Source organism: Myripristis murdjan, chromosome 20 (genome assembly GCF_902150065.1).
Source record: "Myripristis murdjan chromosome 20, fMyrMur1.1, whole genome shotgun sequence".
In the NCBI taxonomy this organism is placed as follows: Eukaryota; Metazoa; Chordata; class Actinopteri; order Holocentriformes; family Holocentridae; genus Myripristis; species Myripristis murdjan.
In genome coordinates, this window is record NC_043999.1 from 10,835,838 (window position 1) to 11,093,994 (window position 258,157).

Consider the following 258,157-nt stretch of genomic DNA (forward strand, 5'->3'; position numbering starts at 1 on the left):
GCAATCTTCTGCAATAAAATAATAAACATCCTAAAAATACAGTTGAAACCCAGTTTTGTAAATATTAGAAAAAAAAAAAAAAAGTTTAACAAAGATATCCGAGTGGTCCTGCTGCAATCTTCACATCGTCGCTGCTGTTTATTGTTGATTATATTTTCACCTGAAACACTGATATCATCCGATTGTTTTTCCTTCAGGAAATTCCTGCCACTGGATCCTAATGGTTGCTAAGGGGCCAAAGTCCCAGAAAACCACAACTTGAACTCAAAGCTTTGAGTTCAGGTTACAAAGAGGGGGCTGATTTTTAAACCTCAAAAGAAGAAGTGTGAAAGTGAAAGAAATCAGTTTTATTGTCATATTATTGTGTCTCTTTTGCACTGCCCTTCTTGCATCACGCCACGTTTTTGTATTACACACAGCAGTGTTTTGAATTATTGTCATGGGAATTGAGCTGACGTCAGGTTTCTTCCGCTCATTCAGGTGGCGCTGGGCTGGAAGGTCTGAGCGGAGCAGGTCCTCACATTCCTAATCAGCTCTTTTGCTCTCTCCTCCGGCCAGGTCATCCTTCCCTCTGCTTGTGTCCTTATCCATTTCCTTCCAACAGTTTAAGATCTGATTTCCAGCACTGACTCATAATGTTTCCCTGTACAGATTCATTTCCAAAGGATGCTGTTGGAAATATCTTTGATGCACCTGACACGAGTTTTGGGGCGACTTTAGGACACATTAATCAGCTTTTTGGCCTCCGTCCTATAAACGTCCAGTCCAAGTGTGAGTGTGAGCCCGGCCTCCAGGCCCTGACACAGAAAATATAAGGCAGGGAAGTAAACATTTTCGTAAACGGGTAAACATTTGGCAGCCAAAGTCAAATGAGTTTGTAGATTTGTCGATATTTGGCATATTTTTAGAGCCTTTGTGAGATGTTTTAAAATGAAACAGGAAGTTGGGAAGTTTATGCCCCTGGCGCCCACTCTATTTCCCTCTCTCAGCCAAGAAAGACATGTGGACGCAGATAAAACAGTGTGTCAACAGATTTGCTTCTGCCAAGGGGTGGGCAGTAGCTGCAACATTGTTTGACATAACAGATGTTGGAAATCATTTGAAACCATCACATTACACCATTTTCAAAAGAAAATAATTTGGGGTTTTAAATATTTTAACCCTTAACAACCTATATATTAATTCTGCACAAGAACCACCCAGACTGTATCTTAATAAAGACATGGATATATTATATTTTCAATTAGTTATTTATTAATACACAATAATTACATTGGAATGCACCACACATTATTTAAGAAGACAAGCTGTCAAAAACAAAATGACAAAATTCACAACACTTTCAGCATCACTAATCACTTCTGTACCTGTGCAAGTGATACACTGAAAATAATTTAAATAAATACACCATGCTCAATGTACACAGTTATTTTTTATGACAGTGAGCGTCCCTCTCTGTGGTTGTTCTGCTGATGGTAGCTGCTGGGGTCCACCGACTCAGGCCGGCAGGGGGAGGGACCCAGGTACTGTTCGAACTCGCTGCGGTCCAGATCGTACAGCATGTCCATCTGAATCTGCTCCAGGTAAAACTCGAGGGAGGGCCCAGCAGAGCACGGCTGCTCCCCGTACACCCTGAACTCCCCCTGCTCCCAATGGGACCCCGGGCTGCCGGAGCTGGACAAACCATACTGAATCTGCCCGTGCTGACTGCCCAAATAAATCTGGGGCTCTGCGGGGTGCGCCGGCGGGCTCGAGTACATCAGAGGCTTGTTTGAGAAAGCATCTGTTGTGTCTGGGAAAGCAGGAACGTTGGAGTAGGTGCCATGCAGAGGGGTGAAGTTAGCCGGGGAGTCTGGGAACGTAGGTGTGTGTGGGTAGGCCTGCTGCTGGTTCTGGAGGAGGTAGCTGAGGTTGTATGGCACGGGGAAGCCCTTGATGCAGAGTGAGGAGAGAGGGGCCGGGGCCTCTGCAGGCTGCACCTTGGCGCTCTTCTTCAGCTGCTTCCTCCTGCGGGGCTTGTACTTGTAGTTGGGATAGTCGATGGTGTGCTGCACCCTCAGGCGCTCGGCCTCTTGCATGTACGGCCGCTTCTCTGCCAGAGACATGGCCTTCCAGGTCTTACCTGCAGGAACAATCGACATTAATAATCTGTATATTCATTGGTTAACCAAAAATAGACTTTTATTGCAACATAAAGCAGGTGAAAACTTCAGAGAGCATGAAGTTGAAGACATGGCTACAGGCCTACATGTAGCTGACAGGCCAATTGAGATGGAAGTTTTTCAGGTCACCAACAGCCAATAAAATAATTGATTGGATATTTCAATGGCTAGAGTGAATCCTGCTCTTAAACTGGAACATTTGATTGAAAATGAAGTATTTCTCATTTTGCTGGAGAACCTTTAAAATTGATTGTTAATCACTGTTTTCATCTTCATGTTGGTGAAGTTTTGACTCTTTGACATGTTTACCTTGACATATTTTAATGAAGGTCTTGAGGGGAAAAAAAAGCTTACCAAGAATTTTGCTGAGGTCGGTGTTCTCCAGGTCCGGGTTGAGCTGCGCCAGACGCCTGCGCTCCTCCTTGGTCCAGATGATGAAGGCGTTCAGGGGCCTTCTCACCCTCTGCTGCGTGGAGGTAGATTTGGCCTCAGGGCTGGAGCAACTGGAGTCGGAGTTCACCGACAGCGGACTGGAGGGCGCTGAGCTCGGGGAGCGCACCTCGGACATCTGCTCCCCGTCGGCGGCAAGCACGTCTTCGCATTCAAACATCGCGTTGTTTGCTCCGAGTTGGAAAGTGGCAGGGACGCGCTGGAAATGCATGGCTAGTGATGATGCGCTTGATGTCATCTTCCTGGTGATGGAGGCTGACGGCTTGCCTATATGTACCCACTCCACCAATAGGAGGCCAGGAGGAGTGGATTTAAGGTGTGAATTCCAGGTGTTTTCTCGGGTCAGTGATAGGCCTATCTGCTGCCCCGATCAACGGTCTCACGAAACTCCAATCTGAGGAAAACCGAAATAAAGTGGACCTGTAACAACACTCAAAACTATTGCATTTCTGCTGCATTCAAAGCCATAAAAATCATTTCCAGATTTGGTTGGTAGGGATGAAGTGGAGGGTAAAGCCACATAAAGCCAAAATCCACCTTTTATTTTACATTTGTGGAACAGTTTGGCTCACAGAAGACGACATAAATATGATACAAAATGCAGATTAGGCCTATATGCATATATCAGTATCAAACTCACAAGTGAAATAAAGATAGAATATTTTTAATTAAAACGACACTAATGCGTTTTTGAAAAAGTTAGATTTTTATTTATAACCTGTTTGCTTTATGATGATCACAGACTGTGAATTATAGTTTATGCCCTATGCTAATTATTTTTTTTTAAACAATTCTGATTTTCGGGCTAATAAACTTTTAGGTGCGTTTCTTTGACAGTTTCTGACAGAGGCTAATAATCTAATTGGAAAAGAAACCGTTTTCCATCTTGATTCACTTATTAAGTCCATACAGGCCACTTTGTAATTAGATTTTACTATTTGAGATAAATGGAATTTAATCAATAGGTCCTGAGAGGAAGGGTATTGATAGGTGGACATCAAAGTTTTCAGGAGGCAGGGCTGGTTACTAATTACATTCCGTGGCTCTCAGCTCTTATCGGCCATCCACTGTCTCTATCAAAGTGCATTTTACAAGACTGAAACAAACATGATCAAGGCGTGTTTATTACATGATTACCGCACACAAATATTTGCCCAACAAAAAGATAGGCCTGTATCTCTAATTTCGACAAGGGGGACGTGATGAGCTCACCTTTATACTTCTGGGACAAAAATAATAAAATAAACCCCATTTTCCTTGTAGCCTATTCATTTACCTTTACCTTTAAATCATCATTTAATTATTAGATGGCAAGTAACTATGAGAAATGTGAATAGACTGACTTCCCAAACTAAGAGACAGCAGAAAGAGAAAATCAAAGGGGCAAAGTGTATTGACAGCAGCCCTTTGGTGTGGCATCAGTGCAGCAGAGACTCACAGAAACTCCAGCAGGGATCAGGGCAGCTGCTCTGGCATTTTGTGGTGACTTCCTCATGAAAACAATCATTCATACGTCTGGAGCAAAAACTTTTCAGTTTTGCTAAAAAATCTCTCTCTCTCTCTCTCTCTCTCTCTCTCTCTCTCTCTCTCTCTCTCTCTCTCTCTCTCTTTTTTTTTTTTTTTTTTTCAATAATAAAAACCGAAAGAGAACACCTATATTGGAAATGGACACCCCTTGTTATACTAATCCTGTGATAACATACACATATCACAGAAAACTATGGAATATTTTAGGAATATTATAGGAAATTAAATAAAACATACTATGCATTACAATACGTTTACATAAAAATGAGCACCTCAGACACATTATAAGTCCCTATTAGAATTATAATTACCGTATTATTATAGTCTTAATGTTATATCGATATAGGGATAAAAACGCCATACCATACAATAAAATGGCCATAAACTGATTATTAATTATCAGATATAGCTATCTACCATTATAAGCTGCTATAATTAAGTGTTTTGCGGCAGAAACTCCACAGGCGTGTGCCCACTTTAATATAACAGGATGCCATTACAGGTGCTTGCCTCGTTCATAGGTTTCAGTCAATGAATCCGGCCTTTCTTGGGCACTGATGGCTAACATTAGACAAACAATAGATGCCATTATGCTGATTGGAGCAAAGTTGAATCTGCAATACACGACCTGGCCTAATACCTGCACCTGCACGGCTTTGTCACGGCAGACGAGTCACTTATGCAGCTTCTTTAGATTGTAAATATATGTGTATTAGCCCATAGGACAGAGGATGTTAATATACAAGTTCAGCCCAGGCAGCTTGATCCATTGTGCAGCGTTGTTTTGCATGCAGCAGGGATTATCCAAATATCACAGCATTACTTCAAAGTCCCCATATGAGCATTTTATATTGATATTATTACTGATGCGCCATGGGATATAAAAGATAGAAATTAAGATCATTATAACAGCCTGTCTTACACACCCCATAATAATTTGGATAAAGTGATGATTTTTCGTTGCATTTTAGTCTTTTTCAGGCCAAGTAAAGGCCTAATGGAACCTGACACCTTAATCAAACAGACGGGTCAATATGGGACAGGGGGTAATTCAATAACAGGGTGATTAAGGTATTTTCTTTAAACTGGGCCACTCATCTCCCTCTAAATCTGCACTCACGTCTGAAAAGTGTGGGCCTTATGGCGGAATTTGAAATAGAATTATCATTCAATGCCTTTTATATTAGTTTGTGTGTGTGTGTGTGTGTGTGTGTGTGTGTGTGTGTGTGTGTGTGTGTGCGCGCGCGCGCGCGCGCGCGCGACCGTGCGTGCGTGTATGCATGATGCGCGCGCGTGCGTTTCACAGGTTGTTAGAATTAGAGGCTGAATCCACATCCGCGGTGTCAAACAGAACGCACGCTCAAATGCGCGGTGAAAAAGCGCTAATGGATTTAATCAATTAGCTTGAACGACTCAGCGTGAATACAATAATGTTAGTTTCGGCTGATCGGGCGAGTTGAGTCGGCTCAAAATTAGACAGTGCATGGGTGTAATGGGCTAGCCGGTTCTCAAGGTTTAATATTGTAATTTTGGCCTCAGGATATTGTTTTAAATTGTGCCCAGAACGTTTATAAAAATGTTTCTTTTTCATGACGCGTGTCCTTTATTCCCAGCCCAGATGAACTGCTAATCTCTCAGTAGATGACAGTAGGGTATCACTCCATTGTCCCATGGCCAAACAAGGAGAGTACAGCAATTGAATGGGCACTATGCTTTCTGAATAGGGATTGTTCTCAGTGGCTTTCTGATCACAATGTTCCATTGTATTGGACTGAACTAATATATGGGACGCTCCACTCCTTCTTCACTTTGTATGAGGGATGGCCAAGCTGGCACAGGTAGAGCTCTGCACTTAGGACCTACAACACCTAGGAGAAGGAGCATATCTTCATCAAGGGGCAACTTCCCTGGATTTACAAGATCCCGGACCCCGGGCAAATATGGATAATGTCTGTGTTTCTACAAAAACACATTTGGACCCACTATCTCACTACCATCATGGTCTGGCTCAGTGTATGAGGGGCTTGCTGGTCTGGATGGTTTGTTGTTGTGATGGATCAACCTGCATGGGATATATTTCAGAAGCAGATGTTGCGTGGTCAGAACTATGGTGAGCTCATTTTCAAGCTGACGTGAACTTGACTTCAGTGAAAATGTCACAAATGGAGAAATTTCCCACACAACTGGTGGTGTTATGATGCACACTGCAGTTAAGGCTGTGCCATATTACAGACTAGAGGTTGTTTTATTTGAGTTTTCAGTACTGGGTTTGCTGATCCAGTGATTTTCTCATTGCACACATTTAGTCACATAGCAAAAAGAGTTAGAAGAAAAAGGAACTCAAGGGCATGAAGCAAGTGGCCCGAGTCGTGACCTCTGATAATGAAGCACTATATTCCAATCTTAAATCTGGCTTCGGTGCCTTCCCATTTACTTTCCCTACAGTGGCTCATCCATAAAGAGCTGCATTGTTTCATATCCGAGGGTGTGAAGGGGAATATAATACTGTTGTCTCAGGTGACTATGTTTTCACAGCAAGCACTGTATTGCATTGTATTGTATTGTATGGGCACAGCAGGCCAGCATCAAGATATACTCTGTCAAGACTCAGACACCATTCTATTCAGTGGTCTGCCCCCCCACCCCACCTCAACCTCAACCCTTCCCCCTGTCCGCCAACATCCAGCCACCTCTAATCATGTGTTTGAGCACATTCAACAGGAGACTGTGGCCCAGGTCCCGAGTGCTAGCCTCCACACTCCCGTGTAAACAGTGCCCTGCCCGGACTTACGTGAGGCTAGCTGAGAGGATTACATGCCCCCTGGTTCAGACAGGCTTAATGTAGCCTCATTAGCAGAACACAATGATGCCTCCACCTCTCAGCATAGATAACACACCAGGCTCAGCCAGACTTCAAACAACTTACAGCACACCTCCTCAAACTTAAGGCCCAGGAGGCACACTGTGCAGTACACACTCATGGCTCCCCCAAAAAGCTAATGTACTATGATTTTAATGCCATTTGTATGCTACATTTTGTTTTCATAATATCTTACACCACTCTAAAATCAATTTTGGGGCATTATCTAAATAATAAATGAGTAATAATGCACATTTGCACTGCACAGAGTTTCGATTCAGGCCAAGATACACACATCATAATTGTCAATCTAGCTATTTCAGTCACTTACTCATAAAACACACTCACCTCATTGTTTTAATTCATGTGTCATGCAGGACGGCTCGGCCTGGAGACATGCAAACGAGGCAAAGCTGCACTCGTGCTGAAAAAACAGTTCTATTCTTTGTAAATTAGGAACTGTATTCTACATTTGCCTCTGATAAGGCTCTTATCTGCAGAATTAAATAAGTCTCCCGAGTCTTTTATTGTCCAGACAGTTGAGGTTTGGTTGCTGGTGGCTCATTGCCACAGCGGGCCATTCATTACATCCTATACAGTCTTGGTCCCAGATTGTCTCGGTGTTCCTCTGACAGTCGTGAATCTGTCTGTCTGTCTGACCCTGACCTCCAGACCCCACCAAAGACAGGAGAGAGAGACCTGCACTTAATTGTAATTAGCCCTAATTATTAACTGGAACTAGACTGAGACCCGTGAGACGCCATGATATCTGTGTCTGTCTGAAACGGCTCACTCAGTGACAGCAGATTAACCACAACAATCTGGCCTGGTCAACTCCAACAACACAAACTTTGAAAGTTTAATTAGATAGTGTGAACTGGTTAGACTCAGACATTAGATTATTTGGAGCACAAGCCGTGCTAAAATGCTTGCCTGATAAACACTAACAAATCTTTTCAGCCTAAGTGAAAACCACTTTCTGAAATGTGATTTATAGAAAAAAAAAAAAAAAAAAAAAAAAAAAAAACAACTTTATGCCAGTTGTATATTACTTACTTTCTTCACAGTTTGCTTTATTCTTCTGGGCTACAACAGACTCACTGGGTTGATGTACCAGTCATGAGCAATGAGATGTTCCCCTCTCACAACTTTGAGTTTCTTCTCGCTCTTACACTGGTCCGAGACCTGATACAAATTCAAAAGGATCTGCTGCTTTGAAGATAAGCACTGTACTTCTGCCATAAACAATGATTGTGCTGTTTCTTTCCTGTGGTGTGATTTATTTAAAGGATTATGCTGTAAGGATTTGGGCAGGTTTTCCTGGCAGGGCTGGCTGTATATGGATCCAATACTTGCGTAGTTTTGTATTGGGTACTTGAGATTCAGGAAAATACTACAGGAACCGCACCTTCTTACCAGACAAAAAGCCATCATGGACACCGTCTGTAACCTTTGCATAACGCTACGATTAAATCTTTATCATATTTACAAATACTGCGAGATTTTTCACAACAATCATTTTGACATGCAAATAAATACAAAAATGTTTGACCATTAATTGAAACTGATTCCTTTGAATTTTCTGCATGGCTTTTAATTTTTTAATCACTGTATAATTGAGACCTGCCTACCAGGTACTGACATGGCAGTGAGGACTTTGTACAGAAACACAATGCTATAGTAGTCTTGCACACACTCACACAAACATATGCTTCCTTTGATAAAGTGTTTTTATACCACCAGGCATTCTATCGCAGCGTCCCTTAAGACAATATCTGCGTAAAATACCAAGTTATTTATAGCGAGTGTGCCATTTTGACTTCAAAAAATAAACACAAGCGTAATGGAGAGCTCAAATATGAGGGAACAATTATCAAAGTCCCGCCAAACGCAGTGGGACTTATTCTGGTGCAGTCTGCGAGTTGCTGGGTCAGGGTTGACTGGAAGAGAGCCTTCACTAACTCAAAAAACCTCTTCAGATGTGGCTCCCATTTTAAAACTATGTACTGTTAACTAAGGTATATTTTCATTTAGTGCGAGTGAGAATTTTGGGACGGCGACAGACACACTAACACGAAGTACCTCACAACAGGGATCATGTAAACCATTTGTAATGAAGAGCATCAGTGATATCCATGGTATTTTCAAATCCATGTTAGTTATGTTTATGCAGTAAAACCGGGAAAAGTTGTGTTTGCCTCTGATTGTATTCCAGCAAGGGGGAGGGGGATCGTTTGAACGTCCAGGCCAGGATACAGCTGCCTATGACTAATTTCGAACTCCCCTTCTAGGCCGAGGCAACCCATTTCGCATGTAACACACATCACCAGGCATCTGTTTCCTGTTTTCATTCTTTGAGTTATCTTATTTTCCTTATTTCCCCCTCACCTGTTACAGTTCACGTTCCTTCCATCATGTTGCACAGTCTGTTCAGGCTTTACCACGGTCATCAGAGGATAGCCACTCAAAACTCATGAGGCATTCATGAATAATGAGTCATAAAACACGCCATAAGCATGATATGAATATGCTATACGTATACCTTAAATGAGAAATGTGATCAAACAAACAAAACCAAAAAACAATCAAACACGGAAAATTCTTTGGGTGACATGGCTGCACCAGTCTATTTGCACATGAAGTCTTCAAGATGTAGTTTAACGGCCTTAAATCTCTGACAAAGCACGGTGACAGAACTATTTTACCACATATTCTTTATTACAAAACTGAAGAATGGGAAAGAAAAAGACCAGCAGAAATACTGTCAAAACCGTGCAAGACAGTTTAACATTTGAAAGCACTCAGTATGCAGAACTCAGAGTTTTCCACAAGATAATGTACATGGGCGTTTAGTTTATTTTCACACTAACATTTAAGAGCTGTAGTATTTAAGCAGTTTCTCATCAGTGGGTTTCAGAATCTTCTTTTCTGGCATGTTGACAATCCAGCCAGGAGAGAGGCCAAAGAAGATCTGTCGAACATCCTTCCTCATCGAGAGCATGTGATAGAGTTCATCCTTTGAAATGTCTGGCAAAACATATCCATACTTCTGTGCCAGGGCTAGACGGGCTTGCCGTACTTTCTCTGGGTCGGCCAGGTAACCCCGATTTTCTGCACCTGTGTAATAGGGGACCATGTCTTCCCCTGGAAACAGTCGCTTTGGGATGGGCTGCCCACGTAAAAAGAACGGGACGGGCTTGATGAGAATTGCTGCAAAAATGAGAACAAGTTTAATTAAAAACATTTATAGGTCTGTTTTGCAGCTGCTCGAGATGACAGCACAGTAACAAGGTGTAATGTAAAACCATGGAGTGATGAGACTCATTCATTACCGAGGCTTATGGGATCATAGAAACTTGTCGTGATGATCCCTCCGTTTCTCTCAATAGCAGCGATGGCGCCTTCAGATGCTCTCTGAACCTCAATGTTGATTTTTGCTGCGAAAATATCAGCACCCTGATACAGAACAAACAAATAAAGAGAAGGGAAGGCAAACAGGAGTCAAATTAAATCTTCATCTGTCAGTCAGAACGCTAACAACATTGTTATGTGCTGCCCCCTACTGGCCACTATAAATGCAAGACTGCTTTCTAAGGCTGATTTCCAATGATGCATTCTCCAGGCCTGGTTTAAAATTAAACAATTAAAACAAACATTTAAAAAGGCCAAAACTGTAATCAGGTATGTTTCTCAAGACTTAACATGTAAAATTAAAACTGTTCATTCTGAAATCAAAACATCCTTTCCCCAAAAAAGCAAAATGTTTATTGCCAGCATCACAGCTTTTCGTTGCAGTAAATTAAAAACTATTTATCTTATGTCTTTAAAGCACTGATGAAGAAAATCCTCTGGTTCCACAATAGTAATTACGCTGATTCAATAGCACAACACTTAAGCCTAATTTATTTCAGCAACATTAAATGGTATTTGTCTGAGAGTGTCTGAGTACAGGATGTTATTTTCCCAGCCCACCATATGTGGAAATCAGCTCCTCTAATGTCCTCAACATCAAACGTGCAGCAAGAGGAAACTACCAGTCCCCTTGGACTTTGTAGTAAAAAATTTTGCTACCAGAAAAACAAATTGGCTTCATTCTGAATGCAACACAAGGTGAAAATAAGGCAACTGGGATTAAATTATCACCTGCAAATGTGTTCTTCAATCTAAATTCCCATTTGTATGGTGAATGTACATATAATTTCCTACAGCAGAGGTTTCAGATCAGCCCAGTGTCTGACTGAGTTAATTTTTTTCACTGACCGTGGAACAGTGCAGTATGTTTTGATATTTATTTCCAAAACGCTGACCTTTTTAGGCAAATTTTGAATATGACACTAAGTCCATCTTATTAATAAGCACAATTATTTTTTCAAGTCCTTTCTGTTGATTAAAAAAAACAAAACAAAACAAAAAAAAAAACACTTTCTAACTCAGGCATGATCCCCTGCTTGGTAATAAAAGTGCTCCGGCAGGGTTCAATCAGCTGTTACCTCGTCAACAAGCTGAACTCCAAAGTCTCTCTTCTGCGGCTGAATCGTCACTCCCCTGGCATTGACGAGCTGCGTCAAGTCAATCGGCTGCGTCGGATCAACTCGTCCCAGATCAATTAGGTACTGAAGCCGTTTCAGAGACAGGGGCTGGTACTGGGGACGGCGACTGACGGAGAGCAGAAAAACAAACAAACAAACAAACAAAACCCCAACACATTTATCACTGGACCAAATCATCTGGACCAGGGTGCAGGGAGGTGGCCACTTGGACACATGCACCACTTAAAAATGCAACAACTTTAACAATCTGTGCAAAATAATACAACTCTCCAGTTAACAGTGATCCAGAATTGGGGATCTGTTTAGTTTATCTCTGATTCAAAACTTTTATCTGATTATGGTGTCAAACTGAAGTTTCCCTGTTCAACTGAACTGAACAGGAAGAAATAATAAAAAGGACACTTAAAAATAAGGAAGAACTTATGTTGAGAAGGTTGAAATATATGTTTTGACCACTTGATGGGGCTGTATCTAAACTAGCACACTTGTCAAGGGTTTACAATCAGGGCTGGGATGATATGCCTGTCTACCAATTCGATCTTTGATGTATTGCAATTCTTATGTTATGCAATTTGACATTGAGATTTATTTCGATTTTTGTTTTCTGAATTATCCTCTAGTTTGTGGTTGTAGAGTTTCATGAAGCTGTGATTATCCTGAAGGTCACAATAGGTCATTTTATACAGTGATGTCCAGTTTCAAAACATGGTCTTGTTGCAATAAAATGGCTCCTACTGAGGCTGACATCATCACATATGAATCAAATGTGGCTCATTGAATCCACAAGAGTCTCAGCTTTCCAATCAAACCCAACTGATGCAACTCCAAGACTGTTTAGGCCCCAGTCTGCACAAATACACCATTTTACAACAGGCCAAAAGAACACATTTGGACTACATGGCTTGTGGCCCAAACTGCATGGGATTAGTATAAGGTGGGCATGTCTGCAAATGAAACCCATGGATTCAGAAATCTTGAGGTCAACGGTCAAGGAACCCCTTTCAAAATAGCCATAGTTTAGGTTATTTCTGCTGTTTAAACTGTTCATATTGCTATTTTTTATATATTCCTCGTTTATAGTGTATATATTGCTTGCTGCTATTTATCATCTGTTTATACTGTGAATTTGGACATTGCCCACATCTATGCACATTGTATACATCGATGCACACTGGTTTTATTGGGTTGTTTTTTTTTTTTGCACATTGTTTTTTGCACATTGGGTACTTAGATCTTTAGATCTCGGGTGTCATCTTTTATTCTTTATTTTTGATTTACTTATTCTTTATTTTTGATTTACTTAATCTTGTACTCTGTGGATACTGCTGAAAACTGTGAATTTCCTTCGGGATAAATAAAGTATCTATCTATCTATCTATACTAGTTTCTCCCTCTCCAAAATCTAGCCTAGCAGTAATAAAATCGCTTAAAAAAAAAAAAATTCGTAAGAAAAAAAAAAAAAAAAATCACAATATTACAAGTCAATCGATTTTTCCCACCTCCACTTACAATACTCTGTTGACAGCTCAAAGCCACGATGATGCTGTATATGTTTTCCGTCAATACTACGAAACGCTTCCAACTTTAGGTACAAACTGGAGATAAACCTCCTTTTCGATGACAATGACGAGTTACAGGGAGGATCTGGGATAAATCTGTTATGCGGTGACTTGCACTGAGAATGCACATTTAATGATGGTTTCAAGGACCGAAAACAAACAACTTCTACCTGTGTCCTTCATTGTAGCCGTATTTTGGGATGGCAAGGTAGAAGGGAGTCTGTCCACCCTCAAATCCCAGACGGGGTCGGTTGCCTCTCTGTCGCTCTCCTGTATGTCCCCGACCACTTTTGTTGCCACCATGCTGACCTCTGCCTCGTCGTTTCCCCTTGGAATAAAACAATTAAATATTAAATTAAAACAGAGACAGGCTGAATAGGCTGTTGAGAGACGTCTTGACATCCACTGTAGGTTAGCATTAGCCTCCACTGTGCAGCATTGGATAACAAGCAGGATGCGGCTAACGCTGTGCTAATGCAACTGAACAAGGTGGAGAAATAAACAATAATAACAAAAAATCACCTCTTTTCTCGCTCCCGGTTCAGGCCGCAAGTTCGCTAAAGTTATACGAGGCAGACTCTGCAAAATATCCAGCGCCTTCCCTCCTGTCTTTTTGGTAATTGTCATGTTTCTGCTGCTCACATGTCAAAAGCTAGCCGAGCCAAGGACACGTAGGTCACGTGACGGAGGCGAGCGGAAACGCCTTTTGCTTCGGCCGTTGGGATTTTCAAAATAGTAGCACATTTATGTTGTGATGTTCATTCATTCATTCATTCATTCATTCATTCATTCATTCATTCATTCATTCAAATTTATTAAAATTCTATAAAAAATACATAGAATACATGTGTTTGATGTAACGGGGTTATTTCACGAGAAAAACAGGACGATCAGGGAAAAAACAGGCTTTAGTCCAATGAATTAAAAGTGGCTATATTAAACCATCATGTATGATACTTGCCTTCTTCGGGATTGTAAAATGACCCAAATTTAATTTAATTTAATTTAATTTAATTTAATTTTCAGTGAAAAACATCCCTATCGTTTTTTGGAGAGATATTTCTTTATATATGTATATATATATATATATATATATATATATATATATATATATATGTATATATATATATATATATATATGTATATATTCACAAGGCTAGAGGGACGCGCTGAAACTATTTCGAGTCGAGATAAAAAAAAAAAAAAAGAATATTTATTGTAATTCTCGATGTAGGCTAACCTCTACACATTTCTTAATTTCAAGTGATGCAGGCTGTTTACTGTATTGTACCATCATCTGCAAAGTCTCTCTGTTATTTGAGTAATTTGTATTGGAATATGATAAATGTCCATTAAAAAAAAAAAAAAAAAAAACTTTTTTCAGCAGTGTCTCGCCTTTTTTCTCTCCATGTAGATAACACAGTGCCTGAAAAGGAGCAGGTGCTTAAAATTTTATGAAGTAAAAAAACAACCCCCCCCCCCCCCCCCCCCCCCCCCCCCCCAAAAAAAAAAAAAAAAAGAGTAGTAAAAATAAAACTACTTATAGGCCTAAAAATACAGTAAAATAAAACGAAATAGAATAAAATAAGGCAGGTTAGGGTCTTTACATCAAATCATATTCTTCAAATATATCATCAAACATCATATTACGGGACAAGTGAAAAAAATGCACGGTCGAAAACGAGTTATTTGCGCTGCGTGTATTTAACGGCTGAATGACGGTCGGGAACACGATGTGGTGTCAAAGGTCAGGATCGAGGTAAGAGGTCACAAATGTAAAGAAACTATTGGATTAAATTATCAAATCAATAATTACGTCGCTACACGTGTCAGTTCAGTGTTATTAGTAATCTACAGTCCATTTGTTGTGTACTGTCAGTGTGGGAGATTTGATTATCGGCGAACCAACGTCGTTGACACTGAAATGGACCAATGGCTGCTTCGCATTTGTGAACGACGCAACCAGCGAGCCAATCACGTAGCGCAGAGGGCGGGACTACAGAGCGTGACGGTTCCGGCGAGTGCGGTTGTTTCTTGTGATCCGGTGTGGGTAAACGGTGCCATATTATTCTCGGCAAAATTCAACTCCCACAACAACAACAACAACAAAAAGACACCGCTATCTCCGAGCTGTAAACAAGACGGTGGGGGTTTCCTGTCTCGCTTCTCGTTCGGCTTTTGTCCGTGTGCTCTCCTCGCATGGCAGCTGTGTGACAAACAGAGACAGACCAAGGACGATTGACAGCTGCCGACAGGAGGAACGGTAGTAACACAATTCTCGGTACATGTCCGCTGCCTGAGCGCTGTATGTGCGGCAATAACATGTCAGCGCCTTTACCTGCCATAGTGCCTGCTGCCCGGAAAGCCACAGCAGCGGTGAGTCCACATCAACCAGCAGCCAAGTGGCCCTAAAGCTGCCAACTTAGGCCTGCAGCACCCACCGTCTCTCTACCTGAAGGCATACTGACACACGCCACCCTGCGCCCCGCTCACTAGTCATGTGTTTTGTGTGTTTGTGCAGGTGATATTTCTCCATGGCTTGGGCGACACAGGGTAGGTGAAGCCTTCCTTTTCCACAGTGCATTCAAAAACACATGATTATTACTATTTTGTGCATTAAACTGGCCTCATTTTGTCCGATAATAGGCATGGCTGGGCAGAGGCGTTTGCAGGCATCAGGATGCCACATGTCAAGTACATCTGTCCACATGCGTAAGTATGCACCAGCTCCTTATATATGAACTACATTTTTTTTTCCCCACACAATCATTGCACAAACTGATGCTGTTTCTCTTTCCTGTGTCTTACAGTCCAACCATGCCTGTCTCCTTGAACATGAGAATGTCTATGCCTTCTTGGTGAGCGTTATAGCACATTATCTTTTTGCAAGTATGCATACTGTGTAGTGGATACACTTTTGACCTCACTGGTACTTTATGATTCCTAGGTTTGATATCTACGGGTTGAGCCCGGACTCGAACGAAGATGAGACCGGCATTAAAAGAGCTTCAGAAAACAGTATGTCATTAGGATTTGTTCATATTCATTATGGATGTGAAGCTTTTTAAATTTTTTTAAAAGAAACAATTATATAAAGAGCGCGTTTGAGTCATATTTGCCTGCCGTCTCCACAGTTAAAGCCTTGATAGACCAAGAAGTGAAGAATGGAATACCTTCTCACAGAATAATGCTCGGTGGATTTTCACAGGTACATTCTGCAGTGTAGATGAGTTGTTACATAACACCATTTTCTGTGATTTAAGATGCTTAAATGCCAGCTCTCAGTAGTTTAAGATATTTAAATCAACAAGTGACATATGAGGGCTGGTTTTCTTTGTGCACTAGGGATGTGAGATCATCTCTTTGCTTTGCTGTTTTGATTGGGATTCTCTCTCGCTTGTCTCTGATAATAATAGGTGTAGGATCTATGAGACACAAGGAATTTTGGTAAGCGCTGGCTTGTTTTTCCAGGGCGGAGCGTTGTCCCTCTACACTGCTCTGACGTCTCAGCAGAAGTTGGCCGGAGTGGTCGCCCTGAGCTGCTGGCTTCCTCTCCGAAACTCCTTCCCTCAGGTTAGGAGAAAGAAAGCCCCATTTTTGCCTGGCCTGTTAATTATCCTCAGCGGTTCCAGCTCAGCCTTCTCCTAAATCATTGACGTTAACAGGGCCATTTAAACCACAACATGTCCATCAGATTCCTCTAACCAGCTTGTGCAGCATCATCTTCACACTCTGTATCCAGACGATTGCACTCTAGGTCCAAATGTTGAATATTTATGTCATTATCCTAGACAATGATTTGTTGCTGAAGACACCAACAGTCACTTTACAGTAGCAAGTTGAGTCTGCTGCTGTCATGGAGTGTGTGTGCACAACCGGAGTACTGTCAGTGAGGAAAATGTGGGCGATAATGAGGTAAATGTTGGACGTCTGGTCTCACAGTGCAATCACTCGGCTACAAAACTGTGCTGCACAAGCTATTTTTAAAGAATTTGACAGACATTCTGTGCTTCCGCTGAGCTATAAAAAGATGACCCTGTTAACTTCAGTCGTTTTGGAGAAGGCTGCGATGGGACTACAGATGCTAATTTGCCGTGTGTTTGGTGGTCCTGCTAAATTAAATGGAAGCTCGACTGACAGGGATGGGTGGGGGATGGCGGTGGGCGGGTAGACAATGACTTCATTTTTATTGTTGCACAAACTATTCCTTTAATTGTATTAAGGTTTTGGCCAATCCATTTACCATGTGGCCATAATCTATTGTAATCTGCTACGAGTAGTAATCCTAATCTTTTCTATTCTCAGGCCGCGGCCAACAGTGCTAACAAGGACATGCATGTCCTACAATGCCACGGTGATGCTGATCCCCTGGTCCCCTTCATTTTTGGCAGTCAAACGGTAGAGAGGATGAAAAGCCTCATCAATCCAGCAAACATCACCTTCAAGACCTATCGGGGACTACCTCACAGCGCCTGCCCAGAGGTCAGTGAGGGGAAAAGTCGCTCAGAAGCTCCAGCGGCTTCTGATTGTGCAGTAAAACTCACACACTACGTTCACACTGGGGGTGTAACAGTCCATCAGTTTGGATCGATGCATTGATCTAATAACCAGATGTTGAATATCGTCATCTGAGACAACTTTATTTTGAAATTCCTGTGGCAGGGTTATGTCACCTTTTCTGTCCAAGCACAACGCCCCCCCTAAATGTTCAAATAGTGCTTGTAATGGCAGTTGCGGCCCTCAGCAAAGAAAAAGACAATAATACACTGCTCACGGAAATAAATCAGCAGTGTGGAAATATTTCGAATTTCACAGTGGAGACAAATCACATGCCAAACAATGCCGGAACAAGATAAAATATTCAAGAAACATGACAAACCAGGCCAACCACCTAAAACAGAAACAGGCGTTATAGTGTAACTAATTGTGTTAAATGCGCATATAGCATTGTGTCCTGTAGATGGTAGACCCCTGAATTGAATCAGTCAGAACTGTATCGTGGCTGACTTTGTGTTACTGGAAAATATTGTATCATTGTCCAAAGAATCGATGTAATATCATGTCATGGTGAAACTTTTGGCCTTACTGTGGACACTTGTTGTGTGACCCATATCAGAGTGGACACGTCTCTGCCATGCACACGTTTACAACAAGCATGCATGCATGAACAACAAAAACATCCATTTGCATGACAATCCATCATCACAGTGAATGAAACAGCAGTGCAAGCATTCGTTTCCTGAATAGTTTCCTGTGGTAACAGCGGTGTGGTGACACTTTGCCAGCTGTTGAGGCTGATGGCAAGAAGGCCAAAAAAAACAAACAAAAAAAAAAAGGGCTTGAATTGAAGCATCTTGTCATGTATCTGTTAAATTTGCAGCCTCCCCGTTGTTGTTGCTGTTATTTCTCATATTTTGTTTTGGCCCTCCACTGCAGGTCAAGTGTCGGTCAGTTCAAGTTCAAGCTCGAGTTTATGTAGAGCCTCAAATCATTGTTTACAGGATAATGCCTCTTGACTTTGACCGTCACAGCGAGCAAGAAAAAAAAAAATGTTTTTATATCATACAGATAATAGAGAGGATTATCAAGAAAAGGGAAGAAGTCTTGAGATGACCCTCAGAGAGAGGGGGCCCCTTCCAGACCAGTCAGGTGTGGTCAGTGGATGCCGACCACACATGAAATCTGAGCTGTCACATCACCAGGCATCAGATTTGAAAAGATCAGATTCTTGTGCTCACACCGCCCAGAAAACATCTGATCACATGCCAGCCAAAAAAAAATATATATTCGGGCCAATTCAGCTTGTCGTGCGAACATAGATCTCCGCTGGTCTGACATTCTGTACCAGATGTTTCACCATTAGCATCTCTGCTTTACATCCTGCAGGAAATGGTGGACGTCAAGCGGTTCATAGAAAAGCAGCTTCCACCCATCCGAGATGAATGAACGTGCGAGTGGCTGCACACCCACACAGCACCATCAGTCCAACGAGCTTGACTCCAGTGACGCTCCATGGACCCGAGGAACCACTGACTGACTTGACTCAATAAACCACGCTGCTACTCATAGAGGCGGACAGGACGGGGGCTAGACTTTAGCCCAGAGGAGGCATGACTGAAGTGATGCAGTATCCTGGACAGGAGCCACACACAATCCTGTGTTACAATAGAGTAACATTAGTTGCCACTGTTGATTGTATAGCTATTTGCTATTGAAAAAAAGCCATTTCCTGCACGAAATTTGCGTATTGGAATAACTAGGGCTATACTTTATGGTTTAATACATAATGTCTCACAATAAATGGCTTGTTGTTAATAATGTCTTTTTTCCAAATGTGGCCTATCTCTAGGATATTTCAGCAGCGATACAGGATAAAACTTGATATTTGCAAACAAAGCACAGACGCATACGTCACACTACATTAACTGTATAATAAATGCAAATCCGACTGCTTGATATGCAATTCACTTTATGTGTAGTACCGTAAGAGATAATAATTTTGTGAATTTCCAAGAAGCACAACTGCAAAAGGAATACAACATACAACTGTGCTTTATTTAATTTGTGAGAATTCAAATAGCTATTTCACACAAATTCATTTGAAATACACAAATATATCAGTGGTCATGGTCATGTATTATTTAGTGGATTTTTCCCTGTTTTTTTGTCAGTTGAATATAACGACTAATATCACAGTATTTAAACACACAGGCAAGATCTATTTTCAGGTAACAGCTCATCAGTTGTAAAAAGGAACTCACCGTTGAGAAGAGCTGAAAGCACCAACATAAGTTGTTGTTGCACCGTTCAGATCAAACCCAAGGTGCTAGTGTAAAAGATCTTATTCCAAGGCACTTTCCTTCCTCTTAAGTTATCATTGAATGAAACACTAGTTTCTACAAGAACTCGATATGCATTAAGGCTGACAACATACCTAAACACAAATGCAGTGTTCACAGATACATGCTTTCTCTCATAAAACAAGGTAGAAAAGTGCAATGTCAAGCGCTAGGGAATATATAAAAATATAGATATGTTTTTTGAGCAAGTAACTGATGCTGGGTCTAGCATTTGTTCTTGTTTGCTCCAAGGGTTTTGGTAAGATAATAATAATGGGTAAATAAACAGTAATTACATCTTGAGAAAGACTGTTTTTTGATGCACTGTTCATTTTCCTGTTGTCCTGTCAATAGCTGGACTCAACAACAGGAGCACGAAATTTCTTCAGGCGGGACGCATGCGCCATTTTAAAAGCTAAGTGTGGTGGCAGTGGGGAGTCTATGGCTCCGGGGGAGGCTCCTCCAGACTCTTCACCAGATCTGTGTACGCCGTTGAGTTCATGAAGCGGGGGTATGAGTCTCTCTGCATCAGCGTGTAGATCTGCTGCTGAGCATCGTCAAACGTGTGTGAGGTCGGCTCCAGCATGTTGCGGTTTATCACATCTCGAACGCGCGAGTCCAAACTCACCTGAGGGAGGTGAGCAGAGAAAAAAAAAAAATGAGTGAAGCTCCATCATAAATGCATAATAAAGACACATCCACCTGAGAATAAGCGAGGTTCTTTGCCTCTCGATGGCTCACCTCTTTTGGAGAAAGGATAGAGATGAAGTCCTCGTAAATTTGGCGAACTTTCTCCTCCACCACCGTCTTGTTGGTCTCCTTCTTGAGCTCCTCACAGGCCAGCCAGAACATCATGTTCTCCTCACTGAACTCCGTCCGCAGGAACTGCCTGAAGCAGCCTCGCCCGGCCGCACTTTTCATCAGCTTCTCAAATGACGTGGACCAGGAGCGTGCGTCTTCCAGGGTTGGTTTGGGGCTTAAAGAGAAAACTATGGACTTTAGTAGACGCATTAGTATTGGGGTAACTGATTCTTCCCAGTCATACCACATCTTATCAAAGACTGGCTCTTATTGGACTGTTTCTTGCACCTACCTCTCCTCGCAATTAGTGGCTCCCTCTGTCCTCCTTTCAAAAGTTGTCCTCTGAATTGTCTCATCTTCACCCCTGACAGTCAAGCTGGGAGAAAATGAAAACAGTTTCAGCATCCTTTCAAAGCAAAATTACTTTGCAATGACAATTTATCAGGCCATTAAAACTAGCTTTAAACTAAGGTCATGCTTTGATGAGTAAGCTATCCTGACAAAAATAATTTCTACAGCTGGCTCGAATATGATATCAGGCTATGCATCATAATATCTTACTAATAGATATCACCTTTTGCTCTCTTGGTTTTTCACTCAAATTTCACATCAACTATCGTAGAAGCAACCTAAACAATTCAAACGCCCAATATTCCTTATAATAACAAGCAGGTGACAATAGTTGCAAGTTTTGTTGTTTGTGCCGCATTTCAAATAACAGAACACGTAGGCTGATCTACTGGGAGTCGATGCGTAAACAGTAAAGTATGTCAACCGCCCGGGTCATCCTATGGGGACTGGCTGCATGCAATTGAAATGTTCTCAACACCTGATGTAGCAGCTGGCTGTGGGGCTAATTGGTGCGGGTGAAAGTCCGCTGTGCACCATCCCATGTGGGAATGAGGCTGTTATAGCTGTGCAACAATTAAATGGAATTGAGATATACATGGATACGACTTATTACTTGTCCCCAGCGGAGTGAGTTAACAGGGCCAAAACCTGCGCACAACAGGTTGCCTGTCCTGAGAGATCAGCTCCCCGCGAGGAGGAGAAAGCAAAGGTAAAATTGTTGATGATTGCAAAACAGATTAACATCGCTGAGGGCTTGATCCAGTGAGACGGTGTGTGGGCTGCAGGACCACCGTGGATCTGTTTTTCTGGGACACTGTGGGCTGGAGGAATGGCTGCCTAACTTGGACCCCAAGCTGCAGGACAGTCCTCAAGTGTCCATACTTAAGTGTCTTTTGTGTTCCTCATGAGTATGTGTTAATATTTTATGTTTTTATTTCACACTGCTCTGGCTTTGAAACAATGTTTTGTTGAGATCTACAATGGCTGTGTTACAGTATGTGAGACAAACTGGAAGAAGCGGAATAAAAAAAAATTCTGTGCAGACAAAAAATGTATTTGCCCTCTTATGAGAGATTCTGAACTGAGGACAACGAGCTGATTAGTGCTTTCACGTTAGTGCCCAAAATCCATAATTTAATCTGTTGGATGCTTGATCTGTAAATGAAGTTGTGGAGGTTTGTTAGATTTGTAGAGTCAGTAGATATTCGACATTAATCGAGTAGTGGTGTTTTGGATGTGAGAGCAAATTGGAGGATGGGGTCAGAGTCATCTCCTGTGCGTGGGGCCCCATAATTCCTAGTTAGGCCCCTGAGCGTGGGCACAGCAGCAAGGTTACAGCAGAGGAGTCTTACCAGGAGCAGCTACAGCAGCAGCACCAGCAGAAACAGCAAGCGTTTGAGGCGTTAGTGGGGGTGTTGCCCATCCTGTGGCGTGCTTGGAGGACACTGGCAGCTGCTTCCTGGTGAATCTGCATCTGTCTCTTACGCATCTCCACCCGCTCTGACCCCATGGACTGCAAAAAACAGGACACAAGAGCACAGTGAGCGCTGGGGAGAGGTGGATCCCGGGACACTGGGGAGCTCATCAGTGCAATAATCCGCAGCATCACAGGCATCACAGCTCAAGAAATGCCAGACCAATTGTTGATCAAATTACAAGGAAATGTCTGAAAGGGCATCACTGCAGATTCAGTGTTTCCTCACAGCAGGTGGGCATGCACAGGCTCCATTTGGAGGAAATGAATGAAAGTTGATTGACAAGAAAAATTAACATACATCACGCTTATTGAAATCATGCTGAAATTTGATTATGTGCCAATTCAATATATATATATATTTCTGAGGACACTGTGTCTTGTGGTATGCACGACCAATTCTTAATACTGCGTGGGGTCAACCTCTGTGCAATCTCGATAATCGACAATGTGTGTGTGTGTGTGTGTGTGTGTGTGTGTGTGTGTGTGTGTGTGTGTGTGTGTGTGTGTGTGTGTGGGCATGCGTGCGCGCGCGCGTGTGTAGGCGTCGTGCAGCGGAATACATAAATGAAAATAGCCCGATAATCTAATGGTAAACACCCTGGCGACTTGCTGGATCACAGTGCAGGTAAATAACAATATCAAAATGTGATGAGCTACACCCCCTCCTCTCTCTGTCAGGGATGAGCAGTAATGACACCGATAAGGCGTTACTCGTGGACCGCAGTGATCGCATCCATCAGTCGCATCCTCAGGAGGACAAACACTCTGTGATTGTCGGTATAAGAAACACAGCCCACCTAAAACAGGCAAATATCCTGCAATTTGTATGGATATTATGATAAAAACGACTCGCCCATAAATAAGATAATTTATAATGATGCGAGCATTTTTTCTTCCAAGGCAGAAGCGCACCTACCACATCCACAAACAGCCTATGTATTTATTTGCTCATGGCCAAGCAGATACCGCCATTTACACGTAAATCACATCATACTTCAGTTGCTCAAGAGGCATTCTATGGTGGAAACATTTTCTGGCTGCTGGACTAGACGAATAAACATATTCCAGTCTAACTGGGTATGCTTCCTTCTCCCAAAGATGCGCAAATGAGGGTTTAAGCATCATCCGCGGCCTACACTCATGCAAAAATCAAATACAAATGTGTACTCACTGTGTCACCATGAATGCCAGAATACAGGTGATTTTTGGCTCGATCACATCCGTCTGCTTCGGCTTGACACAAACCAGTTGGTTTCCTCCGCGCGCATGCGTTTTCTCCAAGTGTGAAAAGATTTTTCTGCGCCTATGCATTAATGGCCAGAACATGATGTGCACTCGCCGATCTGTGGAAGTGATGCACTCTGCAGGAGAGGGGCTCTCAGCTGCTCTCACGTGCACATGCATCACATCGTAAAGCCCGTTAGACAAGATTTTGTTCCCATATGCAGAGATCGTGCTGTTCTTGATTTAGTATTCAGTTGTATAACTGTCAGCACTTTGCGTGGGGAGCTGATAGCGCTGCGAGTGGAAGGTGTGATTGTATTAGTCATTCTTAAACACTGCCTGTCTGAGCTCAGCTGATGAAGAAACCTAAATTACTCAAAGTAAATTATTCCTCATTTTGCTATGAGTGGAGCCTTGTCAAAAAGACCCTGGACTATATAAGACTGCAGTCTATATGTCAACATAGGAATTGATCAATTATTCAGTGATTCCTTGATCCCTTTAACATCGACAGATATTTTGGAGATGATGTAAAAACTGGTCCTTCTAAACCTGGATGGTATGAGCAGATAGAGGAACTTGGGACCTGGAGGCTCTGAATTATTCAACAAAACATCTGGAAAACCAGTTCCCGCATCTGCAACTTCACCTGCACAGTGCGCACAACGCCCGGGGCAGCAGCTGCCACCAGAGGGCAGTATTGATCCATTTCAACACGTTTATTCAGGCTGGAAACTCACGGCCTGCTGAGGATACACCGATACCTTCTCTCAGTGTAATCTGCTAGAGGAGACATTTTTATGGAGGACAAAAATAAAGAATTTGTTGTAAACAATATAATCCTATTATGCAAACATTTAATACATACAGTAATCTAGATATCTGAAAACAAAAGCCCCAATAGAGATTGGAACAATGCATTTTAGTTTTTGTTGTTGTTGTTGTTGCTAAAACTATAAATAATGAAAGAGTGGGAAACCTTTCAGTTTTATTCATTACTGAATATCTATCTATCTATCTATCTATCTATCTATCTATCTATCTATCTATCTATATAGATATAGATATAGATATAGATATAGATATATATAGATATAGATATAGATATATATAGATATAGATATAGATATAGATATATACAGTTATTTTAAGATGTATATATCTCTATATAGTATTTTATACCACTCAGGCTGTAAAAGTGGAGTACATTTTGATGTACAAGTGCCAGTACAAGTTAAATATATTTATAAAGTACAAAGATAAAAGGGTACAAACTTTTTTGGTGGATTGAGTTTTGTGCAAAAGTCAATGGTGGCATAAGTGTTACACTTATCCTTCAAACTTCACTGCATTGCCTCTGTTTATGCCTCTGTTTTTTCTCCCCTGCCTATACCGGAGCCTCATACACTGTGCAGAAGGCAGGGAACACCCCGGACAGGCCAGTCTATATTTGCTGACAGAGAGGGCTAAAAAAAAATACAGGACGCCTATAAAGAGGATCAAAAATATTTAGGGTTGGACATGAATGCAGTTTTATATCGCCAGACAGCAGTTTGGCCTGTGCTGACGTTTCACAAATGTCATCTGTGATTTTCTGGCATCGGCTGCTCCCTGACCCGCACAGAACTTCTCATGGGCCGCGCATCCTGGTCACAGGACCAACACACACACACACACACACACACACACACACTGAAAGTCACATATATACATACATATGTTCTTCCATACATGCACGTAAAAGAGGAAAATCAATCAAAGTGAATACATTTTCTTATTCCTGCTCTCCTATTTCATGGTACAGCACTCCCTGTGGATTGAGATTATCCTCAGCAGCTGAAGTTGCAAATATGACAGTAGAAATATGGTATATGGTGATTGGGGAGCAGCAGGGGAGGAATATCCATCCCCTTCCACTTTATATGAGCGACAGAGCTATAAAATGAATTCAGTATACTGGAGTATCTCTCTCTCTCACTCTCTCTCTCTCTCTCTGTCTGTCTTAATAAATCTTGCATCTTATACCCATCATTTTTCAGAGAAACAGCCTCTTAAATGGACTGAGCCCTTGCTCTCCAGTTAGGTAACTGGTTTCAATGAACTATAGCTATGCCTGCTATATGAGCATATGTATAAAATGTCATCTCAGAGTCCAGGCCAGTAAAGATTTAACCATATGCTCATTTTGTTGCCATGGGGCCCGAGCACTTACAAACTGTCAGCAAATGTAGCAATATATGTGTATAATTTTCTAAATCCAATAAAGGATCAATTACAGAGCATGCAGCCTTTTACACAAAGCGCCAGCCTTCCAAAATGCATCCAATAAATCACACACCGTGCTTTCTGCTGATTCAGCATCCAACAGTGTTGAAAATGTGTTTAATTTTCAGTTATATTAACATTAGTTACAATGTTGCCCACTTTCCCAGTCTGCATGGGTCAATATAGAGCAAATCACTACTCACATTTTGGTTATGACAAAAGATCTTTTAATGAGTTGAGGCTAGAAGTCATTGATTCTCACCATTTTTGCTGCAATATAAAGTGGAATTATGCAGCATAAGCCCCTCTTGAGCATTTATCTCTGAGCTACAGTTTGCACTATAATGATTCCTCTTCATTTTTATCTGGCTGATTAAATGGCACTGGTACGTGGCTCAGCCCCTTGGCTTGGCTGGTCACGCTGAACTGTGGCACCTCAGAGGGAGAGGGAGGCAGGGCGGGCCTGGAGGCTGCCGCAGGGCTCTCCAGCTCCACACTAGCCTGGCAGGACGAGCGTATCCCTAAATTTGTCTGGGACTGAATCTGCTCTGGTCAGGCTCAGCTTGATTTACTGAGGATCCTGAGGGCACCAAAAAACCCAACTTATGAAACTGATTCATCTCAAATTGAGCGATTGCCTGAGGAAAATGCTCAAGGAAAGGCTCTAGCCATGCCAAGGTGTGTGAAGAATTCTTAAACAACATGAAAGATAGGCACAGGCACAGGAATTAGCATTTAGATGAGGCGTCTGTTTGTTGCTGCCGTGGCAAGATGCTGCATTTGATGCCAACTGCATTTGTGTAAATCTGGTTACCGTATGGATCTCTGCCTCCATAGGGAATACTCAAAGAATTCTCAGCAATCAAAACTGCATTTATAGGATTTGATTATGGTGAGTGTAATTTCAAATGTGCTCGGGAATGATTCTGAATCAGTTTATGGTATCCATTTATTGATTCACATTTTCCTGTTTAAGGAATATACACACAGGAATCTGTCACTGCCTTGTCATGCCATGTCATGAAACACAAAGAAATTGAGAGGAACAGAAGGGCTGGCACTGCATGCAGCTCAAGTGAGAAGCATGATCACTCAGCAAAGGGTGACACCTTCATTTCTGCAAAATGAATATTCTAATTTTCTCAACTTCAGCAGTGTCATAGCTCATTCTCCTGCTCCGTTCATACTGTACATGTCCAAACTTTTTCTTGCAGCTGTCATTGTGAGGAGTAACACACTGTGACAAGCACTCTGTCTCAGAGAGCATCCTCCAGCAGGCAAGTAAATTCCTGATGCTGAGAATTACCTTCCAGGATTTGAAGGAAAGCATTAAAGTTTTATTTTTTATTCAGAGGAGCAATTAAAGATTTATGCATGATGTCCTCACTCTCCGTAGCGTGTGTTCCCTCTCTGTGCCTGGTGAATAATGTCTCCTAGACTTGCCAGGGCTTTGTCTTTGTAGGTGTGTGTGTGTGTGCATGAATGTGTGCACACCTGCATACCTGTGTGTCTGCCTTGGCTCTATGTGTCTGTATATGTGTGTGGAGAGATTGAATAATCTGTCTTTTTGACTGTCTGTTTTTTTTTTTTTTTTTTTTTTTTTTTTAGAATTACATCCTTGCAAAGTTACATTTCCATTATACTGATTTTTTTTTTTTTTTTTTTTTAGATTTTATTTATTGATTTCAAAGGGTCAAACAATTAGAGAGGACAGGGCATCGTCAAAATATGTGCCCTCTTTTCCAACTTACCCTCCACACTGAAAATATTTGCCACACTTACAAAAAATAAGTGAGTAAGCAAGTAAGTAATTAGTAAGTAAATAAGATATTTACAAGTTTTGTAGGTCAGTAGTTTTTGTAGATCACTCTGTATGCTGTGTATCAGCTGCAATATTCAACGCACAGCTCCAACTTTCCAGCATAATGGATGGGTGGAGGGACAGATGGACGGATAGATGGCTGGACAGAGGCCAGTCGATGCAGTTCCTTCACTGATCTGCAACGTGGGGCACAAAATCAAACAATAACAGCAGCAAAACCACAGCCAGCAGTTCAGTTACTCAGTGATTCTTGATTTTCCCAATCCTCCTTGGAAACTGGAGTCACGTGGCAGACGGCCTCCTGCTTCCTGATGTGGTTTGACCGACAGCTCTGGTATGAGTCCCAGAGGAGGCCAGGTGTCACTATGAAGTGAAGGTGTGAATTCCCCTCTGCCTCCGTGTCTGGAAGCTTCACTGTGCTTCCTGTAGACAGAACCAGAGACACAGTACCTCGGTGTGTTTTCAGCACAGCCAGTCAGATGGACTTGATTGTCTTTTAACAACAGCCTGGGAGCCTGTTAGTTTTAATGTTCTGCCACCTCCATTACTCCGCTCCCTGCCTTAACTCGCCCTCTGCAGACAGCCACTTGGAAAGCAAGGCTAATTAGAGCTCTCCTGGGAATAAAAAGAAGTTACAGAGAAATGCGTTCCTTTCAAATAATTGGGCCGAGACAGTGATGGCTTGCTGATATATTGCTGCACTTAGGCAATAAAAAAAAGCCGCACTCTCCGTCCATTGCCTTCCAGTTTGCCACCGTTTTTAAAGCATTTCTCTTATCTGTTCATCATTGTGAAGATGTTGAAAAAAATCACCGACTGGAAGAGATGACCTGTGTGCAATCTTCAAGATACCAAAGCAAAAACAGAAATTCCTAAACAAGCTCCTGTATTATCAGTGATTAGGACCAAGTAAAAATATACATTTTCTGAATTATCTTCATTTTGATTTAAAATGATTTGGCACCAATTCTAAAATTCCTGAGAGTTGATTTTTTTTTACTGATTTTTTCAGTGGATGGCCTTTTGAGGGCCTTTTTTTTTTTTTTTTTTTTTTTTTTTTTTGGTGGTCACACAAGAAGTAGACCAATCAGCATCCTACAGGTGTGCAGGTGTGGCTTAGGCATAGAAATTAAATGGGTTATCAATGGAGTTACACCCATACCCATTCAGTTTCTCTGGGCTTAGGTGATGACAACATCGAGCAGCAGGAAACAACAGGGCAACTTTGTTGCTTGATTTAGAGATTTAGTGACTTTCTGTGATCTTTAGGAGAATATTTGTGCATTTCAGTGACAGTGTGATGTAATAACACAGAACAGTCTGTTCCACTCTTCATGTCCACAGCATGTTAATGAGGGTCCAGTCTTCTGACAGGGGGCCAGTGTGAGCCTCCTTCCCCATCCCACAGCATCTCTGTGGGTCAGCCTCACTGGGATGGACGGATGGATTCACACTACCAGTGTAAATGAATAGCCAGCACACAGTATAACGTTCATTATAGCCAATCACAAATGATATTTTGTTTACATTTTTAAACTGTATATATTTATCAATCATGCAGATCAGCCTGGTTTGCAAATTAGACAAAGTCACCGAGCGACCTCTAGTGCCTTTTGGGGCAGCCAATAGTGATTTTCCTCACACTGGAGCTGGCATCTCAGCCCAATAATGCTCTGAACAAAGAAGCAAACTCAGAGTCCAGTTGGATTTAAAAACCATGATAGAAAGGAAGAATTGGACTGAAGCAAAGCTAGATATAAGCTGCAAAACTGGCACTGTAAATGAATGATCTTTGACCGAATCGATGATGCAGAATCTTGTGAATCGGACTTGAGCCTAGTCGTGAAATGAGTGCCAGCAGCAGCAGCCCTACAAGTGACAATATGACCAAAGGCATCTTGCACAGTATCTGCCTTTTTTCCTGCGTTTCCTCCTTTGCCCCCTGTGGTGCTGAAAGTAAAGAAGTCCTCTCCTTCCTGTGATCCTGTATTCTGCTGCCTGGGGAGCCGCCTCGCTCCACTGTCATGAGCGCCTGCAGCACAGTGGGTGTGTTTTCCTTTTATTTTCACTGTTTTGTTAATGATGAACGGAGGTTGACCCATAGCAGTGCTTGATGCATTTGCCCACATACACAGCTCCTTGGTGGCCAATCATCTCTCTGTCTCATGACTAAAATGAATGGCTCTAGCTTGTATTAATATATAATTTAACTGCAAATGTATCCCACATTAAATAGGGCACTACTTTCCCTCTGTAAACTGTTTTTTTCAATCTCCAAGCTACCGAATGAAGGCTAAATAAATGTGTTTCTGCAAAAAAAAGAAATAAATAAAATAGCATGAATGTCAAAGGTGGGGTTCCCCAAAGAGGAGTACGCTCTGTTGTGGTTTGAATCAATCAATTTACCACCATTAACGTTCCTCAGGAGGGTTCTCCCTTTTGCCATTCAGCCATAAATTATGTATTGTAAGAAACATGGTTTTACAGAGGCAGCACAGTAGAAAATAACTAATCAAAGTTTTTCATGCGGCAGTGTTTTATTATGTGCCCAAGCAGTTGCTGGATAATTTAAGGGCCTTTTTTCCCACTTTGTTGTTGTGCGCTGTAGATAAAATGATTTCTGCAGATTTGATACCCTTTCCATTTGCAACGCTTTTGTCGAGCTGATTGTGCCTCCACAATGAACCCTCATGATTCAGATTCATATTCATATTCAAAGCTCTTTTTGTTTGTTTGTATTTTTGGTAATTGCACAAGTGAGCGTTTACTTTTTGGGGCACGATTTTACTCTTTTGGATGAAAAACCTTAACAGCATGGGTTTTTTAATATCACGTGAGAGCTTATATTGTTGTATTCATATTAGCACTGCAATTTTCATTTGTCTGTTTGGTTGTTACAAAAAAAAGGAAGGGCTGGCAAGTTTTCCTAAGCCCAGCATGGATGACAGACGACAGGCCGATCACATAAAAGAGGAGTATCTCAGAACAGCTGTTTTTCTCTGAAGACAAAGCGATGATTTGTATGTAATCCATGTGATTCTCATTGGAGAGACATGACAAGATGGTGGCAGAGCCGAGAGTTCATCCTCTGAGTCAAGCCGAATGCGATTCAGCAGGAAAATCAAATACTGTGTTCCTTAAGCTGGGATAAGAGGATTTAAGGCAACCCCTCCGGCACCACTATTCATGCTGCAGAGGGTAAACTATACCGAGCCGTACACAGGGGCGCAATGTCGCATTTACCACATAAGAGTCACATTTTTCCTCACACATGACCTGACAGGGGCTCTTACTGACCTAATGAACAGATTTCTGTAAATTGCTTCTGTGAGATTCCATTAACTGTATGGCAAAGGGCACGGGATAAAAGCTTTTTCTGTGGTTGTGTGTGTGGATGTGCATGTTTTGTTCTTTCAGCAACCCATATGCCGTCACATAAGCCATCACCTGTGCAGGGTTCACAGCCTCTAGTGTTAGACTGATATGATGTTTTTCTGGAATAAAACTGCAAGAAGCTGCAAAAGGATTTCTCCTGATTGTCCTAATGTGGTGTAAAGTCACAGTGCTGCAATCAGAGTGTGTTTATCCACCTAAACTTCACTTCATTTGGGTCCATAGCTCGTAATCTGTGTTTCAGAGTTCATGTTCATGTCATGCAGTTTATCTGTGTTGGCTTGTAGGTCATCATATGGTTCTAAGACTCTCCATTGAAACCAATAATAATGAAATACTATTGGATGGATTAGCTGCAGGTTAAGGTGTGCAGTAAACCAGGTAAATCTGAAACCGACATATTTGTGTAATTTGCTTTCTGTCCAGTTTTAACTTTCATTCACGCTGAAATGTTCAACAAGACACAAAACATCTGGCATCTACCTTGTTGTCCATGCATACACCCCTGACCCATTCCCTCTAAGATGTTTCTCCTGTTACAGACAGTGTAAGCAGACAGTGCTGGTGATTGAAATGAATGCATTGAGTGCCAGGAATATTTCAAAATTATGAATGGAAAAAGGAAAGCTGACATCTTTGTCCGGACAGACAATGAAGCTCAACGGCTTTTGAAGCAACTAACAGGCACTGGTCATTTGGGATGTCGGCTACCAGCTGTGTGCATGTAAGGATTTGCAAAATTCTCCTTTCACCATCAGTGGTACAACGTTAGACTGGAGTGGTAAATTTATCTGGTGCAGAGGGCAAAATGGAAAATATTTTCTGTGGGTGTATACACAATCTCAGTCTGGACTGAGGGCCCCATCAAAGAAAAAAAAAAAAAAAGATTTCAACTTGTACCCCTGTGTCAGCGAGGAGGTGGCCTGAGGCAGGATGAGGCAGGGTTATTGCAGGGTTTGCCATCCGCTAACCGTGACACTGCTGAGTAGCATCATATCCTCCCTTTGCTCACTGCCATCGTATTAGCAGCCAGCAACACCGACCGGTCAACACCGACTTTTTATCGAAAGGCCAGAGCTGGCAAGTGACATATCGGTCAAACCCTAGCTGGATCCATTTCTCGCTAAAATAAGTACGGCAGGCACTGGGGCAAGGCAATTTTTTAAATCTCCTCACCGCTCAGTCAAACTGCCCAGTGGAATAATCTTCTGAATGAGCTGGGAGTGAGAGCTTGGGCAGCCTTGTGTGCGCTCAAGTCATTTAAGGGGAATCAGTAACAAGCAGTGTTGACTGAGAGGAGTATTAAGCGTTAAATCCGGAGAAGAGTCGAGTAAATCCCAATAAAAAGGTCAAGCAAAGTTTTTCTGTGTGTGAAAGAAGTTGAAGAAAAGTGTTTATTCTAGTGCAGCCTGCCTTTGCCTTTTAACATTGCAAGTGAAATCTGATGTTTTTTTTGTTTTGTTTTTTTTTTTAACAGCGTAATGTACAGGTACACAGTCTTGGTCTTGGGTTTCACAATTGATTTTCATTGATTAAGAGGATTCAGCTCCAGCCGAAAAACATGTCTGTGTTTTTATTCGCAATAAATGAAAATGAAGAGAAAAGCTGCCAAGATGTTCAGCTCAGACTCAACTTTGGTTCGTGCACTCCTACATCTTCTGAATCAGTTTGGAGCTCATTTTTTAGCACGGCCTGGGACAGTTTCCTTCAAAGCAGCCAGATGAATGTGAAATATATGTTTGTACGTCAGCATTTAATCTGTGTAAAGATCAAGAAAGATTGCAGTGTTTTTTGGTCATTTTTGAAGGGTTTGTTTACTCCCTGTGCACAGTGCAAGAATTTTACAACTTCTTTTGCTTTCTGCAACACATAAAACTATAGCCAATCATTTTAATGTCAGCTGAAGGATCAAAATGAAGGTAAAGTCTATCCTGAATATTGTGGTGTTTTCTCTTGGTATGCTCACATGTTCATTAAACATTCATGGCGTGGTATCTACTAAGTACAGTAAAGCACATTAAAGCCTCAGTGCACCAACCAGAGCAGCAGCCTGTCAGTCTCTAATAAAAAACAATGAAGACAATACAATTATGCGAGGCACATCTTCTTCTTCTGCATAAATGCCAAGTGCAGCTGTGTGTGTCACTGGTAACCACAACAACAAAAAGCAGTGTTACACCACTACTGTTGCTGTTCAATGAAGTCTGACAACCTGCAAGCAATCTAATTAGCATTTAGGAAATAAAAACGGAAAGTCAGACCATTCTGAAGCAGAGGATGAGGCAACATTACATCATCCTGAAGAGAGACCTAAATGCCTGTTGCAAGGTTACAAAGAAATAATAAGATATCTCACAAGTGTTATTGTTTAAAAAAAAAAAAAAATGACAAAAATCACTGTCACCTGGGTTTGCTCCCTGTCCCTTTTCTTTATGTGTCCATATGTGTGAATGTGAGTGTGTGTTAGGCCTGTGATAGACTAACAACCTGCTTAGGGTCTTTTCCTGCCTGCTGTCCGGTGCATCCTGGGATGAACTCTCTCCCGCCTGCGACCCTGATTAGGAATAAGTCGGCATGGACGATGGACGCAGGGCTAAATGGACGAGTTCCCGCGGTGCATACTCGCTCCGACCAACAAGAGTCATCAAACTGGACGATCCGACAATGTTCTCACTGCCGCTCAGCAAAAAGACATCCTGTGGTTGTTTCTCTGTGGCTTTTTCCTCATAATGTTATCTCTTAGAGTGATATTTATCTATTTATGACTTTCAAAGAAAAAGATCATGAGTAGCAGCCAAGTGTGCTTCTCTGAAACTCAGCACCAAGCATGTGTAATATGCTCTATTATCACATGGTTTTGCTTGAAAATGCTGCTTGAAAATGCTGCTTTTGGTTGCTGCTTTGGCACACTGCAAATCATCTACATCTTAACAAGTGATTTTAGACATAAATTGGTTTTCCAAATCAGGTTTTTCTTAAAAAGCGGTAAGGGAAAGAGAGGAGGAAAGTCTGCCTGTGTTGCAAGATAATCCCACCTGTTTCGAATGCTAACCAGCTTGTTTACTGCATTTTCTTATATCAAGTATCATTTTCTGGATCCTAGTGCACTGATCTGCTTTGTCCTGCCTTGTTTCAACATATTTGCACTTGTTCCCAGTAGAACAATTGCTAAACAAGTAAAACTGCATGGAGAACAAATGGGATTATACCCCATCGTATTGGCCATAAAACAACAATTTCACTTTAAAATGCATAAAAACAGAACTTGTAGTGTGAGTCTTTGATTTTTGTAGTATTTACTAAAAGTCAGAGCAGTGTGAATGTAGTGACTCTTTGAACTGAATGCAGCCTTGATATGTGGTTTTCTGTCTTGTGTGGAGAAAACGTCACAACAGCAGCACTCAAAACTGGCAATTTAATGTGGGATGGCTCCACAAAATCACATATCTGGTGCAGTAATACATAACCTGAGGCAATGCTGCATATCTTTGCAAGCCCCCAAACAGCTTTTAGTTGGATAAAATCACACCTGTCTGCTACATCATACTGTACGTACGCAGAATTGAGGAGTGAGGCTGAGAAAAGCTCTTCCACTCATTTTATGTATGCTCTTATTTGCACATATCTCGATTGTTTGTTACAATTCACTCTTTGACAGGAAGCCCTAGACCATTATGTAAACATATGATTTTCCATATCGTGGTTTATATTACAAAATAATGGATTATACTATTGCTTGGAACACATAAATCAACTCTCGCTGGCATCGAGCTTGCTGAGGCAGATGCAGCCCTGTGCAAAAACACTCCAGCTTTAATGCAATCCAGGCAAAATGGCATGGTAATTGAAGTCACACACACTGGGCATCTGAAATTTAATTCATTACTCCCACATGACCATAGCTATACACCCAAATTAAAAGCAAATTATATATGTTAGGGAAATATTTGGCCAAGAGGTAGGGTGCTAAGCCAGTTGTCCATATATTATTTATTCAACTTGAAATGGACAGATTGTAGATATCCTTATTCCCCCTCCTCTGGGTGCAAGTGATGCGCCGCGCCACCGTTATGGTGAGTAATCCCCTCAACACAGTGAGAGAGAGGAGAGATGTGAAAGTCACATCTCTCCTCCAAATAAACCTCACACACCTGGGAGAGTCTAAGAAGCTGTCAAAACAAATCCGTTCAGGGACACAATGCAGCCAACTGTCAGATTTGTTCTACTGTACACCTGCTAGGATGAACTGAATACACTCCATCTAAAAATATTACATCAGCCATGGCACTGGCGTGGGGGATTTCACTGCTAAACCATTCAGATTCGTACATCCACTCCGCTTTTACAGCTCTTGGTTTAGTGAGGTATGAAAAACAGCAGAATTATCTCCCTAATGAGCTTCTCACGAGCTGTAAGGAGCCATGCAGCTGTTATACATCATTCCTAGAGAGACAATTATCAAATCTTAATAGCCCTGATAGTGACGCTTTTTCCCAACAAAAAGTTGTGTGCGAGCGTCTCTGTGTGTGTATGTAGCAGTGTATGCATGTGTGGGCGTAGGTGTGTGTTTTTTACAATTTTGTGATTAATGATGCGAACAGGGCTGGGGACCTCAAGAGGATTTCGAGAGCCATCTGGAATAAGTGGCGCCTCCAAAAGTTTATTTATTTATTTATTTATTTGCTTATTCATTGTAGTCTTTCTCTCTTCAGTTATACATGTATGTCACTGTTTCTTATTCAGCTGTTAATGGGATCAGCCGTAAAATGCACGAAGAGGTCAACCGCAGCATATTAAAGGGATATTCATCATTCGGGCGACAGAAATGCCAATTAAGATGGGCTTTTCACGAGCCAGGATATCCCAAGAGAACGGAGCAAAAAGAGCGGAGAAGAAGGCAGATAATATTAAATTAAATCATTTGCAAGGCACGGCCCGTCAAGACTACCACCTCACTCAAAGGGAATATTATGCATTAGACTCAGCATTAAAATTACAATAAAAAGCATGAAAAAGGAAATAAATCCAAAGAAAGTCAAGAGTAACACAAAGATGAAAAGAAAACAACAGAAAAAAGAAAAGAGGTTTACTTGAGTGAAATTGAATTAAAAGAATCTTGAGCTTTGCCGCTGATTATTGTTTATGTAAACTGAGATTGTGTTTACCTTACCTTTTTCCCCATTTCCCATTCTATGGCAAAATTCAAATCTCCTCTTAACATGTGAGCTGAGTCATTTACACAGCAAGAGCAAGATTCATTTCTACACAAGATCCATGTTTACCTTATTAAGTTTATCAGCCTTTTTTTATCAGGATGGGAAGATTATTGCATGGTTCTTATGGCACCCGGTGATAGATATGAAAAGGTAATAGTGGTTTGGATGTCAAAACTTTAATCAGGGTGACTTCAGTGTTTCTAATTTCTCCATGATATTAAGCACTCTATGCAATATGAAATTGTTTAATGAGGTGTCTGATATTGCTATATCAGGCATCTCTGTGACTGAGATGGGTTTTGTCGCAGATTATTTCTAGTCAATGAGCCAAATCAAACCCATCTTCTGCTTTAGTCCTTACCCAGCTGCATACTCTGTTCAGCCTTTGCTTTTCATTATCATTATTCCAAAAATGTGAGCAGAGGTGTTAACATCAAAATAGAAAAATAGCTGCTCATCATATTGAGGTTACAGTTTTTCCTGGACCACCTGAGTGTGGCTGGCAAAGAATATTAAATATCTGTACCCCTTAAAGTCTCCATTAACTTAACTCTTACACTGACTGAAAAAGGCAGATGCCATTTCTTTATGGCTGCAGCATTACATCAAATAGAAAATATCCAAATGTCTTGTGCATCATTTTATACATATTTCTGTTATTTGGCAACACATATTTGGTGACTCTGGTAACTTGAGAAGCTTTGTGATCTGTGCTAGAATTTAAAATAAAGTGATGTGGGTTTGAATACACACACACACGCGCACACACACACACACACACACACACACACACACACACACACACACATACACACACACACACACACACACACACACACACACACACACACAATCCAGGTATTGACCATGAACAATACTTGTACTATGTAACTGGACACACAAGAGTTAAGATGTGATTTCATCTAATTTACTGTTTTGTGTGTCTGTTTTTTGAGATGTGAAGAAATTCAGTTCTACATGACAGCGTTTACAGTGACCATATTACAATTTACTATCTTGGGGTATCGTTGTTTATTTGGTAGTAGATCAGGTTTGTTACCAATTTGGAGGGCACTGAAGACTGAGGCAACCAAACAAACACTGCTCAACAGTGGTACTGCTGTCCAAACTGAAATGCTCCTACAAAGGTCTCATCCCAAGAGCCAGTAGAGGACAGAATGGCTGTTTCAAATGTAAAACTGCCTCCTTGGGAGCATCTGGAACTGGACAGCGTGCAACAAGTGCTGCTGGGCTCTACTGTCCTGTAGAAAGGCGACCAAACTGCAGAAAGGCTGCTTAATGGGCTGTCACTAAAAGTGATACGACCGACAGATGGTCAGCAATGTCACCTCTGCCCCGTGCTCAGTCTGGTGGAATTTTGAACTGGTGCTCATAAACGTGAACATGCATGCTAAGCACCTGAAACAGCAGAGTAGAAATCGCTCAGCTTCAGTGATTCAGACCAGCTATACTAGGCTTACCTGGTCTGGTTAAACTAATGAGGGAGTGGTTGGAAATATCCCAGATGTTGATATCATTGTTTTTACTGTATGTTAGCCTCATTTTCCGTTCATATATTTTACAATTCTGATGGCATTTATGTTTTATCCTCAGCTAAAACATTGCATTTCATGGATTTCCTTGCTTTTTGAAATTCTTTCATATCTTATTGGATACATTAAAAAATGCATGTCAGTCAAGAGAAAAACAAAGCTGTCTTCCATGTTGATAGCTGGAGGTATAATTTTTTAAACAACAATGACAATATGTGTCCCATGATTCCTATGTTAGCAGGTATTATTATTATTATGTTATGATGATTCCTCAATGACACATATTGATAAACAGGTGTGATGTGCAACTGTGAATGTGCATATTTGCATGAAGCCTCAATTATTCCTTCAGAAGTTTAGACATCACACAGACGGGACAGATCAAAGTGGTCAGAGTGCAGATTAGGGAGTTTGGACACAGGCCTGTGAGCAGCTCCAAGAGTCACGTACATCAGCTCCACAGTGGCATGCAGGAGGTGAGCAGGTTAAATTACAGGAGCTTTAGGAGAGGCATAAGTTTGTAAACAGTCAACTTCACACGTATTTGGCCTCGCCGTCTTTCCAGGCAAACACAGAGCTAATGGAGGGGAGAAAGCTACGGAGAAGGTGTGGAAAGGTGCATTGTGAGGGGGAGTGCTGTCTAAAAATATTGACTACCTCTTCTTCAGTCTGAATACATGGTCACCCTATGAATTCAGTCTGATTTCTGATATAATATTTAACTCATTCAGCCAGTGTGTTAACTGTTAGCTTGTCAGCTGGCATCTGAATTCAGTCCATGGACATTTTTTCGCACATGGCACCGAATCTGGATGTGACTTCAAGTGCAGATGAAGGGGAACATTTTAGTAGCAGCTGCTGCCGTAGCTGTAGCCGTGGCATTACCTGACATTTCAACAGAAGTTATTAAAAACAGATTCGGGGATCTGGGAACATTGTACTATAGCGGGTGGGACACAGTCAAAATCCAAGACTCTTCCATTGTTTTGACCACCAAGGAGAGTGTTTCTGCTGGTTGTATGTGCTAATTTGCAGGTCAGAGGTCAACAAATGCGAATGCTGATCATTGCAAATGTGTGCTGTCAGAGTAAATTTTTTTCCATCCTTAGATGTAATTGATATTCTCCTCATTCACTTGGGTTTGCAACTGATGTGTAAAGGATGTGTACAGGATGTGTGTGTGTGTGTGTGTGTGTGTGTGTATATGTATATATATATATATATATATATATATATGTGTGTGTGTGTGTGTGTGTGTGTGTGTGTATATATATATATATATGTGTGTGTGTGTGTGTGTGTGTGTGTGTGTGTGTGTGTATATATGAATAAATAAAATAATAAAAAAAAATCAATCTTTATCTCTCACTACCCAAAATTAAATTCCTAAGTTTTTGGTCAATAGTTTAAACCATTTAGAATGAGCTGAGGGAACATGGGGCTGAGGGAACATGGGAACATGGGGCTGAGGGAACATGGGGCTGAGGGAACATGGGGCTGAGGGAACATGAGGCTGAGGGAACATGGGGCTGAGGGAACATGAGGCTGAGGGAACAAGGCTGAAGGAACACAGGGCTGAGGGAACATAGGGCTGAGGGAACATGGGGCTGAGAGAACATGAGGCTGAGGGAACATAGGGGTGAGGGAACATGAGGCTGAGGGAACAAGGCTGAAGGAACACAGGGCTGAGGGAACACAGGTCTGAGGGAACACAGGGCTGAGGGAACATAGGGCTGAGGGAACATGGGGCTGAGGGAACATGGGGCTGAGGGAACATGAGGCTGAGGGAACATGGGGCTGAGGGAACATGAGGCTGAGGGAACAAGGCTGAAGGAACACAGGGCTGAGGGAACACAGGTCTGAGGGAACACAGGGCTGAGGGAACATAGGGCTGAGGGAACATGGGGCTGAGAGAACATGAGGCTGAGGGAACATAGGGGTGAGGGAACACAGGGCTGAGGAAACATGAGACTGAAGGAATATGGGGCTGAGGGAACATGGGGCTGAGGGAACACAGGGCTGAGGCAACATAGGGCTGAGGGAACATGGGGCTGAGGGAACACAGGGCTGAGGGAACACAGGGTTGAGGCAACATAGGGCTGAGGGAACATGGGGCTGAGGGAACATAAGGCTGAAGGAACACAGGGCTGAGGGAACACAGGGCTGAGGCAACATAGGGCTGAGGGAACATGGGGCTAAGGGAACACGGGGTTGAGGCAACATAGGGCTGAGGGAACATGGGGCTGAGGGAACACAGGGCTGAGGGAACATGAGGCTGAGGGCAGAGTGGGGAAAAAATCGCTAAAAACGCACCATGATTGCTGTTTTAAAATCTTGCTGATGTATTAACTATCTAATATCTCAGCGTTGGTACATTATTTCATTCATTTTGGGAACTGAATCCTTGGCAAATTGGATTTAAAAATCCCATTTATTTTTGCAGCCGCTGAAAGAAAAACTGACAGAAAGAAACTAAAAGCCACAAAATTATGATAACACTTCAGAGGATAATAGAGCACTACATCAGCCAACATGGAGTGAAGTGAAATTACAGAGCTACATAGAGAGACAGAACCTCACACATAAATATAGTTTATGTATGTATGTGTAAGTATAGTGTTGTGACACTGCTGGACAGAATTGTGTTGTACCACATGGTGAAGCTGTGTACCACATACAAGTCAAAGAAGCCTGTTTACAATGAATAATGTGTCATTTCCTCTTTTCAGGAGAGTTCTTTTCAGAGGGCGAACATGTTTTTCATTATGACTTTGCAGTGGATGCATCTCCTCCGCCTTCGTGGCATACTGATAGGCTCGTGTGATTGTATCAGGGCTTTTGAGTGATGCCTCACATTCAGTTGCCAGAGATTCCATCAGAATACATCAACGCCGCTCTGTAATAATAACTTGTGTCAAGTGATATTAGGCAGTCAGAGTCTGTGATATTGCAGAAAAGTGAATGTAACAAGAATTAGAAGAAGAAGAAGAAGAAGAAGAAGAAGAAGAAGAAGAAGAAGAAGAAGAAGAAGAAGAGTTTATATAGCACCTTTCATGTCATGAAATGCAGCTCAAAGTGCTTTACAAGAGACAAGAATATAGCTGAAGACTGCTGCATGCTGCACAGGTGATATTGGCTTTTTCAACAAATTTTTAAGATTTGAATTAGGAAAGAAACTCTTGTGTTCTTGGTACAGGTTGAGAGTACAAATGTGGACATTTGTGTTTTTTTTTTTTGTTTGTTTTGTTTTGTTTTGTTTTTTCATATTTGAGTTTGTATACATTGTACAGTAAATGCAGTGCAGGCCTCCTCCATAAATCCCAGCCCTCTTCTCTCAGAGAGCCCCCATCTGCCACCATTACATGTTAACTTAGCAGTGAGCTGGTTCAGACTTTATAAAAAATATGCCTCCAGTCGATAAAAACTGATCATCTGCATTTTATTTCAAAATTTTCAATCCTCTTTACTCTTTCTAAGTAGCCTCACAAATCCAGATCAGCCCACCTCACTGCTGTCACCACTGCATGGTGTTTCTCATTCACTCATTGTTCCAGATATGATAATGATTCAAGTCTATTTAATTTGTGTTTATTAGGAAATAAGGTACTTTTCTTTGTAGCTGGTTTTACCCCCCCAAAAATGGTACTACACAAGGAATTAGTCTTCTTTAGAATGACAGTTTAAATCATGAATTAAAAATGACAAGAGGCATGTGAATGGATTGCACCCCAGGGACTCACCTATGTACACAATGAGAAGGATGCAGCTATAACAGAGGTCGGCATGCATGGTGGTGTGTGTTTGTGTCATGATGTGGACACATCATGATGAAGGTGCACCTTGACTGATGGTGTTATGTGAGCAACTGAGTGATCATCTCCAAAGGAGCCTCTTCAAAAGTCAATTAAAAAGAGAAAGATTCTAATTAACCTTTGTCAAAGTACTCAAGATGCCTTTGACATGGAGGATAAGGTCATCTAAGATGTCATTTTCAATCACTTTGAAATGAGCTGACATGACTAATGGACAGTGACTGACTGTTAGGCTATGGAAACCAAGGCAGGAGAGGATGGGGACATTTTGATTAAACTGGGACATCGAGGACGAGGATGGTGCCTTGAGACACAGAGAGACCAAAGAACACAGGGATGTTGCTCATCAGATGTTTACTGACCTGATCTAAATCTCCTCCACTGTTTGTGGCCTGATATAATTGCTGTTGTTCTGCCAAAAGGGATTTTCGAACAGGTAGACGGTTCTTGCCTTTATCCTTATAGATCAGAGAGAGGCAGCCAATCATCCAGTGAAGTGCCGCTCCTTGATCCAGGGCACACACATGGTCTTAAGGGATACCAAGCTCTAGTTGGAGAGAGAGGGGGAATTGTATGAAACTGAGCCTTGTAAAATGCTTGCCAGAAGGGAGAGGAATTTAAATTGAACCTTTCTTGTATGCTCAACAAGCTCGTGGAAAGGAATAAAAAATAAAGCACACTATGACACAAGGGGTGAATGATTGTAAATCTGAAAGTCAACAATGGAAGTCCGCTTGTTTCTGTCTACAACTGGTCAGCGTCTTGGCAGAAACTGCTAAAAAATGAAAACTTCAGGAGAAATTTGTTTCTGGTACTTGCCTGGTGAACGTGTTTGTCATTCAGTCAAGCGGTAAGCCAGTGAGCCAGGCTTTGAATTATTCAGATTTTTGTATGTTTGAATAACTAACAGCTCCCGTTTGTACTGGCCATTCTTCAAAGACAAAGAGTGCATCTGACAGAACAACCTGACTTAAAGAATTGAGGGGAAACTTCTCTGAGCACAGACTGTCAAAGCAACCGCAGAATAGATGTTGGCACGTTGTACTTTGATTAGAGTTTCTGAAGATACTCACACCAGAGAATACCTCCATAAAATATCTCTCTATATATATTCAAGGTTCAAGGTGACTTTATTAGTACCCATAGGTAGATTTGTTTTGCAGTAGCAGGAGAGGGCATCTCACAAACATTTAAAACACAGGACAGATACAGAGGACAAGTTAAAAACAACACAAAACAGAGACATGGGCGAGTACTCACTAGGCTCACTGATCAAGATTAAAAGCAGAGTAAGATATAATAAAAGATCACTAAATTTGCCAATATAAAAACCTGTTAAAAGCATGATACACGGAACAATAAATAAATAAATAAATAAAAATCAGGTTGCCTTTCCAATAAATAGAAATAAATAACAAGATAGACCTCAGAAATAAAGTGCACTAGGACTTATTTAAAAGAGAAACAACAGCAGGAACAAAGCTGTTCCTGTAGCGTGTGGTGTTAGACCTCAAGACTATAAATCTTCATCCAGATGGCAGCAGCTGGAACTCACTGGCTAAGGGATGGGAGTCATCATAAGAGATATACAATATACAAAGTACCAAGATGATGTATACGCTATTACTTTGACCGAATAGTGTAGACATTAGTTTGGAGTCACTGGACAAAATAATTGATAAAAAGGGAGACAAAATGAGATAAACAAGAATTGAATTTGTCATACTCACTATTACTTCTGAAAGCTGGCCATGACAAATATTTGCTATTAGTTTAGTGCCCAAAGTCTTTAATTTCAACTAGCAGTGTGTCCAGTAAATGCACTTCCTGGATGTGACTCTCAGACTATAAAATAAATAGCACAAGCTATCAGCATCTTGCCAAATGCACACATCTCATATCAGAATGAGGAATACTTTTTTATTATTATTTCTCAAAGTACAGTGCAGGAGGAATTTGACTTGACGAATTGGTGCTGACACGTCATAAAACATTTACAAAACAGTACAAAATTGACACTACTGTAGCTGAGGGATAAAATAATACAGGACCTCACATGAACAAATAATAGTACATAAAATAAACTGGAAGTGTATGTTACAGGTTTGCAAAATATGTGCAAAAACACATGACTACTAGCAGAACAGTGGTAACAGCGTCACTAAAGCTGCTAAAAGTTAACAGCTTTAATCTTGATCTGTTGATAAGTGAGTGACAAAATAGTGGTATAATAATGATAATAATAAGAAGAATATCAGTGTTTTCAAAGTGATTAATTGAAAAGGGCATAAAAACAGAAATGCAGCTTATATGTGATTGATGATGTTATTTACAAGAGTGATGTTGGAGCCGTCAAAGTAGAGTAAAGATCCTGTGATCAAAGCAACCTTTGGGAGTCAATATGTATTCCAACTGAGCTGTTTTTCTTTCTGCATGCATACCTACACGTGACAGGCCATCAGAAAAATACATTTATAAGTTTATACAGATTCCAGCAGCATCAAACTGGTAATGAATTATAGATTTCCTCCTCTTGGCTTGCATCAATCAAATCAACAGATAACTCGATAGTTTACACCACATGTTTACACCAAATTTCTGCATCAAGATTTCCCCCTGGCAAGCAATCATCTCCTATAGCGAGCAATCATCTGCTATTATTGAAAAACACTGTCTTGTGCGTTCATGAGCGGCAATAGGATTGTTATGGTGCTATAAGAAGAAGCCAGAAGTCCAACAGTAAAATCAACGGTAGATGACAAATAGAAGTGATGTTGGTCATCTGAAAACTTGGAAGCACTGTGTGTACAGTTATTATAGTCATAAATCTGTAATAAACACTGTGTTTATATCGAGGCACGTTTTTATGATTTATTTAGCATGTATAAGGGTTAGAATATTATGAGGGAAGCCTATGATAGCCATTCCCAGGCTCAATTATGTGTAATAAGGTGCTGCGGCAATTTTTTGATACCATTTGCTACACAGATTTGGTGTGAAATATAACCATTTTTGATCACTTGAGAATTAATAAAAATGGCCAAAAATTCCCTCCTAAATACCACATTGAGACACCAAGAGCTTGAGGAACACCACATTAAAATTCAGGCTTTGATTTGTTGTCAAAAACATTTTGACATTTGGAGATTTCTGTAAGAAGTGCATTTTTTGGTGATTGGATGGCAAGCACTTCTGTCTGGAAATTACTCAGAAACTCCTCTTTATTATCAATTATCCTTGAAAACCAAATATGCTCTGAATTGTGACTGTAAAGTTTCATGAAGCTGTGTTTATCCTAAGGTCACAGAAGGTCATTTTATACAGTGACGGTAAGTTTCAAACATAGGTCTCACGGCAGCGAAATGGCCACTATCGGGGCTAACATCATTGCACATGAATAAAGTTGAGCTCATGGAATCCACAAGAGTCTCAGCTTTCCAGTCAAACTCAATTTATGCATCTCCAAGACTGTTTAGGCCCCAGTCTGCACAAATACATCATGTTAGAATAGGTGAAAATAACACATTTGTACTGTATGCACAAAACTGCATGTTTTTTCCCCAAACTCCATGACATTAGCACAAGGTGTACATGTCTGTGAAGGGGAGACCTGTGAGTACCTACTGAACCCATTTTCATTCAGATATCTTGAGGTCAGAGGTCAAGGGACTCCTTTGAAAACAGCCATGCTAGCTTTCCCCCCCACGTAACTTTGCAGCAATATTTGGCCCACAAGCACCTGCTTGCACCACATGCTTGACATCAGTCAATTCCTTTGGATAGAGCCGCGTTGAGGGGTTAAATCTTGTTAAATTTTGGAGCCAGTTCCAGATCCTTTTTCTATATTTGACAACTAATGTGATATGTGACCATAGTGTGTGTTATGTGATAGAGGGAAAAGTTTGCCATCAGGGCTTTTTGCCAGAAAGCCTCTCTATTTCCTCTCTATCTCTGCCAGAAGGATTAGATAAAGGGTTAGGGGTAGAAAGCCTCTCTGGCAGAAAGCCTCTCTATTTCCTCTCTATCTCTGCCAGAGGGGTTAAGGTTAGGAGTAGGGGTAGGGGTAGGGTCAGGTTTAGGTTAGAAAGCCTATCTGGCAGAAAGCCCTGAATGCAGATTTCTCCCATGTGCACATCGTGCTGTTTTCTCCTGAGGTGCCAAGTGTATGCCTGAGTAATAAGTGTTTTTTAAGTGGTCTGCATAAAATGATAATGGTTCCTTAATTTCCACAGGATGTAGTCGGGGTCACGTAAGGTCAGCGTGATCTTTACGGGCTGGATGAGCTATACAGCACCTATTAGCAAGCTGCCTGTCAAGTGGCTATTAGTATGATTGTCACATGCAGCAGTCACCTCCATTAGCCTTTGGACCAGCCTGGGGTGCCTGTGGCCCCAGAAGGTTTTAACTGATGTGAAGCTGTTTAATGGTGAATAATTGCAGTGACAAATAAGCCAAAGACATACAAAGTCTTAATAGTTTTAGCGATTGTATTAAGAGGTGAAATGTCAGGGTGCAAATGAGAAGCATGAGAGCTGTTGGTTGCAAGAAGACCCAATCCCACCAGTTTCAACTTGATTTGGCTCCAACTATTAACAAATGAATTTATAGATCCAATTATTCAGGGATGCAAGAGGGAAATAAGCGTAGCTAATGATTTTGGTCAAACATGGTCCTACATTTTGTATGTTTGTCTTGTCTTGACTGCGTCTTGGAGTGGATCACATGCACAGTTGTTATTTCCTGACAGCAGGTGATCTGCATGAGTCTGAAACTGTTTACAGCACCAAATCTATCTGGATGCTGACCAGCCACATCAGACAGGCAGCAACATCAGCACTCCGCATGACTGTGCAAAATATGAATATCTGCATAATGGTGCGATTACTCAAGATCATGTCCATTTTGAGTAACTGGGCAACAAATCAGTGACCTGTTATTTTCAAAATCATTGACACAGTGATGGACATCATAAACATGTTACGGTGTTGTGATTGCATGTTAAAATGTATGACAAACCTCAGCACTCAGTGGTTAAGGGGTGTTTGAAGATTCATTTGACCTGAGTGTATAACCAAAAGGAATATTTTATGGCCACAGCATTCCCTCTTAAAATTACAGTAGAATTGCCCGTGCAGTTTTTCTCCTGCCTCTGTGTTTGCTGCCTGATAAAACGCTGATAACCTTGGGTGTCCACATTATCATGAATTGTTTTCCAGTATGGGTTTGAGGAGCCCTGGAATGACACATCAGCATTGTTTCTTCACACACCCCTCAAAACACTGAACATTGTGTTCAGTTCTTAAAATGAGACAGAATTAATTTGAACGGACAACACTGAAGTGAATTCAAAACGCCTTACGTGACTATTATCTCTTTAAAGTTTTAATCAGCTGCATTTCAGGCAGTGGTAATTTTATTTAATCATCTCCTCGTAGAGAGAGACTAAACTCGATTTAAAAAGCCAAAAAGACCGCAGTGACTTAGTCCGGTGATTAACAGGCTCCGTCCTCCTTGTTTCATTCATTTAATGTGAGCCGTTTTGTTATCGGATGATGGATCTATGCGGTGTTTGATTTTGACTGGGATTATTAGTGAGAGTAATGCCTCCTGTCTGGAAGCCACCTCTGGCCTCCAGCTGATTACATCTGTTTGCTCAGTAGGACGTGCTCTTTGGGTTTGTTCCTCGTGGTTTGGACTGAGGACAAAATGTGTCAAAACAGCTGGAAACAGACATGGCGTCAAGTAAGACATTCTTAAAAATAAAAACATAAAATACTTCTCTTTACATAAAATATACGTTACACAAAAAAGTCAGTGTACTAAACAAATTAATGAATATTTTAGACAATATTATAAAGTCACTTCTCTACCTTATTAGATCATTTTTCACATTGTAAATTACACCTGTTTAACACAAAACGCATATTTTTAAATTCTCTTTTTTGTATATGTCAAATTACAATTATTTACAGAAAATTCCATTGTTATGTGGTTTCTTTATGGAACACTGTTATTTACAAAGTTTTTAACAATCCCCCAAGGGTTGACAGAGATGAAAGAGGCAAATGGTGAGTCCAGCTTTGTCCTGATCAAGCTCTTGCTAATTGCTGTGGAGCTAAATGATTGATGAGATAGATCGTATTTTCCTCCGTGGTTTTCATTTATCATTCCCTGTGGGCGGAAAAGCGCACATATCCAGCACCAGGGCTAAAAATCAACCCAAACAGTGCCAAGTCTATACTTGTCGTTGTCAAGAAAATTTGGCCCAAGTTACAATCGTGAAAGTCAGCGCGGTCTGTGAAGCCTGCCTTCAGATTTATACATGAACTGTGCAACTTACGCGTTTTGTCAAAACTATGACTATGACTGAACAAAAATGAGAACCCAAACGCACGACTCAAGAGTTCAACTAAAGAAATTTAATAACAAGAAAAAGTAGCAACACAAAACTCAAGACAAAGTAACAACTGAGATTCACTATAACAAAGTAGCAACCAAAATCACTCTTAACGAGGAATAACTAGAACAAAGGCAAGACAAAAGTATCAAAGAAACAAGAGAACAAAACAATGACAAAACAAAGTAACAAAGGAAATACATAACCTGACATGAGACTTGACTTGGTGTGGCGTGGCGTGACAAGGACAAACACTTGACTAAGCAAGACAAAGCAGGACCAAACAAGACGAAGCAGGACGAACTCGCACAGGACAAAGGGAAACACGGACTATATATACACACAAGGTAATCAGGGCGTGGCAGACAATCAGACTAGAGGGAAACACACAAGGGAAGGGCAAGTGACCTGACACAAGAGGAGAGTGGGATATCAAAATAAAACAGGAAGTCACGAGACAAGACACAACAAAACCTAACAAAACAAAACATAATTTTTAAGACATGACACGTTTTTATCCGCCCTTAATCCTCATGCACATTAGTTTTGGAATCATGCTCAGGCACTTAGACATTATGAGGCACCATGTAAAGACTCAAACATGAATACGGAGACAAAGCCCAGAGTCTGATTTTAGGTAAATTTGGGATGAACTTACTGGGTCTGATTTGTGAAGATGGGATGCATTTTTTCTATTGGAGCCTCACTTTGTGAGGTTGCATGGTAAGACGTGTGTATTTTTACATAGAAATGTTGCATAGTGCATCCGCAAGAACAAAAAACACTGAGAACAATGTAAATGTGAAGTCTATCAGGAATCGATTAGCAGTAGGTGAGTTATTGTTTGTTAGTGTCAGTTGACGTAGAGCATATTTCACCTAAAGACAAGAACAAGGACATGCTTTTGGCAATATGATGAGTAAAACAGCCAGAGATTACACTGGAGATTATATCTCAGGGTGCCTGCAGTGGACAGATATTTTATTTTATTTTATTTACAGGAAACATTTCAGACGGTCCACAGCCACTTAATTTAGAGCTGTTGTTCAGTGAAGCTTTCATCAGGCAGATTGTGCCATGCCCACATTTTCCCATTTGCTGGTTATGACTTAATGTCTCCATAGTGCAGTGAGGGAAAAAAACACTCATATAGCAATAAAATAAATAAATAAATAAAAACACTTTTGATAAGGATGGAGACAGAAGAGAGTGTTCTGCTCCCTCACCCGTGGCTCTTTATGTGACACAAACAAAACACTAAAGACTGAAAAGCACAGCAGCAGTTTAACAGTCCACATTATCGCACAGTCTTAACGGGATTGGATAAAGTTTGTATAGAGTTTAGTCAGACGTATGACCATACATCTGATGCATTCATGGCGCATGCTGCTGCACCAACTCATGCACTGGCAACAGGTGTGCATTGTTATCCACATGGGCTGCCCCGAGCTCTCCCCGCCTCTCACTCAGCCCTCTGCCCTGCCCCACACGACCTTGAGCTTACGCTGAGCATGAACAAACGCCACATTTTGCAGATGTATGTGTGTTTGTTCTGATAATCACACGAAATACACGATAATAGCATGGCTCTGGGTAAAAGCGCCGTTTGAAACAGGCCAATCATTCATTGCTTAGTGGAGCTTCAAGCAAGAGTGCATGCTGATCACCAGAGCATGAAGGTAAATTTTAGTAATCCAAAATTGATATTGCTTTTCATTCTGTGTTCCGTAGATTAATCATTTTTGAAGACAAGAGCTCTTCACCATTAATGAGGTCCAATGAAAAACCACAAACTTTAGCTGTCTGGCCAATTTGAATCACTTTTTATCTGAGCAAAAGTTACGACTGAAGGAAGAGAAAACTTCTACCATTTTGTCTCTTTTATCACCTAAATGGCCTTGGAAGGTTGAGATATTTGGGTGTATCATTAAAATCATCCAGGATCATTAGGAAAATGGTTTCCACATATGGTCACTTAATATCTGTGTGCCAGAGTCGCAGAGATGACTCTGGTGCCAATCTTCACATAAAAAATCAAGTAGGGTGACCAATGGCCAAATCTCCAGAGAAGTCGGTGTAGATCCTTGAAGAAGACATAATCAGAGTCAAGGGTGAAGATGAAGCTGAATTCCTTTCTGAGGTGGAGAGACTTCAGCTGAAAGCACCATTTCACTTGGCCAAAGTGTCCAAAGTGCACAAATAGAGTGTGTGAGAGGGTGGAGACTGGAGAGTGATGAGAGTTTTGTTTTAGCGGGTAAATAACAGCATGTGTTCTGAATGTTATGAATCCTCTCCCCTTGACGAATTGCTTGTTGCAATCAAATCCCAACAACTAAATCCACTGCATATGACAGCAGCAATTAGTAGAGCGCAGATTAGCCTATCAGGTAGCTATTATTTGTGCTGAGGGATGGGTGTTGCAAGTCGTAATTGTGTCATCGGTCATCTATGACACAACCCAGCACCACTCTCATCGTAATTACATGCATACAACCCTGCCACAAACATTTACCATCAGGTTAGTCGACTGTACGTCGTGTAACACCTTCAGCGCTGCGGAGGCTGGTCATAGACACAGGCACTCCAAGCTGTGTCGGCTGGAGTGTGTCCTCAAGAGAGGGAGGTTGCGTCGGTGGTAGGCATTTAGATGTGACTCGACTCTGTCTTGGTGTGTGTTGCAAACAGACCATCTGTATGGGGCAAACGGCTGGCTAAAGATCTTGATTATTTCAGCCTCTCGTCCAAAAGAGCTCCAGTGGGGCTCCAGTCTGTGACATCCTCAAGTGCCCTGAAGCGCCGCCTCATATTCAGCACCCTTTTGTGTTAGACAGTAAAAGTTGATCAGCCAGGAACTTGAAGGTTGAGCACCGCAGCCCACCAGCTATGACTCAACAGTGAGCATGTTTCCACCAATCCTTTGATGTGCATTTTACTGAATCAAAAAAAAAAAAAAAAAAAAAAAAAAAAAAAAAACGCTTGATGAAAATGTCAAATAAAATCCCCAAAATGTGGCTAAAAGTGTATGCACTCTCTTGAGATGGATAAATATTTTATTTTATTAATTTTATCCTTTTTGGGTCCCTGTAAAAAAAAAAACTGAATTTGCTGCCAACAAGCCCTAAATGTAAAAGGCCGTGCAGCTGGACTCAACTTTAGTTTTAACTTAAGAGAAAATTCAAACACATCAACACTGTTATAAGTAATGTAAATATAAATAAATGCAATTAAGAATTGGCGGCTGTGTTTCTGGTGGCGTTTTGTTGTTTTAGGGCGTGATTCTGTTTCTCTGCTGGTGAACTCACCAAACGCCATGCACACAGAGAGCAGGTGCAGCCGCAATGGAAGTGAGCTCTCCCTCCTCTATGCTGGATTTCTCCCTGTGTGTTTGTTTAACATTTCTGCAAATCGGTGAGTCAACAGAGAAGCATGTACTCGATTATTTTTCATATTAAAAGCTGACAGCTAAAGCTTGTGTTTTATATCACTGGATTTTTTTCCCCTATTAAATATCATTTGTAGCTGTGCGCAGAATATCACAATGTGACATTAACTTCTGGTGTATTGGACGTGGAGTATCAACAAAGCAGCACCAGAAATGCATTGGAAATCATCAGTCTAAGGTTTTCAATAGTGCTCATCTGTTTAAGGCTGACATTTTCTCTTAAGAGCAGTTTTATGGCATATGACCTAATGTGGACTGCTGAAGTGATTATGCTGCAAAGACAGAAAGAGAAATGCGTTATTGATTGAAGTTCTGAAAGATTCATGCCACTATGATCCCTCATGCACACACATTTTGTAGCATGAAATGCATATGGCTGTATGTAATTTTTCTGGCAAGGTAAATGAAACACCTTAACTGTATAAATGGAAAGAAAATTGTCACACATGCAGGTGTACTCAATGAATCTGAACATTGTCGATTTTGAACTTGTTTTGTTGATTTCAAACTTCTTTTCTGGCACGGCTCTGACTCTCGCGCCCTACCGAGCTCCGTTCTGAATGCTTTCGATTCTAATGTCACGTCTGTCAAGCCTTTTTAATCCTTCTCTGATTTTTTTTTTTTTTTTTTTCCGATACATTCAGCCTTCCTGGTCATGGTGGTGCACTATCCTATCATTATTGCTGCAGAAGCACTCTTTGGTCAATTACAGCTTCAAGCACCAGAAATGCAGATAAAAGCCAAGCTATTGCAGCCAAAGCCCTTAGTGCTCAGCAGATGCAGCTGATGTCCCGAATCCATGTTTAGATTAATTACTGGAGCAGCTGTGCTTTTATAAATGAGCCTTGTAAATGGCTCCACATTTTCCAGAATAGATCTAAATGAACACCTTGCAGCTTTTAAATCATTAGCCTCCAAAACGGTTGTTGCAGGCTTGTCCTTGAAATTGTGAATGATTGGGAAATTTTGTTTGGCAGAGAGAGAGAGAGAGATGACGGTGTCCTTCTTTTGTCACAGGTATGCTACATTATACCTCAAGGCCGACATCATAAGCAAGCCGAAAATCTAGGTCTTTTTAAATGGAGGCTTAAAACATACACCTGCGTTTTGACATTTGCCTCGGGTGTTTTATGTTTTTAATTTTTTTTATTTCATTTGAACTCTTCTTTGTTTATTTGCAACGTTAACTTTATGTCTTAAGTTAGGGGCTTTGTGTGGCATTGCAGTGTATTTTATTGCATTGTGTTGTGTATGGTTTTATTTTGTGGTTTTACCTGATTTGTATTTGTCTCTTATTGCCTTTTATCCCCAAAGTTTTAGACTCTTTTGTTTCATGGAGCCTCGTGTTGTATATTGTGGTTTTTCTTTTTTGTTTATGTGGTATTACCTTTTAATTTTCCACTACTTCCTTTTGTGCTTGACTGCTTTGGATCAGTCATGTTGAATGTCATTCAAATGTGACCTTACTGGAAAGCACTTTGAGTTGTGTTTTATATTCATGAAAAGTGCTGTATAAATAAAGTTTGATTGTGCAATTTGAAGTTTGATTTGATTGATAACTCTCTCCCACAAATAGGACCCAGGGGTCCCACTCTTATTCAAGTGTAAGATGCTCTGAGGCTTCCGTTGATTTTCCATGACTTATACACAAATGTAACATGACATTTTGTGTCTTTGACCAAAATCTTTAACACATTTCAGATTTGGAGATCTTCTGCCTTGCTGGTCCCTTTGGTGGGTTTGTAATTACGGATGCATGCTGTACAGCTGAGCTTTGTTAAAACCAACAAAGTTTTATTTTAAATCGTAGTGAAGATCTCAAGGTTCCCAAAGATACCAAACACATCCTGATGAGTTACAGGGAAACACCTATAAACAAGACATCTAGGTATTTTCTATTTGATGTATTGATGCAGCCGTAAAGCAATACCTTCTATTATTTTGGGCTTCTTGAGTTTGAATATTTCACTCAATTTAAGTGTATGGGAAAATTTCAAGTTCAAGATCTTCAAATTTATTATATCTAAATGATCTCTAAATATGACAGTTGGTGAATAAGTACTTATTTATCAGGTGAGATACATGTTTTTGTATCCGTGCGCTCACTGATTTTGAAATTTGAAGTTGGAGGGCAGCAGAGGACGCAGGTCACATGACACCATCAATGCTGCGTCTTTTGCTGTTCGTAAAAAAACAGTGCAGTATGTTTGCTTCTCTGTCATACTAACTGTAAAGACAGTATACTATGAAAATGAGTGTACTGTAGGTGCTGTTTTGTATGCGTGTGTAGTTTGTTTCTGGGACACACACACACCCCCTCTGAGTTCTTTGAGTCCTTTGTCCTGTGGCCGTCACACCATCTCCTGTGGTTTATCATGTCATGACTTCAAAATGAGTCGGTGCTTGGACTGACTTTGTTGTCACACCAGATTAATGCAACAGGAAGCCTGACTGCAGCAGTGGAAGGTAGAAGTTAAGGTTTTCAGTTAAGGTTTTCACCTGCTTGATGTCCATAATGACCCAACTCAACGTTTCAATTCAGGAGCAGCAATAGCATTTAAAAATTATTGTCCAAATCTGGTTATGCTCTCATGTGGCACTGCAGTAACTATGATAGCGCTGATGATGAGCCCAGGGAAGCACCCCGAGGAGATGAAGTTCAAAACGAGTAGAACATCATTATGTGACAAGACAGAGTTTCACCCCCAGCCTCTCTGTATTCTCAGTTCAGGAAATAAATAAATGGATGTGTAGGGCCCATGCCTGGGAGATTTCCAGGAGGCCTCGGCTTTATGCTTTTGTTGTAATTTCAAAGACTATTTCACCGGGGAATGGTCGTTCCTTCCTCTCTCCCTCTCCCCTCCTGAGATCAGTCAGCCGTGGAGTTGCTATGTGCTGCCTTTGTGGTCTGGAATAGTGATGTTGCTCTAACGATGTATTCCTAATCAACTTGCTTAACAAGGAGTAGACACTAGTTTGGGAAGGTTGCAGGTGGGATAAATTATAGATGTGCACATGGTGTGATCTGATCCATTATGTATGGTTCTTGAAAACCACAGCAACAGCTGGATTCACCTGTTGCATTTCAAAGGAAGTTTGATGGAGAAAGGACATGGTACTAATGAGAGGATGAGAATTAATATATGTTACACTTTACGGACAAATGTGTAGATTTGGATTCATGAGCACAATTTTAAGATGGAGGCGAGTCATTAGTGATGTCTTAGACTCACAAGATTAAAATCTGCCCAGTGCAAAGTGTACTTTTGAAATGTAATTGACAGGAGGTGTGAGGTTATTCTTTTTCAGCAGCTGTTGAATAAAAGATTAATAAATCAACATGATCTAAAAGCTCACTTCCCAACCTTTCACCTGGTGAGCTCAACCACTGTGACATGTGAATACAAAATCCACATTTTGCATGCCATTTCAGCTACTCCCTTTGAAAATTATCTAAAACAGAAAAAAAAAAAAAGAACTAAACATGCAAAAGTGAATTATCTTGGGACCGCTGCCTTAAAGTAATGGTTCAATAATGCATGTGGACCGTCCTCTGCATCTTGCATCTGAATTTACATTCTGTGTTCACGTCAGGTAAACACTGGATTTCATCATTCTGTCACTGCCTCATCTTAAGCTGTGTGTTGTCATGTTCAGGATACATGCACAGCATGCACACTATACATTGCATGAATGATTTAACAGTAATACTCTTTGGTGTTGTCGTCACTGTTGCAGTCATACTTGCATTGATTCCTTCAAAACCATCACCCCTGAATCCTGGAGGAGACACATATCATCTTAATTGCATCTTCTACGTTCTTTACTTTCTTGCCATGACTCCTTCACAAAATCCCTCAGTGTATAAACCAGTTATCAGAGAGGATGAGGCACGTTACACAATGCAGACCAGGGAAAACAATGGAACTGTTATATTAAACATTCATGGTTGTTCTTTAGTCAGTTGTGCCTTTAATATTTGACCATTTCCAGTCCTGCTCCAACACCAAACATGTGACATCAGAGAGCCAGTGCCTTCAATTCCACAGTCCATCCCTGATGTGGATCAAATGGTACATCTTGCTGGCCCTCACGGATACACAAGCATGAGGTCAGGAGAAAGTCACTGCTCTGCTGCACATTTCACAGTCCCTTCACCTTAATTTGTCTCAGTGTGGCTTCTGACTCTGCTCCTGTACTTAAGCCGCTCAGTCTGATTTATCACTTTCATAAATTGGGCTCAATGAGGATGTTATGGGCATGTAGGACGTCAGAATCGCTCACAAATTGGGTTTTGTACTGACTGCCCTGCAGGGACAGTTCCAGTGGCAGCGGGTTGGCATATGGAGAGTAGGGAAACTGTGCCTCAAGCCACCACTGTAGAAAGCATCTGCCCTGCTGAAGTGTCTTTGAGCAAGACAGTGACATCCTAACAGCTTTATCCTATACCGAACAACTGGGCGATACGGACAAAATCAAATATCACATACACAAGATATTTTTCATAAACAGTCATTAGTAATGTGCATATAATAACGAGGGAGTAAGAGGCAAGTAAAAGAACAGCTAGAACATCTGATAAGTTCACAAAATAGCATCCCTTTACAGTAATGCATCCTTTAAAGCCAAGAAAAGACAGCATTTATGCCATATTATGATATTACTGATATCCAAAATCCCAGACAATAGTTAGTCTCACATCACAGTATCATTATAATATTGATTAATCCCCCAGTCATGCGTAAGACATAGTTTGGTGTAACAAACCCTCCAGGTAGGCTTGCTAAGGAAGTACAGTTTATTTTCACTGTCGACCGGGTTTCATAAGGACACAAAACAAGCAGAACACTGCTTGATTTACGAGGCTGCCTCAAGAGCACTCAACATATTCTTTGACTATTAATAAGCACAAAAACCAGTCTATAATTCATGCGCCCACTATTTTCCTTTCATTTTTTTGTGCAGCATTTCCCTGCTGAGTAGTTACAAACTGTGTTGTGTTTTTAATGAGTTTTGAGCTTCACAATCAAAGCATTAAATGTTGTGGGATGGACTTCCATTTGAATTTGAATTCCATTTGCTCATGGAAGAGCTTCATGACAACTCCTGTTCGTGCAAGGTACTTCATTAAGGAGAACCTGGGGGTTTATTTTAATTTGTAAGATTAGAGAAACTATTTCCCTTGACTTCTCTGTGTGCCGTGACTGACAAAAAACTTTGTGCTGGCATTGAACTTCTCTACCGCTGCCAAGCCAATACATCAGTGCAAAAAATTTCACAAATCGAAATCATCCACCATTATATCAAATTTTACTCAACTCCGAGTCAGGCACCACTGAACCAAATACGGTGCACTCTCTCTTTCCATATGGTAATCAATGAGCTTCTCCTCTCACTCTGTTCTGATGTTAGTGGTTATGAAGCTGAGTATTGATCTACAGCCATTACTGCTGTTGCCAACCCGGGCACTCACTGCGCCCCAGTACAACATTATATTATGATTATTTAGAGCTGCTGACAGGACTTAATAGAGATCCACACCCCCTCCAACGCCCCTCCTCCCCTCGCTGACATTAATGTTTGCCTCCCTAACTCACCGACTGGCAGTTCCCCAGAGGCAGCTGTCAAATGAATGTGAGCAAAATGACGTGATGCATATTCGGCCGGGAGTGCACTGAAATGACACTCTTCACCTCAGAGGAAGTCTGAACCGGACGACAGGTGGTCAGTTTTTTTTTTCGGCACATTTTTACCTCGGGAGAAACAATGAATCGCTTTTGGATTCATGCTTAAAGGAGCAGTTCACCCAAAATGAAATAAAATTAAATAAAAAAAAACATATTTTCCCCACTTACCCTGTGACGTAATCTATCACTTCAGTTTCTCTGTGATTTGGTGAGGTTTCCAGTCGTTTTCTTTTTCCAACCTTCCCTGTCTCATGGCATTTCAGTGTAATGATGGGTATAGTTTTGTGGAGCGCAAACAGAAGAACACCCACATGTCCACCCACATGAATTAGAAGTGGATGAATATAGTTTGCCAGTGCTCTTCAGGAAATAGTTCCCAACAAAAGTCTTTGCCCCCAAGTAGTGTGGATTATGCTGAGTATCCATGTCATTGACTTTGGAAAGAACTGCCACTGATTAGTTTATTATATATGTATTTTTACAGTTTTATCTCAACAAAGTCCACAGAGTCCAAATTTACCCATTCAGTCCTATTGTATTAGGGGCAGGGAAGATCATGTTAGACTGGAAACCTCACCAAATCGCACAGAAACTGTCTGAATGGATAGAATGCACTACAGTAAGTTTTTTTTTGTGTGTGTGTGTGTTTGTTTGTTTGTTTCTATTTTAGGATGAGCTGCTCCTTTAAAAGATCCATGTAGGGAAACTGGGCCATTAGCTGTATTTCTTATCTTTCTTATCCAAAATCTTATAAATATAATTTATAAGTTATATCTCTCCTAATTTCAGCAAGGTGGACTAACCCTAACTCCATCCTGAGCCATCACATTTACAAACTTAACCATAAAAAAAAAACTCCAAAAAAACTCAAAAAAAAAAAAAAAAAAAAAAAAATACAGTATATTTATCTCTACATACCTGTTTACCTCAGCTTTGAGGTCATTTCACAGAGAATTTATATTGAAATTGCAACCGTTTTCTCCTGGAAATTACAAACTCAAGCTAGCTGACCTTAAATAATGAAGACATCATTAACACAACATCTTGGGCTCTGCTAATTAACCCGCTTGAGTTTGCTTCAGAGTCCCCCGACACCCTCACTGCATCGAAAGTGTTCCTAATAAAACCACGCTTTTAATGTGCTAACACAATAAGCCTTTCAACCGGACTGAATGGCTGACTCAGGATCAATTATTCTCTTTGCTTAGTGCACAATTATTACTCTCAGTGCTACTATTACAGAATGTGAAGTACAAAACCAGCGCCACTGCAGCTCAAGGTAATTAACTGACTGGAAAACAGTATCAACATCCTGGAGCCTCACAGCTCACCTCTACAGGGAGCCCTCAGGTCGATCAATCTGATGAGGCGATTTGTTTTTACGATTAACTCAACAATAAACCATCCTAAAAATACACATTTACTCCCAAAGCATTTAGTATACAGCACTAATGATTAAGTATCCAAAATATCAGGCAGTAATTACAGTGCGCCCATACTAATCAACGTTAATCCCATGTTGCATTTGCTCTGTTCATGCTTTGTTTTCTCATGAGCCTTAATTTGCTCAGACACCTGCTGGCTATTTGTGATTATGTCATTTAGGTGTTACATTCATTCAGTCAGATTATAATGCATTCCTGCTGAACCAACACTTGTTATTTTCGTAAGTAAAATAATTAAGCGTGCTAAGGCTTGCTCGCTCCTGTGAGTGTGGATGTGGCTGGTGTCTGTGGTGGCCATGGAGACGCGGATGCAGCCGAAGCCACCAAACCACATCACCGTCTCCATCTGCACCCATCTGCACACGAGGGAGAGCTCTTTAAATACATGTCCAGTGTATGTAGGTAAGAATTGGTGGCATTGTGTGACTGATATGATAAACACTATCACATTTGAAAAATAAAGTTTTGTGTCGTGGTTATGTCTGTGCATATTGTACTACTGGTGAATGTTTTATCTTTACATTCATGCCCTTTTCACAAACTAGAAATCAGAGCCATGTTTTAACTTGTTTGCCAGAATGATAAAGCAAAAATGGTGACATAATATAATACAGAGTGTGGGCACAGTGGAGGATGTATATACATATATATATATATATATATATATATATATATATATATATATGTATGTATATTGGTGACTAATGTTCACGGTCTTTTTTTAGCCATCTGTTCCTCTCTAGCTTGTTGTCATCATCAAAGCCCAGATAGAGAGCAGCGACACACCTGATACCAGCCTGTCTGTCTTATATCAGCTGATGCTGCTAAATTAAGCATTATGTCACACAGTACATGCACACATGAATATACATATATAGCCAGCTGTGGGCCATGAGCCTTAAAGGAAAAATCCACTGTAAAGCATTGATTTATTTATGAGATAAAACTGACTTGTGTTTCTGGGACCATTTTGTTGTTTGGTGGTGGATCTCAATTCTTGCTGCAAATAACTGGCCGGATAATGAGGCGACCCAAAGGTCACGCTGAGATATTTCTAATGTGTCGGTAATGGCATTTTAAAAAGAAGAAGAAGAAAAAGAAGTTCAGTTATATAAACCATCGGGTTTTTGGTGTCAGTCCCTCAGAATCAAAGGCAAGACCTCTTTCTACTTAGTTTTTTTTTCTTCATTTACCATTTCCGTCAGCTGTCTGCAGCCTCAACAGACCAGAATGCAACACAGCCAATAGACATGTTGTGTTTTGATCAAGGCATCGTCCCAACTGAGTAAACTGTCCGTCACATTTATCTTTATAATACACATTCATGCAGACTGGATGAAATCACCAGGAATGAGGAAGATTGAAGCGAAGTGGGCGTGCGTTGAACATCATGGACTGATGACATTGAACATGAAAAATATCTGAGAACCCAGAACGAAACGAGTAGTTTGTATTTTGTTAGACACAGTTTTCTGCTGTTCCTCGGGGGGGAAGTTGTTACCAACAAAATTGGAAAAAGCTGTGGCTGCTGAGCTTTACAAATGAATATCCATCCAGCCCCATTGCATTGTGGTGCTGGTAGACAGGAGAGATGCAGTAGACTGGAAACGTCACCAAATAGCATGAAAACTATCACATATCACATTGAAGGAGTGGTAACTGGGAAAATAGCTTTTTTTTTTCTATTTTGGCTGAAGTGTTCCTTTAACTGCAATGTGCTGGCCTATGTTTATGAAAGACATGTGCATCGATGCATTTGTTTTGCAGAGCAATCAAGCCAAAGTCTGTGGGGAGCTCTGTTTGTGTGTGTTTGTGTGTATGTGCGTGTATGATATGTATGCACATTCATGCCTGCATGTATGTGTATCTGGTGGAAGGAGCGGTTAGTTTCTGTAGCTCTCATAGTAAATATGTGTGTCAGTGAAGCTGCTGAGATTTGCAGCACAGTGTGTATCGATCCATTCGATTGACAGCCCTCACTTCTTATTAAGTCACGGTCATCCATCAAAAAAGACAGTGGCTCCCCCGGTGCCTGAGTGGGGAACGACACAGCAAGAGGCTTCACGCGCCGAGGCCGAGATGCAGAGGGGCTGGGAAACACGATCCATCGCTGCAGCACACAGCGGAGGTATATCTGACGGAATAAATAAGGAGTTTTGTTATGCATGAATGTGAGTGTGTGTTTACGTGTATGTAACACATTTGGAGAGCAAACAAGGCTGTCTGCAGGGAGCCTCAACTGACCAGTGATACTAACAAGAGCTTTTGGCCAAAGGGCAAATCATCCAGTAGAGAGAGCATGTCTGATGGTGTGAGAGTCACTTCACACTGAGAGGCTTTGATTTTATTTTTTTATATCATACATCGTGTTTATTTTAGGGCTGTGTTGTTTGGCCTGATTTGCCAAAGTGTAATACTAAGACTTTTCTTTTAACTAATGTTGAAAGTGATAAAAAAAAAAAGAAGTCAAGTTAAAGTCAAATATAATTTTAGTTACATTGTACAAATTATACCAAGGCAATTCAAAGAAATGCAGGGGAAGCAGAGGACTAGATTCATTTTTTATAGCCATTTAAACTGATCATGTTTAGTGTCTATTTTCCCCCAGTTCTGTGCGGATAGTGACTAACTGTGGAGAGTTGTACATGGATGCATTGAATGCATTCATGTTTTTAACAAACAGTGAACTGAATGTACCCATTTGCTACTAATAAATATGAATGTGAGCGCCATTAGCTCTTGCAAGACCAAGGCTATGGATTTATGGAAACAGTCATGCAGGATGGCTAACGCAAGTTCAGACAACGCAGCTTCGGGCACTGCTGAAGCCTGTCTGCATGAATGTTTGAATGAGTTGTATGAACAAATCGGTGCAGATTCCGACAGAAAAACCTCACTTTTTTTTTTTTTTTTTTTTTTTTTTTTTTTTTTTTTGGAGAATTGTGCCCGCTGGGTCTGAAAAAACAAGTCAGGATGTCAGCCGCCACATTGACATCAAATTTGAAAAGACACATGGAGGTGAAGCATCTGGCCACAGCCACTAATTTCCTCCACCCAAGTCCAAAAGGCAGTAAATTGTTGGACTTGGGCATTGTTTTTTCTTGACTTTTAAATCTCTGTCTGTGATTCTATAGTATACAGTACAGAAATTCATTTAGTTTGGAAATTCGGCAGCAGCAAAAATTGGAGGCTGGAGGTGAATGGAGGTGGTTCTACTGAAAAAGAGCAGATCAGAGCAGCTCTTCAAAAAAAACAAAAACAAAAAAACAAACAAACAAAAAAAAAAAAACAGGAAATGAAGGTGAACTAGTTCATTTTTAGGACTTTAATTTATCTCAAAATTCAAAATGGTGAACTATGAACGTGAACTAGTTCATTTGTTCATTTGTGTGAACTGAACTTTGAGCTAGCTCCTGTGAAGTCTGAGCACTGCTGATGTCTGTAAATAAATTATTTGCACCCAGGAAAACATAACAGAGCTCATAAATCAGGGTGAAATCAGTGACTGACTGTCCTCTGTTGGTACAATCCACACACAGTATCCAGTCACAGGACCAGTAAACTAATTTTGAAAATGGATTAAATGAAATGAAAAGGATCGTATCTCTTGGGTCTCTCGGGAGAAAAATGCAATTTCTGTCTTTTGTGAGGAGAAAAACACAACAACCCCTTAAAATGGCTGATGATCCCCCACTTCTCTCTCTGTCTCTCTCTCTCTCCCTCTCTCTCTCTCTCTCCATCTTTCTGATAAGCAACCCCTTGGGTGTGAAAATGAAAAGCTCGGGGAGGACCCGCACCTCGTTTTTCCTGGCCCCTCTTCAAACCTTCCATCACTCCTTCCTACTCGTCCAACTTTTTTTCAGCACCACTCCCCTCTATTCTCCAACTCCCCCCCCTTCATCTTTGATGTAGTGGGCCTTGTGTGCGGCGCAGGCCATTCCCTTGGACATTGATTGTAAATGCGCAAGTCGCCCGGAGTGCACATTCAGCATTTTGGGAGATGATCAGCTGTTGCTCGGGGCCGTAGATCAGAAAGTGTGCCTGACTCCACTTGACTGACCCACTCTCTTCGAAACCCCAAGGTGAATCCCATAACACTCACAGGAAGGATGTGCTCTGAGCTTTTCACACCACACAGAGTGCCAAATACACTCTTAAGTGGACTTTTTCTACTTTGACACGTCTGTATGTTTCTCAGTAGGTTTCATAAGATACGCTCATTAAATCACAACACTGCACTGATTTCATCACATTAAACTTTAGTAAACATATTGTATATCCTAAAGCTCAGATTATTACAATGAGGACTGTGAGAATCATGTGGACTCAACCGTCAAATTAAAGTCTGCATCAAATTAACTCCCATTGCCTTTACTTCCTGTAAAATGGTGTGTTCATTCAAAATTCAACCAATGAAATCCTCACAAATTTTAGAGCAATTCTGCCCCTCCAACCACCCCACCAAATAAAAGTGTGTTTCACTCCCCAGCTGATATCCAGTAGGTTTTATACTTGTGAAGGAGCTCTACTGCATCATCATCCTGCATCCCACCACAAGATCCTGTTTCAAATTTGAATTTTTGGTTGAAACACCCTCTTTATGACGTTCTCCTAGTTAAGTCGTGAACATCCAGGAACCACAGCGCTGATAATTGGCTGTGTAAAGCAAATGTTTCCCCGGGGACTATTTTCTCTGGTGGAGGGAGTGGTTCACTCCAATTTCAAGTCATCAAAACACAACAGTGCTGCTGCTTTTAGGAAAACTAACATGGGCGGCTTTATTACGGTGATGGAATAGTAGTGTGAAGAAAGTTTGAAGTCTCTGAAAGTTCATTCTCATATCATATTGGAGTGAACAGAAATCAATAAAAGGTAGGAAAAATGGTTCTTTAAATGCTTATTCCACATTTTTGACAGCTCAGTCTAAAAGGTCCTTGACCCTCGACCCAGTTATGATTATTGCAGCTGTAATCTACATTTTTACACAACATTTTGAATCAGGTTTTCAATTTGCAGGATGCAGTAAATCAGTTTGGATGCAGGATGCAGTTTATGCTCCACCTGGTGATTTTTATTGTGACTTCAGAGATGGGAAAGTGTCGCCAGATTTTTCAAAACAGCATAGAAAAGCATCACTGCCGACATGGTGTTGAGTGGAACCCTACAAACCCAGAATGAGGCCCGCTAACTCGCACAATATCCCATCTTTTCAGAGGAGAAAACTTCCACCGTGAAGCAGCTGGGCTCTGCTTTTGATTCAGGTTCCCCGTCTGCGCCTCTGGACCGGCTCCAGATGTTGACCAGTTTCTTACTGCTGTTGAAAACCACAAGGGACAATGACTTCTCACACGGGGTCAAATAGACATTTTCCATCTCCTGATGACTTCTGCTGCTTTTTGTATCCATCAAAAACATCACAGCCAGCTGAACTGTTGTTGAGTTTTCCTGCCTTTAATTATTTCATCAGTGCAGAATACAGTGAATATTAAAAAAAAAAAAAAACAGCACAGAGAAATGATGATTAACTATCATGTTCGGTTTGTGGTGATGTGCACCGGGAGGAGAAGCAGAAGATCAAGAAAGTGGGAAAAGTGGTTGTTTTCTTGAATAGTCCAAAGGCATCAATGCAATCAAAGTTTCTCTCTTTGAGAGAAACAGAGTGAGAACAGAAAGAGCAGTAAAAGAAAGGGAGAGAGTTACTGAAGACTGTAATTATATTCTGATTTTAATCGCACAAAACTGGAAAAGTGTCCCTAAGCATTAAGCCAAGTTATGAACAATTAGTATGCATGGTAATGGCCATGAAATTATACTGCTTGTACATAAAAATGAGGGACTCACTCGCGTGCTGAATGCTGTCTGCATTTGTTGAGAGAAATTAATATGAGAAAAAAAATTCAAGGAAGCCAAAGGGGCACTCTTGAATTTTCTCATTTAACAGACGATTTTACAGCCTCTCTCTGGCAAATGGCTTCTTTACATTTTAATTGGTCTGTCTGAGCAGTCGTCCCAAACAAAAACCAAGGGAATAGCCTCGGACTCTGCATTCAATACCCCACTGATATCATTTCAAGGGCTTGCATTGCATTGCATACATCCTGAATAAGACCTGGGAGTCCGCTCTGGCCTACCCACACCTTCACACAAGCAAATGAAAAGCAAACATTGCATCCATCTTTCCTTTCAGATCTGTGACGGCAGACAGAGCTGCGATGATATTTAGCTGGTCTGCTGCCCCCCACACAGCAAATGATGAGCAAACTCTGGATGTTGTCTGTGCTCCTGTGCTTCGGTAAACTGCGAGATCAGTTCCTCTCAAATTCAAGGTTTGGCCTCGTGGAATGATGAACTCTTCACCAGACCACGGACTTTTGACTGCATAAATTCTTGTTGTTGATGTAAAACTGTAATAATAACAGAAGTTAAGTGTGCACTCGACTTGAAGTCAATAATAATCTGAAATGCATTTGGTTTTATAATGAGATCTGAAGATTTGTGGAGCTGGTCTGGTGATGTCCAAATGTTTCTGGAGTGTTTTGGATTTTTTGAAGCTGTCAGTTGCTTAATTTGCCACAACGTAAAAAAGATTTCACTTCATAATAATGTCGTAATCATCATCATTATTCATAACACTTTTCAAAACAATGTTACAAAGTGCTACACAATTAAGATAGGACAGAGCAATAAAACAGAGAGATAATGAGCTAAAACAAATGAATTAGAAGTGAAATAAATAAGACTGAAGAAGGTGAAATAAATATAAACCATATAATGATAAAACAAATTAACAACAGTCTGTTGTTAATTTATCTCTCATTTGTTTTATCCTGGTCCTGTTGTTGTTAGGACAACGACAAGAATGAAAATGAGTAAAAGAAATTATAAAAGCTCTTACGATGCAGATAAGTTGCACAAAGTGATTTAGAAGATGATGCCGACTCTGCTCGCCTGAGCTCCTGAAGCAAACTGCCCCTTTTTGCAGAAATCTGGTCACCTGCAGTCGCCAGTCTGGACACAGCAGCTGTCAGACCTCAGGCCGTGCCAAGGCTATTAGGGAATCAAAAGTTTGCATAAAACATTAAAAGTAATCAGCAAAAGAGAAATATATTCTGAAACAAACAGGCGACCAGTGAAGAGATGCCAAAATGAGGGACGTGAGATGTCATCTTTGTAATTCCAGGTTTCAACAGCGATGAGTTCCCCAAAATAACAAAAGTTACATCAGATCATGTGAGATGGTGAAGTTTAATAGACAACAAAAGAAAAAAAAATTCTGGACAGTCACGGACCCGGATCTATGCCTGACGAAGGTCCAGGGCTCAAGCGGTACATTCATTTTGTGAATTAAGTTGGGACCAATGTGTGCAACCACTTTCATAACTACAAAGTTTAATACACCAAAAGCTCCACACACAGCCACAGGCCTCCTGACTTTAAACATAATCCTCTTTTTAGTCCAGTTTAATCCGAGTGTGGATATACTTGCAGTGCCCACACAAATATGATTATCTCTATTCACATACACACAGATGTTTTTGGCCTCGGCTCACCAGGGTTTCACTCTGAGAGGGATGGAGTTTAATGATGAACACTTTAGTGAACCTTTATTGATCCCCGGAGGGTAAATCTCTCGCGCTTGCCCTCTCACAGCGAGGTCAGAGGTCAGAGGCTTGAGGGCGCTGCAGCTGTTTTGTTGCTGACACAGAGCCTGAACTCCATTTATCAGGTGGAAAAAGGATCTTTCTTACTGTTTTTATTTCTGGGCAGATGTATACAAATGACTGCAGTTTCTTTCATCTCGACAGAAACTGTTTTTACCAGCTGCTCCAACTGTAAGGCAAGGCATGTCGATTTGTGTGGCACCGTGCACACAAGGCAAACCCCAGTGCTTTAAATAAGACATAAAAACAAGATTTTGAAGACACAATTAAACCGAAGGGGAAAAAAACAATAATATAAATAAAGGGGACACTAGACATGGCTGTAACATGTTGGTGTGCATCTTTGGCTTAACAGAGATTTGGTTTTATATTCACTACATAAACAAGTGCGGTAATGTAATGCTGATCTGCTTCTGAAATGTGAAAAAAAAATTCAGAATTACTTAAACATTACGCTTTCTACAAAATAAAACGTTATAAAAAAAGTTGCACTTTTTGAATGGTGCAACTCAAACCATTTTGTATCGATTCATGCCAAGTCATTCTAGTTATTTGTTTCAGGAGATCGTTGCAGTTGAATCGTCAGAATTTGTAATCGCTGAAATGAATGAATTCTTGTGCTCCTTAGTTTGACCAATCAGGAGTGAGCAGTGGGTTAGGCTGACACAGAGAAACTCACCTCACCTAAACCGTGACTTTGCAGATGATGTGTAAAGTTGACTAGTATATTTTTATTAGACAAATGGGAGCAGTTTGCGTTAAAAGTTTCTGTGATCGAACACGTATAACCTCTGAAAAGATGCATGTTGTACTCCACAACAGCGGTGATCCATTACATTACTTTGTTTTTCTGTCCATCATCCATCAAAATACACAAAGGAGGCTAAAACGCACTCATAAATTATTTATAATTGTAATAATTTGTAATTTTGCCGGCAGTGGATATAAATGGCTGTGGATTAAGATCGTTCGTCACGGCCCTGACAGAGTTGGAAAAAGCAATACACCTTTGAATAAAATGTTGTTCTCACACAAATCTGTTTCACAAGTAAAAAAAAAAAAAAAAAAAAAAAAGGAACAGTTAAATCAAGGTAATTATGCTTCTTTTCTGCACCTTGAAATACTTCAAGTGTAACTAATAGGGTGTTAAAAAACAAAATTCTCACTCCTGCAAAATAATGCAAGTGAAAGGAGACACCCCAAGGAGAAATGACGAGGCAGGAGCCATTTTTCAGCTGAAACCACATGAAGCAAGATCGATGTCGTTCATCGCTTTGAGGTGGAAGTGGATTTTGTTAAAGTCCTTTTTCTGCAGTAATGAAGGTTTGCTCTTCATTCACTTTCTCTTTTTAGCCATATAGTGACAGAAACACATAGATCCATGGGTACCTGAGGCCTTAAGGACTAAATGAGCAAATGAAATCCTTTTATTTATTTCCTCGTGCTCTATAATACTGCATCGGTTGCTTTGTCTACAACTGACATACTGACAACTCACAGGGACATATGATACAAAACTGGAAATCAGACTAAGTGTTGCCATAATGCATCTGATAATAACATCTAAGATAGTGGTATACTTCTATGTTTAGTGCGCTGTTTTGTTCTAGACGGTCTTTGAATCAGCGTAGCTTGAGGATATTTTGTGTCTTTTGTAAGACGAAGAGAGCGGTTGGCTGCTCAGAGGAATAAACAGGATACAACAATCTTTCAATAATGATCAATTCATTCAATACTTTGAATCACTGTCTTAATAAACTTAGTTGTTAAACAGAAAAAAAGTATCTCTCAGCACAAACTTGATTTCCATTCATTCACTTTCAAATATATGTTTTAGAAACTTTGTTGTAGCTATAGCTATCTATGGATACAGTTATAGAAAGAGATACTAAACTCTTTTTATGTACTTGTAGTCCTGAGGAGCAAAAGATTAAAAGGTACTAGAGACCAGAGCCTGTTCGCATATCTGGTTGCTGGCTAAAACAAAATCAAAGTTTGGACTCTAGTGTGCCCAGACTGCTCACCTGGAAACGGCTTTGTAGCTATAGCTAAATATATTAAACATAATTCATGGGCCATCATAATAGTTTGTGGGCCTCCAGCCAGGAGTGCCATTAGTGAGCTGGAGGGGCTCTTCAGATGAGAGGTGGCACTGTTCTCGGTTACGTTTGTCACATTTTGTCAGGGGCCCCAGAATTTACGGCAGCGTCCCTGCTCGTGACCTCCAACAATATATTCCTTTGCACCCACTGAAGCAAAAATTCACCCTGAAACAAACCTCATGTTATTCCTCAGATCTCTGAAAGCTATAAGGCAGTGGGCTTTATTTGATCTCTAAAAACTGAGACTAATCAGGGATGTAAATCAAAAGGAACAAAACCGGGAGCGCCTGCTGTATTTTGTGCATCGTTATCAGTTTTTACCTCCAAAATGACCTTACAAGTGAACTGCTGGTGACTTGGTGGATGCTGATTGGCTGGTTTGCATTCTGCATGTGTAACCATGACATCCTTGGCCAGGGATCATTGTTACATGTCATCTCTCGTTCCTCTCCCTTCGTTCCTGTCTCTCTCTCTCGTCTGTACTGGGTCTAGTTAAGCAGAAATGTCATAAAATATGTAGTGCTGTGTCCAGTGTTAGTGGTGAAGAGCCTGTCACTACACTAGAGATGATTAAACCCCAATTAAATCCCATCAGATCCATCTGTCTCCTGCACTCCCTCCCTCAGCCTCCCCACTGGGTCTCAGCAGAGAAAGAAAATGCCAAGAGGAGTAGACTGCCCAATCTCCTTTCAAAAAAATAAAAAATAAAAAAAAATGGAGAAGTGCTAACAACTGAGAGCCAGAAAATGAGCTCATCATATCCCTGGACAATTACTGCGCTCATGACAGTGTCTGCCACCCATTGATTGTTGATAAAGAGCTTCAAGGTTTTGAGTCAGTGGTAGCTCTTGGGAGAGGGAGTTGAACAAATCTCCACTGAGCTGTCTCTCATCACAGGGGGGAAAAAATCACATGAATTTTACATAAACTGAGCTCAGGCTTTTTTTTTTTCTACAAATACCAGGATTCTGGACTGCCTTTGTGAATTCTGCACAACAGTTGTAGTCCAAGCTGACATCCTATCATGTGATTTTATGAGCAAAGTGGATGCTGTGTGTGTGTTTGCCCTCGGGTTATGGTCACATCTCCCATGTCAGATTTGGGTGTGTGTGTGTGTTGTGTGTGTTGCTGATGGTAATCTTGGTGGCGGTAGGGGAGGTTATCATCCCCTCTCGCGCGCCACCGCTCCATCAATGCGCGTGCACGAGGCTCCGCAAAGCTGCCGCTGCGCCTCCCCGGTCATGCAGTCGCGTCCACAAACTTTGACGAGCTGTGTAAGCTGCACCGAGACAACCAAACCACCGATTTCGCTCTGTCCCTGGCACATCTCCTGCATTTTATACATTCTCCAGAGTGGCTCGGCTGATTTTTAAGGGGTGATCAAAAAGGGTGAGTACCCACCTGCAAGCGGAAAAATTACACCAAGTGTTTTCAATGTGCAAATTCCCTGAAATGCGCACTGCTTTTATTGCATAGCGCTTTGTGCATGATCTACAAGTGGCTGTGGAGCCAAAGTAAAGTTTGCATGAGTCTCCTGTTTTTCCATTGAAATAATGATCAGCTCATTTTATTTAACTGAAAGGCTACTGCTGCTTTACTCACCATATTATTTGCATCATATGGCTAGACATTTTTCAAACTGATGTAACTTATGTAATAATAGAGGCAAAGAATTACGTAAATGCTTAAATTAATGCTGGTAATAAATAAAATATGAATGTTAGTGTTTTCCTTGTATGGTTACACTGGATATCATGGTATACCATTTTTTTTTTTACCACTGCCATCACTGACTATATGAAGAGTTCATGGTGGGAAAACGAAAGTGACTGCTGTATGTAATACTTAATATCACACACTTTATGAATCTAAAATCCAATATTGCCAATTTATGCATTAGTCTGTGTTTTTCGATTAATATTATCTATGCGTTTGCACATGAACTCTTCATATCCAGCTGCCATATGGAGACTCACTGTTGATTTATGCATCTGGAGCCTAATGTTGCAGCGCGTTTTTGAACTCGTGGACAGGTGTCGAAATGGAAAGCGCTCCCTTTGAAATTTTCAAGGAAGACAAGTGCCTCTCCTCGCCTGCCGAAGACTGCTCAGTGAATTCCTCAGCCTGGCTCTCCGGATACTCAGAGAGCCACAATCTGACCCAGGATGAGAGCTGGGAGCAGGAGGGCATGTCTCCCATCATCCCCATCATCACTGCGGTCTACTCCGTGGTGTTTGTGGTCGGCTTGCTGGGCAACTGCCTCGTCATGTATGTTATCATCAGGTAAGTTGCAAGAAAAAATACATAAATAAATAAACACAAAAATTACAGTAATCCCATGATTAAATTTAGTTAGATGCTAAACACAAAAATACTCCCTGTAAGATAATGCCACAGGAATAGGCTTGTCCTTGTTATATGGGGCATTCATTATGTCCTTTTTTTCAATATTAATGGAATTAATGAGATTAAGTAAAGGCAAATGATAAAGTGGGTGCAGGGGCATGATCTGTGGGTGAAAGAAAGGCTGTGCACAAGAAAAGATAATGTTGTCTTCACCTTTTAAGAGAGAAAAAAAAAAAACAGGCCCAGCTGCAAGAGGGTATTTCTTCACTGTAAATGTTATTGCTTGCAGAACAGGACAGGCACTGGCAGCAACCCCTGGGCTTTTAAAGTGACTCCTAGGCCAAGTGGTTTATGCCCAAGTTGCCTTTAGTCTCTGTTATTGTTTTTGGGTGACCTGCACTCTGTAGACACAACCCCTTTCAAAGAAAGAGGGCACGCTGCTCGGAAAATCCACTTAAGAAATCAGCTCGTCTGTGCAGCAATGAATTAATGTGTCTGTAAACAGAAGGAGCTGCCTAATGATGGGGCAAGACCCACATACAGATGGATTTTGCATCAAGCTGTTTACAAGAACTGGTGCAGCTTTACTGTACCAATCATGGCCAAGAAGACTGAATCATTTTGGAAAGATCAAGATTCTTGCTCTCATTTTTTTTTTTTTTTTTTTTTTTTTTTTTATTTAGAACATTTCTAATCATCAGTCATATCCTTACAGGGCTGAGTGAGTGAGTGAAGCATTGCAATTTAAGTTTTTACACTGTGAAAATTGCCCAAAATCCTAATATTTCACTCATCAAATAAACCTCAAGAACTTCAAAATGAAACGTCCCTGTTCTATAAATCACTCCTGGTCTAGATTGAGAGTGGACATCATATTAATTATAGTTTAAACCAGTGGTGGTTTGTCATGCTGATAGCCCTGCTTGTACCTCATTGCACATTATTTATGGTGTGTGCGAACAACAAATCTCCTGCGACATCACGTGAAATGCAGCAGTGCCATCCAGAACGCTCCAGACCATGGACAACGATTACCTCAAATCAGATTGACTGCATCGTCTGTCAGTGGAGGCTAATCTCCTCGCTCCGGTTCCAGTATACCACACATATTCCTGTTTTATGGCTCAGTGGAGGTCAAACTGCAATATTTCCCACAAATCTGCCTAGCAAGGTTTAGGGTTCAACAGAGGGAGGAGGCTCAGTGCTGATTTAGTGCAAATGAATGTAATGATTTACAATGATCCAAAAACTTGCAAATTGAACCTGTCAACTTACATAATGAACACACAGAGCTTAACATCCATTAGCAAACAGGCTTGACATCGGCATCCACCTCATATAGCTTTAAATAGCAGTCGTACATGTTGCTAGGGTTGCATGATTACCCATCTAACTATGGATTTTGTAGTGTTTAATGGATTTTGATTTATTGTTTTGAACTGACTTTGTCAGGGCTTTTTACATAAATAACTAATAAAAAAAATTGCACACAGAATATTGTCCATGTAATAGTCATGTAATGCCTGGACATATATGGCTTTATTTTAGGATTTTACTATGACTTCTGTGTTAAAACTTTTGAATTTAGGTTATGCTGAAATGAATATAGACATTGGTGTTACCATTATGAGCAATTATTGATCAAATTGTTGCCTGAACTGCATCTCAATGTATTGATTCAAGAAAGCTACATGAATAGCTGATGTTTTATTCATAATGAGCCGAGGGCAAAGGTCTTCTCCATGCACTTGACCAGATGTAATGTGCAGCAGTATTGGCAGTCTTGACAGATGTTCACCAAGATGGGTTGACCAAGTTTTATGTGGTTGTCTCATTATTCCTTGCCATTGCGCACTGCTGTAGCTGTGGCATGCTTTGTTCTGACCCACTTTTAACAGGTATACAAAGATGAAGACAGCCACCAACATTTACATATTCAATTTAGCTCTCGCTGACGCCCTCGTCACCACAACAATGCCTTTCCAGAGCACAGACTACCTGCTCAACACGTGGCCCTTCGGCGAGGTGGTGTGCAAGGTCTTCATCTCCATCGACTACTACAACATGTTCACCAGCATCTTCACCCTCACCATGATGAGCGTGGATCGCTACGTGGCCGTGTGCCACCCGGTGAAAGCCCTGGACTTCCGCACGCCAATCAAAGCCAAGATGATCAACGTGTGCATCTGGATACTCTCCTCAGCCGCGGGGATACCTGCTCTTCTGTTGGGCGGAACCCAAACCAACAACGGTGAGGAGCAGCTTCCACCCAAGAGAAACTTCTCAAAGTTGGAGCTAACAAGACATGCCAGAGTGCAGATCTTGCTAGAATACTGATGTACTTACTAGATACTGTCAGTAGCATGAATAAGGAAGAAATGTCAGTCATTTTAATAAGCATGGCTCATTAAGTTCAAGCATGCACCCATCATATTTTAAGGGCAGAAATTTATTCCATCTGGTCCATCTGGCAGCATTGAGGTTTCTATTAGCCGCACAATATTCCTGAATGCAGATGAAGGCAGGAAAAAGAGCAGTGTTTTTAGAGCAAAGGGTTCCCTTATGAGTGCAGATTAGCTGCTCCTTGACAGCTTGTCATATAAAAAGCAGTTCATCATTCAAATCACCTTCTCCCCCTCCCTCCGCCCCTCCTGCAGGCACGACAGAGTGCGCCTTACAGTTCCCTGAACCGTACGTGTACTGGGACACGCTGATGAAGATATGCGTGTTTGTGTTTGCCTTCGTCGTGCCTGTGCTCATCATCACCGTGTGCTACTCCCTGATGGTCCTGAGGCTGAAGAGCGTGCGCCTGCTGTCCGGCTCGCGGGAGAAGGACCGCAACCTGCGCCGGATCACGCGCTTGGTTGTGGTGGTGGTGGCCGTGTTTGTGGTCTGCTGGACGCCCATCCACATCTTCATCCTGGTCAAGGCCCTCGTGAGCGTGCCGGAGACCACCGCCGTCATGGCCGCCTACTTCTTCTGTGTGGCTCTGGGCTACACCAACAGCAGCCTCAACCCCGTCCTCTATGCCTTCCTGGATGAGAACTTCAAACGCTGCTTCAAGGACTTCTGCCTCCCCGCCAAGCTGAAGGGGGAGAGGGTACCAGGGAGCAAGAAGGCACACTGCACCGTGAGGGAGGCCCCTGTTCCCCTGGAGAACACAGACGGGACCAGCAAGCCCACATGACTAACAATGGAACTGTCTTCGATCTCCCACATTGGAAAAGAGGACTCAAACGACCTGGGCCTGACCCAAGTCACATCAGCAATGTAGACTGTAACAGCATTTTGACTCTGTTGTTGAAGATAACACGTCAACGTGGACTTCAGTCTCCGCTACCAGTGATGCAGTTTCACTTCAGAAGGCAAATGAAAGCTTAATATAAAAATGCCATGAATTGCCATCTATTGGTAACCGCCCCATCGCCTTCCCTGCCCTTTAACTTTGCTCACCTCAATTGATTTCTCCCACATCAGTGAATTTCACTGAGTTGGGATAAATAATTATTTGCTTTTTGAAGCGAGTGTTATGTATTCTGTTGGGGCACAAATAGAAACCTATTTTTGTTGAACAGGGGGAAAAATCTCCAAATGTGAAGAAAGTAAATTTTAACAGCCTATATTTTAATGCCCGTCCCTCTATTTATATATTATGTTTAAATAGTTTTAAAGTAATGGTCTAGTTTTTATCTAATGGTGAAAAATAGGGAGCCTGGTCTTTGGTGGCAGGTGATGTCATCACCTGTTGTACTCTATGGGTGGTGACATCACCTGCCACCAAACACCAGACACTTTACTTTTCACCACTAGGGGTCAGGCTTTACACAGATTAAGGTTTGGGGTTTAGGGAGCAAAGAAATAATAATAAATTATATGTATTATGACTTTACCTATGAACTTTATTATTGCATGTGCCAGACAGTGTGGTCTAAGATGTCACCAGAAAATAATGCTGAGTTTTCTCAGGGATGTATTGGATTAAAATGGGGGACTAGTGAGACATTAAGATACAATTTTTTTAGGTTTCCTATATTGCATCGATATTTTTTATGCGTCTGATTAATTCACTTAATTGCAGTTTGTTTGTACTCCCCCCGCCCCCACCCCCTTTTTTTTTATTTAGCCCTCTCCTGCCCTCCTCCTCCTTTGCCAAAAGTGCCTTTAACAGTCCAGGATGAAATGAGTTTGTAGCTGTGGAGAATGATTTAGGAACAGAAGACGGATGGGGTCAAAACAGCACTTCATACTGTATATAAAATGTATTTCATAATGTTTATACACCCAAGCGGTAGTTACGTGTCTCACTTATTGCAAAGCGTGTTTCATAGCCCTTGACACCCCTGCGTATGGGGTCACCCCGTCTGTCTGGTGAGTCATCTGCATTGTGAAGCCTTTGTATTGCGGCGATTGACCACAGTGCGAGAGAACCGAGTGGGATTCTTGAGTTTTGAATTGCATGAGAGGTGAAAGGTTTAAAATAAAAATAAAAGAAAATAAAATAAAAAAAACAGAAATGAAAAGAAAAAAGGAAGTCTATCACATGGGATGAGATACGTTAAAGTGAAAATCCTGGACTTGAATGTGTATTTAAAATTTGACAGAGGGCTCTCTATCAACTTCGCCTCTGGAGCAGCATCCAGGCGGACGAGTTGTTCAATTCAGCGTATATAAATCAGTCACATGTGCTGTGTATATAGCTTGGCCTTGATGCACATACTCCCATCGAGGCAGTCGTGCTCTTAAAAGTATTTACATCACTGCAATCTGAAAACTGGGATAGCTGTTTCAAGAACTTGTGCACATGGTTGAGTGTATTCTGACAATGTACAGTATCATGTATAGACTGTACCTTATTTATATAGCTCACAAACAGAAAAACAACAACAACAACAAAAAAAACCCTTTGCACAGACATTACTGAAATGTACTTTTATCTGTAGCATGTCGATGATCACTGCTATGATATGTGCACCAATCAGTAACGTGTTTGATCTCCGGTCACCTGCAGAGTTAACGCTTCTGGTCTGTGCTGCTGTAAACTAATATGCTTTGGAATGTGCTTTCATATGAGCTGTGGTAAACGAATGTCAAATAAAGACATTATTATTTTAATTGTGCCATCTACCTCATTAGACAAGTACCAGAGCTGATATTTTAGCAACTGAGAAATAAAAATCCACCTCATAAACACACCATCTTCTATATTTTTCATGTCATTTTTTTGTTTTTTCCAGTTGGGAGGATTGCTCTTGAGCTACAACATGTACATAGAAAAAACTCAGAAGGTATTTATGGGTTTTGGATTTGGACTGAGAGTTCCTACATATGAGAAAAAACCAAAAAAAACCCCAGGGAAATTACCTTTAAGAAACTTGTGTGTAACCTCATCATCTTGTTTTAATCTGTGTGCTCCTATAATTAGTCAAAACAAGCTTCCTGTGCAGTGCTCAATATTAAAGCAGCTTCAGCAAATTCACATTGATTTTTTTATTTTTTTTATTTTTTTTCTCTTGCATTCATGAGGTTTTCCTAATATCTCTGGGTGGATGCTCTCCTTGAATACAGGGTCGGGCCATAAATGTCATCCTACCTTTGCCGTGCTCCATTAACTCTGCTTGTTTCTGTTTGCCTCGCGATGGCTCACTCAGAGCAGAAGAACAGGAGAAACGCTGCATGTCAATAATCTGCAGAGGGAGAATATGTTGTGACAGGAGCTGAGGAGTCTGTCACATGCAGCTCACCTGCACTGTAAATTAACTGTGGGCCAACAGCGCCCTCAAGTGGAAGTCCTGGACATTATCATGTAGGCCTGCTCTGTGTGTGTGTGTGTGTGTGTGTGTGTGTGTGTGTGTGTGTGTGTGTGTGTGTGTGTGTGTGTGTGTGTGTGGGTGTGGGTGTGTGTGTGGGTGTGTGTGTGTGGGTGGGCGGGTGGGTGGCACATTTTAAAAAATTAAGTACTAAAATGACTAATACTGTTATGCACTTTACTTTGCATGTGTAATGACTTGACTCGGGTTTTCTTTGAAGGTAAGTTGAGAAAAAAAAACATGAAAAAACAAATCTAAAAAAAAAAAAAACATATTAAAATAAACATACTTAATTAAGAAAAAGAAGCTTCATATATGAAAACCCCTCCATTCATAACAAACATTTTTTTTAACCTTTATTGATAACACATTAAAATAAACAAATTTTGCTGACATATGCTCAACATAGTGTACAAAGGAACAGAAGTATGAATTAAAATAACATTTAAAATTTTTAATTCAAAAACTATTGGGAAAAATTGATTCAATTCATGTAAAAATCAATACAGAATAAAAATGCATCATATAGGTTAGTCCTCTTTAAAGAGTTCACAGTGCAGGTTGGCAGGTTTTTTTTTTTTTTTTTTTAGTTTTTACACCATTTTTATTTTTATATAGTCTTTCAATCGACATTAAAAAAACAATGAAACTGGGGTAAGCTTCTGAATTTATGAATATGAAATTTACCATATAGACTAAATAGGTTTACCATAAGATCAGTGTTAGATTTATCATGTTCAAAATAAATAATGACATTTTTACATGTTTTTTTTTTTTGTTTTTTTTTTTGTACATCATGGCTAGTTATCTGAGTCCAAAAAGAAATAGACCAAAAACAATGCTTTACCAATTCAGGTTCTCCTCTGCAACTTTTAATTGTGTTTTCAACATCTGAAGATTTGTAGAAATACACATTTGTTAGTTATTTATTGTGTAAGAAAAAAATGAATGAAAAGGCTGGTTGAGACAAATCACATGACTCCATGACGTCATCGCAGAGTTTCTTCCGGGTGTCTTTCGCTGGACTGGGCTGTGACAGCTAGCGAAGTTACTGACATCTATCTTTGTTTTCGTGTTATTAAAGTATTCCTTGGCGACATGAATCGTATATTTGGTCGGGGAAAGCCTAAAGGCCCACCGCCAAACCTCACGGACTGCATAGGAAGTGTAAGTACACCTTTAGTTTAGTTTTTTAGCGCTGTCGGTAACAAAATAAACAAAGAGTCCCGTGTTGAGCTGAGCTAGCTGGCAAAGCTAACAGTTAGCTAAGCTTCAGGAGGATAAACTAAGCTGCTGTTCGCTGTGTTTAATCAGCGTACAGTCACAAGAAGTATTATCTTAGTTATTAAGTGAGTTTTAAACATGTTTGACTTCCCAAACGAGCATGTTAAAGGTGTTAAAGTTGTACATAAAGTGTCAGTACATAAGTAAAGTGAGGTCGTCTTGAAACAAACCGTCAGTGTGTGTCCAGGTTGTGAGTCAGCATCACATTTAAACACTTAGAGAAAGGTAATTTAAGAAGGGATTTAAGGGGTTTGGTCGGCACGGAGCAGATAAGGGGCCTTCCCCCAGTCTCAGTGACATGGCCGTCAGTAACCAGTCGTACTGGTTGTCTAGCTGGAGCTATTATTAGCCTTTTGGAGGAGGTATGTGGGCTGACCCGGCAGGGAACAGCGGATGGTACACCTCCATCCACTTTATGCTAATTAGGCTGTTGTGCACATGTGTTAAATGGAATAACACATGAACAGCAGCTTGAGTTTTTTCCTTTCTTTGTATTCACCACTGAACCCACTGAGGAAACATTATCCTGTTGTTATACTGGAGATGAACAAGATGTCATCTCACTCTCTCTCTCTCTGTCCTCCTTTCTCTCTACCAAAAGGTTGATTCTCGAGCCGAGTCCATTGACAAGAAGATTGCCAGGCTAGATGTCGAACTTGCGAAGTACAAAGATCAGATGAAGAAGATGAGAGATGGCCCCTCAAAGGTGACATTTCTCATCCAGGATTACCAATATGAGTACATGTCAGCTGATATATGCTGCAGTGGTCTCTCATGCTGATGTGTCATTATATATTGTGTCCAGTTAAATCCATGTTAACTTGTAATGATGTAGTAAATATTGTTGTCCATCTACTAGAATATGGTCAAGCAGAAGGCGATGAGAGTTCTGAAGCAGAAGAGGATGTAAGTCACATTTGCATGCAAGAAATCACTGTTATCTAACAAAATACATATTATGAGTTTCATATCTTCTCCTCAAGCCATTATCCTCTCCATTAACCATTATGAAAGCCTAACAACTATCGTCTCGTCCAGGTATGAGGGGCAGAGAGACAACCTCATGCAGCAGTCTTTCAACATGGAGCAGGCCAACTACACAATCCAGACCCTCAAAGACACTAAAACCACAGTAAGTCACATTATGTGTCATCATAATTCTATCCAGAATATTAAATGGGCAAGGAAATGTGGTGTGTTACTAATGTTTCCTGTCTTTTTTTTTTTTTTTTTAGGTTGATGCCATGAAAATTGGTGCTAAAGAGATGAAGAAAGCCTACAAGAATGTTAAAATTGACCAGATTGAGGTATTTGCCTGCATATTTACTTCAAAGCAATGATTTTTTTTTTTAATGGATGGGGAACCATAATAGCAAAATGTCATTTTGCCCAGAGCTACGGATTTTTTCCTTATTAATCTCAAGAGATGTGTGTGTCACTCTTGGTGGATAATAGTGAACATAATGCTTTTAAAACCTCTAAGGCATTGCTTGATTAAAAAGCTAAAAGAAACGGCTCACATTTCTTTTTCTGCCGGGGAGATCTTTCACTTTTGTGGGTGGGTCACTGAGGTAAAGGAATATTTTAACTCATTTCATATTCTTCAATATGCAGGATCTTCAAGACCAGCTGGAGGACATGATGGAGGACGCCAATGAGGTGCAGGAGGCGCTGAGCAGAAGCTACGGCACACCTGACATCGACGAGGACGACTTGGAAGCAGGTGAGTGAAGCATTTCTACGCCACAAGTTTTGGATGATTATCTCGACACTGCAGCAGTTCTGGTTCTCACTCTGTTGTTATGGCTGATAAGGAGGATTTATCTCCTCTCGTCTTTGCTGTGCACAGAGCTGGATGCCCTGGGTGATGAGCTCCTGATGGATGAGGACAACTCGTACCTGGATGAGGCCTCGTCTGCTCCAAACATCCCAGAGGGTCTGCCCGGCGACAAGTCAACCAACAGGGTAACTATCAGTTTCAGGATTTTACAGGTTACATCATGAATTAATCAGCTTCAGCCGAGGGTGTGTCCCTTGTGGCGGCTGCATCCTGACCTCTCATTAGTTCACTCTGCCTTGATGAAGCACAGGTTCATGTTTCCTCTTTGTGTTTACAGGACGGCGTTCTGGTGGATGAATTTGGCCTTCCACAGATTCCTGCTACATAAAGAGGCTTCAGAGGCAACACTCTTTCCACTTTCATATGTATCATAACCTTTTTATATTTATCTAAATGACACTCCCAGCCTTAAGTGGCAACGCTGAAAACAGTTCTTACCAAAGGAGCTTCTGTTCATCGAATGATGGAAAATACCAAATCAGGACAACCTCAGTATGAAGCTATGATTGTTATTCTCTCTTCAATGAACAAACACTTTATTTCTCTGAGATTATTCTTGGAAATTGGATTCTATTAGCTTTATAGCTGCTGCAGTGTTGTGTTGCCAAAAAATAAATTGTATATTTTCCAAATGCGCCTTTATTTTGTGTGATAAATTGTAAGAAGGATTTCAGAAGCTATTACATTTATATAAAGCCACTTTATTATATACTGAAGCGTGTGCATGTAATTAATAATTTTAATGCAGCCTTAAAACAATGACAGTCCTTAACAAAAAATATTTCTTCGATTTCTTCAAGACAGATTTGTGGAAAAACTCCACCAAAAAAAAAAAAAAAAGTCCTGATGTCATGGCCTCTAAATACTCATCACATTTTCTGTTTGCCATCACCAGCTCAGCCTGTAAGTGTGAGGGAAGATTTTTTTGTGCAGATATTCCACTATGCTGGTCTTGCTTTGTAGTTTTTCAAACTCATAGTAAGGGATCTGTAAAAAAAAAAAAAAAGAGAGAGAGAGATGAAAATCCATGTGGAATTATTTCAGAAATATGGGAGTCCAGACATACAAATATGCACAACAGTCAAGGCTATAAAGACCAGCCAGGTGCAAAATTAAAATAACGCAGGCTACTCAAAATACTGAAAGACTTTACGTTAAAACCAGCATCCCATTGTCTCAGAGTTGGTATACTCAAAAAAAAAAAAAAAAATTGGGTTGGCTCCCATCTGCTAAAACCCAGATAATATCTCATTTCGACCATGAGAATCACCGCTGGGATTGCTTAGATATAATCGAGGATAGTCAAGTATGCATACACCTCAGGCATTGTAATGCATTTAGTAATTTTACATAGAATCACCAGACCAAAAAGCTGGCTGCACAAAGTCAGAAAGTTCACTAGAATTATAAAATGCTGCGTCCATCGCTCACAAGAGCCAAACTAGATTTGTGCACACTGCTCAGGTGACAGAGCTCAACATCTGCACCCTGCCAGCTCCAGTTATGTGACTGCTGAACTACTGCATCTCATTTTTCATTCAACAGTAGAAAACACAAAGCAATAATTCTACAGTTTCCCAAAATGATGAACTGCGGCCCTTTTAGACATCTTATAGCCTCAACGATCATATCCAGTCGTAAATAATATTTTCACAAAACTATTTGACTGTTTAAATGACCACTCTTAAATTATGTGTAGGCCTGCAGTAAAGTGTACAGACAGCTGTAATAAATAGCCAGCATTCTGTGCATTAGTTTATCGTTTGTCACTGCTATATCTAAATTCCCTTTTCCCTTCCCTAAATTGTCAGACACATAATGTGGAGACTGTGCAGTGGTGAAAACATTCTCATACCAATGTGCATACATCTGCTTTGTACATACGTGTTTATATATACGACCCCTAATCTTTTTTTAATTTTGGGTTTTGTGGTCTGCAGGAGTTCAATTTTCATGGTTTTATTAGGAATATTCTGTATTTTCATGTATACGTGGATATTCATGAATGGGAGATACATAAATATAAATTATCATAAAGAACACATTAATGCTTTAGTGTGTGTGTATTTCCACATGTTAAAAAGGTGTGTGGAAATGCAGCCTTTAGTGACAACAATGGGGAAGACATAATGGGGAAAAGGCGGTTCTCTACGTGCATAAAACAAATGAGCGCACCAGAAGCACAGCGCAGGTGAAAGTTAGGCTCTAACCTGAATCACGTCATATCCCAGAAGCCTCAGATGTCGCTGCTTGATGGCCTCTTTCCCGAGCAGCTGCCTTGTGTTTGTACTGAACCTTTTATGTCCATCAATACAAAGAGCTATCCTGTAAACACACAATACACAGTAAGAAAAAAAATCCGCTTCCCCATCCAGCTCCCAAAGGTGAACCTGTGTAGTATTTTATCTAACACATTTTTGTAATACCTTATTACCGGTAATTGCACTGATCAGGAGTAGTGCTCTGAATTTTGTCGTACAATGACAATAAAAGCTTTCTAATAAACTAGTTGATAATGGCATTCCGAAGTGAATTCCTAAATGTTCAGCATCAAATCAAGCCCCGAACCCTCAAGTTGTCGCTTGTGTGTCTCAGACCCTTTAAATAATTTTATAAGCACGTATTAGTGACCAAATCTTGCATTTACCTCTTGTAGACCTCGTCATTATGACTGGCAGGCAACACGTATCCTTCTTCATCCAGTTTTATTTCCACATCTGTAAGATTAAAAAAAAATACATATAGGTACATGAAAAGCCTAAGACATAGTTGGGAAAACTTGAATCAGCTGTTTGCATGTTACCTAGTGTGTAGCAGTAGGGGGTCAGGACGTTGGATGCAAAGTATGAGCGAGCCCCGAGCAGATCCTCCAGTCCACTTTTCACACAGTTGTAGAGGTGTCGGTCCACCGGCGTCTCCAGAGAGCGGCCAGACATGAGGAAAGACTTGACGTGGTACTTCGGAAGCAGCCTGGGACCCTGACGAGACAACAGATGGTGTTTCAAAAGGTGGCAAAAAAAAATACAAACCTATTCACACCGCGCATTACAACTTGATTTCTGTCTCAAATTTCGAATCAAAAGGAAAAATCCACCCATAAACAAATCAACGTCATTATAAAACAGATGCTGTAGAGCTGTAGCTTGTAGCCCTGAGCCCATTTTGTCCTTTGACAGTGGATTTTCTTACCGTCATGGCTACATGACATCACACTGAGATATCTTCAGCACAGGGATGATGCGATATATCAGCAGATATTCGGTATTAGCTCTTTATAAATGTTAAAAAGCAGCATTGGTGGGTCATTAGTTATTTTTCGGTTCATCTTTAGCTGACTGTCGAATTGGCATTTTTGTGACCCTTTTTTTAAATAGAACTTTTATATTCTGTTTAAAAGACAATTATTGGCCTGTCAAAAAGGCTTAACCTGTTTTGCACCTCCATTTGTACAGTGATTCTTTAAAATATGCATATCAGTATCCATGTTGATATCAGTCTTTTGGGTGAGAGGATATCAGATATCAATATCGGCCTCAAAAAACACAATCTCGCAGCTAGAATGAAGTTTGACAATAGAAAAGATCTCAGCTTTCCAAAGCATCAATGGTAAATGTTCAGGGTTTGGTATCACCCCCTCAGAATCAAAACCAAAGGGCTCAAGTAAAAAAAAAAAAAAAAAAAATTCATCCCCTGTGACTCCTGGAAAATGCTGAACATCACACTCAGATCTTGTGTTAAGTGTGAGAGAGAGTTTACGAGCATCTATAGGGTGAATTTATTTGGGATGAGAGAGCCATTAACACAGAAAAACACATGTATTTTAATTTGACAGTGTTTTAAATATTTTACCTGATAGAAAGGACACTCCAGCCTCATTGTCATGTAGAGCTGGGTCAGCTGTGCCAAAATGATCCGGTCCATTGCTTTGTTCTTCTCTACAAAACAAAGACAGAGAGAGGGACACACAGGTCAATACATGCAAATCTTCCAATGCAACATACATTCATTCACAAATTAATACTCTAAGTTGATGATGGCAAGTCTCACCTTCAAGCTGCTGGAGGAAGAAACTGCTAAAAACTTTGGAAACATAGTTAACAGGGAATCTCTCCACCAGGATGCAGGAGTGAAGCAGGTTGAGCAACGTCCGAGGCTGGAAGTGTGAGAAGCGGGTATGCAAGATGGCTTCGACCTTCCTGAAAACCTCACCAGCGTTGGGTGGCAGGTAGCCCAGCTTCCCAAACGCCATGATCTGCCTGGCCACCTGGCTGGTGGTGTAGTCGTCCGCTCGGTACACAAAGCTCTCAGCCACAGCATCAAACACGGGCACGGACAGGATGTTCCTCCGGCCAAAGTACTGGATCACCTTGGTGACAGCCTCTGGGTCGGAGGTGAAGGTCATCGTGGGCACGTACCGCTCCAAAGCCCCCACAAAGTAATGATCACTGTGACCGAAGAACATCAGCCCGCCAAGCACAGCAGTGAGCTCCTCGTCAGTGAAGTGAGGCACGTGTCTTACAGCCTGCTTACAAAGACTGATGACAAGGGGCATGGCCTGGGTCTGGTTCAGGGACATCAGAGCATTGAGCACCTCGCTGACCGCAGCAGGATCCATACGGGAGGTGACTGACACAGTGTGGGTGTGCATGGCATTCAGCAGGTTCTGGTATTTCCCATCTTTGCCCAACCCCGCCTGCAGAAGTCTATAAACAGCAACAAGGTCTGCCAGGCTCCATCGGGCAGGCTGCTGTTTTTGGATTTGCTGCATCACCTGCTCCAGCATCCCACAGTTCGGGCCCTCTATCGCCAGCATTGCCTGGCCCAGGTTACACAGCTGTGCCACACTCATCTCCCCCCTATCCAGCCTCTTCTGGCTCTCAGACACCATCCGCACCATCAAGGTGCTCCAGGGGTCCAAATAGAGGCGGGTGCAGGCCAACAGAGCTGATGCCAGCCCAGCATCCGTCAGGCGCACAGAGTCGTGCTCAAGCTGGAAGCACAGGGCCCTGATGGTGGCGTTTTCCAGCACTGACGGATCCTTCAGAGTGTGATCATCCTGCTCCAGGTCGGCCACACGGTGCAGTGCCGCTGCAGCCATGGTGTCAGACATGATCTCCACCGTGCGCAGCAGCTTGAGAACCTGCCGTGAAGAGGAACAGCTCCCCAGACGCTCCTGGAAAGCCCTCTCCTCTGTCTCCGTGGGCCGATGCAGCTGGGTCAGACAAAACCTGGGCGCCGAATCTTTGTGGAGACTGACAGAGCCGGTGGCGAAGAAGGACGGGTCCCTGACAATGGTGGACAGACTCATTTTCCCACAGTCGAGCTGGAGCTTCCGGCAGCCGTGTCTGCGGATGCAGCGGCTGGCTGTAGTGCACAGGCATGCCACACAAACTGGCTCTGCTGCGCTCTTGGCACTGAGGAGCCTGGAGATACAGCTCAATCCAACAGGACGGTGTATTGATGTCTGCCCAAGCAGCTGGAAACTCTGCAGCAGCTTTAAAGCCATGGCTCCCGTCCAGTCCAGCACTCCTTACACCCAGCTGATTCACAAAGAGACAAAAAATTAAAGTTAGAAATAATTTTACAAACAGAAAAACACATTACAAAGCAGGTCACTCCTAAAAATGCTGAAGTAGCTCTGAAGGCACACTGTCTTGTAAAAGGCTATCTGTATACTGAGCAATAAGTCCTTATATTAACTATCCCACCTGTCAGTATATTATGAAACCTCTGAATGTCCCAGTCTGGCATTTGCTAGTTGCATACAAAGGCTGTTCACTTTTAATTCACATTTTAAGAGCAATCCACAACCTTTTAAATGCAATACGCAGCGGTTTCAAGTGCAGTATCCACTCTTTTATAGTATTTACTTTAGTTTCACATTTATTGGACGTGTGCTACTTGTGACAATAGCCACTTTCTGTTGTATTCACGCTGATGACATCAAAACGCTTGAAACTCAACAGAGTCACAGTAATAATTTCAGATGCTGCTGTGTTTTTGTCACTTTGCCCTTGCCCAGCGGAAATTGAGAGGCTAGCTAGGATAGCTCATTGGTAGCTGGCTAACAGGTTTACAACACCACTACTACCCGAATCATGTGTTTATCCCGTGGCTAACCTTACACACACCTTAACGTGGTACATAGTGACCAGCTAAGAATCATAATTAACTTTAAATAACTCTAATAAAGCGGGTAAAGGTCATACCTGGACCTCCTGAAGACGGATCTATCTCATGTTGTAACGAAGGAGATGCTGTCCTGGATGGTTTTGCAACGAGGATCATGCTGCGTTCAGGGCTCCTCGGAAAGCAAACCCTTCTTCTTCAGTTTCCGGCGTAATAGACGCAGCTAAGGCGCGTTGCTGCCCTCCACAGGCCAGATGTTAGAAATCCCGATGTTACAGTAAAATGTGATGGAGAATGATCAACACTTGTTAGTCTTAACCCAGTTACCAATGTAAATAAATAAATGAATAAATAAAATATCTGCTGTTCCTGGTGTATTATGCTTTGTTCTTGTGTACAACACGGGGAGATCTGAGTCTGAATGCTGCCTGTGAACTATTCTCCCAGTGTAACTGTATAAGTGTACATAATTATAATAGAAACACGCCTAATCCTGACACTTACGTTCAACTTGCATTTCATTCTACCTCACCCAAGAGTTTCAAAGGCTTAGGGCCTGTCTGAACCTATGGGAACTGATTAAATGTGATTATAACTCTTCTCTCGCTGGCCCAATGAGCTGACTGATGCGTATTCCTTCTAAAGCCAATAGTTGTTTTTTTTGTTTGTTTGTTTTTTTGTTGTTGTTTTTTTCAACCTCACCTGCACATCTTCCCTCTCGTCTGTTCTTACTGTGTTTCTATTGCTTTGCTTTATATGTGAAAAAGCACCCGTGTTAGGTCTAACAGAGAACCTTTAAGTTATTATCTAATACCTAGAGAGATGCACACCCTCATTCACAAAACATACCTCTAAAATCCACAATAAAGTCAAACATGGATTTCACTTTACCCTTTCGCTATCTACACTGGTCCAATAATCTTAAAAATATCCTATTTACTACTTTAAAGCGCCTGCTTAACACAGATTGTCAGTATTTGCGGCAGCACATGAAGGCGTGACACGTGTGGTTAAACATTAGAGGGCAGCACAACCCGCAGAATAGCTGCATTAATTATTAAACTCTGTAATTTATGGCTTAAGTAGTTCAGCAGCAGTGAGGGTTATTTTTGGTCAGCCTACATGTCACTGTGTACCTACTTGGAATAGTTATCATTTACCATATAACACTACTAAAATTTGTAAGAAATGAAACTTCTACATTGTTCCTCGGTAAAATCCATGCATGAAAAGTGTTTTAAGTTTTTCCAATACTGAGTGTGCAGTTAGATGTGTTGTTATGACAAGTGACTTCCCAAACATAACGAACAGCAGCTGGTCTAAAGATGTCTTGGTCCACTAACAACCACCATAAACACCAGCCCTGGCAGATTCTTAAAATTATTTGCAAAGTTGAGACATGCACTCTCCGGCAAATCCTAATGTTTCCACTTGTCAGCAGTGGAAACTTGTCTCAGATCCTGTTGGGAGTATCTGGTATAGTTGGCTTGGTGGCTGCAGCAGTCACGGGATAACATTTACTTATTCATGCTCATCCAACAGTTCAGTAATCTCTCCTGGCTTTAAGATAAGGGCTGTCATCATGTAAAACCACTCTGTTCATGACAGAGATGCCTCACTCAGGGAAGATAAGCCTGTATGTTGGGCGTTTACCTTTTCCCCAAGGGCTTGAATTACCTGCAATCCTGTTTCCAAAATACACCATGTTTTCTCCACTTAACAAAATACACCAACTATTACACCTATTAACCTGCCTTTTCCCTTTCCCTGGTCTTTAACAAAAATGTCTCATGCAACAGCCAGTCAGCGCATGTTGAGTGAGTTTGGTAACAAGGGGGGGAGTGCGTGTCAAGACTTGACAATCACCTGAAGGGGGGAAAACCATGAGCCCTCAGTTTTGCCACACAGCATGAAAGAAAAAGACAGCGTAATCCAAGAGTCATTTATAGTTCAGTGGTCATTTATGCAGGACAAAGAGTTCAGAGTAAAACAACTTGATAGAGGGCTTTATTTATAAAGTTTATATTATAAAAAGGTAAAAATTCAGCTAAACCGGATCACATGAATTGCAAAGACTTTTGTCCCTTATGGTTGTACTTCCAAAGTGCTGCCACTTTTCATATCTTTACACAACAGAACACACAACGATCCCTCAGGATTTTTTTTTCTCCATTTCAGATATGTAAATTGGGCAACAAATATGCTCAATGGTTAATGTTTTGCCTCATTTTAAAATTGGGGTTTTCATAAGGTTGAGACATGCAGCACAGTGACCTAGCTGAAGGGAGAGGCTGAGAAGAAAACCATGATGCTGGTATGGCTTTTTAATCGTCCTTGTCCTTGGCACCGTGCTTTAGAATGCGTGTGAACTCCACATAGTTGAAGTTGTTCTTCTTGTCAATGGGTGCCTCCCTGAATAGCTCATCCACCTCCTCGTCTGTAAACCGGTCACCCATTGTTGTGAGCAGCTCTCTGAGGTAATCTTCCTGGATGAAACCTGAGGGAGAGACAGAGTCAAATCAGACAAAGATTCCAGCAGAGCCACACAGGAGATTTTCTTTTGACTGCTGCTTTAAAATTACTGCAATAATGGCATTCAATCGCCATGAAGCCAGACCATTTCTAAGTGTTAAATTCCCATGATTCAGTCAATTTCCTGTTAAAATTTCCAGACATCGAGTTATTATTAAGATATCCACTTGGGAACCTATTCTTATTCTAACAGGAAGAATGACATCACATTTTTCTTTGTTAGGAGAACTTTTATCTCTCTGTAAAATCTGCAGGCAGAGCTCAAAAGCATCAACAACTGGAGATGCTATAGATCCTACCTGTGCCCTCTTCATCGAAGCAGGCAAACGCGTTCCGGATCACATCCTCAGGGTCTGTGCCATTGAGTTTCTCTCCAAACATGGTGAGGAACATGGTGAAGTTGATGGGCCCCGGGGCTTCATTCATCATGGCTTCCAGGTACTCATCATTTGGGTTTTTCCCTGCACAAGAAAGCATCACAATCCAGTTTTAACTTCAGTGCCTTTAGAGTTTAGTCTGACTGCAACTTTTAATTCCACTACATAAAAGTAGTAATCACTACACCGGCAGCAACTACAACACATGATAAATGCAAATGTTTGCTTATATCATCCATTACAATATTTTGTATTTGCTCGTTATACAAAACCAACATAACAAGGAACATATTCTAGAGATTTCTGCCTTGCACTGCAAAGTATATCTGTAACAGAGACGAGATGCTGTCTAAAATACATCACTCACAACCAACCAGTTGTGATACTGGAAATATATGGGCATACAATGCATGGGTAAGAAGAGACAAAACAGACATCCAGCTAATGAAGTGAAGACTGTTTGAGGTCCTGTTTATTAAAGCTCCTACTCACCCAGTGAGGCAAGCATGTCGTGAAGGTCCTCCTTGTCGACGAAGCCATCACGGTTCTGATCAATCATGTTGAAGGCCTCTTTGAACTCCTGAATCTGAGACTGATCAAACATGGCGAAGACATTGGAAGTGGCGCGCTGAGGGCGCTTCTTTGTGGTCTTTCCCTTAGCCCTTTTGCTTGACATTTTGATGGTTTTTTTTTTACCTGTGGAATTCAAAGGCACACAGGCAAAGACTTCAGATGACATTTCCTGAAATGTCAGACATCCCATTTTTTAAAAGAATCTTTATTCTTGTGCCTTAGGAAAATCAAGGGGTTATGTGAAAATGACCCTGTGCAAATGCATGCAATAAAAAGCTGTCCTTCATTCTTAATGTTTGATTTATAAACATCTTTGCAGTTCCTTAATAAACAGGTTGATTTTATTAAGTCTGGTGAGTTTAATTCATTGTCAACCAAACAATTCCAGGCGGTATATGATATCCATTTAAACTTACTGGCTTTAGGAGACAATTGTGGTCAATGCTGATATAGATTCATTACTAAGCAGCATTGCCTTATGACAAACCATAAGGTAGGAATTCATTTTGACAATATACGGCTCATCTTATCAGACAGCCAGAGAGAGACAACAGACAGAACCCATGACAGAGAGGAAAACAATTTGATGAGAGGCAAAGTGGATCATACAGCTGCCCAAAATAATATTTGGTATTCCTCCCCACCCCCCATCTCACTGGCAGGATAATCTAATTCTGAGGCAATGATTCCCCAATGTGGTGTCCCTCCCTGCGCTATAAATGGAAATGTTCTCCAGCTCTCGAGGTTGTTCAAGCTTCCTACCTTCATTGAGGTCAAGAGAAACTAGTGATGTGAGGACAGTTGCCCTTAACAGGCAATGTCTTGTTTTAACCTGATGCCGGCCCCAGCTCCCTCTGACACACTGCTGCCTGAGGCCAGCTCTGAGTTAGGAAAATCACCCTCAGAAACACAGATACTTTACTGATCCCCAAGGGCAAACTGGGTCAGCTGCAGTTGCTCAAATTCTCAAGAGCATTATATTATAAGAAATAGAAAAATACGCAACTTGAAAATGTATTACAAAAAGAGTATGTGCATTAATCCAGAAATACAGAATAATACAGAAATAAGAAATTGAGCAGATGTAAAAAAGTAAGTGTACATCCACCATATATATACACAAGGATACTGCCCTGTATATATGGCGTATACGTTTTTTCAGCTTTAGTCAGCTGCCAGGCACTTACATATGGGGCTGCATGATATGGACAAAATTTCACACCTTGATATTTGTGCTCAATACAACAATACCGATGCAATATGTTATATGACATTATTATGGTTTCACACTTATTTAAAATTTTAAGTGCACCAACAGTGAAAATTACGCATTATTTAATAAAAAAAAAAAAAAAAAAAAAAAAAAAAAAAAAAAAAAAAAACGTAATACAAACTGGATGCAGAAAAGTGTTTTATTGTCTTAGACTAACCCTAACCGTGATATCATCCACATCGTTGCCTTTGGAGAACATAATATCGCCTATGTTCACATCTAGATAACGATATGATAGCGATATATCGTTCAGTCCTGGTAACATATGTTTCAAACTGCGCATCCTCTGGCAGATACAGCTTTTTCGTTTAGTTACGTAAACTCCGTATTTATTATTCCAGCGAGCTCACCTGAACGTACAGAGGCTACGTAGCTGCTAAATTCGCGTCTACGTACTTAAGGCCTGTCCGGAGCTAGATTCGCCTGCTTAAATTTAGTGCGTACAACCACTTTTCTAATAATGGAGACGCCGTTCATGATCCTAACTTGTACGAGAGACATTTTCATTCATTTGTCGACCCACTAGCTGACCCTAGGTGTCCGATTTGACAGCTTAATAAACGGACAGGTTTGGGAAAACGGCGTTAGCCAGCTTCCGACATTACAGCTAGCAGGAAGGCTAACCGTCAGATCTGCTCATTGTAACCAACGCGTTCAAAATGGCACGCAAGCACAATAAACGCCGACATACGCTTGATTTTGTCGGTAAATGTGAATTTTCGCGGAAGAGTAGCATGAATGCCGTTGTAGCAAAACAGAGGATAAGAGTGGAAAACCTTAATATGATCCTACCTGACAACAAACAGACTGGTCAGCTAGCCCGGGCTGCTCCTTTTTCTCAACCACCGCCCCGACTTCCTGATAATAATGTTGGTGCGGTACAGGAAATCCAGGATGAACCAACTGCGCGAAAATAGGGGGGAGCTTCGAGTTAACAACATGTATTACTTATTATAAAAACAATTTCTTGTGTATTTTAGACTTATACATAGAATTAAATACCATATTACTGTTTTATATTTACAAAAAAATGCATAGTATTTCGTTGTTCCTTGTGGAAATTATTTGCAATGTGGTCGCACCTACCTCTCAGAATAAATGTAGGTTCCGCCAAACACTCCCTTTTCTGCTTTGACATTCCTGGGTATGTCCTTTTTAGGGCAGAATGAACGTATCCTCCTTCTCATTGTGTAATAACACACAAGATAAAACTTGGATGACTCCCGTGGGGATGTTGTCGTTATTATTATTACCAATCGATACCAATAAAACAATTCAGGAGATGCCATTGACTCTCTTGTACATATCTATATTTTTTCATCTCATCATAAAGCAGGTTAATAAGGCAATGTGCACTTATTTACTATTATTTTGGCACCGTTTGCTGGGTTTAATGACATTCCGAACAGCATTATATGTTTACAATAATATAAAAATGATGATAGGATGGATAATTATAAATCCTGACAGCGGCCAGTGTGACTCCTGAAACTAGATCAGACAACAGCTGGTAACCCGGTCAGAGAGGCTTACTAGCTCAAAAACAAAAGAGAGCATGTGGAATTGATGACTCATGGGTTAAATACCACATCAATAACCTATATAGAGCTTGTTGGTTTTTCTAGGCATCATATAACCTTCAAAGTTTAACAAAATGGTTGGAACAATGCAGAGAAGTCACATGCCTTCAGCCTGTTTTGAATGTATTCAAAATGAGCCGTGCCCAAGTCGACATCTCTGCAGCCCTAAGCAAAAATGATAACTGGTTTTCAAGGATAACTTTTGTCACTCTTGGCAGGGAGTAGTCTACTGTGTAAATAACTTCAGATGTAAGATGTAGGCTGGTCCTTGTTTACTCCACAGAGCAGGCACAAATTGCTCATAGTGTATGTCATTAAGTTATGATGCAACCATGAAGGGATGGCCACAGTCAACAACCAGCAGACCACACTGGGAAAGAAAGTTATTTGTTGTTGACCTCAACAAAGATCAACAGAACTGCATATTCATCATCAGTACTGTACAACAATGAGATGTGAGTTTCCATCCTGTAGCGCCTCTGTCTGTATTTTGGTCCAAGCAAATGTGGTGACCAAAAAAAAAAAAAAAAGTTATTAGGGCACCATGAGTGAGATGTTATTATGTGACTGATCAAGCCTTTTTTACACTTTATACCCCCTCCAGAAGCATCAGTATATCACAAAAAAAATAAAGGTTTTCTAACTGACCAAATATTTTTGTGTTCATTTTAGGGCCCTGCTAAAGAGACAGAAAAAAATGTGACTGGAATTCTAGGTTTATTTTTTATGGGATATTGTGCTGCCACATTTAACCACAAGAGTGTGCTAGTCACATTAGAAATACACAGAATCTTGCTATTTTTCTCTGCTCCATGAAATCTAGACCAAACAATTTTTGAAGTAATGATTTATTAGTGTCTTCATATCAATCAATATTTTTTAGTCCAAGAAATGTTAACTGCAAAATGTTCACATAGCCTCAGTGTAAGAAAGACAAGACAACACCAGCACATAAAAATAGTCCTTATGGATCTCCTGAGACCTTCATCCAGCTGGACATTCCTGAAAAGCTAAATCCAGTGAAACAATTCCTATAAACTCTAACTAAGGTTGGGAATAAGCCAGATTTTGTGATCTTGAATAAAAAAATAAATAAATAAATAACTTAATGAATTCAAAGGAAGCAGAACTGGAAAATAATGAAAGATGAGACACAAGAGACTCATTAGGATGTGGCATAATTTGAAAAATAAGATGAAAGAGAAGTTAAAGAACTTCCTTAAAAATTCGATATACTGAAATTTACTTGTATGTACTACTTATTATTATAGTATTAATGTGTGCTCAGCCTAAATTACAATATCCGAAAAATGGGAGAAAAAAGGGAAATCTAACCAGGTTGAGAAAACAGATAATAAACAGTGATTAAGTTCCTTGAATTCAAAATTGTGAGATTTATTGAAGCTCTATGTAGTGTACCATGTGAAAAATGTACTGAAAAGCTATAGGTAAGTCAACTATATGTGGAGAATATTGCAGCCTTGTGTTCCTATGGCTTTTTAAAGCTTTTTCATACAGTTTTACTCTATATTAATATTTTATATTCAAAGGGCCTCATGATTGTATATTTTACATGTTTCTCAGTGTTATATCAGAAACAGCACAAAGATTCTCCAGTAAATGGTGGTTGTTTGTTCAATATGGCAATAAAAATTGTACGTGCAGTGACAATGGGCCCCTTGGTGATTCACCTCACCAGAGACGATGGGACGCACTGCTGCTAAAATAGAGTTTCATGACATTCGATCCTCTCTCTTAAATACCACGCAGTATGATGGGATGAAGTCATTAGGTAACTGTGTTATCACCTTCCCAGCTAGATGAGAGCTTGAATTTTCAATGGAACTGGAAAGTTTCAAGGAAAAGAGTCTTTGTGTGACTTGTGAGCGACAGTTGTTTAGTGATTTGGGCTTTATACTCAGATTAGAGCAAAGCCCGGGATGTTTCCAGTAAAGACGGTTGAAAAGACTGCATGCTGTTCTGTGAAGGGCGGTCATGATCAGAGAGCCTGTGCTTTACTGTACCTCAGTGTTTTTTAATGGGCACTGACACATGGGCTTCATTATGTGTATACACATAATTTACAGCTAGGTTTGGCTGTTTGCTTCTTAACAAATAGAGAAAACAATCAAAAGCGAATGTTATTGCCATTAATACTAAACTTGGAAATTCTTTTGACTGAATACTTCACATTATTTGAGGGAAAACAAACACAAAATGCAAAGCTTGGCTACAGTACAGTCATCTGCTGTTTGGAATGAATCATAACAACTTTGAATGGCATGTAAAAAAATCAGAAAGTGATATGTAATAATAAGAGGAACAAAACCATTATCATCCTATTGTCATCGATCACACAGTATAAGGAAAAGGATTCTAATGGTACTAGAAGCCAATCTAAAACCCCAAATTATTCAAATGTAAAGTAACAACAACAGTTCAGCAGCCAGATAGTGCCCAACAGTGCATATCACATGTCTTAGTGTAACTATTTTGCTCCTCAGTTAACTGGAGCAGTTGAAAGCAGTGGTGTTGGCAGATGATTCATCACATGGAAACACATATTCCCAGTGAAAATCTTCTCCCATATCGGATGGTCCAATGGAAAGCATCCGCTGTTAGGACTCTGCTTGAATTCTTGTAATAGTTCTGCTCAGTGTATTATGGAGGCTGATCTGTTTTGGTGGAGCAACACCTTCAACGGCTGCCACTGAATTTTAAGTATGTTGCCATAACCATTGTGTCATGACAGGACGGTGGCTGAGGCCCAGAAAGCAAAACAGCCCCAGAAGTGTTTGGCCACCTGATATCTTTATGGAAACTCATCAGGCGTGTGTGTTGCAGTTAAATGACTCTGGCAGCCACGGCATGTGTACCTTCCAAATGGCATGAAGTAACTTGATCCGACTTTATAATTGTATGTTTATCTGACATATTGACATATCCAAATAAAATTATCATTTGACATTAACCGTGTCTTTAACAGAGCCAAGTTTCCACTTTCCTCTGGTTGTTGTTTGTCTGGTTGAAGAGAGGAGACCGGATCAGGCCGGAGAGAAAAGATAACCTCAAGACCCCCCACCCACCACCACCACCACCACCACCATCACATCCCTCACCAACAAGAGAGATAGAGAGACTAAGTGGCATTTGTTGTATGTGAAGTAAGTAACAATAGCATAGCTAAAGTTAGCAACAGTCACAGCTGAGACTGCTGTGGTTAAGAGTCAAGACAAAACCAGTGGGAGGTGTATCAGGCAAAGGGCCAACAGGCCAACAAGACCCTCACATATAGAGCCTCTGCGTCCTGACATGGGACATTTATACAACGGATGTATTATCTGAAATATAATAAAGGACTTTTGAGATGGAATTGACTGTATTTTTGTTAAATGAAATCTGCCTCTTGAGAAATGAGGGAGCCACTGGGCCTCAGGACAAACGGGACAGTGATGTGCTCTTGTATTGTAACACTGGCCGAAAGTATGTGTGATATTCAAAACTGTGCTCGACTCTATTTATAGGCTGGCCTTTGTCAGGTTAAACAAACAAGCCAACAAAAACAGAAATTAATGAGCAAACAACGACGCAAGAAAGAAAGCAGAATAAAAGCACATGGCAAATAAGCACATATATACTTACTTACATATTACACACATACATGAAAAAAATGTCAAATAGGCACTATGAAAAATGGACAAAATTCACAGACAATGAGGCAGTGAAACAACAACCCAGCGGACTGTGGGCTGAGTTTACCTGCACAAAAGGAGGCAGCACTGATCACTGGCAGTGATCTGCACCCAGGGGCCAGATCTGTGGAGAGCTGCGGGAGTTGAGTTGCCTCCACTTTCCTCTCAGCTATATTTATCTGTGCCCTCGCCATAAAAGGACGCGACTGCTGCTTTGACATTCCGGTGAGTGCCAATATTATTTTTGTTGTGTGGACCGCAGCCCTGCCCGCACCTACCTGTAGCTTTGCCGGGATATCGAGCTTTGTTGGTCTAAGTGTGGAGTTGGACCATCTTTCCTTTGAAGCTTGGAGTTTGTGGCTTTCTGGCCGGGGGTAAGTGACTGTTTCAGCTGTTTCAGATGTGAGAGATGTGAGAGAGGGGACCATCATTAATTATTGCATATTTCTGTCTTGATGTGCATGTTTATGAAATGCCTGATTGCCTGAGTCTTATGTGCCATGTCTTGTCAGCTGATGTTGTAGGATTGGATTTGGCCTACTTAGCAAAGTTATGGTGGTATAAAGAAACCTTTCCTATTTTATCAAGGAGTTATTCCACAGGTTTTACCTCAAACATATTAAATAATTAAAATTGGCATAATTACTCCTTAACCTTATTTCTTTTTCAGCAGATTTGTTTTTACCCCTTGAATTTATTTTCTCTAGCTAGACTAATCATCCATGTTCAAGTGAGGGAACATGTTGAATTTAAGCAAAGCATGACCAAATCTGAATGTATGAATCTGTAAATTCACCCAGCTAAGGTCACGACCTCCTGAAAACACCATCTAAAAACTTTTATTCAGTGCAAATCAGGCCGAAGGTACATTGTGTTCACTCAGTGCCACTGCTCTTGAACGCTCTAACTAAGCAGACACACAGATAGAGAGGAAGACTCTTGGAAACTCAGGGCTCGTACCGGGAGCGGCCTGCAGCATGTCGGGATCTATACCGTTCTACCAGAAGCACCACCGCCACTATGACCGTGGCTACCGCAGCAAGGAGATGGCTTCTGCCGTGAGCCAGTACCAGTCCAGCAGCAGCAGCTACACCGCTCGCAACAGCAGCTCCCGCACCAGCAGGGGGTAAGGAGGGGGGAGGAGGAGGATGTCCCGTAGAGCTGCAGCCCATCCCTCCATCAACCCACCCACTTTGTCACAGGAAAGCCCGGCTGCTGCCCCCTTAACCCCATCACCTCCTGTACCCCACCAGGCTCTGATCAGCTTCACCCTTCCTCCATCACCCTGGTTGGATTACTGCATTGGAATCACCCAGTAACCACTCTTTACCCCCTCTTTTCTCTCACTTTGATCAACCCTTTACACACCTCCGGACTATTCCCGTTTACACCGGCCAACCGTTTCTCTATAATTGCTTTGAGATGGTGAACCATGCCTGTGAATCCTGCACGAATCTCCTTGCATGTAGACCGAGTGATGCCCTGTTTACAGTTGTGCACACACTGACGCAAACTCTTCGTTTTAACACAACTCTCCGACTAAACCGTTTTCAGGAAATGCTACCTTATTTCGTTTCTCAGTCCAGTCTGTGCTTCTGTTGTATGTTAGGTAAGAGGTAAAGGAATGTAGTGTTATATAATGGCATGTTTTCTGGCATATGGCTCAGACTGAAATAGTATCTTGTCCACTGCTTTCCACGTCAGAGGGAATGTGAGAGGTGCCACAGTTTGTCAGTCGGCCCCATCTGAAAACCAAACCCCAGTCTCATGGATTGCATATCTTTGAGATTTAACAGCATTTGTTCGATTGATATTATTGCCTATGAACTTATCCTCTTTACTTCTAGTGGCTATGATGAGAGTTGTTGTTGTTTACCAGTGATTGATTATGTTACCCAGGGCTTGTTTGGTTCCTCTGTCTGTATTGTGTGTTTTAGTGATAAATTCCAGGTTCAGTTCAAATGGGAGAAAAGTTGTCTCTTGCAAAATGAGCAAGAAAATAATGGAAAGAGTACATTAAGCTTTCATTAAAACAAGACCAAATAGCTAAATGTAATAAGTAGATCTAATTTGATGATGCGGTCCTGTGTATAATTTGATAGATAATTTCTTCAAATCTGCAGTGATGTGGTTTTCCCACCCTTATGTATTGGTGATGATAGTCTCAGTTAACCAGTGGCATTGTATTGTAAGGGATATGTGAAATATTGTGGTCATTTCTTTATGGAAATCATGTCTCTTGGAAACTGTTTTCTCCTACCATATGTTCTGACGCAGTTCACAGTGATTTGATTTGAAGTCAGGTTCTTTATGGTATAAATGTTCAGGGTACTGTGATGAAGCAGCAGTATATTGCAAAATGGCCAGTTTATGTTGAGCCTGCATTAGAGGGCCTGCCAGCAGATCTTTAAATACATTTGCCTTGACAGTGTGAACAGGTTAGAGGGCTTAGGTTTTACTAACACCATCTGATCTTTGCCTTTACAACTTATGGCTCTGGACTGCTGGGGAGTCATAGAAACTGCATAGAAGTGAGGAAAGGAGGCTTATGATGTGAGGATGATATGACAGTCATGGTAATAAGATATCTATGTGACAACAAGGATTTTACCCTATTTATTCAGATAATTTGTGTCATCCCTTGTATTTGTCGGATGGGATAATCTTCAGTGTATTTCAGTAATGGAATTAAAGCCTCCCATATTATAATCCACCTTAATGATTGGAGTTTTTGCGGCTCTCATCCTGGAATGAGTAGTGTCATTCTCAGAGATCCTGAAGGGTCAGTGAAGAGGGACAGTGACCCACATAGAAATACTGATCTGCTCCACTTTCCCCAGCGTACTGCTTCTCATAGATGTCCCGTCCACAGGCAAGATGAGGACAATTGCCCCTTTAACCCGTCTTGCCCCAGCCCCCTGTCATCTCATACCCTTACCCTCCCTTGGGGTAAGGTTACAGATAGTGTCACCCTATCTCCACAGGGACAGGCTGAGAGGGCCAACATTACTCCCACCCTGAAGTCTGACCTAAAATCAGCAATGGACAGACTGGAGAGTGGCTGTAAAAATATAGAACATTCATATTCACAATAATGTATTAGTCTTTCCCTGCTTAATGCTTAATGAGTGCTGTATGGCTTATTTATTGATTTTTTTTTTTCATAGTTTCACAGCTTTAATGAGAGCAAATTTCGCTTTACCTTCCAGTTACAGTCGTTATCCCCTCCATTATCAGTGAGTCATACTGACCATGGTATTATGTGGACTCTTCAATGTTAGATGATAGGTTTCTTCCACCTTTTTAAGGGATTTCCTAAACAGTATAAGTTCTTTATTTCAGCTGGCCTTTGTCTGTTTTGGAGATGCCATTTCTCTAGACACGTGTAAAAATGCATGTCATCAAAACTAAACCATCTCCTTTCCCACTGAACATTAATTTACACCTCATCCGCTCCAGACCATAGCTTTATTCCTACATCTTTGGTGTGATGTTACAGTATTAGTTACACTGTCTGGCATGGTGCCAGACTGACGGTACTTTATATGTTGTAGACTTAAAGCATCTTCATACTCTGGGCTGGAGGAGAACAGACTGAGCCCTGTACCCAAGAGAGCCAAGCCAACTTACTTGGCTGTGGACAAAGAGAACCAAATCATCGGCTATGTAGTGCCTATCTTCAGGGGCAGGTAATGAACTGTTCACTGTGTAAAACTGGTGCTCCTACAATGTTTTCAAGCTGTTTCAATTTTAATGCTATACCTTCCACCCCCGGCTCTGCTCCCTAACCCCATAGTCAAGAGTTTGCCAGTGGATTTTCGGATACAGAGGAAGCAAGGGTGAAGGAGACCGCTGCATACATGGCCCGCAGAGATTTGTTCACCCATGGGCTGGAGATGGAGAGGTCAGAGCAGATGTCAAGGAAGGTGGCCATGCGCGAGTCAGCCGAGCGCATCACTATGAGCAAAAGGGTCAGTGGGGAATTAGATGCTTTGAGATCATACAGGATGTCATTCTTTGATGATATCATGTATGGCTGTATGCTGTTTTAACACTACAGACATTATTATTCACCCTTGTGACATCCAGTCTCGCTTAGTGTTTTCCCTGACTTCACTAAAGAGACATCGTCATAAAACACATTATTTGCCCTCATGGCATCACTATCTTGTTGCATCACACCTAAGATCTTTGTCCTTTCTTTTATTTATGTATTTATTTATTCTTTATTATTAGGCTATTAAACATAATTATGTTACGTTGCAGAATTGCATAGCTGGGCCAGTCATTTGGCTCTTCAATTGTAATTGGGAACATTAAGTGGCTGACAAGTGGGTACTCTTACTACTCTTTCCAGTGGGAGGTTATTTATGTCCCTGGGCGATTATGTCAAGCAATATCCTGCCCATTCATTGAGAATCATAAAAGCCACAGTGACGCTTTCACTGTATTTAACCTGCCTCCGCTCTGCCAAAGAGTCACTAGGTGATAAATTCCTCAGGAGATCTTGTTTCTTGAGACACAGAGCAGCAGTGTCCCCAGGGTGTTGTCATGTTATGTGTTGAGAGGCCCTGGATGCACAAGATGATGCCTCACGCCCATGTAGCTATTCATAGGACATAAACAACACATGCAATCACAGTGTTTGACACTGGAAAGTGCACCCAGCTCGCATGCATCAAACTACATGAGTGGGATACTTAGGGACTCTTTGCTCAGCCTTTGCTTGTAAAACTTCTTGTCTGTCTCCAGCATGCAGTGTGGATTCTTGATGAAATTACAAGGAATGTTTTGGATGTTGCTGTTAAGGGTTTCAAGTTTTTAGTTCACACATGCACTGAATGTTTTTAATGTTAACTCACTGAGCTGTCTTTAGATCCATGAACACGAGGAATACCACAAGCGTATGAACGAGGACAGCCTGATGCACGCCCCGGAGTTTGTGATTAAGCCTCGCTCCCACACCGTGTGGGAGAAGCAGTGTGTGCGCCTGCACTGCACCGTCACCGGCTGGCCTGAACCGCGGGTCGTCTGGTAGGTCACACATACACACACACACACACACACATACACGCACCAACGACATTGCAGCCTTAGTCTGTTAGTCTATATTTCTTTTTAGGTTTATTCCTTATTTTTCAAAACTTCTCTCTGTGTCCCTTGACGTTTCTGCTTTCCTTGGTCTGTCTCCCTCTGTGTTTTCTGCCTCCCACAACAAGGTACAAAAACAATGTGACAGTTGACCCCCTTGCCCACCCGGGCAAGTATAAGATAGAGAGCAGCTACAATGTGCACTCACTGGAGATCAACAGGTAGGTGTAGCTGCACCTATCCACTGTACTCACACTGCACAGCAACAACAGTAGTAATAGTAGTAGTAGTAGTAGAAGTAGTAGTAGTAGTATCTCCAAATAAATCCTTCTCAAAAGCTACTGTCATCTCATGCCATGGTTTAACCTCTGAATGATGTCACCATCTTAATGGCTTTCATGCCGTAATATAACCTCAGTGTGGGGAACATTTGGATGAAGGGCTGACAATTAACATGTAACTCAGCTCCTGGCACAGCTGATCATAGTTGTACTGATTAGTGTGTGTGTGTATGCGCCACTCTAATGGTGTCGTTAAATCTCAGCGAATGACAGTGAGGAGCCACTGTTTCGCAGCACAAATTAGCAAACAGGTCAATTTGAAGATCATACAAATTCTGGTCAACATGTATTCATGACCATATTAATCTGCACAGCTCAGTGTTAAGTTGTTTTTGGATTTTTATTGTCTTGGACATCTGACATATGTGGATTTGATTCTGTGTTTACTGCCTGTGTTGACACATTTATGTAATTCGTAATATCAGTGGGATAAACTGGAGCCTGCAAAAAAGTCCCTTTTATCCATCTTGTAATTACCACTCCAAGGTTGAATGGATGCTCCCAGTCAGCAGGTCGTATTTATGGTTAATCCCCTGTGACATTAACGCCATGTCTCTTTCCATATACCAACAGTACATGATGTCCATTTGACTACTGTCACATTTGATGAAAGAGGCATTAGACACAAAAGTTTTTTTGGCTCTGCCCATTGAGGATATTACTTCAGCCTCCAGAGAACCACTGTGTGAAAATGTTCCCAATCACAGTGACCTTAAACTTTATTTACATGGCAAAAAAAAAGAAAACTTTTTGTGTCTGTACGCAATATGAAAGCACAAACACCTTCTAATATGCATTATGTGTTGGCCAGGTTTACATTTGTTTGAATGAAGTTTGTCAAATTGCCCTTTTAAACTGCAGGATGTGCATGACTGTGTGTTTTAAGACACCTGGAATGGTTTTTCTGACAAAATAGCACATGAAGGTGACACTGTTTTGCAGTCAGTTTGGAAATCTCAGCTGTTGGACCCTCCCATCAAAGCAGAAAATGAACATTAAAACTCCAGTGTTGATGTGTGTCATGGTAGATGTTGATACCTACAGTGACAGATGTTCTCAGTGCCTTCCTTATTCAGAGGGATACCAGAGGCCTGTGGTGAGACAAGGCACACCCCATTCAGCTTTCCTCAGATAACAAAGAGGATGTCTATAGATAGTCTGGAGCCCAGAATTTGCTGGAGATAGGGAGCCGCTCTCAAGGTTTATTTTCTGAAACACTTCAACAACAAGGAGTCAAAATTCCTTGGGAAAAAGAGGAAATGATTGTTTGAGCAATTTTTAACATGACCACAAAAGCAGAATATATATAGGAACCCTTTCGAACCACATGGAAAAATAAAAACAATGGTAAAATCCTGAGTGACTTCCTCACAATTTAGAGTTAACTCAGAATTGTGACTTTTTTCCTTGAGATTGTGACTGCATAGCTAAAAATATGATTTTCTCTCACACATTTTTGACATCAGAATTCATAATTGTGACTGTTTACACAGTTTTTTTCTTCTTTTAACAATTATGAAGTATTGGCTGTATGCATTCATTTACAAGGGAATTCTAACAGCCAGTAGCCTCAGCCAACGGCGCAGTCCCTTTATTAGCCTGTGCAAAATTAATAATTTCATAAGACACTATTTTCATTGTGGTGTCACCATGAAAGATTTTAACATTACTGGAAAGAAAAAAATGAACAATTTTGCATTATTAAGTTATAATCATGAGAAAATTGCTCACAATTCTGAGTTCAGTGAGAGAAAAAAATTGCAGTTTAGCCATTACTGTTTTTTTCATGCAGTGAGAATAGGCTTCCATAAATATACTAGCTGGGGTCTGACTGCTGGTTCCATTATGCATCACTAACGCCAGTAACTTTGATGTTGAGAGAGACTCACAGCACCTGACGCAAATGACATCATCCGTGGTGTCTATTTATTCCCGGAGTATTCCTGGCCAGGGGTTATGGAACGCTTTACAGTTGGAGCTCACATAGTTGGTATTATTTACATGGCTGAGGGGGCTGAGGGTGAGGTTGAGGTGGGGGGTAGGGCACTGTACACGTGTATCGCCAGGAGAGAGAGTGTGCATCTCCTGGCCACTGATCACCTGACGCTCTCCTCTTTCAGATGTGATTTTGATGACACGGCACAGTACCATGTCTCTGCCATGAACGCCAAGGGAGAGCTGTCTGCGTTTGCCTCCATCGTGGTTAAGAGTAGGTGACAAGTGTTGAAACCATGGAAAGCTGTGAAAGATCAGCGTGAACTGCCTTTTTTCATGCATGTGTCCTAGTAATATGTGAGATCTAATTCACATTGCAAACATGTAAAGGTGATTAAAGTGTGAGATATGCATTCAAGCTATATCTATCTTTAAAACATATAGAAGTAGATAACTGTGGTCAAAGCGGTTCTAAGCAAGGTTTTAATATGTTAAAATACACCTGTTTTAATGGCATAAATCACAATGTGGAGCAGCAACACAGAAGAAAATTATTCCCCTGTAGATTCACCTTAATAGCCCAGGTGACATTCTGGTGTAGTGCTATGTAATGCTTGGAAATTTAAGACGGAAATACAATCTGGCTCCTAGCAGCAAACAAGGGTTTCACCCTTAGGAAGATAAACTCACCTATGTTTGATTTTTTTTTTATGCCCATTTTCTATTCTTTCATATAAGCAATGTCATATTTGCTAGTTCTCAAATGTCACACGTGATTCTGGGTGTTGAAGGTGAAATATTTCAAGCAGCTGCCTCTCACAGGAGCTGCTAACATGTGAAGTCGCCTAGTCCAGCTTTAATGGCTGACAAGTTAATATTTTCTCATTTATTATGATAGATCTTTCCATAATATATAATACAAATACATTTTGTGAAATATATTACAGTGCCTCACCAGCAGTCCAACATTATTATCTTACACAGTATCTCTAAAGCTAATAAATGTAATAATAACAATCATTCCTATTTTTTTAGGATTCAAAGGTGAAATTGATGAGTCCCTCCCTGCACCTAGACGTAAGTGTGACTTTGTCCTTTTAATTTAATGATTTATATTTTATTTCTTTTTTGCTATTTATTTAATTGTCATTGCCAAAATTAATTGTGTATTATTAACATTACCCATGCTGGGCCGTGGATGATGCCTCATCCATGTTTGACTGCAGCGGTGAGCGGGGTGGGACAGTGGGGTGGGGGTGGTGGGAGGGTGGGGGGCTTTGGCTGGGGAGGCAACGGGTGCTACAGCGCTAACAAATCTTTTGTTTCCTCGATGTTGCTTGATGCAGGGGCCATTGATCAAGGTAACAGGGCCACAGGAGTCTGGTTTGGAAAAGTTTTGGGTGAACCCGTTCTATCCACTGACTACGTGTCCATGCATGACCACTCTTATGCGTCTGTTTAGAAATCTGAAATACATTTAGGAATTAACAGTGTTCTCCGTAAAAGACTTTGAGCCATTTCTCAGGAAAAATCTCAAGATTTTTCTGCACGTAGGTTTTGTTTGAGAACCAGTAGTCTGTATGCATAAGCAATGTTCATATAGTGGAAATGTGTTCCTGTAGTTGGAAAAACTGCAAGATTTCATGAACTAATGATGCATATTTTCACCTTGCCATGCACATCTTCTAGTAGAGTGCTGTGCATTAGCTGAGATAAACTATTTATTGAGATTTTTTACTACTTTACACTTTACACTTTTTGTTGATTCTGTTATTGCAGTGCACCAGATGATATTGGGCTTCCAAATCACACATTTACACACACTTTTACATTAATGAGTGCAACTAATTGTACAAGTGTCTTAACTCCACCTAGGTTCTACATGTCTGTTGTGCTTCACTGTTTAGTGCATGACTGCCTAATTTCTCCTTGTTCATTTTTTGAGTTGTTTAAAGTCAAATCTTTTGGTCTGTGTGGTGTACCTGTGTTGCTACCCACTCCTGACTTGCTGAATATTTTTCATCCCCTATGTTATGTTTTTTCTCTGATTTTCCCTGGGTTTGAGGCAACAGAAAACTGTTGGTGAAACTACAAATGACTGCTGAATATGATATCACTTGTCTTACAGGCTAATGCATTTTTTAGTCCCCTTGATATGAAATATAGTCATCCCACTTGTCTGAATTTGCAGCGTTCACCACTGAGTGTGTGCAAACTGTTGCATGATGTTCAAGCATGGCAACTGGAGCTCTGACTTTCTCCTTTCTCATGCTCTGCCTTGTAGATGGCCTGGTGTCTGAGTACGGCATCACCTTCCAGACTCACATTGTCGATACGTTTGGCGTATCATTCGGAAGGGAGGGGGAGACCATGAGTCTGGGATGTACGGTCATCATCTACCCCGCCCTGCACCGCTACCAGCCGGAGGTCCAGTGGTACAGAGATGGTAGGTAGAGGGCTGAGGGCTTTCTGTCTGCTGACTGGAACAGGAGGTTTGCCCGCGAGTCACTGCTAGACGTTGTTGGCTGACTTTTCAAAGCCCGTCCAAGCTTGTCATCTGTGTGATGCATCAGGCCACTGATCCGTCCTTCTCCACTGTATGTTGGAGTGCCACTCGCTGCTGACAGGCGCAACACATTGAAACGCAATCTCATTACACTGATGCTTGTGATGATGTGGATATTTAGCACATGACTCATCTCATTTGCGCTGCATACGTAGATGCTTTTGGTTATTACAATTTCTGCACAGGGATATCTGCAATTTTGAAGAAGTGTAAACCTTTAACTTACTGTGCGTAAATAGTGACTTTTGTAAATATACCTTGTTACCCGGTGTATTGTTTCTGTTTACAGACAGAAGTAGGCAAATGTGATTGGTGCTATTTACTGTGCGCATATGCACGAACCTGTTCCTATCTTTCTTTGCGCCAGATGTTCTGCTGACTGCCTCTAAGTGGACCCAGATGCACTGGAGTGGAGACAAAGCCACCCTGACTCTCACACACCTCAACAAGGAGGACGAGGGGCTCTACACCCTGCGCGTCGCCACTAAGTCCGGATATGAAACCTACTCTGCCTATGTCTTCGTCAGAGGTGGGGCACTTTCCCTAAAAATGAAGTAAATGTGTGTCTGATTTGATGTGCCAGCAAGATGTACAATATCTTGTTTGCAAGGGCACTTTTTATGCTTGTTTTGTTCATGTGCAGATGGTTTCCATTCACAGAGCTTGTCTTTTATGTGGCGTGCAATCAGGTGTTGATCAAGGTCAAAGTCGCAACGGCACTTCCTCTGATGCCAGATTACAATTCCAGATTTAATAGTCAAAGTGTTTGAATGTGAGTGTGTGGTTTTAAATAGGATATTTCCAACAGTCTTGGCTCCCTGGTTTGAATAACATGGAAAAAACTGATCACTGAAGCTTACCTGTTTACCTCTTGATGTTATTGCTGCCTGCATGGATGGCTGACCTTTACAGCTTCAGGTTGTACAGGGGAACCATGTGTTCAGTGCATGTAGAGTGTGAACATGCAAAAAGAAAAATATAGACTTCATTCCCTTGGCGAGGCTCAGGGTCACTCAGTGAAGGAGAGAGTAGGTATAGTCAGGGTCTCCTTGATGGTAGGCTATCTGAGCCCGGCTATTCTCAGAGCTCTGCTCAGCTGTGGAATGAGTTTGGCTGTGAACTCACATAGATACTGCAAATATCTGCTTCAAGGAGAACAATAGCCCGCTCCCTTTCCTTATTAGAATCTGCCCACCTCTCGTTCTTGTCCCCTCGCTGCTCCAGCTCTCTGCTCAGTCTTATCAGTCTTATTGTGTCCTGTTTATCTCTTTCCTTCTCTCCTCACTTCCTCACTTTCAGGTGGAAATAATATTTCATCTAGTCAAAGATATATAATTATTATATTATATATTATATAATGGGTGCTGAAATTTACTATTTAACTATTAAAAGCAAAGAAACCTCCTCAATCTGCTTGATTAAGAAAATTATTTCTTTACTACTGTTCTACTATTATGCTGATGTTTGTAAATAACCTACCAGATTTTACATAGCCACATTCACATAGTAGATTTACATACCTATGCCACGACTCCATGATACAACCACTGAGTGTGCCATAAACTTTACTAAACTTTTACTCATCGACTGTGTTGTTTCTTTAAGAGTCACCTCTCTGATCCTCTTTCACCCCGGGGTGGGCTACTGCTAATTCTGTCCCCCTGCCACTGATTGCTCTGGGCTTGAGGACCACAAACATTCCTGGCTTCAAGCCCTGGAGCAGCACAGTTCAGCATGGGGCAGAGCTCACCTAAAAACAGTTGGCTTGGAGCAAACTTGTCTAGTTACAACCTCAGATGAAAGATAAATAAATATGACTGACTGATTTTCTGCGTGTGAGAAAGAGAATGGCAAAAAGAAGCATACACAGGTGGACAGTGGAGTGTGTAAACTAAGCAGTAAGCATATAGACAACATTGATGGTTTTATTTCTGTTTCTGTCAGATGCGGATGCTGAGATTGAAGGGGCGCCAGGGGCCCCGCTGGATGTGCGCTGTCTGGATGCCAATAAGGATTATGTCATTGTCAACTGGAAGCAGCCAGCAGTCGATGGAGGCAGCTCCATCTTGGGCTACTTTGTGGACAGGTCAGACCTCATGTCCCTGCCTGTTCCTCCTATTTCTAGTACGGCTGCACACAGAGTATCAGTCATACCACACCTCTCTGGATAAGACCCCTCGGGGAGTTGAAGAAATAGGATAATGACAGGCTTAAAGAAATAATCTCTGACATTGTCATAGAAATAAATTTCCATTTTGCTACTCCCAGTCGCTGAGTGATGTACTACAACAGCTATTCAGCCAGCAGCCAGTTACTGAAAGCTGTTACGTTTGCTTGTCAAAACACCTGCCAGTAGATAGGTCTTGCCAAGGAAAAAAACTGGTGCACAGGAAGGGATGCCTGCAGAAATAGATTTGTATTTGGAATTAATTGAAGAACTGGATAGTTGTTATGGCTGAAATGATGAAGAAACCCAATTTTTTTTCAACGGAAAATCCTAGTAAATAGACGTTAGAACTGGTCACAGTGTTAGACCACTGCATGGTCTGTGTGAAGTGCAATGCAAAAACATGTCAGTAAGAGGCTGCTGACACCAAAGATGCTGTCAAATCAAAAACAGCAACAAAAACACATCTGATGGATTTCCACTGTAACATCACAACCTGTGCTAAATCCTCTCCCTCATGCAGTGGCACCTGCTTTAATTATTGTAGTCCACCCAGTGTAGAATCGCTTCAACTTGTGCCTTTCTAACCTTTGCTCAGGTGTGAAGTTGGTACCACCCACTGGATCCAGTGCAATGACACCCCGGTCAAATTTGCCCGTTTCCCGGTGACTGGCTTGGTGGAGGGCCGGTCCTACATCTTCCGTGTGCGGGCCGTCAACAAGTGTGGCATGAGCCACCCATCCAGGGTCTCTGAGCCCGCGGCTGCCATGGACCCAGCTGACCGCGCCCGCATGAGAGGTACTGTCCCTGTTTCTGGCTGATCCACACACAACCCCTTACTATGCTGATATATTACACTGCATGAAATTTGGATCTCTATGTAAGTTTTATTTATTCATTTATCCATTCAGTAATGTTTTCAATTCATTCGTAGTTTAAATTGTACTCTATCCCAGGCTGTCACTGTTGTTGAATAAGTATAGTGGGTTACCTTGTCTTAAAGAGCTGATAACACTAAAATAATTTCAATAATTTCAATTTCAGCAGAAAACCTCATTGCCCATGGTCTAAATTTTGTTTCAGAGGGTTTTCCAACCTGCAAAGAATAAAACTCTGATGGATTAAACACTGTATAGTTGTATTTTGTGGCATGAAAATAGCAACATTGGTCTCACTGTTGGCCTTTAAATACTGACGCCTGTTGCATCCTATTGAAAACTTTCTCTGCTCTGTTTTCAGGGTATTATAATCTGTAGATTTTACAAATGACTCATTCATCACGTTTATATTAGCCTGTCATCATGTCGCTTCAACTCCTTTCCGTCAGGTACTTCTGCTCCCTGGACCGGCCAAATCATTGTCACCGAAGAGGAGCCTGCAGGTAGGAACTGTTGTGAATGTGTATGTCTTTTTTAATCTGTGGTCACATGACTGCTGCTTCTGCATTCAGCAACTTAATCCTTGTTGTGTCTCTTTTGATTGTATCAGAGGGCGTCGTTCCTGGCAGACCTCGTGACCTGCAGGTGACAGAGGCAACTAAGAACTATGTGGTGCTGAGCTGGAAGCCACCTGGCGAGAAGGGCCTTGAGGGTATCATGTACTATGTGGAAAAGGTAAATTAGATCTTGTTAACAACACACAATTACATCTTGAAAGAAAAATCCGCCCTGAAATGCTCTTATAAAACCACTATTTGGCGTTGGACCTTCACTTTGTTGTACTTCTTGGACCTTTTTGTAATTTGGTGCTGCATTTTTCTCATTCCCAATATGATATCATGTCAAAATATGTATCGTGCAGATTCAAAAATAGTTTAATTGCAGAAAAAAACCCTCAATAATCTAAAACATCAACAGTGAAGTCGGGTTATAGCACCAGTTGCTCAGAATCAAGAGGCTATGGCTGCTTCTGTTTCTCTATAGATTTTGTAAACAAAGTTACACAGGCAGAAATGTAGTGGAACCAGAATCCCTTGATTTCTTTCTTTCTTTCTTCCTTTCTTTGCAATTTGCACAAGTGGGCACACCTCAACATTGCTCTGTCTCCTCTCTCACATTTCCTTGACTGGAAAAACAACACCATTGTTGTGTTTCTCCTCATCTACACATGTATAGCCCACAGCACAGGGTGTGGGGTATTGAAAGGCATTCTGGGAAATATAGGAGGTCAATAGTTGAAGGATTAAGTAAATAAGGCGGGTTAAGTCAAAGTAGTTACAACAAGAAAGTAAATTACAGCAGTAATTCTCAGAATATAATCGATCTTCACAAAGTCTAAAGACAGGAACAACTTGTTGATATTAGCCTTACGGTCCACGTGTTAAACTACTTGTGTTATTTAGCTAATCAGAGCTAATATATATGAATGTATCCATGATGGATGACTCTCGGTGTTGCAGTGTGTGTCGGGCACAGACAGCTGGCAGAGGGTGAACACAGAGATCCCAGTCAAGTCTCCTCGTTTCGCCCTATTCGACCTTGCCGAGGGCAAATCCTACAGCTTCCGTGTCCGCTGCTGCAACTCCGCTGGTGTGGGCGAGCCTTCAGACCCAACCGAGGCCACCACTGTTGGCGACAAGCTCGGTCAGAAGACACACACACACACACACACACATATCAACAGCAGCAACTAATGCTCCACTTAGAGGAGAAATACATTCTGGTCCCTAAAACACATTAGACACAGTTTTCTGCCCTCTGGTCCACAGATATCCCATCTGCCCCAGGCCGTGTTGTTCCCACTAGAAACACAGACACATCAGTGGTTGTGTCTTGGGAGGCGTCCCGTGATGCTAAAGAGTTGGTGGGATACTACATTGAGGGCAGCATTGTGGGCAGCAACATCTGGGAGCCCTGCAACAACAAGCCTGTCAAGGGCACCAGGTAAAATAAGCCCTTAAATCCTTCCTGATGGTTACCCGGGCCTCTTTTACAGCCTTTTTAGGTGACAATTGATGGATAGTTTGAAATTTGCCTGAAAATGTTATGTTCTGTTGAAGTGGTACACCCTGCCTGCTGTTTTCAGGTTCATCTGCCACGGTCTGGTGACAGAAGAGACCTACGTGTTCAGGGTGAGGGCAGTGAACGCCGCTGGGCTCAGCCCGTGCTCCCAGGAGTCTGAGCCTGTGGAGGTGAAGGCTGCTATCGGTGAGTGAGAAGTGCCAGTCATCCTTAGTCAAGAATCCCAGAGTGACAGGATACTGAGATTTATACTCCTATCTTTTCCAGTTTCTATACTCAAAAGGAAAAATCCACCCTCAAGCATTTTAACACATCAGCAGCTGTTTGTGATGTGCAATGTGACTATATATCTATTTTTTTAATTTAATAGACAACATGATGCCATGTCAAGATGGTCAGTGCAGCTAAAATGGAAGCTAATAGCAGAAAAAATGGTGGTAAACATCAGGTTTTGGTGCCTCAAAATGAACCGGCAGGGGCCTCAGTAGACCACAATGCAATGCAAACACAAGACAAATTGGATTTCAAGTGAGTCCCAGTTTCAATGTCGAATGAATTTCGAATCACTGTGTGACTCCCAATTAGTCCTGACTGGAAAAAAAATGCTCTCTTGCTCTTCTTATATATTAAATATTATTGTTGCTCTCTTCATCAGTGCGTAAAGCTCACAGTTGATATGAAACAAATCGGGAGATATTGTTTGAAGCATTCTGGGAACCGAAAACTGAGGTAGAAATACACGAGACAGGTCAGCAAAAGTGGCACTTGATCACAAACTAACTCGTGGAATGGACTGAACATGACAAATTAAAAACATTACAACAGTAAGTGGGTGGACTTTTCCTTTGATGTAAGGCTGATTAACGAAAAATTGATCTTTTGCTGGATAGCATCACTTTGAAAGTAAATGCTAGAATATTTTCTCATATGTTATAGGTTTTGTTGTTGTTGTTGTTTTGAAACATGTCTTCAGCTCTTTATATCATCAGCATCTATACGTCCACACGTTTTCCACCATGGTTCCTCTGTGTCACCCTGTCACGTTATTCTGCACTATCCCACCTACCACATCAATCCCCACCTCCCTGCACAACCCGAGGCGGGTCAGGGTCAGGACTTGTAGACTTCCTCTAATTTGGGTCAGTGCGATCCAACTCAGCGGTTGTTACAAATCAGCCCCACCTTGCGTTCCACTGTCACACACACTCCCACCCCATTTCCCCATCACCTGTCCCGGGCACGAGTCGTGTCGGCAACCCCACCTGGTATTAAAGGTACCCCTCCACACACACCTCCCCCACCCCACCAGCACCCTTAACCTGCATCATTTTTCTCTCTGCTTCAGCCTCCCATCTGGAAAACCGTCCATGGCGGTGGTGTTGCTCTGTCGGATGTCTCACAGAATCCAGTTTGAATCAATTAAGTCCGTCTGTAGACATGAATATTGACCTGAAATGTAAACTAATTTGAATCGAACGTGGACGTTAAACAACATAGACCCATAACCCTGAAACTGAGATCATACCGTACAAAACAGAACAACACCACTGTTGTAACATTTACTAGAGATGCATGGTCTCGTCTTACCTCTGCATAATGTCTCTCTGCACTAAAACTAACAGCTCAACATGGAGACATCACTCATTCACTGGCCAGCTTTGTGCCGAGCAGCATGCTCTGGTTTCCCTTATGAAACACTCTTAGTAACAATGTCGATGTATTTCTCTACACAGTTGCAGCAGTTTTGACTATTCCTATGTCTCTCAACACAGTATAGAATCTGTTCAGGTTTAGGACAGTTCTGGTGTATCTTGCACTAACAAAATGTAGCATCATATGTAACATATTGCAGTGATAGAAGCATGTGATTTTACCTTAAGCTTGTGTATCCCAAAAATGAATCAAATCAAAGTTTTACCAGTTATTTTAACTTTGGGAAGGGAAGCCTAGATGTGATGAAATCCATTGACATCATTACTAAAGTTACAGTGGGTTTTTTTCATAAAGGGTTGGTGCAAAGCCTGCAAACACACACTCTTTGGCTGCCTACCTCACACGCCTGTGCTTTCTCATAATCCCAAATAGCACCTGATAGCCTCCTCACACAGATGTCGCTTGTTGGTCATCTTGTCTTCATTTTTCATAGTCAGTCAGATGAAGACATTTTACCGTATTTGATATGTTGATATGAAGAATAATGCTTTGTGCCATTTTCTCTCTGCCTGTCTCTTCCTGTTCCTCTTAGTTTCTGAATGTTGTGCGACTGAGATCAGAGCTGATTTTGTGAATGAATCCTCTGCCTGTTTAAAATAGGCTCTCTTGCTTTTCTCTGCTAACTCCTGTAGGGGGCGGTATTCCTCATGGTGTGTTGCCGGAGATGGGGCCGGGGGGTAACGTGGGCGGACTAACTGAGCACAGGCCACGCTGGACGGGCACGCATGAAACTGTCCAGTCCCCCCCTGACACTAAGCAAAAGCCCAAAGCTCAGACTGACACTGAAGCCGGGGTCGGGGCCAGAGCCGGGGCCGGGGCCAGAGCCAGGGCTGGAGCTACAGCTGAGGCTCCCAGCTCAGGCCTCTCAGAGCAAGTCCCCTTGGAGAGTAAAAACAAAGGGGGCAAGAGAGGCAGTGTGACCTGGGCCCCGAACCTGGCTAAAGACCTGGGCTCAGAGTCTGTGTCAGGCTCAGTTTCTGACTCACTTACTGACAAAATCCCAGACACGCAGTTAGATCACATCCCAGCCACTGCTGAGGTTAAGCATCAGGCTGTAGGGGCAGCCAGCGAGCCTGTGACTGGGCAAGCACGTAAGTTGTCTGTAGATGTTTCTGCTAAGCGGGAGAGAGCGAGGCCCAGGAGAGACTCGGCAGGTGAGCACCGGTCAGATGTTTGCAAAATCTAAAATGGAACTACTCATAAAATGGCATTTACCCCAATTGAAGGGCACATTCTGCTTTGAAAGGACATTTCTACCCTACTTTTATAATTTAGTAAGAGCCAAAATTGCAGATGTAGTAGATAAAGTTCCCCAAAATACAAAAAAATACATTTTTTCCACTCACCCCCTAGTGCCGTCTTGGTGAACGCAGTCTGTTGTGATCTTACCTGTCTCCGTTGACCCCAGTACCTAAACAGCCCCAGGTAAAGGAGGTGAAAGATGAAAGGATTACATTCTTTTGTGGAGTTCAAACCATCAAAACTTCAACATCGTCAAAGTCAACAGCAACAGCTCTTTCCAAAGACAATGATATTCCTCTATTCCATATTCCTCAAGGTCAAAGAGTTTGGTTGCAAACTATTTTCTGCTGAAAAATCAGGGTGAGAAATGCTTAATTGACCCTCAAGTAAGGAGGCAGGTTCCACCGAGATTTGAACTCGGATTGCTGGATTCAGAGTCCAGAGTGCTAACCATTACACCATGGAACCAGTGGTGGCTCCTCTAATTTGTAGTTGCTGGGGGTGAAAAGAAGCTTTCTGGGTGAATAGCACTAAATGAGAAATCATATATTTTTTGTATTTTGGGCAAACTGTTCCTCTACTTTCACTCTCACAGGAAATTGTTATAAATTATACACGAAACTGTAAATGAACTGTTCTACTGGTAGGTGTGTGTTTCAAAGGTAAGTCACTACAAAACACCAGCTAACTAAAGTTTAACTCCACACCATCACACTCTTAAGATATTTTGCTGGCCACCACAATCACAGCGCTGCATCACACACACACAAAGGGGGTGCATTTGCTCCACAACCTCACTGTCAAGACTTTGTGTTAGTCACCCTTTGACTAAGGCTGGCTCTCTAGGACCCACAATCACTTTTGGCGCTCTTAAGCACATTAACATACGTACATAAGTCTGACATGGCAGGGAGCCAGCCAATCAAAGCCTATCCTTGAAAAGTGGGTCATCCAACCAACACAAGAAGCTGGACGCTTGTGACCTGAGACCTTTTTGGTAGCACGCTATGAACTTTTTATGACGCCTCCCTCTCGGATCCTTTGACCAACACCCCTCATCTAAATAGGGGAGGGTATCAAGTACACGTGACTATTTGTGAATGACAGGCCAATTTATTATCAGTATGTAACACTATCCTCCATTTGGAAAGAACTCTCCCTCACAATCACCTCTTTAGACTGTCCCTGAAAGCACTCTGTCGTCCTTTATTAAAACATTTCCACCACTTTGGATCCTATATAATGTATACTCAGTTGCATAAATGCTATGATCATGTATAATCTTAATAATACCTAATGTAAAAGGTTAAAGGTGCAATTGTGCTGTGTCTCGGTAATGTTCTGTTACAGCAAGTATCTGGTAAGGCAACTGTTACTGTGAAACTTATAATTCACAATCCCATTATGGGAATTTTGTGGTTGTGATCACACATGCAAGGAAACTAGCATTGACTTGCTATAAAAGGAAAGTTGTCAGTAATGGAACACTGAAGCTGAATTATTAAAACTATAGCACACATTAAACGGCTTAAATGCAGCATTATCGGATTCTGGAAAAATGTGTCAAGACACTGAGTTCCTATCATTTCCAGAAATTCCTCCAGTGTGGATCACAAGCATCACCTCATAACAATGCTTCACTTTTCTGTTACTTTGTACTTTCCCACTTGGGACAATGTGATGATAATTTGAGTCCTCTGCCACCTCAGCATCCCCTGCACCTCCCTATGGCATCACTGTTTTGGAGTGTGTGCGCGACGCCATGGTGCTGGCATGGAAGCAGCCCACCTTCATTGGCGGCGCAGACATCGTCGGCTACTTTGTGGATTACCGTGAGGTCGTTGATGGAGTTCCAGGGAAGTGGCACGAGGCCAACATCAAGTGTGTCAGCGAGAGGGCCTACAGAGTGAGTCGGGCTTCATACATCATCTCTATCGCACCACTGACCTTTTCAACACTGAGGAAGAGGAGCTTCATCTTCATGTCTCCTTCATGTCCCTCCAGGTTTCTGACCTGAAGGAGAACAGGAAGTACCAGTTCCAGGTGCGAGCTGCCAACATGGCGGGTGTCGGCATCCCATCAATGCCCAGTGAGACCTTCCTGTGTGAGGAGTGGACCATTGCTGTGCCAGGTGGGTAACATCGCTGGCTTTTTAAAAATTTAATCCATTAAGATCATGTTTTCCTAAATTACAATGAATTTGTTTGCATAATTCACAAACTGCGTCCATGGATGTGCAGTTTTCATCATATTGTGTTTCTGACCGTCTGCTTTCTCTGTTGCTGATGGACCACAGGGCCTCCTCATGACCTGCAGGTGACCGAGGTGCGCAGCGACTCTCTGGTGTTGCTGTGGAAACCACCTGTATATCAGGGGCGCGACCCAGTCAATGGATTCTACATCGATATCAAGGAAGCGGACGCGGTGGAGGAGGCATGGAGAGGAGTCAATGACAAGGCGACTGACAAGAAGTACATCAAGGTCGGTGTTTTCCCCCCCCAGCAAGACAGAATAAATGATCCTGCCATTTTGCCATGTGGCAGCATCGGGTGTGTAATCCATAATAAGTTATTCTCTTTCATTTTACAGATTAAGAATCTGAAGGAGGGAGAGTCATATGTTTTCCGTGTGCGAGCTCAGAACAAAGCCGGTGTAGGAAAAGCCTCCGACCCCACAGAGGCAGTGCCAGCTGTGACCAAACCAGGTAGGACGAATGTTGCAATGTTTTTTTAAATAAATGAAAATATTTTTTTTTTTCTTGAAACGTTGGAATGATGTTGGGTCACAAGAATCCCCCTACACTGATCCATGTGGTATATCACAATAATATTGAAAATTCAGAATATATGTGACCATTTGCAATGTTTTCTACATCAACCTCCCCCCAAGCCTACAAGAAGAAGAGGATGATGACTGATAGCTGAAGCAGTAGTTGTTTTTATTGTTATCATTATTATTATTAGGTTATTATAGGAGCAGGCCAGTGGCTTGCACATTCATGTAGTATGAGTTTATTTCCATCTTGAAGACCACATTCGTTTGGTTTCAGGCACCAAGGAGATAGTCGTGGACGTGGATGACGACGGCGTGATTTCCCTTAACTTTGAGTGCCTCAACCTGACCGCGGACTCTAAATTTGTGTGGTCCAAGGATTACGAAGAAATCACAGACTCATCCCGCATGACTATGGAGACCAAGGGAAACAAGTGAGACGACATCATTTAGGAATTCAAAACTCTTGGATCGACACGTGACGGCTCCGCCTTTTTACCATTTGGATGTCACTGTTCTTTCCTTCCAGGTCCAAAACCATTTTCAACTGTCCTGGGGAGGAAGACATTGGGATTTACTCCTGTGCTGTCACCCACACTGATGGTGCTTCTGCCAGCTACACCCTCTCAGCAGAGGGTATGCAGCCTGTTATTGAACATTATTGGCGGCATTGGCTTTCCTTGAGGAGGCGATTATCTGTGCTTATAAAATACTGAACAGCTTGACCTTTTGGCCTCATGATTTCTATGCACTCATATATTTCATTTCCTGTGTTTTACAGAGCTGAAGAGGCTGCTGGTGATCAGTCATGACCACAAATTCCCCCGTGAGTGTCTGTTTTTGACTGTGCCATGGACCGGACTGTGTCTTTGAACTCGCTCTCATTCCTTCACTCTCTCCTCGCTCTAGTTATTCCCCTGAAGACGGAGCTGGCTGTGGAGCTGCAGGAGAAGGGCAGAGTTCGCTTCTGGCTGCAGGCGGACATCTCAGCAAACGGCAAAGTCGACTATGTGTTCAACGATAACAGGATCTCCCAGGGAGAGGTCAGCGAGCAACTAATGATCATGAATCCTAAATACTTTGTGTGCATTTATCTAAGTGATCTGTATTAATGGGTTTATCTCGGTTTGTCAGGATCAGACTGAAAAGTTTGTGTTGTCTTGTGCTTTTTCAGAAGTACAAGATGAACTTTGACAAGAACACAGGTGTGATTGAGATGATCATGGAGTCTCTGGCCCCATCGGATGAAGGCACCTACACCTTCCAGTTGCAGGATGGGAAAGCTACCAACCAGTCCAGCTTGGTGCTAATTGGAGACGGTACGGTAACATTATTTTGTCTTGATATCGCCTTGATGCTCTGATTGAGGTTTCAGACTAAATTGCCCGAGTATCAGTGCATCCCACACTGACGCCATGCTTGTACATAAGGTTAGTAAAATGAACATAAACATGCAAATCATGAGTTATGTTTTGAGGATTAGACTCAGATTCATCTTTTACTAATATCATGTTACTAATAAATGTTATTTTCTTTGTTTTTTTAGTCATATAATAATGTATAATGTATGCATCATAAGGTATGTAAGGTATAATTAATTGCATACTTTCCTTACCATAATATCGTTCTTCACCCAACCTTATTGGGTAACATATACCGAAAATAATTTCATATGTCAAGGTTTCAAAAAACAGTTGTAGATCTGGGGAAATCCTTGGTAAAACAATGAAAAACTTTAATTCTCTGGCATGAATTTTTTTTTAAAGTGAAGATATTGAATATCAGATTGTCTCAGTTTCAACTCACACACAAACACACACACACACACACGTTTGTCTGCATCAGCCTTCAAAAGCCTGTATCAGTTGAACGTCTTGGTTATTAATGGACACTAGGAGGCAGTACAAGCATTGCAATAGAACAATGTATGACAATTTCAAGTTGCCAAAAAAAAAAAAAACAGCTTAATCACAGTGACAGATGACTTTCTCTCCATCAAAGCTGAACATTCACTGATGTATTTTTTAATTTCAGTTTTCAAGGAGCTGCAGAAGGAATCAGAATTCCAGAGGAAAGAATGGTTCAGAAAACAAGGTACGGGACTCTCTGTGGCTTTTTACAGCCTTTTATGTCATGTGTCTGTCATTTATGATACTAAAGTTTTCATGTTGGTTACAGGGCCTCACTTTATCGAGTACCTGAGTTACGAGGTGACCCCAGAATGCTGCGTTATCCTGCAGTGCAAGGTGAGACTGGGTAACCGGGACGTTTCAGGTGGCGCCCCTGTGACGAAATACTTTGAAGACATAAGACAAAAGACATGAATGCATCTCGGGAACATGCTCATGCTCTGCTCGGTCGCTTTTCCTCAGGTCGGCAACATCAAGAAGGATACCTCTGCGGTGTGGTACAAAGATGGACGCGAGATCAAAGCAGATCAGAATCTCAGCTTCACAGAGGGAGTGTTGAAACTGGAGATCGCCCAGGTAGGAGAGTTAGGCCGAGGGATGTGTGTGTGAGCTGTCAATTTGTGTATATACCTGTATATTTTTGTACTGTATAACTGTCACTGTGAATTAATTTGCATATATCAGTGTAAATATCCATATCGTAAAGAAATACACAGGTTCTTCACATATGACATCTCTCCCCTGGCTGTTTGGGCCACAAGGTACATTGTCGGTGTAAGCTGAAGTGGAAACAACATTAAGAGGGATTATAAAATATTTACATTCTCATTTCACCAGGAATTCCTAAAATGGGCTTTCTTTATCACATTGTATGTTTTTAAGTCACTAATCAATTTGGTTTTAAATGAATTCATGCGTCCTAACAGTTCCATACACTTAACATAATTAAATTAATCCACAGCTGATTTTTCAGACACCATAATCACTGTTTTTTACTGTTTCTGTCTTCCTCTTTTCTCTTTTTAATTTGTTCTCTCGAGTTTCATTTCAACCTCCTGTTTTCCATTCTGTACCCCCACAAGTTGCTGTCATCCCACTGTGTTGTCCCTGCGTGTCTGTCGGAGTGGCGTAGTGTGACATGCCGGCCCTCCTGGTGTAGCGTATAAACATGCCACATGTGTCCTGTTTCAGCGCAGCGTCCCTGCAGCCACAGGCTCAGACCTAGCAGACAAAGTCGAGGATGTGATCTGGAGAACACTAAAAGTTGGGATCAGTTATCTGTTGGGCCCGCGGCCATTTCTGGTTTTGCTGTTTTGCCTGAGAATGCTTTTTTTGTTGTTTTGTTTTGTTTGTTTGTTTGTTTGCTTTTTTGCCTTTGTGTCATATATATGTTTGTCCTGCAGCACCCATAGCAGGAGAGAAATGCTTGCCTGATCAGTTGAATACAAATCATATTCCTTTGCAAAATGATGATGATGATGTTTGGTGCAGGTTGTGACTATGTTGTGTTACTCTCTCTTAGATTTCCAAGAAAGATGCCGGGGTGTATGAGGTCGTTCTTAAGGATGATAGAGGAAAAGACACTTCCACGTTGAATTTGACAGATCAAGGTAACCTGGCAGAGCCACACACAAATAGCTCCAGTTACTGAGATGAAAACAGTTTTATTACCGATTTATTTCTGATTCCTGATGTTCCCATTCTTCCTTTTTTTTCAAGGTTTCAAAGACCTGATGAATCAAGTTTTCTGGGTTATCGGTGAGTTTAAAACGTTTGTCCCAGATGATGCTGTGGTTGATTCTTCACAATTTTCTTTCTCATGCGAAATAAATATTTCAATCGACTCTCTATGGTTTATTTTAGCCAACTCTTCTACTCCACTGAAGATCACAAGCACAGATGAGGGCATCCGACTCTACACCTTTGTCAGCTACTATAACGATTTGCTCCAAGTGACCTGGCACTACAAGTGTGTAACCTGTTATGTTAAATGTGTGTGTGGAAATTAACTAGTTATATTTACTTGTATTGTATTGTTGTCCTTAAGTAGACTCCTTTTCATGTAACGTTCCTTTTGAAAGTATTTCATGTCAATTTACATGTGCTTTTACTCATGCTCTCTGTTTTTAGCTTGGTAAGGTTAGTAGCAGTGACTGTAATTACTCACTCTGGGCCTTTTGGGTTAATTTTTAACTAAAGTGGCACTACTTTCAAAATATTTAAGGACTTTATTTACCTTTAATCGTCAGATACACAGTAGCAACAAAACGTGCACGTATGTTCTGTGACAGTTTTCGGTGTTTGCATGTTCGATGAATTTCACAAGTTTTTTTCACATAGGGATTCAGCCATCGCCTTCTCTGACCGCATCAAGAGCGGCGTGGTGGGCGAGCAGCTGTGGCTGCAGATCACAGAGCCCACAGAGAAAGACATGGGCAAGTACGCCATCGAGTTCTACGACGGGAAGGGAGGCCTGAGGAGGACTGTGGAGTTGGCTGGTCAAGGTATCGACGCGTCAAACTCCTCACTTAGCCACATTCACTACATATGTTCAGATGCATAATTATATATCCATGCCTATATAGCTTCATGTATCTGTTTATTCTTGTTGGCTTCCATTCAGTGAAACTAATCAGGTTCCAAGCAGCATGCACTGATTATGGACTTGCATATTAAATTTCTATTTTCATTTTTACACAATACTCTTGTTATACACTGCTTACATACCACTTTGTTTCCCTACTACCTCAACACCTATTACCTACATTTTAACTTAATTTTTTTATGAATAAAGGCAGTCATAATGTTAATTCTTACTGTTGTTTTTGTTTTGCAGCATTTGATGATGCTTTTGCAGAATTCCAGAGACTCAAGTAAGTTTCTCGTTATCTGGTCACTTCTGCACTTTACAGATACAGTAGTTTTCATGTTGTCGGCCCTATGCAGCCATAACTCCTGCAGGGACACGTGCCTATTAAATTATTCCAGAGCAACTCTTATTTTAGCATTGCATTATTTTCTCTGTGCATTCCTACTCATGTTGTGTTTATGGTTTAAGGGAACATACGAGGAAGTTGGAATGCAGATTTGATCTTAAGTTAGAATCTGAGCTCTTGATCTGATTTGTTGATTCCTCTTTTTCCCCTCATCAGAGCTGCTGCGATTGCAGAGAGAAGTAAGTAGGATTTAAAAGCATTTGCTTTTAACAGCTTGGTGTTTGGTGTTTGTCATTTGTTGAATCAACAGGAGGACCCGTCCCTCATATCCTTTCATTTTATGATAGATTAGTGCCTGAAATATCCTCTTCACATCTGCAGCACGTCCAGAATGCAGCAGATAGACTTTTAACCTAAACTAAAAAGAGAAATCATATAGCTCCTCTTCTTGTCACCCAGCAGTGGCTTCCAGTTGATTTGATCACTCTCAAAATTTTACTGGTTTATCTTAAAGCTATGAATGGCTCTCTCAGCTTATACAGTGAAGATTTTATGTCCTTCTGTACAAAAGTATAGTGTTAGCTCTAAAGACAAAAGTGAAACTCATTTTCATAAGCTTGTTTCAACTGTTAATATCATGATTTTGCAATTGCATTGACTTTTTTGTATCTCAGTGTGGTCGCTCTCTTTTTGCTTCTGCTTTTGTCTGTCTATCATATTTGCTTTTTTCTTGCTACCTGCATTCTTATTATTATCATTATTAAAGTTGCTGCTGCTTCTTTCAGACCGTGCTCGAGTGGCAGGAGGCCTGCCTGATGTGGTCACCATACAGGAGGGCAAGGTAAATTGTTTAAGCTGATTCTAGTATTATATGGCTTAGCATGGACCTTAAGCAGTGCTGTAGATATGAGGAGACACAGTGGCCATCTGTCCTGTTTAAGCGCCCTTCAGCAACACACTGCCCACCTGTGTTGCCTGAATATAATTGTGGTCATTGTATATCATTACGGGAGTGTGTTGTGTGTTATCCTCTCCTCAGGCCCTCAACCTCACCTGCAACATTTCGGGCGATCCGGTGCCAGAGGTCACCTGGCTGAAAAACGAGAGGGAGATGACGTCCGACGACCACTACATCCTGAAGTTCGAGTCGGGCAAGTTCGCCAGCTTCACTATCACCACCGTGAACACGTCAGACTCCGGCAAGTACAGCATCCTGGTGAAGAACAAGTACGGCACAGAGAGCGGGGACTTCACCGTAAGTGTCTTCATCCCCCAAGACGAGGGCAGCAAGAAAAAGTAAAAGCGGTCCAAATCATGACGTAAATATGTAAAAAAAAAAAAAAAAAAAAAAAAAAAATAGCAGAAAAAATCTTGAGGATGTGTATGTTTTGGGTAGAATATACACTAACACTAGAGGTGCTGTACAATCTGAACATGAAATGTCACAGAGAGAAATCCAAAGTCTGGTTAAGAGTTCTAACTTTAAAACATAAAAGAAAATCAATGCACACCATTGGTCCAATAATATCGAATTCATTGTCAGCCAAAAGTTATGAAAGAACTGTGGCACGGTGCCCGCCCAAGCATATTACTGTTGTTGTCGTTTTGGTTTTTGTTCATGTGAAGTTCAAATGTGGCATGCAGAGAAGCAAATGTCTGTATTCATTTCAACCAGTTTGCTGCAGAAGAAGAACTGAAGCGTTTATTGCCAAAAGAAAGTAGAAGGTAATACTGTAGGTCATGCTGTGTTGACAGAAAGAGAAACTAAGTCAATGGGAAAAAAAAAAAAAAAAAAGAAGTGTGCACTGGGTATTACTGTAATGTGCAATTTGAATGGATTTTACTGACTGTTTATTGTCTGTTCCATTCTATTCACAGTCACTTTGAATGTTTATGACATCACCTCCACTGTCTTCTTGTCTTTGTAGTGAATGTATCACCCCACTTGTCCCTTTATTTGTTATTATTGATGTTGGTCACCATCATTGTTACTTACCATTGTGATGCATCCCCTCCATTGTCATTCATTAATGATCACAGGTCACCCTCACCATCATTTTTAAGTGTTGATTATGATGGCACGTCCACTTCAATAGACCTCTGATTATGAAATTATTGTTAATACCAGTCAGTAGTGATTGTTGCATCATTTCCTTTGCCCCCCCTGTTTTCTTGATAAGACTAATAAAAAAAGAGCATGTACTCCCCCACCTCCTCCTCTTGAGTTGTTTCACTTTGTGTTGTGGTGAACTCCCTACCCTTCACGAATTTACTCTGTCGTTGCAGTTGACTCTTCCCTTTTCACGATTTCTGTAGACTGGACTGACGAAGATCAAGCATCCGCATGGAGAATCCCCTCTACCGTAATCCGACCCTGATCCAAATATCTGTTTAATTATGATTACTTAAGGTGTGCTTGATTGATGATGCTCTCCAAAAAAAAGAGAGACATTTACCCAAAGATGAACACTATCTAAAAGAGCACGAAGAAAAAAAAAATCGAGCTCACCTTAATGTAATTCAGAGAAACTAATGTTATTTTCCCTTGTCTGGTCACCAGCATCCAACGGTACTATCATACACAGCAACACTGCACTTGAATTATATTTTGTAATTTTTTAAAATAAGTTTTACTCATTCATAGATACCACAGACAGGTATTATCAATAATTATGCATAAGAACTACAGTGTTACCTAAACGTGGAGTATTATTGTGTGTAATGCAGTATCATACGTCCACATGGTGAAGTAAATCATAACATTAGACTTGAGAAGTGGTTTACATTCACCACAACATGTTAGTGGGGAACTGAAAACTGCTGATACATGCTTTTTAAGGTGACACACTCCTGCAGGCAGTAGTTATGCTCATGAACATGTGGGTGAAGTCAAAGTCAAAATCTTCACTGACCCCAGAACATATTTATATGTAGATGACATAGACCAACAACGTGTTCATAAGGGCATCAAGGCAAACAGAGTTAAGTCAGTAGCACTCGACATCACATGCCATCTGTAATGGAAACCAAGATGTGGTTTTTACAGAGTAACAGTGTGTCTGACAAGCCTTACAGTTTCACAGCCAGGGGAAGTACACAGCGCCAGATCAAATACTGCCTATAGTATTAGGAGACACTTTCACCAAATTAATTATTTGAATTTAGGAGTCACTTTACAGAAATTTGAACTGCTTGTATCTCTGCAGAACAATCGTAAAAGTTGCTTTAGAGTCTTGAATATGATATGTATTTACTACACAGGAAAAGTGACTGGACCAAAACAGCTGTGTGTGTATATACAAACACTTACTTAGGATGTCCTCAAGTTGAACCACTCTATTTGGAAATAATGGGTTGGTTGGTGAAGATGGCAATAGGGAAAATTCAGCAGCCATAACACAGTATTTCAACAACTGTGCAAGAGAGGCACTTCCTTGTGGTTTAGATGGACATCGTGGGAAACAGCTCATATTTACTGTGGAGTCATGTAGTAGAGGCACACTTTAAAACATAGATAGATGCTACTTTAGTGTCTGAGATTGATCAGAAAATTGTTTTGAGTCTCAAGTGTTGCCATTTCCACAAACAAGACACGAGTTATATACAGTAAGTTATAATATCACATAACTGGATATAAACTTATTGTGATAGAACAAGACATTACGTGGGCCACGCATTTAGTGTTCTTGATGGAAAAATTACATTAAAGTTTTTATTGCTCATTGTCAAGTGTATCTGGATAGCATAATCAATGGTATTGCTGACATCACTGAACTCCCTGGGTAAGTAGCTGACATTCTTTGGCGGTGTGATGGCTGATTCTGATTTCAGACTGAGATCACTGCAATGATTATGTCTAACTTGAAATTGCCTCTCATCAGGTGGCTGTCGTAGCGAGCTTACCTGACCTGGGAATCACTTCATATCGCACTGATGCAGATGGAAACGTAGTGTTTGGCCCAAACACCCCACAGGAAAAGATGAAAACCACAATCACCGGAAATAAAGTGCAGAAGCGAAAGGGTGAGGAGGATGAAGTTGAGCGAGTGCATGACTGTGTGACATCTCAGACAGTTTTCAGTGTATATGGAGTGTCCTTCCCATGCCTTTTTTAATATCATAGATATGTATTTTTTATTTATTTGGAATTATTACATCTAAGTCTCTATAATTTATTCTATTGTAGACTCAGAAAGTTTGCAAATTCCTCCCATGGAAAAGGTGGAAGACAGTAAGGAGAGTGAACGTAAGGAGATAGTGGAGGAGGAGGGCAAGGAGGAGGTAATAAAAGTCGATGCTGTAGAGGCACCCAGTGTTTCAGAAAATACAGAGGGAGAAAGTGCCACCGACAAAGAGGAGACGCAGCCCGAGCAGTCTCAGACGCCTGAGACACCCGAGCAGCCTCAGAAGCCAGAGACACCTGAGCAGCCTCAGAAGCCTGAGACACCTGAACAGCCTGAGCAGCCAGAGAAGTCTGAGACGCCCGCAGATGAGGAGGAACAGCTCACACCGGATGTTGAGTCAGAGAGCACAGAGTAAACTGGGGCTTGCATCAAAAGAGAAAGGGCCCTGGGAAAAAAAAAAAAAAAAAAAGAAAAAATCAGACATTGCAGGTCTAGCACTAGAGGGTTGTGAGGCTTTGTGCCTGATATGATAGAAGTGTTTTCACTTAACATCACTTAGACACTGCCTTTGCTGTTGTAAAATATTTATCATCACAGTATGCTTCATGTTCACTAATGGCACAGATAATGGATTGTCAATGTTAGCAGGAGATTATATTTAGTTTCACATTATAGTTCACCAAAGAGCCTATGCAAAATCTCTGTGGTTCGCTGTTATTAGATCTGTGTTTTTGTTTGTGTATGTATTTAATCATATGAATAAAATGGCATATTTATTGGTTAAAATGATAAAGCCCAGTAAAATTTAAAAGGATACAGGAGGATGCCTGCTGGTTATAGGGAAGCACAGCAAAATTCTTGGGGTGAAACAGGGCAGAATTAATTCACATCAACGAGTGAAAAAAAGTTGTGAAAAGAGCAGAGAAGAGAGCTGACCACGACTTTTTCAACATACAACGCTGACTGACTTCATTTTACCATCTAATCTTTTCAAATATTTAAAAATACTGTGTGTGTTCAACATCATTAAGAGTTTGTCTTACAGATGGTTTAAAATGGTGTACTCAGAAATAATTTGGGAAGAGTAGGGGCACAAAATTGGCAAAGCGATGAAGGAAAAATGTATCTCAGCCAACTCTTTTGAAGTGAACACAACTACTTCCAGGAAATTGATGTTTTTTGCATACCAAGCCCTGCCCTTGTTTTTTCCTCCACCAATTTGAAATGGCATTGGTAATGTATAGGTTATAGAAGGAACAAACAATATCTGTAGTATACCGGCATCTGAAAGTATATCTAAATACAAAAATAAGCCTTGGAGTGCTTTCTTGGTCTTTCAAAATGTGGATGTTTATTGCTACATGCAAAATACACATGAATATTATGTTTCAATGCAACATATTTTCAGTCATTATGTCAAAAAAAACAAAAACAAAACAGACAGTAAACTTCAATGTGAAACTCGGTCCACTAAATCCTCATGCAATAAAGCAAGCCGTGAGCTTGACTCTGCTCTTGTTTCATGGGTCACTGACTGTTGCTTCTACTCCTGAGCCGGTGGACGGTCAACTCCATTTGTTATTTTGTGCCTTTTTTCTAGGACAGTGAGGTAAAGATTAGGGAGATCGCCCTTCATAGCGAGGGCCCACGTTCAAATCCCTGAGTCAGCACGGATCTGAGCAGTGGGAGTGAGCAAAACACTGAAAATCCCTACCAGCTGCAGGAGTGCTGTTCTGTACTTGACCATGACCTCTGACCTCCTGTGTGGCAAGCACAATGAGAATTTTGTCAGCTCATAAGTTATCCAGGCATAAGTTTGCATTATCTTGCACTGTGTCGAATGAATGGGAAAATAGAAAAAGGACATCTTTCAAAATGCCTAAGCTGAAATTCTTGAGATCACATTTGTAATGGGGCTGATTGCACTACAACAATATGATGCATCATCCCTCCATGCAAGTTCAGACAAACACTGCATCAACAAACCCACTGGTTATTCTAAATGTAGCACCTAGAGGACACACACATATCTTGTTATAGTGTTGTTACTCAGGTGTGAGACTGAGAGTAATGGCCTGCACCTCACCAGCACATGTGCATTTTATTTCCCTTTCTGTTTACCTTCAGCTCGCATGCATACATGTTAAATGCAAAATTAACTAACTAAAGAAAAAAACTCATGAGCCAAAGCTTATTTCCCTTGCAGCATAAAGTTTTTGTCTGGATTTGCTGATTAGCTTCTGCTTAGTCACTCAGGTTGTATGAATGCTCTCTGACTGTGCTTTATGAGAAACACAGTCATGCACATTGCTAATGGAGCTCCATCTCTAAACAAGTTCAAACATGGACTCAGTACCTGCTCTGTTGGGTGAATCTGAATGCTTGAATTTTTCCTCAGCAACACAACATATGCATGACACATTTTCAGTCCGCCTAATTCTTTTCCTATTCCAAACACATGCACATGCATTCATTTTGAAGTATTTCCGCACACTTTGTTCTCTTTTCCTCCATACTGATGCCTGCAGTCAGGCGGTGTCTGTCATCTTTTCAGTTGTTATATCCACCCTTTTGAGAAACCACGGCTTAAAAAACTTACAGTACAGTCTACAGACTATTTTTTTGCAAAGTTTATCAATTTTATATTTTGATATAAATTTGCATAACAGGTCTGAAGGTGACCAAAAATATGGTTTATATCTGTTTGTTTGCACGCTCTTATGAACAGTGCATAACTGAAACTTTACACCACAGGTCCCGCTGTGCTGCGTAAATTTACATATTAATGATTGTCTGGAAAACAAACTAATGCTTTAAGATACGAAAGTCATATTATATTATCATATCCCGCGAAGACAGGTACGTACAAAAATATTTGCGGAGATGGATTCCTGCAGTCATTTACCTAAACTCAGCGTAACTGGTTTTGTTCAACACATCAGCAGCACAAGAAGCTTCTGTTTTGAGAGAGAGTGGATTTTCAGGTTTGATAAGGGCACGAATTGCTGAGATTCCTCATAAATTCCTAATAATTAACCCAAAGCGTCTGCTAATACATTGCAATCACGTGCAGCCTCGGAGCGCTGCAGGGTCACGTGGTGCCGTCGGCTCCCACAGAGCAGCAGCCGAGCTCAGACGGAGCAGAGACGCAGGAGGACTGAGGTGTGACGGCACCCTGCGGAGGACTCTGCACTCCGAGAGGTAAGCCCACAGAGTGCGTACGCTGACGGGAAACCTGTACAAATGTATCGCTAAACTGCGCGTCTGGGTGTGCGCTGTTTGTTATTAGGTGTGGCATTCACTGACCAGCGCCGGTGCAGTGGTTCAAACCTTTTTTTTTTTTTTTTTAAGAGTCGTAGCTGCTGTAACTAGTCCTGTTTCACTGGGCATCATTGATGAGACGCGGTGACAGCGCTTGGTAGCAATAGCACGGACATGTACGCAGTAATACGCCTTGTCATTTACCACCGTTTATGTTGAATTTAAGGTCAACCCCTTCATGTTTTTGCTGAGAGTCAAATTAAACCCTCCCGCCGGCAGCTGTGTTGGGAAGCCCCGTGGGACTGCTGGACCGGCTCCATAGCCGCTCTATAGGCCTTATGGGAAGGGGGGAGACATGTTACTTATGGTAGTTTTGATACAATACATAGAAAAATGTCCACAAGTATCCTGTTACATGTCGATTCATGTGAAATATATGTATATGAGTAGCCAAAATATGTTGTGGATATAGCCCTACCTTCAAATATGTTGGCTAGGAATGTATCTCCAGTGTGCTAAAATATATTTAGAATGGTTGACATGTGAAACTACACTTTTTCAGCATTTTTTGTACATGTATCATATATTCTATAATATATTCTGTATTATATGTTCTCAGGTAAAGCTGTATGTGTAGGCCTGTGGGATAGCTGGGTAGTATCTTGTGGTTTTCAGCACAGCACATCTGCAAGCCAAAGCAGCAGGTTTCATGGCAGTCAAAGCCCTCAGCAGCTGGTTTCATCAGAAAAACTTGAGCAGGTGTAGTGACGGGCTGACATGGAAAACCCTCACAACACTACACAACAGCCACAGGTCCAGAAGACACCGCCTGGCTGATGACGAGGCACGTTGCACCTTTGGGTCTGGTGGCCTGGGGGGACGTGCGGTGAGAGGGAAAGCCAGATTTGTGCTAATCTTGTAAATAAGATTAACACCTCTCAAGGTCCTCTCATCCCAGAGACAGTGTCGTAGCTGCTAACCGCTTGTGCTGTGTTTGTGGTTGTTGGTGCAAAGCAACCTCACCAGTGATTCACCAGTGTTGATCGATTGGAGCTGGCAACACAAAAATACAAAGTTATAGTTTATGTTTTTAGTCGGTCGTATTTGGGGCATTTTCATACTGTATCCTAGGAAACAGATGGAGGTTTATTGGCTCTGTTTGAAGCCGTAGAGCTCTGAAGTATCAAGTGAGCACAGTCTGAACAAGGGAATAAGTGGGTGGATAATGATATGACAAAATAATATCACCTTGCCAAGAAAACTGAGGCTTGTTAAGAAATGGAAATGAAATTATGTTCCCTCTCAGTGAATAGGTTCAAAAGGTCAACATACTGTACGTTTTATTACCGTTTCTAATGGTGTAACTAAGGTCAACTTTCTCTTTATCTCTTCTAACTATCTCCTTTTCTCACAGGGCTTAAATAACTTAAAAATAAATGTTTTGTCCCACAATAATTGCACTAGCTACATTATATTAGTAGATCATTCCAGTATAACTTTTTTTCCAGACTTTAAGGGCACTATTTTAGGTTCAGGAAAAAAAAAAAAAACAACAACTCTGAATGTCCTGTTTAGGCAGAGGGGGCCCTATATGAAGTCCTGTGGTCCTCCTGGTCTTTTTACTAAATTTGGCATGGTCTGTAGCTCATGCAGACAGTGTGTAGTCAGCTATAACATCTCTGACTGGAGAGGTCTGTTGTACAGTGCTGCTATCATCGCTGATGACTGTCATCTGACTAGAAACTTCTGCTTTGTCTATAAAACGAGCGCGGCACTGCAGTTTGACTCTGTAGTGAACTGTGGTACAATGGGATGGAAAAAACACACAGGAACACAGCGTCATACCTTATTATCCAGTTATTACCTAGCATCACCATTTACTGGTAAGTAGAGCTGCAACTAACAATTATTTTCATTACTGATTAATCTTTTGACTATTTTTTCAACTAATGTGTTAGTTGTTTGATCCATAACATGTAAAAAAAAAAAAAAAAATGGTGAAAAATGTTAGTCACAATTTCCCACAGCCCAAGGTGATGTCCTGTAATGTCTTGTTTTAGTTTACTGTCATATAGCACTACCAGAAAATATTCCCATTTGAGAAGCCGGAATCAGAGAATTTGGGAATTTTCCTCTTAAAATGACTCAAAACTCAAACTAGATGGAAACTAATTAATTATTTGACTAATCATTGCAGCTCTACTGGTAACTGTCTCAGCTGACATTTGGTTGGGGTTAGTTATGACTACATGATCACATTATTTTTTTTTTTATCATAGGCCTGTATTTTTAAAGTGTGAAGCGGTGACAGGTTACTGCAGCAGCATTTCGATGCCCCACTATCATTCTCTGTTCACCTGAGGCTGTTTTGAGTTCTCCATGGAGGAGTTTGGATGGAGGTGATGGAGGGCGAGTGCTCAGGGTGGTTATGTAAGCGTTTCATGGCTCAGGCTGGGGGTAACTTTCCCTCAAAGTGTTTGTGCTCAGCTGGAGTTGTTACAAAGGCCATAGGAGCTGTGGTGCATGGCACAGACCAGGAGGAGGCCGGCTGAGGAGGAGAGGGGATTGGGGAAACGGGGCCGCTGTCTCACCTTGGGTCTGGGTGCAGCCTCAGACCCAGTCCCTCTGCTTGGCCTGACCTGGGGTCCTGAGGTGACATGGAGCTCTCTAAGAAGCTTCCTGCACCCAGAGGTGCTGCAGAGCAGGAGGACCAGCGGCTGCAGCTGAAGTCCTCCTGGACTCTGGTGAGTTGGGCTTCAGGACAGACATGACGAATATTTGAATATGCAGAAGACGTTGTGTGGAGTTTGTTTGGTACAGTGTGATTCTGTCAGGAAAACTTCTGTGACCTGTTGGAAACTGGTAGATGTTGTATTGTTGTGTTTTTAAGTGTTCTGTCTACACCTGATCACCAGTAGATATTTTGCAGAATATTTTTTCCCTTTCCTTTAAAGTGTTAGGGTTATCCATGAGAATTTAGTTGCTGCAATAAGCTGCTCTTAGAGACTGAATGGTTTCAAAGTCCAATCTACTGGTATGCAGCTCTAATTCAACCATTGTGCTAACCATTGTAAGGTGCTTATACAGTCTTATCGCTGAGCTGTTGTTCTTGTTGAAATATTCTGATTCACTTTTTTTCTTGATAATGCTGCAACCCAGTGAGAAATGATGGAAACGACACACACATCCCAAACAGTCTGTAAGAGTCTGATTAAGGGCCTCATGCTCAAAATGTCATGACAGTAGAAAATAAAATCCTGTACAGGAGCTATTTGGTGTGCAGATCTACACTATATTACCAAAAGTATTCGCTCACCCATTCAAATGATCAGAATCAGGTGTCCTAATCACTTGGCCTGGCCACAGGTGTATAAAATCAAGCACTCAGGCATGCAGACTGTGAAACAAGACATTTGTGAAAGAATGGGCCGCTCTCAGGAGCTCAGTGAATTCCAGCGTGGAACTGTCATAGGATGCCACCTGTGCAACAAATCCAGTCGTGAAATTTCCTCGCTCCTAAATATTCCACAGTCAACTGTCAGCTCTATTATAACAAAATGGAAGCGTTTGGGAACAACAGCAACTCAGCCACGAAGTGGTAGGCCACGTAAAGTGACGGAGAGGGGTCAGCGGATGCTGAAGCGCATAGTGCAAAGAGGTCGCCGACTTTCTGCACAGTCAATTGCTACAGAGCTACAAACTTCATGTGACCTTCAGATTAGCCCAAGTACAGTACGCAGAGAGCTTCATGGAATGGGTTTCCATGGCCGAGCAGCTGCAGCCAAGCCACACATCACCAAGTGCAATGCAAAGCGTCGGGTGCAATGGTGTAAAGCACGCTGCCACTGGCCTCTAGAGCAGTGGAGACGCGTTCTCTGGAGTGATGAATCACGCTTTTCCATCTGGCAATCTGATGGACGAGTCTGGGTTTGGAGGTTGCCAGGAGAACGGTACATTTCAGACTGCATTGTGCCGACTGTGAAATTTGGTGGAGGAGGAATTATGGTGTGGGGTTGTTTTTCAGGAGCTGGGCTTGGCCCCTTAGTTCCAGTGAAAGGAACTTTGAATGCTTCAGGATACCAAAACATTTTGGACAATTCCATGCTCCCAACCTTGTGGGAACAGTTTGGAGCGGGCCCCTTCCTCTTCCAACATGACTGTGCACCAGTGCACAAAGCAAGGTCCATAAAGACATGGATGACAGAGTCTGGTGTGGATGAACTTGACTGGCCTGCACAGAGTCCTGACCTGAACCCGATAGAACACCTTTGGGATGAATTAGAGCGGAGACTGAGAGCCAGGCCTTCTCGACCAACATCAGTGTGTGACCTCACCAATGCGCTTTTGGAAGAATGGTCAAAAATTCCTATAAACACTCTCCTCAACCTTGTGGACAGTCTTCCCAGAAGAGTTGAAGCTGTAATAGCTGCAAAAGGTGGACTGACATCATATTGAACTCTATGGGTTAGGAATGGGATGGCACTTCAGTTCATAGTATGAGTAAAGGCAGGTGAGCGAATACTTTTGGTAATATAGTGTATCTGTTCAACGTTGTAATGCCGTGACCCAGGCCTCTAATTTGTCTGTTGGAGGAAATGTGTATATGTAGGCCTATCTGTCTCTGTCTGTCTCTCTCTTTCTGTCTTCTTATGGACATTTTCTCATCTTTATCAGTACATTTATCCAGCCTCATGTCAAGTCTTTTCCCATGGTGAGATATCCTTCTGTTTGAAACGTGAGACTTTGAAACACTGTTTGATGTTATACTCAAAGCTGACAGTAATATCAGATATAACGCAATCTTGATGCTCTCTCTTCATGATTAGCAGCAACCTTGTTCCTCTATGAACTAGAGGATGAATGAACTAAATGATGCCAATCGATTGAAAGGACCTGATGCATTAACAGCTGAGAGATCTTAGGGCAGCAGATGAGCCTAGTGTTTAGAGAGGTAGTCCGATACCCAGAATCACAGATTTGACCTCAAAAAATGGGAAATGTGTCCATCACTGACCACGAGCCTTGTGAGCACGTTTTGAAGAGGTCCTTCAGAAGTATATTTAACACCGAATTGCCCACTCACTGTAAGCTGCATCACCTAAATACCAAAAATGGTTCTTTGCATCAGTGAGATTGCACCACGTATATATCGCAGTTGATGTGTCCTGGGTCGAGAGAAATCACTCCACACTCTGAGTGACCTAAAAAGCATCAAGTGCAGCCAAACTCGTGTAAACATACAGCCGCTGGTGATTGTGTTTTCATTGGTTAAGTCAGTGGTACTGTGTCTCTGCATATTGTGGAACCAGCCCAGCTCTCACCCACATGCTGCACAGTAGCGTATGTATGACCGGCTGACACAAGAGCACTGCTAAGCCCTTTGTCTCCAAACTGTGTAGGGCAGCAGATAAAACTAAACATCTGCTGAGGCTGTAGTGCTGTCAGGTTGCTAAGAAGTACCATTAAAATGAAACTGTGCATGTGTGGCTCACTGTGGCATTGGCAGCTCCTTGCAGAGTAAAAGCCCTGAAGGACGTATTTTTTTTTATTCCATCACTAGTCAGCTCTCTTGTACTGACAGAATTTTAAAGTGGTCTGTCTTTTTGACATTGATGAAGGTTTTTTGGGATTGATCCCAGTTGTGCATGTGCTTAAAAATAAGGGGGTTTTAACGATTTTGAAATGAATGATTGGCTTTTCTTTAGAGCAGGCTGTGCGATAACAAGCAAACTATATTTCAACTCATCTATGTGACAGAATGAGGTCTTTTTTCATCTTTTCATCTCTGCATGCAGTTTCACTTGTCTTCATGGCACAAAATGAAGGGTAAACGTATTATTTCTTTGTCTTTCTTAATCTGTGTTGTTTGAAAAATCAGTTACATGGCTAACAATAAATGTGAAATTCACCCCCACTTTTCTTTACACTTAAGTAGGTGAATTGTTACCGCCACTGAATTGCCATAGTCATTTGCTATGCTGTCTGTAGCTTCAGTTTCATTCTGATAAGCCTGAGATTAAGCAACATAAAACATCAAAGTCCTGGATACCCATAAGTCAGCTCAAGTTATTTTTCAAAAAACTCCACTCACAAGACCTTATCTACATGACCTTTTTCTGAACCAGTGCTACTGCAAACAAGTTGCAGTTGATAGGCTTCTGGATTGACGCTCTCTTGCCAAAATCAATTAATTATATCTTGCAAAGATCCTGGAAACTGATTTCTCAAAAACAGTGGCAATACTGACTCATAGCAACGTCAACCTTGAAGTTTTTTAAATGTCATATTTACAGTACGTTTTCCCTTCTTGTGTCTCTGTCCCTGCCTCATCAGGACTTTTATGTGCCTTTTGATTTCATATTTTGAGTTTTTGGTGTCTGACTCTTCACATGTTGACTTTATTGCTGTGACTGGACATTCTGATGTGTACCAGATCTGTAGTGACCCTCGAAAAAGCTAGATATACCACTCTAGTGTGGTGGCCTGATCTTGCCAGAAATTCAGAGTTGACAGAATTATGAATGGCCATCAGTTGATTTGCGGTTCATCATTTTTAGATTTCTGGTCATGGATGTTGAAGTGGTTAGACTCATTCCCGTTCATTTCTACTGTCTTTGTGTGACCCAAATCAAATCAAACTCCGCTGCAGTGTAACCTGTTTACAGCAGATCTTAACAGAGCGAGACACCCAACTTTGAGAAGTTGTGATACTGTAGAAACACCGTTCATAATATGGGCTAATGCTTGCATTCAGAGCTCTGTGGGATTTAAGACAGGATTTAGATGTTTTGTGCTTTGGCGCTAGTCAAGAAAACCTGCATTCACAGTGAAACTAAACTTTAGTTTGCCCAGCCTCAGTTTGAGTTCATAGTTGGTGCAGTATTTCATCAAATGCAGACTTTTGTCTAGCTAGAAAGAAGAGCCTAGATAGTGAAAGCCGTCCTGCAACAGCTGTATCAAGTGTCATCTTTTGGCCACCCCCCTTGATGATATCATGCACTGTCATCTGAATTAAAGGTGAGAGATCAGCACCACTTACACAGAAAGGAAGCCCTGTAAGAAACCAAGTCTCTGTGGGAACGGTGACTAATAAGGACGGAGATAGACAGGACTGGGCTCTTGCCGACACTACGCTGTCTGCTGTGATCTGGTCTGCAGTCGTACTGCAATGGAGGGCCTGATTAAGTCTTGGATCGACCAAGGACTCTTTTCAGGAAAATGGGACAGAGCCACTGTGTTTAGGGACCGGCTTGCATTTCTGTTGCAGACTATTCTGAACAACAGGAGCACATACTGCAGGGACAGTGGCCTAGTAATGACCAACAAAATACAGTATGCAGTTAATTCAAGTAACATCATCTGTGTTAAACTTACGTCATCTGCAGGATGGCGCTCAGTGTTTGCTGAGGGTGTTGCAGTCTGAACTTGACAAACACATGCGTTGTGGGCGTATTAACAGATGTTTACGGTGTGTAATATTGTTATATACCTGACTGATCGGTTTATTTTCTGTTGTAATAGGTGGACACCATGAACTACGTGGGGCAGCTGGCGGGCCAGGTGCTGGTGACAGTAAAGGAGCTTTACAAGGGCATCAACCAGGCCACCCTGTCAGGCTGCATCGATGTGATTGTGGTCCGACAGCCCGATGGGACGTTTCAGTGCTCCCCTTTCCACGTGCGCTTTGGAAAACTGGGGGTGCTGCGCTCTAGGGAAAAAGTGGTAGGTGCAAACACAGGTGTGCAGATGTGATTTTGTGCATGTGCCTTCATTTGTGAGAGTGTTCAAGAACCATACCCGTGATTTGGCACCTTAAGTGTAATATCTACAATTATAATCTGCATTTTTGCTGATCTTCTCACAAAGCAAGCAGTTGTATTTAACAACACCAATATCATTTTTCCTATATTTTATCCAGTCACTTCCATTCATTCCACATGATATTAAATTGCTGTACACAGTTTGATTATATGTTGTGAAATCATTAGTACCCCCTTGCACACCCTGATTTGCAAAATGGTCTTTGCCATATGAAATGTAAATGGGCCAAACATTGAAAATCACTGGTAAGGTCATTCAAGGCTGCATTATTATGTCTAAAATTATTTTACTACATGCTTTGATCACAATTAGCAATCACAGATTTTAAGTGCCAAAAATATAAATTATTTTCAACTGTACATCTTAAGTTTATGTTTAAAGTGAGTGTTCTGTTCAATATTGACGATATTTCAATATTGTGTGATTACAGAGTGATTAAAAGTAATCGTGCAGCCTTAATGAGTGTGGGAAACTGGCTCACTTCATTGCACTGGCAACACATCTATGTCCCCCTATTGTCTCTTCATTTCTAATTGTCCTCACGTCAGCACCTTCCTTGTGAAGCCCCCCGAACATTATCATCTGCTTCTCACAAGACCGGATTGTCCTTCCTCTGTATTTATAGATGTAGTTGGTGGCTAAGGACTGAGGTGGGATGCACGCTCTGAAGCTAAATTTAGCCTGACCTTTCCGACTTGAAAAAAGTTATCCCCTTTCAACAAAGGGTCTTAAATAAGAACCTTATCTTTCTTAAGCTTACATGATGGCTGGACTGCGTCAGAAGCAGAGTCACTGCTTGTCAGACAAGATGATTTAAGCTGCTTTGTAAATAATGTGGGGAAAAGGATGTTTTTAATTTTTGAGGAACTAAGCAAGTTAATACAAAGATTGAAACCATATGTGAATGGTCAGCTTCTTGTTTATGTTTGCTGTAGGTTGTTTTACTTTCATTTCCTAAACCTTTTGAACACATTGTGATGGAAGGAAACTTGTTTTGTTCACACAGCTCAGGACTGTACTTTTTGAGTTCCTTTTTTTATGTTCCTTTTTTTTTCCCTAAATGAACCAATTCAACCCGGTCACCACAGTGCTTAGTTGTTTGTTTACTTCAGGGATTTAAGTTGTGGCCTGCATGAGTAAGCAAAACAGCAGCCCTTGGTACAAGCTGTGCACTGTTTACCTTATGGCTTAACTCTAATACTGCAGGTAAATCTGTGGCCCAGTTTTCATCCGTGAACCATGGTGTGAACATGCATCTGGGTTTCTTCACTGTTTAAAAAAGGAAAAAAGAAGAAAAGAAAAACTTTTAAAACTTTGGTTGACTTGATGATTCAGTAGATGGTACTTTTGTCTAGTAATGTGTTGTTTGACTGTGCAGATTGACATTGAGATCAATGGGGAACCAGTAGAACTACACATGAAGCTTGGAGACAATGGAGAGGCCTTCTTTGTCCAGGAGACAGAGCAGCACAATGTAAGTACAGTTTGTGATAAAAACAGAATTTAATGTTGAATTTCAGCAGGATTCTGACCTTGTCCTCCCGTACAGCTCATCAGCATTGGGATAATGACTTAGACCAGTCCTTTGACCTGATCTTCCATAATGACCCTTTATATTTTATTTTTTTGTACCCACACACAGGAGATTGTCCCAGCCCACCTTGTGACCTCACCCATCCCGACAGAAGAGGTCCTGTTCAGGAGCAGGGAGTCCAGAGCTGGGGGCTCAGCGGGGGAGAGTGGACAGCCGCAGGGAACAGAGGAGCCAGCGTCAGGCAGCCACCAGCCCAGCTCCAACACAGCAGGCAAGAAGAAGAAAAGACGCAAGAGGAAGCACAAGGCTGATCCCCGTAAGGAGGAACAGACCACACCTGTGGGCGGAGAGCTGGAGATCTATGAGCTCAGTTCAGATGAAGAGCACAACACACACAATGGAAGGTAAATAGTTTACTTTATGCCTAAACCTCTTGAATTCCATATTGGCTGCTTCATTACATCAAATAGAATATATCTTAATAATAATATATATCTTAATATCTTGTGCATCGTTTTATAAATATTCACAAGTAATGCAGCAGGACATATTTGGTATCTTTGGACACCTTGGGGTCTCTGCTAGATTTTAAAATAAAGTTGTGTGGCTTTGAACAAAGCTCGGCCATGCAGCGTGCCTTTGTGTTGACAAACCCACTGATGGGATTGGCAGGGTCACAGAGGTTTAAACCAGAAATATAAAATGTGCACGTTCAGGCATGGTTGTTATTTTACGTCCTTCTCATCCACAGAGCATCATCACTCTCCACGAAGGACAGCACGGAGCACAAGACACATTCCCCCCTCACCGCCCTGGAATGGGACAGCTACCCTTTCTCTGATGGAGACTGGTCGCCGTCCACTACGTATGGCCCGCTGTTTTTCCACTCAAATATTGACATAGTCTGTGCAAACAAGAGATGATCAAGAAGATTTTATTTTCCTCTGCTTTAATAAAAACAAACAGTGCAGAATGTCATAAAACAAAGTGCTCACATAAAGAGGCTAAAATTGACTCAGAGGAGCTGTGGTGTTTGCTTACAGAATTGACCTGACTGAACCCATGTCACCTAAGAGTGACTCCGAGTTGATGGTGAAGCCGACAGAGAGCATGCTCAGGGCGGAGTCCCACATGCAGTGGAGCTGGGGAGAATTTCCAGAATCTACCAGGGTAAGGCTCATATCGTTATTTAAAGAAAAGTAGAAAGAACACACATTCAAGACTGAAGTGCTGACTTGACAAAGGTCAAACCATGAAAAACAAATATGAATGAAAAGATGTAAGGCTTAATAGTCATAGTTTTTTCATGGGTTGACCTTTTTAAGCTTCTCCCCTTGCAGAGTCATTAAGATTAAATGACAAAAAAAGACAAAAAGATAATAAAGACACTGGTGGCCTTTTTAATGGCTCATAATTAAAAACACTGCAAATTTCATACTACATCTTAATGCTGTTACCCTTTTTTATCCAGGTCAGCAAGAAAGACAGATCTGAACCAAAACCACTGACCATCACACCCTCAGAGAGCACACATTTCCGGGTCATCCTCAGCTCAGAGGCCATGGAGGCAGAGCCAAGAGAAATGGAGCGATCCATGGACCCTGTTTGCACCATCGTCAAGCCAGAGCCTCGGACCCCCAAATCTGATCTGTGCTCCTCCAAACCCCAGTCCCCCGCTGCCACACCAGAGCCCAGTTGCTGCATGCACAGTACAGACATTGAGCAACATGAGCCAAACCCTTCAGTGTCCAGTAGCTTTATATCTGAGTCGTGTCCCAACCAGTCTGACCTCGGTACCAAACCTTTGCGTAAGACAAGGTGGACGTCCTCGCCACCCAGCCGCAGGGACAGCGGCTCTGCTACCTGTGGGGCCGACCACACGGCTGACGCCCAGTCCAAGAGGAGAGGTGCAGTACCTTATTTTGTTCATACTCACAAAATGTTGTATTATTGTTCAAATGTTTTCATCTCTGGTATGAAGGTATGATGTTAACCTGGAATGTAGATGGTGTACATTTTTCAGGAAAAGACTGAGCCTTTTCAGCACAGTAAATATCCTAGGAATTGCTTTTGAAAAACAGAAAGGAGAAATTAAAGTATTATGGTTTTCCAGCCAAGAAACAGGTACTTTGAGTGAAAAGATAAAATATAGACTTAGATATAGAGAAATATAGAAAAGATAAAATATCTGTCTGACTGCATTGTGCCAACTGTAAAATTTGGTGGAGGAGGGATAACGCTGTGGGCTTGTTTTTCTGGGCTTGGCTGAGGCCCCCTTAGTTCCAGTGAAGGGAAATCTTAATGCTTCAGCTCACCAAGACATTTTTGACAATTCTCTGCTTGCAACTTTGTGGGGACAGTTTGGGGAAGGCCCTTTTCTGTCCATGACTGTGACTGAACCCCAGTGCACAAAGCAAGCTCCATAAAGGCATGGCTGGCTGAGTTTGGTGTGGAAGAACTTGACTGGCCCGCACAGAGCCGTGACCTCAACCCCACTGAACACCTGTTGGATGAACTAGAGTGGAGAATATTAGCCAGTCCCTCTCATCCAACGTCAGTGTCTGACCTCACAAATGCTCTTCTGGATGAATGAGCAAAAATTCACACAGACACACTCCAAAATCTTACAGAAATCCTTCCCAGCAGAGTGGAAGCTGTTAAAGCTGCAAAGGGGGGACCAACGCCATATTACTACCTATGGATTTATAATGGGATGTCATAAATCTGTTTGGCTAATCTGTTTGGCTACAGATTATTATATTTTTTTCAGCCCCATTGCCAAAGAAAATAACTACTTTTTTTTTTTTTTTTTACTCTTTCTTTCTTTTTTTTGACTTTTCATCTTAGAGGACATGGGAAAGTCTTAAGAAAGCCCTAGGTAGTCGGGTGATAATCTACACCGTGCCGACTGAATGTGTGAGTTAATGTTAACAGGAAGGATGTGGTTTTGAATTGGGCCAAGGTTCATGTTCTCAGTCTGGGGATGTTCATTCACATGCAGACGTTGAAGGAAAAGGAAGTGAAAGGCCAAAGTCAGCTGTCAGTAAATTGAAACTTCCTGTCTCCTTGTCTTCCTTTGTCTAAGGTGTGAGGAAGAGGAGCCAGCATCAGGGACCTGAAGATATCTACTTGGATGACCTGAATGCACTTGAACCTGATGTTGTTGCTCGATACTTTCCTAAAAGGTACAAACTGTGATGCCAAAGAACAGCCATTATATTAACTATCAACACTATTTATTGTAACAATAGTTGTAGAGTTTACAAAACTATACCAGGAGGCCACAGAGTGAGGAATGCACCTTGAAAGACACATTTTGATGAGGCACTCTGTGATGCGGACAGACAGATTATTTACTAATGCAATCTAATGCTGATAAAAGTGTCATTTAATGGGTTAATCACCATGGTTGTAATTTCATCTAATTGTAAATATTTATTCCAAACAGAGCTCTTAAAATGCATCGCTTTCTTGGAAAAATGACTGAGGGACTAGGAAATAGAGATGCTGGTGTTATGTTATTTCTGTGTGGTGGTGCAGAGTAGAGGCTTTTGACTCATACTGACAATACAGCCAAGGGGCCGCAACAGGCCACGGCAGATTGGCTGTAAGCAGAAACACAGAAGTAGTGTGTAAAGTTGGCATCAGACGGCTCTTCAGGAGCAAACAAAAGAGGCTGCATCTATTTATATACATCAGCGATTTGGCAGGGTCAGCTCTCTTGATGTGTGAAATGGGCCTGTCTGTGTTTGTTTCAGTGAGTCAGAGCAGGTTCCCAAGCACTGGGTGGAGGTGGGGAGGCGTTCTGGTTCCCAGTCGCCTCAGTCTGTGGGGAGCGCAGCAGCAGACAGTGGCACCGAGTGTCTGTCAGACTCTGCTGGCGACCTGCCTGATGTCACCCTGTCGCTCTGTGGGGGCGTTGGCGAGAACTCAGAGATTTCCAAAGGTAAAAGCACATCTACAGTCCCATGCTGTGGTTTATTGAATACTAAGGTACAACAAAGTTGAGTCTTTGAGCTGTTCCCATAAAGCCTTAAAGGGGCATTGAATAATCTAGGACCTGTATCAACTTCTGCCTGTGGGTTGTAATGATGGCAGCGATGATACAACATCTCCCACGCATGTTGCCTGAAATTCCTGTGAGCAGAGAGTTACTTTTCAAAGTTAAGTTTTTGAAAGCCAGAAATCTCAACCCTTGTCAAAGTACTTGTCGAGTCATTGGTATTGATCAACAACCTGAAGATGTATATATTGTGGTCATTATGTGCCATGGGGCAATACGGATGTTACTTATTGCCCCTTTAAAAATGTGTCTCTTAAATAATTTGAGTATACTTTCACTTTTCACATGCTCTTAAATTATCCATTGCATAATGGCATAATTGATGTTATTAATCTAAAAAGTGAAGATTGGCTTTATAATCAGTTTTTTTTGTACCACTTATTCCAGAAAAATTCATGGAGCACATCATCACATATCATGAATTTGCTGAGAATCCAGCAATTATCGACAATCCCAATTTGGTGGTTAAAATTGCAAACAGGTGAGTCAGCACACTCATATGCATATGCACTTGCACTAAAACAGGTGCACCCTAACATCACACCAAATAACAGATGATTTCTTATGCCAGGACCATTTCAAGATTTCCGTATTAAACCAAAGGAATTTGTTACAGATATTACAATTGGACATTGGCGGCGCCGTTGATACTCAGCATGCAGGCTTTTCAGAAGAACTTGCCAAAGGTACCCTCTCTCCTCCTCTGGGCTAACATATTTGCGTCGTACTATTTAGTGCATTTATATTGACGCATTTTATTTTACACATTTACACTTGAATCATGTGTTTGAATGTCAGGCCACGGAGGAGGCCTGGGTGAAGGAGAAAATGCCAAAGAAGTCTGGGCGCTGGTGGTTCTGGAGAAAGAGCAGTGTGAAGCAGGTACTACACTGTGTAGTTCCTCTAGATTTATAATGGACCTGCTTTGTTTACTGTATATGGTATCTTCATGGGAATCCACACTGTTGGCATAGATTTGCATTCCAAATGAGTCTAGGCAAATGAGGAACAGGTTGCCCAAATGTGTGAGTAATCATTGCCTGCCAGTTCTGCATCGTTAGCTATAAAAGATATTTTCACTCTGACTTTTACTGTACTTTGATTTTTCATACTAGACATTTCTCTAAAGTAAGAGACTTATAATGGCTGTTCCTCTTTTCAGACATTTCTGTAAAGTAAGAGACTTATGATGGCTGTTCCTCTTTTCAGTCATCAGAGACCAAGTTAGAGAGGCAGGAGTCCCTGACCAGAGAGAGCCCTGCCCTCCACGAGGCCCCACAAACACAGTGAGTCAGCAACAAAGCCGTTGTTTCACTCACAACACTACACACTACACACTCACACCAACACGAGCACTGCTGGTAAAACATGACCCACAGAGGCCGGATTAGCACGTTAGTCAGCAAACAGTGTTGTCATCCTGCCTCACGACCTCATCAGAATCAGCGAGTCAACTTTATTGGCCAAGTGTGCTTATGCATACAAGAAATTTGACTCCGGTTTACAGCAGCTTCTGTATCACCCGAAAACTAAAAGAAAAAAAAAAACAAAAAACAAAAAACAAAAACAAAATGAAATACCTTGGAATAATAAATAAGGGTGCTGGAGATGTTTATGTTTGCACAACATGGTACATCACAACTATACAGTGTTATAATGACTAAATAATTTATGACCAATGTGCAGCAGTATGTATTTACAATTGGACATTTATATTGCACATCTGAGCTAATTACCTGAGATATTTAACAAGAGATAGTGTGCATCAGAGATATATAAGTGAGAGAAGACAGTCTGTTTCCTGGTACTGGACTACAAGACTGTCGTCAATAGGGAACAGAGTGCAAACACACAAGTTTACCATAATAATTCTCAAAACTGGATTTAAATGTTTGTTCCAGGTTGAAAAATTCTGATACCTCTCATGATGGGCTCAGTATCTATCTACAATTGAAGGCCAGACAGAAAAATACTTAACACTACAACATCATTCTTAGACGAGGCAGAGTTACAAGGCACTTACAAGCAGATGTGATGTTCTACTGCCCTCTTGTGGCCATAAATGATTCAGCATTTTTCTTGGCTTGGTTGACTATGAAGCAGTAGTCTTAAACCAATATCCGGTATCGGCACTTATATTATTGAAACATAGCACGCTTATGTATGTAGAGATTTCAACCATAGTTTTTAATGACACTCAAACTTCAGTATATTGATTTGTCAAATCCTATGCATTGATTAGTTGGATGTGGAAGGCTATAGAACTTTATTATACCTGGTCAGTCTTAGGAAACTAATCCCTGTTTTTGCATTTGGAAAGAAACGTGCTCAGCCTGAGGAGGATCCTTGTCCAGGGCTCAGTGTTGACTTGGTCTCTAGTTTTCCACTGTCTTTGGACGTGGTCTTGACTTAAAAATCTACAGGACTTGGTCTTACAATTGATTTGGACTGTAAGGTGGAACTGACTCCAGCTCTGCTCTTACAGCTGTAAAATTGCATGTTGTCCTGCAGGCAGCAAGCAGTCGAGTCCTCCAGCGATGATGAGTCTAAAGAGCTGAATGCTGTGGCGTCTCCACTGGGGCTTACTGAGCGCGTGCAGACAGAAGGCCCAGTGCCGGCTCCAGGTCCATCCTACAAGAAGTCCCTCCGCCTCTCATCTGACCAAATCGTAAGAGCACTCATCACTGATTTTTTTTAATCAGGGATAATCACTGGGTAACAAAACCAGGTTCTGGGGAATTACAGGGGTAACAATTTTGTAGCAATGAGGAGCTTGTTAAATAGTTAAGTTGTAATTACGGTGTAACTCTTGTAATTACGGGGTAACAAGCTTGACTAACAGCCTGCATAGCCTGTAGGTGCTTCATAATTACAGGGGACAAGTCTCCAATAATTACTCTCTGTTTCTTGGTATGTGGTCAATATGAAAATAATCACACCCTAACTACTTAATAAGTCCCTCATTACTGCAAAATATTTACCTCTTAATCCCCCAGAATTTGATTTTGCTATTTTTTTAACTACCCCATAATTATAAAATACACTACCACGTTTTCAAGTCAAACTAGCCATACTGGTTTATATGTCTCTTGGCAAGTTTGGTTGCTGACCTTTCAAGGTCATGAATACCCTGGTCATGAATGAATGAATAAAAAAAACAAAAAAAAAACAGCCCCATTCTGTTTGTATACTAATTTGACCCTGGTTCCCTCGTTGTCATTCAAGGCTGTCAGTCAGCTTGAGCTCCAGAAACTGTGGCTTTTTGGCTCTGCCCATTTAGGTTTAACTTCACCAATGAGATTATGCCTGCCTTTTGAGCAGCTTTACGTCAGAGAAAGTTATGTAACTAAAACCTGTCACGTCACTCCTCTCTCTTGTGTTGCAGGCCAGCCTTAAGTTGAGGGAGGGGCCTAATGATGTCACCTTCAGCATTACCACTCAGTACCAGGGGACGTGCCGCTGCGTGGGCACCATCTACCTGTGGAACTGGGACGACAAAGTTATCATCTCGGACATCGATGGCACCATCACCAAGTATGAAAACGTCTGAATGCTCCCACCTTTTCTTTAGATGTGTGGTCTCTGTGCTGCTCAGTTCACATTGTTCTCAGCTGCTGGTAGAGAATTACACTCTCTTAATAATCTTCTAATCCCATTGCCACCATGTGAAGTGGGAGGTCTGGTAGTCAGTTAATTAGTCTCTGCCTAAGCATATTATCTAAGCCATCCCTCATAATGAAACATGTTGGACAAGGCTCTCAGGTCACTTACTGACACTCATTGTGTAGGTCAGCCATTATGGATAGTGTATTAGCTTGGGAATTAAACTCTTACTCTTTTTTTTTTCAGATCAGATGTTTTTGGTCAGATTCTACCTCAGCTTGGGAAAGACTGGACTCATCAAGGAATTGCTAAGCTTTACCACTCAGTGCACGAGTAAGCCTCAATGTAGATGACATTCTGGTTTTCATGATGCTGTTCGTATACAAGATAATAAACAGTGACTGCTAGAATGAAATGACCTCTATTAAATCAAGTTTTAACTCTTGTTGTTTGCTACAGGAATGGCTACAAGTTCCTGTACTGTTCGGCCCGAGCGATTGGCATGGCTGACATGACCAGAGGCTATCTGCACTGGGTGAACGACCGGGGAACCATCCTGCCCCAGGGACCCCTCATGCTGTCCCCTAGTAGCCTGTTCTCTGCCTTCCACAGGTAAAAAAAAACTCTTATTGTTACTGTAAAACAGCATCACTTGGAGCTGTAGCTGAAATGCATCACAAACATTAAAGGACCTATACTGCACTTCTTTAAAATAGTGGTAGTGTCAAATGTATGTTTGTAGAATAAGGAAATCAATCGGTGGAATTTCATATTTGAGCTGTTAAATGTTAATGATAAAAATGTACATATGGAGAGGTAGTAGAAAGTAGTTTAATGTTTAATCTGTGCCTTTTATCAGCCAAAGAATCACAACATCAGGTCAGATCTGTGAGACAGCTTACACTATCCTGTAGTGTAAGCTGCATGTTTCCAAGAGAAACATGTAGTGAACAAGAAATATTTCACAATACTCATTGGTGCAACTCTACTTTGTCATTTATTCCGTTTAGTTTTTGGAGAGCAAAATGTATTGCAACACTGGTTGCTGGCCTGTAGCGTGGCCCGTCTGTGTTGGGCAGCTGAAAATGTGAGAATGTGGGGGTGAGTGGGGGCGTAAGCTGAAAATTGAGTTTTGACTTTTGACAGTCAGAAATCTGTGATGAAGCTGAGTCCTTGTTATTGATCAAGAGTCTCTTCAAACCTCTGCAAATATATCACAGTCTCTGTGTGCTATAAGACAGTAAATATTTTGCTTATTGTGTTATTTAATGGTCATAGGTGATAGCCAGTCTTGGAGAATCAAGCTCAATTTGAGTGGGCAGCTACAGAGCCAGCATAAGGTCAGAAGTTAAGCCTTTAATCCTTTCCTCTGTTAGGGAGATAATAGAGAAAAAACCTGAGAAGTTCAAGATCGAATGCCTGACAGACATCAGGAACCTGTTCCACCCCAACACACATCCCTTCTACGCTGCCTTTGGGAACAGAGAGAGTGTAAGTCTAACATTTGTATAATTTTGTTTTAATTGAGACGTTTATTTATGTTCCATGGTTTTTATAGCTCACTTGCATCTGGCTTTATTACAGTCTTCAATCACTCAATGTTGCATATATCAGCCTGCTACAAAAAATAAACCCCCAAGGTCTAATATCTTGATTTGACCGACCACATAGAGATAAAAGATTATGTTCAATTAAATGTAATTGCTCTGCAAATGAGCCTTTTTTCCTTCCTTTTTGTGCCTAAGGATGTGTTTACTTACAAGCACGTGGGTGTGCCGGTGTGCCGGATATTCACCGTGAACCCCAAGGGAGAGCTGATCCAGGAGCAGGCTAAAGGCAACAAGACATCGTAAGCCCTGAACAAGCTGTTATTTTTCTGTCAGCAGCTTCTCAGTTTGTTTGTTTTTTCACTCCCATCGCCTGTTCCTCCACTTTGCAGGTACAGCCGGCTGAGCGAGCTGGTGGAGCATGTTTTCCCTTTACGGAGTAAGGAACACAGTGCCACCTTCAGCTTCCCAGAATTCAGCTCTTTCTGTTTCTGGAGACAGCCCATCGCTGAGGTCTGTTTTGAGGAGCTGCTCTGATTCGCACTGCAACCTGTCATACTGTACGGCATGAAGTACGTACTGAAACTAGCTTTGTTATCAGCGACTACGATTCATCTTACTTGTGCTGGTACTATGATGAACAATTTAACTTTTGAATTCAGCACTTGAAATCAACGTAATCTGAAGCAATAGTGGGTGTATGCACTGACTTATTACTTTTTTATGTTGATGTCAACCTGTCAAAACAAGTGGAATAGTAATATGATAATTTGAGATGTATATTCCATCATAGTGAAAATGTCTGGGATATTTTTGTATTTCTGTTTTTCTGAAAGAATATAGCAAGATGTCATCCTAGTTTGCGATCATTTTTCTGGGACTATGTAACGCCCTTCACGAGCTTGGAGAGCATCCTCAGTGCCAGACAGAGGGACACCTCGCTGAAGAACGGTGTATTCGAATGCAGTTTTCTAGCTTTCGGTACATGAAAGTCGGATGCCTGACATATGCCAGTTTTTATTCATTATATTTTGCACAATCTTTATTTGCAAGCTTGTGAAATGAAATGGTGAAGCACTTGTTTAGGCAGTGTACATAAAGCGGACCCCTTTCTGGTGTCAAACAAAACACTGACTGTCGTGCCCCTGAACTTTGAGATAATCCTTAAAACATATGCCATACTGTGGTAAAATTCAAAAGATACATGGTAATATTTAGAGCAGCTATGTAGTCTTCTCGTTAAGGCCTTATTTAATGTATGGAAATATTGACTTTTTTTGCTTCAAAGCTTGAGGATTTTGCACTATTAGTCTAACATGAAGTAATGTGAATTAAACTTTGTTTAATGTACAGTGAAGAGAAATGAGATGAAGCGGCTGCCTGGTAGCAACAGCAGGACTGCAATTATAGTTCTCAAAAGTAAAGAAAGCACTTTCTGAACTGCAGATGATGTTGCTGTTCACACCTCTGCACACAAACAAAGTACTGTCCCAAACTTGAGTGAGTAACATGAGTTATAGCAAATTTAAGCTGTTATTAGTTTTCTGTCAGATGATTTTCAAAGCTCTTGATGTTTTTTTTCTGGGTTTGCTGTTTTGAGAATCTGTCTTGCCTCGTCTTTTTTTTTTTCTCCAGTTCACACTCCTGTAACATTTGTACCTTTTGATGTGTTCTTTCTATGAAAGTGATATACTTTTGTGTGGCGACAACACACATAAAAACTTGTGTCTGTGGCATTTTCAAAGTATTTGCATAGTTAAGTGTTCAATTTTCAATCTTAAATGCCTTGGCTGTTAAAACATAATCTCTAGACTGTTGTGATGATCTTGTAGTAATGCAGTTTACATTTGGGTGTAACATGTTTAAAGTCTGTTCGAGATGACTGTTTAAAGAACAGTAGTTTTTAATTGGTGCGTTAACTGTTTGATCTGCATTGTGCTTGTTAGTGTGTGAGCACTCAGACATCACTTATTGAAGGTAAAATTTTATAGTTTGATAATTCTGATCTACTTGAAACTACATGAAGTCATTTTGGAAAGTTACCTTATGTATATACTATTAGCGTTTACTGTATAACGTATATTCATAATAAACAGTCCAATAGTGCATATCCATTGTTTGACGACTCTTTAATAACAAACTCAACCTGTATTGAAGACACAAACTAAGACAATTACAATTTATTCTTCATATCATCAACTAATATAATTTTTAAGCACAACAAAGGGAAGGGGAGGGGATATACAACAGTCTTCATCAGGACTCCTGGTTAGGGCCAGGATTAAAAAAATAAAATAAAATAACTGTGTGAGAGAATTTTTCCAAAACTGAAATCTAATGGCAAGAGCAACAAAACAATTACAGCTGTTTTGTTCAGAGATTTCAAATTAATGACTTTTCACTCTGTTGAAACATCATGAATTCAGCTACGTCAGTCACAACACTGTATATTATAGGTGCAGGCAATTCTTAGCATTTACTGTTGAAATATTTGAAATACATATTTTAAATATGAGGAAAATACCTTTGATTTCTGGTGTACTGCAATAGATAAACAAGTAATTGTCCAGGCACAGTAGTAGAATGTAAAATCTACACGTAAAGGCCATAATATGATTCAACACTCAGAAATGTAAACAGAAATTTAGTAAAACAACACTATATATTAATACTCATCATAGAAACAGCTTGCATCTTCTCAGTTATTAGTTAAAGGAACATTTTTTGCATTTTTCCTTCTTTAATTAACTCTTTCATGCTTTCTCGTCTCTTCCTGGGAGATATATGTCTCTTTGCCTTGTTGTATACCTACTGAGGAACTTTATACTCCATGGAGAACATATGAACTGTCTTTGAAAAGGGCAGGAGATTTTCTCTCCAGGGGATGAGCCCTTCTTTGTCTCGGGCTATCTTTTGGCTGGGTTTGGATAAAGCAGAACAGCGCTGAAGGATGACAGGATCTCAGGGGACGATGAGATGGCGAGCTTTCCAGCAGTCATGACCAGTCCAGCCCGGTCTCCTCGCCTCAGGGTGAGAACCAGGCTCAGGGAGGTCGAGCCGCCACAGCTGCATTGTTCATGTGTGGCTGCTGCCGCCTCGGACTGGAAGCCTGCGGTGTCCAGCTTCTGGATGCTGCGATTGGACACCGAGAGGACTGCCTCGACTCTCTCGCCTCGCTGGGCTGTCAGCACGCACGTCACCAGATAACGGCCGTCCACAGGAGCCGTGAAGATACCTGAGAACAGGGGCGTGCATTTTGAGGATGTATCAGGACAGGGGCCAAATTCTGCAAAAAATCTCCATCTTTACAATCTTCTATTTTTTTTTAGCTTTCTGCTTTATTAGACAGTCAGAGTGGAGAGAGACAGGAAAGACTGGGCATAGAAAGATAGAAGATATAAACCCAGGCCGCTGATGGTACACACACCACACGGTCCCACGAGTCACTTAGTCTCATTTTCATTGTTAAAATCTTGTTTTTCTGAAAACATTGAGAAAATTTTCCAGTGGGATGAGATAATCCCACTGTTCCTTCTGCAGTTTCACTTGTTGGCAACAAGTATAAATACGTTGAAACACGGCAGAATGAGGCAGATCAGCCCACTAGTATCAAGAAAATGACACTTGATTCAAGAAAGTTGTGGAAACAAGTTCATCAATGTTGGAGTGGGATTACCTCATCCCCACTGGCGGATTTTTTCACTTATTAAGAAAAACAAGATTTTTTAAAACTGAATTAAACAACTAAAATAATTAGCTGAAATCATGTTTTCTATTGAGGCTTATTTGCAATAATGATTATGGAAATGTCAAGACAAGCTTCCACAAAAATAGCTAACCAGGAGTCTGCAGTAGCCTCTTGATGGCTTAAGGTGGGCTGAGCGGATTAGAAATCACTCAATTGTATGTCATGATGGCAGACTGAGCTGAACTCAACAGCAAAAATGGGGAATACCTTTATTAAAATCTGGGTTTATTCTTCATTGTTAGTATAGGAGGGGAGCAGTAAGTACCTGTATGAGGGTCGTAGTGTCCTCCATCATTGACCAGCACATTGTTGAAGCGAATTATTCCCATGTCTCCGGAGAAAGGCAGAAGGTTCAGACCGGCTGAAAAGGACACCCCCTCACCTGAACACACAGGAAAGGCAATCATCATCCACTCTGAAAAACATGACATTCTCATACTGACCCAGCAAATACGATTAGAAGTGGGAAATGGAAGAATTACAACAAAAAAAAAAAATCCCACCTGGAGCCAAGACAGGTTTCTGTACAGACAGCCTCTGAGTCTTGTGTGCATCTGTTGAGCAAACACAGGAATAGTTTCATCCACTTTCGAGCGGCTCGTTTGTCTTGCAACATAAGCATCAAAAAAGCCCAGCAAACATTTACCTGAAATCCCTGGCACGCTAAGCTTTAGAGAGACGGTGGGTTTGACAGGCGAAGCTACAAGATGAAACAAAAAAGATGGGATCTAATGAGGCTTTGAGACCATGCTGGGAGACAAACAGTATGTGGTGCTGGTGTGTGAGAGTGTGTGTTATCCTGCTTGTCTTCTTCTCTCACCTGGGGCTCCAGCAAAGCCTTGGACGGGCATCATGCTGCCGTCGGCCCCTTTGGGCAGCTTGGATGTCGTCATGGTGCCAGGAGGACCCGCCTCTCCGGTCTCCAGTACCTGCGGCTGTGGGAGGGTGGCGTCTGGCGGGCCGACTGGCATGCTGTGGCTGTGCTGAGGAGTTGACCTGTGAGGATGTCCTGAGCCCTCCATACCATTAACATTGACACCTAAAATGGGAGAACGATGACAAAAGAGGTCTGAGGTGAGGGATCAGGTCAGAGAGAAACTGATGTGGGGTTGTGTTAATAAATCGGCTGCTTTCACTGTGACTCTTAAATTTACACCCTGTTAATCTGTTCAAATATCTCCCCTCACCACAGGGAAAAGCCTTTGAATTGTCAGCAGAGGAGATGGCCAAGAGACGAAAACAAGCCACACTGAGGATTCCTCGTGACACAGAGGTCAAGCAGCCGTCGGTTATCCTGACACGAAAGGTTTCACTTTTTAGGCGTATAAATCTCCTTGGAAGAAGTTTACTGCCTTGTTTCAAGATGTTTAACAGGACAAAATGGTATCAGATGGCTTTTTAGTCAGCTGTAGTTCATTTCCATTTACGTAACTGCTGTATATTAGGTCTTCATTTACAATTTTAATACTTGTAAAGATGTCCACCCATAAGAGAAATAATGTATATTTATTTCCCATGAAGTAGTTCTGCTGTGTAATTTGATGACATCACATTTGTTTCAAACTTTGGGAGAGGCTTATTTGCACTGACAAATCTTGACAAAACCCATGGGAATAACTTGTCATTACATTTTAGGGTATGTTTAGGCTCTAAGGAAACCAATCAAGAAGCATACAATTGTGGTATGTTTAAGTTTACAGTAAGATTGCCCTCAAATTTCATTAACAGCCAGACAGTGAGTGATCATCCTAGTTTGTTATTATGGACATAAACACAGAAAATGACAGGCCACCCTGGCTCAGTTACCTATCACACGGTGACTCAACTCTAGATGACATTCCTGAGAACCACAGCTGAGATGGCTGAACCACAATACACAGGAGTTTATCAACAAATCAATTCCTCTTGGCTGGGGGCAGAGTCGGTGTTATTCTCTGGTCTACAATGAGACAAAAGGACCCAACTCTGCTGCTCCAAACGAAAAGCCAACACATAAAAGGCATACCAGCATACCAAGGCATGGCCACGTATTCATCCAGCAGACAGCCCGTCCCTCACCCCAGGGAAAAGGGTCATTCACTATAAAAGCCAGAGAGGTCTGCCTATTAAACGTAACATGTGGTGGGGGGCCAGTTGGTAGCTGTAAAACAGCACAGGGGGGCAAGTCTGCATATATGCTTGAGGTGCACATGTGCATGTGTTTTACTGGTCTGTGTTTGTTAGTGTAGCTCTGCATATAAAGGCAGGTATGTGCTCAAGTGTGCGGTGGAAGGGCTTTGATGGGAAACTGATTTCCGCCCCAGTACCAAGATGATTAAGGAGGTAAATACTGTAGTCGGATCTGTATGTGTGTGAGAGTGTGTGTCATGATCAAAGTGGGCGGCTGTAAGCAACTGCAGCTGGATCTTCTGTGGAACCTAAATTGGAGTGTTTCATCCATCCAGAGGCTTGCGAAATGTTACCCATGTCATTAGTAAGTTACACCACCCCCACAACCCCCAACATCCCCAACTTTCTGGGATACAACAGCCCCTTGTGTCACAGCCAGGCTTTTTCCCCATTACATACCACATCACAATGACAGCACAGCAATTTGGTACCAAGTGTTGACTTTATGACTCATTATTAGCCAAAACGGAGTCAGCTCTCATAATTTGATTTAGGAAATCCAGCCTAACAATATTAAACTGAAGCACAGGGAAAAGGAGATTGCTGAGTTTCTTTTATTTGCAGTAACCTGTCCGAGTTTATGCAATGCACACTCTACCAGGATAAGCTGATATGTAAATGAGCACTAACTGACTTTCTGTCAGGTCCAAGCTTGTTGTTCAGTCAGCCTCTATGGGAGCTCTGCTCTCTTGGGGTTATCATGCTTGACCACTGGCCAGTGTGTCAGCTTAAAACTTGTCTTATCACTTTTAGGTCACTGACCTATCAGCCCATCCACTGAGCCCCGTCAGAGGCAGGAAAGCATGCTTTGTTATCTCAAGCCTCCCTGTAATGGAGCTCCACAGTGTTGGGCTTTTACTGAGCCTGGGCCACCTTGTCAAACACAACGAGAGGGATGAGTTTTAAAGTAGGTAAAAAGACTGGGAAACATTTCACACATGCACATAAACAAAAAGGTGAAGTTTTGTTCAGTCAGAGTATGGTCCTACTTAAGTGGAGGTAACACCTACTGAAAACATTTACATGATGAGGCAATGAAAAGTGGCCACATGTGCATGGTTACACTACGATGCACCAACCCACACAAGCAACAGTTTATGAGCTGCATGGTGGTAGTTAATGGCTTAGATCATTGCACCACTTGTACTGGATTAATTTGACATATGAGTAAAAGTTATTTTCTCTAACCTTTGAGTGGACAGGCACAGCTGTAATGGGTGCATTCACCAAAAATAATGTGCCACACCACTGAACAAAAGCACCGGTTTCCATGTCAAATCTCAGCAGCTTAGGATTTGTAATTCCTTCATAGCTTGACATCAAGCAGAACAAAGTCAAGGATAGTGCGTGACAATTGGATTACATGGACAATCTGCAATCAATGTAACCACATCATTCTGGGAATGATGGATCACATGCCTCATCGTCTCTGTCCAAACCATTTTTAAAGGCCGTAGAATGAGTGTGATGTCATGGCACATGTCTTGACAAATGGCGCTTGGCCTGCTAGTGCAGCTCTGAGTCTTCCCACTGTTTATTTAGAAAGAGATGGGGAACTAAGCCATGGAAATGTATACAACTCATTGAAAAATGTGAGAAAACTAAGGATGAGGTCACAGAGAAGGGAGTGAGAAAATGAGAAAGCAATGAAGAGGGTGTGAGGAAAAGGAGTGTGAGGTCAATAACAATCCAGAAGCACCTAATCTAAACCCACTGAGATGCTTGGCTCTGGCGTAAAGAACGCCCATGAGTGGTTCCTCTGAGTGGATCATTGATAAGCTGCCTGCAGACATCCCTGTAATGGACTCCTCCAAGCGTCTTTTTCCAGTCCCTTTATAGATAAGCAGAGAAATAGACAACAGGATGTGGCAGCTGCCAGGGCAAAAGGGGCAGGAAGCCAACTTGTTTCACAAAGCAAGCGGTCAACATCACCCCTGGTAAAATACCATCAAGCCAGAGTGGAACATATGAATAATTCTGTTTCCCCTGACACTGACTCCAGAAATTCCCAGTGACAGGGTGATGATTTAAATGCCAGCTCTCATTATGACATGGGGTGGGGTAGCGACTTCTCTCACTCACCACGGGCGTTATTTGGCACAAAAGACAAAACTGGCATCTGAAATAAATGAGCAGTTCTGGCTCGCAGACGACTTCCAGAACTAGCAAAGCGAGGGCGGCACAATGGATGTGAATCCTGACGCAGTTTCTGGTCTCGAATTTGACGAGAACGGGGACCAGAGTTAGAACCAGAATTTTTTTTTTTTTTTTTTTTATTCCACATTGGATTGGTCCATGTGAATCTGCCCCATAAACCTGTGACGCAAAGCTAACAGGTCCCAGAAGAGGACCCTGCTCATAAATATCATGGGCGTGCTTCGAGTTCACTTTTACGACTGTGAGACTCAGCAAGGTCCAGCACAGCCACGTGATAATTACATATCAACTTCACCAATGTGGATATTGTTATGCACTGATATGCTTGCAAAAATAATAATATCCAACACTGATTTAAAAAAAAAAACAAAAAAAACAGTAGTAGATCCACATGCCATTAGCCTAACATAACAGGTGAACAGCATCACCATGACGTAATACACTGATATGCTGACAAAACCATACATATGTTTATGTACACAAACACATAGTGCACACATGCAAGCACAAATAAGCCTACAGAGTCATAATTTTTTTTGGCCAAGGCATTGTTCAGCACAAGTGGGGTTTGTTACAACAAGCATGTGTCTTCAATCAACTCAGCCTCCTTTAAGTCAGAGCACAGTTAAATGGATATCCCAGCTTCCTCGCACTCTCACACTGAAGAATACTTGTACAATGCAGGCCCGCCATTTAACAAAACACATGGCCTAATTTAAAGAAACCGAACCTGTAAACTGTTCAAGGTGATGCTCTAAAAAGGAAACATTAACACCATTTTGATTGTACTCTCAGGTTTCTACTATTTGTACAATTAGAGCTCCTGTGGATGATATATCAGGTCTGACATGATGTAAAAATGGGAGAAAAATCTTTTTTATAAATGTATGGCATATAGATTATGTCACAGAAAAAATGGAATAATCTTTGAAATTTAACGTGTACAGTAGTTACAGCTTACCTGTCCTTGCAGTAGAACTGTGTGTTAGATCCTGGAGGTCTCCAGTGATGTGGTTCTGGGGGTTTTGGTAAGTTCCCTTCAGTCCTCCAATATCTCGGGCATGAGCTTTCAGCGTGCCATTCAGCTGGTTGACGTGAGTCCACAACCCGCTGACATGTTTATTCAGACCCTCTTTGATCCTCTGCAGGCTGTCTGCAATAGGCTCCAGCTTACTGCACACACTCTCGACATTAGTGATGCGGCTGTCCATATTGGCAATCTTTTTACCTACATCTGTTTTTTCTCCGCCATGGTCAGCGCTCTTGCAGAGGGTCATATTAAGGCCCACACGGTCCTTGGCCTCCTGTGGACCCCCTGTGTTAACCTGACCACAGGTGGCATTGAGGCTCTCCAACTCCTGAGAATGCTGGCTAACAGAGTGTTGTACATCTGATAGAGAGCTCTCCAGTTTTCCCACACGTCCTCTCAGAGAGTTTAGTTCACTGTGCGCTTTGTCAATGCTAGTGCTACAGTTGAGGAGATTCCCCTGGATGAACTCCTTCATGTCGCCAACTTCCCTTTGTAGAGCACCCAGAGCCCTGGATGGGGTGATGGTACTTGTATCTACCAACATAGTGGCAACTCTGTCCTCCACAGAGGTCAGCCTGTCATCCAGAGTCTTCCTCAGGTCTGTAATGACCTCTGATCTTTCTTTTCTCAGCTTCTCCTCCAGAAAGAGGCACTGCTCGCCCACATTCTTCTTCGATGAGTTACAATGGACCTCTAGGTTCTCCACGCGGGTCACAAGAGAGTTAGATATTAGGTTGTGTCCTGGCAGAACCTTGTCTTCCCTTTCTGAATCAGCCAGCTTGGCCTTAAGGTCCTGGATCTCTTTGCGGAGGTCGGCTTCCTTGGAGTCCATGAGCTCAGCCAGGCTGAGGTAGTTGTCCTCCTGTCCCTCACACTGGTCCTTAACAGACATTATCTTATAGTCACACGAGTTCTTCAAATCAGCAATTTTGATTTCCATGCCCTCCATCAGCTCATCTCTCAGGGCACGAATCTTCTCATCCACATAGGCATGTAGGTCTGCATCACTAGGTGGGGAAGACGGAGGGGGTGTCCCCGGGGGAGTCTGAGCAGCCTCCATTAGCAATTGAATCTGTCCGTCGTGGTGGTTGACCCGGCCCAAGAGGTCATCCAAGGTATTGCTCTTGGACTCCAGAGTGTTTGAGACCTCATTGATCTTGTTCATGACCTCATCCATGTGTGCTGTCTCATGTTCTAAGACGATGTCTTGCAGTTGAATGGTACGCGTCTCTGCACCGCGCGCACTGGCAGGTTGTCTGAGGTCATTTAGCAGCGTAACCAACATTTTACTGGCGTCCTCCTGCAAATTCATCCTCAGATTGGAGGACATGTCAGTCATGCTTGCCTGCATGTCCAGGACCATCTGGGACAGACGTTGCACCTCCTCCTCCAGGTGTTGTCCATTGTGAGCTCCTCCTTGACCACCTAGCACCCTGTCTCCTGTCTGACCTCCGAACTGCTCCTCCCCTGCCCTGAGACTGCTTCTCTGGCCTTCTGTTTGCTGTTCAGTACCTACAGGAGAGGAATAATAGAGGGTGAGGAAATATTTAGATTTCCTGTGACAGAAATTACACTGAGATGTATGACATGTCCTTGTGGAGAAAAATCGCCTGGAGTGTTGGAGAACTAACTTTCAGGTTTCGTTGTTTCTCAGTTTAATTCAGCTGTAACACGCTTTATTTTCAATTTTTGCTACTTTTAACTTTAGAGCTTTAACTTAAATCAATAAATAAATAAATAAATTGTGCCAGATGTCAATGTTAGTTTAAAGCATGTCTTTTACCACGTTGTGTTGGTATATGTCCATAAGTAGCCGGTGCAGGAGGAAAATGTCCCTGCTCTGTTTGAAGTAATCTCATGTCTTTCAGCTCCTTGCAGTCATGCCCCTGGTATCCTGGGCAGCACCTCCACTGCAGCTCAGTTACTGTCTTGTAGCCAATCCTGTAGGTGGGTCTAAAGTGTGTCCGATATCTGGAACAGTTGACATGAAGAGATATGTGTAAGTACCACATACAGTCAAGTTACATGCTATGGCATAAATTAAAGTCTAATAGCACAGAATAAAATGATAATCCTATTCATTAGGTGATACAAAAAGATGTAATGACTAAAATCTGAAACAATGTTCATGCTTAGAGTGAATTTTCAAACAACACATAACCTAATACCCTGTAAGTATGATTACAACACAGTGACACAATGCTATTCTCTGACATGTCTATGCTTTCAATGGCCCTTTTGTGAGATACAGAATGAGAAATGCCTAATTGTGCCAAAGTATGCTGGTTCTATGATCTCTCTCAGGCGAACAATGTGCGCTTGGAATCCTGGTAATAAAATTTTGTTTATTGACAACAAACTCTAGATAGGCACCATAGTCACACCTCTAATTAATCATGTGCTTGGCAGTAATTTATGCCCAGTACAATGAGAACACTCTGGCTCACATTCCCTGGCCCGCTGCTTTATCTCACGAGTGATGTTTGGTACACAATGTACATGAAAGCAAAACCAAGGCAAAGTCAGACTCCTCTGCTGCACAAGAACTATCCAAGAGTGAACGAGAATTAAGAAGACAAATTCCTTTAAAGATACAACTCATCTTTTATTATTCCCCTATAGTGGGTTACAAGCTCACGAAAACTTTACTTTTTATCAAATTCAGCTGTTTCATAAATACATAAGGCCAAGAAGGCTTATAATGCTGTAGAAATCTGTCTTTTAGAAGTTGGGCAGATTTATTAGCATATAATGAAACAGTAATGCTGATTCTTTAGCTGATGCACACACAGTGTCTGTTAATGGTTTATGTCCTGGAAAGTTTGCCAAATCTGTCATTGGTAAGAACTGTATAGTGTCTAGTAATGATTAATAATCTAGCAGGACTGTGGACTAGCCATGCAATTCTGTATGTTCTATCTGATGGAGATTTATTGTGAGAAGAGGCGAGACATGCGCACAGACACACAATTCTGCAAATTTACAGGGTTTTTGTGGCAAGATTTGCCTGACCCAACACCTGCCCATAACAAGCTGGGTCATCTTAGATGCTAATAACAATTGTTGCTTATTGTTTAAAGCACCACGAGAAAAACACGTATTCGCCCTCCACCCAGTGTGCTGGACTCATGGGGACTTACATCACTTGTTGCGCACAGTTTGGCAGCTGCAGCGGACACGGCAAGACCTCCGGCTGCACGAAACTCTCCGTGCCTCCCACGACGGCACAGCTCACATTCTTGTGCACAACATAGGCGCACCAGTTTCTGCAGGAAAAAAAACACACACACACACAAATGGGTGTCCGGATGCAAGCTATAATTGCTTCAAGCGTGAAACAGTACAGTGCGCAATTACTCGATTACATCATATTTCAGCTGAATCCTTGGAATTACGCACACACTGTAATTCTTGCTACGTGGAATCAGATTAACTAGTTACAATATACATTACTGGATGAGAGATGCTACAATATGAGCACACACGCAAAATAAATTTCAATACAGAAAAAAAAGCTAAATGCGGTAAACTCACTTGTTTCTCTGCCTTGTCTCGGTGCCAGAGTGTGCGCTGCCCTGGAACATGCTATACTGAAACGGTGTGCCACTGATTAGTGGAAAAGTTAGTAAAAAGTGGATGAGTGGACTTTTCAGCGCTCCAGAAAGTACGCTCCTCATGTCTAATTCAAAGTCCTGCGAAAACCCCTCGGATTACAAAGACAAGTGAAGATTTGTGATGATTAAAAAAAAAAAAACTAAGGTGAAGTGAAGGATCCGATGTTTGGTCCCTGTCTGTACTGCGAAGCCCTCACAACCTTCATCCAGTGTGTTTGGATGTGACGTTTCGGGACGCCCTCCAGCACTGACAGATGCCGTCTCCCGTTTCGCATCACACACCAGAGCCGAGGTCCTGCTCTCGCCTCACATCCAACAACATTATGTCATGCAACTACACGGTTTCCGGAAGCGCATCGGAACCGCGATTTTGTCTTTATTTTGAAAGGCACTGATATTGCTTCATGCGTAAAAGGTGTCCCTCCTCCTATCCTCTAGTCTAGAGCAGGGGTCTTCAATGTTTTTCAAGCCAAGGACCCCCAAACTGATCGAATGATGGAGCAGGGACTCCCTTCAATATGTATTGTATGAAACTGTGTGCTATACTAAACTGGGCCTAGTGACATATATAAATGTATCCTGTTATTTTGCATTCAATACTAAGCTATTCAAATAATAGTTTTATTTATTCAAGTTTTTATTTTAAACGTGCAAGGTAAAGTGGCAGCAAAAGGTAAAGTGGAAACAAGAATAAGTGATGGGCTATTAGTGCCACTGCCATGAATAAGCATATCTGTAAATTTAATTTAATTTGTAAATTAAATTTGTGGGTGGGTGGGAGGGATCGGGTATGTATATCTATATCTATATCTATCTATATATCTATATATATCTATATATACACTATATTACCAAAAGTATTCGCTCACCCATTCAAATGATCAGAATCAGGTGTCCTAATCACTTGGCCTGGCCACAGGTGTATAAAATCAAGCACTCAGGCATGCAGACTGTGAAACAAGACATTTGTGAAAGAATGGGCCGCTCTCAGGAGCTCAGTGAATTCCAGCGTGGAACTGTCATAGGATGCCACCTGTGCAACAAATCCAGTCGTGAAATTTCCTCGCTCCTAAATATTCCACAGTCAACTGTCAGCTCTATTATAACAAAATGGAAGCATTTGGGAACAACAGCAACTCAGCCATGAAGTGGTAGGCCACGTAAAGTGACGGAGAGGGGTCAGCGGATGCTGAAGCGCATAGTGCAAAGAGGTCGCCGACTTTCTGCACAGTCAATTGCTACAGAGCTACAAACTTCATGTGACCTTCAGATTAGCCCAAGTACAGTACGCAGAGAGCTTCATGGAATGGGTTTCCATGGCCGAGCAGCTGCAGCCAAGCCACACATCACCAAGTGCAATGCAAAGCGTCGGATGCAATGGTGTAAAGCACGCCGCCACTGGCCTCTAGAGCAGTGGAGACGCGTTCTCTGGAGTGATGAATCACGCTTTTCCATCTGGCAATCTGATGGACGAGTCTGGGTTTGGAGGTTGCCAGGAGAACGGTACATTTCAGACTGCATTGTGCCGACTGTGAAATTTGGTGGAGGAGGAATTATGGTGTGGGGTTGTTTTTCAGGAGCTGGGCTTGGCCCCTTAGTTCCAGTGAAAGGAACTTTGAATGCTTCAGGATACCAAAACATTTTGGACAATTCCATGCTCCCAACCTTGTGGGAACAGTTTGGAGCGGGCCCCTTCCTCTTCCAACATGACTGTGCACCAGTGCACAAAGCAAGGTCCATAAAGACATGGATGACAGAGTCTGGTGTGGATGAACTTGAGTGGCCTGCACAGAGTCCTGACCTGAACCCGATAGAACACCTTTGGGATGAATTAGAGCGGAGACTGAGAGCCAGGCCTTCTCAACCAACATCAGTGTGTGACCTCACCAATGCGCTTTTGGAAGAATGGTCAAAAATTCCTATAAACACTCTCCTCAACCTTGTGGACAGTCTTCCCAGAAGAGTTGAAGCTGTAATAGCTGCAAAAGGTGGACCGACATCATATTGAACTCTATGGGTTAGGAATGGGATGGCACTTCAGTTCATAGTATGAGTAAAGGCAGGTGAGCGAATACTTTTGGTAATATAGTGTATATGTTTAATATGTACTAGGCAAAAAAAAGTTCTGCACCGCTTTTTCAGTCTATAATTTCTCCCCTTTATTTATACCCAATAGTGTTGTATCTTATACCGTTGTAAAGCCTGATTGGTCCTCTTTCCAATGAGATACAACTTGTAAGGATCCTGCATTTCTGGAATGAGTGACACCGGTAATTGTGTGGGAAGCGACCAATTTTTTTTTTTTTTGGAGAAAATCCTCTGCAATGTGTTTTCAGTGATCATTTCTCCCATTTAACAATACCGATTGGTGTTGTCTTTTATACCGTTAGAAAGCCTGATTAGTCCCCTTTTCAATGAGAAATAAGTTGTAAGGATTGTCAATCGATTGGTATGACCAACATGGCTAAACATGTCACCTCTCCCCCTTTTTGAGGGGAGCAAAATCCCATTCAATGTCCTTTCAGTCAATCAAAATTTCCTTCAATGTTCTTCTGTTGGTAATTTAAATTGTACTAACAGGTGTACCTAACTGGCACTTAATTGACAGCATATGGCTTATTGTGCTTCCCACTTGTTTAGCGGTGTTGCCTCATCCTTACAGTTATACCCTATTGTAAAGGGGACTGGCATTCCAACAGTATAACTCACAAATCCAATTGGTCTTATCACAGGGGAGAAATGATCACCTGAAAACACACTGCAGACCCCATGTTGAAGACCTCTGCTCTAGAGAAATGATCTACACCCATTGGGAGGGGCATAAAATTTAAAAGTCAAGTCAAGAGAGTCCATAGTAAAATGTATTTTGTCTGATATACAAAGTATACAATTTATGGAAATAATACCATGCCACAGAGAACAAGACAAATGATCAAAAGTACAAAAGCAGAACCTCCTAAACTGCATACAAGATTAAATATAAGTATATAAAAAAGTACAGTACATAAATAAAATTGTACAAATCAAAATTCTCATTATAGGTACACATTTAGTGAACATTCATACATAATTTGACACAAAACAAAATAAAATAAAATGAAACAACATTGGCTGATGCTCAAATGCTGAGATGCGAAGGATCTCTGGATCTCCTCGGTCTCTTGCTCGAGATGTGTGATGGCGCTCCAGCATCTTCAATACCGCGTTTCATTTGTCTCATTAGAGAGGTGCTCGCTAGAGGGAGAGTGCAGAACAAGTGAGCATTAACAATAAATACACAAGCATAAAAGGCTGGCATTTATTTTCCTCCACCACGCTTGCACACCTTCAAACGTACCGAGCTGTCTGTTGATCTCCTCCAATTGCTTCAAATTTTCCTCCATATCTACCTCCTTTTGCACCATATCAGGCGCCTTCAGTTTTTTCATGTGGTTGTCACGCTCCTTTCTGGTAAGGTTTTTGTTCTGCAGAGCCGCCCGATACTGATGGAGCATAGCTGTTAAGCAACATGAAAAATTAATGAGCAATTCGACTGACAGAGGTCACAGGGAAATGAACCAAAGTTGAAATAAGACTATGAGAGATGTGACCTATTTGTTCACTTAAGGTGTGGTACTGCTGCGGGGGAGGCGCCCCAAACACGAGGCCCTGTAATCTCTCAATGGAAGGGGCTCGGTTCTGTGCGCCCCCAAACTTGCCCATGGCACTTATCCTCTCCCCCTGCCTGGTCAGGATGGTGGGACACGGTATGTTTTGCTGCACCACCTGAAAGCAACAGAACATTTAGAGGAAATAAAACAGCCGACCATCTTATTTTTGGTTTTATTAACAGCACAGCTGCAACTGCAACACCCACTCACCGCCTTTCTGTAGTTGTTTGCCGAGTCCAGGTTATCCATCAAAATAGTGTCTCCCAGAATGGTTCTGAACACTGAGAGAAACGCACAAGGAGTTATCACCATCCCATTGTAGTACCGTAAATCAATGAATTCACAATTTGTGCCACAATAAGACTGTGTCACAGGACATGATATGCTTTACGGTGACTTTTTTTCTTACATGCATTATGTTCATTTAAAACAGGAATTATGTGTCATTGTTGAGAAGCCTAACAAAGGAAAAACAAACTGTAAATCTGTTCCAGGACACCATTATCAGTAAAAACAGTGGGAACCTACTTTCATACATTAAATCTGAATGCAAAGAAAATTAAGGAATATGCAAATTGTAAAGTGCATAGGCATGGCTACTACATCGGAAGTCATTTTAAAAGTCTACTGTTGGAAGAGGTCCAGTTGGCAGTCCAGCAGCAAAGCCCCCAGAGAGACACTATATCCCAGGTTTCAGTCTGGAACCATTTACCCAAAATCCAACAGGAGGGGAGGGGGCAGGGAGGAACTGCCCTGACGGCAGCACACACACAGAGAACCGGCCTGGTACTACTCATGTGCAATGTAACAAATAGGCATAATTACACCAAGAACAGGAACTCACCTATGTCACAGCACTCTGCATTCTCGGGGTATATCAGGAGGTCTCTGGCGCGCACCGGGTTCCCAACTGGGGCAAACAGACACCGGCCATTTCTCATGTGGGGCATGGGTCTGCAAGCAAATCACGTCTTATCAGGGAATGGACCGCAGGGACATTCTGCACATTTTCTCATTGAGCAGCATGTAGCAGTAGCAGTAACTATCAACACAATCAACACACCCCAGCAAGAGGTTTGAAGTGGTGCAACTGTCCTGATCTCCCTTTAAAAATCTGAAATAACTACGCATATGATGAAAGTAATTATCAACACTTGCAGTGTAAATCTGTAAGACAAAGAGGGACTTTGTTTACAATGTGCTATGTACTAAAATTACAAGAATAAATGCATTTGAAATGTCTGCTTTTGATTGTCTGAAACAAAAATCTATTGTGTCTGTCTTTTCTCTTTCTTCTGACAATTAACTACCTGCACATTGGGGTAAGAAAATTGTGGAAAATTCCTACACATGTGCAGAACATACACCTGGGTGGGGGAGGCAGAGGGATAAATTAAAAACATTAAATCCTTTAGTAATAAATAAATTATTAGGTTTACATTAACAGACTGGTATAAACAAAAATTCAAATATCTTAAAAATACCCTGGTAGAGCAAAGCAACAACTGAATGGTGTGGTGACTTCATGTACGTGGCAACTGCTTTGTGCGTTTCCAAAACTTTTGGGTGCAAGATTAAGAACATCCATTCCTGTTGTGATTATGCATGCAGTCAGTTTCATAACACAGTATCTATTTTATATAGGTGGTGTGCTCTTTGCGTGAAAATCTGTTTTCAGTAAAAATAAATAAATAGATAAAACCAAAGTAAAAGCTGAAAAAAGTATCAGTCCTCTGGAGCAGCCCACTCAGAACCAGGAGCTGAGTTCCTATTCTCAGGGAAATTAGTGGACAAACTTAAAGAGGGCTGCTCACAGGACGTCCCCTCACAATCTGGGAGAAAATTCCTAAATCCAGATGTGCTAAGTTGGTAGAGACTTAACCACATGGATTTATTGCTGTTATGAAAGCAAAAGCTGCTTCCACTATGTACTGACCAATGGATGTCTTTAATACATAGTCAGAATTAAACAGAAATGTCTCTACTTTTATTTCACAGGACGTCTAGTTTAAAGTAAAAGAAAATTGATTAATTGGGCATTTTAGGCCTTGAGGGAGCAAAAAACATGAAACCACGACTTTTGATAGCCACTGTATTTTCTTGTATATCTAAGGATGTACCTGTTGCTTTGATTCCGGTATATGGTTTCGAGGGGCATGACCTGCTGCTTGCCGCTGGTGTCGTTGTAGATCCTCCGTGCTGCATCTGTTGTCCTGGTGATAACACAATCCATGTCGCCCCTGATGTGCCAGGAGATAACCACAGCAGCGGCATCGTCCTCCACCAGGGCCAGGTGGCCAACCTGCGTTTGACAGGCAAATATGTAAAACTATTTTGAGTTTTACCCCGAGATAAGGAGACAACAAAACCGGTTAAAGGGGTAAATCAGGTTAAATGTCTTTTGCATTACTTTACCTTTCCTAAAACATCGTGGTGCCCCCTGAAGGGATCAGCAATAGTGCAGACTCTTCTAGGCGCGTTCCTGAGCCTGTCCATTTCAGCAGTCTTCTCATTTAGGACTTTGTCAATATCTGTGATCTATAGCGATTGTAAATATGAAAATGTCATGCAACAATATATACAACATCTCCAATATATGCAGGAGTAAAACAGAGATATTAGAATTAACAGCTTACAGATGTCAGTTGTGTCACCCTGATGTTTCTTTTCCCAAGCTCAGTTTTAAGGATTCCCTCTTTATTACTTGCATCTTGGTGTCGGGCTGGTATAAAAGAAGGATTAGTAGTTAGACATCATGTTTCTAAGAGCAAAATAAACATGAAGATATGAAAACACAAAACATCAGCTAATTTAAATGCAAGAAGCAAAAATCCTACATGTCAGCAAATCAAGAAGTTCCTTGTTTGTGTTAAAGATTTCTTTGTAAACAGCAATAGCGTGGGACAGCTCGTCCTTCTTCTTGGACAGTTTGGACATGTTCTGTTGGTTCTCTGCATCTAAAGAAGAGGAAGACAACAAATACAGTTCATTCCAAACCTTGAAACTGTGGTATGTGGAAAATAATCCAAACTACTGTTTCCACTGAGCTTCACTTGTGACTTGATCTCAGTCAATAAAACTTCACCACAACTGTACTCGCCTTCCTGGTTGTTCTGCTTCATGTGACAAAGCTCTGTTCTGACTTATGTGAAAAATAAATCAAGTGTAAAAGCTCTAATATTCATACTGAAGTCCTCATTTTAGCCAAGCTATCTGGCTGTGTGTTTAACTACATAATGTAGAGCTGTTCCAAAAGCAGCACACCGTACCATTGTAAAAACCAAAGGAGAGCTCAAAAGGAGCCAGTGTGGGATACTTGGGGACTTCAGGTTTGAAGTGCAGGACATACACACCGCCATCGTGGCCAGGGCTGTTCTGCATGACAGCCAGCCTCTGCAGAGAGAAAATCTACAGTTATTATGTGTGTGATGCACCTTAAAAGCCAAAACTCAGAGCCTGTAGTGCATCCAGCAACACTCCACAGTGCAGCCGTTACTTACATCGATGTGGACCTTTCCTTCCTCCAGGCTCAATATGAGGGTACTGGTGTTGTCTTGAAACTGAGGGAGATCTTGGTTACTGCCGCCATTTGGGTTCCTTATTGAAACCACTACCTTCCCCTGTAGTTCCAGCCCTGCTGCGTTACCATACGTATCCTGGAATCAATCAAGACAAACTCAGTGACATCACTTCATATGTAGCCCGGCTGCAACTTTACAAGGCAAATACCTCTATTTTTATGAGTAGTATTACAATATGTAAACATTAGCTCTATCCCCACAGCCTTAAGCTCACCGTTATTGTCAGAGTCATATTCTTCACCAAGGTACGGTGAGCAATGTCATCAGTGTTGGAAACAGCTGGGGTTTGTGGCTGAATATCGGGGGCCAGTTTGAAAGGTTCATTGGCCACCACGTTTATTTCATACTGAGAGAGAAGAAACAATGTGGGGGTAAGTTAGCCAAAATTATGACAGATAGCTCTGAAACAACTTATACAGGTACTAAGTAGTGTTTTCCTCTAAACCAGGCATGAAAACAACTTGGACATCATAAAACATAAGGAGTTATGTTTATTTATTTGAAAGTCACGTGCTGAGTGTCTGTAAATAACTTTTCAAAGTGTGGTGATGTTTGATGCCGCTTGTTCAACCAACCTGCTCACTCAACAGGATATTTCTTTGGCCTAAATTTAGAGCAAACTGGATGGTGTATTTTCCAGCATGATCTGGGATGCTTTTATCTCTGAAATATAGCACACAAAACAACAGCATTAGAGAACCTTACATTTTTCTAAATATCCTGGACTACCTCAGGTAGAAGAATAATAGATCAGATCTAAAACCATTTTACCTAAAGTGAAGACAATCATCCTCTTCATTCTTCTTGGGTTTACTGCACATAAGACGAGTGACCTTGATAAGAGAATTAGGTTGTAAGCAGCCATAAGTCAGCAACAAAGAACTACAGCTGCAATCAATTATTTGTTCATAAACCCTATTTGGGTGGGATTAGCTTTGCAAGAGGATGTCAGGTCACCTGGGATTAATATCACTGAGATCCTCATGATATTAATCACATCTGAAAGTTTGTGTTTTGCAAGAAAAACCTTGGTGTTTCTTTACGAAGGAATTTTCATACTGTTTTATGTCAGATGTCCTCTGATAAATTTAAACTCAATCTGAATGGAAACCTGCATGTGGAAGTTAACAGACAGGTGTTTTCACAACACTTTGACTACTCTGATCGGACACCGTGCACCCTAACCTGTTTTATTGGTGCAACAGGCATATCTTTCACTGGAACATGTGTATACTCTGCTGTACACTGCTCCAGTGTGCTGTTATAGACAGTTTCTCACCATTTAAGTGACAGGTGAAACCTAAAAACACCTACAAGTTAAATCACCTGCTGGGAGTGCACTCCTTGAGATTATAGATGGCGAGACGTTACACAGATATTCCAAATGGGTACATGAAATTAAAGATGTCCTACATTAGCAATAGAAAAGAAAACTAAATTGTACTACTAACTAATTCCTTCCAAAAGTTGCAAAAAGGAAAAAAATATTCATATTTGGCTGTGTGCTAGTCTCTCACCTCTTCTTGTGGCGGCTCTTTCCCCGTTGCCACTCCCTTCCACAGCCACATGAGCGCAGCACCGGGGTTAAAACCCCTGATTGGGCTACCTTCATCTGACACCACAGTGACTGAAAACACTGAGCAAACACACACAGCCATCCTTAGTTTGATGACAGACAGAGACTAAACTGGCTGCTCACACTGAAACAAAACAAGTAATGCTATAAGCCCACAAAAAGAGAAGCAGGCAGAGAGAGACATACAAACCTGGGAGGATTCCTCCTGCAGGAAGCTTGGCGTTGGTGTCATACTTCACTGTCAGGCTGACAGGCTTGTTGGGATCAGGGATGACGATGAGTTTCACCATGGGACCACGGATGGGTTTCTTGTTGAAGGACCCTCTGAACTCCAGCTCATAGTTGCCCCTAGTGGAGCAACAGGGTATCAACACTGCCCACTGAAGGCTGGCAAAATATGACATCTCCAGGAGCTAAAACTAAGAAGGTGACACTCACTTTGGTCCGCTCACACTTGAAACAGTGAAAGAGGCTTTTCCCTCTTGGTCTACTGGTTGTGAAGTAACAGTGGTCTCCACCTGAAATAAGAAAAAGATCTCATTATAATTATTCTTAACTAGATCATACAGTATACCTTCAAGTTCAAGTGGGAGTGGCCTTATCTGTATTCTCTGTCAAACTAACCCTCAGTGCTTTGGATGAGGACTTCAGTGCCACCACAACCCTCTGGTCAGGAGAGGGGTTTCCAAACTGGTCACACAGCTGGATGATGAAAGGTGTGGGAATGCCATGCTCATTTAACACCTGCAAGGGCTTTTATATAAACAGCATATGGATTAATAAGTTAATTTGTGCTGCTGAAAATGAAAAAAAAAAAAAAAAAAACACAGCTAAGTAGCCAAGAGCGCCTGTGTCCTCTCATACCTGCTCTGGCCCACTGACAAGAGTGAGCTGCGCGGGGAGTCCCGCAGTCACTTTGATGCTGACTTGCGCCACAAAGCCTCGGCAGGTGAAGCACAGCTCTCTGATGCCAAGGGTCCCAGACTTGAACCGCACTCCCGTCACCACAACAGAGCAGCTGCTCTCCTGGTTTCAACAGAAACAAAAGACCACATTACATAATTAAAAAACAAAATATCCCCCATACTGGAATCCTAATCATGGTGATGCATGCACACTACAGTGCTCTGGTGGAAGACTACAGACAATTGTTGCTCTCTTAAGAAACAATGCAAAAAAAACCTTTGGATTATATACAAGCTGTTTGTAGAAATTTGATGGATATTTTATGCTTTTTTGGAACATTAAAAAGATGGCACAAACTTCAATAGTTTGGGAGAGGGCTGAGATCGACCTAATGGGGGTTAATTCGTTATGTGTTTGATCATGGACAAACATGGGGCAAATATATAATGACTGAAATTTCAGAACCTTTGAATGTTGAATTACAGGTCAGTGTAACTATGTTCTGGGGCTGACAATTAATAAACATATGATCAAAATCAAAATATGGCCAATTGCAATGTCTGAATGGCAGGAGCTGCAATGTTTTTGATGAAGGTAAAATGTGTGACAAAGTCCATTTTACATAAAGCACAGAGATGCCCATTTTCAGAGAAAATGCCAATTATGATGCAAAAATTATCATTATAACTAAAATTGTGAATCATATCATAACAGCATTATCTTTTCTGTAATGTGAATGTTTTTATCATATTGTTCAGGCCGTCTGTGCTCACACCTGCCATGTGACAGCTACAGCTGACTTGTCCAGACCCTCGGCTTCCACGGTGACGTTGTCGACACAGGTGGGGGTTAGCGTCTTGGTGAGGTTGCCATACTGGTCCGTGAGGGCTAAGGCTGTAAGAGCAGCAAGCAGTTTCTCATTTGGTGTACAACCATTTCCTAAAAGATCTGACACACATCAATACAACTGAGGATATTATTCTGTAATTTTCTGGTGATCAGGTTCACACTCACTGATCTGTCCTGGTAGGAATTCCCCCATCCTAACTGTGCTTTGACTCGGTGTGACTTTCAGGTGTTTTGGCTCATCTGGACGAGGCCTGAATACAAAACAAACACAGATGTAGTCCAATCAGACGATGCAGTATGGATTTTGGTATACGAATATTTAATGATAACTGTGGCACTTACACTATAGTAAAGGAGGTGTTCACAGACACGTGTTGGTCTTGGAAAGACACCTGGTAGAAGTGCTCACCCTGCACCTGCTTCGGCACCTGCACATCTGGCAGCTTCCCCTGAACCAGATCCGCCACACTTCCATCTGCTGTCCAGTTAACCTGACTCAGAAAAAAAAAAAAAAAAACAGTGAGAGGTCAGAGACAAACATGACGACCTCACAGCAGTGAAAGTGAGCACAGAGTGACACACACTGACTCTTCAAGTAGGGCAAGGTGATATGGTCAAAATAATAACCCCAAGATTTTATTCTTACATACAAACATGGCAATTTCTGCTGACAAATAGTAAAGAAGTGCATGGAAATGTGTAACTGCTATAAAACAAATTTTCAAATAATATGCTAATTTCTTTCAGATGTTAGTATTTGCTTATTTCAAAAACAGAGCGGTAAATCACAACAACTCCATGCCATTATTTTTTCACAATATTGTTCTGGTGAAATATGGTGAACAATAACATTTAATTACTGCCCGGCCCTATATTCCAGTTCCTTTTGTCTGCCACACAGCCAGGCCAGCAGAATTTATTTAATAGAGATGAAATCCGCCCTGACATTGACAACACAAAGCATACACAAGTGTAATAGTGTAGTGGTTCTCAGCTAGTGTTTCCTTGGGATTCACATTTGTCCTGTCAATAATCACGGTCCACACATCAGCTAATTCAAGAGCCATTCAGTTTGATTTTGGAAAATGAAAAGTGCAATAAGTCTCAATACTTTCATGCATTGTGAGCCATCTGAAAACTACATGAAGTACCCCTTTCCTTCAAGTACGTTTTGAAATTGATACTTTGACCGATGAAGATGTAGTTTTTTTTGTCCACACAGAAGCTACCTGCAGCCCAACCTGCTGACTGAGAATCACTGCACTAGTGAATGTAAACACAGCAGACATACCTTGATCATGGAGGCTATTTTAGCAGTGAGAGGAACCTCCTTGCCACCCTCATCTAACAGTTTGTAGTACAGGTTACTGATCAAGTCTCCAGCCTCCCATTCTATCTTGTCCTTGTCCTTGAGCACCAGACAGTCATCTGTCTGGGTGTAGACCTCGATCCGGGAGACCCGCGTGCTGGGCACCACCTTCAGCTCCCTCAGGACCGCAGCTATGTGCTTCTGACCCTGCCAGAAAAACAACCAAGAGCAGGTGAAAGGGATGGAGCCATCATGTCCAAACTTTTAACCACTTTAAATTGTGCAGAAACTTTTTAACAACTAGACAGAAAATCTTACAGGCATGTCAAATTTAACTCTGAGTATACACTCATTTCCATTCATATTTTTCAGGTTTATTGGCTTTATCGCTAGGGGCCCAGCTCCAGTGCGGCTGCAGTCAGCGACCACCACTGGAAGGTCTTGCACCTGGAGATCCACAAAGCAAAACATGAACACAAGTCACTTCACAGAACACATAACTTCACAATGCCTCCCTTTATCCAGAGAAACAACAAGAGGCAACAGAATATCCTCAGAAAGACATGGCATTTTTGTCACATACAGAGGGAAAAAGATGAAATGGAGACACAAGTTGCCTAAACTACAAAAGCTGATAAACGGGTATGAGGGGATTCTACATAAAACTGACATTAAATAAACACATTTGCTGTCAGAGTGTCAGCAGTTAATAAATAAATTAGTTTAAGATGTTAGAGAGTTTAACCCCAATAAGTCAAATAACAATGAACATATGTGAGGTTTGAGTGAAAGATGCTCTTGTTTTCCCATCCTTCCATGAGAAGATGCCTAGCGTTTACATTTCTAAATGGCTCCCACTGACTGTGGCCATTCAAGGCCACTAATACTCTCATGACAAAAACACCCTCTTGCTCAACTAGATGGCTTGACATGCTGCTATAAAACACGGACACCACATTTCGCTAAATGAAGCATGTCCAAGTCCAAGTCCAAGTATGACAACATAGTGGGGTGTTGAATTATTATATTCTCACAATCTCATGATGCTCGTTAATCAAAATGTTCCCTTTCAGCTGAAAAGGGGTGATGACATGTACAGTGTTTTAGTGACGGTAAAATACTGCATGATGTGTAAGCAGCTACGTGACCATACCTGGCAGCGAACCACCAGTTTGGGTTGAGCTGTGATGTTTCCGGCTTCATCGTGAACTTCCACGTTGAAGCTGAAAGAGTTTCCATTCTCCACTTTGACTGGGCTATGATCTGGTGTCACGTGGAGCGAATGTGGATTTCCTGAAAGATATTAACAGGCCACTCAGAGACTGTTGTTTTATACACTGTCGGGGTGTTTTCAGTTTCATGGAAAAAGCTGCCACATTGCTGAAGGGCCTGTGACTCTATTTTTTGTTAGTTTTCTAACAAATTACCACTTCAAACAGCTGGATGACATTTGCTACTTAGTGCATTCTGTCTGTCTATTCCTACCCACACAAAAGGGTGTTTGTTTTCAATACCAACCCTCCAGGGATACTATCATGTGGGAATAGCCAGTGTTTATTTTAACTAAAATGGCACCAATAACCCAAGAACAAATGGCCTGTAAGCTGTTTAACAAGCAAAAAAACTTAGGGATCTATAATGGTTGTCTGTTGTCTGTAAATTATTGTGTCCAGATTCACGCACAGACTATTGTTACGGCTTTATCAAGCCCACAAAAGCTCAGCTGTTGTTCCAAATGGATTAACGAGTGCAGTCTTACCAGGGAGAAGACTGATCTTGACAATCTGTGAGTCTGGCGTGAGGCCGGGTAAGACCACTTTCAGGTCATGTGTCTGCGAAAGAAAATACACACAAGCCTGGGATGACCAAGAGGCTCTCACTTGAGTTTGAAAGAGACATATTTCACATTTAATGGGACAAAAAAAAAAAAAAAAAAAAAGGCGGGCAATGCGATATTCTGACCGGAAAAAAACTGCTTTCACTAGCGATGTGATTTTTTCGGGTGTTTTGTCAGTATTTCAGTGTTTAGACATTCAACATCATTCAATTGTTAGTGGAATTTCCTGTTTGTTTGCTCTCTTTTGTACCATTATGATCTCACCCATGAGCACTGGTTGGTGGCATCCGGGTGAAATTTATGTCCCTGTGCAAACTCTGTTGAAAATCCCTGTCGTATAAACAAACATTTTGGTTTGGCGTCTGCAGTGACCTCAAGGCTTGGTTTTGATCTCTTAGGTCTGTATGTTGTCAGGATTTTCCCTTTAATTATCCCTCCTACATGGGAGGAAAAGGACATCGACAACTCTTAGAAAATTTATGACTATGAAAAACCTTGGTAATCCCACTAGGAATGTAGTTTAAGATCGGTTTCACAACAAAAATAAACACGCCAAGTAGGAAAAAAAAACAGCAGTGGTATAGGTATAACCTTGTGTGCCATGATTAAGTATCGATTACCTTCCAAATGTATGTTGTAATTCGATTTATCATTCTCTGAACCTAATTTGGTTGCCAAATTATGTCCACCACCACCATTTTTGTTATTTAAATAAAAAATATCTGATATCCAAAACACCTTCCTGCCACAGTTACCTCGCTGTCCCGCTCTCCCATATTCATTCATATGGTCAGTGCTGCTGTTCTGCTCATATCAGACAAAAATATGCGAGCAAATTTCAATGCTCTGTGAAGAGCTGCGTTAGTTGCATCTCTTTAGTGTAAGTAAGTAATCAGTAAAATCCTCTTCAAAGGAATCCTAATCTACGATACATTTGAGTCAGTTATTTCCCACCAACCTTTCCAAACACACAGGAAACACAGACAGAGTTAAACATCTTCTGCTCTGACCTTAGAGTGGTAATTCTTCACTTTTCCCAATGCTTTGACATCTTTGATGGTCAAAGTGGTCCGAGTGGTGTTCGTTCCCCTGTAACTCACATTCAGGCCACTGCAAAAAAAATAAAAAAATTAAAAAAAAATAAAAAACATCTCCATTTGCTGGGGCCACAGTTCACATCTGGCAAATAAATGACAAAACATGATCTATGGTAAACCTTTCTGACATGGCAGCTGCTGAAAGATAAACGTACCATGGGACGCTGCTGCCCGACCTTTAAATTTTATTGTCATCAGACAAAAAACACATACATCCGGAAGGTTTTATAAGAAATAACAGAAGAAAGCTCATGCTCTAACCCATCACTTACAAATTTATTTAATCCAATGTTATTTGCGAAACAATCTCAACAATCATAATCCACAACACAAGCCTGGAAAAGACATTCCTTCTCAGTTCAATCGAAAATCAAAGCAACCCACCTGCATTCAAGTACAGGCTTGAGATCAGGAGGGGGCTGAGCTGGGTGGTCGTGTGCGTCCCGGAGCTCCAGTGGGATGTCAAACGGCACCCCGACATGAAGGGGAGAGCTCACTGCACCCACGACAAACGTCGTGGCATTACCCTCTGACAGAAAACAAGAGTGACCGAAATCAGGGCATTGAGCGCACACAGCTGAGATGAAACTTTGACCGCTTTTACACTGCAGCATGTAAGTTTTAAATTGTTTGCCAGGGACAACATACTAAAAAAAATCCTGCTACACCATGTAAATTAGCAGAAATTAACAGCACTATTAAGAAATATTTAGACATAAATTCAAAGATGCAATTAAGTGGTAATTTATTTTACTACAGTACATCGGGTGAAGTTACACTTAGGTTAGGATTGCCAACCTAAAATGCAGAGTATGTCCTGTATCATGCCACGTAAATTAGCAGATGACCTGTTTACACCTCTGCTGATAAGAGCCAAAGCCAATAATTACCTGAGGCTCAAACGCTGGGTTAAGTTGTTTACCCTGAGCTCAAATCCTGGATGGTTGTGGGATTTTAGGTCAGTGTAAAAGCAATATTAAGAGACTTTATTCTGTTTTTTGTTACCTGTGATGGTGAAATGGAGCTTGTAGCTTGGGAGCTGTTTTCCACCAAAGGAATGACTTTCATTAACCAAGGCATTCAGACTGAGTGTGTACTTCCCCAACTTGTTCAGAGACGCTGCAAAAGATGACCAGGGTTTGAATGACAAGTTCTGAATAATGTGTGACGCTTTGGGAATCAATGAACATAAAAATAGGACACTCAAACAAATGAGCAAAATGAAAATGACTGACAAATATGGAAATGTCTACCTATGGGTTTGAACCAGTAATGCCACTTTGCTGCGTGCTGGGCGACGCAAGAGATTATCTCCTGATTGCCAGTCGGACCTGCATATGAAAGGAAAACAGACAACTTGACTACAAACATTACAACCAAACACAATGCATTAAATACACGGAGGAATTGACAAACAAATCATGTGAAAAGACGTCTATGAATGCAGCAGCGAAGAGAACAGCCTTCTGGCAATATCTGGGAAGTGGGGAATGAATATTGGTGAATAAACTGCTGTCAAGTACAATTAAGTTTACTAAAAGAGCAAGAGATTCATTTTGAATGATCAGTAACCAATTTAACAATAAAAATCCTTGAACTGTCAAAGGGCCTGTAAAATGTTAATTTAATTTTCTCAGTTCTCTTATAACTGCAGTCCCCTTGTGTTTTGTTGCACAACACTGAGTTTCCTTTACACGATAATCTGTTTTGCTTGGCACCACTTTATTCCTTGGACGTGGCATAAAAGAAAACCCGTTGACTAATTAAAAATACAGTGCACAAATGTGCGTACAGTACAATAAAATTAAAAACAATAAAATAAAGTCACATGACTAATTTCCACTGCGGTCCTTGAAATTCATGGTTGGGAGGAAGGCAAGAATTGGTAATAGCAAGAAACTGCAACAGATCATTTTTTCTTCATTTATTCATTTATCTGTGTGTATTAGGGTAAAGTGCAAGTGAAGATAAATCAGTAAAAGAGAAAGTTCAGAAACCCAACCTAAATACCTACAGCTGGATGGTTCATCATGATAACTTGTACAACTTGTTGAACTTTCTGCTCATAATTTAAGGATTTTATTTCATTCCTCTGCCCCCACACAGAGGAGTGCACTTCTCCATGCCTCACTTTTAAGATTAGGTTGCCTCAGGTTACATAAACTAGCTCTTGTATTCAGGCCATGGGAAACCACAACAAATTGAAAATATGTGGGAAAATAATTTGGACATAAACCATGCAAAATCTTAAAAACCATGAGAAGTTGTAACTGTTGAACTCTACCTTCAACAGGGAGGAAATTCACCTCCTTAAAACAGTTTGGACTAATGTACGTACATGGACTCAGATTAAGGACAACCCTCATTAATTTAATTCTGGGCTTTTTGAAGCTTATCTTTTTTAGGTATACTACTATACCAAGTTATGCATGTGTAAAGAAATGCTTGTGTTTCTGCCAATCTCAGCAATTTGAGTGCATTCTGCCTAGACAACCGCTCCAAGTTATTTATTTTTCAACACTCCCAACTGGGTCTTTACTTTATTGCTTTCTGCTTCGTCGAGCATGTCTCAGGCCCTTCACTAATGTGCTAGATGTCCCTGGGTGGCAAGGAGAACATAGTGTCCCATGTGTACACTAGCCTCTATCTTTCAAACTTTCTTCGGCTCTGACTCTTCATGTAATTTCTTAAACATCTGTTTCTCCTTTATCTGTGGGTCAAACGCCTATTCAGCACTATTTTAGATAAATATTCTTCCTGCGATCTACCAGACCCCGTAAGTCACCCCCATATAACAAGTCTTTCAGATTGGTTATTACCACCGTCCTTGACTCTTGTTATGATCCCACCAAGCCCCTGATATTAATCATTAAAGTTTCAACTGATCTTCTTGGTATATGTACTTGAATGATTTTCCCTGTCAGTTAGCTGATAATTATAATCAACTGCTTTATATGAAGAAAGAAAAGCACATACAACCTTCATTAATCATTCAGAAACGTCAAGGCAGCACTGATGATCTTACCATGCCAGAGTAATTTGAGTTCAACCGTGAGTTTTTTCACATTTCCCTGGTTCGCAGATGGCAACTTGGATATCAGCTCCCCTTTCTTGTTCAAAATGTCTACAGTGATAGGTCCTGAATTGATGGAATCAAGATAACATTAGGGCACTATTAAAAAGTACAAATTTCGGCAAGTCAACAGTATAATATAGTACACACAGTTTAGAACAGTATAGCGGTGTACCTAGTGGAGTCCCTGCCGGACGCACAGCGTTCTGTGACCAGGCGTTGCTCTCCGGCCAGCCCAAATTCAGCTTATCAGGAAGCCTGCAGCAACGAGACTCATCAGACTTGACTAGACCTTTCTCTAGTTAAGTATCGCTCAGGACGTATGACAGAGGAAAGTAAAACACATCAACACTTTATAGGAATTACACATTCACGCTTCTGAACCACATCTAATTAATAATAAATTCAGAAAATATCCATCAATGCGCAGTGCAGACGGACATATGAAGGCCCCTTTTGAGTATCTGGAATGTGTCGCATACAATCATTCAGATTAGATGTGTGAAAGGAAATTACACATTTTGGGCAGCTCAGACTTCCTGATTGATTCAGACTTGCTAATGGACAGGATCATCCTATCGTCTGACCTTGGCCCATCCTGTCATCTGGCCCTGGCCTTTAATCCTGTGGGCGTGAACACCAACACTTCATGTCTTTTGTTCCCATTCGGAATGGCATCGTACCTGATCACTGCCTTACAATACCTTCCCTCACCTTTTGTTCTCTGCCTATTTACATACCGTCTGTAGTCACTGAGTACGTTTACATGCACACCATATTCCCGTTTTAACCGGAATATTCGCAATATTCCGGTTGCGCACGTGTCATGTAAACATGCACCGAACCTGATTAAGGTCACACTGAAATAGCAACAGCTGCTGCTTCTTCTTCTTCTTCTTCTTCTGTATTTCCGGCAGACCAGACGCGTATATGTGTGCTGCTGCCCCCCGCGGCTGAGTGTCGCATTACGTCAGAGAGTGGAATACGCCAAAACACAGGAACATGCCAAGTAACATGTAAACGGAATATTCCAGTTGCCGCGGCGCAGTTACCTTAACTGGAATATTGACCTGAACCGGAATATGGTGTGCATGTAATTGTACTCAATGACTATGTTTACATGCACACCATATTCCGGTCTTCTCCTTCTTCTTCTGTCGCTATCTCTATGTTTTCTCCCATCGATATACTCCATGATATTTAAGTCTTTTATTAGCTGAAGACAGACTGCAGTCTCCTGGCTCTTGCTGCTTTTCGCCATGCTGTAGTGTGCGCCATGTCGTTTTCCCCGCTTGCAGTAACTATAGCAACAAAGACGCCCCAGAATTCCTTACGAATTGAGCATGCGCAGTCGTGACTGAATGTTCCGGTTCGGGGCATTTTCCGACTAAGGTGTTTACATGCCTAAATATTCCGGTTGGAACAGACACATGCCAGGGGTCTTATTTGGAATTTTCTCAAACCGGAATATGACCTTAATCGGGTTCGGTGCGTGTTTACATGACTTGTGTGCAACCGGAATATTGCGAATATTACTTGTGCATTGTTGCTGATATTTTCTTTTTTTCTGTTGCTTCTAATTGACCGAAATAAATCAATAAAATCAATCAGCCAATCAATATTCCGAATAAAACCGGAATATGGTGTGCATGTAAACATACTCATTGCTCTTGGTCAGCTCACCGCCCCAGATACTCTCTGCGTCGGTGAGTTCACCAGTGTGCCGGTATGCTTCAATAAACTCACACCATTACAGCAAACTTCTAGACTGGACTAAAATGTTTTTTCTTCAACAGATGCAACCTACCTCTTAAATCACATAAATGAATAGAAATGTAGCCCCCTCTTCAAACTGCTTACTCACTTTGCCAACTCGTCATGGATGCTTCTCTTGATGGCTGCAGTGGTGGTGGTCCGGTCAATCTTGGATATGGGGATGGTCCTGGTCATGTCATAAAGCTCTTTTGGTTCCTAAAGCAACAGAAGGTTTATCAGTCAAGAAGACAAATACTTGCAAACTTTGAAAAGCAAAGAGAGAGACAGAACCAATTTTCAAGCTGTACAAGGCAAGATTTGTCCATATAAAGATTTGTCTGTATCAGCCTAAATTAGAGTTAAGAGTGGCCAATCCACACAAACTAAGATCTCACAGATTTGTCTGATTTGACTAAATTGCTTTCAGATGTGGGATATGGTCACTGGATTGGACATGGACATGATTTTTTTGGGGATAATAAAGTCCCCACTGCTTCCACTTAGGGCTGCCATAGAGTGAAATTGCCTGGTGCAGCTTTAAATGCTAGAAACTTTCTAGCATTTAATTTCTTAATGCAAACTCAGTAATTCCCTTCTCACCAGTGCTATTTCGACCTGTCCCCCTGTGGCAAACACATCACCACTATGATCTCCATATAGCATGAACCGCACCACGGACCCATTGAAAATGGGCTGAGTGTTCTGAGATTTCACCTGTGTGGAAAAGTGCAGAGTATTAAATTAGAACCATCCAAACCAAGTGCAGATCAAAGAATATCACTCATTAAACAAAAAGCCGATGCTCACGTATTGGCCCGTTTTAAATGTTTTGCCGTCCCATTCGATGGAAGAGAAGGTCGACCAGGGATACTGCATCCTCTTAGGGACCCCATCTGTCCGTGTTATGATCTCATTGAAGCCAAGAAACTGCACTTGTTTGTCCAACTTCTCATGGCAGGTCTTCAGCCACTGTGTGAACTCCCTCTGAATTTTAACTCTTTGTTCCTGCAGATATTGACATTAATCAGTAACAGCAGCAAAAAGCATCTGAGGGTCTGCGATACGTTCCCAGAGCCTAAGAGAAGTGTGTGTTGGTGTATGCGCACCTGTCCATTAACAACGCGTGTGAAGATGGTGTCCTTGTTCTTCAGCTGCAGCTCCAGGTCCATGAAGGTGAGCTTGTTGGTGGTGACCTTGAATCTGTCGTCAGTGAAGAGCACCCCCGAGAACCGACTGTAACACTCGGGAGCCACGGGCGCTCCTCTCTTGGGCCGAGCACACCAGTCAAACCTTCAGGAAATGGGCAGACAAACAACAAAAACCCACATAAACAATTCACTGTGCCAACCGTTTCATTTTTAAATTCTTTAAATTCTCAAATAGTATTTCTCCATTTTATAAACACAAAATCATTATCTGACTGATACCTCTAAACCTAAGAATGAAATATTCAACCTGTAAAATATCTAAAGTAGGGACTCAAAGAATGCATCTTTTATTAACCAGTATCTACTACCATTTTATTTAAAAGTCTAACTTGCTGACGCTGATCTCAAGCCTGATTTTCTTTCATTTAAAAGGCTTTTGTCATTCAAAACTGTATTTTATTGAAGTTATAAGTTTCTGCATATAGAATAATTGGATTGCCCTACTAGATTTAATAAAACTAAATTGTCTGTACAAAAAATATCTTTTGGTGTTCAGAAACAAATGTAACTGAGACAAAATACTTAAGTATATAATACTTATACAAGGCACATAATCTATTTATTTTCTTTGTTCTGCTTTAGACCTTATAAGAGGCTTGTTTGAGAAAATGAAGTTTAAAAAATGGTGCATGTTATTGGTGACTGGCTGGACAAACAGCGAGTCACAATGTATTGCAAAATCTGTCCTTTATCTAGCCTTTGAAAGTCAAGATATATTTTCTTCGATCAATGGATAAAACATTTATTTACTCAGACACTGTGGTGTAAGGTATCAGCCGTCCATTCCAGTAACAATCAAATATGGGCCTCTTCCCCCTTGCTTGATCCTGGACGCCGGACTCTTTTTCATCATCATCTTCAACAGAAGCTAATAAAACAAGAGCCAAAAGAAGAGCCATAACTTCATGAGTGTTTGCAAAATGCTACACTGTTAATGAATCTAATCTAATAAAAGTCAAAGATGTCTGACAGCAAATGCACACGATGTCTTTTATTTTTCAAAGCTGCATTACCCTGTGCAGGATCAGTCTCCTTAGGGTAGGTCTCACGGTCATACAGGAAGGGATGGTACCTCAGGACTCCCTCTACTGTGCTATGTGACTTAGTGCAAGCCTTAAACTCAAATGTGTCAGCAGTGGCATTTATGTACAGAGTCTGCATGTCATTGTCAATCTCCCTGAGATTGATCGCACGAGGGCATCTGGGAGGCTTCTCCCGCAAAAAGATCTGATTAAAAGAGCAAATAACCAGCAAATCAGTGGCAAAACAACTGGACACACACAGCATAAAACCACATGCAAGATAAGAAGCAGAAATCACTGTGATGTGAAATGAAACTATTTCAAACCAGCAGTCGTACCTGAATGTCAATGTTAGGGAGGTTGTCTGAATTTTCATAGCAGGGTCTCATATCATTCCCATTGACTCCATGAATGTAGTAGTGATATACGTGGCTGAAATGTGAAGAATAAAATAATAATAATAAAAACATGGATTATATCAGTCAAACAGTACATATACATATGTGAGTGAACTCACGCCAGCTTTCGGGTCCACAAATCGAAGTCCTGTTTGAGAAAGGTGATATGTTCAGGCCGAATTCCTGTGATGACCACAGCTGTGAAGCTTTCCTTGCCCGGTTCCTCATCAATGAGCTCACGGAGAAAACGCTCATCCTCTTGAGTTACATGTGAGAAGTCACCGGGCTGCAGGAGGAAGATGAAACATCAAGCAGATTTTAGACCGTGGAGATGTTAACATGGACACTGAGAACTCCACATCTTGAAGGAATACTTCACCCAAAAATGAAAATACTGTGTTATGATCTGTCCTTATGCAAGTTCCCTAAAACAACTGAAGTGAATAGAGACTGTCACTGTGGAGCTCCAAAAATGACAAAAAAAATTATGCAAGATACAAGATTACTCCAAACAGCATAATCCATGTTTTCAGTTGTCAAATGACTGCACAGTGTGGCCAAAATATTTACATCATGACACTGATTCAACTGGCACAACAGCAGCAAGGAGATGCTGTATTCAAATGCTGTTGGGGATATTGTACGTTATAGTTGGGGCCACTTGAAAAACCTAATTAAGCGGTAAATATATGGGAAAAGACATATCACATAGTACACACACATTTGGACAGTATAAGGCATAATTCTTTTAGTTTTATCGAATAAACTTATTAAAAGGTGCACTACGCAAAACTTACACTGAACTGAGGTGAAGACACTCAACTGAGAAAAAAGTGGAATAATCATCACTTAGTTGCTTGTTTCTGCTTTGGGTGTCCCATTTGTGTTCATCACTTCAAGGTTGCTCTACCAGTGATTACAGTAAACGTGACAGCATGCCATCCAACAAATAAGAAAAGCTGGAAAAATGAACTTTAGTATCCACAGTGTAATCTCTTAGTTTTCAAAACATTTGGAAGGGTCTGTTTATAGTAAGTATAGTCCATGAGCATTTTTCTCTAAAGAACTGTAGAGAAATAGTCTCTTCTCACTCCAGCTGTTCTAGTGAAGGCTAATAGGAACTGAGTCAGCTAAACTGCTGTGTGTTACACTGACGCACACACATCACCAGTGTTTCAGTTCACAAGGCTGAGATTAGAAAAGCTGTAACTATCAACCATTTTTTTTAAACTTACAAGGATACATTTTCTGAAAAGAGCTATTTAAAGCAGAACACTTACTTTCCTGTTTCGGATAAAGCCACTGTAAATATCCTCTTTGTTTTTCTCTTTCCTCTCAAACTCCTCTTTTGACAGGATCAGCTCATGAACGTCCGGGGAGTTTTCTGGTTTGCTGATCATCTACAAAAAGAGAAAACAAGCTACTGGCATTTTTGGACTTGTGTATTTTTTATGCATACTAATATGTATCAACTCTTCATTAATGCAGCCAATGCTGCTTCACTTTAGTGTGCATTATGAAAACTACTACCATCCAACATCTCCAGATATCTTTCACTTACCCTGGTTGTTTCTCCCATGTAGAAAACAGCTTGTTTTCCTCCAACTCCAAAGTAGGATATGTCGCTGTTGAGACTGCGAGGGACAGGATCCGGCCGGACGTAGGCCTCGCGATCACTGTGGTGAAGGCAACACAAGAACAGAATTTTTTACTAGGCGATAAACATGCATTGCAAAAAAAAGAAAATGTTTTATTTCAATTCTGGCCATATTTAGCTCAAAAGTATAAGGTATCATGATAACAGCCTTTGCAAAAAAAAAAAAAAAAAGAAAAATGTCCCAGTGCTGAATGTACCAAATTACTTTAAAACTGATGATGTGGGAGGGCTGTTACTCATGGTAGACCAACCTTGCAAAGCTGCTGTTTTCTCGGGTGAATTTGGAGAGACGGTACACTGCCCAGTTATTGAGCTGCTTTGACGTCATTCCGCACCCGTTGTCTAAGACGATCACCGCAGGTTTCCCAAGAGTCTCATCAAACAGCTAGACAACACAGCAAAAACAGGCAGCGATCTGTGAGTCTCCATTTCAGATTCAGAGCCTCAAACTCATTCATGCTTTAGACTTTGAAATGTGGGAGGATCAATAACACAGTAATGAAATGAGACAAATTCCACGACTAACCATTCGAATCTCTATCGTCCTGACTCCTTTGATGCGGGCTGTTGCTGTGAGTGAATTGTCAACCAATTCTGCGAGTGCGTAGGCTGCAGAGAGTTAAAATGACATTATTAGCCAGTTATATCACAGTACATACAATGCCTGATCTGTCTCTGTCTAGCCATTTTAACTTCATTTAGTGAGGAGCTGGTTATGGTAAGTGATGTGCAGCCAAAACTACAAGTCTATCTCAATTATACAAGCTTGACTGCACATATTCTGACATAGTTTAGATTGTTTAAGCACTCACGTAAGGAATTCTGGCCCTCACTGGCGTAGTACTCATACATGCCGCTGCGAACCATCGTATCATAGTGAGGGAGGAACACAATGCGCTCCTCTGTGGCAACTGGCAAAACTTGGTTCTCCTTCTGCAGCAAGACAATGGTGCTGCCATCCTGAAGTTTGGCTGTGACGAGGTGCAGAAAACAAGCAGTTTATCGACTTGCCTTGTATGCATCGTATGAACAATGAAAACTGTTTTAATGCACTTTAGATCTATGTTTCTGTTGTCAAACGTTGTAAGTACTACCAGTGTTTATTTTTGCACCACCGAGGTGTGATTCACTCACCAAAGCTGTCAAACTCCAACACCATTCGATCAGTTGTCGTCACGACAAAGGTTTCATTTGGAGGGATAGCAAATTTCTGTAAGACACAATAATATCCAAAGTGAGTGACCAGTCAAATGCTACTTTCCATGAGTTAAGTGTCAGCTGAACTTGTGCAACACTACACTGATAAAATGTGACCAAAAGCACAAGCAACTCAGAGTGCCTCACATTTGCAGGCATACATTTAAGCCAGTGGTTCCCAACCTTTTTCTTGAGGGACCAATTACCAGTAATGATAACTTTGTTACCTTTATTTCAACATATTCACTGCTAGAGTTTTAAAAAATGCTGTAATGTTGAAATGTGGTAATAAAGGTGGTGAACAGATTTTTTTCTTATTGCCTTTATACTTTTAGTAACACAGGTTGCCTGGCCTTTACTGAGAGCTCTGACTGAGGCTGTATTTCACTGCTTAAATGAGAATAAACAAATTAAAACGTCTCTGGAATAAACAATAGCAGTATGAAACGAAAACGAAAGTCACTGTGCACGACAAGCCTGTAGCGTGCCTTTGTTTTGATGGTGACCAGAGCGCTGAAAGCAATCTCTGACAGGTGCGTTGTGGCAAACGGCAAGAGAAATCTGGTGAGCGCGTGATGTGCAAGTCTGGGTGCGACTCTTGGTTCTTTCACGAGCCAGAAGCGCTTGTATCCATGTTCATCATAGAACAGCTTCAAGAGAGAATTGGATTTTATGGCAATGAGCTCATCCTCGGCCTGAAGGTAGCCTACTCCACATTCTCTTCTTTCGCAAGAAATGGGTCCATCACCCATGGGTCTTTTGCGACATGTTCATTAACATCTGAGAAATGCAGATGCTAATGACGAACTCTTTGATGAAATCTCCTCCTGAAGCTGATCCATGTGGCGGATGAACTGTCTGGCCAACGCGTCAGGTAACTTTCCTTAGAGTCTAGAACATTAAATCTAGAGTCTAGATTTAATTCTTTAATATCATTTTATTTATTTATTCAAACTAATTATTAAGCTTTTAACCCAAATTAAGCTTTTTTTTTTGTCACAAATAAGTTAAATACTAACACATAACGAAAATAAATAAATAATTAAATTACCACACCCCTCATAATCAAGAGGGCTTGGCGACCCCCCGTGGCTCTCTGCGCCCCCCCGGTTGGGAACCGCTGATAAGCGATTACGACTCAAAGTCTCGTAACACTTCTGAAGATGTCCTGTCTCTCTTAAGTCTAGATATCCTGATAAAGTAAAATGATGTTTTCTAATTTCGAAGCTGCATCACAGTAAACGGATGCAACCATTTTCTGAACATGTTAGATTGTCCTAGCCTCTACCTGCTTGCTTATCATATCCCCTTTATCTGTGTTGGGTCTTCAAATTTACTACAATTTTTTTTTTTATATACACATAATTTGTAATTTAAACCTCCAGACAATGACCGTAATAAAAATTGCTTCCCAAGTTTTTTTTGTGTCTGGTATTTAATATGTCTTGTTAACTACTTAAACATTCCTTTAAATAAAACAAAACCTACCACACCAACACCCCAACTTTTACATCCAAGTCCTTGTGGAAATCAAGTTTTTCTCCCTCCCAAATGTCACATTAATTATCAATGGCTCTCACACCGCTACAGGTGTGGTTATGTTAGTTACGGCCTTAAAGCATAGGGAAGTTTTGTTTATATATTATAAATGGCATGTTACAGTTCCTCAGTGTCACTCAGACCAACTAAAACAAAACCGTGTGTGCGTTTTATACAGCCAAAACAGCCCGAGGCCCAGGTGACCCTAAAGAGACACTGATGCTTAGAAAATGTCTGTAGGCCATTGAAAACAGCACGTTGTTAATATTGGCCCCATTAAATTAGGGAAAAGTCATTAAACATGTTTGTGATGTGTTTAAAGACTGAATGGGGTCAAATTGAAGATAATAGGAGGGTTAATATGAGAGGGAGCAGCATGAATAACACACCAATTATGAATGAATGTAGACTTGCCGCATTCCCAGCTGTTATAATATGACCATCATTATGATTCATGTTACTACCTGCCACTAACAAACACTATTGAAAAGGCAATAATTGCAAATTTGTAACAGTTTTCTAACTAACTGTCCTTGTCAAGCCTGAACAGAGAGCAAGGTGGTGTTAATAGCTGATGTTAGTCGACATTGCCTTAGACACAAGCCGGAGAAAGTCGTTATAGTCCAAACCGCTTGTGTCCAGCCTTTTCTCGACGGTCTCCAGGTTTTCGAAGCGGCAGTCAAAAACAACTATCCTCCGGAGCTTCTTCGCCTCCTCCGAGAAGGAGGCGGACAACTGATGCACCTCCGACTTCTTCGGCATGCTTCCCTCGCAGTTTCACTTTAACACGACTCTCATTAAACAGGTCGTGGACGTCGAGAGCTGATAATTGCACAGAAAAGCCTCGCAAAGAAAACTTGGCACGCCAGTTAGCTTGCGGTGCGAGTCATGCCCTGTGTGCTGTGCATGTGTGTGTATATGTGGGCGTGTGGGCGTGTGGGTATGTTTTTTCTTCTTCCCACCCGCATTCCGCCAAGCCCCGCCCTACCCGCTTTAAGTTTCTGTTTCTCCGCTATTTCATTGAATCCTGGTAGATATATGTATATGTATGCATGCACTTGTCAAGATTCAGTAAATATGCTTAACTATTAAAAAAAAAAAAAAAAGCCTTGTGCATGTTATAAGCTGACAGAAGAGACATTACAGCACATGTTTTTGTCTTTTTTTTTTTTTTTTTTTTTTTTTTTTTACTGGATTCTGAAGGAGCCACTCTCTTTGGAGGTGTTTCTTCATATTAATCATGCTTTCTGCCATAATTAATATGATGCTTCTTATTTGTAAATATCATATTCATTGCTGTAGGTGGAGACAAAGCAAGTCTTTCTTTTGGGTTAGTGATTGCAAATAATTTGTCTGATCACTTAAAAATTGACTCCTGTAAAAAAAAAAAAAAAAAAGAGCAAGAAAGATTTGTAGAACGTTTTTTATGTAATATCTTTGCCTGTATTTTTTTTTTTTTTTTTTAATCTCTCTCCACCTTGTGTTTAAGAGGCAAAATATACGTTTCTGTATTTGTTTTGTGCATAAAACTCTATACATAATTGATTTATTTTTAGATACGGTGATGCACTGCTAGTATGTGTTCTTTACGACAGTTTATATGTTCATAAACACATGCTCACTAAAATAAATTTGTAAATAAATGGTTGCCTCCCTTTAAGTGAGGGTCAGCCAATCAGACACAGCACGGGCGGGTCTCCCCGGAATGCGGGTGGGGAGAGGGAAAGAAAATCTCACACACAGAGTTTCGTGTTGTGGATTTCCGGTTTCCTGTTTTTTACAAAACGGGATTTGCAAATTAGCCCATCAACTTTATACAATGTCGTTGAAGATCCTCTGGCATTTGGCCTATTATTAACCCCCGCCATCATCATCCGAGTTTTCAAGCTTTTTATAGATTTAGATCACTATCATGAGGATATAGCATTTATCCCCATAGTTATCTGGCTAATTTTGTAATCATACGACATAAACGTATTGAGATATCACAAATTAGTGATTTTGATTCTGATACATTCAATACGCTGCATTCATGTAAACTGGGAATTTGTAAAATTCCGCCTTCCATGTACTTGCAAATCTGCAATATCAAGTTAGTTTGCATCTCACGTCTTATCATCCATCCACGTAATTTCTGCTCTGCCCCCAAAGCCTTTGGATTGGTCCCATTTTGAACCAAAGATACTGAAAAGCTTCTCCACTTGTCTCTGCCTGAGCTATCTGAGGTATGAAGTATGAAAACGCAAGTGTTTTTTTTTTTTCATTCCCAGTTTACTTGGATGCACCACGCTTCCCTCAACTACGGATACTCGTTAGGGGCAAACATCATCCGCTTCCGCGATACTGGAAGGAGCAGGACATTGTAAACATCGGTGGTGTGTGTGCTCAGACAGACGGGACGTCAACGGACTTTGTGATGTTGGTGATAACAAACGTGTGTGTTACTTTGGTGCATTGACTTAATGTTGCTGAATACAGTGTCATCATGTCTGTCGTGTGTCAGAATGAGCGAGGATGGGTTTTGAATGCATGCTCACTCATTGATCTGGGTCACTCGCGATGCATTCAATGGAGAGAGGCTAAAAAGTCACATTTTAAGTGTTGTTTTAAACGCCAGTGCTTTCAGCTTTTAAAAAGTCATTTTAGTGTAAATGCCAGTGCTGCTGATGATGGACACACGACTGCGCTGCCAAAGAGTGACCTGCTCTGCAAACTATCAAAGGTAACTGAACTCAGTAACGATGACAGTCCAAGAACACACTGTTCAAGTTATTGTTGCACTCTCCAGCTATGTTTACCATTCACAAATATTCATCATTTAAATATCAGCAGAAGAGGAAACGAAAACACAGTGATTTCAACCAGGGGGAGATTGATTCACGGGCCTACCATGAGAAGGTAAGTCACACCTTTTATAAGGCAGTAGCCTGGACTTACACACATTTGAATTGGATGTTTTTCATATGTCGTGGAACTCCCCAACAAAAATGAACAGTCAGATGGTCTTCAGGCCTTTAATGCTGTGACAGCAGGAGAATCATACACACCTAAGCTTGGAGGTAGATTGTCAATATGACAGAGGTGACAGGAAGCTTTTCAGGTCTTCAGATTTTACATATACTTTGCATTTCTTAAATCAGCGGTTCCCAACCTCAGTCTACACAAGAGAGACAGGACATCTTCAGAGGTGTTACCAGACTTTGAATTGTAATCGCTTATCAGCGGTTCCCAAACGGGGGGGCGCCAGAGAGCCACGGGGGGTCGCCAAGCCCTCTTGATTTTGAGGGGCTTATATATATATATATATATATATATGTGTGTGTGTGTGTGTGTGTGTGTGTGTGTGTGTGTGTGTGTGTGTGTGTTACATTTATTTGTGACAAAAAACACTTAAATAAATTGGGTTAAAAGCTTAATAATTAGTTTGAATAAATAAATAAATAAAATGATATTAAAAAATTAAATCGGGGGGCAGCTTAACTCTGAGGTCATACAAAGGCTAACTCAATACATGATTTTAATGGTAAATTCCTTCTCACTTCCCTCCTTTTTAACATTAAAATCATTGTGAGGTAATATAAACATATATCATAAACATGGATACAAAGTTATTAAACACAGTCTTATCTATTCACATGGCCTGGAGATTCTGCTCATCTTTCAACCTAATTTGATCCAACTGGATTTAATAAAAAGTTACCCAAACAAGACAGAAAGTCCAGGTCACATGATTCATATGAGGCCAAACATCCCTTCCCCTTGAGAGACTGGAGATGGGTAAAAGACTTCATACGGCTATCTAATAATATGTGCACTAGAAAAAACCCTCATATACATATGTGAGGGAAAAACCTAAGTGCATGATATTCAAACAAACTCCAGGTTATGCTCAGACCAAAACAAGAGGAATACAGTCGTGAAGGTTATCCTACAGAGGATTGTCATGCCCTCATTTAAGGAGGATCTAATTGTTTGAAAGGATGCCAGGAGATTTTGGTTTTCCCCTCCATGGCAGTCAGTTGTCTTCAGGGATGTTCCTCAAGTCTTCTTCTGCAGGCACATCCACAGGCACGTCCACGGCTTTCTTACAACGGAAGCTGTGAATCCATGTTGCCGAAAAATCAGAGGTCTTACTTACTCTGTAGAAGAATGGCTAAAACGACATGGGGGTGTGCATCATGCATTCTGAATACTTTTTCCTGAGTAGGTGTCAAATTTAAGAGCAACACATCAAAGTCATTCGTAACCAATAGGCCATTACCTATTATCTCTGAACCATTCATTACTGAAATTTGCACTGCATTTAAGCTTATCTGGTTGCACTACAAGGCCTTTACCATGCCATAGGTTCTGTGCTTGTCTTACCACGTCCCTAGCCATTTGGTCTGCTGTTCCCCCTTGGAGGTCCCAGCTGTAATGGTAGCTAGGGACAGTTGGGGAGTGAAGTAACATACAGCCAAGCAAGCGCTCTTCATTACGGTCCAAACATGCGGCCTTGCAAGCGTCCTTCATTGTAGGATAGTATGAGCCCCTCAGGATTGCATTCGATGATGATCCCTAGTTTACACAATAGATCTCTGCCACACAAGTTAACAGGACTGGAGGGAGACACCAAAAAAGCACGATTGAAGTGTGTGCCATCACTTGCATCTGTTACTGTAAGGGGTTGAGTGAAAAAATTTCTTTCGAAGATGCCTGATACACCAATAGTGGGAGACGAATTATTAGACATAGGGAATGTTTTCAAAGAGACCTTGAGAAGAGAGTAGTGTGCACCTGTATCAATAAGAAATTCATGAGGATCACCTTCAGTGTGCAGGGCTAATTTAGGCAGGTCAGTAGGTGGAATCACAACAGGGAGGAGGATAAAGGGGATAAATAAAATTGTTCTCCTTTTGCTTCTTGTGCTCAGCTTCTGTCTGTTGGGTTACTATGACATTCTCAGCATGAAAAACATGTCTTAATATTTCAGCCAAGCGAGCATCATTTTGCCAACCCCCACAGTTAATGATCACAAGTTTTCTTATGTCTGGAGACAATTCTTCCACTAGCAATTGAATGAGTTGATTTTCCAATGGAGATGGGTTGGCCAAATCATCTGGCTTCTGCAAACCACTGCACTCTTCAAAAGCTTTCATCAACCGCTCCTGCCAGTCTGCACATGTCTCTGCTGCCCCCTGCCTCAGATTTCTGAGTTTAGTCCAGTCCATTTTAGGTGGAAATCTTTCTTCTATGCGAGTGTACAGAGCATTTAGCTGTGTGGTATATGCATCTTGTGTATTAGCAGACCATGGAACATTTGCATCAAAAGCACCTCTCACATCTTGCCAATTTAATTTCAGGGTCTCAGTGAAAATATATTCCAACTCAGCAGATGTAGGCCTTGCCTGAGTGACTAATTTCTTAATTGCTGTTATATATACCTTAACAGTCTTTCCGGGGGATGGGAAGCTCTGAGATCAATGTTTTAAGCTTTTCCCTTTTCCAAGCTCTCCATACATAAACATGATTCCCTCCTTGTGGATTTGGACATTCTATCATAGGCATCTAGAGTATAGGATTTTTTACTCTTTTCTGTCCACTAAGCAACATAGGTGGTGAAAAGGTATGGCTATCGTCTAACTGCCTTAAATCCCATAAACCTAGGTCTTCTGCGTCCCTACTTTCCTCAGCCTCTCTCTGTTTGCGTCTGACCTCGGCCCTAGTGAGTGGTTTATAACTAACCGAATCAATGGTCTGTGGCACATCAGGATATGTGCGTGAGCTAAGGCTAGTTGTGGAACTAACTTCTCCCTCTGCTGCTAATGCACTGAGTGTGTGTGTGTGTGTGTGTGTGTGTGTGTATGTGTAGGTGTGTGCAGGGGAGGAAGACCTCCACCCTCAGCACTTTGCTGTGCTCTATCTGTTTGTAGTTCTCCCCCATCTGCCTGTGGTCCTGCCTCCCCTCTTGCTGCTTCAGTCCCTGGATGAGCTGCAGGGTTGTAGGGAGGTGGGCAATCAAGATCTGGATCTACAGTGTAAAGTCTCACCATGGCAAAACCTCTCCTTTCACTAGGAAAACAGCTTTTTGCCATTGCTTTCCATTTATTTAAACATTTTCTCATGTATGGCATGTCCCAGCTTACATTACCTTCTGGAGATATATCATCTAAGTTGTCCTTCAACCCTCCTTAGGCCACTTTTCATCTGTCCACTTATCACTACAAAATGGCTCACAGGTGTTTTTACTCCAGCAACTCCTTCTTTGCTGTCTTCTAACCTTCTCTCTGTCATACTCCCTTTTCTTAGCCTCTACATACCAAAGCCTCCAACTTATCTAAGGACTCTCTTTCCCTTTCCCTTTCCTATAAATGGGTTTTAATTTCTCCCACAATTGCTCAGGTTTACAGATGCTAAAACTACCTTTAGCAGGAAATCCCCCTTTCTCACACCACAAAGACAATTCAGACACCGCCAACTCACCATGCTTTTCATGCATCCATTTTGCAACACCGGTTAAATCATTAAAATTAATTATCTTTCCACTGATGTTTCCTGTCTTTTTAAATTTAAGTGCACTACTTTCACTAGATTTTAAATGTTATACCTATTTTATACCTACTTCAACCTTCAGGAAACTCCTGTTCCCCTACCCTTCAGAGGCCCCGCGCCTCCTACTTAAGAACTCCCAGATCTCTATGCTCCTACTATTCAGAGTCTTCTGCTCCTACTACTTAGGTCCCAGACTTAAGGGGATCCCTCGCGTCCCAGACCCATTACTTAAGACAATCAGACTATTCAGTATTGCTCTCAATATTCAAACAGATCACTTACTGATGTCCAGTCAACCAGCCAACAAAGAAATCTTAGGGCTTCTCTGAAGACTAAACGAGGTTCCCCTGTCTGCGTCCAGACTAAGTTTTCTCCTGTAGGCCAGTGGCATCAGGTTAGCGATCCCATCCTCGTCGCCAAATTGTCGTGGAATTGTAACAGTCAGATGGTCCTCAGGCCTTTAATGCTGTGATAGCAGGAGAATCATACACACCAAAGCTTGGAGGTAGATTGTCAATATGACAGAGGTGACGGGAAGCTTTTAAGGTCTTCAGATTTTGCATATACTTTGCATGTCTTACATAGTCAATCAGGTAATAAAGCAATAGAAACTTTCCAGAATCAGACCTAGCTAATGAACAGGCCTAGTCATAAATTCCAGAAAAGGAACTGATCACTTCTAAATGAGATGAGCTGGTAGAGGGTCTGACCCATCGTAAATACCACCAGCGTAACTCTGAGGTCACACAAAGGCTAACGCAATACATGATTTCATGATAAATTCCTTCACACCTATGGGACCACTGAAATGATTGCATTCAATTTCAAGGCATTGTATCTCATGTCAAAATGTGTTTTAGAGTGTCAGCTTTTGAATTGATTTCCATTTTTAGCATTACAAAACCAACTGCATGCACTGCCAAAGAGACTGTCTGCTGGCTCTAATCTCTCTCCATATCTTTCCCCAAGATTTTCTCATATTGTGGATTCATTTAACAGGATTTTTGCCTTTGCAGGTAGTGGACTCAGTGCTGTAATGTGTGTTTATCCAGATCAGGCCTGTCATTCTGGAGGGAACCAAGTCCTTGCTGGACGCTGTCCGGTCCCTCGCATATCTGACCGGTGTGACAGACGCAGTGGAGGAGCCGCTTCCTACCCAGGAGTGCAACCTCGCCGCCCTGTGTGAAATGGCTAAAGAGCTTCCTCTAGTGGACGAAGCCGACCAGGAAGCCCACGTCCAGTCGCTCGGTGCAGAAGGAGGCCGTGCGTCACACCTGGACCTGTTCTGTCGAATAACGGAGAACAGCGCAGACTCTGGCATGCTGGTTACCCTGATGGGAGATGAATATGTCATACCGCCTCGTACAGCCTTTCTGCTCTCTGATTTCACCAGAATACAACCACTCGTCCACTGTGAGTGTGGCATTCACCGTAAAAAGCATTTCGTGGTGAACGGTGTCAATCATCTGAATCTGGGCAGAAAGCAGGGATGTCACTATACCAGAATTTCAATAGCTGATACCACCACCAGTTAAATTCAAACACAGAAATCCCTCATCATTCAGCACTCCTTTATTTTAAAAAATGTATAAATCCTAACACATCAGCTATATTAGGATATTGAGTTAAAAGTGCAGCTTTGGCCTGTAGCCCTTAAGTGGAAGACAAAGCAGCCCCAAAATACATCAGATTACAGGAATTGTATGAAGTATCCTGCTATAACAGAATATAATGGTGAGATTATGTCCTTTCTTTTTAAATGACGGCATGACTGCAACTTGAAGTGTTTCAGTATTAGGGATCGAGTTGAGTCCGTACTAAAAACACCAGTATTGCTGTTGCTGCCAAAATTTAGGTGTTGACTCGGTGCCTGTCAGTTCATGTGACATCCCCAAATGAAAGTAACAAACAGAAATATATCAACGTTTCATGGATTTCTCTGACTGGCCTCCGTCACCTGAAGTGACAGCGTTGCAGTTGTTTTGTGTCCCAGCCTGAGAATAATTAAAGCTTCCTGTTTTTCACACAGGTGGACGGAGGTTTGAGCTAATAGTTATGGATCCACCGTGGGAAAACAAGTCTCTGAAAAGGAGTCGCAGGTAAATTGTTATTCACACCGTCAGAGGTGTTGCATTCACAGTGATTATACTACAATCTGAGTCATGAATATCAGATTGTGATCAGGTCGTGTTGATGTTTTTCTCGGTGTAGATACAGCTCTCTGCCCTCCTCCCAGCTGAAACGTCTTCCCATCCCTTCCCTGGCGTCCCCGGGCTGTCTGGTGGTCACCTGGGTTACAAACCGGCCCAGCCATCTGCGTTTTGTCCGTGACGAGCTCTATCCTCACTGGGGAGTCGAGGTCCTGGCCGAGTGGTTCTGGGTCAAGGTGTGCAAACGTTGAACTGCCAAAGCGTTTGTCAGCAATGGGTGACTCACACATTAGGCGCCGTCCTAGACGTATTGCCGTTGTTCTCTTCTCCCCTCAGGTCACCACGTCGGGACAGTTTGTGTTTCCCCTGGATTCCCAGCACAAGAAACCATATGAAGTGATGGTTTTAGGAAGATATCGCTCCCCAATGTGTGAAAATAGGTATACGATATTCAATGACTAATTCATATTTGATTTTTCACATTCTTATACTTAAACGTCATTCATTTATAGGCAAATGATTTTTATTTCCTGACTTGTTGAACCTCTTTCAGCTCTTCAGGGACGTCGGAGACCCCTGTGGAGGATCAGCGTGTGATTGTCAGCGTCCCATCTGCTCTCCACTCCCATAAGCCCTCACTGGCAGGTAAATAACTCCACTTTCCATTTTTTTCTGTGTGGCAAACCATCTTTTCCACAACTAGAGCGTGCAAAGAGCGAGATTAGTAAAATATGCCGAATGTGGCCACCAGAGGGCAGTGCAGCAACATTAATGATTGTTATCTTGCTGCGCGCCACCTGTGACACATCTAGATCTTTTATGTTTTTTTATCCTTTATTTAACCAGGAACTCTTTTGAGCTATAATATATATATTGCGAGGGAGACGTGGCTAAGGCGGCAGCAGCTAATTGTTAAATATACAAATAACTTTTCAGAAACATCACATAGAAACCAACAAAAAGAGCAGCAGATCTTACCACAGCCTCCTATCACGTACTTTGTCACTTAAAGCAAAAAGCAGACTTTCCAACCTTTATTTAGTTCTTAAACTTACCATAATTGCACTTTCAGTCATACAATACAACCTCAAAGACTTTCATGCACCACGTGTTATAGGTTTTATTTGCAAAGCTGGGCACTTGTGCTTTTAAGATATCAGTTTTTTCAGTTTTTTATTGATTGTTTTTCGGTGACATTTTGTTCCAAGAAGGACTGTACTGCTCATTGTGAGATCTTGACAATGAAATATGCAGAAACTATGAATAAGGGAGGTTTGACGTCATTTCTCTCCCTAGGGATAAGCTATTTGTTGTGCTGTATGGAGTGCAAAACATGACAGGAAAATGTTTAGTGCCCTTTCAGCTACACAGAGAACGGCTCTGCTTCATGCAGGTGGCTGGATTTAGTTAAAATAAGTTAATTTAAGTCATGCTGATGCCATTGCAGTGGTGTGATACCACAGAGAACAGGTAGATCAAAATAAAGATTAAGATGTATTCAGTTTCTCTCTTTATGATTCATCGCAAAGCCTCTAGTTTGTTTACTTTATGATGCAGTTGGTGGTGTGTTTTTTTCCTTCATCAGTGGATTTGGATGGGGTTATGTTTTCGCCCCATTCCATCTGTTTGTCTATTAGCAGGATATCTCAAAAAGTTATGAATGGATTTGCATGAAACTTTGAGGGAGGGGTGGCTGTGTGGCAAAGATGAACTCATTAACTTTTCATACCAACTGAAAAAAATGCACGTAACTTCTGAATAGCCTCATGTAACACTAATAAAACTTGGTAAGGTTGGTATTAGGCCAGTTAGGAGCTGATTAAGTTTACACAGTGATTAGATAAATCACCAATCAATCAACGTGGCTGTCAACAGACAAGAGAGGAGGCAAATCCTCCTTTATTGGCCAAACAATCAAGCAACACAGAGGCCCCGGAGAGTTAATATTTGGTTTTGAATTAACTGCCCTGCCAACCTCTCCAAAAACCTGGCACAGTGGCATAACGGCAGCATTAATGGCCATTGAGCAAACAGAGTGCTGAATGGCCATGTGGTGTTGTGATAACTGGCTAAAACTCTTGAAGCTGGCTTGAATTTGAACCGGCATGTCTCAGGTCCCGTTCCAGGTAATACGTGAACCTCCTGATGTGAAGCAAGTTGGTGGTAATGGGGCATGGAAAAAATGAGAAATGATTAATTTTCCATAAAGCAACTAGTATATATTCACAAGTGCATGCATTGGGGGAAGCATGCGCTGTGCTTAGTGCCATCTAGTTAGGAGTCTTTTTAGAGCTTTTAACAAAACACCCACCATCTTTACTTAACCTTACTTGGCTGCACAATATGCAGGGCCACACTTGAGCCAATAACCTCTGCAAACCGGATCATAATAATAGCTTTTTTTCCACTATCGAGCCATAGAGCCATAACTGTATTTATTGTTGTTTTTCCATTGTATCCCTAAATAAACATATGCACTGCTAAATACACAGTGTGAATCATCTCTGTGAATTATAGCCGAGCAATTTCCTGTTGGGCAATCTGCTCAGCTACAGTAAAAGTATACTGTAGGTGCATCCTCTCATTTTCAACCCTTGTTGCTATAAAGACTTTTATATGACCAGAGATGAAGGAGATAAAGGTAGCGGGTGTAACTGTAGTCTCTGAGTATGATATTTGTAATTTTAAAGTATGTCTGCAGTCCTGTTTGTATGTATGTAGTTTTTAAGTATCTTTACGTGCTAAAAAAAAGACGGACGCACCTCTCTGCAGAGATACTGAGTGAGTTGCCTCTAAAATTCAAACAGAATACCAAATAAAGTAACAGTTGATTATTGAACTAACTTCAATGGAGGGGCATGAAGGATGGATTGACCTGTCTTTTTCTCATTCCTACAGCACGTTATGCAACATCTTGACACTAAGAAAAATATCCCTACACACTAAATGATTTGAAGCTTTCACTTACTCTAATAGGTAGTTTGTCTTCCCTCTGAGAGGTCGGCTGCACTTTCTGTGCACTTTGACTCTACCGGGGTCTGCTAGAAGCCACCGGGCAGGTTTGATACAGTCATACCACAACCTGTGAACCAAGGGAGTAAAAAAGCCCCAAGGATCTCCTCTCAGAGGGGGAATCTGACAGTAGCATTCAGGAGGAGACAAGGGACCTCATTACTCCCTTACAGGTACAACACATCCTTACCAGATGGTCTAACTGGAAGACAAAGTGTTTGTTTTTTATTAATTAGGGCTTTCAAGAACTTTCAAAAATGTAAAACATGAATTGCCTACCCAGATTCATATTGTAAATTAGAGACGTCTCATGCACCGGCACGTTTTGTGTGTGTATGATATGTCTCCGCTTTCAAATGAAAGTTTCTTTAGAGCCCACAAATCACAACAGCTTCAAAGGGGTTTACAGGCAAACAAGTTTACAACAAACAAAAACAGGATGACACCCCCTGTCTTAATCGTCAGAATGTGCAAGAAAAAAACTTCCCCAAAAAACAACAGATAGGACAGAGAAAAATGGAAGAAATCTTGAGAAGGACCACAGAGAGAGGAGACCCCTTCATGACCAGACAGGTGTGCAATAGGTGCCAACCCAGTGGGCAAATTACAAAGCAATCTAGTTATATGACAGTGAAAACAGACAAAGTAAGGGCAACACAGCAGCAGGAGGCTTCAATGGTGGCAGGCAACACAGCAGCACAGGACGAGGGGGATGAAGAGGATGGGAGTGATGAAGAGGACATAGGGGACAAGGGGGGATGGGGGAGTGGAGGAGCGTGGGAGTCACCCGGGAAGAAGACAGCTTCACTTACACAAGGCAGTCATACTCCAGCATATGACACACACACACACACACACACACACACACACACACACACACACACACACACAAAAGATGAAGGGGAAAGGAAAACATTAGGGAGGCAACCAAGAATGAATAAAGCAAAGAGAGAATACAGGCAGTAAATGAATGAAAGAAACAAAGCTCACGGCTGTAGGGGGAGCCGGACCAGGGAGAGCAGAACGCGGAGACAGAGTCAGACAGCTGCCCTAAAGATGAGAACAGCTTTTAATCTCTAAAAATAAAAACACAACTTTAACAAGCATAAAAAGAAAAAAATATCATGCACCTGAACTAGCTTCTAACTTTTAACATTTCAATAAGAGCATATGAACGGTTTTGCTTTAATACAAGAAACCTATAAGTGACACCTACCTTAACAAACTGATTGTAAAATCAGTTGAGATAATATCAGCTGAGCAATATAAAAATGCTAAAATTGGGATAGTTTAATTGTCTTTTTGCACCAGGCAGAATGCTGGCTTCTGCATTTTGTCAGAAGTTGAAGATTAGAGGAATTTTTTACAGAGTGGGAATACAGAGAGCATGGAGTAACCAAGGCATGGAGGACTGCTCCCAAATCATTAAGGCATAAAACAACTCTTTCAATTTTGGAAATATTGTTTAGCTTAGTTGACAAGATTGAGCATCTCTCTTAACCCCCTTGACAAAATTCAAATTAGTATTAAAATTATGCCCAAGTCTCTTGCTAGTGGCACAAAACTTGCGGACAGAGTACCTAATTTATGATTAATCAAGTTAATGGAGTTCAGGAGGCGAAAAATTACTATTTCTGATATAGTTTTACATGGTAGTAGAAAATTCTGCAACATTCATCACCGTGTGGGGCAGTTTTTGAGAGTGGCCACATGGTTAATGAAATTTGATTTTAGGCAGATATAACATTGTGTCGTCTGCATAATAGACTATAGCATGAATTTATAATGCATTTACAGATAAGATGTGTGTGTAGCAGCTTGAAAATGGAAGCTATAGCTGAATTCTATATAGATAGATAGATAGATAGATAGAAAAAGGCCGGGGAGCCAGATGGCTTTGGGAGATTATGCAATCGCGCCATATGTCCCAAAGTGAAACACCAAGCCAAGTTAGAAAAAGAACTTTTCTTACTTATTGTTTACTTATTGTATTGGTTACTTATTGTAATCCCTGGTCCTTTGATAATACAGTGAGGTGTTTAACCAACACCTCCCTCCTTACATAGTCGAGGAAAGAAACCGTCAGACGATGACCTAATCAGGGCACTCCATCATGATATTAAAGGAGGGCGAGGCCTCCCATGAGTTGGCTCTGTCGGTCATAGACAGATGTGATGTCATTGGAGCTTCTGTAATTGGTCATATCAGAGGCACTTCCCACAGTGAAACACCTCACTCTGTTATCAAAGAGCCAGGGATTATGTTAGGTAACACAGAAGCCCATTAGGTGAAATGTAGGCGGTCTAGTCCAGGTGCACTACCAAGTACTGGTAAGATTCGACCAGGTCAGTACCCTTCCCCCAGATGGAAACTGAAGCCTCAGTCCTCCTTTTGTCCATCACCATTTCCTTTGTTTTGCCCCTGTTCAGCTGAAGGTGATTCCACCTGTCAACAAAGTCAGCAACCCGCTGCTCTGTAGTGTCCCTCCTCAGCATTCACACACCCAACAATTTCAGTGTTATCTGAATACTTCTGTGTGTGACATGACTGTGGTGTGTATGTGTGTGAAGTCTGATGTGTCGAGGGCGAAGAGGAAGGGAGCAATGACAGTCCCTTGGGCGGCCCCTGTACTGCAGACCACCAACCATCCCATTAAAGTCGTCAGCAGTCCAGTTCACCAAGGGGTCATTCACCTGCATTGTCTGTAGGCTGTCTCCCAGCAGTAAGGGCTGGATGGTGTTAAATGAACTGGAAAAATCAAATAACATGATCCAAGCGGGAGTGGGCCTGATGTAGCAGGTAGATGATGGCATCTTTGACTTCAGTGTTAGCCTGCTAGGTGAATTGTAGGGGGTTCTTTTACCAGGGCCAACTATAATTAGACCAATTATGCTTGGTCATTAGACATCATAGTGTGTTGCTGCACATCCCGCATTTGTGCTTTGGTGAATAAATCTCGTTTAAAACTAACCCAGTCCCTAAAGTGATAAAATAGTTAGATCTGTGGTATTAAAAGGCTGAATTTGGATCTTTGAGAATTAAAATTTAACATTCCATAGTATATGCTGTTAGAAGATCATTGGGTACTCTTAAAGTAGTGTCTGTGAAAATGAAATATGGTGAGAATGATAAACACTGTGTTGGGTTAGCTTGCTGTTACTTTATCCATAATGAATATAACCAGAAATGGAAGAAGTAGCTGGGCACTGAATCAAGAGAAAATAGTGTAATTACTGTCAGTGGTCATCACTGTAATTGAACTAATTGGACAGTGCGGTATGGCATAATCAGTTTTCTTGCCTGGCTCACCCAGGATCATTTAAACAGAATATCAGAGGAATGTGAAGCAACCCTATCTGAATGACAGTTATTTGGTGAGAGAGCAATATTTTAACACCTTCTTTCTCTCGTGGCCTTTCTTGGCAAAGGCCAGAAGTTGTCCCCTTTCACGTAGTTAAGAGGATAATTAGACGTTTTATTCTGTGTTCAACTTTGAGAGCTGAGTCATCAGTTGAGGTTGTGTTCGTCGGAGAGGTGCATGTTTGGCCTTTCCACTCTCTGACTCTGTCCGACTGACGTGCCTGGAAAGAGAGAATGGGGAGGGAGGAGACCACATTGTGTAGGTTGGATCGGTTTGGGGATGGCGGGGGCTGCGACTCTGGTTTTTGAGCTCATTAACTCTCCGTGTTGGCTGCGAGTTGAGTATGAGGGTGGTTTGAGCATTCATATCAGCCGACAGACAGAGCAGCGCAGGGGCAGAGAGGAAGTGAAACGTATCTGTCAGGTGTGCAGCTCCTGGAATGTCATCGCTCATACACTCAAGGTCAGCGCCAGTCTCCACCCACACAATCCTGCACAGTGGTAAGAAGGAGCTGGGCACTTTCCAATGCAATCCATTTGAGCAGCAAGTATAATGCGAACAAAAGAAGTGAATATAACTCTGACTTTGGATTTTGATGTATTAAAATGTTGCACAGGTTCACCATCACCTTTGTCTTTCTCCTGGTTTTCTTTTTCAATTTTCACAGAGGTGTTGAAGCCATACGTCAGAGCTGAAGCCAAGTGCTTGGAGCTTTTTGCCCGAAGCCTGCAACCGGGATGGACCAGCTGGGGAAATGAAGTGCTCAAATTTCAGCACGTTAGCTATTTCACCGTAACCCCCACAAACGATCCCACAGACATTCCTGAAGGCGAGACCGCAGGCAGCTGCACTGACAAGCCCACAGACACACCAGTATCCAGAAACCCCTCTTCTCCCAGTCACTCTCCTCCCACGGTGGACTAATGAGTGCTGCTTAACAGTCCCTCATCAACACTTGTCACATCAGTAGCACAATTTGTTTTTATAAAGTTTATGAAGCTGAAATATTGTCCTGTTCATTTTCTTTGATCTGTTCTTCCCAAGCTTTAGGGACCCTTGATAACTTTTTTCTGGGTTTTAGTACATTTCGGGGGTAGTGAATCACACGCCTGATGATGCTGCCGGAAAGATGAAAGTGCATTTCTGTGGAGCTTAGATCAAGAGTGTGTTTTGAACCTAAGGTCCCATGTTGTGATCAGGAAAAAAAAAAACACTCGCAAATATTTTTTTTTTCCTTCTGTGCATACTTTGGCACAATGTCTTGATGATCAAAGGACTTCTTTTTTGGCACATTTTAATGCTGTTTTGAAATGTATTGCCATATTAAATTTCTATCAATACAAATGGTTCTCACAAGGAGTGCATTGTGTTTTACTTATAACTGTCCTTTAATAATAATTAATAATAATAATGATTGATATAATAATGAGAGCTAGCCATTAGCACTGAAATGATTGGATAATAGAAAGAAAATTACTTAATTATTCTGATAATAGTGAAAACACTGAGCTTTTTCTGGTTACAGTGTCACAAATGCTGAGACTTGCGACACTGAGTTTCTTTTTAAATATATATATATTTTTTTAATATAATGTTTTGATTTTTATAGCTGCTGATAGACTAAACAAGCAATTTTAAGACCTTATTTGGTGTCTGGTAACTTGTGATGGGCATTTCTCATTTATTCTTCACATTTCATAGATAAAATGACTAATTAATTGAAAAAAAAAATAATCTAAAGATAAATCTAGTAAAAAAAATAAATAAAATAAAATAATAATAATCATCAGCTGCAGCCTTACTGGCCATGCTTATAATAGAACTAATCATGGTTAGTAGACCACACTGTTATATTGCACATGCTGCCTTTGCTCTATCAAGGACAAACAGCACTATCCAGCAACAGAGGCTGATCCTGAGATAATTTATCAGAGTGTTTTCCTCAATCTCTATTCCCTGTGAAAGACGGGCACAGAAAGAAGCTCCACACTGTGTCACACATAAAACCTTCAGCATACCCCTTCACCTCCCTTTCCTACTGGGTGGGCCTCTCTAATGAGTCTGTGGTCTCCTGGGAAGGAGGGGGGGGGTGTCTGTCATTGAGGCAGATGAGGATGAGTTACTGCCACTGCAGCACAGCACACAACACAGCTAATGAAGCCAGAGTGAGACCCCTGCAGGATCATTTACACATTATCTTGTCATGCTCTCTCCGTCTCTCTCTCGGTCTCAGACCACACTGGTGTCCTCCCTGGCTGAAGTTAAACGCCATGAGAAATAGAGGAGGATTTCGATTTACTGTAATGCATTCCTCTGTGGCAGAGGAGGAATGTATCAGCGTGGTATTTAAGAGCAAATTAAAGTTTAAAACTGCATTGACAGTCCAATGAGCTGCTTGGAGTTTCTTCCACCCTAACTGTTTACCCTTCTTTTTTTTTTCTTTTTCTTTGACTTGTTTTGACTTTTTTGGACTTTTTTGGCCTAAAAATTTCTTGGTATAGGCATTAAAAACCTTTTCATTCTGTAATCTGGTGATTCTATGGATGCAAAGAATTAGGCTCAGGGTGAAACAATGGATAGAATTCATGATGACAACACTTAAATTAACTAAAATAGAAACTTGGAAATCTCAATAATGAACAATGAGTTATGCACATAGAATAAATGCGTTAAGAAGCACGCCAGGTCTTAGAACAGACGTGAACCAAAGTCGTGATGATCATATGGTGGAAATGGATGAAACAAGAGGATCAGCATTTTAGTTTTGCCAAGCAATGTGCCGGTAGGTGTTAGATCTCTGAATGTGTTGTCAAGATGCATCAATCTACTAATAAAGTCGACTGATGCGAGTTTGTACTTTTACACTTGTGGTAGCTCACTATCTTAGCAATTCATCATTCTATAGGATCATTGTGTCTTCATTTATTTATATGTAATGTATTTATGCATGTTAGCGAAGAGCATAGTTATTTCAGCCAATCAGTTTAAAGATGCATAAAACAGACATCCATGCTTAACAGTTAACTGACCTAATCATGAAACATAACTTATATGTGTCTGAATCATATCTTGTGATGGAATGACATCGTCTTTATAAGGCAGTGGAGGAGAAGTACTTGGAAATGTGCTGCAAACTCCACAAATCCAATCAGGTTGCCAAGGATTTCTCAGTATTGTCTGCATTACCACGGAAACATAGAGCATCATAAAAGCGCTGCCTGCTCATCCTTGACTTTCTCAGAAATCCCCCAGTTTAAACACACATTGATTGAATACATTCAAATGCTTGATGCATTTTGTTGCCCTTGTCTTTTCCATAAAGCTTTCATTAGACTTGGCTCTTTACAGGGAGGCTCTCAAAGTTCATCCATCGTGCGCACACTACTTCACCTTCACAAAAATAGCCATTGAATATTGTTTATGTCACAGCATCGTACCATTATTTCATTTCTTCCATTTCATTCTGACATTTACGCTGTCGTGATGTCACTGGACAGGATTTATATGCCCGTTTTCTCCTTGTATGTATGTTTCTGAGGAGCTGTAATGTTCAATGTGAAAAAGCACAAAACAGCAGAATGGAGAGAACAATGTTGACTCTCGCTACCTTTTCACGCTGTGCCCATTCCAAATAACCAGTCCTGTCTTTTTCTCCCTCCATTCTCCTTCCTCATCTTAGGCTTTAATGCTTCATTGTCATCATCTGCAATTACGCAGTTGCTTTCTAAAAACCTCCAACCCTCTGCAGATGTCACCACATGATGTCACCACGGTCACTGAGGCCTTTCCTCCAGGCGCCAGTGGAGGGAGGGAGTCCTGTCAAACTGCAAAGATAAAGCTCCAGAGCCCGGCCCCTGTCATCTTTCTTGCATCTCATCCCTGTCCTCCTCCTTTAAAGGTGCATTAAGGCTGCTGTAGGTAAAGTTTCATTAGTTCACACACTACTTAGGCTAAAAAAGGGGAAAAAAGAAGCAAAAGTAGTCATGTCTTGGCACAGTGTCTGTGTGAGTGGCTGTTTGTGTTTTGCTGCATGGATGTGGCTCCCATCATTAGGTCGCCCCCCCTAAATGCTTGTTTATGCATGCCATGTGTGAGTGAGACTGTTTTCCGCCCAAGTGTGAACTCCACCCTCCTCCACTCCCCCATTCCCCTCATCTTCCTCATCCCCCTTATCTTATATTATCTCTTCCATCTTGTCCAGTGCTGCTGTGGTCGTCTGCCATGGTCGAGCCCCCCTGCTGCTTTTATTGTCCTTATCTTGTCTGCTAGTGTGTTTTCTTTTTTAACATGACATTGTACTTTGTAATTTGCCCACTGGATCGGGGCAGCACCTATTCCACACCTGTCTGGCCATGAAAGGGTCTCTTTACTCCATAGTCCCTCTCAAGATTTCTCGCATTTTTCCCTATTTCATTTGGGGATGTTTTTCTTGCTGGCTCTTTGTTGTAAACTTGTGCACAGCTGAAGCCCTTTGAGACTGTGAATAGTGATTTCTGGTGTCTAAAGAAGCACTCAGGAGTTAACAAGTGGACTCAAAGTTTCTATAGTCCACCTAACTAATTTGGGACTAAATGTGTGAATTTTAAGATTACATTAGTGTAAACCAGTAATTCACCCCTTACATATGCATAGCAACTTTCAAGTTTCATGCAGCAGTTTTGACATTTCTAAGCCACAAGAGATACAATGACAACTGTTGATGAAAAGTCAAAACAGGGTCAGCGTTTTCCTTTAAAGAGTAACTAAATCCCAACCCAAATCCCTGTTGGGGCGCTTGGTGTCGGGTCTTTGGTGGCAGGTGATGTCCCCGCCCATGGAGTACAGCAGCTGCTTCTTTTCACCACTAGACGTCAGGCTTCACAGAGATTTGGGTTTGGGGTTTAGCTACTCTTTAACTATGACTTAAACTAATGTGTAACTCCTAATGGCGACCAGTGGGAACAGCAACAACAGTGACAGATCTCCTGAATTGTCCCTGGTAACAGACAAAAAAAACTATACATTCACAAATTAGACAAGTAAGCCGGCTAATCAGAGCAGAGAAGATGTTATATATCCCAAAGCAAAATACTGTTACACTAATTCTGCTTTATCACTTGAATTTTGGCTTTTGAATGAAATATCTTGTCATGCTGATTGCTCACTTGCACCGTCATCCGTCATCACTGATGTGCACGCACAGTCTTTTGTAAAATGAAGAAGAAGAGGTTCGCACTGACGGCCTTTGATCAGATTACACAGTAAAGAGTTATAATGGTTGATTTTGAGCAGCCACTCTATTATGTAAGATATCGCAGAGGAAATTTCCATACTGCTAGATGCGGAATGCTAAGCTGCCAGATTTTTTTCCCCCCATATAATTCTGGGAATGAAAGAGGTGGAGAAAGAGTTGCTGTAAATAGTTGGAAGCTTTGTCAACAACTCCGCTCACAGTGGGAGAAACAAAGCCTTTGGTTGAGAGACAGCGGTATAGCAAACTGGCAGCCATCACAGCTAGATTCCCCAGAGGACGCTGCTAGAGGATGAGAGAGATAATTATTTCCTAAGAGTTTACACTTCTCCTCGTCTGTCTCAATCCCAAGACCCCGTTCTCGACGCTGCCTATGTTCGACACAACCACAAGTCAAACTTCCTAAAAGTCAGAGGAGAGAAGTAACAGTTACACACTTAGTAGTTTCATCAGCCATTTCAGTCAGCATCATCACAGAGAATATGGAATAGACGGTTGAGCGGGTAAACGTAGAATATACTCCCATGGTGTGAATTTATTACCACTAACTCTGATGTTTATGGCAGCAGCTCGAGTGCAGGCTTTCATTTCTGATGAAGAGGTTTGTGGTATTAAAAATATCACCACTGGGGGAATACTCGGTGTATATTCAACTTTTTCTCTTCTTCTCTCTCCTGGAACTGGACAGTAAATAGTGATGTTTGGCCATTCAGCCCCCGGCACATCCCAGAAGGCCTAATAACTGCCTGATGGCAAGTTGGCAACACACAACAAACTGTATCACCTAAGAATAGTTCACAGATCTCTCTGTTACAGGGAGTCCACAGAGGTGCTCATTGCTGTGCTGAGCAAAAAGGGCTGTTTTGGCTGGATGAATGTGTCTAGCATAGCTGAAAAAATAGGGTATTTGACAGAGATGCCAGTCAATAGCCAATGCTGATTTTTTTTTCTTTTTTTTTTTTTTTTTAATCTGACACCTTTTATACTGCCTCTATCACTGACAGGGCTACTTCATGTTCTCTGACTACAGTAGTGTCGACACAAATCTGGATAAAGATATTAACCTACAAATGTGACTTTCTAAAGGCATCATGGTGAGGTTTGGTTCCCTCTCCGCTGTATGTTCACATCAAATCATTCCTCCAAAGGACTCATTTACCTCTAAATTTAGGATGAGAGGATGAATCAAAGCAAAATGTTTTTTTAGTATCTTTAATGTATTCATGAGGATGTAGAATCTGGTAATGTGATCTGATTTAACATGGCGCCGAACACTTTCTGAAATGTTTCAAAGTTACCCAAGGGACAAGATATATCTGGCTATCATTAAATATACATGTCATGAAGGGAAAGAAAGAGAGATGGAGACCATGTTTCAGGGCTAAATGGAGCCGTACTGCAGTTCTCACAGTTTTCCAAGAACGCACTGTGGCTCATGTCACTTAGATTGTCTTACTTTCTTTTCCTGGAGCTGGTTAGAAATGTTCCTGGACTTATCTCTAAATGACGTGGGAACATCAGGAGTGCTTCACTGAAAGATGAATGGGTTCTAACTACTAAGCAAGCAGAAATAAAACTTACCAGCAGGGTCAAATATCTTCATATCTTCACTGGCATACTTGTTTGAATTTCTCTGGAATGGTCCTGAAGTTATAGATATAGTTATACAAATACAGATACAGATTTAAGGTGAAAACAAAAGTATTCTTTATAGAAAATCTCTCTTTATTGTAAAAATGCGTTTTGTTGCTGCTGATTTGTCTTTAGATTGTAAAGTGCACTTGCATTTCCCAACACAGAGACCCTAAATCCTCATTTACTTTAGAGACAAATGGGGTTGTTGCTCCCCATTTAAGCACTTAGTCCAGTCAAGTCAAGTTGTACAGTCAATTTGTAATGAAAACATCAACTAATAGTAGATGAAGGAAACTGATGAAATGGATGTGGAGGTACATACAAGTAAAGCTCTTCCTCTTCTACAGACACAGACCGTATGCGATTCCAGTGAATAACTTCAGCTGTAAAGTCCCAAGATGCAAATATGACTGAGGCCTTTGCCCATAGGTGTGAATTTGAGAAAGAATGAGTGCGAATGAGTGTGTGTGTGTGCTTGTTCATGTGTTAGCTGTGTTATGTGCCTGTCGTGGTCTCGCCGTGAAGGAGACAGGAACACAACCGGGAACAGAGAGTCCAAAACACTAACCCAACGTATACACCAGAGGCAAACCTACACGGGAAGGCTTATAGGGTACCCCTTCTCACCAGGCCCTAACCAAACATGCACACAACCAAACCAGCAACTCTACCGGGGCCAGTAATTATCCTATCAGCACCCAGAAGGAGCAGGATTGGTTGGCTGGCATCCTGTGCAGAGCTTTAAATAACATCAGCAACATTTTTTTAGATATCATTCCATCAAAACCATTAACTGCTTAATAGGCTTAACCTGCTTACACTTAAATAGAGTTATTTATCCATTCATGGTGTGTAGCTGTTGTTTACTCAATGACTTTGACTGGGAACAAGGAAAAAAGTTTACTGGGACATCCCTAATAGAAATATAAGAGTAGAGACAAATGTTTTTATTTCTGAATTGAACTGCCCCGTACTCCCTGTTCTGCTCCCCAGCACACACACACTCACACACACCTCGTTGTCATCATCTGTTAATTCTGACAGCTGCGGTCGTCTGTCTCATCGAAAACTCACTGCTGATATTTGCTCTCCAGATTACAGAGCAATAAAGGCAGACGTACTGGTAAGCAAGAGCCAAATTAAGCCCGGGGCTTACAGGAAATCGATCAGTATTCAGCCAGCACACTTCCCGGCTCCGCTTTAAGCGCGGTATGAATTCTAGTTGTCAGAGTGAAACTATTCCTTGAGTTTTAAAGGTTGACTATATTTCCCCCTGGACCCTTGAGGATATTAGATCCTTATTCACATCAAGCTCATTTTCAGATTCTGTTCAGTCTCTTGCTGAGCCGTGTCAGCATTCAGTGGCGGTGGAGCCCAGTGGCAGATGGACAGATGGACGGCTCCATCCATATTCATTCACAGGATACCTCATGTCTCTCATTTAAAGATCTGTCCGTCAGCGAGCAGCATGTGTCAGTGAGTCAATGAGAAGGTGTCAGGGTGAAAAAAGAAGCCTCTGTTTGAACATCTGAAAATGAACGGCCGGCCCGAAATAGTCATAGAACGAGACAAATTGAGGGATATTAGCAGACTAGGTGTCAAGACGACTGACAGGTTGATGGTAATTCACCCAGTTTGTGGCAGCAGGCAGGAAATCACTCTGTGCCAGATTTACAAATGTTTTGGCTTTGTTAAGCTGGTGGCATCACGGAAACTTCCCTCTCTTTCTCTGTCTCTCACCTCCCACTATCTCTTTCTTTTGTCTGTCTCAACGCTGTGTTTATTCATTTATACACTTTTGTTACCATACAACAGGCCACCAGTCCCTGTTGAAGTCTTTGAATGGGCATTTGTGAAATGAGAAGCGCTGGTATTTCGCTAGGCCGTGTGTGAAACTGCAAATTTTCCAGCGTTTCATCCCTTTGTGTACACAAAGTGTATTTCACAACCAAGCGTGTACACACAAAGGACTCCTTATAAAACATCTCTTTCTTTACTGAGGCTTGCTATGCAGGGAACAATGATTATTCAACTCGGCAAGTATTGTAAATTATTTCTGGGTCAGCAATGGGTCATGTTGCATCATAGTAGATATGTGGCTGCTGGGTATTCCACTGTGAGGAAAACAGATGAAGTCATGTTTTTATTTACCTTTATTTTTTTCCTTTCTTTGTTAATATGCAAATGAATAAATGCCAAAGGCTGCTGTTTAATAAAGATTGCGCTGAAGAATTCCAATATGAATGGTATCTATGTGATTAAAACTAGATGATGAAACTGTGTTTGACTGTCAAAGTAAATGGTTCTGCAGAGTCTGTAATCTCTGAGATAATAATGTAGTTATGCAGTGAAATATTAATTAATTAATATCTATGTGAGGGAATGGATGTATGGGGTTGTATGATGAGCTGATCAGTGATATACAGGGGTATTATTTAGATTATTTGGACATGAACAATTCCTAAAGCAAACACTGACAGTAAGTTGACTCCGTGACTGGGACTGGGTGGACATACAGGCATACTTTAATTGCATTTGCACTCTAGGAAATGAAGCATATGTGTTATTACACTTGAAGAAATCATCTAAAATGCCATGACTAAGTGGGACAATATTTTTTGTCCGTGTCCTGTAGTGACTCTGAAGTGCCGTCATTCATTTCGTGCTTTCCCTCACCTCATTAGGCTTATTGTATTCACTTCAGTTCAGTGGTGGCGCCGGCCAGGAAACACACAGTCACAGCGAATCATCCTCCCTTCCCTTAGCACAATCAATTTTGCTAAACTGGGTGCTTAAATTGTGTCAGCCACAATGGCCTTACTCAGCAATGGGCCAGGTTTTGTGTAGCAAAAGCGCCATGCCTGCCCGGGTTGTGAATCATCCTTCTGCACCAAGAGACGCTCTTTGCCAGGTTCAGCTGGAGAATACCAATCCTCCAATCTCCTAGGCAAAGGTCAGTGGTGTTCCAAACAAAGCCCTGTCAGACACCGCTAATAATAAGCCAGCGGACCACTCTTCCTCTCTCAACTCTCCCCTATATAGGAGCTTTCTGTCTCCAGTCGCTTTCTAGGGAATTTGTAATTGTCGAGGTCTCGGGGAGAAGATCAGCAAATTATATCACAAATGGATACAGCACTGAAAACTGGCTTTCGAAGCACTTTACTGGATGACAGTTTCAACTGATAGCATAGTAACTGTGCCTAATTAAAATGTTTTAATAAAGCAATAATATGTGACTGAGGAGTGGGATTGTAGCCTACCCTGTCGTGCACTTTGCAGTTCAACCCTGTTCACTTTTTCTGTCATTGCCTCACTGACATCCCATGGATATCCAGCCTCATGAACAGAGAAAATTTTTGTCATTCGTGATTGAAGATCACGGAAGGGACTGGGGATTGAGTCCCGTCCATTCATCAAACATGATTTCTGAACCTCTGCTGGCCCCATTTCAGACAAAACCTGGGGTTTTGATGGATTTTGGCACTGGGGTTTGGCATTTTGAAACCTGATTGTCGGCAAACCTGATTGTCTCACCGCACCAGGCCAACAGGGCCCTGAGCTTCACGCTCAATATCTTGGACACTGCTGGGTCAAATTTGAAGAAACTTAATGTGTTTTGTATTGATATCCAATGTCCACTAACTGAAACTGAATGGTCTACCACAGTGCCACCAACAGGCCAAAAAGTCAAAGCTTCAAGCAGCGATGTCTAAGACACCACACATCACACATACAAAAAAAAGAAAAAAAAAAAAGAAAAAAGACAAGAAGAACAGGAAAAAAGGAAAAGCCATTTTTAAATATCAAGCCACTCCTGACACCTGATTGGAACAGCCAAAGTCCTGTTCTGCACTGATTCCTTAAAGAACACAGCTTCTTGCTCTTAACTTAGAAATGTTTCAATATTGCACAAATATTACATAGACAGAGAAGCAACAGGAGAGGCCACATCGACTGCTCACCTTTAGTTTTTAGCATCTTTGTCAGGTGATCCAATCGCAGGTCGACAGCTCTAAGTAGAAAACTCTGTGTACAGGTGTTCAATGCCTCTTGCAGACTTGCGATCTGATCAAACCAACTTCAGAGGTGGTTGGGTTCACATTGGGCTACACGGCGTCTGCAGTGTGAATGCTAATGCATGTCAGTATCAGAGTACTAGAGAGGAATGTTGGTGGTGAAACTGACATTTTAATGAAGTTTGCGGTGACTGAGTCTTTGGTTAATCCAAATAACAGGTCGGTTGGGCACAACTGCTTTGTTAATAGACCAGAGATAGGGAATAGGAAGGGTGGGGAATATTGGGAATATGGTGACAGCATGGAATATAGGAGTGAGCCGGAAGAGAGCATAGTAGTAAGTTAAAGAGGGTAAAGTAAGAAAAGAGAGGGGAGGAGTAATTCTGACACATCTGAGTCCAATTATAAATCTGAACACGAGGTTAGTGGAGACGCATTGAGACGCATGATAACGACAGGTGTGATGAGATCTGTCTGTGGTGTCCACTTGTGATCACATCACCTGATATGGATGTTAATACCAAGTGTGGACAAGGCCATATTCTGAGCCAGTGAGCCATTTGGACCGGTGCTCCAACCCAGTGAGGATAAGGGGTATGGCCTATGACAGAGGAGGCCCCCTCTTGGCCTTGTCCTTGTCTATTTTGACTGACCTGAAAGAGGCTGCATCAACCAGATGCCTCTGCAGGAGAACCTGGATCCTCTCTTTACTGAGTATAAAAACTGACTGGAAGTAGTAGATGAGTAAAAATTACTTTTGGCTATTATTTCTGTGAAATATTAACAAGAAATCCAGGCAATGCGGGAGTGTGAGTGTGAGTGAGACTAAATCTGTGAGTTTTGGGGTGCGTTCATCAGGCTACAGCGCTGGCCGGCTGTTGTCAATAAGAGACAGAAAGCCAATCATTCAAAAGGAATTCCATCAATCACAATCCCGGTGGTGTGTCAAGCTGTCTGAACTCCCACCACTGCAGGATAACAAGAACAAAAATCTCTATCTTTACTGCAGTGACCTTTACAGGATATGGCAGTATATAAAGGCACTGCAGGAACCTTCAAGGTTGCAAGTAAGTTTGATAAATTACATAAACGCAGAGGGACATACAATTTGTAAATGTTAAAAAATACAATTGTTATTTGGCATTATGTTAACAAACATCAAAAGTGTAAAAATGCACCAGTGTAAGCACTGTGCAACCACAAAAGCTAAGGGAATATATTTTAGAGTGGTAAAAATAGCTTCAATTCAATAAATGGCTATATAAAGCCAGCAGAGGGGTGACTGCAGGGTGCACCACGCAACAGTATGGATTGGGGCTTTATGGAAAGAATCAGATGGATAACCTTTGTTGAGTATTGACTCAGCGTCTGGGTTAGTATTCGGATAATGTCGTGACTGAAGAAGTGATCAAGTAAAAGGACTGTAGAGACTATGTGCTTTAGATTCATTCAAATGAAATATGAATAAACTGCATCAAAATCTATATTGTATAGGAAATACCCTAACCTTAGACTTGTTTTTGCTATATTAAATCTTATTTTCGTGCGCTCCATAAGCTCAGGAGCTTCAGAGTGAGACCAAACATACTGGAGAGTGTGAACAGGAGCCCATGTGTGTGTCCTGTCTTTTAAACATGACAAATGTGACACCAAATCTGATTATTAAGAAGAAGATCCTGCAGAAAGTAGTGAGTACTGCTCCTAATATTGTATGAATATTATATATTTTGTATGAATACTGAACATTGCTCCTCTATTGTGTTGTATTGTGTGAGCTACTCTCAAGTAGTGATGCAAATAATAACTCGATAACTCAATATAGTTATCATTTTAAACACAGCTGACTTTTCTTCCATTCAAAATTCTCATCACAACATATCATGTGTGTCCATAAGAATTAATAAACATATTGACTGCATTTCCAAACTATATATTTTGCATCGTTTGCATTGGTATATACATGTCACCCCATGTTTATGCTGCATTGAGAGTACATTTTACGTTAACAGTATTGGGTCCTAGTTTTCCTAGTGTACACTATATTGCCACTAGTGGTCACAAAGCTACAGTACATAGTGTGCGTGGTTAGTGGACAAACTAAAAGCGTATTCTTGTGGATCCAAATGCCGCTGTAGTCACATTGTGGTTGTGGTACCTGCAGAAGCTGCTGCTGTAGATTACATTCACCTCTCCAAACATGTTTTTGTGTATAGGGGTCCTTTCCCCACGTTGTACTTCTTTGACCACAAGTTGGATGATTTCCACTGTAGATGAGCTGAGAAATGAGCTATGTTTATGGTCTGACAGCTCATCCCCAAATTATAAAGACTGCTAAATCTCACTAAATTCAAGGCATGAAAAATATAAAAACACTGCTTCGGTTCCACTTGTGTGTGCGTAATCAGAATCAGAATCAGAAATATTTTATTGATCCCTGAGAAATTAGGTAAGCATCGTGTACCTGCCCAAGAATCTCAGCAATGCATTATGTCATCTTTACACTTTGTCTGCATTCTGATTGGTTGATCAATGAGCCATATCTGAGTAGAGGAAAGCCTCAGTGTAAGCAAGGCATTTGTGTTCTTTGCATTTGTGTTTTACATTACATTTATGCTATGTTACAAAATGTATTCAAGGAGAAAACCTGCTAAAAAAAAAAAGTTTGGCTCATAGCTTTGCCACTTCATTGGAGGAAAAAAAAAGAAACAGACTATAAACTCAATAGAAAGAGAACCTGCAGTCATCCCAGTGTTATATAAGGCTTTCTCTGTGTGTTTTTGAGGATGATGTACACTTCATTGTCAGAGGGATCACTATATTTTTCCAAAACAAACAAATGCAAATCTGCCCAGTCTGGACAAAGGACATCTCTCATTGAAAATTATTTGAAATAAATGTACATGGACAGACATAATGGATTAGTGTGGCTGTGTGGTGCAAGAGAGGAGTAACGCAATACAGAAATAATGACTTTTTGGACATGACTGATTCCCTGTTCCTTTGCATTATTCGAGTTTTAAAGTTTGCAGTCTTAGCCAAGTGTCCAGATAACTGTTTACATCTCCACTCCCAAGAGATAAAACTCATAGAGATATTAAAAACCTTTGTCATCCACTGACAAAGGTCTTCAAACTACTAAGCTCAGGGGGACGTTTTAGATTACCAAGGGCTAAGACAGGAATTTACAGATTATCATTTGTCCAACACAGTATTAAGGTCCTAAATAAAGGTAAATAAAATTAAATTCCTCTGTGGTTGAAATGTAGTGGGTTACCCTAGACCTGCGAACTTTCAAATATCTCATCATGATGTCGTCATGTTTGGCCAGTTATCCACCATGGGAATTGAAAACAAAACAAAACGGAGCCAGGAATGGAAGGAACATTTTCACTAGTCGTGCTAACACAGTGAAAGTGTTTCAAGGGATTTCTGCTTTCTAACTGTAACATATTATATTTCACTGTATAGCCCCATTAGAGCTCATTAACAGTCAATAACCAAAAACAGCTGCCCTCTCTATTGTGTTATTATGAATCCCAATACATATGTCAGTAAGCGCTGTGATTGGTCGGAAAATTTGTCCTGATTGTTGCCCACTTGCTAAATCCGTGATGGTGTGACAGCTGGGAAAATGCTCACCCATAACCATAACCTTAACCCTTGTAGGTGTATGTTGCCCACAACGGTGCTGAGATTCATCCGACCTCAGTATCTGCAGCAAGTCACACGTTTGCTTGCACCCAATTGAAAATATCCCACTAATAACTTACTTTACGACTAACAGGAGGCAAAAAAAAAAAAAAAAAAAAAAGTTTCAGTCCAAGTCAGAGGATGACCTCATATCAAGGTGCAGGCTGAAAAGCTGAAAATGTTCCAGCATAGAGAAATACCACTTTAAATTGTGTTCATTCATCACTAAGAAAATGTCTTCACCCAGGGGAATAGTCTGAGGACCTAAGAAGACATGAAGAACAAAAAACTGTATTGCTATTTATAATACCAAGGAATGACACATATTTTACCTTGAGTCTAGTGAAATCTAGTACATGTTTTGAATAGCAATGAATGACTAGTAATGATTAATGAAAAACATTTAGCACTCTGTCCAGATCCTCCTGTACACTAAGGCAGTGTGCCATTATCTGTTTGTTTTTTTCAATATAGCTGAATGAAAATTAATTTAAAATGTGAAATAAGCACTAGATATATCACTTGCTGGTGTCAGTTTGTGTGATAATGGACAACAGCAGTTCAGATTACAATTTAGTTTTGGTTGCAGGACTCTTTAAGCAAATGCCCAAGTGTGTAAACTTAATTAGTTTTAAAATCAGTGCTGTTTATTTGTCAATATGAGGGTCAGTTCCTTTTCACATACCCCAGAAATTCTCAAAGCTCTCATTTTGCACAGAAATGGAAGAGTTGTTCATTTATTAAGCAAAAGATGAGTCATTTACAAGAACAAGCCTGTCTTCAAAAATTTTCGTAGCCCAACACTGCCAAATCTAATCTCCTACTTAAGTAGTTTTTGACATCTCAAATGTTCAGACCAACAGGATATTGATTCCCTGTGGCTCTGTCAAAACAGAAGGTTACTAATGAAACCTTGAGGGCAACCCTGGCTTGAAATCCGTTATGTTGTTTCTTTCTTTAGCCAAAAGAGGTGCTGGTATATGGGATCTTGTCAACAATCAGTCTGGGTCAAGGCCCTTTGCCAATGAGAGGGGCAGGGTCTCACTAAAGATTAATGAGTTTCACCTTTAATGCTGAACGGTTGTGATGGAAACGGGCCGATCTATAATGAATTTCAGATTAAATAAGGATAGTGTGCGCTGGGGAATTGAAGGGTTCACCTATGTAGCTTTTTACAAATGTTAACTAATTTGAAAAGGCTTAATCGCTCAGAGCAGGTCAACCTAACTAATCTTTGTGTCATGGCTTATGTCCTTGGAATTTCCTAATGAGTTTATGCTTTGGTTTTGAGAGGAACAATTGTCATATTGAAATGAAAAAGCGAACCAAAGCACATTTCCACCAATTACATCATGCAAATTATTTTGAAAAGCATACAATTGTAGACTACAAGGCTTCTGTGCAGTCAAGGTGGGCGATAAATAGAGCTGAAGCATGTGCCAAAAGTCCATGTTACTTCATCGTTTCTTCAAATAAACTGTTTCCATTAGGCTTTAGTGCGTTTTCACTTCATCAGTATGCCAACCTATCCATTTCAGCCAAGCACAAAAACTTGTTTGGCAAAATTCTGAGCAATGTAAAATTTGCATTAAAGTGGGTGGATGGATATTGCACTGCAGATTTTTACCACAATCAGCAAAAGGCCTCTTACTCACAGCAGCTCCTTCTAAGGCAGTAACTCCGCTGACTAAGAAGTTCTACGACAGTGATCCCATGTTACTTGGTAATAGGGTATCCACCCACCTAAAGAAAGCTTCTCCAGTGTATCCACCTACGTGAAGTACTGTTTCACTGTGGAAATGAGACATAGGCAGAAAAAATTTCTTACAGTTATGTTAGAGATTAATCATGCAAAGGACTAGTCCTCTATTACTTAAAATAAGCCCTGAAGACAGGCAATGGAGAACAATGGTCTGTCCTGTGTTTTGCAACGCTCCATCATTATAGATCAGCAACCAAAAAAAAATCAACCATACACACCCTCCCTTGTAGATTTTATTAGCAAACAAATTATTTTTCAATATAGAGGACTGAATGGAGGCCAGGCCACATAAAGCCTCTCTTTGTTTGGATTGAGTTACATTTCTAAGTGTGTCACCCTCTCTCTTTGTCCTCCTTGTTCGTGACAGCTCACAAATCTCACTCTAACTAGGCCTCTCTGTTTAATGATATACTGTTTCACACACTTTAAGGAAATCCATTTCTCAGACATCTGTAATTACTCTACCCTGTGGCACAGGCAAAGACTGGGGCCATAAACCAAAATAACCACCGGTTTAAATCACTCTAGCCTGCCAGCGAGGGGAGCATGAAGGTGCTACCTTAAATTATTACTTAGAAAATAATATATTTTTACACCAGCTTTAGTCATATGATGAATGTGTTGATGGGATTCAGAAGAAACTGGTTCTTAAATAGAGCAGATTGTTCGACTGGTGTCAGACAAAAAGAGAGGCACGTTAGAGATGTTTCTTGTACAACAGTTCATTGGACAAAGTACGAATTGTGAAGCGGGTGTTAATGACAGCAGGGTGGTGAGACATCACGCTGCCAACCAGCCCAGCAAGAGAGAGCGACAGGCCAGTGACAGGCTGGGGCACACTGGCCTCAGTGAGTCACTGATATGGGACCGTGATGACATGCCATCACTTCAGCAGCCGCTCTCTAGAGCTCTGGGACTCTATTTTAGAGAGGAATGACTCGTGCGGAAACTGACTGCGAGAGCAAGACCAAGTGCGAGTAAGACAAGGGCGGGCAAAAGGATGTAGAAAAGTAAGTGACAGATCAACCTTTATTTTTCCTGAGAGGAGTGAACTTTATAAATAAGAAGTGCCATTGACTAAGTGCATCATCTTTGCCAAACAGCGGCTGCAATGCATGTGTCAGCTGGACCTGAGCAAGACTGCATCACCAAATACAAACCTTGATCTCCGTCTGAATTACGTTAATGCAAAATCTGACAACTTATGAAAACTTGCTGGATGAATGACAAGTCAGTGGTGCTTAAAAACATAGTGGCTACAGTTGGAGACATTGGATTTACATCAGCTCCAGTGGACAGGAAAGTATGTAAAGGCTGATGATGTCATCATACGTTCAGCCAGTAGCTTAATATCTTTTTTCCTGCTTTCATTCATGTTGGTGCATTGTGCTTCAAAAGTCTGTCCACTCTGGTTGCACCCATTATCATTCTGCTATATAGGGGCAAAAAACACTGTGGCTTATTTGTATTTCTTTAAACCAATCACTCTCATCTTGGGTGGCACTAAACCCAGGTGCCCTTGCAAAATAGTGTCAGGGAAGGAGAATGCTGACTGAAATAGTGGCCCTATGGCAGACTTATACCCAAGGCCAACATCCAGTTATTCAGACTACTGTGTCAAAGGAATTACTAAACAGACGGACAGACAGACTCTCCTCCAAATTCTATCTAAACAGTGACGAATCAGTGTGGCCACAGCCTGAAATTTAATCTCAGCTGGTCTGTGTGTAATATCACAATATGGCAGAAGAGAATCCCCTCCCCTAGCAACAGTAATTAGGACACTCGGTCCATCAGCTGATTGTCCCGCCTCCTCAGTTTCTGCTCAGAGCACAGTGGGTCTGCAGCTACAAGTTCACTCTACAACAATTATCACAGAACTCGTTGACCCCGTTGAAATTTAACACTTGGATGATGCAAATAAATAGCAAATAGCCAATTTCCATGCACATTGGCTATTCCTTAAAGAGACATTAGCCCCAGGACCGTATTAAAAGGTACACCCGCCTCTGTGGCCGCACTGATCGATATCAATAAATTTTCAATGAGAGCTTTCCGTTGTCCAGACAGGGCTAATGGTGTGTCTGTTTGGATTTCCATCTGCTTTGACAGACAGAGGGTTCAATCCAGCTGAATTCTTTCAGGGTGGATGTGTCTCCATCAGTTGAATTCATACTGTATTGCCTGTTATTTATTTTTACTACGATGTGGCAATGCCATGAGCAAAGCCCTCTGGGAGTGTTTTCTTCCTGGATTTCTGCTATACCAAACACAAGCGGGTTCCAAAACAACCCAGCGGACAGAAACCAGTCTTTCAGGAAGTGTTTCTGTTTCTGATGCACCAGTGTTTGTCTACTAACCACACACACAATGTGCAAATCAATGCAGACAGTCAGAGATTTGTTTCACACAGTCGAACCCTGTGAAGTTACATCAAAAAGGAAAACAGATTGATCGACTGATATTTGGTTTGGAAAAATGAGTTCTCAGTCACAAAATTACTCAAACTTACATTCCTACACCAGGCAAACAAATACTAGCACAGTATAGACAGTATAGATAATGAAGTATTCAAGTTTATCAGTCATGCTCTAATGTTAAATACATGAATTATCCTTTCCATCCATCCATTCTAGCCATTTATCCTGGTCAAAGTCTTGATAGTAACAAAACGGGCAGGACAGCCCAGCAACTTCCTTCAGCGCCTACTGAGGATCCAGAAGCACTCCAGGGCTGTAGTTAATCAGTAACATTTTTCATCACTTACCTTGAAATCAGAAAATCAGGTGTTTAGTGGGACTGTTCATTAGAGAAAGTGGTGCCAAGGAGCTCAGCGGCGCTCACTGCAGGGACTACAAAGTGGAACCAGGGACATGACTCACATAATGTGCTCCAAAACAAGAGCGGGCCAAGGCTGCGTTTCATAAAGATGGTACTGTTGTTTTGTGTGACTTCATAAGGCTTCTCTTAATCTATCCAACAGTGTAACACATCCATTTTTTTCAGTGGTGTCTAAACTGCTGGCAACATTCAATTTCTATGGCAGGACAGGGAATTGCATCAAACCAAAAGGCTGATATGTTTATACAGAGAATATTATGACATTAAAAAAAAAAACAAAACTGGGTGATATACAAAGAAATTATTGACAGTGCTGAAAAATCAATGCTGATGGCAGTAGTCAGACTGATGGATGACTTGGTTTGAGGTAAATAGTTTTCAGAACTAATTACATCAATCAGGTGGGAGTTAGCCCAGAGCTGCAGGCTTGCATGAACAAGCAGGTACTGGAGTTGCACAACAGCAAAACTCTTCATTGTCCCAAATATTGTTTGATATGGACTAATCAAGTTCATTTGCACTGTGAGCAGCTTACAAGTTTTAAATTGTGTGAAATGGTTAGCTGGACCTCCTGGCAAGATATCAGGCCGTTAATGGGCTGTTTATTTTCCTGTGAAAGCAGAAAGAATTTGAACTTATCAAGCCAAGTGTTGCTCTGACAGATCTTAAGAGAAAGTGATATAAATGTTGTATATAAACCAGTTTTGCATGTCCAGTGCAAAAGTTCAACACATTATTTGTCCAGTGTTCCTTTCACAAACACAAACACACACAAGACAATAGAGCCAGCATGACCGTGCATGTTACCCCACAGCACAGAGACCTTGTGCACCTTGTCTGATTTTGAAAACAGGTAACAGGTTCAGCTTCATTTAGTATTCAGATCCTGTCTGCTGATCTGACTTCTCGAGGAGGATTAATTGCATGCCATCGTTTTGGAGAGCTTATTATGTTTCCTTTGATGTGGTGATTCATGCAGCTCGTGGTAACTTGAGGGGTGCTAGTGAGGGTTGGGTGTCAGGTAAAGCAGAGCCAGTTTGACATACTGAGGGTGCAATAAGCGCACACACACACACACACACACACACACACACACACACACACTATACAGATACACTATATGCAAACCTATTTGCAAGTATTCACAATAAGAGCAACAGCTTCTGTTGCTCAGTTTTATCGGTGTCCATGTCTATATCAATCATTTTATGTGCGACACTATAAATGTCCTCTAATGCATTTCTAATCTTGACAAAACTAGTTAATAATTGTTTGCATTTTTTCCTTTCTGTTTAAAATGTAAAACACATCACCCAGGGACCACCATGCTTCTTTTCAGCATGACTTTATTGAGCTGGCAACTGTAATTAAAATTTAATTCGGCCATGCATTTTTGAGTGAGCTTAAGAGCCAGTAAAAGAGAAATCAGTGGGAATAAAACAGTGGCTATGATGCTGAACCTACGCACATGCTAATGAGGTGCACATCCATCACCCTCAAAGCTAGAGGGAGACAGACAAGCATGAAATATTTCTACTATCACTCACTCAGTCCTTTGGCTTTCTGGGTAAATCACTGGCCTCAAATGGAAAACTTGCACTCAGAATCACCCATTTACAGGTATTTTTGCCAGAAACAATACTTTCTAATTCATTTCTAATACCCTTCATAAAAAACCCTCCATCTTAACAACTCATTTTGTCTCATAGTCAGTGTTAAAATCTTGTTTTTCTTAAAACAAGTGAAAAAAAAAACTGCCAGGGGGAGGAGATAATCCTACTATATATTTTCAGCTCTTTCAGGATTTTTAGGGGGGGAACAAAAAGCAATAAGGCAGATCAAGAAAATGACACTTGATTCAGCAAAAGTCTGGCTGATTAGCATTAGAAAGTGTTATTATTTTATCCCTCTGGCAGATTTTGTTTTCACTTGTTTTAAATTACGTTTTTAAGACTGAACATGAGACAGAATTGTTTTTCAGTATGTTATTGGTTCAGTTAGTATGGAGAGTAAAATGACAGGTATGTCTTTTGGCCAGGAACAACAAGTTTGGCCCAAATGTTCTAATATTCACCTCACATGCTGCCCATCTTCAGACAAACTCAATCAATACATAGTTAATGCTCATCCGTACAAAGCAGAGGGTTCTCCCAGGGACTCGTCCATAACATTTTCTTAATGATCACAGGTCTGCTCCCTCACCAAGCAGGAGATGAAGGGAAAGGGGAGAATATAATGGTATGACCACTAAACCCCCTTCACAGCCACTGTGCAGCTTAATTAGGCACCTTTTTGTGCCAGTCTGGCTTTCGCTGTCACCTGAAACAAAGTCTTGTCCCACAGGTACAACTACATAACCTCACCCTCCACATACACACACATACACACACACATCCAACACCTGTCTGTTTCTATCCTCCACAGCCCAGACAGTCAAACCTAAGCCCACACACCTCGACTGTGCTCCCAGGTTGACGGGACGGAGCGCTACCTCTCCCCTTGGCCCAAGCAGGGCACTGGGCTCAGTGTCCCTGCATTAATGCCTGTCTAATTGCTCCATCTATCAGTGACTTCTTGCTTGTTGCCTGTGACCCTGAGCAAGTCATTATTACCACACTTTGCCATGGTAGGGACTTTGCTAATGACCCTTTGTCTAGTTTTGTGGCAAAGTTTTAACTCTTGAATAATATATTCACTTGTTCCGTCCTCATTTCCATTGCACCTGCAGGATGAAATTAGTCTTTAGCAGAAATCCACTCACCTGTAATGAGTGTACAATCATATCAATGTTATCATACAGATCTTACAGTAGATGCTGATAATCTATGATCAAATTTAGAGATTAATGCAATATCTACTTTTAATTTAATGTGCAAGAGCCCAGAATACAATGATGTGATAGCAAAATATATAGAGATATATTTTGTTCTGTTGTTTACTGCTTGCTAACTTATTCCAAGAGAGATATGATTATCCGAAATTAGATATTCCTACAGTATAACCAGTTTCTGAATATTTTTTTAATAGCACCTCATTATTAGACAGGAATGGATGGAGCCAATAAAAATGTTTGCTCTTGGTTATGTGACGATGTCAAAATTACATAAATGCAAGCATTATATAAACACTTGTTTCTCATTTGGGTCGACAAAATAGAGCACGTTAAATTTTCTCTCATCCAGTAGATGCCCGGACAAAACAAGGGCTACACTGCATCAAACGACTGGATAGCCAAAAGGAAACACTAAAGCCCTGCGTGGGATTTAATAAACATGCAAAATTATCACAAATCACAAACCGTGATTCAATAGTACAAAATGTCCGAGTTTATCTGGACAGAGAAAAAGCAAAAATGGTTCTGCTTGAAACTCATTCTTGAGCAAGACTGCCAAGCTGAAAGTCCTCCATGACCCTGCATGTACGTAAATGAGACACAGCCCAGGTAAATTGTCCATGACAACATGACTTATCGGCCTTTAAAGAAAAGTCTTCAAACGGATGTATCTGGTAATGTGAGTTAGCACTGGGCCGGGACCTGCAGAGAGCCGCGTCTTGTGCCCTACTTAACCTGTCAAGGCCAGTCTGAGAACTACTCAATCAAGTCTCCACGGGCGAAACATGAAAAAAAAAGTGTGCAGAGGTGAATGAAACATTGAGGGATCAAAGGGCCTGTGTGTATTTTTATCCCAAGGCATTTACCGTACCTCTTCTGGAACAAAGAGCTCTGTCTCCATCTGGGTGTAAAAGCTCTTAGTGTTGGCCATTTCTTCAGACCGTCACAGAAATGAGCTGCACCCCACGGCCTCCTGATGGAGAACTGGCGTCACTGGCAGATAAATCTGATGTTAAATGCAACGCTCTCGCAGTAGGCAATTTGAGGAGGATGAGGGGAGATGCCATCCCCCTTGCAAGCAAAATGACCAAAATACATCCCTCTTGTTAACCTGCAACCCCCCCTCTCCATGCCCTAGCAGCAGAGAGAGGGTGCAGGAGCAGAGGGGTTGTTTAGATGATTTTGTTAGTGGAGTCTGCCTGACTCACTGATCCTTTATCTGACTGAGGTTTGTGCAAATCAGAATCTATGGCCCCGACCGCGGCTCTGAAATGTCAGTAGCATAACTGTGCTGTGTGCTGATAAATCCATGGCGCTGTCCGTGGTGCTGACGTAGCAGACAGATTTGTAATTGTGCCTTTTTTCTCTCAGTCCCGCCCTCCGAAGAAATGTAATTGAAAAAGGCCCTGCTTGTGGTGCATTGTGAAAAACATGAGAAACCCCTGCCTGGATAAACTCAGTCCACTGCTTAAAAATTAAAGGTGTATTCACTCATTAATTTAACACACAGTTATAAAAAGACAACTATAGTACGGAGTGAAGGAGGATAACTGGATACAATGGAACTGCAGAATTTATCACATTTATGGTTGAGGCATCCTGCCACAATGTCCTTTAGGGGGTGAACATGGATGCATGTGTTGATTGGTGGTGTGGGAGCATGAGGGTGCTCCCATTAGGCTGTCCCCCCCTGTTAAAAAATAACAAATCACCTCCTGCTTGTGAGTGATCAGAGGGGAAAGGCTTCTCAGAATAGCTGTACCCACGGGAAAGTGTGTGGGTGATGTTTGTGCCTGGATGCAGTTAAGCAGTTATTTATGGAAGGCTTATTGTAATGTTTCGAGGGGATCCCTTTGATAAGCACGAATCCCTCTACAACAGAAGCAGCACACTTCAACCTGAACCCCCAATAACCCAGTGACACTGTATGGAGCTGAACACAACTTTCTGCTTCGTCTTGCTTCTGAGTCTCACATCAACTGAGAAAAGTATGAGGTGTTACTTTCTGATGGTGAAGAATATCACAGAATTTCAGCGACATTCAGTGAGTGCACCTCATCAGTGTAACACATTTTTGGATTTAGTCTAGTCTCAGCCTTTTGTCAGAATGTGACTAATGTCTTTAGTCACATTTTAGTAATTTTTATTTTGATTTAGTGTAGTTTATGTTAAGCCCACTACACCTTGAGTGTATTAATCTACACAGCTTGGCATCGCATGAGCTGGACAAACTTATGTGCTTGGAATAGGCTGCCAATTTGCCAGCAGGCGAGCCTATACTTGATGCTGGAATTTGATGAAATGCTCCACTGTAGTTTGACGGGACTGAGATGTTAGTTAAAATGAACCCGATTCAGTGACTCATGTTTTTGTTTGGTTACATTGTCTTCAACCTTCACTACAAGGAATTTAGTTTTAGTTACCATTTTTAAGGTGTTTTTGTCCGTCTTTATTATCATTATTTGCTTGAAATAAGGGATGTTTGACAATATTTGAGTTTCAGTTTTCATTGAATTAAAATTAACCCTACCATGTAATACTCATGTGAAAACCAACACCATGGCTTTGTCAGATCATCAACAGAAAGATATGCTACTGGAGAAAGACAGTTTTCTGCATTACAAACGATGACAGCACAAATATACTGTATGTCTCCAGGACAGTGAGAACGGGTGTTACTCTTGGCAGTGGCAGTAGTGCTGTGTGTGTGTGTGTGCGTTGCCTGTGTGTGTAGGGGTGGGTGGTTGTAGAGAGAGGTGTTGAAAAATTACTGAAAAGAAAGAGAAAGTGTTATACAAAATCAGTCTGGAGGCCATGGAATCATGACACTTGCTCACCTCCTCCTAATTAGCTGTCAGGGAAATGATGCACAGTAACTAATCTAATTGGACAAGAAACAAAGTTATTTGATATTCCCTGTCTTCTGACAGACATATTTGTGCATTTCATGCTGATTATCCATCATAAACACTTTATCTTACATGTGTTAACTAGTAGACTCAATGTTTTGTTCCACCTCTGATGACGCATGATATTTTGGAAGTTACAAAGTGATGTGTTTTCACCATTAGAAGTAGTACAGATAAGTGTTTCCATCATGAAAACAACATATGAGCTGTTGAAAGGGACAACAGGAGAGCAAATCATACCATTACAGTTGGGTAGCAACACAAAAATGACACTCAAATGCTTCAATGTAAGGTGGTGTAACCGAGCGTAGGGTGGCACGACTCTGCGGGGGGCACTGGGTGACATTTGACTACAGCTACAGGAGGGCCAGATGTGCTGCTTTGATGGAGCAACGACGTGTCAGCTCCGAATACCAGTGTGACAGAGACAACACATAACAGGGAAGCCCGGTCCAGGGTTAGGAGTGCCACTCTCCTCATCCAAAACCCCGAGGGGAGTCCAAGGAAGATCAAGGGGTGATAAGCACTCGCTGAAACCTCTTCTGAACAACCTCAGAGGAAGTGAAAAGGTTTGAAGAGCATTTTTCTGTGTCTTTTATATACTGATCGATCTACCATGGGGACCTCCGAATGGTAGGAGACAAAATAAGAGGGTATAAATAAAGCTGACTTATCACTTGCTCACTGTCAATTAAAGCCAGGTCTTATCAAAGCCCCCAGTTTTATTAAAATGCGGAGCACTGACAGGCCAATAACCTCTGACAAATTAATTGAATTTTGACAGGCGGCTCATAGCAAGAAGAGAGCAATCTCGATGGAGAGACATCGATAAGCTTGTCTGTTTGATTGCAATAAAACACATTATATGGCTTCAATTTTCAGCAAATATGTTTAACCATGTGTTTTCTGCCCTATAAACTCATTCAGTAGCCGTAGATCTTTATGACTTATAAATGCTGTGGAATCATATTTGTATTTTTTCTTAAATGGGGAAAAGATGACAATGCGAAGCCACGTCATAAAGTAAATGTTGGCTGTTTCATTGAAAGCTGGTTGGTTCACTCTCATGTGAACTGTAGTCACTAGCTAAGAGCTTGTAAAACATTGCACTCATTTGTTCTTAATTTTACCACTGATCTACTGTTATATAAGCATGAATGAACAGCATATTGTGAATACTTTTCTATTTTCTTTTGTTTGTCTTTAATTTGTGTGTGTGTGTGTTTTAACTATCTGCTGGGGACTTGCAAGCCATACCTTGCTGTAGCCTTCTTGTACATGCCAGTAAATTTATTCTGTTCTATTTTGAACACAAATATGCTTCCAATCAGTCCATCACAAAACTCCAGGTGGTGAAGAACAACACTGTTTGTTCACTCATTTGTTCAGCAGGTCAGAAAAAAAAAAATGGTTTAGCATTGTTAAAAGTTGGTCTTTTCACAAGGAAATGCCAGGACCAATAATACAAACATTTAAAATTGCAGTGTCTTTGCCTCTACATTGTGCATTAAAATCCTTAACGCACACCTCAGAGTGATTTATCATATTTATACCATGGCCAACTGCCAATGTTAAAAATGGGAGAGATCATTAATTTGCAGAGTGATAGAGTCTGAAAGTTTTCATACAGGTCAAACAGCCGAGCGAGGGAGATGCCACCAGCTGATTTGTTATTCAACTTGGGCCACGTGGCATTGTAGACATTGTGCGTTTGCCAAAATTAATTAAGTATAGAATACATCTCCACAGAAAAGTGTCAACACAACGAGCATGAGGAGGCGTCGGTGCTGAGGTTTATTACATCTACATGACTGTGAGTCAGCTGCCTTCAGAAATGGTTGGGTTTGCATTGTAATACCTATTCTGAACTTCTTAAATCTCCCCCTGACAAACACCTGCCCGTATTATAATGCAAAAACAAACTAAAACTAAAACTGAAATTGATAAAAACTAAACTAATACTAAACATTTTTAAACAATAAAAACTAAACTGAAATGAGCAAACCCACTCTGGAAACTATCTGAAACTAAATGGAATCGAAAACAACAATTAAAATCAAAATGAAATAAAAAAAAATAATAATGATAAATACAAAACTCTGATAACTCTGTTAGTTTCACAGGTTGGTTTGAACCTCTGTGTCTATCATATGACAGTGATTAAACACGAGCCAGACTACAAGCCCGTTACTTTTAATGCAAACCCTCCAGTTGATTGGAAATGGGTATTCATTCAGACCATGGTGTATAGTTTTTTAGTCACCTATTCCTATAGATGTGTATCTCACAGTCACTTGAGTGGTATGAGATCCTCTCCAAGAACAACGTGGTTAAAGTCACTGGAGCCTATATGGAGCAGCATGGCACCATACCTCCATTCAAACCTCTCACTGTGAGAATAGACAGGTTTTTTTTTTTTTTAAGTGTTTCATTGTCTTCAGGCCTCTGTCCTGAGACACTGCTGTGAATTACACATTTCAAGCCATTTTGCTGGGGACAGTGATGGCATTGATGGTCCAGATCCACCTCTCGACCCATCTCATCAGGTGTCAGTCATCTGGGCCGTCACCCGCCGGCCTCCCACATGACTTCAAAGGGTGTTACAACAGCGCTTCACTCCTAATCTTGTTGCCTTCACTTTCCCCTCTCATAGACATTTGGGATTAGCTCGAAATAGAGCTTTCATCACTGCTGGAAAGTTGAGACATCTTTTGTGCTTTTTTTAATTTCTTCAGTCCACAAAAATTTGCATTTCCACTATTTCTTATTGTTTCCCATTATCTGCATAGGAGAAGTGTTGAAGTTGAAATATTGAGACTTTTTCCAAAGTGTAGCCACTTTCCTGCTACCACTCTTTGGCTCATTGTAATATACGAGAGTTGCATTGATTAATCCTGATTTCTTTTGTCACAAACAAAGCAGGACAATGAGTAAATCTTGTCCCGAGCGCTGAAGTGCCCGTGACACACACTGATGGAAAGCTTTATCTCTTTATTACAACAATACATTCAAAAGGGGGTGAGTAAGACAGGCATCTCCTTGATTAACACGACAGTTGTGCTATTAACTCTAATTATGAAGACATATGATCATACCATATCACAGCAGTCTGGAATTATTAAAGCGTATCAGAGGGAGGGAGAGGGAGAGTGTGTGTGTATGTGTGTGTGTGTGTGTGTGTGTGTGTGTGTGTGTGTGTGAGTAAGAGAGAGAGAGAGACAGACAGACAGGCCTACCATTATGTTACCATTATCTATCTATCTATCTATCTATCTATCTCTGGTTTGAAAATTGCTTTATTGCTTGCTAGGTTTGCATTATAATATAGAGTAATTATATTTCCTTAAAATGCATTTTAAATGCCTTCATCACGACTAAATATTACATTTCAACTTGTTCTGTGTGATCTTCACCGCTAAAGCCAAAATAAAATGAAATATGAGTCCTTCAACTTGGTAGCTGATTCTCCATATCATAACATACACCTATTTCATAATAAATCACAAAAAATACAGCTGGGAAAATATTACATTTTTAATGGTTACTGATTCATGTACCAGTCGGTGTATGTAAAAAAAAATGCAACCAATAATGCCTTCAAAGATTCCCACTTCGTCTGCCTCTCTGTTCAAATAAAACCTGCGACTTCACACCTTTCAAAGTAACACAAGTGCAACATGGAATGGCAGTGCAATTTGGGGCTTTTCACACACACACACACACACATACACACAAAAAAACTGTTTCCTTTCCCACAAGCATGTTTGCACCCTGGAGACTGGAATTAATTTATTTTGAAGAACTCAGAGTTTTAACCACAAAATATTGTACAGGATGGCTTCACCAGCTGCAATGGGCTTCACCGCCTTTCTTCCTCCATGTTTGTTTGCCCCTTTTGATACAAGGATACAAGGACGTTTATTGGTCATTATACAACAGGTTGTATAATGAAATTAAAATGTGGTTCCCTCTTGACTGATTAATTGATTGTATAAAAAATAAAATTATTAAACATGGAAGAGTGCAGATTGTCAAACAGTCCCTCCCTGCATTACGTCCCGCCCAAAATCCTGCTTCAGTCAGTCATACGTCAAAGCGAGATGCCGTTTCCTCACGACTTTACGTCTGCAGTGTCCAGCCCTGCACACAGTGGTGGCTTTTGAAACATTCACTGAGAGAAAAAGGGCGGGGTGTTTGTGCAACCGTGTTTATTTGGGTAGAGGAATAATCGTGAGTAACCCGCCTTGTGAGCTGTGATGTTACCTGGGTTGACCTTTTCCCCTGCAGGTGACAGGATGCAGGTCAGTGGGAGAGCACGGCGGTGGGTCCCTGATTAGACCAGATCAGACCTGCAGGGTGTGGTGTTCTCGGTACCGCTGTCACACACATCAAACAGTCAGGTGTCCCCATCAGGTAGGTAGGAGCAGCAGGATACGCAGACACTGGAGGTGAAGAGTGACTCAAAGCCTCACTCCTCCATTTCTCCCGTCTCTCTGCCGCCTCTCTGACCTCTGGGCTCGCTTGCAGTCCATGCTGTGTGTGCATGCGTGTGTGTAGGTGCGTGGGTAGGTGTGTAGGCAGATGCAGGTGTGTGAGAAAGTGGGAGAGGTGGAAGTGAAAAACGAATCAGTGTAAATGAATTAACCCTGAGCAGCTCTCACACTAATGGAAAAACAAATTTACACCTCTTTCACACCGTGTTGACCTGGTTGCATAATTCTTGAACTGCTCACATTAAATAATATCATGAAATAGTGAACTTGGAGAAGAACTGTGAACACTGGTTTCAATGCTTCAATTAAATCCTGATACTTCTACATATTACACACGCGATTATGTAGATTACTGTAAAATCTCACTAAATATTCTAAAGCGAGATTTTGTATTGCAACACACCATTTAATTCTGAGAGTTCAGCCATTGGAGAATTGAAAACATAAATGCAATGCAGTCATTGCACAAATTCCACACTTGTTTATACTGGTGGAAAAATAGGACAGAACCTCTGTTTTCTCTCGTCATTCAGTTCATACAAACAGAGCTAGAAGTTATAATTGTCCATATATTTCTGGTTTTGGATTTTGTTCTGTAGATGTTGCTCTGTCAAACACTTTCCGAGCCATATTTAGTTCGCCAGTTTATAGTAAGATGCTGTTTGTTTCAGTGGAGGAATATAACAAAAAACCCATTTGGTTTCAACATTTCAAAATAAAATCCACTATAAATGGAAATACAATTATTCTTTTTTTTGTGAATGTTTGGAGGGAGGTTTGGATGAGGATAATCTCTATAAACAGACTCTCTCTCTCTCTCTGTATATATCTATATATGTAGTGTGAGAGAGGGAGTCTGTAGGTGAGGGAAAAGATTTTGGAAGCACTCTGGTTTCCACTTCCGTTTCCATTGTAAGTCCAAGTAGCTGTTGTTTATAGACTGAGTGGTTTAATGCATGTAAACAATCGGTGTAGGGAGTGAAAGAGGAGGAACTCATTGGCAGAAAAGAGATCTGCACCTAAAACAAGTATACTGATGTCTGTATATTGTGTGGAGAAACTTTCGACTCATGCAATAAAATAAATGGAAGTGGTTTCTGGCTTGTTCCTGGCTAAACCCGAAAAATTGGCCCTCGTGCCCAGAGGTTAAAATCACCTTCAGACGATAAGTGATGGCTTCCAAGAATGCGACGCCCATTCCCAAGTGAAAATGAAAGTTCAAGTCCTGTTCTGAGCTCTACAAGTTGTTTTTGCGGTCAAATAATGGAAGGTCGTTTTCTGTTTGGACAAATATTCTAATGATAGTCTGACCTGAATCCCAAAAGGGCCGTGTTCACCCAGGGCTCTAATTTCTGTCTCCCCTCAGGGGACGAGCCAGGACGTTCTCTTGACTTTTCTTTAATGACTGCGGGACGGGCAAACAGGCAAACAGTCAAACAAACATGCCGAACATCAATGTAGAGCAGTAGAGAGTGAGCGATATTAAAATTAAATGCATTTGTGCATGCTGATACTGGGTTTTTGTGAAACAATCCTCCACAAAACAAAAGGCGTGACTTATCCAAAAAAAAAAAAAAAAAAAAAAAAAAAAAGCACTGACGGGTATTCCTAAGGTAACATGGTCTCCAGGAGTTCACTTTTTATTCATTCGCACATGCAAATCTCAGCAGATTGTGTTCAGCAGGCGGGGTTGAGGAAAATTCATTTACAGACAGTGAGAGAGAGCACTGCCTCTTTGTCCAGCACCCCATAAGGAGGATGTGACAGTGCACGTGTGCCAGTGTGGGTCTGTGTGTGTTCTTGTGTGAGCATGTGTGTGTCCCTGCGTGCGTCCCTACATCTTCTAACCAGCAGAGAGTGCGAAGCCGGAGCTGTCAGGCATCTGTTAGTCTGTGAGAGTGAGACGGTCAGTGGAACATCAGGTCATACTGTTCAGCTGCGAGGTTTCTGATCATTTTCAAGGCCGTATGTATCAACTCTGCCCCGATTTAAACAGAGCCTATGGTTAGATCACCACAGGCCAGACAGCTGCAGCGGTCACCAAGTGGGTGACAAAAAAAAAATCTCTTAATGCTCTGAAATGAACGATTTAATGCTCAAGCCATCTTTGGATGAAGAATACACATATCTCAGAGCTCAGAGAGGTGTGGAGAGGTAATAAATGCTGTCACCCAGTCGGCACCAAACACGAATCACTGCAGGGCTCTCCGTCATAGCCAAGACAGTGTTTGCTGAGAGATTTGTCCAGGCCAGTCTCAGGGGAGGGAAAAAAAGAATTGATTGTCCATTGTCCAAAGAGGAGTAAATTTGACAGCATGTTCTGATTTGTTGGTCATGATCACAGGGACAGAAATAACAAAGTAAAAATATGAGTAGCACAGGTTGTGACATCACCTGCCACCAAAGACCAGACACCCTGTTTAACAACACCTGAGGTCAGCTTTCACAGAGATTTGGGTTTGGGACTTTACTCTTTAAAACTACCCTATGTAGTTTGTGAATGCATTAAGTGTGTTATAGTGCAAATTGTGAAATGTAAACAAAAATAGGTGTGTTTACAAAGAAATCTTCACTGGATACCTTTGTAAAAGGATGGAAGTATTCAAGAAACAAGTGTGCACTGAGATATGCACTTTGCCATTAGTTTACTTTGGCTATCAAAAACTGAGACAAACTTTAATTATAATATTGGAGAAGATTTGCTTTGGGGTTTCAGAGCTTGTATGGAGAAAAAAACAAAGTCCAAAGTATTTTTATGCATGCAGATCCAATACACAGACCCAAAAGTAAGGTGACTGAGGCTTTCAGCTGCGGCCATCAAAGAGGCCTCTGTTTGGACCAGCAGCCATGGTCATCAGCAGCACTTCCACTGGGACATATGTCAAGCGGCTGGTGCATCTTTGAAGAGCGCTTCTTGGTTTCTGTGTTCGCTGAAACCAGCTGAGGCCCTGAGTCAATATGACAGGGGTGAGGGGGACAGAACGAGACGAGACGAGACGAGGTGGGAGCTCAGACACACACACTACCCAGCGATGTGCGGTGCACCCTCTCCCTGCTCTCATTATCCTCTCCCTGGGTGTTAAGGAGGAATGGAGAGGGGGGCCGGCGGTAGAGAGTGGTGGGCCAACCCGACTTCCCCCAGGGACAGGGAACAGATGGAGCCCCACTCTCTCCACACAAATCACTGCCAATGAAACCCCCACCCGCTCCGCTACCCTGACCATTTTGAAATGACAACACTGTTTACGCAACGAGTGAGTACAGAAATATGAGTACAGAAAAACAGCCATGGAGAAGCAGAAGATGATTGACTAAACTTAGAACTGGCAAAGGAGTAATTAACCAACCGGTGGAAAAAGAACACTGAAGCAATCTTAATTAGCCTCTCGGCACAAATCAATATGACACAGGTAGTATGGGACAAAAACAAGGGCAAATTAAGGAAAGTTTGCTTGCACATCCACCCCAGCATTTTGCCTCTGCTGACTGTGTCAGTGGACTGGGACAAGAAACATGTATCATCCAGATAAGACTACCATGTAATGTGGAACTGTAATTAACAGCAGGGAAAAAAAAAACAAAAACGTGGCTTACTGCCTTCCCTGATGGATTAAGTGAGGAAATGATTCATTAAGGTTGTCATTCATCTCAGTGATGGGGCATCTTCAATCCACCCACCCACCTGTCAGAGGCCCAGGATACCTGGGTAATGTAGTCGTCCACTGGGGACATAATTAGAGAGCTGCCACCTGCACTTCCTCTCCTCTCTCCTCCTCAACACCTAGACAGGCCTTGTTAGAGAGACCAGAGCCTGTCTGTGTGTGGAAAAAAAGAGTAAATTAATCTACAATGGAAATCTGACACTAATTAGTATTTTTGGCCAAAACCCTTTAAAGGTCCACAGAGACAATGCCATTGATTCGCTGAATACATTTTAATTGTGCTCGTTAGATGCAGAAAACAAAAACACATCAAAACATAGCAATTGCATTTTAATGAACAGCTATTAACAGGACAAGACTGCCAGAACAGTAAGGCCCCGGGTCTCCTGAGCATTAAGGGGAGATATGAGGAGCTGAGTGAAAATAGATGCACAACAGTCAGCTTAGTCCATAAATAAGACCTTCGCCATGGATCTGAAAGGTGTTATGTGTGTGTGTGTATGTGTGTGTGTGTGTGTGTGTGTGTGTGTGGTGGTGGTGGTGGAGGGGGATTGGGGGGCGAAGGGGGCGGAGTGATGGGTGAAGAGGGGGCGGATGTTTTCTTGACCCCACTGTTAATAAAAGATCTTTGAGAACACATGGACAGTTTTGTTCCTGAACATGATATATTAAAGTTACACCCACCTGAACAAAATGACTGTTGTCATGGCAACAGGTTGTGCGTAGAATACTGTCAAACTAAACTAAGAGCAAGCTAGGCCAAAGCTTCTGCAACTTCAGTCTAAAATGCATAACCACACCACTTTTTTTTTTTTTCTTCAAAAGCTGCTCTGTTTGAATGGAAGTCAGTGGAAGAAATGCCTTAGCAGCCTAAACAAACTGCGTGTTCAGGGACATAAATAAACATAAACATGAATTGTCTAACTCTCTGCTCATCACAGCGGTGATGTTTTGCAGCAGTTGGGATTAGTTGACGGCACTACAGTGACGTGGCTTGTGTTGACAGGTTACTTAACGCCGACGGCGGCTGTCGAAACACTGTGAAGGACTTGAATGGTGTCAAGGTTTGCTGTGACTCGCTGAAAACACTTCATGTCTGCTTAGCCCGTTGTTACTGGCCATTTTGTTGTCCGCAGTGTGAAGAATGAAAGAGTCACTATATCAGATTGTCTTGGGGTATGCCTCTAATAGCTTTATTTTCTTTAACGAAGCCTTCAGTTTGTCGTTATTCTTAACCTCAAGCTGTCAAATCAGATTACATTATCAAAAAAGTTTCAAACGACCCAATAAATCTCTGATAAAACAGCATAGCCTCATCATTATGGTCCTCATGTGACCATGATGATGATGTGTATGATGTGTAAGTGCATTTTTTTCTAAGTCAAGTTGGCGAAGCAAAGCTGACTGACAGACCCAGATGGAGAAATGTAAAAGTAGCATCTTCCAAACTCTAGTATGCTAACTGTACTAGTTTTTCAATGTGTCCACAGGGGAAAAAAAGAATAAATAAATAAACTGTCATAAAATAAACACAGTTATGAAGGTGTGATTTCTGTGTGACTCATATGCATGTAAATCATATCCAATCTAATCTTCCATATTGGGCACAACATGCTCATTGAGTGGTTTTTTTATTATTATTATTATTATTATTATTTATTTATTCAAGTTAATCTCACATTTAACCTCACACACTATCAAACTACTTCCAAGATAAAACCTTGTTTATAAACAGTGGTTCACTCTAATTGCCTGTCATAGATAATCCACCTAATTTCCAGTATATGCACAGACTCTGATCAACAACTTCTCAGGCTTGCTGGGCGTTCGAACGAGTGATCCCAATAACTATAGTGTTGACAAATGATAACAGGCATTTCAGGGCTTACCTGATTAGTCATCAGCGTTACAGAGCCAAAGCAAATCTGGTGAGTGTTTATTCATCAACCAATAAACCAGCAGAGATGGAACAGATGCTGCTCACATGCACACACAGATACGAGACAGACATCGCTCTATCTGCTTGGTATCTCCTGATAGAGGGGAGGCAATTAAATAATAACACAGCACAGCGGGCAACCTTGTACAGTCATAATAGCAAATATGAAGGCTTCAAGAGACCCAATTGAAAAGTTTATTCAAAAAAGAGGTCAAAGTGCACACTTATAATCTAAAGGTCTGACAGTAGTTATACAATAAGCATGTTTAAGAGTGGCATAACAGTGTAGTTCAGTGGTTTTTAAAGCCCAGGGACACCAAGGGGTCCCTGGGCTTGAGTGGATGGACTCAAGCCCAGGGACCCCTTGGTGTCCCTGGGCTTGAGTGGATGCAGTAGGCAACCTATAATGCATATTTTCTGCATCTATCCAGCACTGGAAGTTTCCAGTTCCTTGAAGTTTCCAGTTCCTTCTTGGTGTGACGTGGCATTGCATCAGTACTGTGCAGCTGCATGAAAAAATAATTGCTTCTACAATGATTTTGTTTCCAAACCCATTGGGGAAAACAATCCAGAAAATGTTGTATTAGAAATTTACAAATATTAACACAAGAACAGGACCTGGAGCACTACGACACTGGCATTTTTGAGATGGCCAGACTTTAGTTAGTTTAGTTAGTGTTGAGAGAGTATTAGTGAGCAGGCCTTGATGCGATGGGACACTCACTGACTGGCAAGACACCAGATGGTCAGGATACATTGTTGCTAAGCAACAACTAATCAAACACCCTGTGCATGCCATGGTGCAAAAAGAAAAAAAAAATACTGCAAAAAATCTTCAATTAAGAAGCAACTTGGACTGTGCAGGAGAAATAAGCAGAATCCCTAAATTTAATGACAAGTAAATACTGTTGGTCTCAGAATATGAGAAGAAGCTTTCATAGAAGCTGACGGAAAGTATAATACCCACACTTGACACGTACAGTGTCTATGTTCAACTTGAAAAATCTCTTTCATATCATAAACTTTCATTAATAGGTGCGCTGGCAGAATAAGAGTGAGGTGGGAAAGCTGGGCGACACAAACATGTTAAACTGCAGGAACAACTCGAGCAGGAGTGAGAGCTCAGTTAATTAACAGTCTAAATTTAGCCTCAGTTCACACAATGCAATTGTCGCCGACATTATGAATGCTAAAATTATGTGAATGAACCATAAGCGCAATTGAGAAGTGAACAAAAAGAGGGTGTATTTTACATTGTCTTATACAGTGTGTCTCTGCTAAAACACAAAGTGACAGTGTATGCTGGATTTTCCCCCATTTATTTATACAGAGAATGTCATCCGTCTTTTCTGTGGAGGGATTACCACCAGTATCATGCCAGCATCAGGATAACGGCTACTACAAGGAGAGCTGCCACTTAGCCACACCAGTGCTCTCCATGTTTTAGACTATTTACTCCAACTCATGTGTTCAGGTACAATTTATGTTTGAATGTGTTTTTCATACCTAGTGAACATCCTGCCATGGTTTATTTATTTTTTTTGTCAAAGTCCCTTTACAGTTGTGTGGTAACTTATCTTAATGCCTGAAAGGTCTTCTTGTCTTCTGGTGCGTTCAAATGCTGGTGGAAAGCTCCAACACGCGGGACTTCAAAGCTGGCCAGTAAACATGTGCTGTTTCATCAGAAAATCAAACCCAGAGGAACAATGATAAGAAGACATGGGCATAGTGAAAAGGATGATATGGATTTGACTTCTTAAAAAAAAAAAAAAAAAAAAAAGTTGTGATAATTGCTCAGGCTAAATACCAAGTAGGAAATTATTATTATTATTATTATTATTATTATTTTTACAATTTCCAATAGCATGTGAATGCACCACTTATCTCTGTTGAACTTGGAACCGCTTTCCATTCAGAGACATGCATATAGCAATTCATGCCCGCAAGATTGTTTTACAACTGAACTCAAGTGTCCAAGACTTCCGAATATGAGCATGAATTTCAGCTGAAAAAAAGAATGGGTTTATCACCTGAATGTTTGAATAAAAAAAGAAATTGAGAAAATATTCAAAAAGCTAAAATGTATGGCATAACTTGGATTGGCACTGTAAAGTTCTGCGTGCAATGTAGTAAATGGGATAAACACATAAAAACACAGGCGCGGTCCTTTAAGATGAGGGGGGAGCAGGGTGTTTAAAAAGAGATGGAGTAGATATAGGGCAGCAGCTGAGGTACTGTGTGTTAAGCTGTTCATATCTCGCCTGACAGCATGCTCAAAGAGCGCATCGCTGAAATACATTATAGTATGTTTAACTCCACAGTGGAAGAAAGCCTGGGTGGAGAAAGAGACAGTGACAGCCAGTGTGAGAGACAGAGAGAGACTACGGGCAGTGTATAATTTATATAAACTGAATATGGATGTAAATATAAATGTAAGAGAGGAGGAAGACAGGAAAATGCATTATAAATAGCTAATGGTGATCCTACAGTGTTATGACCCAAAGTATGAATAATGTCCATGTGCTTATCCCTCTGTTAGAGTGAAGATTTCTGCACTGGTAGCCCTGATTGCACCAACTGAGTGGGGTTGCTATCTCATTTCACACTCTCTGAATCTCTCGTTTTGGGGTCAGCAGCAGCTTCAGAGCCTCAATCCCAAAATCCCCTCTGCTCCCCCGGGTGCACCTCTGTGTCCGTGCAAGCTAACCGCAAAAGACGAGAAAGGCAGAAAAGAAATCAGGAGGTGAAAGGTGCAATAACGGCGCACAGAGCGGCAGAAAAGTCATTCCGGTTTTCCAGTCACGACCCGGACCGTTTCAGGAAAGCATGGCCAAAGGTGCAGTGGGTTAACCGTGTTTTGCTTTCTTGCCGTTGGAGTTTTTGCAAAAATAAAAAAAAAAGTTGGCTGGTTATTTTGAGCTGCACTTTTCAACATTCGGATGCTATGAAACCACAGCATATGTATGAACCTCTGTGTGTTTGCACGCGCTCTCTCCGAGCAGCACCACATCGCCGGTGACGCTTGTGTCTTCCACCTACTCACCACCACATGGAGAGAAAGCAAACAAACGCATGAAGGAGTGTGAAGTGTGATATCAGCAATTAAACACGTTCGGTAACAAGGCAGAGAAACAAAGCCTTGACCAGCTTCTCTAAACTCAAATGGTCTGACTGATGTTCACAATCAAAAAGTTGAATTTCAGACATCGGAACAAGATTAAAAGGCAAATTGCTCTTGATAATTCAGGAGATTAATGCCAGTGGATGTGTAGGTTAATGTCTTATTTTGAAATGAGAAAAATATGTGAATGTCTTAAAATGCTTTCTGGAAAGAGCTGGTGTATGAGGTGCTCTTAGGACATGTTCCACCTTTTTCCATTCAAATATTTTGTTAATAACATGGAAATCACAGGAATCAGGCCTGCACAAGGTTTCCAGACGCGTTCATCAGTTGCAGGGTCGGCGAGGTCACTCTGCATGACCTCCTGTTCCTCACCCGTGGTCGACTGGAACACAAATCAGTCCTCATGTGCTCAGTTGTTATGTGTGCAAAGGCGGCATGGAAGAATCTGAGTTCCCGAGTCTCTTCCGATCGGGCGGAACATCGTGTTCTGTCCGAGACAAAAGTCAGAAAGAGCCACAGAGTTGACATTTTGTTTGGAGAATATTCAGCTCAAGGCTTTTACTTTTTCACACCCGGACTGCAAGTCACAGCGCCGCGACAGATCATAAGTTTCTGCTGAAGAACATCTCTCTTTCTTTATTTTCCAAGACTAACATCAACTCTCTATTCCAAGGTCTGGATTTTATTATAATTACAAGTGCTTGTAGATGTTTACATGTGTACTAATAACCCAAGGATTCAATAGAGTTTAGTAAATGCTGTTGTCAATGCCTTAGTCTGATTCAAAGTAAGCTCATGAGCAGTGTGATGCTAACCCAATTTACACCCAGATTTCTGCTTATTCCTTCAGTTTATCTGACAATGTTACTTTTTTTTCCCTGATTGCTTTGACACTGTCTCTGAAACTATAGGCTATCTTTGCAAAACTCTACACACCAACCACAAAACCTTGCACCAACCAAGCAAAACATTATACATCTCCTGCAAAAGCAAACAATTCCTCTTGCAAAACTCTTCAAACTCTTTTACAAAATTATGTTTTTGCATCGATACCGCACACACAAACCATCATTTGAATAAGAACACAAAGCGCCAACTACACACTACAGTTTTTTTTTTTTTTTTTCTGATTGCTTGGGCACTGTCTTTGGAGCTGTTGGCTATCTTTGTGAAACTCTAGACACTAACCACAAAACCTCACACCAAACTAGCAAAACAGAACATTGCAAATCTTGCAAAACTCTTCAAACTTTTTTAAAAAAAAGTTGTGTTTTTGCGTCAATGCGCGACACACACCATCTTTTGAATAAGGACATGAAGCACCAACTACACACTGATAGCAGAAATGAAAACCACTTGTGGCTTTTGCTTTTTCTCGATGCAGGGCAGAAGGTTACAAGAAAGTTTGTCATACATGAAGTAAACACACACACACACACACACACACACACACAGTAGCCAAAAGTATCCAAATGTGTAAAGGATGGATGTGTATTCGGACCATAAGCCACTATCACTACAATTAAGAGCATTTTTTTTTTTCTGAAAATGTACAACTGTAACACAGCAGAAGAAAACAAAAACTTTTGTGCTTGAAAAAAAGAAAAAAAAATGTTCATAATTTCAGCTTCTTTGTGAGTCTGGCCATATAGTTTTGTCTGAATGCTTAAACACTAACAGCGATTCTTGAAGCGCTATCTGTCTCTGAAAGCAATGAATTCACCAAGTTACCAAACTGAATGCATGTTCTCTGCTTTACACTCAGTTTGCAATTCAATACACACTTTTGGCAAAACTGTAAACACTGGTCTCGGTCTTGCTACACTATTTTGGCAATTGCCTTTCCACATCTAGAATTGTGAAAACACTTTTACATAAATAATGAGTTCAATTACAAACCAGAGCTTGAGCCACAGTGGAGCCAACAATGGAGGGCAATGTTGGACAGAGAGGAAGAGGGGTGAGGATGAGGAGGAAGAAGAAGAGGAGGATGAGCAGGCCAGACTCAAAAAGGGTGAGATTTTGACCAATTTGTGTTTTTTTTGTTTTCTTCAACTGTGATTTTGTTGTTTGAGGAGAGTTACAGTAGTACAGAATACACATCCATACTTTATCCATACTTGAGACCTCATCTTACTTCTTCACCTCCTTGTCCTCTTCCCCCTCTTCTTCTTCCTTCTCATCCTCACCCCTCCTCCTCTCTGTCCAACATTGTCCTCCATTGTTGTCCAAATCAAATGTTTATCTGTGGCTCAAGCTCTGATTTGTAATTGAACTCATTATTTATGTAAAAGTGTTTTCACAATTCTAGATGTGGAAAGGCAATTGCCAAAATATTGTAGCAAGACCAAGACCAGTGTTTACAGTTTTGCCAAAAATGTGTATTGAATTGCAAACTGGGTGTAAAGCAGAGAACATGCATTCAGTTTGGTAACTTGGTGAATTCATTGCTTTCAGAGACAGATAGCGCTTCAAGAATCGCTGTTAGTGTTTAAGCATTCAGACCAAACTGCAGCATAGTTAAACTGGTTTTGCGGTTTACATTTAACACTTTAATCAAGCTCTAATTCACAGTAAGAGTGCATGCAAATGTACTCAATCTCGGTGAAAACAGAAAGACTGGAATACGCAGCTGGGATCACCACCGCAAAATACGATAAGTGCAGCTTGCTGTGTTTCATAAAACGCAATGTGATGAAAATCGTATGCAGCGAGGCTATTTACCATTTCAGCGCTCAGAGGCAAACTGCCATGAATCACAATTCCGCTCTTGTTTAATCAAAACTTTATATTCCTTATTTCTCACAACTCGTAGCCTCTTCACTCATCGTGCTCCTGAGTATCAAAACACTAAATTGCTTTTGTGATGGACTCATGTGGACATTCGCTGAGATCTGGCGAGCTCTGGTGCTCTCTTGCTTGGCCGGAGGCGTGCTCATACATGCAAACAGTGGGATTATGAAATTTGAGATGATCCGTGTTAAGAGAGAGCACAGTGGAGAGGTTGCTAAGAGAGTGTATGGAATAACAGTGCAAGATGATGAGCGCAAACCAAGCGCCAATGTGTGTACAACGATGTGCTGTGTGTGCACGTATATAAATCTATATCCACAATGAGAGATGTAAACCTATAACTAGAGCATTTAATTTCTTATAAAAAAACCCATCAAATTCTGCTTTTCTGCTTTTCATAATACCTTTATTGTTTCACTGCACACTCCCATCACTACATTGCCTTAAATCACATCACTTTCTCCCGAATCAGTGGGATAAGTGCAGCATTTAGGATGTGTCTTTTATTCATGAATCTGAGGAGAGTTCCCAAGGTTTTATTTTAATCCACAACCAAGGTACATTGGCATGCTTTTGAATGCAACACCTAGAGAAAAGTTGACGCAATAAAGCAGTACAAGTTTCGCAGTAAAGTAATTAAAGTTTAACCAATGGGGTGAGCGCAATTAAAAACAGCCAGGTTGAGTCACGTCCCAGGGTGGTTTCTGGCAGGAAAACAAGCAAAAATAAACTTCCACAACCTTCCAGCCACGATCAAGTTTTTGCAAGACAGCGCAGCGGTATCTGATTCACTTTCTCTGCAGGTTTCTCGGATATAACGTGGATAAGGTCAGGTCTGTTCACTCACAGTTTGATTCAGGATATATCATGGGCACTTATCCCTTGGCGTGACTCTGTTCTTTACTACCATAGCATATTAGTGATCAGTGATAGGTCTGTGCCACTCTGTGCAATCACATACATTCATTAGGCTTCAGCATGGGAGGAATAATCATTATCCCTTATTAAAGAACAGCAATATTTGAAGAATCCATGAAACGATCATGAGCTTTGACAGAAAGTGGCAAATTGATTAAACATGTGGGTGATATTGCTAAAGATAATACTCCAATTGTTATTAAACACACTTTTGAATGAAACGTCAGAATACACATACTCAGGAACCAGGCTGCTCTCATGTCTTGAATGACAAACCTTGATATCATGTGTGATGCAGTTACTGAAATATTGCTCTAACGCTGCAGTTGCCAGGTTTGCAGGTAGAAAGCTCTTATTCATTATGAACTGAGCGCATATTTGAATACCAAACAGCTCCCAGCAAAGAAAATACTTGCAGTGCCTTGAGGCCGAGCTGAAGCACTGACAGTGTGCGATACACTCCTCACTCCTGATGACGTGATTGTGGCTTGTTATGCACTTCACATTTATACTTGTTAAATTCTTGTACTTTGGCACAACGTCTTGGATGAAATGATTACGTTTTTAGACAGCGCCTGAACATCACTAAAGTAAATTGACCAATGGAAATCGATACAATGACACTAATGGTTCATGGCCTATGGTAAACAAGTCACTAACCACACACTTATTAAGCCTTGAGAGAGCCATCACTAAAGGAAACTGCTCCATCTCCACCCACTATGAGCTGAGCTGAGCGGATGAAACTCCCTACTGAAGAGATGTCTAAATGTTTTCCTCTGTTCTCTGATTACACTGTTGTCACACTTCTTCACTATAAGCACATTCAAAATTGCTGCCCATGTTTTCACTGTCCATGTTTTATGTTTTGGTGTGTCATATTCTCTATTTTCAACCTGAATCAACAATCGGGTTCTGATGTGAACAGCATGTTGCATGTAATGTATGCTGAATAATTCGTGTTCAGTGCATACTAAATCAAGCTGAAATCAATCCCTGGTTTAACAGAAAAACAAGAACATGTTGCAATGTGAAAAACAGTAAAGAGAGCAGTGGAAGAGTCATTAGCTCACGTTATGGACTTTGGATCTGAAGAAATTCCTAATGGACAAAGAAAAACCTGTTCCATTGCCACAAAGCTAATTTTTTGTGCTGTTTGTGCATTAAAAATGCCACATACTGATCTTGAGGAGGAAGCAAAGACCGTGGGGACTTCATTAATGACATCACAGCAAAGTAAAACACAGTACATCAATCAATATCTACACATATAACACAAGGGTAGACTTTTCTCTGTTTCCCAGTTTTCCGCTGTTGACGACCCCACCCAAATCCTCAGCAGTGAGTCTACAATGGCTTTTGATATGGAAATCGGCCTTGCTAATTTGGTCCTATGTTTTACTCATGAGAGATTATACATGCTACATCATTATTCAGTGGTCATGTCAAATAGATGGAATATTTAGCAAACACTGACATTTTTGCCATGCAGCTCTTTCATCTCCCTTGAAATGCCAGAGGCAACAAAGACACTATATCCTGCTGAATATTTGTATAGATCATATTTGAATTCAAGTGATGCATAAACCATTTAGATGTGAACTCGTGGATCAGATATAGTGTTGCGAAGTGCCTTTTTCCTCAACAGCCATCAAACTTTTGATATGACCATGACTCTGTTTACCTGATCTGTGATTAATAGAGACCTTCCCACCTCCTACTGTGGCCGACGATCTATAATCCCCTTTAAGCCCCAATAGTCCTTGACTATGTGTATTTTAATCACATACACACACACATACACACTCCAGACCATCACCAGCCAGCACCACACAGCAGCACAGCTTCATGGTTATTACAGAAGCGTGTTTGTGAGCGTAATGTGGGAACAGCTAACTGAACAAGAGCAAAAGGCAATGCTGAAATAGTGTTTATGGGCTACACTGTAGCAGGAGAGCAACCACACCATATCCTCCATGCTTCTAAATTTTATTGGCTGAATGTTTGTTTGCATTAATAACAAGGTTTTATGTTTTTGCCACAAGGTGTTGTGTTGCAGAGTGAAATTATTGGCAGTAACAGAGCATTGGCCAATCAGAGCTGAGTATTTAACAAAACCATGTGATAAAGACAAATGACCCACCTGTGACCCCTGTCTTACACTATGGCACCACTATTACTCATAAAAATTTACACACCTCCAGTTGCAGCCCTCAACATGCTATGGGGCTATATTAAACACTAACAGTAGCAATTACACTTATCACAGTTATTATCCAAACAGTGTTTACCTTGGGTAATTTCATTTAAGAGAGTGTTAACAGAACATTGGGACTGGCTCAAATTTCCTGTTTGGAATAAATGAACATGGTGCGCCATGAGAGGCACCACATGTGCACGTGTGGATTATTTGAGAGCCATTTAAAAATTAAAATAAATAAAGTTGTATTTAATTAGTTTACAGAGAATTTGAGCATATGCAATCTTCTAATTGTATGATTAATGAGTAAGCTGAAAATAAACAATAATAAGTAACAAAACAAATATTTAGACTAATTATGGGTGGATTTGATGTGGAGATGAAGCTATTAAAGGTATGGATATTTATGGGGTTGTTCCTCTTTACATCAGTGGTGTGTATGTTACCATTTCATGCAAGCCAGTAATAGAGTCATGAACATTATTAGCTTCAGATTCCTCCCTGAGGGAGTAGTGAGCAAATCCTTATCCTTTTGGGGGTCATTATAAGCAAATGTAAACTCACTGAGATTTTATAAGTAATGTCTGACATGAAATATTCAAGGCTCGGAAGCTTTTGCCAATTAGCAAAGCTGTAGGCGGTTCAAGGTGCAGCTATGCCTGTATTCAGTGTGAGAACAGAAACTGAATAGATGACCACCGTCGTGGCATCCTGCACAGTTGTTGTGTCAGTATCAAGCTGGAAATGAGCTCCCAGACAGCTGCTATTCATTTCATGAGGAACAACACAATGGTCAGATTTTTAAAGTAATATTTCAGCTGTTTGATCAAATTTCAGGGTTAGTAAATACCATTTTCCTACTTCAATTTATGTGTGCAATGACACTGAAAAGGAAATTGAGGCGGTTTAAATAATGTACCATAGCACCACCGCTGTGGTAAGAATCACTGTTAAGCCTGAGTGCAGAGAGTCTCCCCAAAAAAACTGCAGGATAATTACTGATTGATATAATTTTACAGCATGAAGCAACAGTTGTGTCAACTGCCAATCTTAAAATGACCTCATAAATGAAATTTGAAAATCATTCAGGTTGTGAGTTATTTGTGAGAAGGCTTGCATGTAATCATATCCCAGATGTTCTTTGTGTAACCTCCAGCATCACTGAACAGCTTTAATTCACACGATCAGCTCATCAGCATCAAGGATCATCTGTCAGTTGTTGGCTCTTTGACACGTTTTTTTTAATCCTATTAACATCTTGAGTGTCTCTGGGCTGGTATATCTTACATGACTTTGCTCGAGAAAAGTGGCTAATGTGTTCCCACCCTGCACTGAACTCTCCTCAGCTGGAGGAGGGTGGAGCAGCTGGTTCTGTGTGACGGCTGAAGCTGAGGGAATAGTGACGGTGACTTTGACGTGGGACAATGCCACTGCTGAGATTACACAGCAGCTGAATCAATGGGGAGCTTGCCAAATTAATAATGTATGAGGGGCGTTCTCCCAACATTTTGTTCAAAACCCTTGAAGAGGAGGCATAAACAAGTGCTGAAATATTCAGGTAGGAGTCATATCATTGGCATATGATCAAATATAAGTGCAAAATAAGAGAGGAGATTGATACATAGAGATGAAAAACATTTGCATGGTTTGCCTATATGACATCAGCACTGATATTAATACCATAGTGTTCAAAAGAGATCATGTGTCAGACACACCTACACTTTGGGTGCAGTCATATTGTGCTGCTCACCCTCATTCATCTGCCAGCATCAAAGTTATGCTTTGAGAATTATACTTTTAATTTCCACCCTTAATGGAAGTTTTTCATATTATTATTACTTTTATCAGTATGCCTTACAATGACACATTATCACCATTATAATTTAAATTCAGTCAGTATGGGCTTCTCAAGATGATGGGTGGGAAACATGCAGGAATACAAGAATATGTGAAAATACATGAAAAAACATCTTTTTCCAGTGATGCCATTGTGTAGAGGTGAGGAGAGGAAGCAGGTTGGTTTATAACAGACTCTACACACTGTATAAAACTAATAGTATGGGCATAGTTTTTTGTTTGTGTGTTTGTTCATATATTTATGAGGTATATTATTGGGAGACACAAGCAGTGACTACAACAGGTGATGGGACCCTTGACCTCAGCAAGAGCAGTGGATCTCCCAATTTACAGCACTATGTTGGCTGCATTCACTCTGATATAACTGTTAGCGAGTCTGGGATAAAGAATGCTTCAGCATTTATAATAGAGGATACATGCATAAAAGACATGTTAAATTAATTATATTGATTTATTTTATCTTCAAACATAAAGACATGCCGCTAGAGTCAATAACACTTTCAATAAGAGTTTACACCTTTACTCTGCCTCTGTTTATGATATTCATGCGTGAACAACTATAATATGTAATATGCAAAGCCACTGTGAAGCAAAAAATATAAAAATGTCTGCAAATGACCGCCTCCCCAAAATATTCTTTCATACAGATTTCATTTTTTTTCCCCATTTTCGAGCATGTTTGACATCTATTCCAGCTCCAGTTTCATACTGTATGCAGCAGCAGAGAGTTCATCTGTTTTTCTGTAATATTGTGTACTTATGGTTCTTTTTAATAAAGGTTATTGTACTAGAACAAGGCCATTGCAGTACGGGTTACCTTATAGTGATGGCGATGGTGAAATGGATGATGACACCAATAATGATGATGCTGGCCTTAGTGAGAGCGTTCAGCTTTCAGTTTGATTGTAAAAGGTTTTTGTATCCTTGAGACTTTGTGCTTACAATTAAGGCTCTTTGTGCTAAATCTTTAAGGAGAGATCCATGTAGTGTCCTTGAGAGGAATTGTTTTCCTTTCATTGGAAAGTAATGCAGAGTTTCTATGGAAACATTTCAATACTTAGAAACTGAGAGAGCCTGTGTGTTCCTCAGTTGGATATTTCTCTCAGTACACAACAGGTTCACTGTGTAATTGTGACAAGCATTAACAGGCAGCCTGTTCATTAACGCCTAATTCCAATTAAAGCAAAATGAGATAACAGAATAGAATCAGCTATAATTTTGAACAACTGAATATTTTTCTTTTTAGAATAAAATGTTATTATCTTGCTCTGATCAATTCTGTATTTCTTGTGATGTCAAGTATCAGCTAGACAACACCAAGAGTGAACAGTTCTTTGAAATTACCCAAAGAACACCTCTCGATTCAAGTCATTTGACTAATCAAATGAAGCTATCTAGAGGCATATTATTATTATACGATATTGATTATTCCAACAATGTTTGGGAATGTAGCTGCAGATAAGGATCAAGCCTGCATCCCTTACAGTTTAAATCCAAATTCATTTTTTCTCAACTATTTTTGACTGCCTGGGTAGTTTTGATTCGACTTTGCATGTGTAAAACTTAATTACTGAAAGATTTTTGGATTACTTACCATGATCCAAAGGAGACATTAGAAATCCGTGTATCATTCGTTCTTTCTATTTTCAATTGCCAATCAAAAATTAAAAAATGAAAAAGTGACTGGTTATTTTGTTATTGTTTTCTAATCTAACACCAAAATCCAAAATATGCCTGGTTTTTCATAGTTCAATTTCAGGCTCGGATCAAAAATACGAAATGGAAAAACGGGAATCAGGACTGAATTTGATTTTATTATTTAATTGGTCCGGTTTACGTGACCCAGACGTTTGGTAATGAGCGGTAGCTCACAGCAGATCACAGCAGCCAGGAGCATTCAGTCCCGCCGCCCTGATCACCGCCACCATGGATAGTTATTACGTGTTTCGAGGACCAAAGCGTGTGACTCTAAAAGAAGAGGACATGACAACCGAAAAAATCAGCTGAGCTTCTTAACAATGATGGGTATTAGCTCCTGAGACCACTTTTTCATTTTTTAATTTTTGATTGGCAATTGAAAATAGAAAGAACGAATGATACACGGATTATTAGAGACCAGTCTCATCCCAGTGTGTCCAGTGCCTGTCCTAGACCAATCCACAGCCTCTGGCACTGTCACCCGCCAGATTCTCCTTGCCAGTATTGCTGACTTGGATATCTCAGGATGTGTTTTCTCATGGTCTGGCTCCTTTTTGGTCCACGGTTATTAAGTATTGATAGTGTTTGAAGTCTTGAAGCAATCCACTAGGGTTCCCCAGGGCTCAGTCTTGGGCTCCCTTGTTTTCTCTCACGATATTGGTGTGCTTGGCCTCGTCACCACAGCCCACAACTGACATCTTTACCACAGTTGGATGTTTGCCCACCCCTCAAACTGCCCTGTCAAAAGTTTTGACAGGTCTGTGCCACTATTTTCCCCTGGAAACTTTTGCCTTCTATAAGACCTCTCCATGACAGCACCATGGTGACTTCTGCCAAGAGTGACAGGCATTTCAGTGTGACATAGACATTGGCATGTCATGCAAATACCACACTGCAGCCACAATCCAATCCCTCAAGTTTGAAATATAATGCCAGGTTATATTACCATTTAAAATAGCCAAATTTTGCTTTGTCTGTCATTGTCTCCCATGCAAATATGTGCAAAAGGCAGAAAAAAAAAATTCCAGTGGCAATGTAATTTTGCAGTTTGGCATAGCAAAAAGTTGAACAAACTTGAACTCTGACCCACAAATCCATGCTGTCCATCTGATGTCAGCCCATATAAATTCTGGTTGTCATATCATCACAATGTAAGAAACTTTCTGATCCAGAGAGCCATCTTTGCTGGCAGCAAGTCGAATTGCTGAACACTCATCCTAAAGTAACCCTGAACCCTTCCTCGTCTTTTCGAAACTCTCAAATGAGCCAGTGAAACTCTCCTTGCTGCTGTCTTCGGCAGGATAAAGAATGAACTCACATCCTTGTTTTAATCCTTTTCCTTAGACACAAGGCCAGGATGTGTTTGTATATCATGGACACCAGTGCTACTGGCCAGCATGCAAAACAAGAACTCGTTGGATACTGTCTGCTCTCTTATCAATTGTGTCACATCCTGTTTGCAAGATATGGAACACTTTCATAGTCAGTTTCCTGTCTAAGATATGTTTCTCTCAATGTTCTAAATACTATTCACCATATTAGCATGAACAACATCCAGCTCAAATATGTCATTCCCTGAGATGACGTCAGTCAAAGAGACCCCCATGGTCATGTTGCAATACTTCACAGCTTTGATCTCATGCACTGTTTTGTCAAAGATCCAGTGATGCTCCAGAGTGCAAGGAGCAACAAAAGCTCCTCAGTGCAAAAATACTTTAGAGAATAGACAGTCATCTGTTCAGTTCATAGGCGGTGGCCTTTTCCTGCCTCTCATAGTAACAGTGACATATCAAACGCACCTGGAGTGCCATCCTGCTCAGCTGGACCTGGAATCTGTCAAAATGTAATGTAATTCAGCATCCCATGTCAGTCTGGTGAAAGCCTTATGTCTGAATACTAATATACAGACATTGATATTTTCGTGCAAACCCAAGAGAAGGTTGACTTTTAGCTTATTATATGGGCTGAACCAGTTTTGACCAGTTTTTATGCTTTCCGTGCAGGATTCTGGGGTTCATTCTCTTAAAAAATTAATTTGCTCCTAATCTTTTAAGATCCATTGTTTATCACCAGAGGGAATAATATTGGTTGCCATGAAAACTAGAATTTTTCCAGATTTTTTCAGTTCCTGATATATAATCTTGACAGGAAACCTGGACCTTAAAATACCTGTATTTCACAAACATGTTTCAATATTTTGGTAAAAAAAAAAAAAAAAAAAAAAGTAAGCGATATTCTCTCTTGCAAATAGGAGATATCACTGTTCTGGCAGGTAGATGCACTCCATGTTGCTGATTGCCATATTTTGATACTTACTAAATGAGACTGAAAAACAGGTTAACAGTGCAACTTTGCACTCCGTCTGGGAGCTCAGCTGTTGCCTGTCATAATCACTCAGTACACCTGAGCTCTATCACAGCGATCACCAGATACGTAGTTTGAAGGCTCCGGATGCCCTCGGTTTGTTTGCAATCACTTCCCCCCTGCTCACAGTTATTACTTTCTTTCCAAAGTCTCTCTACTTTTCTCTCTACTTTCTCTCAACTTTGTTTTTTCTGAAGTTTTTCTTTAGGATTCCCAGCTGAGTGGTCGAGCCGTGACATGGGTTACATTCATTTCTTATTCTCTTCTTTTGATAAAACTTTGATAAAGTATTTCGTTAATTGTTCATTTGATTTATGAAATGGGTTTTATCAAACGTTGTCTCGGTTAGGGCTACCCCATGCCCCCATCTGCTGCACTGGTTGGACAGTATAATTAATTGATTTCATTGAATTCAAACAGAGGGGTAAGATGCTGTGGTGCTGCAGAGGCTAAACAAAGCTACACAGAGTATACCCACCTCTTTTTCTTGCAATTTTCAGAATACCCACCTATTAGCTAAGGAATACTGAAATATAAATGAGAGTAGAATAATTTCCTCCTTAGTGATCTTCCCATCCTCTTAATAGCCCTGGTAAATAGTACAGTGCAGTAGTACAGTGCAGCTGTGCTCAGAAGTAAGTGCTTGCATGTAATTTAGAGACATTTCCATATGGATATCATGCGATCCAATTGCACACATGCACACAGAGGCACGTCATCACTACCCACACACACCTATTCATTTAGACATTTCTACAAAGTTTTTCTATAGTTTGTTGCTGCTGTACAATGTATTCAGCTGAGATGAATAATGGTGAAAGAGCTCTCCTGTAATGCACAACATTCCTCACCGGTCAAATCAATAGAGGCTGGTGGGCCTTGACTGAAAGGATGAAAATGTGTGGGTTTCAGTGGGAGGATGTCATTACATCATTGGGTGAATTGTGCCTCCAAACAATACCTAATAATTGAGTGTGTTCTATCTCCATTTCTTGTTAAACCTTCCTTTCTGGCCTTGATGGACATCATTACTGCCTGTTCCTAATTGGTTGTTGTTATATAAATGTAGCAGAGATGGCATGAGTATTCATATTTTGGGTTCAAATATAGCTATGTAAAAAATGACTCCACATAGAGCAAACTGCAAACTGAAAAGCTGAAAAAGTGCAAAAAATTGCATGCATGTGGAAATAACAGGTATAAGCTTGCATTGTTCTAATAAAGCATGTATCCCACTTTCTTTGGGAGGCTTAAAAAGGTGAATCTCATGGCAGTGATTTAACATAGGAGCTTAGCTACCTGGGTGAAGGACAAGAATAGTAATGATGAATATAAATAACATACGTGGGTTGACTGAACACCTAAGAACCTACAGACCTGAAACAGAAGGAAATAACAAAAATGGTCTCCCTAAAAAGTAGTCAATTGTTTTTTTGGTTTTTTTTACAGTAAGTGTTTCCTAATAGCTTGTGTTGTGTTTATTTCTACCATCGCATAACAAGTTAAAAATGGAAAGGATGTATACGCTAATTAGTATTCCTCAGTAAGCAAAAAAGGCTGCTCGGCAGTGTTGGACTGGTCACCTGTTCTCCCACAAGGCCAATGGGTTACTCTCGCTGCAAGCTTAAGCACCAGGTTGAAGCACCAAGCTGCTAATGAGCTGGAAAGCAAGGCAGGTGAGCACAATTTAATGAAGCATAACTGCAATTTCTTGACCAAGGAAAGCAGGAATGATCACTGGACGAGTGTTTCTGATATGTTCAATTTGATGGCTAATGACGACGAGAGACGTGCCTCTCCTGCATGAAAAATCATCAGAATATTCCTGCAATTCTCTACAGTCTTAGTCAAGGTGAGATACAGTTGCAGATACATAATGCCTTTTGAAAACACAAGCCCAATGCTAATTACCTCTGAGGCTGTGGTTGACTAATTTTACTGTGGAAATCAGATCTTTGGGGAAAGCCTTTCAGAGAGCCGATAATGAGGCATTTGCAAAATATTTAAATAAAGCTTTAACTTGACAAGTAACTCCACAATGGCCTCTGAATAATTTTTTGGTCCATAATCTGGTCACACTGAATGTAACCCAGAAAGGATCTGTGACTAAATTGGCAGGATTCAACCTGTGAGGATGACTACTAACCTTTTACTTCTGTGTTGCTTGTTGTTGTTATATTGATATACCAAAGTGGTATGGTATTTGTTAAGTGAATCTGTTTTATTTATTCTTATGGTGGGTTTAATGGTGATTTCATGATTTGATGTAGTGGTAGATGAGCGTGGTATATCCTGACATGGTGCTAAAATCCACACGTCATTATCCATTAATTAAAACTACTGAACTTTTGTCTTTTAAAGAACAAGCTGAGTTCACGCTCGCATAACTCTACCTCACATTCGAGTTGACGATGTACAGCTGAACATGTTATGCACAGCATTATTCAGAACCTACAGATTAAATCTCACCTCAGCTCTGTCCCATCAATGGGAAATCTCTTAAAAACAATACAATACATTAAAAGTAACAAAACTAGGGTTTGTAAGATGATTCATATAATGAGAAAAAATCAGTTTTCATATAGAAATTCATTATGATTTTCATGGGAGAATGAATTATTATTATACTTGTAAATGCATGAGATCAGATGCTACGAAGTAATGCAACTTGAGCATAACTCTACTTTGTCATCTTAGGGAATGACAACTTGAACTTATTTGCTGATACAGATGATTGAATGTTGGATGATATTTGGAATAAACAGTGAAATGAGGATATTTTAAAATATTAACCTCTTAACACATGAATCCACACATTCTGTGATTGAAATAAGGCCACATGAAATGGTGGCGGAGAGAACTGACGAAGTAGAACGGAACTGTGTATAGAAAGGAGAGTGAGTTTGGATGTGTGGTGAATTTATCAGAAAATATCAGCGGCAGACTTTGTGTCAGTGATCCCATCTCATTCTGTACTTTTGGAGAGCAGAGATACTTTCATATCAGCACAGAGAGTGATGAGGCCCGGGCATCCGCAAAGACCCTCTCACCCTGGCTCTTTCACTGACGCTGAAGTATCACAGGCAGAGAGAATCAGCTTCAATATCAGAGTTTCCACACCACACCACATAAGGCTGTTTTTTCTTCTTCATTTTCTGTCTGTCTGTCTTTCTGTTTCTGACTATGTGTGTGTGCTCACATTGATATTATGGAACATGAGAATGGCCCTTTACAGGTGCGTAAGTTGGTAACACCAGTTTTTGAAACCTGTGTCATCTTGTTTGATCATATCACTTTTAATACTGATAATAAATTATTGCCACCCTGAAGTTACTTAGATGTGTCACTCTTGTGTGACACATGTAAAGCTTTCCATGGTTTATTGCCAGTCTTACTTTGACTTTTTGTCTGTAGTTACGATCATATCTGTTCATCACAAATATCAGCTGCATACATCAGTGTGTACACCCCATAGAAACTGAATGGGTTTGGTTACCCATTCAGTTTCTATGGCGCAGAATCTGCTTTGGTAGCTTAGAAATCAAGGCTAACTCACCTCAGTGGACCTTTTTCCCAGCAGTCATTTTGACATGACATAGCAGGTAAACACGGGTGTTACTAATGACATTAATGAGGGTTTCATTGCATTTCAGTGAGCCAGAGCCTTTCAGCATGAACGACACCTCACCTAATGTTGTTAGTGACATCTGTGTTCACCTGCTGTTTCATGTCAGAATGGCTGCTGTGGAAAAGGTGGGAAGGTTGCAGCCAATCATTAACCTCCTCTATATTTAAGTTCTGACCAATCAAAACCAATCACAACAATGCTGAATTTGAATGCTCTGGAAAAAAAGTCCCTTTCAAGTGCATAAAGCTTAAAGAATTTAGGGTCTATAGTAAATATTCAGAAGATGGAATTACCTACAGTATGTGTAACTTTCATTTTCACATTTTACGAACATGCAAGGGTGAAAATTGAGATACGTTAGCCTTGATGTCACAGCTACCAGAACATGTTCTGTGCACACTTTTGCACTGGATATTTGTGACAGACAGACAGGATCATGGCTACAGAGGAGAGATGAAAATAGGATTCCTGAAATCATAGAAGAACAGCAGATTTGTCCTTGCTGTTCTTTATCATTGGACATTTACCATTGAATAAATCCCAGTACTCTGACACAATCCTTTTTAGTTTTCTATACCTTCAACTTTGGCACCATGGGCTTCTTGCAGTAACAAAACATTAAAGAATGACAGTCACAGTGACTGAGGCTGGCAATGTTTGTGTCTGTGTGGAAACTGGTGACACAGAGGGAAGCTACAGTCCACGTAGATGACTCACCGGCGAGATCCTTGTTGCCCAGCAGGCGAGTTGCATGGAGGGATGATCTGTTCTTTTCAACTTTGGTTTTGACCTGCTGGCTTTCCACAGCTCTGAAAATCCACGTACGGTCTGCACTGAGAGGGAATGTACATTTACACGCTGTTTGATGTTTTTTACTTTGTGCAGCCACAGGACAGAGATGACCACAAAGCCCAAGGCAAGGCGAGGCAAATTTATTTGTGTAGCACATTTCAACAGCAAGGCAATTCAGTGTGCTTTATATAAAACCTAAAAGCAACATAAAGCAATAACAAGACATTTAAATACAATTAAATAGGTAAATAAAACAGGAAGGAAAAAATCAAAAGCTTAAGATTTGATTTAATAAAAGGCAGTGGCAACAGAACACAAAAGCCTTCAGCCTTGATTTGAAGGAACTGAGAGTTGCAGCAGACCTGCAGTTTTCTTGCAGCTTGTTGCATATATATGATGCATAACAACAGAAAGCTGCCTCTCCGTGTTTAGTTCAAACTTTGTGGACGGAAAGCAGACCTGTCCCAGACGATCTGAGAGGTCCGGATGGCTCATTAAATTGCAGATCAGAAATGCATTTTTTGCCTTAAACCATTCAGCGCTTTGGAAACCAAGGCTAGGATTTTAAAATCAGTTCTTTGACAGACAGAAAGGCGGTGTAAAGACCTCACAACTTTAGTTCTAACATCACTTATGATCTCTTAAGGACTGCACTTTTATCCCGCCACTGTTACTAAGTGACACTTCATTTGCACAAATACCCGCCTGTCACAATGATCAAGGATAAGATACATTAAAACGGTCAAAGATCAAAGAGACGATGCATTCTTTTCATTGTGCGGAGAGTCCACTTTATTTTTGCTCATCTATTATCTGTATGAGCCAAAAGGCACTTGGAACATTCAAACCTCCGCCAACACCGAGCAATTCTCCAACTTGCTGTTACACATCATTCTCATCACTTAATATTAAATTTAATTGATCTCTTGACCCTGCAAATGTAAAGTACTCTTCAACCTCTGTCAGTCTCTTTCATATTTGTATATAATAATTATTTATTAGCAGAAACCCTAGATCTGGATTACCAACAGTCTCAAACTTTTTTTTTTTTTTTTTTTTTTTTTTTTAATAACATTTTTGAGATATCCTGCTGACAGGCAAACAAGCAGAGGCAAAACCAGAAACTCCTTGGTGGAGGTAATTACTGCTGATGGATATCCCAATGGCAATATTAGATAACAAAAGTTAATTTAAAAAGCTAAAACATAAATGCACATGCCTGGCTTGATATTCAGTAATATATTGTATTTAAGGGACTCATAAGAGACAATTAGTTCTCAAACTACTGGACGTCACGCTGCACTTTGTTGTTTCAGGCTAACCAGGAGGCGAAAGCGCACAGGGAAATGTGTTCACTCACCTCAGCTGACAATGTGGTAAATGCCAAAGACCAATTAGCCTCCTGTGGCCGTCACTGCTGGATCTTCCACCAACAGAGCCTTAATTCCAATCAAGCGGTCCCCTCCCCAGCCTGACACACAGCCCGGCCCCGAGGCCAGCAGACCTCAGCCGCACTGCTGCACACGAGCATCCATAATGTGACAACTGGTTTACATATCAATGTGATTTCAATAAGCATGGATTAACTGAAATATTCCTTATGGCATTGTGTGTGTGCATGTCTATGTGTATCAGCATTGGATAATGAAATGCTTTCAATATCCCTGAAAACTGAAGTAGAGTTTTTGATATTGGTGCCACGTGTAAGGGGATTCAGTTCAGTCAAGTGGACA

At 41.2% G+C, this 258,157-nt stretch overlaps 13 protein-coding genes and 1 non-coding gene across 20 annotated transcripts; 6 read left to right on the forward strand and 8 right to left on the reverse strand.

Moving 5' to 3' along the window:
• Positions 1-1,433: 1,433 nt before the first annotated feature.
• Positions 1,434-2,823, reverse strand: sox32 (SRY-box transcription factor 32). The gene is made up of 2 exons (XM_030079630.1): positions 2,517-2,823; positions 1,434-2,122 (listed from the first exon to the last, which is right to left on the reverse strand). The coding sequence occupies exons 1-2, from the start codon at positions 2,821-2,823 to the stop codon at positions 1,434-1,436; spliced, it is 996 nt and encodes a 331-aa protein (XP_029935490.1).
• Positions 2,824-9,593: 6,770 nt separating this feature from the next.
• mrpl15 (mitochondrial ribosomal protein L15) lies at positions 9,594-13,817 on the reverse strand. The gene is made up of 5 exons (XM_030079812.1): positions 13,631-13,817; positions 13,279-13,436; positions 11,490-11,655; positions 10,332-10,455; positions 9,594-10,209 (listed from the first exon to the last, which is right to left on the reverse strand). The coding sequence occupies exons 1-5, from the start codon at positions 13,733-13,735 to the stop codon at positions 9,872-9,874; spliced, it is 891 nt and encodes a 296-aa protein (XP_029935672.1). The 5' UTR covers positions 13,736-13,817; the 3' UTR covers positions 9,594-9,871.
• Positions 13,818-15,104: 1,287 nt separating this feature from the next.
• lypla1 (lysophospholipase 1) lies at positions 15,105-19,428 on the forward strand. The gene is made up of 9 exons (XM_030079513.1): positions 15,105-15,484; positions 15,630-15,661; positions 15,755-15,820; positions 15,919-15,966; positions 16,056-16,126; positions 16,243-16,316; positions 16,580-16,681; positions 17,414-17,590; positions 18,995-19,428. Exons 1-9 carry the CDS (start codon positions 15,416-15,418, stop codon positions 19,052-19,054), a joined length of 699 nt encoding a protein of 232 aa, XP_029935373.1. The 5' UTR covers positions 15,105-15,415; the 3' UTR covers positions 19,055-19,428.
• A 354-nt stretch (positions 19,429-19,782) lies between these two features.
• Positions 19,783-23,775, reverse strand: LOC115378936 (regulator of G-protein signaling 20-like). The gene is made up of 5 exons (XM_030079514.1): positions 23,756-23,775; positions 22,452-22,612; positions 21,041-21,124; positions 20,689-20,923; positions 19,783-20,575 (listed from the first exon to the last, which is right to left on the reverse strand). Exons 1-5 carry the CDS (start codon positions 23,756-23,758, stop codon positions 20,387-20,389), a joined length of 672 nt encoding a protein of 223 aa, XP_029935374.1. The 5' UTR covers positions 23,759-23,775; the 3' UTR covers positions 19,783-20,386.
• Positions 23,776-70,636: 46,861 nt separating this feature from the next.
• LOC115378823 (kappa-type opioid receptor-like) lies at positions 70,637-74,200 on the forward strand. Of its 2 annotated transcripts, none has more exons than XM_030079336.1 (3): positions 70,637-70,878; positions 72,840-73,192; positions 73,599-74,200. In XM_030079336.1, exons 1-3 carry the CDS (start codon positions 70,637-70,639, stop codon positions 74,126-74,128), a joined length of 1,125 nt encoding a protein of 374 aa, XP_029935196.1. In that variant the 3' UTR covers positions 74,129-74,200. The 2 variants fall into 2 exon arrangements, with proteins under 2 accessions (XP_029935196.1, XP_029935197.1); XM_030079337.1 differs by having other exon boundaries at positions 70,844-70,863.
• A 3,646-nt stretch (positions 74,201-77,846) lies between these two features.
• chmp5b (charged multivesicular body protein 5b) lies at positions 77,847-80,504 on the forward strand. The gene is made up of 8 exons (XM_030079521.1): positions 77,847-77,915; positions 78,634-78,738; positions 78,892-78,938; positions 79,071-79,164; positions 79,268-79,339; positions 79,647-79,755; positions 79,882-79,997; positions 80,150-80,504. The coding sequence occupies exons 1-8, from the start codon at positions 77,847-77,849 to the stop codon at positions 80,198-80,200; spliced, it is 663 nt and encodes a 220-aa protein (XP_029935381.1). The 3' UTR covers positions 80,201-80,504.
• A 71-nt stretch (positions 80,505-80,575) lies between these two features.
• Positions 80,576-86,209, reverse strand: fastkd3 (FAST kinase domains 3). Its single transcript, XM_030079520.1, has 7 exons — positions 86,082-86,209; positions 83,920-85,412; positions 83,722-83,807; positions 82,676-82,850; positions 82,520-82,589; positions 82,083-82,197; positions 80,576-80,859 (listed from the first exon to the last, which is right to left on the reverse strand). Exons 2-7 carry the CDS (start codon positions 85,376-85,378, stop codon positions 80,761-80,763), a joined length of 2,004 nt encoding a protein of 667 aa, XP_029935380.1. The 5' UTR covers positions 85,379-85,412; positions 86,082-86,209; the 3' UTR covers positions 80,576-80,760.
• Positions 86,210-87,940: 1,731 nt separating this feature from the next.
• myl12.1 (myosin, light chain 12, genome duplicate 1) lies at positions 87,941-91,663 on the reverse strand. Of its 3 annotated transcripts, none has more exons than XM_030079471.1 (4): positions 91,549-91,663; positions 89,403-89,606; positions 88,833-88,994; positions 87,941-88,498 (listed from the first exon to the last, which is right to left on the reverse strand). In XM_030079471.1, the coding sequence occupies exons 2-4, from the start codon at positions 89,584-89,586 to the stop codon at positions 88,326-88,328; spliced, it is 519 nt and encodes a 172-aa protein (XP_029935331.1). In that variant the 5' UTR covers positions 89,587-89,606; positions 91,549-91,663; the 3' UTR covers positions 87,941-88,325. The 3 variants fall into 3 exon arrangements, with proteins under 3 accessions (XP_029935331.1, XP_029935333.1, XP_029935332.1); XM_030079473.1 differs by having other exon boundaries at positions 89,403-89,601; positions 91,548-91,581; XM_030079472.1 differs by having other exon boundaries at positions 89,403-89,604; positions 91,546-91,579.
• Positions 91,664-96,357: 4,694 nt separating this feature from the next.
• Positions 96,358-123,460, forward strand: myom1b (myomesin 1b). The gene is made up of 37 exons (XM_030079913.1): positions 96,358-96,402; positions 96,944-97,154; positions 99,583-99,717; positions 99,825-99,999; positions 100,905-101,062; positions 101,248-101,340; positions 103,581-103,669; positions 104,431-104,472; positions 105,680-105,841; positions 106,329-106,490; positions 107,906-108,047; positions 108,727-108,926; positions 109,456-109,509; positions 109,617-109,741; positions 110,527-110,710; positions 110,836-111,010; positions 111,153-111,274; positions 115,753-115,949; positions 116,048-116,174; positions 116,340-116,524; positions 116,633-116,747; positions 117,093-117,249; positions 117,345-117,451; positions 117,597-117,641; positions 117,725-117,858; positions 117,990-118,134; positions 118,850-118,909; positions 118,994-119,061; positions 119,188-119,301; positions 120,248-120,335; positions 120,445-120,483; positions 120,589-120,694; positions 121,066-121,229; positions 121,562-121,598; positions 121,878-121,900; positions 122,447-122,502; positions 122,701-123,460. The coding sequence occupies exons 2-37, from the start codon at positions 97,006-97,008 to the stop codon at positions 122,959-122,961; spliced, it is 4,395 nt and encodes a 1,464-aa protein (XP_029935773.1). The 5' UTR covers positions 96,358-96,402; positions 96,944-97,005; the 3' UTR covers positions 122,962-123,460.
• Positions 114,440-114,511, reverse strand: trnaq-cug (transfer RNA glutamine (anticodon CUG)). Its single transcript has one exon. It is a non-coding gene; the product is annotated as a tRNA-Gln (tRNA).
• A 5,451-nt stretch (positions 123,461-128,911) lies between the features above and the next one.
• LOC115378705 (phosphatidate phosphatase LPIN2) lies at positions 128,912-149,724 on the forward strand. 2 transcript variants are annotated; one of them, XM_030079136.1, is made up of 20 exons: positions 128,912-128,986; positions 136,568-136,768; positions 138,246-138,341; positions 138,510-138,805; positions 139,153-139,266; positions 139,445-139,571; positions 139,873-140,308; positions 141,487-141,586; positions 142,160-142,347; positions 142,852-142,945; positions 143,081-143,150; positions 143,263-143,346; positions 143,674-143,750; positions 144,976-145,132; positions 145,850-145,998; positions 146,314-146,400; positions 146,527-146,679; positions 147,444-147,558; positions 147,813-147,916; positions 148,007-149,724. In XM_030079136.1, the coding sequence occupies exons 2-20, from the start codon at positions 136,577-136,579 to the stop codon at positions 148,149-148,151; spliced, it is 2,784 nt and encodes a 927-aa protein (XP_029934996.1). In that variant the 5' UTR covers positions 128,912-128,986; positions 136,568-136,576; the 3' UTR covers positions 148,152-149,724. The 2 variants fall into 2 exon arrangements, with proteins under 2 accessions (XP_029934996.1, XP_029934997.1); XM_030079137.1 differs by having other exon boundaries at positions 143,677-143,750.
• Positions 149,725-149,761: 37 nt separating this feature from the next.
• emilin2b (elastin microfibril interfacer 2b) lies at positions 149,762-160,462 on the reverse strand. The gene is made up of 9 exons (XM_030078793.1): positions 160,253-160,462; positions 159,859-159,984; positions 158,502-158,689; positions 156,650-158,230; positions 152,183-152,401; positions 152,009-152,062; positions 151,866-151,916; positions 151,628-151,744; positions 149,762-150,849 (listed from the first exon to the last, which is right to left on the reverse strand). Exons 1-9 carry the CDS (start codon positions 160,393-160,395, stop codon positions 150,521-150,523), a joined length of 2,808 nt encoding a protein of 935 aa, XP_029934653.1. The 5' UTR covers positions 160,396-160,462; the 3' UTR covers positions 149,762-150,520.
• A 2,466-nt stretch (positions 160,463-162,928) lies between these two features.
• On the reverse strand, positions 162,929-187,874 carry smchd1 (structural maintenance of chromosomes flexible hinge domain containing 1). Of its 2 annotated transcripts, XM_030079794.1 has the most exons (47): positions 187,578-187,874; positions 185,385-185,460; positions 185,063-185,221; positions 184,777-184,859; positions 184,502-184,635; positions 184,155-184,269; positions 183,874-183,993; positions 182,713-182,879; positions 182,534-182,627; positions 182,187-182,400; positions 181,924-182,041; positions 181,072-181,255; positions 180,773-180,970; positions 180,566-180,679; positions 180,075-180,181; positions 178,386-178,468; positions 178,163-178,276; positions 176,391-176,468; positions 176,143-176,256; positions 175,522-175,666; positions 175,051-175,150; positions 173,963-174,035; positions 173,357-173,496; positions 172,522-172,650; positions 172,186-172,410; positions 171,237-171,385; positions 171,060-171,145; positions 170,821-170,939; positions 170,004-170,165; positions 169,764-169,892; positions 169,578-169,657; positions 169,330-169,487; positions 169,081-169,199; positions 168,335-168,396; positions 168,139-168,226; positions 167,778-167,909; positions 167,483-167,638; positions 167,252-167,375; positions 166,820-166,939; positions 166,619-166,704; positions 166,398-166,520; positions 166,103-166,284; positions 164,827-164,936; positions 164,193-164,263; positions 163,923-164,097; positions 163,670-163,828; positions 162,929-163,566 (listed from the first exon to the last, which is right to left on the reverse strand). In XM_030079794.1, the coding sequence occupies exons 1-47, from the start codon at positions 187,746-187,748 to the stop codon at positions 163,451-163,453; spliced, it is 5,961 nt and encodes a 1,986-aa protein (XP_029935654.1). In that variant the 5' UTR covers positions 187,749-187,874; the 3' UTR covers positions 162,929-163,450. The 2 variants fall into 2 exon arrangements, with proteins under 2 accessions (XP_029935654.1, XP_029935656.1); XM_030079796.1 differs by lacking the exon at positions 180,566-180,679.
• A 1,443-nt stretch (positions 187,875-189,317) lies between these two features.
• mettl4 (methyltransferase 4, N6-adenosine) lies at positions 189,318-203,393 on the forward strand. 2 transcript variants are annotated; one of them, XM_030079749.1, is made up of 8 exons: positions 189,318-189,708; positions 189,816-189,884; positions 194,570-194,930; positions 195,547-195,616; positions 195,729-195,903; positions 196,004-196,107; positions 196,221-196,312; positions 202,708-203,393. In XM_030079749.1, exons 1-8 carry the CDS (start codon positions 189,472-189,474, stop codon positions 202,962-202,964), a joined length of 1,365 nt encoding a protein of 454 aa, XP_029935609.1. In that variant the 5' UTR covers positions 189,318-189,471; the 3' UTR covers positions 202,965-203,393. The 2 variants fall into 2 exon arrangements, with proteins under 2 accessions (XP_029935609.1, XP_029935610.1); XM_030079750.1 differs by having other exon boundaries at positions 189,819-189,884.
• The last annotated feature ends 54,764 nt before the right edge of the window (positions 203,394-258,157 follow it).

Coding starts and splice junctions, on each gene's coding strand:
- LOC115378823 (XM_030079336.1), top strand. CDS start 70,637: ATGGAAAGCGCTCCCTTTGAAATTTTCAAGGAAGACAAGTGCCTCTCC. Junction 70,879..72,839: donor GTCATGTATGTTATCATCAG/GTAAGTTGCAAG, acceptor CACTTTTAACAG/GTATACAAAGATGAAGACAG. Junction 73,193..73,598: donor CGGAACCCAAACCAACAACG/GTGAGGAGCAGC, acceptor CCCCTCCTGCAG/GCACGACAGAGTGCGCCTTA.
- chmp5b (XM_030079521.1), top strand. CDS start 77,847: ATGAATCGTATATTTGGTCGGGGAAAGCCTAAAGGCCCACCGCCAAAC. Junction 78,939..79,070: donor GTTCTGAAGCAGAAGAGGAT/GTAAGTCACATT, acceptor CGTCTCGTCCAG/GTATGAGGGGCAGAGAGACA. Junction 79,998..80,149: donor GCGACAAGTCAACCAACAGG/GTAACTATCAGT, acceptor TTGTGTTTACAG/GACGGCGTTCTGGTGGATGA.
- myl12.1 (XM_030079471.1), bottom strand. CDS start 89,586: ATGTCAAGCAAAAGGGCTAAGGGAAAGACCACAAAGAAGCGCCCTCAG. Junction 88,995..89,402: donor CGACATGCTTGCCTCACTGG/GTGAGTAGGAGC, acceptor TTTCTTGTGCAG/GGAAAAACCCAAATGATGAG. Junction 88,499..88,832: donor CTTCGATGAAGAGGGCACAG/GTAGGATCTATA, acceptor TCTCTCCCTCAG/GTTTCATCCAGGAAGATTAC.
- mrpl15 (XM_030079812.1), bottom strand. CDS start 13,735: ATGACAATTACCAAAAAGACAGGAGGGAAGGCGCTGGATATTTTGCAG. Junction 11,656..13,278: donor GGCTACAATGAAGGACACAG/GTAGAAGTTGTT, acceptor GCTCTCCGTCAG/TCGCCGTCCCCAGTACCAGC. Junction 10,456..11,489: donor GAGTTCAGCTTGTTGACGAG/GTAACAGCTGAT, acceptor GTTCTGTATCAG/GGTGCTGATATTTTCGCAGC.
- myom1b (XM_030079913.1), top strand. CDS start 97,006: ATGTCGGGATCTATACCGTTCTACCAGAAGCACCACCGCCACTATGAC. Junction 101,063..101,247: donor CCTGAACCGCGGGTCGTCTG/GTAGGTCACACA, acceptor TCCCACAACAAG/GTACAAAAACAATGTGACAG. Junction 121,599..121,877: donor GCAGAATTCCAGAGACTCAA/GTAAGTTTCTCG, acceptor TCCCCTCATCAG/AGCTGCTGCGATTGCAGAGA.
- emilin2b (XM_030078793.1), bottom strand. CDS start 160,395: ATGAGGAGCGTACTTTCTGGAGCGCTGAAAAGTCCACTCATCCACTTT. Junction 159,985..160,252: donor GAGACAAGGCAGAGAAACAA/GTGAGTTTACCG, acceptor TTTTTCCTGCAG/AAACTGGTGCGCCTATGTTG. Junction 151,745..151,865: donor GAAACCTGTCTTGGCTCCAG/GTGGGATTTTTT, acceptor CTGTGTGTTCAG/GTGAGGGGGTGTCCTTTTCA.
- LOC115378705 (XM_030079136.1), top strand. CDS start 136,577: ATGAACTACGTGGGGCAGCTGGCGGGCCAGGTGCTGGTGACAGTAAAG. Junction 138,342..138,509: donor AGGAGACAGAGCAGCACAAT/GTAAGTACAGTT, acceptor ACCCACACACAG/GAGATTGTCCCAGCCCACCT. Junction 146,401..146,526: donor CTTTACCACTCAGTGCACGA/GTAAGCCTCAAT, acceptor TGTTTGCTACAG/GAATGGCTACAAGTTCCTGT.
- mettl4 (XM_030079749.1), top strand. CDS start 189,472: ATGTCTGTCGTGTGTCAGAATGAGCGAGGATGGGTTTTGAATGCATGC. Junction 194,931..195,546: donor AATACAACCACTCGTCCACT/GTGAGTGTGGCA, acceptor TTTTTCACACAG/GTGGACGGAGGTTTGAGCTA. Junction 196,313..202,707: donor CCATAAGCCCTCACTGGCAG/GTAAATAACTCC, acceptor CAATTTTCACAG/AGGTGTTGAAGCCATACGTC.
- lypla1 (XM_030079513.1), top strand. CDS start 15,416: ATGTGCGGCAATAACATGTCAGCGCCTTTACCTGCCATAGTGCCTGCT. Junction 15,662..15,754: donor CATGGCTTGGGCGACACAGG/GTAGGTGAAGCC, acceptor GTCCGATAATAG/GCATGGCTGGGCAGAGGCGT. Junction 17,591..18,994: donor CTCACAGCGCCTGCCCAGAG/GTCAGTGAGGGG, acceptor TACATCCTGCAG/GAAATGGTGGACGTCAAGCG.
- smchd1 (XM_030079794.1), bottom strand. CDS start 187,748: ATGCCGAAGAAGTCGGAGGTGCATCAGTTGTCCGCCTCCTTCTCGGAG. Junction 185,222..185,384: donor GTTGGAGTTTGACAGCTTTG/GTGAGTGAATCA, acceptor ACCTCGTCACAG/CCAAACTTCAGGATGGCAGC. Junction 169,893..170,003: donor TTGTCAGTGGGCCAGAGCAG/GTATGAGAGGAC, acceptor TTTATATAAAAG/CCCTTGCAGGTGTTAAATGA.
- LOC115378936 (XM_030079514.1), bottom strand. Junction 21,125..22,451: donor TGCTGCTGTAGCTGCTCCTG/GTAAGACTCCTC, acceptor ATTTTCTCCCAG/CTTGACTGTCAGGGGTGAAG. Junction 20,576..20,688: donor CTATCCTTTCTCCAAAAGAG/GTGAGCCATCGA, acceptor CACCTCCCTCAG/GTGAGTTTGGACTCGCGCGT.
- fastkd3 (XM_030079520.1), bottom strand. CDS start 85,378: ATGGCTTTAAAGCTGCTGCAGAGTTTCCAGCTGCTTGGGCAGACATCA. Junction 83,808..83,919: donor CTTCCTCCAGCAGCTTGAAG/GTGAGACTTGCC, acceptor TTTGTTTTGTAG/AGAAGAACAAAGCAATGGAC. Junction 82,590..82,675: donor CCCCTACTGCTACACACTAG/GTAACATGCAAA, acceptor TTAATCTTACAG/ATGTGGAAATAAAACTGGAT.
- sox32 (XM_030079630.1), bottom strand. CDS start 2,823: ATGCATTTCCAGCGCGTCCCTGCCACTTTCCAACTCGGAGCAAACAAC. Junction 2,123..2,516: donor CGACCTCAGCAAAATTCTTG/GTAAGCTTTTTT, acceptor TTGTTCCTGCAG/GTAAGACCTGGAAGGCCATG.